This window comes from Eretmochelys imbricata, chromosome 1, assembly GCF_965152235.1.
Source record: "Eretmochelys imbricata isolate rEreImb1 chromosome 1, rEreImb1.hap1, whole genome shotgun sequence".
In the NCBI taxonomy this organism is placed as follows: domain Eukaryota; kingdom Metazoa; phylum Chordata; order Testudines; family Cheloniidae; genus Eretmochelys; species Eretmochelys imbricata.
Window position 1 is genome coordinate 314,214,653 of NC_135572.1, and position 288,358 is coordinate 314,503,010.

At 43.0% G+C, this 288,358-nt stretch overlaps 1 protein-coding gene across 1 annotated transcript; it reads right to left on the reverse strand.

Annotated features, from left to right (window-relative positions):
• Positions 1-1,618: 1,618 nt before the first annotated feature.
• Positions 1,619-196,756, reverse strand: ANKRD26 (ankyrin repeat domain 26). Its single transcript, XM_077834346.1, has 40 exons — positions 196,240-196,756; positions 191,298-191,412; positions 190,885-191,058; positions 177,752-177,858; positions 176,038-176,175; positions 166,919-167,067; positions 160,402-160,452; positions 155,231-155,264; positions 155,068-155,140; positions 145,962-146,022; positions 145,634-145,836; positions 143,445-143,571; positions 141,973-142,022; positions 140,605-140,707; positions 137,121-137,149; positions 136,934-137,021; positions 136,797-136,841; positions 130,311-130,568; positions 116,444-116,523; positions 111,734-112,786; positions 110,625-110,857; positions 108,397-108,552; positions 96,137-96,170; positions 95,736-95,877; positions 93,953-94,166; positions 86,133-86,316; positions 83,066-83,212; positions 80,200-81,153; positions 77,307-77,459; positions 74,194-74,369; positions 73,845-73,938; positions 70,942-71,019; positions 58,131-58,265; positions 50,632-50,744; positions 50,065-50,206; positions 43,637-43,927; positions 42,361-42,596; positions 36,024-36,270; positions 3,773-3,818; positions 1,619-3,007 (listed from the first exon to the last, which is right to left on the reverse strand). The coding sequence occupies exons 1-40, from the start codon at positions 196,449-196,451 to the stop codon at positions 2,859-2,861; spliced, it is 7,074 nt and encodes a 2,357-aa protein (XP_077690472.1). The 5' UTR covers positions 196,452-196,756; the 3' UTR covers positions 1,619-2,858.
• Between the last annotated feature and the right edge of the window lie 91,602 nt (positions 196,757-288,358).

Genomic DNA, 288,358 nt, shown 5'->3' on the forward strand with positions numbered 1-288,358 from the left:
TATTCGTCCCCTTGCCACAGAGTTGGACTTCAGCATGTTAGCTTTCATTTTAAAAGCAAAACACCTTGTAGCCCTTGTGGTTGCAAAGAGAACCTCAAAACCCTTAATCAAGTGTAAATGGATGCAGTGTCATCTGCCTGTGTCTGAAGAGAGGCTGATTAATAGCTCTGAGAAGGGTCACTTGCCCCATTCATCTGAATCACAGCCACACGGACTGCAATTCTGTAACTGGTAATTTGGCAGTTTCCTCAAGATGTCACAAAATTAACTGTTTCTGTTTTAGCATCACCTGTTGCTGCACTCAAGACACCTGACATTTTGTTTTGTTACCCTGTACCTTGTTTGTACCTACCTCTTGCTCTGCATCTTTCCATATCACAGGGAATTAACTGGATTACAGTGCATGCTCATTACAATATTCTGTGGACCTAGCGTAGCAGCTGAGGTCTGGGGATCTGGTGAGTACAAGCTTCTCTCTTCAGTAGCACATACGGGAGAAGGAGGTTGTGAGCTGGGTTGCCATGGGAGCTGAAGCCCAACCACCAAGAGAGCATACCAGAACAAATGCTCTAGTCTAAACTAATCATGGTTGAAAAGTATAATGAAGTTTTATGCCAATGATTATTTTCTACTAGAAGCCACAGTGGTATATGTTTTCATGACGGTGCAGATCATAACAACTGATGTTGATACACAAGAAATTAATGTTACAGTGGAATTTAGGAGTTGCTGCTGTGGAATTTTGTCCCATTGTGTCATGGAATACAAATGGCTCTGGTTAGCTGAAGGGTTTGATGGCTGATTGCTAAGAGATTACCAATTTAGGATACTCAATTTCATATTAGGGGCATTTAGGGAAGACTCCAGAGCCAAAAATGATTTCGATTTTTGAGTTGTAGTTTGAGGTTGGGTTCCTAGTGCTTTCCCTTAAAGATGTGTTGTTGGGGGAAGGGATGTAATTTCAGTGAGAGCTGCTGGGAGTGCTGAATACTTTGGAAAAAATCAGATCATTTATTTAGAAGTCTAATTTTCGGGGCACCCATTTTTGAGTCTTGGCTGGGGTATCTAGAGGTGGTAGATAATGAGCTGGATCCTCAGCTGCTGTAAATCAGCATAGTTCCATTAAAGTCAATAGGACGGTGCTGAACGACACCAGCAAAGGATCTGTTGCAATACCTCCCCTAAACTGTATGAGGTTTTAAAAGGCAACTTGCTCAGGGTGAGTGGAAGTTTTATATGGGATATTGAACTCAATAGGATCCATTCTCTCTGGCCCACTGAGCTGCTGTTCCTTCAATCAGAAGGAAGGAGAAAACCAGAGAGAAAGGAGTATGTGGATAAGCATGGATATGGGTGTGTAGGAAAGAGAGGCACGGGACTGACATTTTGTGGGGAGACAGGAGAGACAGAAGTATTAGAAATGAGATCAGTTGTGAGGGTTGGGCAGAAGACAGGAGAGGGAATAAAGGGATGGTAGGAGAAGGACGGAAAGAAAGAGCAGACACTGAAACCAACACAGAGAATGATGCGCACAAGTATAGTCAGGAAGAGAAGCAATGTAAAACAAAAAGTGAGACATGTTACATTTAAAAATTTATTGAACAGCTGATATGGAGTATTTTACAAGTAAAGACAATATACCAACTGTACAAAACTGTTTTATTCCTTTAAAACTGTTAAGAGACATGGTGGCACAGGTTTTTTCCACCCAGGCTAGTTAGCTTAGTTCTTGGAATAGTGGGTACAGGACAAATTTTTCATGTCCTGCTCATCTCAGTATAATCATTGTTCATGTTTTCTCTAGTGGGGATTTCTTCCTCCATTTCACCATCTTGAACCACAACATTAGTGACTTTTAAAGATATTTAATGGCAGAAATATGGGTCTTCAGTAACAATGGATGAATCGCTGGAATAAGTAAAACTGTCTTGATCATTGAAACAGACTCGCTGTAAGTCCAGTCTACTAGATTTATGATCAAGGGGTCTTCTGATTTTAGTAATAATGCAAAACTTAGCTTTTCCGTGCACCAACTTTGGAAAATATCAAGAAAATTAGAGGTAGGCGCACACAAAATATATATAGTTTTACTCTATTTCATCTACAGAAGAGTTGTACTTATAACATAGCAGTGATCTACTAACAACTCAGAATGCCCCAAGTTGCTGTATTATTCAATTAAAAATTCAGTGCATTGTATTGATAAGTTCCTCTACCATATAAAACACACACTACAAATCTCTTGGCACTATTACAGATATGTAGTATTTTTTAAACTCAAACACAATGGAATAAAAACAAAAACAAATTAGGCAAGTGCCTAATTCTGCAAACCTAATATAGGCAAATCTTACAGTGAATCAACAGAAGTTTTCCCTGTGTCAGGACTACAGAACTGGGCACAAAACAGATGCATCAGATCTGAACAGGCTAATGGGCTACTTAAGAGAACATTTAAAAACATAAAATACATGTAAAAGAGAAAACACAAAACAAAATTCAGGAAATGCTTTGGTTAAAATACATCAGAGAAAATGAATGGGACAAGACTCAGAACAGCTATTGTAACAACTAACATTCTGGCAGTTCTGTCAAACTCAAGAACACTGCTCTGTATTTCCTTTGCTAGTTACAAATGAAAACAAGGTATGGCTTATATATTTAATTTAAAAGGAGACTATATAACTATGTGCTGTTTCTCCAGAGAGAAGTGCAATGTGCCTGATATTTATAAAATACCTTTATAGTTTATATTTAAATTGTAATTAAGATTTTTCACATCTGAACCCATTTAATGGGAAACCATTAAAATGTTATGTAAACAAAGTCATTTTCACAAACTTGCTTTAATGTTTTGTTCAAATCATATAATTTTTCTTTAATACATCTAGATACTGCTGTGTTGCCCTGGAAACCGGATCCTGATCCACATTTAGATTTTTTGAAGATCCATCAGTAGATCCTACAGGAGAGACTCTTACAGACCCATTTTCAAGTTCAGCTGTGGCTAGAAAGAACAAGAAAAACAAATGACCATATATGTTCTGTGTTATGTTGTGTGATAGTTTTACAATAGGCTTTGTCATAAACCCATTGAATTTTTTCCACTGACAGCAGTGGACATTGTGTCAGGTCCAGAGACAGTAGATATACATTTTAAATCAATACAATGGAAACACGATGAAAATTACATAAAAGGGATATTCACAAAGGAAGGGACCAGATTTGTTAATTATATAAGCAATACATTAGCCTTTTTGCTAATCAGTAAATAACTGTTAGTATTTCAAGAGCTATTGAAAATCATAGGTCAAATCCATAGATGCTCTAAGCACACCAAATTCCAATAAAGACAATGGAATGACAATTGCTTATTCTAGTGATACATTTGGAAGAATATGAATTATATACAATAATACTGATTAAAATATGTGTGAGAGGAGAAGTGATTTTTAAAGTTTGTGAAAAATCTTAAAAGAGGATTTACTGTATTTGTGTTAATCCTATGTGTATGGTATTTGGGAATTCCTGCAAAACTGACTTCAGATTAAGACTTTTTTTTGTGGGGGAATTACATAATATTCTGTACAGCACTTTGGTAAGTGGGCAGTCCTTGCAAATTTTTTTTACCAAATTTGAAAATTAGTAGAAACAGCAATGGTGTATGACATAATAGCTTAATACTATTTTTGAATTATAACTATATCATAAATTATATTTAGTAACACTCAGTTTTTGAAAAAAAAAATGTTAACATGCTCTAACAAATTACCTTGGTCAAGTTCTTTAGTGATACTTTTTTCTAGTTCCTGCTGCATCTGAAATTAAATATTAACAATATTTTACATATAAACAGTTTAGGGTAGTTAGTGTTACAAAAATATTGCTATATATTTAAAAACAGAGTGTAACTAAAAGTGAAACTGAAATCCTGAACAGAGATTTAGTTTTGTTTTGGAGAAAATTGATTAGCTGAGTCTTCATATTCTGATGGTTGAACAATATCAGCAGCATCGTAAAACAATCTATACCTTCATAGACATCATAGAAATGTAGGGCTGGAAGGGACCTCAAGAGGTCATCAAGTCCAGCCTCCTGCACTGAGTCAGGACCAAATAAACTAGACCATCTCAACTGACTAGACGGTTACTAATTAGCCTCTTTTGTCCCTGTGAAGTATTTTTACAAACTATAATTCACTACTCTATAGCTCAGAAGAGTGTTGGACTCTTGGCTTTTACTCCCCTTCATGTACATGCTGCTTAATAAACCGTCCTTACTAGTTGTTGGCTTATTAATGTATTTAACTAATGATAAATGATTCATAATTTAGTAGTTAAACACATACAAACAAGCACAATCAATTAATAATGGAGGGCTAAATTCTATCTTCAGATATGTGAATAAAACCACAATTAAATTCAGCAGTGGATATATGTATCTAATTATAAGTTTGACCTGTTAAAAATATGAGGCCCAGTCCTGCAACCCAATGAAGTTACTGTTGCATGAATAAGTTTTGCAAGATTGAGTTCTTAAATTGTGTATAAAAATAAAGTATCAGTATTTAATTTAGCTGCTATAAAAATGTACAATATCAGTTTACTGCAAGGCCCTCAGATCACACTGAGAACCTTCTCTCTATCTTTGTGGAAAGATGCAGCACTCATCTCTTTTTGTCATCCTTCTCCTAAGGATGGTGAAATGATGGTTATGGGATCAGAGAACAAGTTCTGCACCTTTGTATTAAGTGGCTTAAATTGACTAGGAGAAACGGAAAGGTGTATTCCTCTCTCAAGGGAATTAGTTACTGTCACTTTTACAGTTCTGATTGCAAGCTCTTTCTAAGCTTTTTGTTTATTCATACCCATGGTACTGTGTAAGTTATTGTTATTTATAACTTGTATTTCTGTAGTGTCCACAATAGACTTTTCATTAAGACAGTCAATGACCTGAAGAATTTAAAATCTAAACAGACAAGACACAACAACAGCCAGCATATAAGAAAGCATAATTTCTAAATATATGGAGCTAGCACACAGATATAACAGTGGTGAGTACCTCATGAACAGTAATTAATACTTTTACAAATGATGAGTTTTACCCGTTCAGTATACTGAGAAACAAATCGAAGAATTTAAATACTGGTTAATATCCTTTTTTTTCTTTACAAGGTTAATTTACTCACCAGTTCGGCATTTTGGGATGAAGAAACTGCTTCAGTAAAGGAGTAAGGTAAGACACAATTGGGGAAAGCATAAGAACAGAAAGAGAGCACAGAGTCTGACTGGTACTGAGTGGCAAGGCAAACTGTTTAGAGTGCACATGGGTGCCTTCTGTTGGATTTACAGGATAACTGGAATCAAATTAAGAAGCATGCCAATGGAAAGAACCATCAGGAAGCCAAGGAGGGGGACATTCTGAAAATTCTGTACCTTAATGGGTAAAGAAGGGAACAGGAGAAAAGGAGCCCCTAAATCCCAAAGCTCCAAATTATGTATGGCCAGGAAAAACAGCAGCAAAGCCCTGGGAAGGAAAAGGCTACTAGGGTTGACGGGGAGAAGCTGAAGGAGCAGAAGACAGCAAGAAGTGGGGAGTCAAACAGCCCACCATGGGAGGAGACTAGCCAGGATCCCTGGGAAAGGAGAAGTTATGCAGTCTGAAAAAGTACATCCACAATCTGTTTCTGGAGCCTGCACAAACAGGTGCATGGCGTACACAGATTACTGAGTATCTGCTCTACTGGTATAGAATCATCAGTCAGGATCCTCCTTGGCCTTCCCTTGACCCATTTCATCCTATTTATACCTCTTCTTTTTCTTCTCCCAAAGCCTGAAGTCATCCCTCTTATTCTCATCCATATCTGTCAAAGAGGGACCAAATGGAAAGAAAAAGCTGAGAAGAGATGGCTAAGAGTTGTGTTTCACACTTCCAGAAAAGGAAGCAAAGAATACTAGGGTGGTCAGGAGTCAACCTACATATATCTTGGGCATTATTTTTGATTCACCTCTCCTCTGTCAGGAAGACTCTGATTCTCTTGTGCCTTTCTCAGCTCCTATTGTGGACTGTCCTCAAGCGAGATCAGGGAACTCTTTTTTAACTTTATCATGAACCTGTGTGACTGAAGTATCGAGAGAGTCACCTGGGTCGCTTCCGATGAGGTTCCTGGGGATGATCCTCTAATGAGCATGTCATTTAAGAATTATTACAGATGAGTCCCTAAACTCACATGATTTATTATCAGTGTCAGTACCTTTATGAACCTGAGTAGAGACAGATGACAGATAAAAGGAGTAATACTTTGTATTTTTAGTGACTACTTCTGTAGGGAGGGAACAAAAAAATTGAAGAAATTGTTAGTGATGGGAGCAGAGTGGAATATGCAGCTAAGCTTCTGTCAGGCCTGCTGGAGAGATTGTAAAAAATAATGGAAGCTAAAATCTGATCCTGAATTTAATTCTTCGTTGACCTGTTCAGCCTCTTGAGGTCTAAGATGGCTTGGATTCTTCCTGATCTTTCCCTTATTATGAAGAATATGGACTAGAACCCTGAAAACATTTGCTCTTGAGAGAGAGGCTCTACTACTCATAGCTCTGGGAGATGAGAGATTTACTTCAGGATGGCTTGCTGTGTCTTAAGGCTGCAGAATGGATAAAGATGTAGAAGAGCCTGGAGCACCAGAGATTATCAGTATTGTACTCTAATGTTGACTGGAACCATGTGTCTGAGTGCCCTCCAGGAGTATTTCTGGGTGGAATCAGGCACAGTTGCATCCATACTGACTGTTTGGATTGGAAACAAGGGCTAAACTTGTTCCCTGATCAGGACTTGTCTGTGGGTTACTGGTTAACTGTTTACCCTGGAATAAGAGAAGTCCCTTATCTGGTGGCCTGTGTTGTGGGTAGCAATGAAAGGAGCCTTTGTATAAGGACTGTAGTCCTTTTATCTTTTCTGGTGTAGAGAATAAATACTTTCACTTCCACCTTATCCCAGTGTCTACGTAAACAGGATTCCCACCTGAGACCTTTGAGGCACAGAGGGATTTGCTTTGAATAGTTTTGCACAGCCTTTTGCTGCCAGCTTCATGGAGTCCATGGATCCATCTGCCACAAATGTAGTTGCTAGGGATAGTTTCTTCAGTGTTGACTCGACCTTGTCATGGGCTTCTGGTGGTCCAAGCTTTTCAACTCACTGCACCAGGACATCATGGGTCTAGTGAAGAATATGCTTGCGAATGAGTGTCTATGGGTTTATCTACACAGCAATTAGAAACCTGCCAAGTGGGAGGGTCTCAGAGCTTGGGCTGCAGCCTGAGCCTGAACATCCACACCGTAATTAAACAGCCCCTCAGCCTGAGCCTTTTGAGCCTGAGTCAGCTGGCACAGGCCACCCTTGGGTGTCTAACTGCAGTGTAGACATACTCTATGGATCACTGATGAAATTTCCAAGTCCTATCTAAGGGTAGCGTCCATCTTCTTATCTGCAATGTTTTTTGGGAAGATATAACGGTTGGTAAGATTAGCACAAATTTTTACTTGGGGAGTTTCTGTTAATCAGCTTTAGGGAGAATAAAGAACCTTTGGCTTTTAAGATCCTATGAAACTCCAGGGTTTGTTGACAGCTTTTTTTGTCTTCGGTTGGGAGTTTCTTATTTTTCCCCAGGAAAGAGGATTGGAGGATGAAAAGGAAGTGAGAAAACTATTAACATCAAGAAAAAATGAAAAACTAAACTATAAAAAATACAAACTTAAATGATAAAGTAAGTATTGAGGTCTAGACTGATAGGCAAAAAGGAAATGAAAGGGTCATCATATACAATATATACAGTACTGTAGCATGACACTAGTCCATACACAGTAAATGCATGACTGATGGACTTTTCCTGGATTCAGTGGATTAGATAACTATAAGGCAGTCCTTATGAGGAACGCCAAGAGTGGATTTTACAGAAGAAAGACTAAGTTGGAAAACAACTTTTTACCTAAAAGATAAAAAAATATATCCACCAACCCCTGCTGTTTAAAGACAGCCATGATTCAAATACAATAAATATGATTCTGCACATTCCATTCTTCAATACTGATCAATAGTATCATTTTAGATGTTTCATTGTTACACACAAATACATAAAACACAGCAGTACTGTCTTGCTAATTTAAATAATTATGCTATTCACTTTTGTAAAGTATAACAAAAGTATAAACTAAGTTTTAAAATTTGCAATATGATGACAATCCAGACAAAATCTGTTCTTAATTGAAATTAAAATTTAAACAATACAAACAGACAAACGTGCCCAGTAAAAACAACTACATTGTATTAAGCAATACTGACTACACACCTTGCCATGTATCTGGTTGCAGAGAAGAGAAGGAAGAAACAGACTTTTGATCAAGGAGCTGAAGAAGTAAGAACAAAAGCCAATAAGTTTATAGGTCTTGGAAGTCAGAACTGAAAAATGACCCATAAATAAATGAAGAAAATAAAATTACTTAGGATTTTTGAATACTATACTACAAGAGAGTGCAGATGGAAAAAGACTGGAAACAGAACTGAAATTTAGAGATAAAGGAGATTCCGCCTACTTCCACAGATTAAAAGATGTGCTTTATACTGATTCATGCTTAGTGTAGTTGGCAATAGAGATAGATCACTATTGTTTTCCGACGTACACTGTTTATTTTTATTAACTATATTTTAAAATATTCATCTATTAGTTTTATGCATAGCTCTTTGTTTAATGTTTACTAAGGCCTCAATCCTGCAAAGAACTCCACGTGGGAGGATCTCCCCTAAAGTCATCAGAGCTCCCTGAAAGATTGGGGCCTATTGGCTAGAACCTATCCTAGTGAACAGTGTGCAGGTATAGCACTCCATACACAGATCTCCCTCTGCCCCTGCACAAGGGAGGGCAACGCATACTCCTCACTTCCTCCTGGCTACAGAGAAGCTCTGCTGTTGGAGATCCAGAGAGTTAGGAGGAGTTGAGGTGGGCTAGCGAGTTTAAACCTCCCTCCCTTCATAACATTGTAAGTTATCTAAGTTACTACAGATGCAGTTTGCAGTGGATTTCCCAAGTACTTATAGTTGCTGTTTCTTCAGAATAATGTTGTATTTTTAATATGAAAACTGTATGTTATTTATCTGTAATTTTCTATTTAAGGCCGACCAATGTGTACATATTTTTTTGTTTCCTTTTCAAAAAGGTTTTATATGCAGTGTTTACATTTTGAGATTACTTATGAATATAGTATTTATTCTGGGTCAGTGTTAAGGGGACTGTGATTTGATTAAATATGCTTTTAAAAATACTTGATATGAATAATGAGTTTATATTTCTTCTATACCCAGCATCAGATTTATGAGGTTCTTAATTAATAATTTCTTTGGTTTTAAGTGCTTCGGTTTTTAGATGATGTGACAGGTAACTATCTTGTTATCTTTTCTTTTGTGTAGGTAAATGAAAAGACCATTTACATTTTTTTTATTTAGTGCGTTGGACAAGGTCACCAAATTATTAAAGGAGTGGCTAGCACTGAGCAAACTAATAATGGCTTCTGAAGAATAATGTCTCATTCAGTTGCATCTGGCAGTATATTTCCATTCTGTATATTGCTGAGATAGTCACGGATGCATGCACAGCATAGCCTACCTTCACTGAATGTTTGTAAAAAGTGCCAAAAAGTTGACACATTAAGTATCAATTTCAAGGCTGAAACCTAGGTATCTTCATTAAAGAATCAATGCCTAACACATTAGGAGACTCTTCTTCCCTGCCAAGTCACTGAATCTCTCTGTTGTGCTTTAGTTGCCCCATCTTAAAAATGTGTTTAATAATGCTTTGTATGTACATACAACACTTGTTCATCCATACATCTCAAAGCCCTTTACACATAGCTGATTGAGCATTATCGTTAAGGCTACATTTTAGTCAGAGGTATTTTTAGTAAAATCATGGAGCGGTCATGGGCACTAAACAAAAATTCATTTTACTGTATAGTCCTAACTAAACCTTGTGGGGACAAGCGACCATGGGGGCAATGCAGGTGCTGGGGTGTGTGCCGCAGGTACTCAAGGGGGCGCAGCCTGGGGGGCGCCACAGGTACTTGAGGGGGCAGGTGCCGCGGGTGCTTGGCAGAGGTGGGGTTTGGTAGGGCTAGGGCAGGTTCCCTACCCAGCTCCTGGGAAGTGGTGACCTCCAGCTCCTAGCTCCACATGCTGCCTCTACTCCACCCCAAGCCCCGGTTCTGCAGCTCCCATTGGCTGGGAACCGCGGCCAATGGGAGTTGTGGGTGGAGGCAGCACATGAAGCTAGGAGCTGAGGGAGAGGAGTTCCTGTCGGCCTTCCAGGGAACCTCCACCAGGTAAGTACTGCCCCGCACCCCAATCCCTAGCCACATGGGGCTGTTGCAGAAGTCATGGAGGTCACGGCATCTCTGACTTCCGTGACCTCCATGACAGGAGTCTTAATCATCATCTCCAATTTACTGGTGACCTGAGCAACCACTTTTGGAACAGTGTGTATGAGAGGCATGTAAGAATGTGTACCGTTTCTTTAAATCTGTGTAGGAATCTTGGAAGGTCAGAATTTGGGGAGGATTGTAGGAAGAAGCTCAACAGAAAAGAAGACAAACACAGGGTAGCTGTAAGATTAGTCCAATTTTCCTTATTTAGTGTTAGAAGAAACCAACTATTTTACCACATCCCAAAGTCTCTTTCCACTTTTGAAAAATCACCCAAGGATGTTGACAAAAAATATCTTCTATTGCCACTCACTGCTGCCTCAAAACAGCTCAGCTGATAGAGAATTCATATCTGATTTTCAAATAGCACCACTTTTTAAAACATTTTATCATTCTTGTCCTTGAATGCTATTTCTTGCATAAACCAATATCAAAATCTACTTAAGTTTCAATTTTTGTGAGGTAATGTAGACATATACAAAGAAAAACACTTTTCTGAAGTTTCAGAAGGGCATTAAGACATTTTAAATTTCTTGAGATTAAAACAATCAAAACCGTCAGAAAAAGTTCTAGCTGAAAATAGAACTTAATCTTAAAAAATCTTTAAGTATGGAAAATTCTCTTCTTTGCATTAGAAAAGGGATTAAAAATCAATCAGAATGGGACTGTGGTTGTAATCTCTAAACCATGAGGAGGCTATCACTTCAAAAGAATAATGAACACTTGTGGAGCTCAGACTGGAATTCTGCTTGGCTACAGAAACACAGGATCTAACACTTGAGCTAAGGAAAATATCACTTTGCTGCCATCTAGAGAAATACCATTATGTTTTAAGCTACAACCAGAAAAAAAAAATGTAACATGCTTTACTCCACAGGACAGTACCCAAGTCTGTTTCCACTTTAGTCTACATGAAAGAACTCACATTGATAGCAGTAAAAGGATGATTGGGTCCATAATGCACCACGTGGGTGGTGGGTGAACCTCTGCTTTGGAATCGCTAGTGTGCTGGCGGTGCCCGCTTCTGCCCGAGGCCCTGCCCCCTCTGCATGCTGGAGCTCCAACCTCCCCCCATAACAGGAGAAGCCCTCCTGAGGCCCATCCCCGTGACTGGAGGAGCTCTGTGGCCTGCCCACCCCAGCCACACCAGGCCACTCACCCCCCTGAGCGCCAGTCCGGCCCCAGCCAGGCTGGACCGAGCCCCCGCACCTCCAGAGAGGCCAAGCACCCGGCTGAGCCACCCCCCTGACAGGACGGACCCCAGGTCCCCTCAAGTCAGGATGCCAGGCCGAGCAGCCGCCCACAACCATGCTGAGCACCAGGCCGGCCCCAGCCACGCTGGCTGGGCCAAGCTGCTGGTCCCCCCCGTGTCCAGCGAAGCAAGCTGCCTCACTCCCCCACCATACCTTCCTGCTCACTGCCGGCTAACTGCGTTCCCTCCTCACTCCCCCACCCCCGAGGAGTAGGGATGTGGCGAGCAGCAGCAGGCAGGCAGCAGCAGAAGTTGGGGGCCTTGGGAAAGGGGAAGGGACAGGGCCACCATGGTCCAGGTGTCCAGCAGCAGGTCAGTGGCAGCTGAGCCAGGGAAGGCTTAGAATTCCCTGTCCTATTATACCCGCTGCCCATGATGCTCCACAATAAAAATTGTTAAGAACTTTGCCTTATCTCCAAACATAGGCAGCATATGACTTTTCACAGAAATTTAACAACTGGGAAAGTTTGAAGAGTTAATAACAAGTGGTTTTTGATGCAGAGGGAGAAAAATGTTTTTGTTTTCTGTTAATCTGTAAATCAAGATTTCTGAATTACTTCAGACTGATTGTTGAAAATACAAAAACGGCTTCAAATGATGCAGAGAATCTGAGAACTTGTGTCTTGTTTATTGTACACCATTCATTCTTTATAGTGAATAAGGCAGGAGTCAGGCAGAAGAGAAGGTTACTCACCTTGTGCAGTAACTGAAGTTCTTTGAGATGTGTGTCCCTCTGGGTGCTCCACTTCAGGTGTCGGTGCATCACAGCGCCGTTGATTGGAGATTTTCGGTAGCAGTGTCTGTTCGGGGTCCGCATGTGCAGTAGCAGTCTCACGGTGCCGCTGGTGCCTCATCTAGCACGCACATGGCCTGACCCCTTCAGTTCCTTCTCTACCATGGAGTGTTTAGTTGTACTCCAAAGTAGAGGGGAGGAGAGTGGGTAGTGGAGCACCCCCAGGGACACACATCTTGAAGAACTTCAGTTACTGCACAAGGTGAGTAACCTTCTCTTTGAGTGCTGTCCCTGTGGGTGCTCCACTTCAGGTGAATGCAGAACAGTGCCCTCATGAGGATGGAAGGGGCTTTGGAGTTGAGTTCGTTGCTGAAGCTAGTACCGTGAGACCTTGTCTTGTGTCTGAACTTAAGCTGAGAGTAATTGCGTAGTGGTTCATGAATGTCTGTTCAGAGGCCCAGGCGGCTGCCCTGCAGATGTCTAGAACGGGCACATTGTGTAGGAATTCTGTGGAGGTAGATAAAGCTCTTGTCGAGTCGGTTCCGATGCCTGGAAGGGCTTCAGTGTTGTGTAGTGAATAGCACATATGGATACAGCTGGATATCCATTTAGATATTCTTTGCGTAGATATGGCAGAGCCCTTCGATCGTTCTGTTATTGACACAAAAAGTCAAGGTGATTTTCAGAAGGGCTTCATTCTGTCCAGACAAAATGCTAAGGCACGGCACACATCCAGTGTGTGCAGGACCACTTCTTGAGTGTTACCGCATGGTTTTGGATGAAATATAGGTAAGTGAATTGGTTGGTTGAGGTGGAACGAGGAAGATATTTTGGGCATAAACTTAGGATGTGTTCTAAGTGTCACTTTATCTTAGAAGAATATTGTGTATGGGGGGGTGAGCCATGAGAGCCCTTATCTCGCTGACTCTTCGCACGATGTAATGGCAACCAGTAATGCCACTTTCATAGATAGTAATGAGCATGTGGCTAAGGGTTCGAATGGGGCCCTGGTTAGATTTCTGAGCACCAGATTTAAGTCTCAGGCTGGTGTGGGTTCTAGGATGTCTGGGTACATGTTCTGTATGCCCATTAAAAATCGCTTAGTAATCGGGTGAGTGAATATCAAAGTCCTGTCTACCTGTTGTGGAAGGTCGTGAGGCGGCGAGATGAACTCTAAGTGAGCTTGTAGCTCCATCTCAAGCCGAGGATGGCTGAGAAGGAACTGAAGGGGCTGGGGTGTGCGCGTGCAAGATGAGGCACCAGCGGCGCCGCAAGACTACTACTGCACACGCACCCCCTGCCCAGACACTGCTACTGAAGATCTCCGATCAACGGCGCCGGGATGCACCAACACCTGTAGTGGAGCACCCACAGGGACAGCACTCAAAGAAAACATAACAGTACGAGATCCTGGGGCCCTAATTCTAGCCTCGTTTTGCCACTGATTTAAAGGGAAGCAAGCTCAAGTTCTATAGTACTGCACATACAGTAACAAACATATGCAGTCTTTTCTTTGGTATTTCTGACTTGAACCCTTTACTCTGAAACTTTAATCTCTTAACATCATTGTTCGTATGGAATAGATATCTTGTACTTTTACTTCTTCAGAAATGGGTGCAGAAGAAGAATATGGCTTCAAATACGATGCTGAAATACTGGGCTATGAATAGATACCCTCAGTCTGCACAGCTATGTGAAATATGTATTTTACTCAACTGTTCTCCAGCAATGACTGTACTTATTGCTGATAGTTCTGTTTATTTTTCTGAAGCATGTTTGAAAGAAGAAACTAAGAGGTATAACCCTTTGGAAAAAAACTAACTATTCAGTGATCTGAGATGATCGATGTTGACATTAAAGTGGAGTCAAAGTTGTTCCCTGACCAGTGAATAGATTAAAAGAATCTCGCTAAAAGTTCTGCAGCTTAATGAAAAAGTTAATGAAAGAGAAGACTGATAGACACTGAAGGTTTAAGCTCCTAAGATCAGACTCCTGTTTTGTTAGAATACATGGCAGCTGAAAATCCAACAAAGAAGAAAGTAGAGGATCTACCTTAAAAGAGCTGAGTAAAATGGGAAAACTTGGGAGGCAGCATCACTACAGAGGCGGATGAAAGTATCAAAATGGAAGAACTGGATGACCTGGAGGACTGGAATAATTGAAATGGGATCAGATTTTATAGTACAAAGTGCATGGTCTTGCACTTAGGGACAAATAAGAATTTATCCTATAAACTAGGGACTCATTAGCTGGAAATGACAAAGGAGGAGAAAGATTAGGGTCTATTAGTCAATCACTGGATGACTGTGGCCCACCAATATAATGTGCTATAAAAAAGGCAAATGTGATCCTACGATATATCGGGAAAAATATTTCCAATAGAGACAGGGAAGTACTAATATCATTGTACAAGGCACTGGTAAGACCTCATCTAGAATATCGTGTACAATTCTGGTTACCTGTGTTCAAGAAAGATTAATTTAGACTGGAATAGGTGCAGAGAAGGGCTACTGAGATGATCAGGAAATGGACAGCGTATCTTATAAGAGGAGACTAAAAGAGCTTGACTTGTTTAGCCTAACAAAAGAAAGGCTGAGAGGGAATATGACTGCTCTCTATAAGTACATCGGGGAGCAAACACCAGGGAGACAGAAGAGCTATTGAAGCTAAAGGACCATGTTGGCAAAAGAACAAATGGGTATAAACTGGCAATGAATAAATTTGGGCTAGAAATTAGAGGAAGGTTTCTAACAGTCAGAAGGGAAGTGAGGTTCTGGAACAGCCTTCCAAGAGAACAGTGGGGCAAACAACCCAACTAATTTGAAGATGGAGCTTCATAAATTTATAAACAGGACTATATGACGAGGTTGCCTGCAATAGCTGGGAACTGTACTCGATAATGCAGGAAGTCCCTCCCAGTCCTGTGTTCTTATGGGAAGAGAGGGGAATGGTAAATTACCCATGAATCTAATAGTAGTTCTGCTTACTTTCATCTACAGAAGGAAATCATCTCTATTAGAATAAAAAAATAATCCTGCCCTGAAAAGGTAAATTTCAGATTTTACTATGGATATGTAGTATGTAAAAGTATGTCTGAACTATCTACAAATATTTGTAGGATGTAATCAATAAACAAGGCTAGAGAGTAACTTTTTAGGATGGTAAAAGGGAATTTAATTTGGAGTTATAGGATGAAATTAGGAGAGGGAAATGTAGGCTGAGTAACAGGAAAACCTTCCTGACAGTAAGACTCTTCCTGATATTCACCTCAAATCTTTTTCCTAATAAGTTTATTGAATTTTGTTTTCAAAACTATTTAAGATATTTCAAAAGTAAACCACATAAAGGCACTTGCAAATATATAGTGAAGAACAATCCTCCACTGCCAGCTAGATACAACAAATGACCTAAAAGTAGGCATTTATCTTTAATTGTAAAGAAAAAATCCAAAATTAAGAATGAGAACATTTAGAAAATGTTTGACATTATTAACCCAACAGCAGAATTAGTTACATTCATGCAACCCTAAGAGATGCCTGGAAAATACCAAACTGTTTTTAAAACTTAAAGGAAATAAATGTTTAGATAATTTCACTGTAATTAATGCAATGTAAGAGCTTCCATTAAAGATGCTGGAACATGACTGCCACACAATTATAGAACCTGGTCTAGTGTACTACTAATTAAACGTTAGACCTGGCTTTAGCACCTGAAACTAAAAGGGACTGAAAGTGACAGATTCTTTCTTTTTTTAAACAAATAGGTGGTGTTGCTGAAGTAGAATGAAGAGAGATATTCGGGTATGTAAAGAGCCTATCACAAAGATGAGGTCTTACAAGTGCCATGCAATAATTAAGCAGCACTGAAGATGCTCACTGCGATTTCACAAATCTCACATTTTTAGGAAGGCTGGCAATTGATGAATCCTATTGAAAAGGATTACCCATTAGAAAATGCTCTGGGAGGAAATCTCATGAATAGTTAGAATGCTGTGAATGTTCAAGACCTTTGCCATTTTGTGAAACACACACTGAAAGGAAGTTAATCGCCAAAGAAGTTTGCATAAGGGATCTTCAAAACTTCAAATCTTCAAAAGGGATGTTCCTTCTTTCCGAAAACTTTCCACCTAAAATCAGAGTATATGATGACAAAAGGGTTAGTGCTGTATTATCATTTGTACAGATAGGTCTGGAACATCATTCTTAATAGATCAAATTAATGGTGCAAAGAAAGCCAATGACTGACATGTTTCTCGTCAATATTTTATATTCCAGAATGCATGAACAAAAATACTCCAAAATTCCTAGGTGAAGTCAATGAATAACAACAAGAAGTCATCATCTGCCAGAGTCAAAATTGGAGCGTGAAAGGAATACAATTTAAGTCCAGTGTACAGGCTCAGATTGGCTTCTATTTAGTCTCTCAGAGGGCTTGACAGCCTTCTATGAAATAAAGGAAGCTTAATTACATTGGTACCAATGATGCCCCTGAAGGGATTAACAGGGTTCCATGAGGGCATATCTCAGTCCTGTAATTGGCACCATGGCTAGTGCTGGCACCTTTTTCTGTGCTGATGCTGGCTTACTTAGTGCCACTCCCTTGGCACAGAACTGAAGTGCCCTTCCCTTGATGGAATAATTTCTGTTCTCTGAGAGGCAGTGCCTCTATGCTTGCAGCCATGTCTGATCTCTACACGGCCCTTCCTTTCAGCGTCATCCTGGAGTTGGCACACTGGTGCTGGCTCTGATGAAGTCATTGTTGGTGTTGGTGGAGCTTGTCCTAAGGCCAGTGCCAAGTCTGTTGATGATGATACAGAATTGGCAGTGATGCCAAAATGCACCGGGCAATTGGCATCAATGTCACCAGTGTCTGTTTCAACAGTTTTATTCTCAGCCTTTGTTTCACTGCTAGGCCCTGGGGTATTGTGTCTGCTTGGAGTGGCACTCACTGAGGATAAGCCTTTGGGTTCCTTTCAGGTGGATGTCTCCACTGGGTCTAAGGTGACATGCACCAATTGCACAAGTACCAGTAGTTTCAGCAACACCATCCCTCAACTTGTGAGTCCACGACAAGAAGGATTTCAAACTTATCAGGAATGAGGTCTCCCCGCAGACAGAAAAGGCACTGACTGTGTTGATCAACCAGGGGAGTAAGTCCATCGCAGGTTGGGCAGGCCTTAAATCCTGAGTCCACCATGGCAGATGGCATGAGGCACCTTGCCTCTCTGTACAGCATGCTATCTTTCTGTTGTTTTTTAAAACATCCAAATTGGAAAATTAATCAAAGGTAGTACTTCTTCACCAAACTAATTCCAAAAGATTAATTTGAAACTAGAGGAAAGTTAACAAGTCAGACACTTGCTAAATCCCATCTCACTTCCATGTGCAATAAGAGGGAACCGAGGAAGGGCAATGGGCTGCTCTGCCCTTTATGTCCTTACACAGGAGCATGAGGCAGCACAGGGTGCATGTGTGGCCCAGATGGACACTGCTATTAATTTTTTTTTTTTTTTTTAAAGTAAGATGCTCCAGGGAAGCCCCAGAAGAAAATGAGATCACAATTACACCAAGCAGCAGGAACAAGGTCAACGTCTTGAGAAGAGGGAGTTTATTTAACACAGAGTTTGCCCTCCCTTCTTTGAAAACAAGTTCTTGAAGATGGAGAGTCTGAAACAGGATGTTTTCCTAGAGGCCAAATCCAAGCAATAATGTGGAGAGTGTGCCAAGTAGCTGCATTTGCCTGGACAGATGAAGATGTCTGTGAGGTAAAATGTGGTAGCAGTCTCACCTTGGATCAAGTAAGCCTTGACAAAGCCTTTGGGCCAGCTGGATCACAGAAATGAGGAATACAATCTGACAGCCATCTAGACCGCATCCTTTTGGTAACAGCATTGCCCAGGGCAAACTGAGCACCCCCTCAAGAAGTGGTCTTCTCCCAGAGACTCAAGGAAACTGGTGTGCTGGTTCTTTACAGATACTTTATTACCACATGGCACATACTGTTTAATGGTAGATATTTTATCTGGATCTGATATGAGATTAGTCAACTTTAAATCAGGAAACTGATTAGAACTAACCAACTTAAAACAGTATTAACATTACTTAAGGTTTTTAAAATATTTTAATTGAAACTACAGCTAACCTACAAACTGACCTGATATAATTCACCATACTGCAGTACAGCTGAAGCAAGTGATCATTTTGAAAACTACTGACTATGGTGGAAGCAGCCCTGGGTCCCCAATATATGGTAACAAACAGATCAGTGAGTTGCTGTTCTTGTATTCTTGATGATTTTGGGGTTTGTAGCCCAAGAGTGGAGCTCCGTCAAGACAATTCTTAGTGGAGAAATTATTGTCTGTTGATCTTATTAACTGCCTATTGTTAACAGTGTTCTCAGATCTCAGTACCCGCTGAAAGGGGAAATAATAGAAACTAGTTGATTTGTCATAGCCTCATTTCAGCCAGTAATGAGTTAGTTAATGGAGAAAAAATTCCTATAATTGGTTTAATTTAATTCTTCTAAAATAAGTTATGACCAAAGCATTTAAATACACTATTATAAAAACCCTTAAGGTAAGCAGAGATTAAAGTAAACCAGCAGTGAGCAGCTCACCAATTTTGGTGGCTGTTGTCAAAGATCTCCGTCTCGTGCTGCTTTGAGATTGCATTATCTGGTGGCGATGTGATGCACCAAGAGGTAGGACAAGGAATTACTGTCCTCATGCAGGTCAAAGCAGGAAAGAAAGTCGGTGTATTATGAGCACACATACACATGTGTGCACTGTCAAGAGCGGTGTAGAGGTATATTCCTGGTGCTCCTCTTTTCTGTATCTTATATACACACACACTATAAAATCTAGTAAGACATAAAAAAATCACTAACCTAAAAGTTGCCTGTATCTTCTTTTCCTGCTTACATTTCTTTATTCTGATTTTCTCTACTTCCAACTCCACTTTCTTTCCCTTCTCTGTCTTTCTTTTTCTGCTTCTTTAAAAAAACACAACTCTTACCCCTTTTTGTTTAAGCTGGAACAGCATTCTTTCTTTTATCTATATAGAACAGATTCCTCCCTTCCCCTTGTTCTTCCTGTTATTTATTCTGTTCCATTTTCTCCCTGCTGCTCTTCATTCCCTCCATTCTACTCCTATCCCAACTCCTATTCTTCCTTGTTCAGCTGCTTCCTCCCCTTTTTGCCCTTCAACTTTTCTGTCTCCCATTTCTAATCTTTGCCTTCCTAAATCCTTTCTTACTTCCTTCTTTCTGGATTGCCTATTCCCTGCTGCTTGCCTTTTTTGCCATGGGTTAATTCTTCAACAGACAACATGTCCATATTCTGTCCTAAATATATGCTCGTAATTATCAAGAGAACGTTGCCTTCTTTAGATTTGCCACTGCTACTCATTAATTCATATTGGTTTGTCCTGAAGCCATTTTCTCAGGTACAGTAAGAAGACACATTTTTAACAGGATGCTGATTAAATGGATTCTACTGTAGAACTAAACTGAAGAACTTATCACTGAAGTGACAAAAAATATTTCTCAGTTCCTACCAACGGTGGAGTGAATGGGGGCAAAAAAGAGAGAAAGTAAGTCAGAGCTAAAAGCAAAGTCTTATTCCCAGAAGGGAACTGAGAGGTATTTTGTGAAGAATCCTGTACTCAAGTGATCTAAATATAGTTTGGTGGTTCCTGAGCCTCATAGTAGGAGGCCATTGCATTCTTCATAGAGTGAAGATCATGCATTGAACATGTGATCCCTGTTAGGGTAAATGCTGAGCAGTTCAAGAGATTCTGTGAACCCATTTAATGAAGAAAAGACAGTTACCTTTTCCGTAACTGTTGTTCTTCGAGATGTGTTGCTCATGTCCATTCCATATTAGGTGTGTGTGCTTACCACATGCACGGGTGCCAGAAGTTTTTCCCTCAGCAGTATCCGTAGGGGACTGGCTCTGGTGCCCTCTGGAATGGCGCCCACATGGCACGGTATAAGGGGTGCCACTGGCTCCCCTCACCCTCAGTTCCTTCTTGCCGGAAGCTCTGACAGTGGGGAAGGAGGGCGGGTTGTGGAATGGACATGAGCAACACATCTCGAAGTACACCAGCTGCAGAAAAGGTAACTGTCTTTTCTTCTTTGAATGCTTGCTCATGTCCATTCCATATTAGGTGACTCCAAAGCAGTACCCCAGAGGTGGGTAGGAGTTCATGGATATGTGGATTAGAATCATAGAATATCAGGGTTGGAAGGGACCCCTGAAGGTCATCTAGTCCAACCCCCTGCTCGAAGCAGGACCAATTCCCAGTTAAATCATCCCAGCCAGGGCTTTGTCAAGCCTGACCTTAAAAACCTCTAAGGAAGGAGATTCTACCACCTCCCTAGGTAACGCATTCCAGTGTTTCACCAACCTCTTAGTGAAAAAGTTTTTCCTAATATCCAACCTAAACCTCCCCCACTGCAACTTGAGACCATTACTCCTCGTTCTGTCATCTGCTACCATTGAGAACAGTCTAGAGCCATCCTCTTTGGAACCCCCTTTCAGGTAGTTGAAAGCAGCTATCAAATCCCCCCTCATTCTTCTCTTCTGCAGGCTAAACAATCCCAGCTCCCTCAGCCTCTCCTCATAAGTCATGTGTTCTAGACCCCTAATCATTTTTGTTGCCCTTCGCTGGACTCCCTCCAATTTATCCACATCCTTCTTGTAGTGTGGGGCCCAAAACTGGACACAGTACTCCAGATGAGGCCTCACCAATGTCCAATAGAGGGGAACGATCACGTCCCTCGATCTGCTCGCTATGCCCCTACTTATACATCCCAAAATGCCATTGGCCTTCTTGGCAACAAGGGCACACTGCTGACTGATATCCAGCTTCTCGTCCACTGTCACCCCTAGGTCCTTTTCCGCAGAACTGCTGCCTAGCCATTCGGTCCCTAGTCTGTAGCGGTGCATTGGATTCTTCCATCCTAAGGGCAGGACCCTGCACTTATCCTTATTGAACCTCATCAGATTTCTTTTGGCCCAATCCTCCAATTTGTCTAGGTCCTTCTGTATCCTATCCCTCCCCTCCAGCGTATCTACCACTCCTCCCAGTCTAGTATCATCCGCAAATTTGCTGAGAGTGCAATCCACACCATCCTCCAGATCATTTATGAAGATATTGAACAAAACCGGCCCCAGGACCGACCCTTGGGGCACTCCACTTGATACCGGCTGCCAACTAGACATGGAGCCATTGATCACTACCCGTTGAGCCCGACAATCTAGCCAGCTTTCTACCCACCTTATAGTGCATTCATCCAGCCCATACTTCCTTAACTTGCTGACAAGAATACTGTGGGAGACCGTGTCAAAAGCTTTGCTAAAGTCAAGAAACAATACATCCACTGCTTTCCCTTCATCCACAGAACCAGTAATCTCATCATAAAAGGCGATTAGATTAGTCAGGCATGACCTTCCCTTGGTGAATCCATGCTGGCTGTTCCTGATCACTTTCCTCTCATGCAAGTACATCAGGATTGATTCTTTGAGGACCTGCTCCATGATTTTTCCAGGGACTGAGGTGAGGCTGACTGGCCTGTAGTTCCCAGGATCCTCCTTCTTCCCTTTTTTAAAGATTGGCACTACATTAGCCTTTTTCCAGTCATCCAGGACTTCCCCGGTTCGCCACGAGTTTTCAAAGATAATGGCCAATGGCTCTGCAATCACAGCCGCCAATTCCTTCAGCACTCTCGGATGCAACTTGTCTGGCCCCATGGACTTGTGCACGTCCAGCTTTTCTAAATAGTCCCTAACCACCTCTATCTCCACAGAGGGCTGGCCATCTCTTCCCCATTTTGTGATGCCCAGCGCAGCAGTCTGGGAGCAGTCTGGGATTGCAACATAGCTCTGCCAAATCCAGCATCATCTCTGGCCTGGTGAGTGATGGCATAATGAGCCATGAACATGTGGACAGAGGACGACGTTGCAGCTCTACAGATGTCCTGGATAGGGATGTGCACCAGGAAGGCCGCCGAAGACGCCTGTGCTCTTGTCATGTGGGCTCTGACAATTGGCAAAGGCGGAACCCCCGCCAGGCTGTAACATGTCCTTATGGACAAGGTGATCCAATTGGCAATCCTCCGCGAGAACACGGGAAGGCCTTTCATTCTATCTGCTGTAGCGATGAAGAGCTGAGTTGATTTACAGAAAGGCTTGGTATGTTCTAAATAAAAAGCCAATGCTCTTTGGCCGTCCAGCACGTGAAGATGCCTCTCTTCACTGGTCTTGTGCGGTTTGGGACAGAACACCGGGAGGAAGATGTCCTGGTTCGTATGGATACCACCTTCATCAGGAAGGCCTGGTGGGGCTGCAGCTGAGCCGTGTCTTTGTAGAAGAAGTTCTGAGGTCAAGGCTTTGATTTCAGAGACCCATCTTCCCAACGTCACTGCCACTAGGAACACGACCTTCCATGACAGGTGGGAAATGGAGCAAGAACCCAGCAGCTCAAAGGGCGGGCCAGTGAGCCTAGAGAGGACCAAGTTAAGAAGACTATGGGACAGGAGTCTGCACCTGCAGAAAGAGTCTCTTGAGCCCTCTCAAGAATCGGATCGTCATGTCATGGGAAAACATTGTCGTCCTTGGTTCAGTTGGTGAAAAGCAGAGATGGCCCTGAGATGCACTCTAATGGAAGAGTGTGCCAGGCCCTGGTTCCTCAAATGGAGCAGGTAGTCCAGGACAGCCTGTATGGAAGAACATGAGGGAGAGATGCCACGTTCAGATGCCCAGCGGGAAAACCTCGTCCATTTAGCCAGGTAAGTCAGTCTGGTTGAAGGCTTTCTACTCCCCAGGAGGACCTGTTGGACTCCTTTTGAACAGGTCCGTTCCTCTGGGTTCAGCCACACAGCATACATGCTGAGGTGGAGGGACTCGAGGCTGGGGTGTAGGAGCTGACCATGGTCCTGTGACAGCAGGTCCAGACAGTTGGGCAGGGGCCAGGGTGGGGCCACTGACAAGTTCATGAGCATGCCGAACCAATGCTGGCGAGGCCACACCGGGGCGATCATGACAACCTGCACATTATCTCTCTTGATCTTTGCCAGGATCCTGCTGATGAGTGGAATCAGAGGGAATGCATACATCAGGCTCCCTGACCACAACAGGAGGAAGGCATCAGAGAGGGAGCCCTTGCTCAGACCTTGCCAAGAATAAAACTGGTGCATTTCCTGTTCTGTCTGGTAGTGAACAGGTCCACTTGGGGAGTTCCCCACCTTTGGAAGATCATGCAGGCTACTTCTAGATGGAGCGACCACTTGTGGTGAGAGGAGAAGTCCCTCCTAACCCGGTCCGCCAACATATTCTTGACACCGGGAAAGTGACAAGCTTCTAGGTGGATTTCGTGGCTGATGTAGAAGTCCCATAGATGGAGTGCCTTTTGACAGAGAGCCGATGAGCACGCTCCCCTTTGCCTGTTGATGTAGAACATCGAGGCTGTGTTGTCCGTCAGGACTTGTACCACCTTCCCCCAGAGGTGGGACAGGAAGACTGCAAGCCAGCCGGACTGCTCAGAACTCTTTGATGTTTATATGCAACCTCACTTCCTTTGGGGACCACATCCCCTGTGTCTGGCCGTTGCCGAGGTGCGCACGCCAGCCAAGGTCTGAGGCATCCGACACCAACTCGATGGAGTGAAGGGGTTTGTTGAATGGAACGCCATCCAGGACTTGCCCTCAGTTGGTCCACCATTGCAGCGATGTAAGTATTGCCTGGGGAATGGTAATGATAGTTTCTAAGGGGTGCCGGGACTGGGAATAGACTGTCCCAGCAATAGTCGCAGGGGCTGCATCCAGAGCCTGGCATAGTGGATCATGTAAGTGCAGGCTGCCATGTGACCCAGCAGGTGCATACGGACCCTGGCTGTAGTCAAAGGGAACGTGGAGACTTCCACGCTGAGGTTTGTCAATGCGTGGAACCTTTTCAGTGGCAGGAACACCCTGGTGCAGGTCGAGTCGAGGACTGTTCCAATGAACTCTATCCTCTGCACCGGCACTAACGTTGACTTTTTGTCATTCACCAGTAGGCCCAGGGAGCAGCATGTGGCTTGAAGCACCAGGACATCCCTTTGGACTTGAGACCTGGAGCTGCCCTTGACAAGCCAGTCGTCGACGTATGGGTAGATCTGGATACCCTGTCACCTGAGGTAAGCTACTACCACCGACATGCACTTGGTAAACACTCTTGGTGCTGTCGCCAACCCAAATGGGAGAACCGCAAACTGGTAGTGGTGGGGCCCCACTGTAAACCGGAGGAAGCGTCTGTGTCCTTGAAAGATTGCTATGTGGAAGTATGCATCCTTCAAGTTGAGGGTGGCATACAAGTCTCCCGGATCCAGGGAGGGGATAATAGAAGCCAGGGAAACCATGTGGAACTTTAACTTCTTTAGGTACTTGTTGCGGTCTCACAGGTCCAGGATGGGCCGTAGACTGCCCTTGGCCTTTGGGATTAAAAAGTACCAGGAACAGAACCCCTTGTTCCTGTAGTCAAGAGAAACGTCCTCCACCACTCCCAGCTGTAGCAACCCCTTTACCTCCTGTGCGAGGAGACTTCTGTGAGGGGGGTCCCTGAAGAGGGACAGGGAAGGCAGATGGGGGGGGGGGGTAAGAAAGGAACTGGAGGGTATAACCCTGCTCCACCATGCTGACAACCCATCGGTCCAAGGTTATAGTGGTCCAAGAAGGTAGGAAAAGGGAAAGGCGGTTGGAGAACACTGCGACAGATGGATCCGGAGAATAGTCTGGTAGGTTGCCCTCGGGCACACCCACAAAATGACTGTTTGGCCCCTTGCTTGGCACAGGTCGAGCCCGACTGGGTAGAGGGTGGAGGCGGGTGGCTCTGACGGTGCTTGTAGCCCTTGGCTCGTTTGTGAGGCTGGTCCTGCCAAGGCTGGCTCCCCTGGCCCTGAGGCTGCTGCGGTTTGAACCGCTTACGTGCCGGGGTTGGGACATAAAGACCCAGGGTTTTCAGGGTGGAGTGGGAGTCCTTGAGGCCATGGAACTTGCTGTCTGTTTGCTCTGCAAATAGGGCTCAGCCATCGAAGGGCAGTCCTTCATTGACTGCTGAGCCTCAGAGGGCAACTCAGAGAGGAGCAGCCAGGCGGCTCTGCATGGAGATAGTGGAAGCCATGGTGCGGGCAGCAGCATCAGCAGTATCCAACGCCACCTGGAGGGCTGCCCTGGCCATGGTCGGATTGCTCGGAACTCCTTCTTGGAAGCCTTGGGGAGCGACCCTTCGAACTTGGCCGTGGCTTGCCACATATTAAAGTCATATTGGCCAAGGAGGGCTTGGTGGTTGCCACTCTCAGCTGAAGGCTGGAAGATGAATAAATCTTACGCCCAAAGAGATCCAACCTCCTCTAATATTTATTTTGGGGGTGGCCCTGGGTTGTCCTTGACTCTCTTTGTGGTTAACCACCTCTACCACGAGGGAATTGGGGGCCGAATAGGAGTAGAAGTACTCATGCCTCTTGGTTGGCACAAAGTACTTGCATTCAGCCCTTAGAGATAGGGGCCAGGGAAGAGGTGGTTTGCCACAGGACATTAGTGATTTTGGATACCCCTTCATGAAGGGGTATGGCCACCCTGGCAGGAACCGAGGAGCAGAGGACATCAAACAGGGAGTCCGAGGGCTCTTCCAGGCCTGAAGCCCCAGGATGGACGCGATCATTTTCAAAAGTTCGTGATGCACTTTGGTGTCATCTTGAGGAACTGGGTGAGGGGGCCCCGGGCGATGAGGACAATGCCACAGGGACCTCTACTTCCATTGGTGGTCCAGTAGCTTGCTCCCCTGGGTCCTCCTGGACCTGGGGGTCTTACCCCCCAAAGCCTCGACCAACAGAGAGGGACGAGATACGGAGGCCGCTGGCCTCTCCGAGGCTCTCAATGCCAACCGGGCAGCCTGGGAGGGTTGGGTGATAACAAGGGTTCCACAGGTACAATGGCACTGGCCACTGTGCCTGGGGCCATGGGACAGGTTTCAGTGCTGATGATGTAGGCGGCACTGCAGGTATTGGGGCTAGCCCCGCAGTCAGGGAACCTCGCTTAGTGCCGGAGGTATAAACGGAGTGGTTGGTACCGGGTGACCAGGATCAGGTGGAATGGTGGCTCTTGTCTGACCGGTGCCCATCACTGTGTCCCGAAGCCAGCCTGTCCGAATGAGACAGGCATCTTGGTTGGGATCTCGGGGACCGATAGCATTTGGCGGATCTGCGTTGGAGACCTGGCAATTCATGCCTCACTCTTCTCGACCAGTACTGGGACGTCAAAAGGGACCAGGAGCTAATAGGGGCTGGTTGCCGGGAGGATCTTCCTGGGTAAGGTGACCTATTGCTAGGAGATGGGCGATGATGACCTGGTGATCTGCAATCTCTGATCCTCGATCGGTCACCATGATTGGTACCGGGCCCTTGGAGACAGTCGGGGCCGGTCCAGGAGTTCTTGCCATGTAGCGCGTGCCTCAGAGGGTCTGTGCCAATCTACCGGCGAGGTACGCCTTGAGTCCCTCCATTGGTGCCCCCTCTGCGGAGACCAAAGAGGGCTCTGCTGAGCCTGCCTCTCTAATCCTGAGGCATGACGGCTTCTGGTGGGTGCGCAATGATGGGACGTCCCTCTCGATGAGGAACAGTGACGCTGAAGTGGGGACACCCGCATAGGTCCCAGCATGAGTTTTCCCTGAGACCGGGGTACTGCTGGAGCCGGTGTGGGCAGCACCGGGAACATAAGGCTCTCCTGAGCTGCTTGAAGGGCTTCGGGCATCAATGGCACCTGAAGCTGGCTGGGGCCTGCACCGCTATCCGGAGTCACAGGCGACGGATGGGCTACACTGCTTGACTTGAGCTGGGGCCCGACTTCCTGAAGGGGGCATTGAGCTGCATGGCATGGGTCGTGGCTCACCCCCAGCCCTCTCCTTTCCCTTACGGGAGGTAGGAGATCTTCCCCTCCCAGTCTTTTTCGGCTTCTTGACTGGAGCCATGGAGGGGGATCAGTGCTGGCTCGTAGACGGTGCCAGCCGAGCACTGCGCATGGAGTCCGCGGTGCTGGATGTGGAGTCAGACCATTGCTCCGGTGCCGGAGTAAATGCCGACTCCATTAGGAGCTTTTTCAGACAGATATCCTGCTCCTTCTTCGTCCTAGGTTTAAAGGACTTACAGATTTGACACTTGTCACTTATGTGCCCCTCGCCTAAGCACCTTAGGCAGCTGGTATATGTGGATCGCTGGTGGGCATAGGCCCTTTGCAGTGGTCACAGGGCTTAAAGCCTGGGGACCAGAGCATGCCCCATCCCCTGGCTGACTGCCGTTGGGACTAACGATGAGTTTGAGTACTACTACTAAGGGTAACTAAGAAACTACTAACTATATTACAGGTTTTCGAAGTTCGCATGAAACAATGCTAGCTGAAGCAGCCGATGTTCCAACACCATCACTGGTGGCAAGAAGGAACTAAGGGTGGGGGTAACTGGCGGTGCCCCTTATACTGCACCATGCGGGCACCAGAGCCAGTGCCCTACGGAACTTCCATCACCAGTGCATGTGGCGAGCACACACACTTAATATGGAATGGACCTGAGCAAGCACTTGAAGAAGAAAGAGTAGTTACTTACCTTAATGTAACTGTGGTTTTTTGTGATGCGTTGTTTGCACAAATTCCACCTTGAACATGCATGTGCCCCATGTGCACAATATCAGATTCTTTTAAAATATCAATATCCATTGGAGCTGCTCCTGAGTCCTGGGAGCTCTCAAAACCACCATAGCCAAGGATATAAGGGATGGGACGGCCTCAACCACTTTTCAGTTTCTTCACTGATAAAGAATCCCATGTGACGGGACTTTGAATTAGCAAGGACAGAGGGCAGGTTGTGGAATCTGTGTGGATAATACATCTTGAAGAACCTCACTCACTGACTGTAAAGGTAAGTAACCTTTCTTTTTTGAGTAACTGTCCACACAGATTTCACTGTTGGTGATAAGTAGGGCTGTCAATTAATCGCAGTTAACTCATGCAATTAACGCAAAAAAATTAATTGCAATTAAAAAAATGAATAGTGATTAATCGCAGTTTTTATCACAGTGTTAAACAATAGAATGCCAATTGAAATTTATTAAATATTTGTGGATGTTCTTCTACATTTTCAAATATATTGTTTTCAATTACTACTAACACAGACCACAAAGTGTACAGCACTCACTTTATGTTATCATTTTTGATGATAAATAGTTGCACTGTAAAAAGGATAAATAAAAGAAATAGTATTTTTCAGTTCAGCTCATACAAGTACTGTAGTGCAATCTCTATCATGAAAGTGCAACTTAGAAATGTAGATTTTTTTGCTACGTAACTGCACTCAAAAACAAAACAATGTAAAACTTTAGAGCCTACAAGTCCACTCAGTGCTACTTGTTCAGCCAATCACTAAGACAAACAAGTTTGTTTACATTTACGGGAGATAATGCTGCCCATTTCTTATTTACAATATCACGTGACAGTGAGAACAGGTGTTCACATGACACTTTTGTAGCTGCTATTGCAAGCTATTTACACGCGAGATATGCTAAACATTCGTATGCCCCTTCATGCTTCGGCCACCATTCCAAAGGACATGCAAAGATGCTGATGATGCTTGTTAAAAAAATAATGAATTAATTCATTAAATAGTGACTGAACTCCTCAGGGGGAGAACTGTATGCCTCCTGCTGTTTCACTCGCATTCTGCCATATATTTCTTGTTTTAGCAGTCTTGGATGATAACCCAGCAGATTTTGTTCGTTTTAAGAAGACTTTCACAGCAGATTTGACAAAACACAAAGAAGGTACCAATGTGAGATTTCTAAAGATAGCTACAGCACTTGACCCAAGGTTTAAGAATCTGAAGTGCCTTCCAAAATCTGAGAGGGATGAGATGTGGAGCATGCTTTTCAGAAGTCTTAAAAGAGCAACACTCTGATGTGGAAACTATAGAACCCAAACCACCAAAAAAGAAAATTAACCTCCTGCTGGTAGCATCTGACACAGACGTTGAAAATGAACACCTTTTGTCCGCACTGCTTTGGATCATTATCGAGCAGAACCTGTCATCAGCATGGACGCATGTCCTCTAGAATGGTGGTAAAAGCATGAAGGGACATATGAATCTCTACCGCATCTGGCTCCTAAATATCTTGTGACACCGGCTACAACAGTGCCATGTGAACACCTGTTCTCATTTTCAGGTGACATTATAAACTAGAAGAGGGAAAAATTATCTCCTGCAAATGTAAACAAACTTCTTTGTCTGAGCGATTGGCTGAACAAGAGGTAAGAATGAGTGGGCTTGTAGGCTCTAAAGTTTTATATTGTTTTATTTTCGAATGCAGGTTTTTTTGGTACATAATTCTATATGTGTAAGTTCAACTTTCATGATAAAGAGATTACACTACAGTACTTGTATTAGGTGAATTGAAAAATACTATTTCTTTTGATTTTTACATGCAAATATTTGTAATAAAAATAAACATAAAGGAGCGCTGTACACTTTGTACTCTGTGTTGTCACTGAAATCAATATACAGTATTTGAAAATGTAGAAAGCATCCAAAAATATTTAAATAAATGGTATTCTATTATTGTTTAATAGCACGATAAATCACGATTAATTTATTTAATCGCTTGACAGCCCTAGTGATAAGCAAGCAGTATCCTGTGCCCAGATTATGTAAAGGAGTCATATTTAAGTACTGATTGAAGAATCACCTGACCAAAGCTTGCATCTGATCTAGAGGCTTGAATGGTAAAAGTATCGACTGAACTCCATATAGCTCTTCTACATATCTCAGTCAATGGGTCCATTAAAAGAGGCAGTGTAGACCCAGTGGATTTGAATCAAATGAGACCAGATGTGTCTAGGGTAATATTCTTTATAAATACATATTAAGTATGTATATTGTTCAAAATCCATTTAGACAATCTCTGCAAGGATATCCGTTGTCCCCTCATCTGTCCTACAAAAGTACTAAGCAGTCTCAGTGAAGCTCTAATCAATCAATCTAGTCCTGTCCAAATAAAAAGACTGCTCTAACTACATCCAGTGTGTAAAGGTTTGCTTCGGCAGGTGAAGAATGAGGTTTGGGGAAAAAGACTGGCAGATGAAGAGACTCATTAATGTGGAAGTCTAAGACTACCTTAGGCAGCAACTTCAGATGAGGCCAAAGAGTGACTTTGTCCTTGTGAATGATGGTATAAAGAGGGCCTGCTATAAAGGCCTGAATCACCCATATCCTTCTGGATAGGGGCATAGACACTGGGAAGGCCACATCTTCACTGAGATGTGATGGAAGGAGCAGGTAATCATGGGCTTGAAGGAAGAACCCATTAAACTAGACATTGCAATCAGATTGCACGGGACAGGGACTGGTGGAAAAGCTTGGATTAGTCCTTTCAGCAATTTTTCCACAGTGGGGTGACAAAATATCATGTAGCTTTATACTGGGGAACAATTTGCTGAGATTGCAGCCAACTGGACTCTAACCAAGTGCAGGGATAGTCCTGATTGCTTTAACAAGAGCAAATAATCTATATTTGAAACTGTTGTCTAGAGAGGTGAGCAGTGATGTTGTTCAGCCCAAATAAACAATTGTTTCCATTTGGACTGGTAAATTTTTCTTGCTGAAGGCTTTATGTTTCTGAAGCAAAATGAGTAGGATTGATGCAAAACAGCTCCTCTATGTAGGTGTCAGTCAACCAGACTCCAAACTGCCAGGTGCAGGGACTATGGGTCTGGATGGAGGACCTGGGTATTGTTCTGAGACAGCAGGTTGGGTAAAACCAGTTAGGTGATTGGCTTCTGAACAGACAGTTCAATCAGGTCCAAACAAAACAACTGCCTGGATTAAGCTGGGCTACCATGGTTTTATCTGAGCTTCCTAGCACGCTTGGAATCATGTGTATTGGTGGAAAAGCATACATCACCCCTGGTGTCCAAGGGATGAGGAAGGTATCTGTGAGGATCCCAGACTCCTGCCTTCTCTGGAGCAAAATCTTGGACATTTGTTGTTATGGCATATAGCAAGCAGGTCTACTGTCAGGGACCCTCATCTGTGCAAGATAGCCCAGGGAGTCAAACACTTGAGGGACCTCTCACAAATCTCCAAGAGTCCTCTGCTGCGGCAGACTACCAGCATGTTCTGATGCCCCAGAGGATGAATAGTTAGTGGGATGACATGATGCTGAATGCTCCAAGTATGACTTCCTGGCACAGAGGGGATGGCTGGGCTTCTCCTTGCCTGTTGATGTAACACTCTGCAATGGTGTTGTTGGTAAGCACTTGAAAGGCCCTGAAAGAGAGGCAGAAAGGGCCCTGCATGCCAAACAAATTGTTCTGAGTTCTAGCATAGCAAGGTGGAAGGAGGATTCAGGAGCTGACCATTTCTGTTGAATCTGAAGTTGATTCAGGTGTGCTCCCCACCCTTAACAAGTGGAGGTGTCCATAATTAATCTTTGATGGAAGGGATGTGGAAAATGGAACTTTCCAACACACTTATTTTGGTTGTGCCCACCAATCAAATTATCACAGGATTTCTGTGTGCCCCTTCTTGTCCATGCTGCACTGGGCAGATACACTGATTTCAACCACACTTCAAGTGGACAAAAGTGAAGTGTGGCAAAATCTTTAGAGAAGTTCTCACTTGCGTTATGAAATGCACCTGGAACTGCTGTATGATGTCTGATCTCTGTTGCAGTTGGTATGTCTTTGCTAACCTGGAATCTAAACATTGCCCCTATGAGTTCAATGCATTGTGTTGGAGTTAGTGTGGATTTGTTTTTGTTGACCATTGAGTCCCAGAGGGCTGAAGAGAGCTAGAGTTTTTTGTATGGAGTAGATGACTTGTTGAGGGGACTGATTAATGTGGAAATCAGATGAAGCCTAAGAGTGACTAAGGTATATTTTCTGTGATACTCCCAGCACAATGTGAAAGTAGCTGTGAACAAGTCCATGGGATCCAAAGAGGGGATAACACAGGCTAAGGTGACCATCCTGAATTTGAAACACTGAGCAAAAGGACTGAGATGTTGAAGATTCAAGTGGGGTCTCCATGTCCCCTTCTTCTTTGGGATGAAGAAGTAGTGGGAGTAGAGCCCTTTTCCTTTGAATCCTTAAGGAACTTCCTCCACTATTCCCAGTGTTAAATTTATTGTCTTAGAAGTGTCTCGTGAGAGGGATCTCTGAGGAGGAGCGGGAAGAATGGGGAGGAGATTGTAACAGCTTGAAACTGGATGGGGTACCCCTTGTTCACTATCTTGAGAACTGACTAGTCTGAAGTAATCCCAGCCCAAGCTTCTCTGAAATAAAATAGGTGGTTGCCAACATGAATAGAAGGGAGTCGATATACAGGTGGTCCAGCTGGGCTCTCGACATTGCTTTCAGAGATGTTTTGTGACCAACTGTCCCTGTTGCAGGGGTGCCAAGGAAGAGCTCAAGGAATGTCATTGGTGAAAACACTGCCTCTTCCTTGGTGGCTATGAAATGCATTGTTGAGGATAGCATTGCTGCTGTATTTATACAAGGACTGCTGACAACATTGTTGTTTACCTCTAAGAGCTGGATCACATAAGCCTCAGTGACTGGAGGGTTGTTCTCTGTATCTTTAAGAAAGTGCAATGCCTCATCAGTGTCACTACTGAACAGTTAATTACCTGGGAATGGTAGATCCTGTATGGTCACTTAGACTTCATGAGGGACAGCAGATGTCTATAGCCAGGACAACCTTCTCATTGTCACAGCCATAGCTGTGGTTCTGATGCATTGCTTGGAGCAATGTTCTAGCAGTGAGCTGTCCATCTGTCATGGTTGACCTTAACTCTTCCTAGTATTCACAGGGGAGCTTCTATGTTAAGGTGAAGAACCTGTCCCAAAAGCGGACATCATACTTAAAAAGAAGTGCTTGATAACTGGCAACTCCTAGTTGACGATTCGCTGAGAAGTATATTTTTTTGTCTGAAAAGATCGAATTTCTTTGTCTTTTTCTGGAAATAGATTGGGCTGTTTAGATTTCTCATGAACAGCCTGGACAATCAGTGTACTGAGGCTGGGATTCTAAAAAGTATTTGTGCCCATTAGCTAGCACAAACATCTCTTGTTTGTGCACTTGGAAGTTGTGGGGGGAATGGATGCAGGAGTGTCCCAGATGACCTTTGTTGGTTCCAAAAGCCCTAAATTAATAGGTGAAGTCATTTTGCTTAAAGATGATGGGTGGAGAAGGGCTAATATCTTATGTTGCTTTTCTTGCATTATCTCTAATAGGATATCCAATATTTCTGCTAGTCTCATCATTTCCTGAAAAACTTTTAACCACCCTGAAGAGGATGTAGGAGGAGGGTTGGTCGTTTCATCAGCAGGAGAGGAGGAAATAGCTAGAGACTGTGAGTAGTCAGAGGAGAGATCATCTCCACTGAGGTCTTCCTCTCCTTTCAGTAACTGATGATGTCTGGGAGTGGGTACTAGGACTGGCTCAATCTGCTGTGTAGGCAAGAGGTGGTCTTGGTCTGAAGACCACTGAGGAAGCTGGTTTCCCAACATAAGGGTTGATACTGCATGGAGACCAATGAAGCCAGTGTTCGTAGAAGTGTTGAGGGGGAGGACGACACATGGGATGGGAGAGTACCAGTTTAGAAGTTCCCTTATCAATTCAGAACTTGTGGGTGCCTCTTAGGGGCGCCATCATTATGTACGTATCACGGGTTTTCTTGGTGCTGCTGCCATTGGTATGGACCTATCCAGCGCCAGAGAGGAGTCTGCCGTCTGAGTGGTATCAGAAGCGGCAAAGTGCTTAGTGTGTGAAGTGACTGTCAATGCCGACATCAGCTTTGATGTACTTGTGTGAGGCTCAGCCTCAAGGGACTGGAGTGTCAGAGCCTCAGGTGAGGACTTAAGTCTTCTGACTGGGAAAGAAGATTTGTACGTTCCTTGGTCCGAGGAGCAGTGCTCCTTATGGTCCCTCTCCTGGGTCAATGCCAGAGGAGTGAGTATTCTGAGTGTTCTGTGAGTTTGGGATGACATCATAACTTGCTGGAGTGTGTGTGACTGACTGGATAAAGAAGGTTTCTCAGGTCACTTGCCAGGATCTGAAGATGTATGCATAGACGTCTCCAGGTGATGCAGCTTCAGGGTACTCAAAGATATTTGTGTACCAAGTATCACTCAGCTACGTGTCCTTCTCTTACACCTAAGAGGCATCTTGAATGTCTATCACTGATGGACACTGCTGTCTCACAGGACAGGCAAATATTGAATCTTGGAGACTTGACTTCAGTCATTCTGAGCCTGTGTATGTGGGGTGAGGGAGAAGTGTCTAGCTCTTACACAGAGAGATTGGGGGTGTGTGTGTGCAAGAAATCGGATATTAAGTAAAAACTCCCCCCCCCTACAGTGTTAACTAAGCTTATGTAAGCTACCAACTACATACCAGACAATAGCTCCAAATACTCTCTGTAGATGAAGAGAAGTGGACACCATGGGGTTCCATTTTGTAGCCACAAGCAGTAAGAAGGAATTGAGAGGTGGTTGAGGCTGCCCAGCCCATTTTAAACTCAGCTATGGTGGTTGCAAGGGATCCCAGGCTACAGCATGGCCCCAATAGACACTGCTATTGAAAAACAATCCAACCTTGCATGCATGGAATCCATGCACACTCAAGGTAGAATTTGTGTTAACAGTAACTTGAAGAGCAATTAGTTTTACCTTTTAATTATTATTTACCATTCATATTTCAGCAGAGGAGGAAACCAGGCAATAATACAGTACATATATGGTATCATTTATCTTGCCATATTATGCTACTCTTCAACCTGAGACAGCCCAAAGAGACTAAGCTAAGGAGCTATTAAAAAGTAAATATTTACTGTGCATGGCATAAATTCCTCACCACAGGATGTATACTAAATACAGACAACCCCATTGTACAGCATTCTTTTTTAACGGGGCCCAAGTGGCCAATATTCATGTGCCAAGTCACTTGCCAAAGAGTGGAGCCCTATGACGCATGTATATAGCATAAACATTAGGAAGGTAACAGAGGAAGGCGAAAGTACCGTTAACTAATACTTCTTCTTCAGAATTTTTGTACCCCTCTTTTAAATTAAAGCTAGCAAGAATTACAACATCATGAGCTTTTTATCTTCACCCTTTCATAATACAAATGATCTTTCTATGTAAATAAATAATATGCACCTGTGTTAGGAGTTTCCTGCAACCTAAGACAAATATTCTTAAGATTTTTTTCTTCTTCTTGTTAGATGTTAATTGCCAGATATTCTGTCTTGTGTGCATGCTTATTTGCACACAGGCCCATACGGCCCACTGTGTGTAAGTACTATAGTCTCTTTTCCCTCTAAAATTATATATATATATTTATTTTCATGATTAATTATTGTGGTTTTTACACTATTAGGTTACAAGCATTGGGATATATATTTTGCATTTAAAATGAACGCTCATTAATAAGACTAAGACAGGCTATGCTTTAACCTAAATTATATAAAAATAATTTAGAATGATATCTGTAATTACTCACCTTAGCAAGATAAGCTTCCACTCTGTTTTTTGAAGATAATGCATTTCCAGTTGGGTTTATGAAACTTCCTCCAAGACCAAGACTTCTATTTAGTGTTAAATTATTGCCGAGATTGCCAAGTTGAGTTGTATCCAGGACTGGACTTGCAGAAAGACCTCCATTTACAATGCTGTTAGCAATTAAAGATTTGCTCTTATGGCGCTCATGAAGGAGTTTTGCATTGGCCTCTGCTATCCTTTCATTAGCTCTGTGAAAAATATAGATCTAGTTTTTACTCACACTTTCACAACTAAATGTTATCATCCAAATTTCAAGCTATTTTTATTATATTTCTATAACTGTAAATGATTAAGAATATTAGAAATGAGGAATTACTCAATTCCCTCTATCAGAGAGGTAGCCATGTTAGTCTGTATCCACAAAAATAACGAGGAGTCCAGTGGCACCTTAAAGACTAATGGATTTATTTGGGCACAAACTTTAGTGGGTAAAAAACCCACTTCTTCAGATGCATGGAGTCCCACAAAAGCTTATGCCCAAATCAATCTGTTAGTCTTTCAGGTGCCACTGGACTCCTCGTTTTTGTCAATTCCCTCTGGAGTTTTCTGAGAACCCAATCCTGAAAGATTCTGAGTGCCTCTTGGGAATGAATGGGAGTTAGAGATGCTCAGCAGTTCTCAGAATTTGACCTCAAGACAATTTATCTTAGATAGTTATAAGTCCCGATTACTATAATCTGTAATGTATTTATATTATCTCATAATACCCTGTGAGAACAGAAAGTAATATTATCTCCATATTACATAAGGGGGAAACTGAGGCCCAGAGAGAGTAAGCAACTTGCCCAAGATCACAGAGGAAATCTTTGGCAGAGCTGGGAACTAAACCCAGGTCTCCCAAATCCTAGACTAGTACCCTAATAACTGGACTGTCCTTCCTCTCAATGTAGTTCCAATCCTGAGAAGTACTGTTATAATGGGAGCTGAACTGACCCTAAACACACCACCAGATCAGGCTCTTTTTCTAGAGAGCCTTATTCTTATTCAAGCATGGATTGAGGCTGATAGGGTAAGGAAAAAAGAGACTACTCACCCTGGGCAGTAACTGCAGTTCTTCGAGATGTGTCCTCCTATGGGTGCTCCACTTCAGATGTGCATGCGCCCCACACATATTTAATCTGAGATTTTCATGAGCAGTCTGCATTTGGCGCATGCATGTGCTGCTGATATCCTCATGCCCTGCAGCGAGGCTATATTAGGCTGCATGAGCAAACTGCCCTCAGTTCCTTCTTCACCGCTGCATCTCAGAAGAAAACTCTGAAGCAAAGGGGAAGGAGGGCGGGTAGTGTAGCACCCAAAGAGGAACACATTTAGAAGAATTACAGCTAATGCACAGGGTGAGTAACCTCTCTTTCTTCTTTGAATAATGTCCCTATGGGTGCTTCATTTCAGGTAACTCCCGAGCAGTATCCCCATAAGGAGGAGGAAGCCCCAGAGTCAAGTCCAGCACAGAAGAAAGAACTGCATTGCCAACTGCTACATCAACTCTAGAGGCGCTGACTAAGGCGTAGTGCCTGGAGAAGGTATGTACCAAAGACCATGTAGCAGCTCTGCAGATCTCAGATACTGGGGAATTTTTAGGTTGAGCTATAGATATAGATTGTGACTTCACTGAGAACCTTTAGATCTGTCTACAAACAAAATGAGCAGTCTAGGAGATTTACAAAATGATTTAATCCTATCTGGGTAGAAGGATAACACCCTCTTGACATCTTCAGCATGGAACACAGTCTTCAGATTGGAATTATGTGGTTTTGGAAAGAACACTGGCAGGTAAATGACTTGACTCACATGAAACTCAGAAGACACTTTAGGAAGAAACCTGGTGTGTGGTCGTAAAGTAACTTTGTCCTTGCAGAATACTGTGAAAGGAGGGTGTCATAAATATAAAGGGAAGGGTCACCACCTTTCTGTATACAGTGCTATAAAATCCCTCCTGGCCAGAGGCAAAATTCTTTTACCTGTAAAGGGTTAAGAAGCGCAGGTAACCTGGCTGGCACCTGACCCAAAATGACCAATGAGGGGACAAGATACTTTCAAATCTGGAGGGGGGAAAAGGCTTTTGTCTGTCTATGTGATACCTTTGCCGGGAACAGATCGAGGATGCAAGCCCTCCAACTCCTGTAAAGCTAGTAAGTATTCTAGCTAGAAAATGCGTTAGGTTTTCTTTGTTTTGGCTTGTGAAATTCGCTGTGCTGGAGGAAATGTGAGTTCCTGTTTTGTGTCTTTTTGTAACTTACGGTTTTGCCTAGAGGGATTCTCTATGTTTTGAATCTGACTGCCTGCAAGATTATCTTCCATTCTGATCTTACAGAGTTGCTCTCTTATCTTTTTTTGTTCTTCTAATAAAGTTCTGTTTTTTAAGAATCTGATTGGGTTTTTTGAGTCTTAAAAATCCAAGGCTGGTTTGTGCTCATCTTGTTTATTCTCAAGCCTCCCCAGGAAAGGGGGTGTAAGGGCTTGGGGGGATATTTTGGGGAAATAGGAACTCCAAGTGGTGGTCCTTTCCCTGACTGCTTGATAAATCATTTGATGGTGGCAGCATTGTCCCTAATCCAAGAGCAAAGACTTTGTGCCTTGGGGAAGTTTTAACCTAAGATGGTAGAAATAAGCGTAGGGGGTCTTTCATGCGGGTCCCCACATCTGTACCCTAGAGTTCAGAGTGGGGAGGGAACTCTGACAGAGGGTCTACCATGAAGGCCCCATCTCCCCGACTCTGTGGGCTGAGGTAACAGCCACTAAGGCGGCTGTTTTCATAGACAAATTCAGTAAGGAGCGTGTCACCATCGGTTCAAAAGGAGATTTCATGAGTCTTTTAAGAGACAAATTAAGGTCCCAAACTGGGGTGGGGATTACCCAGACCTTTCATGAATGTTATGGTTGTAGAGTGAGCAAACAGTGAGAACCTCCAATAATGGTATGAAAAGCTGTTAAGGCACCCAATTGAATCTTGAGAGAACTAAGTAATAGACCCCTTTGCTTTAGTTGTAGCAGATATACCAGAACAAGAGGAAGCAAAGCAGATTTGGGGACAGGATTCTGGAATTCAAACCAGTGACTAAATCTTCTCCACTTTTTGAAGGTATTTCTGGTAGAATCTTTCCTATTTTATCTATTGTACTTCTGCAAAGCAGACCAACTCTAATCCCAGGAACCATCAAGGAGCCACGCCTTCAGGCGGAGAATGCTCAGATTACGATGCAGCAGTTGACTGGCACCCTGGGAGAGGAATGATTAGAAGATTTATCACTGGATAAAGAGCTAGGCAAAACAGGTAGGAAATCAGGCCGGCCTTGAATGTGTTGGGGCTATTAGGATAACTCTGCTCTTATCCTGTCTGATTTTGTTCACCACTTTGAGAATCAGAGGTGTTGGGGGAAACGCATAAAACAGTTTCTTTGTTCAAGTGAAGGGGAAGGTGTCCCCCAATAAATTATGAACTAAGCCCCTCCTTGAATAGAATAGATAGCATTTTTTATTTATAGCTGTGGCAAAGAGCACCACTTCTGGAAATCCCGGAATCTGAAATATGCCGACAAGAACCTGGGAATCCAACCCCGATTTGTAGTCTTGGGAAAAACGCTTGCTGAGAGTGTCAGCTGTGACATTAATTATTGAAATTCTTATGCAATGTTTTATATAGCAGTTCCATAACCTTATTGCTTCAGCGCAGAGGGAAGGGTATCTTGCTCCTTCTTGCCGACTGATATATAACATGCAGACCACATTGCCTATCATAACTTCGATACACCTGTGTCTGATGAGAGGCAGAAAACAAACGCAGGCATTTCTGACCGCTCTGAGCTCCAACAGGTTGATGGGGGGGTGGATTCTTAGGGTGACCATCTGCACTGTAACATTAGAGCACTGAGGTGTGCCCTCCTCCATCCTAACAGAGATGCAACTGGGGTTATGGTTACCATTGGCGTTGGTTGAAGGAAGGGAATCCGTACCCCTACATTGTGATGAACATTCCACCAGTCTAGGGAGTACCTGACTTGTTGAGAAACTGACACCTGTTTGTCTAGGCTGTATCTGTTTGGTAAGTAAACTGGTCTGAGCCACCACTGGAAACAGCAAAGGCACAATCTTGCATGTTCTGTCACAAAAGTGCAAGCTACCATGTGACCTAGAAGTTGAAGACTGTTTCTAACAGAAGTCTGGGGTTTCCTTTGAATATGTCTGACAAGGTTTGATAGTGTTGTGGATCTGTCCAAGGGAAGGAAGGCCCTGATGCCAAGGAATACAGGGATACCCCTATAAATTGTATGTTCTGAACAGGAGTCAGTGTGGATTGTCCCACTTTCAATTGAAAACCCAAGTCCAAGAACAAAAAGTGCTTTCTGTTTGGCAGACAACATTTCTTGGTATGACTGAACCTTGAGCAACCAATCGTCAAGGTATGGGAATATTGTAATTGCCTGATGACACAGGTAGGCAGCCACCACTGACAGAACCTTTGACAACAATCTTGGAACCGATCAGGGCTCTGGAGAACTGCTGCCAATAAGCTGCCCAGGAATCCTAATATGGCCATGGAAGACCATAAGGGGGAGGTGGGTGGTATCCAGGGTTGCTCTCATCAGGAGTCATGAGGTCCCCGGACATCATCTGTCTCTTTGAGAAAGGGGGTTTATATATGGATATGTAGGAGAGACCTAAACAGAGATCCATGATACTGAAGAGAGGTCTCCATCATCATTATCTTCCTCCTCTAATGGGGGAGCTCTGACCAAAAAGGGAAGTGACTGTACTGGGGATATATAAGGGTCTGGAGATTGAGAGGTTCTCGGTACCTAGAGATGCTTGGTACTTGCCAGCAGTGGAGACTCTGGTTCAGCAGTCACTGATAAGTCCTTTGGATACCTATTATCTTGCAGTACTGAGTGGAGCTGCGGCACTAAGTGCTGTTGCAGCGCCGACAGACTGGAATGCTTGTCCCTGCAGAATGGTGATGATGGTTTTGAGTGATTCACAGGCAGCGCTGATGTAGATGGAGGCTTAGTTTTACATGATATTGAAAAGCTTGACATAGGTACCAGGAGAGGGGTTAGGTCTGATGGTACCTATATTCTTCTGTGTTTTCTCTGATCATCTCCACTAGACGGTACTGGAGCCTTCTCAGAGCCAGGTTTACTCTTCAAGCTGCTGGATTTTCCTGACTCACTGGTACTGGAGGAGCCCTTCACTTTTATGGTACCAAGCCTTGAGGATGAAGTCTTTGAGGCTACTGGCCTGGTCTAAGAGCGAGGGTTTTTGAGATGGATCTCTTCAGAGGGGAATTAGAGCTTCTCTTTTTAGCATCTTTAGAGGAGGTCTCTGAGGCTTTCCCCTTTGCAGGAGAGTGTTGCATCAAAGTCAAAGGGGCACTAGAGGGACTGATGTATGGGGTGCGGGGGTTCTCCTGACTTGGCTCCGAAGTGGGGAGAAGGGAGCACTCCTTCATTAACAGTCACAGCTTGAGTTCCCGGTTCTTCTGTGCCCTGGATTTGAGGGCTAACCGGAAGTTACACTTCTGTGGACCATGCAACTCTCCCGGCCGTGAACCCACTTAGACTGTCCATCTCTGATCAGGATAGCTTCTCTCCGTGTGAGGCAACATTTGAACCCCGGTGAACCAGGCAGGCCCCTCAAAGAAAGGATTTTCCCAGAAGCAATAAAATAATCTTTCAATAACCAGTAACTAACTACTGTACTACTACTACAAATTAACTAAACTAAATAAACTCAGTAGAATGAACTCAGCAAGAACCCGAGGCAGGCACAATGTAGACATGCTAAGCTCCATCTCAGGCTGAGGCAGTTGCCTGTGCAGCCTCATATAGCCTCAGTGCAGAGCACGAGGATATCAGCAGTGCATGTACTGGCCAAATGGACATTGCTGATGAAAATCTTTGATCAAAGACATGTGGAATGTAAGTGCACCTGAAGTGAAGCACCCACAGAACACTACTCAAAGAACTGCAATTTCTCTTGCCTACTGTAAGTACAGATTATTACAGACCAGCCAGAAGACATGCCTGTTAAAAATCAAAATAACTTTATAATATACTCTATAAAAACGAATGATATTTCTGCTACTTATAAAATATTGACAGGAATTCATGTTTCTCAGCCTTCCAGTTATTTGTGAAAGTCTACTGCATCCACAGATAACTGCTCTTGGATTGATGCATATTATGGTGAGCAGGTCCAGGAGTGAGGCATTTTAAGACGAAAGTTAATGAAGGGAAAAATACTATTTTACCGTTTGTTTTAAAATAAACATTTTGACTTACCTATCCAGTTTACTTGCTAGCGATTTTCTAATTTTTAACTCTTCCAAATAAAGTTCTTTGTATCTTTCCAGTTCTGTCTGCGTAGACTGTTTTTGAAAGACACTGTCTTCTTGTGTGTTTTTTATTCTAGCCAGTTCAGATTCTAGATCTCTAATTCTGTGCTCCAACTGGTTTCTCAGTGAAGTATTATTAGTAGTTCTTATTTGTTCTAATGTCTCTTGGGAGGCTGCCTGCGTCTAAAGCAAATAATACAACTTTAATAAATTGGAAGAAAGAGGATTTTTTTCCCAACAGTTACTCATATTCAATATAAGTACACTCTTATTCTGATAGGGAACTACTCTTCCTTCGTGCCATCAACGATACAAGGAGACATTTGAAGTCACTACGCAATAGAAAGATTTCAACTTAGAAAGAAACTGTCCCTTATTAAGGGTCTATTACATTAAAGTTAGCACTACACAACTTTCAGTCTTATTGGACAATAGTCTAATTGAAACTGATCCCCTTGCTGGAGCCAGAATCCCATGTGATCTATACACACGTAAATAATACTTCCAGCATTGAAATAATAAATGTGGAGTCAAAAAGAGGAGGTTATTTTGTAACTTTTGTTCTCTCAACATACTGTGTTCAGAACCACACTGTAGCAGTTAACATGCCTGGTCACTGACCATGGAACCATCAGTAATAACTTGAGGGGGTGAGGGGAAGGGAAGGGGTGGCGTAGGTGAGGTGGTAGACACACATCTTTTGAGCCCAAATAGTCTACTGGCCGAGGATATAAATAATCCATCCCCTTAGTCTTCCCTCAGTTCATCTTTATCTACAGAAGCTCATGAACTGAATTCCAAAGAAGAGGGGAGGAGGGAAAATCAGTGTAGCTCTGCAAAAGAAATACAAAGAACAAAAGCTACTTTGGTCAGTGTGATAGGATACAATCCCTCTAAGAGTAAGCAAGTTGAGCATCCCCTCCAGGGTAAAAAATGAGTCATGAGGGAAAATCAGTCTGGGGCAGTCTTTGGGATAGAATGACCTGCAGGTGCTACTGTAAGGGATTGTACTCAATTTTACTTTTCTTTATATTTTTTTTCTTCCTTCTACTGTATCTCTAGTTCCCTAACTACCAAACTGGAAACATATGGAAATACTATACATTTAGCTTTGATGAAGAAAACAAAGCACCTAAAATATAAATTTCAACATGGAAATGAATATGGAATATAAAGCTTAAAGTACCAATTTACAGCATACAGTAAGTAGCAAATAAATTAACCTGCAAAAATAGATTGACTTCTTCTAGTTTTTGTCTTATTTCTTGTCTAGCTCGTTCTTCAATCTCTCTTTTATACTGTTCTAGTTGACTGTGGTCCATCATATTAGTCTCTACTTGATGTTTGAGAGTAGCTACTTCTCCTTCCAGCTGCCATTTGCTCTTCTCCAGCTTTTCATGATTCTTATGCAGTATCTTCATAGAAGACAACTGTTCTCGTAGATCACGATTTGTAGATTCTAACTGCGTAGATTTTTTTGACTCCATATCCAGCTTTTTGGAAAGTTCATCTATCTGTACACATTGAAAAAGTTTAAACTCAGTTATCAAACAGGGAGTTCAAAATTTCTCTAAATTCAATGAAAGTCAGTGAAAAAAATCACAATAATTTTACAAGTTCATAATTTTGCATTTAAAATTATAAATCATTCTAAACTTACTAAAAGCAGATCTTTTAAATTATTTTTCATAGAACATCTTAAGTTCTCTTCTTTATCAGCCTATATACAGTAGTTTCCAGAAATACTTTAAAAAATAAAATCATTTAGGCCCCAAACCTACAAGCATTTTACCCATGTATTTGGCTTTAAATGCGTAAGTAGTCCCAATGAAGTCACGGGACTATTCATATGCTCTAAAGTAAACAGGAGCATAAGAGAGGGGGCCTTGTTATGTATCAAAAATGCTATGCAACCCTTTAAAACTTGCAAAATTGGATTGTAGGAAACCTTTTATGTTAGCAGAGAAATAAAATATATTTGTGGTAAATCAAAAGGTAGTTTGCTTATAAGAATTTAAAAGACAATGTGAGATCTTGCAGTAGGATCTGAAACCTGAATAAAACTCACTGGAAAAAAAACTGTTAATCTTTTCTGTCATTACTGCATATTTTATGGTTTCCTTGTCCTTTTTAACATAAAAAAGGAAAATAGGAAAATAAATAAAATAAATACTGTGTAAAAATATGTAGACAGTATCAAACAGACCTTCTTATTCCAACTGTACTGATATGTATAAACATAACTGCAAGGAAGGGAATATATACAAATCCTCTTCCTTGATGTTCAAATATAATTTTTACATTTTAACTGCAACAAAGTCATACAAATACTATTAATTTTATTTATAAAAATGCTCTGATGTGAAGGCACTCAAAGCACTAAACACATAATTAAAAAAGTTACTTAATTTCTAAAATATAGTGCACTAGCAACAAAGTTACACTCATAAAATGATGGGAACAGACTGCAGTAAGTTAGGCCCTACCTAGGAACAGTGGAAATGTTTCTAAATATAAGTCTGATAAGGATAATAAAAGCTACTTCTAGGACACATTTTCAGGTTTTTAACAATAGGGCAGGATGGGCTGAGACAGCTGACAAGGGGAAAAAAGTTCCACTCCCTACAGACCTACCTCATTGCCTGCTTACCTAAAATATGATGGTGGAATCCCTAAAAGGCAGGTGACATCAGAGCCTTAACATATAATAAGACTCAAGAAGATGGTCTGGAACAAAACCAAGTATATTCAATGGCAAAAACCTACGTTAATGCAGATTTAAGGTTGCTTGGGGTGTGTGGTCCCCATGCAGAACGTTGAGTTGAGCAAATCTCAAAACTTCTGAAAACCAGGAAATGCAGTTAAGGTTGTCCATGCAACCTTAACTCTGCTTTCTTTCAGCAATGCCCCAATACACCCTGTTAACACACATACCTTTACTCTGCCACTCCCCAGGTGCTGAAATGTAAAACTCTTCACCTCCTTTTACAAGACATTCACTCTCACCCACAGAATTCCATCCAATACTATGGGTGGGGAGGAAGGTTGCCCACATCACCTCTGCTCTGTTCCCCTGGAGATGGCAGCAACCAATGGGAACTATTTGCATGCAGACAGTGTTAGGCATATCTACACTAAATGGTGGAAGGCATAGGGCATTTTTTACAAAGACCATTGTCAGTGGTGAGGGGCAATATGAGAGGATTCTAATGCTTTAATTATGTTTAAGTGAAAGTGATGGCTGAGATGATATTGTGTTGTGACAGATTTCTGTTACCAATCTGCCTGAGGCATCAGGTGATCAGGCTGAGGCCACAGGATTGTTTGGGGAGGAGATTACAGAACACACCAAGTAACTGAGTTTTTAAAGCTTTATTGATAAACTAATAAAATAACAGCAGAGAGTGCTGGGGGGTGGGTGGGTTCCCCACATCACTTGGAGAAAGGAAGAAAGCATTAGTGCCCCAAGCCCTAACCCACTTTCATACTCACACCCGCACTACCCGAGGCTGGCCAAGCCTGGGTGTAACATAAGAAGAAGAGGGGGAGGGGTGGATGGCAGTTCTTGTCCCGTGCACGGGTTGTCCAGGGTCCACTGTTGATCTCCGATTTGCCTCAGCTCCCGGGCAGGTTTTTAAGTCCTGGGGTCTCTTGGGGGCGTCTCCTTCAGAGACCTTTGTTCCCCATGCTCTGTGTACCAGTCTAAACCGGCCTTCCATGGTTTCTTCAGCTTTCCCAAAACACACCGGTTTCAGGCCCGTGAGACAGTTATGTTTTTTCCTTGTTGGCCTTTGCTGTCTTGGTCTTTTTTGCAGCCCCTGCATTTCGTTCAACAACTCTTCTTTCTTACGGCTGGGGAGTGGGGGGTGGACTTCCCCCCCCTTCTGTCTTGGCAGGTAGCAGAGTGAGTGTGGGTTGTGGCCTTGGGCTGGTGTCAGCTCCTTATTTTCGGGTTTAGCTGGAACATCAAGTTAACCCGTTTCCCACCCCCCCGCCTTCTGTCTTTTCACCGCTTGTAAAGAAACCTTTTGTTGCGCATTTATACCTTTAACCCTTCCCAACATTCTTTCCAATACATACAAAAATATTCGCAACATATGAGGCTGGTATTACACAGGGGACCCCCGGGGGGGAGGGGGCAAGGGGGCAGCCATCTTGTGACAGTGTGAGTAAGTGCAAGGGAGTTGTAAAAGGCTGTGAAATAGGCTATGTCTACACTATGGATCTTACAGCTGTACTGGTGCAGCTGCGCTGCTGTAAGGTCTCCTGTGTAGCGGCTCTTTGCTGATGGGAGAGAGCTCTCCCACCGGCATAATTAAACCACCCCCAACGAGCCGTAGTACCTGTCAGCAGAAGAGAGACATACCACAGTCCACACTGGCGCTTTTGTCGGTGAAACTTATGTTGGCCTGGGTTGTGTTTTTTTTCACACCCCTGACTGACAAAAGGGCTAGTGAGGACAAAACCATAGTTCTTATATTGCACAGTGGTATTCTTTATGGGGAGTTGGCTAAGCGTGTGAGCATATGCCAGGATCCGGGACCTCCTCAATCTTATAGTGCCAAGGGCCAGAGTGAGTATATGCATATTGAAGCATTGCTCAAAGAGTGTAGAGGGACGGTGGCGTGGGCAACCTTTTCTTTTCTCCTTTTTGTTTTTCAGTAGTGTTCGATGAAAATCATGTGGGTGAGAGTGAAGGGGTTGTAAAAAAAGCGAACAGCTTGTACATTTCAGCAACTACTGGGTTGGAAGAGTAAAGGTATGTGTGTTTATAGGACATATTGGGCATTGCTGAATGAGGGAACAGAAATATTGCATTGGCTTAACTGTGCATTTCCTGGTTTTCAGAAGTTTGAGTTTTGCTCAACTCAACATTCTGCAAGGGGACAACATATCACCAAGCAAAGCTTAACTCCTTTAACAGTTTTTTGCCAATTGATTTCCCAGGTTTTTTAATAGGAAAAGATACATTGTTGATAGGAGTTAATAGTCATGTAGACAGTTGTTCATATCCCGTCCTGCAGTTTGCATACTCAGTCAAATCAGCAATCCCTATACTGTGGTGTACTCCATACTGTGTCACAAACTTCCCAACCTTGTGGATGAGGAATCACCCAGAATCGACATATTGGCACCCTGGCAGAACACATATTGCTCTTCCCTTAGCAGTCAAGTCACCTGTGCTGTCAGTTCTGTACTTCTCCACTATGTGTTTTAGGAAACACCACATTAATCTACTCCAAGATCAGGAAATAGCCCTTTGCCCTAACCTCCCCAGAGGCTAGTAAAATGAAAAAAAATCTGTAAACAACCAATGCAAGGCTCGCCTACGGTGGCGTAGCCAGGTGGAAAAAACAGGGGGAGCGGAGATAAAAAAAGGCGCCAACCCCTGGTACTGACCCGGCAGTGCTCCAGGTCTTCAGCAGCACTTCAACGTCGGGTCTTTCACTCACTCCAGTCTTCGGCACTGGAGGACCCCCCCACCCCCTAGCCACTGCAATGCCGCCGAAGACCGGAGCGAGTGAAGGACCTGACGCCGAAGTGCTGCTGAAGACCCGGAGCACCGCCGGGTCAATACCAGGGGGTGGCACCTTTTTTTAATCTCCGCTCCCCCTGACCCGCCACTGAAGACCCAGAGCGCCGCCAGGTGAGTAAAAATTTTAAAGGCGCCAAGTAATTAAAAAGGCGCCACTTCTGCTCGGTGGAGGAGCAGCTGCTGCCCCGCTCCCCCACTAGCTACGCTACTGCCCACCCCTTCTGCAACTGCAACCCCTCTCCTTGTCTGTCCTTCTTGCCAACCCACAAGTCCTCTGTCATCAGCTCCTCCCAACCCAAAATAAACATTTTGCTTAAATCAGCTACTGACTATTCTGCTGTTGTCATAAATATAAAGCGAAGGGGTTAAGAAGCTCTGATACAGTACTATAAAATCCTCTTACTTGTAAGGGGTTAAGAAACTCCAGTAACCTGGCTGGCACCTGACCAAAAGAACCAATAAGGGGACAAGATACTTTCAAATCTGAGGCGGGGGAAAAGGCTTTGTCTGTCTGTCTGTGTGTTGCCTCTGCTGGGGACAGATCAAGAAGGCAAGCAATCCAACTCCTATAGAGTTAGTATGTAATCTAGCTAGAAAATGTGTTAGATTTTCTTTTGTTTTTGGCTTGTGAAATTTGCTGTGCTAGAGGAAATGTGTATTCCTGTTTTTTTTTCTTCTTTCTGTAACTTAAGGTTTTGCCTCGAGGAATTCTCTGTGTTTTGAATCTGACTGCTTGTGAGATTATCTTCCATTCTAATCTTACAGAGTTGTTCTTTTATCTTTGTTTTGTTATTCTAAGAAAGTTATGTTTTTTAAGAATCTGATCGGGTTTTTAGGATCCTAAAAACCCAAGGCTGGTCTGTGCTCATCTTGTTTATTCTCAAGCCTCCCCAGGAAAGGGGGTGTAAGGCTTGGGAGGATATTGGTCCTTTCCCTAATTCTTTGTTAAATCACTTGGTGGTGGCAGCGTACCCTCCAAGCACAAAGAGTTTGTGCCTTGGGGAAGTTTTAGCCGAAGCTGGTAGAAATAAGCTTAGGGGGTCTTTCATGCGGGTCCCCACATCTGTACCCTAGAGTTCAGAGTGGGGAGGGAACCTTGACAGCTGTGTTCACAATAAACCTCCCCATAAAATACGAGCACACGATATTATAACAGACAACTTGCAGCAAGCAGCGTGAGTTATTAGATCTTTATTGCACAGGTGTACAAAGATTAGAACTAGAAACATCAGTGGAGGGCTGTTCACTGGTGTAATGATATTGGCACATTCCCTCAAACTACCCAGGTAAGCATAAAGTGCTTGCATTGAAACCCTTTCACGGTTTCTTCTTTACTGGGGCCTGTACATTGTAATCCTTCCAGACTGCACAAGTACGCAATTGAAGAAAAACAAACACTTTCTTAAATTCCCCAAAGATCTAGTGGATGCCGTCCATTACCGTGGGTAATAACGATCAATTAAGAACATTTTGAGCTGCATCCCAGCAACAGTTTTATCTCTGGCTCTGCGCAAAAAAGCCTACCTAGTAACTTTTTGAAAAACTGCTATCTTTTTCAGAACTTATATCTCTGGAACTACTGTCTCAAATGATCCCGAATGTGGTCACTAGCCCTACAACGTATTCCTGCAAAGCAATGCGAATTTCAAGAAAATCAGTGCAAGCATGCAAATTTTAGAGCACTGTGAAGCGCAGTTCATTAAGCAGGAAGGATAGAGGGACGATGGAGGGAAAAGGCTTCTCTACGCATCCTCCTTCAGCACAGGAGTCTCTGAAAGGTCTGAAGTGACCCTCTCATTTCAATGTGTTCTTTTGAGCAGAATGAGAACATCTGATGACTACAACCTGAAACAATACTCTGAGATGTGTGAACTAGTCCATTTATCTTAGTGGGTGTTCCCATCCTTCTCCTGCGTGCCTTTTAGAGCCTGTGAGATGCATCAGGATCTCATGAGGCTCTTTGGGTGGGGAGCTGAGAATGGTTATTTCTTTACAATCTTTAACCAGAATAAAAACAACAAAAATCCCACTCAAAATGTAGCCACCACATTTATAGCAATTCTGAGAGGAATATATGAAGAATGAATTATGTGAGTTTCAAATATTAGAACCTACCTTTGTCCTTAATCTACTAACTTCATTGTCCATTTCAGAATATCTGTTCTTCAGTTCTCCCTGGAAACTAAACTGGGACACACTCTCTCCATTCTCATATTCCTTTAGTTTCTTCTTAGCTGTTTTTAGAAGTTTCTTCATTCTGCATAGTAAGTACAGTAGAAAGACAAACAGACTTGTTTATGTATTTTTAGAAACCATAGCCAAGACCCTCAAACCCATTTTAAGTATATTTGATAGACAAATCTGAGGAATCATCCTGTCAGTCTCAGAAATCATTTTTAGGGCAAACTTCTGGCTGCCCCATGAGGATGTAGGTGTAGGTCCTTTTTTCTCCTTCCCTGCCTGAAGAGTTGCATGGCAGCCTGGCTTAACATACCTGCTCACTGCACTTTGCAACAGGTGCTCAATTACAAAAGTGAACAACATTAAAAGTTCGGCATTATACAAGCAATTTGTGAGGTCAGTTGTGCAATCATTTTTCAGTTAAAGTTTAATTTTGTAAACAGAACAAAGTCACGTTTTAGTTTACTTGATATTTTCTTGAAAGTGCTGAGAAAACTGTACCCATTACATTCTTTTTGTAATTCACTGTTTCTCTTCATTTCTTGATCCAGCCGGGCTTCCACTGATCGTTTTAACTCTACTAGCTTCTTCACTTTTTTCCTTTCACTCTCGAACTTTCAAAATGAAAAAAAACAAACAAACATATACACATTACTACATATAGTATTAATGGAAGTTTTCACTTGCTATATATGATACATACAGGAAGCAGACCTTCACATTCTTTACAGAGAAGCTGGAATACATCTTTGTTTTAAAATTTTGATCTTTTAACATAAAACTCTATTAAACATACATTCATGGCCAATTAAGAAGCAGATACAACTGATGCTAAGTCTTGTTAACCTTATTAATTCACTGTTCATTACTATTAAATATTATTTATTTCAGTGTTGCTCACATCGTGATAGGTGCTGTCCATGTACATATTAAGACACATTTTTGCATCGCCAATTATCTCATATTAAAACTCTGGGGTTTTCATTAGCTGCTATTCTTCCAGATGTAGAAAGTATATTTCATCTCATCTCAAATTTAGATTTTGTCTTGCATCCCTTCAGTATGGGCTGAAATGAATAGGCTACTTTCTTCTCTGTTCTCACTTAGGACATGGGATCAAATTGTCACAGTGGAATTTTGGCACCTCCTGCAGTAGCAAGAGATCAAGACTATCAGCCCCAAATCTTGATTATAGAGTGGGCTTTCCAGAGTAGGGAAGATCTTCACAGAAATCCGTATTTCAGGAAATACATGGGGAAAAGTTGCCAATTTATGTTTAACTTCACCACATCAGAGACTAATGGATTTCATCTAACAGTAACCCAGTAGACTCAGAGAAGGCACTATCATGTGACAGAAATACGTATTTTCTGGGATTACCACACTGAAATCTTCAAAATGTAGCACAAGGAGTCCCTTCCATCAAAATGGTGATGCCTAGTGGACGAGTGTGGACTGAGCACTATGTTGCTTTCTGGAAGATCTCTAGCACCAAAGTAGACTCCTGTTTGGATCAAGAAGCTACTATGAGTCTCACTAACCATCCTTTGCCCCTCCAAGGGGCAAAAGACTTAAGCAAATAAGGTTTCTCAATGTAAGTTTACAGTCACTTAGCTAGAGTGGAACAAGAAATTGGCTGCCCTCTCCAGGAATTTACCCCATACTTGTGGGCTCAGTTTAGCATTTGTTACGTTAATCTCACTCATGGTTGAGATTTTCAGGGTCCTGCTGGGATACAACTATTGGGGGAGGTCATGATCATGTAGATGGTGCCTTAGGTAACATGGGTCAATCCCATGGAGGCTTTTGAAGATGAGGGCTGAAATTTTAAATTTGTCCCCAGTAGTTACAATGAGTTAGTGAGAGGGGAGCATTATGGTGATGTACTCTTGGAGGCCTGTGGCTCTGTAAGCAGGCTGCTATGTTCTGAACTAATCAATGTTGTGCTTTTTTTTTTTAAATAGTTTCATTCCTAGTTAAGTATATTCCAGTAATCAAGCCTGGAGAGCATAAATGCTTAGTCTGAATGTAACAGGTTTTGGCCAGCAGTAGGTGAGAAAAGGATTTTTTTTTGGTAAAAAAATAAAAATAAAAATAGTTGTGGCTAATGAGGTATCCAGCTCAATGAGGAGACCAGATGAACATGTACACCATTTCCACGATCTGAGGGCAGACACCCTCAAAGAAGCGTGATGTTACGGAGATGGCAAGTTCTTAACAGTTTCTGTCCCTCTCTGACATCAGCCCCATCTCTGTCCTTCTGGATTCAGTTTCAGTCAGCTGCTACTCTTCATCCAGCCAGGCTCTTGGAGAGCTGGAAAACTGTGCTGCTTGAGTCTGATGTGGTACTTGTGACTTTCCTGATGGATGGAGGAAGGGAAAGCTTGACTTGAGGGAACTACAGGTCACTTTTGTTTTCTTGGCATTAGTGTGATTAGCCTTAATTGTCTCCCTAATATGATTTCCATCATGAGGCAGCAGGCCCTTAAGCGTCTGTTGTACCTACTTCCGAAGGCCAGACACTTGCCGCAGCAATCCATAAACTGTAGGCATCTGGTTCCAGAGGCAGTTGCTCTTACTGTGGTATCTGCAATATCAAGCAACTTTCCAACTACCTTGATAACATTTCTGAATTCTTTCTGTTGTTCAAGGAAAGAATATATGATGTGGCAAGACTTGCTCCACATTTTGTACTCATAGTAGCCCATGTGAGACAGGCAGTTTCCTATGCAAGTGGCAAACTCAGCAAATTATGTTTCTGAAGGAAATCAGCATCTGGAATTATGGCAAGGCAATAGAAAGAATGGATACCTGTGTTGTAACTGTTGTTCTTCCAGATGTGGTTGCACATATGTATTCCACTGAGGTATTCGCTTGCCCAACAAGCTGGACCCAGAGTTTTCTGCAGCAGTAGCCACCAGGGCAGTGCATGTGTCCTGTATCTCCCCATAACCCTTCCAGAAGCTACGTAAGTGCAGTGCCACCTCAACACCCCCTCAGCTCCTTTACAATTGAATATGGGGGGTGTTAGGATATCGATATTCAGGCCTGTCTGTAAAGGCCTATACTTTAAGAATTTAATTGTATTCTTATCACTTGGTTAGTTATAGAGGTATAAAAGAAAGAATCAAAATCACTGTCTGCCTGTGTAGGGTCCTTCTCTTACTGTGACAGTCTGAGGCCCTGTGCTTAGGCAAAGATCTTTGGCTAAGCAACAGAGGCAGCCATAAGCTGAGAAGCGACCGGTCACCTCCTCACATTCCAAACTAGTCACATTGAAATAAGGTGCTATTGGGCTGTTAGGAATACAATCCTGTCCTGATAATGCCTATCACCTCCAGAGAAAGGGAAGTGCCTAGAAGATGTAAAAGGAAACTTAGTTTGATAGCATCCTGTCTGGTAAGAACTCACTTATCAATAGCTGGGATGTGAAATCCTCACTTCTGTATTGTTTTGTCATTATAGTTCCCACTTTGCTATTGTTTGTCTGTATAATCTCTGTCTGGTTCTGTGATTGTTTCTGTCTGCTGTATAATTAATTTTGCTGGGTGCAAACTAATTAAGGTGGTGGGATATAATTGGTTACATAATCATGTTACAGTATGTTACGATTGGTTAGTTAAATTTCAGTAGAATGATTAGTTAAGGTATAGCTAAGCAGAACTCAAGTTTTACTATATAGTCTGCAGTCAATCAGGAAGTAAGGGGGAAATGGGAACAGGGAATAGGGATGGGGAAATTGGAATCATGTTTTGCTAACTTGGGGAATGGGAACAGGGACACAGGTAAGGCTCTGTGGTGTCAGAGCTGGGAAGGGGGACACTCAGGAAGGAAACTGGAATCATGCTTGCTGGAAGTTCACCCCAATAAACATCAAATTGTTTGCACCTTTGGACTTCGGGTATTGTTGCTCTCTGTTCATGTGAGAAGGACCAGGGCAGTAAGTGGGTGAAGGAATAAGCCCCCTAACAGGGGGGTCAGGACTCCAATGCAGATGTGATAGAAGGCGGGTCCTGGCATACATGTGTGCAACCATATCTCTAAAGGACAACCCTTAGAACACAGGTATGTAACTTTTTTCTTTTTTGCGTGGTTGCACACACATATTTCACTCAGATGACTTGTAAACAGTACTCTTAGGAGGTGAGACTTGGAGTCTACTTAAATAATGACTGCAATGTTGGTTTCCTAAAGTTGCAGCAGCTCTTGAAGCAGTTGTGATGGCATAATTATGAGTGAAGATACGCTTCCACGGAGGACCAAGTAGCAGCCCTACAGATATCCAATATAGAAGTGTTTCTCAGAAAAGTTACCGAGGTAGCTTGAACTCTTGCTGAATGGGCCAATAGTCCCTGTGGAGGAGGTGTATTTGCTAAACTGTACGTCATTATGATACAGGAAGTAACCCATCTAGAAAGTGTCCACGCTGAAACAGGTTGGCCTCTCACTCTGTCAGAATACAAAACAAAGAGCCAAGCCAAGGGGACAACCTGAAACATCAGAGCCATTAAACACAGAATCATAGAACTGGAAGGGACCTCGAGAGGCCATCTAGTCCAGTCTCCTGCACTCGTGGCAAGACTAATTATCTAGACCATTCCTGACAGGTGTTTGTCTAACCTGTTCTTAAAAATCTCCAGTGATCTTCACAACCTCCCTAGGCAATTTATTCCAGTGCTTAACCACAGTGACAGTTAGGAAGTTTTTCCTAATGTCCAACCTAAACCTCCCTTGCTGCAATTTAAGGCCATTGCTTCTTGCCCTATCCTCAGAGGTTAAGAAAAACAATTTTTCTTCCTCCTCCTTATAACAATCTTTTACATACTTGAAAACTGTTATGTCCCCGCGCTGTCTTCTCTTTTCCAGATTAAACAAACCAAATTTTTTCAATCTTCCCTCATAGGTCATGTTTTCTAGACCTTTAATCATTTTTGTTGCTCTTCTCTGGACTCTCTCCAATTTGTCCACATCCTTCCTGAAGTGTGGCGCCCAGAACTGGACACAATACTCCAGTTGTGGCCTAATCAGAGTGGATTATTAATGAGCTCCTGGAGAGACTCCACTTAGCTCGGATCCTTACAAAATTAGACCTGCGTGGAGTGAAAAACAGCCATTTTGAATATTTGGCTATGCTGTTTGGCCTCTGTAATGCTCCCGCTACTTTCTAGCATTTTATGAATGAAGTATTTAGGGATATTCCAGATCAGTTCATGGTCACCTATTTAGCTGACATTCTCATTTTCTCTGAAAATCAAGAGCTCTGTATCTGTATCATTCTAGACTGGCTTAGTCAGAACCACCTCTGTGCCAAGTCAGAAAAATGTGAATGTGACAAGAGTTTCTGGGTTATGTCATATCCCTCGCAGGACTCACCATGGACTCCTGCAACGTAACGGTGATTACAGCCATGTCCTTCTTTGAATGGTTCCAGTATATCTTATGAGTTTGTTTTTGGGGAAGACCTAGAGAGGAAGACCAACCCCACTTTCTCCCAGGAGAAAGTCCAAGTCCAGGGGTCTGTCAAAAACCACTATAGCCTTGGTAGTGAACTGTGTACAGGTGGCAGGGTATTCAAATAAGGGCCCTGGGGAGAGAAGAGTCTCACTGCCTGTTCCATTAAGTGTTGCTTGAGGCACAGATCTCTGGAAAACTGTGTTCTCTTGAAAAAATGGCTGATACTGCACCTTTCTTTAACGTATCCCTCACAAAAACACAAAAGCCAACACATGTAGAGGGCACTATTTGAGACAGACACCCCCGAAAGGCAGTGCTTTAAGCTCAGTGAGTGCTGCATGCCATCGATGCCTAACACTGAAAGCCAAGTACTACACACTTTAAAAACAAAAATAAAATCATAAAGGAAGCCTAACTACAGGATACTAACTGCTAAGTAACTATTTACAAAAAAGGCAGAGATCTGCTCACTGACTATGCAGAGAAAAAAACATGTGGTTAACTACAAAAGGCGCTCTGACTCAGGCCACGAGCAGTGAGAAGGAACTGATTATGGGTGTGATGGCATCCCCACTCTCCCAACATAGCTTCTGGAGGGGCTATGAGTTGGCGTAGGGCACATGCACCACCTCAACAGGTACTGCTGCAGAAAACAGTCTGGCTCCTATGCACCAGGCACACACACACACACACACAGGGCCAGATTAGGCACCCCTAGGCATAGCATTTTCAGTGCCCCCCTGCCTACAACGGACCTATGTGTAAGAGTCCTCGGTGGTTTGAGCATTGGCCTGCTAAACCCACGGTTGTGAGTTCAATCCTTGAGGGGCCATTTAGGGATCTGGGGCAAAAAAAAAAAAAAATATTGGGGATTGTGCCTGCTTTGAGCAGGGGGCTGGACTAGATGATCTCCTGAGGTCCCTTCCAACTCTGATATTCTATGATTCTATGATTCCCAATTTGTGGGCCCACAGAAAAATGGGTGCCCAAGCCTTGGCAGGAGCTGCTGGGTGAAGCCCCGAGCCTGGTGTCCTGAGCCCAGGCAGCAGTGGGGTGCGGGGGTGGAAGCTCCGAACCCAGGCGCCTAGAGCCCCAGCAAGAGTGGGAGGCAGAAGCCTGAAGCCCAGGCGCCGTGGTTGGAGCTGTGGAGCAGAACCCCCAAGCCTGGGTGCATAAGTCCTGGCTGTAGCCGTGGGGGCTGTAGCCTTGAACCCCAGCTGCAGCCACCGGGTGGAAGCCCTGAGCCTGGGCGCCCTGGCTGAAGCAATGGAGGGCTGAAGCCCTGAGTCTGGTTACCCAAAACCCCATGGCAGGAGCAGGAGGGAGGGTGGAAGTCTCCGCCCAGGCAGAAGCTAATCTTACTACCTGGCTACTGCAGCACATTGCCTGACAACTCTGAAAAGAGACTCCTGAGGGCTTCCATAAAAATACACAACGTTCCCATATAAAACACATTTGGAGGGAATTTGGCTATAAACCAACATTTCAGTGGTCTCATTTACAGATGAGCTATAGGTAAATATGTGGAAGAGGACATAAGCCTCATTAATCTCAAGAAGAATCCCACTGAGACAGAGGCTGTTCTAAAATCAGTGAAACAGATTGGTGAATGTCCTTGAATCTCTTTCCTGAAAGAAAGATTTTGGCCAGAACCAAGTCCAGGATGACTCTATGAAGGATAATCTTAGGTAGGAACAAAAATGGAATTGTCCCAATTTAGATGGACAGCTAAGGATGTGGCACGATGTGCGTGTCATGTTGAAGAAACATTTTAATGCTTATTGAGAACAATAAAACCGCTGTAACAATTTTTATTGCTTCACAGGCAACTGGCAAGACAAAGGCGTCTGGAACGGGGTAAGTCAGAAAATACAGGAACCCCAGTTGATAAAGGTGCTACCTTCTGAGTTTTGGCCAGGATCAAGGCTGATGTTATTCGAAGGTTTAGTGACTTTTGGAAAATGAAATTTTTTTATGGTAATTTTTAATAAATTTACCTGCACAGAAAGTACTAATAATGGAAAACTTGTTTTTATTTATTTTAAACTAAGAAGTATAGCTGAGACAGCCATCAAGATTTTCTGGGAGCTCCTCCAGTCTTCCTGCATACAGTGAAACTGAAAGCTGATGATATATAAGGGATTGCTGTGGTTTCTCTCCAGAAATGGTGCACAAAACACACTAGTGAAGTCAATGGTTGTAGAACTACAGAGCTATGTGACTTTCTTGGCAAACACAAAGAGCATACACCCAAGAAAGTGGATCTATTATATGTTGTAGCTTTAGAGAATCTGACAGTTACTGGCTATCATATCATCATATAATATACCACATCACCCCTCAAGAGACACAAAATCTTCCAGATTTTTAAGAGGCTCTCCGCCTTCTGTTATAAACCTGCCAGCTGACTTTCCAGAATTCGTATGTCACCGTAAGCTTGAATTTCACAGGATACTAAGGGTGACATAAAATGAAAATGTAACTATTTAAAATACAGATACAGCCTAAAACTGACAAATTATTTGGGTTTTTTTTTTTTTACTTACTTGTTCCAACATCTCAGCCTTTTCCCTATCAAGTTGAGATAGACGAACTCCAAGTTTGGATCTGGACTTCAACTCCTCCTCCCACAGATTATGTGTATCTTTTGCAGTCATTGACAGCATGGTTTGCTTTTGGACCTACAGAGTAAGCATTTGCACAGAACAAAAATGTAACAAAGAAATGTCAAGATTATTGTCAGGCTGGAAGTTATAGAAATTTTAGTCACATATGAAGGCCCTAATTATCAGTACAGTAACTCCTCACTTATCTTGTAGTTATGTTCCTGAAAAATGATACTTTAAGCGAAACGATGTTAAGTGAATCCAATTTTCCCATAAGAATGAATGTAAACGCGGGGGTTAGGTTCCAGGGAAATATTTTTCCCCAGAAAAAAGACTATATATACACACGCACACGCACACACACACACATATATACACACACACACACACATATACACACACAGTATAAGTTTTAAACAAACAATTTAATACCGTACACAGCAATGATGATTGTGAAGCTTGGTTGAGGTAGTGGAGTCAGAGGGTGAGATATTTCCCAGGGAATGCCTTACTGCTAAATGATGAACTAGAACTCGGCTGAGCCCTCAAGTGTTAACATGTTGTTAATGTAGCCTCACATGCTACAAGGCAGCAGGAATGGAGGGAGGAGACACAGCATGGCAGACAGAGACACACACCGTGTGTGTGTGCGTGTATGTATGAGAGAGAGAGAGACCATGTGTGTGAGAGAGACGCACATTACCCCTTTAAGTACGCTGACCCCACTCTAAGTACATTGCCTTTTTAAGTAGATCAGCAAGCTGAGACAGCAGCTGCTGCCAGCAAGCTCCCTCCATCCTGAGCCCTGTTGTGCCCCCCCCTGCTCTGCTGAGATGGGGAAAAGGAGTGGGGTGCAGGAGTGGGAGGAAGGGGCCACCCTGACATCAGCACACCTCTTTCCCCCTCCCAGAACAGCAGCTCCAAGGCAGAGAGCAGGAGCAGCACACGGCAGTAGGGGGAGGGACACCTGAACTGCCTGGCAATTGATAGACTGCTGGGTGGTTGCTGCACAGGGAACTTAGGGGAGCTGATAGGGGATCTGCTGGTCCACCCTGGTTCCAAGCCCCCACCAGCTAGCTCCAACAGGCTGCTCTTTCTGCAAGCAGTGGACAAAGCAGGTGGCTGCCAAACAACATTATAAGGGAGCATTGCGCAACTTTAAACGACCATGTTCTCTAATTCGTCAGCTACGTAACAATGTTAACCGGGATGACATTAAGTGAGGAGTTACTGTACTGGTCTTTTTATCTGCTAATTTCTCTTTTAAGAAGCCCATCCAACAATTTATAACAAGAGCGCAGTCTTGTTACTTATGACTGGGAGACAGTAACAAATAAATTAGAGGAACAAACCAATACGGCCCACTCCAACTCAACTCTCCAGAATGAAGTATAAAGTTAACTCAAGAAACAAAACTAAGAGCAACACTGGGAGAACTGGTGGACAGAAATTGCATGCTGTATTATATATCTCCAGAAAAATCAGCAGGTGAAATTTCTCTATGTCTAATAGAAGGCAGGCATTAGATGATTAGAAGCAAAAATATATAAACATTCACTCCAACCACTCTCAGAAATTTTAATATTATGTACAGATTTCCTGTCAGCCCTACACCAACCTACAAGACTTCTGCTAAAAGGCTGCATCAAAAGAAGTCAAACTTAGACAGCCTGGTAAAACTGTTGATGCTCGATCATGATGTAAACTTGCAAATTTCTTGCATGGGTCCCTTACACTTACTTACGAAGTTCTTGTAGACTGACTGAATGGTAATAATGCCTCTGCTTTTTGGCAAGGAGAAACTCCTTATATTGTAGGCTTCCCCAACAATTCCTGATCCACTTAGAAATAGAAAAAAGACAGACAGTTACCTTTTCCGTAACTGGTGTTCTTTGAGATGTGTTGCTCATGTCCATTCCATATTAGGTGTGTGTGCTCGCCACATGCACCAGTGCCAGAAGTTTTTCCCTCAGTGGTATCCACAGGGGACCAGCTCTGGTGCCCCCTCGAGTGGCGTGCAAATGCTGCGGTACAACGGGCGCCACCAGCTCCCCCCACCTCCCTTCCTCCTTGCCGGAAACTCCGACAGTGGGGAAGGAGGGCGGGTTATGGAATGGACATGAGCAACACATCTCAAATACCACCAGTTATGGAAAAGGTAACTGTCTTTTCTTCTTTGAGTGCTTGCTCATGTCCATTCCATATTAGGTGACTCCCAAGCAATGCCAATGGAAGCAGGCAGGAGTTCACAGACGTGTAGATTGCAACACACCTCTGCCAAACCCAACATCGTCTCTGACTTGCTGAGCGATGGTGCAGTGCGCCGTGAATGTGTGAACTGAAGACCACGTCGCAGCTCTGCAAAAGTACTGGATGGGAACATGTGCCAGGAAGGCCGCCGAAGACACCTGAACTCTGGTTGAGTGGGCCCTCGCAATCAGCAGTGGTGGTGGGACCTGTGCCAGCTCATAACAGGTCTGGATGCAGGAGGTGATCCAGTTGGAAATCCTCTGCGATGACACCGGAAGGCCCTTCATGCAGTCCGCTGTCATGACAAAGAGCTGGGTCAACCTGCAAAAAGGCTTGGTACGCTCCAGGTAAAACGCCAGGGCATGTCTGACGTCCAGGGCATGCAACCTCCTTTCCTCCCTAGTGGTGTGTGGTTTCAGACAAAACACTGGGAGGAAGAAGTCCTGGTTAGCATGGAAGGAAGACACCACCTTCAGCAGAAAGGCAGGATGGGGTCGCAGTTGAACTTTGTTCTTGTAGAACACCGTATACAATGGCTCCAATGTCAGGGCTTTAAGCTCTGACACTCATCTCATGTTATCGCCACAGGGAATGCGACCTTCAATGACAGGTGGGAGATGGAGCAGGAGCCCACAGGCTCCAAGGACTGGCCCGTGAGCCTAGAAAGAACCAAGTTAAGGTCCCACTGTGGGACAGGTGCCTGGGCCAGTGGGAAGAGTCTCTCAAGGCCTCTCAGGAATCGGACCAACATGTCATGTGAAAACAATGTCTGACCTTGGATTGGTGGGTGAAAAGCGGAGATAGCTGCAAGGTGTACTCTGATGGAAGAGAGGGCCAGCCCCTGGTACTTAAGATGGAGCAGATAATCTAAGATAGACTTAAAGAGGAGCGCATTGGAGAGATGGTATGCTCCAACGCCCAGTGGGAGAACCTCGTCCATTTAGCCAGGTAGGCTGCTCTAGTGTAGTGGTTCTTAACCTTTACTGCAGCCTGTGCCCCTTTGGTTCTCAAAATATGTTCTTACACCCCTTATCAAAAATCAAAATATGTTCTCGCACCCCTTATCCAAAATCGTTGAAGTAGGTCAGTTTTTTAAACCTAGATATATTTTTTGTTTGTATATTACAGTAATCGTTAAAAAATGTATAATGTTAATAAATACATAGGTTTGATTAAAGCATTTTGAGGGTACTTATGTGCCTGTGCTTAATTTGTCTTTTTGATGATTTACCTTCTAAAAAAATCTGGCCTGTCTCGCACCCCCAGAAAGGGCATCTCACACCCCCAGGTGGTGCATACACCCCCGGTTAAGAACCACTGCTCTAGTGAAAGTCTTCCTGCTTTCCAAAAGCATTTTCTGGACCTCGTTAGAGCAAGCCCGCTCCTCCAAGTTCAACCACGCAGAATCCACACCGTGAGGTGAAGGGGGGCGAGGTTGGGGTGTAGGAGATGCCTGTGATCCTGTGAGAGCAGATCTGGTCGGGATGGGGCCAGAGAGCGGCCACCGCCAGGTCCATCAGCGTACCAAACCAATGTTGGCGTGGCCACACACTGCAACCATGATGACATCCCTCTGAACTTGGGACCTGGAGCAGCCTTTGATGAGCCAGTCATCGAGGTATAGGTAAATCTGGATACTTCGACGTCTGAGGTAAGTGGCTACTACCGACATGCACTTGGTGAACACCCTCAGTGCTGTCACAAGGTTGAATGGGAGGACCGCGAACTGATAGTGGTGGGGTCCCACAGTGAAACGTAGGAAGTGTCTGTGACCTTGAAATATCATTATGTGGAAATATGCGTCCTTCAAATCAAGGGCGGCATACCAGTCTCCTGGATCCAGGGAGGGGATGATGGAGGCCAGGGAGACCATGCGGAACTTCAGCTTCTTTAAGTATTTGTTGAGGTCTTGCAGGTCCAGGATGGCCTGTAGACCACTCTTGGCCTTCGGGATTAAAAAGTACCGGGAATAGAACCCCTTGTTCCTGTACTCACGAGGAACCTTTTCCACCACACCCAGCTGCAGCAACCCTTCTACCTCCTGTGTGAGAAGACTCTTGTGAGGGGGTCCCTGAAGAGGGAAGGGGGATGGGAGAAAGAAAGAAACTGGAGGGTGTAACCCTGTGACACAGTATTGAGGACCCAGCGGTCTGAAGTTATAGTGGTCCATGCAGGGAGGAAAAAAGAAAGGCAGTTGGAAAACAGTGGGAAAGATGGATCCAGGGTATAGTCTGGTAGGTCGCCCTTGAGTGCACCCTCAAAATGCTTGCTTGTCCCTCTGCTTATTGCGGGTCAGGCCTGATTGGGCAGATGGTGGAGGAGGGTGGCTCGGGCAGTGCTTGTAGCCCCTACTCTTCTTATGGGGCGGCTCCTGCCAGGGTTGACTCCTTTGACCCTGAGATGGCTGCAGTGTGAACCGTTTATGGGCTGGACCGGCGACATACAGCCCTAGAATTTGCAGGGTAGAGTGGGAGTCTTTCAGTCCTTGCAGCTTACTGTCCATCTGTTCTGCAAACAGGACCTGGCTGTCGAAGGGGAGGTGCTGCATCGACTGCTGAGCCTCAGGTGACAGACCTGAGAGGAGCAGCCAGGATGCCCTCTGCACGGAAATGGCCGAGGCCCTGGTGCAAACCACAGAGTCTGCTGTGTCTGAAGCTGCGTGGAGGGCCGCTCTGGCCGCCATCGTGCCCTATTCGAGGATCGCCCGGATTGCCACTGTGCCTCAACGTCGACCTGTTCAATTGAGACGAGTCCCTCGCGCGGGCCCTTTGGGATCTTCGGTGATCGGCGTTGGTAGACCAGCGATCTACGCCTCATGCTGCTCGTCTGGTGTCAGGACCTAGAGCAGGCCCAAGAGCCGGAGTGGGCCGGTCATCAGGAGGATCTCCCCGACTGTGGGAATTTGCATCTCAGTGACAGGTGCCAGCGGGCGGGTGACCAGTGGCTCCATTCAACCGATTGGTCGCATGATCGGTGCCGAGGCATTGGAGATGTGAAGGGTTGGTCTTGATGCTCATGTCAGGGGGTGCATGCCTCTGAAAGTCTGCGCCAGATTACCGGCGAGCCTTGCCTTGAATCCAGCTGTTGGTGCCCAGGGTTCGGAGACCGAAGAGGGCTTCTCTGAACCTGCCTCCCTACTTCCGAGGCATGACGGCTCCATGCAGGCGAGCGCTGGCGGGACATCTCCCGTGATAGGGAATGGTGCTGATGAATGGTGCCACTGAGGCGCGGACACGTGGAATGGTCCCAAGGCTTCAGCTGTAATGTGAGCCTTGCCGCTCAGGGTTGAAGCCTTCGGGCCTGGGCTTTGGCCCCAGGCCCTCGCAAGTGTAAGCCAGCCCCAACGACCCCATTAAAATGGGGTCGCGACCCACTTTGGGGTCCTGACCCACAGTTTGAGAACAGGTGTCTTAAACAATTCAGAAGGGAATAAAGGAATATGTGCCTCCTTCTGTTTATTTGGAACAGATTTTAATCTTGCCTTCCTCACAAGTGGATATGGATAAGGAAGAAGAGTATTCTGAAAAGAAGCAAGTGAATACAAGTTGATATTATTTTCTGGACTTGGTCCTAGGATTGCTCAGTCTGTGTTTCTGCCTTCTTTCTCCTTTAGAAGCTCTTGGAATGCTCCCAAGAAGATTGAAACTGTTGCATGTTGGTTCCTTCTTAAGCACTTGTAAATCCTTTCAATGGTGATGGTCATGCTCCTGGCTGAAAAAACTTGTGATCTAACTTGTTTATGCCAATTTAATTTGATTTCAAATATTGGCATAATCTGTTGAGCCCTTCTGCTGTTCTTAATCTCCCACTTCCATACTCTCAAATTATATAATAGATAAAAATAATGATAAATATTTTATACTATTTTGCCTTTCATTGAACGTTTTCAAAATACTTTATAAGCAATTATTTTGGTCTCAACCCTCTGTGAGGTATGAAAGTACTATCCCCATTTTGCATATGGAGAAAATGAAGCACATTCTAACATGTTCAAGATGACATGGCAATCCACAGCTGAGACAAGAACAGAAAGTTTCCCACATTCCACTCCTGTGCCTTAACTACATAAGCATTTCTTCCCTATAGGCCACAGAACACATTATGCATGAAACTGTTCATGTTGATGAAAACATCACATGTTTACAGGGGCCTCATATACTTTAATGTCAGAAGGGACCATCATGATCATCCAGTCTGACCACCACACATAACCTCACCCCCCACCTCAGAAAAAGGAACTGTTCAACCCATAATATGGCTCTTAGGAAACATATTAACAAGTCCTTACTAAGACACCTTGTTCTATAATAGGGTCTTGAATGCAACTCCTCTGGGTATTGTGCAATTTCCCCCCTTCATACAAAGCTCCCAATCCAAAAACAGTTATTTCATTCCTGCCCCACAACCATGATCACTTATGACAGTTTTCAGAGGAGATAAAAATTCATGGCCATGTGAAAAAAAGGTTACTCACCTTCTCGTAACTGTTGTTCCTCAAGATGTGCTGTTCATGTCCATTCCAATCAGGTGTGTGCGTGCGTAAGTGCACGTTGGCTGGAAGATTTTTCCCTTAGCAGCATCCGTCGGGTCGGCGTGGGCGCCCCCTGGAGTCGCGCCCTCATGGCGCCTAATATATAGTCCTGCTGACCCGCCACCCCTTCAGTTCCTTCTTGCCAGCTACTCCGACAGAGGGGTAGGGGGGTGGGTATTGGAATGGACGTGAACAACACATCTCGAAGAACAACAGTTACGAGAAGGTAAGCAACCGTTTTTTCTTCTTCGAGTGTTTGTTCATGTCGATTCCAATCAGGTGACTTACAAGCAAAATTAGGAGGTGGGGTCAGAGCTGTCCATTGACTGGAGTACTGCTCTACCAAAGGCTGCGTCATCTCTGGCTTGCCTAATAATCGCATAGTGTGCGGTGAAGCTGTGTATTGATGACCACGTTGCCGCCCTGCAGATTTCCTGGGTGGGGATTTGAGCCAGGAAAGCTGTTGATGAAGCTTGCGCCCTTGTAGAGTGTGCTGTTATCGGGGGCGCTGGGATCCCTGCTAGATTGTAGCACTCGGTAATGCAGGCCACAATCCATGATGAAATGTGCTGTGTCGAAACAGGCTGGCCCTTCATTCCGTCCGCTACTGAGACAAAGAGTTGTACCGACTTCCTGAACGGTTTCGTCCTCTCGATGTAAAAGCGCTCTACGGACATCGAGAGCATGGAGTCTCTGTGCCCGGCTACTCACATGAGGCTTGGGGTAGAAAACGGGGCGGAAAATGTCCTGGTTGACGTGGAACTGCGATACAACCTTCGGGAGGAAGGCCGGATGGGGCCTGAGCTGAACTTTGTCCTTAAAATATAGGGTGTAGGGCGACTCGTACATTACAGCCCTGAGCTCAGACACCCTCCGGGCTGATGTTATTGCCACAAGGAACGCGACCTTATAGGAAAGGTAGAACAGGGAGCATGTTGCTAGAGGCTCAAAGGAATGCCCTATGAGCCTAGAGAGGACCAAGTTAATGTCCCAAGCAGGAACCGGTTGGCAGATGGGCGGGTACAACCCGTCGAGGCCCTTCAGGAAGCAACTGACCAGGGGGTTAGCAAAAACCGAGCGGCCCTGTACCCCCGGATGGAAAGCCGAGATGGCAGCCAGGTGTACTCTTCTAGAAGACAAGGAGAGACCTTTCTGCTTTAGGTGGAAAAGATAATCCAAAATTTGGGGCACTGAGGCTAGCGCCGGGGGAAAGTCGTGCTGAGCTCACCAGATTGAAAATCTCTTCCACTTGGCCAGGTACGTGGCCCTAGTGGAGGGTTTCCTACTGCCCAGGAAAACCTGTCTGACTTGTTCTGAACAGGAGAGCTCAAACAGATTCAGCCATGGAGCCTCCATGCTGTGAGATGTAGCGACCGCAGGTTCAGGTGCAGGAGCCACCCGTGATCCTGTATGAGAAGGTCCAGGAAGAGTGGTAAGGTAATCGGGGTTCCCACTGACATGTCTAGGAGAGACATGTAACAATGTTGGTGGGGCCAGGCTGGTGCTATGAGGATCTTGAGGAGGACCTTGTGTACAAGCGGTAGGGGTGGGAAGGCATTTAGGAGTGGACCCCCACTATGGAGGAGGAACACATCTGCTGTGAAGCCCGGACTGTGATTCTGGAAGGAGCAGAACTGCTGACACTTCCTGTTGCGTCGCGTGGCAAAGAGGTCAATCAGGGGACAGCCCCACTTCTGGAAAGTGAGGATGCAACATCCGGGCAAAGGGACCACTCGTGGATGTGAAAAGACTGCTGAGGTGGTCCACCAACTCGTTCTGAACCCCTGGAAGGTACAACGCCTGTAGATCAACTGAATACTCTATACAAAAGTCCCATAACCTGAGGGCTTCCTGGCACAGGGAAGAGGAGCGTGCACCCACTTGTTTGTTGATATAGAACATCGCGGTCGTATTGTCCGTCATGACCGATACACATCGACTTGCCAGATACGGCTGGAATGACTGGCACGCTACGCGTACCGCCCTGAGCTCCCTGACATTGATATGAAGATGGAGATCTGTCTGTGACCAGAGGTCCTGACTCCTGTGGCCCCCAAGATGAGCTCCCCACCCCAAATCTGATACGTCCGTCACTAGCACTAGGGATGGTTGTGGGGCAGCTAAGGGAAGTCCTGAGCACACCTGCTGAGCGTCCATTGACCACAGGAGCAATAGGGCGAGGCAGGGTCATGATCCTGTCCAAGCTGTCCCTGGCAGGTCTGTACACTGACGCAAGCCACGACTGCAGCGGTTGAAGCCTGAGTCTGGCGTGCTGAACCACATACATACAGGCCTCCATGCGGCCAAAAAGTTTGAGACAATTTCTTGTGGTGGTGGTGGGGAACTGCCTGAGTCCCTGGATCATGGCGTCGAGGGCCTGGAATCTCGCCTGCGGGAGGAATGCTCTGGCTTGGGTTGAGTCCAGAACCCCCACTATGAACTACATCCTCTGGACTGGGGACAAGTCAATTTCGCCTCATTCAGAAGCAGGCCCAGATTCTCGAAGGTGGCTCTGATGAATGCCACCTGAGCTTTCACCTGAGCCCTGGATCGGCCTTTGATCAGCCAGTCATCGAGGTATGGGAACATCTGTACCTGATGTCTCTGCAGAAAAGTGACGACTGCCATGCACTTGGTGAAGACTAGAGGTGCTGCTGACAGGCCGAAAGGGAGGGCAGTAAATTGGTAATGGGAACCATTGACCACAAACCTGAGGAACTTTCTGTGGTTGTGCGTGATTGCTATGTGAAAATATGCATCCTTCAAGTTGAGGGGGGCATACCAGTCTGATGGATCCAGTGAAGGGATAATGGAGGTCAGGGAGACCATGTGGAACCTGAGTTTCCTCACAAACTTGTTGAGGTCGCGCAGACCCAGGATAGGCCTGAGGCCGCCTTTGGCCTTCGGTATTAGGAAATAGCGGGAATAGAAAACCTTGCCCCTGTGCTCCAGTGGAACCTCCTCTACCGGCCCCAGTGCTACGAGCGATTACACCTCCTGAATGAGAAGTTGCTCGTGAGAAGAGTCCCTGAAGAGGGACGGGGAAGGGGGGTGGAAGGGCAGGAGGACACAGAATTGGATGGAGTATCCCCGGCTCTACTGCGCGAAGCACCCAGCAGTCCAAAGTTATATGGGACCATGCACCATAGAAAGGGGATAGTCAGAAGGAATCGGTAAGGCGGGGTAGATCCTGTCTCTGGTCTGGCATGCCGTCCTCGACCATACCTTCAAAAGGCCGGTTTAGGGCCAGAGGGTGGTTTGGGCTGGCCTTGATTAGTGGAGGAATGTTGCCTTCTCCTACCGCTCTGGTTCCTCCTCCTAGAATTGTCCTGGCGGTTCTGCTGCTGGAACCTTGAGTAGGTTGTGGGCGGAAGTGTCTCCACTGTGGGGTGGGGGCATGCAAGCCCAAGGATCTGAGGGTGGCTTGGGAACCTTTTAGGCTCTGAAGCCATTTGTCCATCTTTTCTGAAAAGAGTCTCACCCTCAAACAGGAGGTCCTGAACTGTCTGTTGGACTTTGTAGGGCAACCCTGAGACTTGCAACCAGGCCCCCCGCCGCATAGCCACTCCTGTTGCCATGACTCTTGTGGCAGCGTCGGCAACTTCTAAAGCTATGTGCAATGAAGCGTGGGAGACTAATTTCCCTTCTTCCACCAAGGCAGTGAACTCTGACCGAGAGTCCAAAGGGACGAGCTCCATGAACTTTGCCATTGAAGCACAGGTGCTATAAGAGTACCTGCTCACAATGGCCTGCTGGTTAGCAATACGGAGTTGTAACCCACCAGTGGAGTAGACTTTTCTACCCAGAAGGTCCAGGCATTTAGCGTCCCTATTCTTTGGGTAAGGACCTTGGAAACCTTGTCTTTCCCGTTGGTTAGCTGCATCGACCACTAGCGAGTCCGGAGGCGGATGGGAGTAGAGATGCTCAAAACTTCTGGAGGGGACGAAGTACCGCCGCTCATTACGTTTGGCAGTGGGTGACAGGGATGCCGGTGTCTGCCACAGGGTCTTAGTGGTGTCCACCACCGTCTTTATGAGGGTAACGCTACCCGTGAAGGCCCCGAGGGTGCTAGGATGTCCACCATGGGATCCGTGTCTTCCATCACCTCCTCGGCCTTGATGCCCAGACCTTGGGCAGCCCTGCGGAGCAACTTCTGTAGGACTCTGTTATCCTCTAACGCAGCAGCTATAGTCGTCCCTGCCAACGCTTTGTCTGGCGACGAGGAGGAGGAAGCGTGTGCCAGTAGTGGAAGCTCTCTACCATCTGCCCTGGAGGGTCACGTGACTCCCAGGGCAGCATTGGAGGAAGTGGTGCCAGGGCCATAGGTGTCGTAGCAAACGTCGGCATCAGCATCAGTCTCACCGGAGACAGCTGAGTCAGCACGCTCAAGGAGCTGCCGGGGTCAGGGAGGGGGGCGAGGTGCCTGCATCGAGGTTGACACAGACAATGGTGCAGGTGTGGGAGACAGGTGCGTCAATGTCGTGAAGGCCGATGCCGAAGTCAGAGCTGAGCACGGTGCCGGAGTTGATGACGGGGCCAGAGGCAAAGGCGTCGGGACCGTAGGTGCCGGAGTGGATGCACAGTGGAAGGCGGCACGAAAGTGGCGGAGGCCACTGAAGATGTCACTGAGTGTGCGCCCCTGGTGATAAGCCCAGGGAATCCAGAAGGGCCACTTAGGTGGATACTGCCACTGCAGAGGCCACGTCTGATGCTCCCTTCTGTCTCTGCCCGACCTCGCTCTAAGGCTTCTGCTCCTACTTGAGCGGTGGGAGTCGGGCTCCGACTCTGGGGTCTCAGACACCGAAGACCACAGAGGAGCTGATCATCAGTGCCTCGAATGTCAAGAGCTCAGGGAGTGGGAAGGCGCTCTGTCGGTGCGTGTAGGTGCCGATGGACAAGGCGAAGGGGAGTGCCTCGACATCATAGCCAGCTTTCCCTTCGCACTGGAGGACGGAGCTCCGTCGGCGCTAAGGGTTCCTCCATGGCAGGCGAGAACAGTGCTGTCAGGTGAAGGAGATCTCTGGCGGCCGCGTATGCTTCCGGCGTGGATGGGAGCTGCAGCTGCTGTGTAGGTGCTGGTGATCGAGGTGGGGCTGGAATCGACTGCCTCACCTGGACAGGAGTCGACACGGCCCCGGAAGGAGACGCTGAGGAGTGTCCCGCCTGGGGTCACACATCTCGAGGCTTAGCCAGAGGAGAACGGTCGTCTGGCTTTTTCTTGTTTTGAGGCACTGGAGAATGGGAGCAGTGCCTACTATCAGATGGTCCCGCGAGGAGCTGTGGCGGTGCCAAGCGTCCTTGAAGGAGTCCTTCCTCGGCATCGAAGTTGCTGACGGTGCCGGGGCGCTCCACGTTGAGGACGACGCCATACAGGTCGGGTCAATTGAGCCTGGGTCGGAGTGGGGGCGTAGGTCTGCATCCATGAGGATCACCTTCAGCCGCTGTTCCCTTTCTTTAAGTGTTCTCGGGCGGAAGTCGCAGCAGATCTTACAACAATCTTTCTGATGGGTCTCCCCCAGGCACTGAAGATACGACGAGTGCGGGTCAGTCTTCTGCACGTGCTTGGCACAGGCCAGGCAGTTCTTGAAGCTCAGGGACCGCGGCATGCCATGGCACCGGGGCTGAAGTTGTGGGGGGGGAACCCCAACTACTATACTATGCTATACTATTAACTGGTGTACTACTAAAAACAAACTAACCATATACACGGAATAGAGAAGAAAACTTGCTGAGCAAAAGCCAAGGGAAGTTCCAGCCACCGTCACTAGCGGTAAGAAGGAATTGAAGGGGTGGCGGGTCAGCAGGGCTATATATTAGGCGCCATGAGGGCGCGACTCCAGGGGGGGCCCAGGACAACCCGATGGATGCTGCTAAGGGAAAAATCTTCCGGCCAACGTGCACTTACGCGCACACACACCTGATTGGAATTGACATGAACAAGCACTCGAAGAATTGTGTCTTTTAATTTACCTGCTGATTTAGCTGTTCTTCTAAATTGATTTTTGCTGTCTGTAAGCCTGTTATCAAGTCTTCAAGGCGATTATGAACCTATACAAGCATTAAAAAAATATATCACATTTGTAACTTTCCACACTCAAGTTCATATACAGTTATAGAACAAAAGTGATGCAAAGAAACAAACAAGTATTGTGAAAATTTCTAAGGGCAGTCAGACATATTCAAAGAATATTTCCCTTTTTGTATTATACATACCAATCTCATCTGTTTTGATGTCTACGTCAACTGATTATTTCCCCTAACATTCCAGACATTATGGGACAGATTTTCAAAGGGCTTCTGAAAACGTGCTAATAAAATTGAGAAGAAGTCGTTCATCTGCTAAATGAAAATCCACATTCTTTTCTAAATTAAAAAACCACAAATATTATTTATATTTGAGATCCTATTTGATTTTGGAAGCCGTGTGCAATGTGTTGCAATGCAGGAGGTGCAGGTTCAGGAACCACTGAGAGATTCCAATTCCAATAGACTAGTGGAATTTGGAAACATCAGAAGCATTATGGCCATCACCTTTATAAAGAAATGGTTTAGATTTTTCTCAGGTGTTCAGGGAGAGGATGGACTGAAAGGGGCAAGTTATACGTTGTGCGTAGTTAGGGTTTTAAGCTATTATGGTAGATAAAATGAATATAGAAGAAAATGTAAAAATAGCTTTGTATGTATAATAGTTTCAATGTTTATATTGTGTTTTCTACTTTTTGTAAGGTGCTCAGAGCAATGAGTGAGTGCTTGAAATCAGTCAAAAAAAGAAAAAAAAACTGTGCTTTATAGAAAGGATAATTTATGTGATGGCCCCCACAAGATTAAAAAAGGACGGTCAATCCAGAGAGGATGACAAATTACCAATAATTTGCCTTCACAGAGTATTTTGACTCAACAATTCTATGTGTCACACGTCTATGAACTATGTAAAATGCAGTAACTGTTGTGAAAGCATGCATACCCTATTCTCAGAATCAAATATTCAAGGCAAAAATTATAATAAAGTTCACAGCCTAAATAACCCCCGTTTTTTACTGTGGCTCATCATCTAGCAGAGAACTTAGAAGAAGTGTGGATCTTCAGAGTCAACATACAAGTCTCCTATGTTATTTGCCATATATAGAGAGAAACATAGAGGAGCCTCTGTTCAGATCCATTCAATTAATCTCTAAATCCAGGCCTGTTATTACACTGCAGGTGTCTCAGTACCTTAGGGTATACGGTGGTAATTCATTACATATAAAATCTCTTCCACAGCATGCCTAGAAAAAGCCTAATAGCATCTTCTTCTCCCGACCCCAAAACTACTTCCCACTTACTTCAGTGATAGAATCTTCTCCCGTGATTGAAATAGACTGTGGATACCAAGAATAATTCCTCTCAGAACAACTTGCTTCTGCTACCATTTCTCCTCAGTTTCCACACAGTCCAACTCAGAGAGCTACAGGACTATGTGACAAAAGGTCTATCTTTGAGAAAGAGGTGTACGGTAAGATGAGTCTATATTAGACCTGAAAACAATGGCCTTCATAGCTAATTGGGAAAGATGAAAACTAATGATGCTCCCCATATTGCTTTGCCAGTTGGGTGGATTGGACAGTTCAATATCTGTGCCCATTCATATTTGATTTCTCTATGGCGCTGCCTACAAGGGTGTCAATTAGTGACAACTGTTGTGGTGATTTCTCTGATGTGGACCTTATTTAAATGAAAAGCTAGCCATCACAGAAGAAAAACGGATCTTAAACAAAAAGTCAACATCTCACAAAAAGAAAAGTAGTACTTGTGGCACCTTAGAGACTAACCAATTTATTTGATATTTATTTATTTGCATCCGATGAAGTGAGCTGTAGCTCACGAAAGCTTATGCTCAAATAAATTGGTTAGTCTCTAAGGTGCCACAAGTACTCCTTTTCTTTTTGCGAATACAGACTAACACAGCTGTTACTCTGAAACATCTCACAAAAGGTACCTACCACAGGGATCCAACTTTGTTGTTTATTGCACATCACTAAACATAGTATTAGGAAGCAAAGGAAAAAAGCAACTATACATAGCAAAACCAACCTCTGCTTATAGAAAAATCTCATCAGCTGACAACCTAAAAATGATTTTTTCCTTCTATACATGTGTTCTTCCCCTATTCATTGCATATTTAAACCTTTAGAGTTCTTTCATTTAGATTATGTTAAAGAAATTCTAGCCATGAAATCAGTTGTTAAAACTGAGAAGCCGACATATAATACAAGGGATGTAATTCTATTCAGATGTTCTGATGATGTCATTTAGCATCAGCAGACTAGTGCGGAAGTATTTTGTCACCAAAATCCCAAGGGAATTTCCATTTATTAGCTGGTTACATACATATTTTTAACAATTTGCATCTCTAATGAATGTTTGAAAACTTGTCTGATTTAAAGTCAAACATTCACATTAGTAAAAAGAAAAGGAGTACTTGTGGCACCTTAAAGACTAACCAATTTATTTGAGCATGAGCTGTAGCTCACGAAAGCTCATGCTCAAATAAATTGGTTAGTCTCTAAGGTGCCACAAGTACTCCTTTTCTTTTTGCGAATACAGACTAACATGGCTGTTACTCTGAAACCTGTCATTCACATTAGTATTAATAATAAAATATATCATACTGAAACTGATTTAATATATAATGTCAGATGTATAATAATAATACATATAATGCCATTTAAAAGTTTTCAGAAACCAAGTATTTGGCTATATTAGACTGGGATTTTCATAAGAGCGTAACTCCAACAGATCTGAGAATCTATTTCCTTTAGGCTCCTTTGAAAATCCCAGCCTTAATGCATAGATGCAATAAACTCACAAGAAAGTTAAGCCTGTGGGTGACTTACAGAAGCAGAATCCTGCAGGTCTTTCTGAAGTACCTCAATTCTGATTGTTTGCTGTTTGGTTGTAGCTTCCAATCTGGCATTTTCAATTTCTAGTCTTAAAATCAAATATACTTTTTAATATGTAACAATATAATTTTTCTGGACAAGTCTCTAAATCCACAATAGCACAAAACTTGAAATAGTTTTGAAATAATCATTTACATATGAATTTCATAATCTAAAATTCATTTTAAAATTGTATCTAGTATTTAATTCTGTAATATTTAATTGTGTATTAGCAAAAGTCCTTTTATTTCTGGCCATATTTTAACAATAAAACCTGGTTTCAACATATTGGCAATTTTCTTACCTTTGTATATGTTCTTCCAGTTGTTTTATAGCATTATTTGTTCCAGATGATGCTATTAGAAGGTCTTGCAATTTCTGGGAAGAAGCATTCACTTCTCGTTCCTTACTATCTAATGCATTCTTCAAATCATGAACACGTCGTTCAGACTGAATATATTGATCTTCCGATTCTTGCAGCTGTAAACAAATCAAATTTAAGGTAACTGACGTTTGAAGTGCAAGTATTTAAATCATTATTGAATTTCAGATGAAAATTCAACTTCCTGTACATACACATTTGTTTTAAATAAATCCCTAGTCCATTTCCTTTCCTTTCCGTCCAGATGTATGAAAGCCTTGTCCATGCCTTATCTTCTTCCTCAATTACTGCAACACCCTCCATACTGGCCTCACTAGTCCCATATTGCTCCTCTCCAATTTGTCCAAAACAGAGCTGCAAAAATGATTTCTCCTCATCTTATAAGACCACGTCACTCTTTGAATGTCTTCACTTGCTCCTCCTTGCCCACTATATCTTGTTTAAAATTTGGCTCCAGCAAGTATAAGCCAGCCCCAGCTACCCCATTAAAACGGGGTCGTGATCCACTTTGGGGTCCTGACCCACAGTTTGAGAACCGCTGAACTAGATAATATGTTAAGTAAAAGATATATACATGCATCGCTTTGTCCAAGTGAGTTAGTGAGCTAAGTTACTCTAAGACAAATTGTTATCAGGTATGTACCACAGTTATAAAAGAATGTAAATTACTTAAATGTCACTGTGTTTTAGATGCCTAGAAATAATGTTAAGTCAATAAGTGTTTAAAGTGCTGAGACGAAGAAAACTACTCATTGTACTACTCTAAACATAAATTGTATGTAGGTGCTGAAAAAGAGATAATGAATACAGCAACTGGAGCGTATACATTTTTCAGAACACATGGTTTGTGATGTCACAAAATGGACAGCTCCTTAGATAATAGAGAAAAGTGTGAATTGAAGAGTTTATTGTTTCTAATGTAAGAGATAAACCATTATTAAAGTTACAAGTTACCCGTAGTTATATGTACTGGTGAATAACAATAAAATGAGAAGTGGCTTTGAATCATCAAGTGCACACTTGATGTTAGTAGGTGTGTGTGTGTGTGTGGAAAAGGAATAGGTTTAATTGGGTTCTAGTTTATAACATGAGTTTTGCTTCTCTAAGCATTCAAGAATAGGTTTAGCTTAGAATTATGTGGTAAGATGATTTTAAATTGAATTGACATTTCAGTAGTTAAAGCAATTTAAATTTCTAACTTTAGAATTTTTTTGATTGAACTGTTTTGATAATTGTACAGTATTTGATTTGTATAAAGCTTGTCTAGCAATTTGGCAAAAGACTTGTATTAAGTTTCCATAGTGATACCAAATTATTTCCACAAAATAATACACAAAAAGTTTTATCACTGAGTGATAAAATTTTGTACCTTTCAGTTACTGTGATTTGATGTATTACTTCAACAAGTGTAGCATCCTATGTCAAAGCAATTCACTTAAACCTTGTAAACACTATCCTATAAATATTTTTAGTTTGCTTTCTGTAAACTTATTTTTTTTAAATTCTATTCTGATAACACAAAGTCTTCAGATATGTCAAATGCAGACAATAAAGTTTTCAGGCTCTATGGCAAAACTCCTCATTTGAATAGTTAATCACATTCCCCCGTCTCCTGGGGGAAGGCTGCTAATCAGAGTTACAACATGTGCCTGAGGAATAGCCTACTTCCTCCAAAAAGGGCAACTGCAACCACCACTGGTCCTATCCTCCTCGCCTGCAAAGAAGTCTTTGGAATTGGCTGGAGAGAAGCTCGATTTTAGTACCAATACACAACTCTTTCTGGCTTCCAGCTCTACGTACACTTCCAAGACTAGAAGGGTGACAAAAAGGATTGAAACTACACTTCCAATCCTGCCCCATTCCGCACCACCACAGCCTGAGGCAGAAGCACAGAGTAAAGGAGTTTCTGATCCTGCTCCCTGCTTCAGTCCTCAGAAGAGGGGGTGAAGAGTTAAGTGTTTTCCTAAAAATAAAGAGGGTGGAGAGAAAATAAAATGCTTGGGATGGCAGAGAGGATGAAATGCTTTGTAGGAGGGGGCTGAAAATTGAATTGTTAGAGGAAAAATGGAGAAAGAAGAGAGGATTGATAAATTCTAGGAGCAGGGAGGACAGAATCAGTTATTTGCAGGTATTCTGAACTGATCAGTTGGAGAACTGCTGCTGCTCCAAAATTCAGTGAATTAATCAGAAATTAATGCATGTTTAATTGATTAGTTAAAATTATTTACCTTGTGTTTTGCACTGTATCTGTCCTAATACTCTCACATTAAATGCCCTACTCTAGTCTTTCTAGTGCACGTGCACAGATCTTCTTGCTGCTGCCAATAAAATATGTTGTCCCAATTCTGCTTAAAATGGAGATTAGACTTTCTGCAATGTTTAGAAGAAAAATATAGTAATGAGAAACAACTATTTTTACCTATAGTTAATGAGGGCTGACATCATGCAGAACATTTTTCTTGAATGCTTAGAGAAGCAAAACTCATGTTATAAACTAGAACCCAATTAAACTATTCAATTACTTTACACTTAAAGAAAAAAATGAAAATTTTAAAAGGCCAATTTTGCGTTTCCTCACCCTGCTTCAAGACTTTAGCGTGACCATAATAGTTAAAGTAAAGCTACTATTAGACGACAAAGGACTCCCTCCCTTCATAACATTGAAGTCAAAGGAAAGTGTACAAGTTTAACCACAAGGTGACTGTTGTGACAAAACATCAGTAAAACACTAGCAACAGAAATTACCTTCTGATTTTATGTGACAAAATAAGACACTAGATATACTTGTATTTGAAATGTCATACTATCATAATCTTTAAAATAGACTCCTATTAGAAAGATTCCATTTAGTTTTATGAATTGTGACATCTCGTAATATCTTGCCATTTATAACAAAGTAAATGAAATTAATTCATGAATACAACTGTATTTGATATTATTCTCAAAATAAGCAGAACGTTATATTTTTCACTATTTGTAAAATCAATGAACCAACTACGGATTTACTACTATATGAAGTTAATAGACTTGTATACCTTGGTTTTAATCTTGTCTATTTCCTTTTGCAAATGTAGTTTGTCCTCTTCCAGGTCATTGCGATAACGTGTTGTAACTTCAAGTGAAGCTTCTGACATTGATTGCTTTTTAAGAGCATCAGCAAGTTCTTGTTGCAGTTGTCTTACTGTACCCTAATGAAATATTTTCAAGTTAGTATTAATAAAGCTTACAAAAATTAGAATGAAGAGTCCAGATTAGGATCTAAAATATATTTTTTGATTTGTCAGGTTATATATGTCAACTAATACATTCAGAAGGGCATAAAATGGTAAACAATCATGACTGCCAGTGATGCGCCTAAATAGCTGCAGGCTCCCTCCCACCTGACCACTGTTAATCAAAGCCAGTTGGACAGCTGGTGCCAATGAATGAGGATTGCTATTTCTAGAGAGGTTAAATGTTTTAGACTGTTTAGGATGTGTGTTATCTTCTGCTCACGGTCATTAAAAAGAAAGGGTCTTGGTCATTCCAGTGATGTAGGAAAGGCCTTTTAAAGAGAGTTTTCATTGTTAAGTCTGGTTTTGTTTTATTTTTTTAAGATATACCAGAATACAGATTTAACCATTTAGGCATAAAAGCCACAATTTGATTGAGTGTATAGTTGGGACATTTAGCATTTAAGAATTTAGTCATTAGCTAGGCCTTCAACATCTTAACATATCTGACCTTCTCAGAGTTTCTGGAATCATAATACATAAAGGTAAATGCAATTTCAGAGTATCAATAATTTCCCAGCAACACTAAACTTAAGGCAGAGATCTACCGAAGAATGAGATCTACCGAAGAATTGCTGACATTCAGGGTTTATTTCCAAAAAGAAAAGAGACAGGAGAAAATGTCTGAAAGAACACTGCCAACTTAAAAATCATAACTCTGTCTGAAAATTTTGTTTCTGATCTTCTTACAAGTAGCACATAAAAAGACAACAACAGAAAGAGATTACAGGAAAAAAATAGTTCCCTCCAAGCTTGTTTGTTTACTTTGGGTGTAGTTCAACCCATTGCGGTTGGCTAGCACATGGCCTCTGCATCACTCAAATTTCAATTCTGAGGGCTTAAATGAGAGCTCAGAGGTACATAGACTTGTGCTGGCCCCTACACATAGGTGATTTTCACTCTTGTGCGTTTGCAAGCACTTTAGCTATAGTTCATTTTAGCTGTTTTCCTGTTCAGTCACTCACTCCCTTTCCATTTTTTTGTGTGGTCTCTCATACAGCATCAGAGGAGCAAAAACATGCTTAAATCTCACTGAAAAGCCTAAGTAGGGGAAGCTTGGAGCTATTGTAGTACCTGAAACTAACTCATTTTTGAAGGTGGTGACTAGATTTCAAATTGCCAGCATATCCTCTTCTCCACTCATCTGTCTCTTACCAATTGTCCACCCTTCCGAATTGATTCTTCAATTGATTTCCACCTATGCCCAAATCTAATTTACTCTCTCTTATGTTCAGCCTCCCTTTCTTAATCTGTTGCTTTTCTTAGTTTTCTCCAGTATTCTTCTTTGTCCTTGTCAAGGCTGATTCCCCACTCTGGCACTTCGAGTACAGAAAGTGGGGGCCCACAAGGACTCTAAAAATTAATACTTGCCACTCTAGGCTTGTATTAAACTCCCAAGGTTACAGCTTTTCTCTGACCTTGGATAGGTAGTTGCTGCTACCACCCAAGTGCAGAACCCCTTTGAGATCCCAGGAAGGCACATTTGGGAATTTCTTCCTGTGGGGTACCCTCAAGCCCTTACACCCCACCCCCTTCTGGGGAAGAGCTGAGAAAGAAAAACAACATGTGCATAAACCTCTTAGGACACAAAAATCCAATTCTGTTCTTAAAAAAGGTAAATTTTATTAATAAAAAAAGAAAAGAAAATACATCTTGGAACTTAGGCTTTTGCTAGATTTAAAACAAACAAACAACTACAAGGATTAAGTATCAAGAATAGGTTTCCTGAGGTCTAGCTTAAAGGTCAGAAGCAAAACAAAAGCATCTGGGGCTAGCACAGAGGAGTCCACAAGCCATAAAGAAATAAAGAGATAAACCTAATCGCGTCTTCCTAGAAATTTCCTGATCTACTTACATATTTGGGGTTTTAGATGAGTAGTTTCTAGGTATGATATTGATGATTTTTCATACCTGGCCCAAGCTTCTCACAGCATAACTGACTCTCCCCAAGAACAACAGACAAACAGACAAAAAGGGAGTCTTGTTTCAATTTTAAAAAGTTCTAGCCTTCCCACATTGGCTCTTTTGGCCAGGTGCCCACTCACTTCCTTTTACCTATGCATAGCAGTGAGACTTTTTAACCCTTTAGAAGTAGAGCACTTAGAGAACAGCTACTAAGAGCAATTTTATAGCTACTGGCTGGCTGGGTGTCCATAAAATGGAGCTATCCCTTCATTTATCACAGTCCTATTGCCTCACTTATTTCCTACTTCCTCTCTTCTAATCTTTTGCCTCTGTGGCTTTCCTTTGTTCCATGGCACTCCAGTCTAATGCCACCTGGAATTTCTTGAACTGTTTGGAAAGTTTTACTTTCCATTCCATGATGCACAAATACTACTAGGTAAAAACTGAAAGGAGATCACACTTGTAGACAAAGTAGTTTATCCTTGAATAGTCTGAATTCGGAAGTTATTGCTCAAATCTTCCGAGCAGAATACATAGGTGAGGAAAAGCAGAGATGGATTTATTTGCCGCAAGCTATTACTATTCCGAGTACGAAACAGATAAGTGCATTCCCCTGTAAGTAAATTACACAATTATTTTTTCCAACTGGTGTATTTCAAAATTTTACAAGGATAAATTTTAAACTTTGTTATGGGACCTTCAGTGAATAAATGATAAAACTCAAATCACTGTTTGAAGTTTTTATACTTACCTCTCTTTCTACTTTCTCTGTTTCATATTTAAAGACTTGCTCCCTTAAATTATTACATTTTGTGATTAGTTCCTTATTTCTCTCTTCCATCATATGAATTTGCTTTTCAGTATCAGCTCTAAGTTTACTGAATATATCACTAAATCTGTCTTGGACATCACTCACTACTTTTTCTTTGATGATCCCCTTGTTTTGCATATCTTCCAATTGCTGCCGGAGTAAGACGTTTTCACTTTGAAGCTGTGCCAATCGTTCTTGCATAGATTCCTGTTTTACAATATATTTGCTCATTTGATCCTTCTCAGTTTGTCGAGCATAATCAAGTTCCTTTGCCTGACATTGTGCATAACTTAGATCTCTTTGAGTACTTTCTAAAAGCAAAGTTTTTTCTCTAAATGTGTGTGTTACATGATGAAGTTCATTTTCTAGACTGTTAGCTTTAGTTTCGACTTTACTAAGCTGTTGAGATAAGATATTATTGGTGTCTCGCAGATTGGACAGGTCGTGATTGAGCTTGTCTTGCAAACGAAGCCATTCATCACGCTCTCTTTGTAGTGTTCGCTCAACATCAGTTTTTGATTTCCGACAGCATTCAAGTTCTTGAACAGCAGAGTTCAAACGGGAACGGAATGATTCCGTCTCTGTCTCCAGTCTATCTTTATTTTCTTTTGCATGCTCTATTTTGGAAGTTAACATTGCAGATTCTGTCTTTAATACATTCAGCTGTCCATTGTACTGAAAAACTGTTTGTGTCAAAGCCTCCTCATTTAGTTTTAGCTCCTTCCTAAGATCTTCATTTTTTTCTTTCAAGACCTCATTTTCTTCTAAATATTTGGTTTCTTCCTCCTGGTGCCGAATTCTTATTTGATCAAGCTCTAGTCTTAGTATAGCAATTTCATCTTGCAGTTTCTGATTTTTGTGTAACAGATCCTTTTCTCTCAGATTATCAGGTACCTGAGTAATTGAGAACATATAAACATAGAGGTGAGAGGGGAGAAGGAAGGGAGAAGAGTTACATTTAAAAAAACTGATAACAAACATGCATTTTGATGTTTTCTAATAATCAAGCTTGACTTACTTAAAATAGCTTTATAAACTACAATCTAATTGGCTGAAAAGGCTCTGAACACGTTATCTTTTAGTGAATGAACTCACTGGAACTATAAGATACTATTCAGTAACCAAATCAGTAAGCCACATTTAAGTTTCTTTTTTACATCAACAATAATATAAACAAAGCCTTTAAATATTTTAAATCTAAATCCTTTCAAATACATTACCATACATGTACACTTTAGTACAGGCACCACACTACAGGCCCTACACTAAAGAAGGATGTGGAAATATTGGAAAGAATCCAGTGGAGGGCAACAAAAATGATTAGGGGACTGGAACACATGATTTATGAAGAGAGACTGAGGGAACTGGGATTGTTTAGTCTGCGGAAGAGAAGAATGAAGTGGGATTTGATAGCTGCTTTCAACTATCTGAAAGGGGGTTCCAAAGATAATGGATCTACACTGTTCTCAGTGGTAGCAGATGACAGAATGAGGAGTAATGGTCTCAAGTTGCGGTGGGGGAGGTTTATGTTGGATATCAGGAAAAACTTTTTCACTAGGAGGGTGGTGAAGCACTGGAATGCATTACCTAGGGAGGTGGTGGAATCTCCTTCCTTTGAACTTTTTAAGGTCAGGCTTGACAAAGCTCTGGCTGGGATGATTTAGTTAGGGATTGGTCCTGCTTTGAGTAGGGGGCTGGACTAGATGACCTCCTGAGGTCCCTTCCAACTCTGATATTCTATGATATGGGGGTGTTTTTATATTCCTTTAAAAATATTGTTTAGGCTTGTTATCCCATTTGCAGAATCAGCAACAGAACCTAGCTCTCCTGATTCATTGTGTTTTAACTTCCCTATTTATTATCTCCTTCTCTGACTTCTATTTGAATATATATCCTACATATTTTAACTTTATGTATTATCTTGGCATTAAAGTGTGGTTTTTTTCCCCACGTATCCTTCGTTTTCTTTCCCTCTCTCTTTTTTCCCATATTGCTGAAGCTTAGGTATGTAGTCTTCCAATCATCCAAACAGCATAATGTACTCAGATAATAATCAAATAGGAGATGCATATGTAATCTCTTTTGCTCTGGAGACGGATAATTCATCCACTGTACCAAGAATTTTGGGTAGTGTGGTGAGGAAGAAGTACGACCAAAAGTTGGAGTGTTCCTGTCAAACAGCTTCTCACTGTGTCAGCTTCAGGCATGTTAAATGTAATCACATTACTTTGAAGATGAAGTTACACTCTCAAAAGTGACTGTAAAAATGGGGTTCTTGGAGTCCACGTTTGTCTCAAATTTGCTCAATTTACAAATAAACAGCTATTTTTAATAGATGTGTTCTTTCTGCTTTGTCCATCACTGCTAGTAGTAAGGAACTCAAATGGGAACTTTGTTATCTAGTATATCATAGTATTTGAGCCAGAAAAGGATCCAGATCAATCTCCTGCGGCTTCACTGGCTCTGCACTGCTCGCAGGAGTTAAAAGTAATTAAAAAAACAACAGAAAACATTTGAGAATATTGTCAGAAAAATAAGCAGATGACTGAAGTTGAGAAAAGTGCCATTTTTACTTTACAAATTTTCTAAGAGTATTTGGTGGATACTGCCATCCACAACATACCAATTTTAAATCTGGAAGTGAAACAAAGATAGGAATGTTTACAAAACTATATTATTTTCATATATTGTAAATATTCTGGCAAAGGGTGGCATGTTAAGTAATGCAATTACAAAACATCCTTTGTTTACACTTAATAATGAACACTGTGTAATTTTTCCTTGAACTGGACAGAACACTGCTTACTTCTGAACTTTTAGCTGCAGTTATTTTAGTTTCTTCTTCTATTTCTTTCTGTCTCCAAAGATGGTTGTTCAAAATACCCTCTTGTAGAGCTCTGGCACTCTGTTCTTGAGAGAGCTGTCTCTGGGTTTCATTACGTTCTTCTTCAACCTAACACAAACACATTTTACATATTTTAATATTAGAAAAATATACTAGATATAGTAATCATTGTCCTTTTCATCATGGCTTCTTCACCCATACATGAAGAGGTTCTGCACATTTGCCTAAAGAACACCTTTTTAAGATATGTCTGCTTCCTTAGGATGTATATAGGATGGAAGCCATTTTATTCTGACCCATATTAGTTCCACATACATTTGCACGAAATCTGTAGAAGTTGAAACTGTTCAGACTAATCTAGTATTTATTCTTACTGAAAGCAAGTCTAATCTAAATGGTAGTTGGTACCAATGAAAACAATTTGGATCTTGTATGTGTAAAAATAGGATGTGTTCTACAAGTGTGGTAGAAGGACCATGCTATTCTTAACATAATAAGTTTCTCTAGAGAAGACAAGGCCTAAAAGTCACAATGAGGAATTGCTATCATGTTTTGAGGATAAATTTGTATGCAGGCTGAACTTAAGAATGTTCAATGATAAAGCAGCCTTAATGTTAAATACATTTCAACAATGAAGGTTATAAGTAGGTCAAGGTTAGTGAAAAGATCCATGAGATCACGTGCAGACAGCTGAATGGTACACACTCCATAAACATGACTATTTAAATAGCTTAATCATCGGATTTGAGATACCCAATCCTTTACGATAGAAATCATGATCCTTCTTTTATAGTCAGTGCCTCACTGAGTATCAACTACCTACATAAGCCCAATAAAAACTATCTGTTAGAAATAGAGACCATGAATTCATAGCTTTACGATGTTTTGCTTTTTTTAAAAAAAAGCAGTCAACATTAAGTGAAGACTGACACTAAAATGCAAGTCAGAAACACACAAAAATTCTGTGTGTGTTTTCTGAAAATACGAGAAAAAAAATAAATCAAATGATCTTTTCAACTTAAAGTGATATTCTCAATATTCTTTGTCACAGACTTCTTAAGCTGAACTAATTGGACAATTTTAGACTATTTCTGAAGCTGTACCAAAAAAACAGTCCTCTCTGATGAGCAGGTTACTTTTCATGGAAAACTAATTTGGTACTGAAAATGTACGGAATCTTCAATTAAACAATTTGATCACCTAGTATCACCTAATATCCAATATGGGTAAATGAATTTTCCAGTGTTTGGTATTGAATAAATAATCATTTTGCAAGAATGGACACCCTGCTTCCATTTTAAAAGTTTAAATAACTAGAGCCCTGCAGAGATACAAAATTTGAGTCCACATCCATCCATGATCCGCAGACATGGTCTGCGGATATAAAGCAGATATCTGGAGATTTGCGGGGCTCTATAAATAACACACACAGTTCTCACAGCTAGGATGTTACCAAGGGACACAAAGTTCTTACCATTTTTCGAACCATATTCACAAGGCCTTGTATTTCCTGAGGTGTTTTCCTCTTGAACCCCGGGTCTAATGTAGTTGAAGGAAAATTAATCCCTTTAAGAGCGTTCTCTCTCACCGGAGGAATAGAAAATGATAGAAGAGGGGAAGGAAATCTGCTTTCAAGTCTGCTGGGAACATGTGCTCTACACAAAGGAGTAGAGGTAACAGAGCCTCTAAGAGGAGGACTAGAGAAAGAAGAGATGGGCTCCTGATGAGGCTGAATAACTTTCTTCATTCTACTAATTCTAGATCTGCCAGACCATTTGCTACAATCCACACAGACAGAAGTCAAAAGAAAATTTCCTAGCACGCTACACTCTGAAAATATCCACTTTCGAGCAACACAATTGCAGTCTGCACAAATGTTTCTTAAATCCACATTTTTTTCAGCTTGTTAAAGATCTTCTATTCCAAATTCCCGAACAAAATACTAAGCTGGAGATAACAGGATTCCAGGAAAAATTTATAAAAGAAAATACAAGGCCCGGGGAACTTGGCAGAGTGTCCTGGAGTGAGACAAAAACCTTCCTTAATTTCTTGATGTTTGTTCACTGACAGTATGAGAGGGATGAAAAATAGGCAGGTATTTTATCTATTCTTAAAATTGAACTCAGACAGGCAAATATGGCAAATTTAAAATAAAATCAGTAAACTAACAATGTTCCTCTACTTAATTTTACCAATTTGTAATCAATTTATTATGGAAAAATAAAAATAACGATACATCCATATCTGCATCCATCTCTCTTGCTGTGTTCATCTGACATCACAAAACACTAGAGCTTTGCTTTCATGGCTAATTATGATGTCACTAAAATTTTCTCCACACCTGCCTATCTTTATTACTCAATTTCTTGTTTGTTCTCAATCATAAGGTTACAAAGGAACAAGATACACATTTGTCATTCCTCTAAATTCAATGAAGCAGGGTGAAATGACAAATATTTTTGTCAAGAACCTAAAAGGAACAATTATCAGACATTTATCTTCTTCACTTTAGAGAGTCCATAAGAAGATGAAGAAGTTCTTCGAGTTTACCACCCTGGCATATCCACATTTTTGTACATGGCTTAGTGCCACAAGCTCAATAGCATCTGGAAAGCAGTGACCATTAGGGGTCTGAATAAGCCTCCCCACAGATCAGGATTGTTGTTGTTAGATAACAGAAACTGAGGGTTGCTGGGACTACAATCCCTTTTATGCCTATATTCAACAAACAATATGATCAGTCTGAGAAAAATAAAAAACAACATGGGGTATATCTGTAGAAGCAGCATATTCTGAGATTGCATATGCTACTGAGTGCTGGAATCTCCAGAGCCAGCTCTTGAAAGAGAATTATAGTTTCATGAGCATGTATGTAGAGAATTATATACTGCCCTTGTATGTTGACAATTTTTTAAAACCCATTTTTAAAAACATATTAGAACAACACATCTGAATTAAAACAAATTGGAAAAAAATTTACAAGAAAATTGTGTTGAATTACATATTTTAAGATTTAATAAATAATAACCTGTTTCAAGTGATTTCTCAATGTTCTCAACTCCATTTCTAGACTCCTTTGGGTTAGCTCAAGCTGTTGTTTCTCCTCCATCTCTTTACAGTACTGATCTTCTTTCTTTCTAAGAAGTTCTCTGTTTTTGTCATACAGCATTTCTATACTCAATCTCTTTTCTTCTTCTTGTTTCAAAGTAAACCTGGTATTTAACACAACATTATTTTAAAACCAAACCCCTGGAACATGCTTGCACCCATTATGATTTTCAACTGTTGATATTTCAGCCCACTTAAAAAATTGGTAAAGAGAAATTTTCCACAGTATGTAGCCTGAAGACCAAACAAACAGAAGAAGCACATTTTTAAAATCCCTACCAACTTCAATTCTTATCGTGTGGCTCTGAAACGGACTTTTAAAGCAAATTGTAACCTCATTCAGAGGTGCCAGCTCTACAAAAGTTTTGATGAAGATACATAACACACAAACTCACTAAAACAACACAATATTTGGTTATAAAGTTATAAAAGGCAAAGTTGTAAAACACATTTCCTTACATAATGAACACAATGCCTTACTTAAAATTAAATACATACTTTGATTATCTTCAATGCCATAAGGGCCAAATCCTATATCTTATCCCAAACCATGGAAGTGGGAAAGGAAGGGCTTCTCCCTGCCCCCTTCCAAAAAGGTACTATCCAAAATGTTGAGTCATTCTACAGTAATATGGAACAAAGCATATTAAAACAGAGCAATTAACATAGAAATAAAACATATGGCCAGATTCTCAAGCTAGTGTAAATCAGTGGTGCTATGACAATTTACTATAGTTGAAGATATGGGCCAATGAATCTAAATAAGGTAAAACTTGGCAGCTACTTTAAACTAAATATCTTTACTCTGAACCTGTAATATTCACTAGTAATTCCAAATAATAAGTATAGGTAATACTACCAGTAAAGTAAGTGTCTAAGGCAAAACTGGCAAGATTTTAAACATGACTTTTGTACAAATAAACTGACTGAACACCTTGTAGTAATTAAGCAGAATGTTTTCTCCTCTGCAAGGGTTTTTTTCCATAATGGAGTGTACTTAAAGAATGAAGCCAATAATCTAAAATAAGTTTAGAAAAGTCTTGCTAGTTAATCAGCATAAGCTTCAAGCTTAATGTGATAAAAATGACAAACATTTTTTTAAATGCATGAAACTGAACCTTAAGGTATAACATCGATTTAATTTTTAGGTTAACAGAGAATGAAGGCCTTAAGGAGAGTTTAGCAATTTTATTTTTTTCTTTTCTGATAATTGAATCCAATTATCTATAAGTGTAGAGACAGTGAACAATGAAAAACACAATGCATGGTATGTTTCCTTGTTCCCATGACATGAATAATAAAGCATTTGAGTATTGGGTGACCTTTTAGATATTTTAACCAATATCACAGATCATATAGACAACAAGGAAAATCTGATTGTATACGAGGAAATGGCTGGTTTAAAATCCTGCTAAACATTTTCCAAGTATTTGTAACTACTAATATACGAGTGATTCATATTTCAGAGTCTGAACTCCAAACTTTACGAATAGTAAGGAAGACAAAGTGTCCCATTATGAAAAACACTGACATGTAACATATGAATCTGAACTTCAAAGATAAAGGGTTCAATGCCATACTTACTGTAACTCTGCAAGATTACAGCTGCTCATGAGTGCAGAGCTGATATTCATTTAGTTGTAATTTTATTTAAAAAAAACAACATTCAAATATTTGTTATGAAAATAAACAGCGTGTAAGGATTTGGTAAATAGAAAAGAAAAACAAAAGTATGCCAAATTTGGGATCAAACTGAAGTGTCCTTTTAAATACTAATACTTATTTGTTACACAAAAATCAACTTCTAAAAACAGTCTATTAATGTAAATAGTAACAAAACAAAATTACTACCCCCCCCCAAAAAAACAAAAACAAAAACAAAAAACACCATACTATTGAGATGTATAGTCAAGAGATACTGCTCAGGTGGAAGCCCAAAGTTTGATCTTCCTTAACGGTGGGGTCCATCTAAAAAAGGAGTATCTGCCCTCTGTCTCAAAACTTGCTTGTTTCCATCAGCCTTTCAGCACTGAACCCAACCCTGGCCTTCATTCTAGACATTACCCACAGTTCTTAATACCATATATTAAACTAAAAAGTTGCAAAGATCACTAACATTAACATTAAGAACAACTCATGAGCTTTCGTCATTATAAATGAAGGTTACTTTCTTGTAACCGGAGTTCTTTGAGATGGCTCTGCACATTCCCACTTAAGGTATTGAGCCACCTAGAGGTGCTTAATGGTAGAACCTTTGCCAAATGGCATCTGTTAGAGTGCTCATGTGCCCCTCAGCATCTCCAAATGGTCTGAGAGTGAGGCTATATAAGGTGCACAGAGTCCTCTATCAACTCAGTTCCTTTCACCACCGACACAGAGAAAAGAACAAAACAACTGTGAGAAAGAGGGTGAGAAGTGTAAATATATAGATTTCAGAGTAGCAGCCGTGTTACTCTGTATTCACAAAAAGAAAAGGAGTACTTGTGGCACCTTAGAGACTAACAAATTTATTTGAGCATAAGCTTTCGTGAGCTACAGCTCACCTCATCAGATGCCTCCGATGAAGTGAGCTGTAGCTCACGAAAGCTTTTGCTCAAATAAATTTGAATATATAGAGCCATTTTGAAGCACTCTGGTTACAAGTAACCAACCTTCATTTCTTCTTTGAGTGGCTGTGGATATTCCAATTTATGAATAATTTGTTAAGCAGTGCTGAAAATAACATGAAGCCGGGAAACGTAGTCCTAATTGAATAGAGAATGAAGCACTGTTCTATTAAATCTAGCATCATTCCCTGAAGCCAAATATAGAGCATAATGTTTTGTAAAGTGTGCATAGAACTCCAGGTTGCAGTCCTGCAAATCTCAGCAAAAGGGAATTATTTAAGATAAGCAAAAACCACTGCCACAGATCTACTGGAATGAGATCACAGGTACAGGAGTTTTTGCTAACGTGTAACATTCAACAATACATTGGTTAGTCCATCTAGAAATAGTCTGGTGAGACACAGTATGACCCATGTGATTTTTACCACAAGGGATGAACAATCTAAATGGTTTTTGAAAACTTTTAGTTCTATCTAAATAATATTCAAGAACTCTTCTTGCATCTAACGTATTTAAAACAGATTTCCCCTTATTTGTACGCAGTCTTGGAAGAAATAGCAGCACAGTAATTGTCTGATTGGTGTGAAATTCAGAAAACTACTTTTAGCAAAAACCTAGGATCACGTCTAAGAAACACTTTGTCTTTATGAAAAGACATAAATGGTAAATCAGCCATCAAGGCATTTAATTCACTTACCCTTCTGGCTGACATTATGGAAATAATGAATGCCATCTTTAGAGACAGATGATACAAAAACCACTCAGCCAAGGGTTCAGAGTGTAGATAAAACCAAATTAAGATCCCAAGGAGGGACAGGATACCTCAAAGTGGGATACATTTTAGATAATCCCTTCTTAACTTTTTAACCATATTATGCACAAACAGTGATCTCAAATGGTAAGCTGAGATAGCTGCCAACTGAACTTTTAAATATAACCCCTTAGTCTTTAAGTACATTAAATATTCTGAAATACAAGGAACAGAAGCTGAAACAAGGGAATCAGATTTTCACCACATGAAATAGCAGCCTTCAACAGCCAATCATCCCAATATGGGTAAACAAAAATACCTTGCTTTCTCAAATGAGCCTAGAGACACTTTGTACATATACTCTTGGTGTTGTGGACAGGTCAAATGGGACCACCTTGTACTGAAAATGCTGTCCCGCTGCCATGAAACAGATACTTTCTATGACTGTGTCTGATAGAAATATGGAAGTATGCATCTTTTAAATCTAGACTTGCAAACCAATCCATAGTTGAAAGTGAAGGGATTATGGAGGCCAGAGTTAACATACAGAAGAACCAAACCTCACAAATATATTTCGTCAGGTTTACTGAAAAGACCATCCCATTCGAAGGGGAGATCTTCCATCTTAATTCCAGTATCCAGAACCAGAGAAGAGGACGAAAGCCTGGAGAGAGTACTTTGACACATTCTGATCTTCCATTAGGATTGCATTTGCCAATCTCCTTTTGTCATCTGACAAACCCTTCACAAACAATGCCATCTTTTCCAGCAGGTGGAATTAATAGCTGGTCATAACTGCTTGATAATTTGCCATCCTACTACCAAGAGAGGAAGAGAACAACACCTTTCTCCGTAGAGACTCTATCATTAGGAGTGGAATATGCTTGTCCAGACCTCAACCTGCTACTAACAGCAGCCACCACCAGTGATTTAGGTATAGGATGTGTGTTAAAATATGAAAATCTTTCTAAGGGTATCTGACATAATTTGTCTGCCTTCTTGTAAACAGGCTGGCAAGAGGCAGGAATGGAGCAAATAGTCTTAGCTAGCTGCAGCAGACAATGAAGAACTGGCAATGACATGACACTTTTGGAGATAGGCACAAAAATGTTGAACACTGGATGGAATGTTTCCTCCACAGCTACTGAAGGTAACGTCAAAGTGGATGCCATGCGATCCACCAGGCCATGAACTGCAGAGTCCTCAGAAAGGGAAGTGGCGCAAGCCATTCCCACTAACTCATTTGGTGATAAATCAGGATCATAGTCTGTGTCAGCATGCTCATGTTCAAAAAGAGGAGCTATTTCCTCATCTTCTTCAGACAGAATTTCAGGTACCACTGTCTGTGATGCAGACAGATCCGGTGGAACCAGATCTGAGGATTTCTCCACCACCAAATTCTTTACAAAGGAAACATCATCTCTCCATTCATAAAGAAGACAACTGAAAAATTTCTGCAGCCTCACCCAATAAGGCCCTGGAGCCCAGGACTGTCGTTTCTCCAGCAACTGGGTTCCAAGAATATACTTGTAAGAGGAGGAGCCAGGAAGAAACAAGTCTCTTTATTCTTCCTCTATCCTCCTGTAAACACAGATTTGGCCTCAGATACAGAACGGAGTGCACCAGAGACAGCAACAGACCTGGAGGATGGAGAGAAAACTGTTGTGGAGATTCTGTAAGAATCTTAGGAGGAGGAGGTATAGGTGAATCAGGAGAAAGACCAACAATCTCCTTTGTTCTTCCCTTTTTTTTTTTTAAGTGAAGACAATGCAGACCTTGGAATCGACGAAGCCTGTCTCTTCTTGAAGACACTCACATCTAGATCTGAGGAACACTTGGAAGTTGAATGGTATACATCAGCCACAAAAGTAAAAGTCTTCTTTGGATCCGAAGATGGACTTGGAACCAGAGCAGATGTCAAAGCCAGAGCTGAAGATCTGAGCAGCACAGGATCCAGTGAAACACTCAGGTCTACTCCATTGGTCCTTGAAGCTGAAGCTAGAACTGGCCTGGGTTTCAGAGCCGTAGCCATAGAGGCCCTGTCAGAATCAGATGGATCCGATAAAAATGACACAAGAGATCTGTCACTGCTAACTGTGCTTGTCTTCACCCTTGCTTTCTTCCTTACAACTGACACAGCCGGAACAGAGTTCCTGGAGCCCTTAAGGTTCTTCAGTTTGCTGGAGGAAGTCATGGAAGCCAAGACTGGCCTCTTAGACCTTGGATCCAACAAGATTTTGCAACTGGATGGTTTGGCCTCAGGAGGCTCCTTAAGGAGAAGCAGTTGTAATCTGTTGTGCCTCTCATCGTGCACTCTGGGCATGAAGTTCAGCAGATGGAACACCCAGAAGGAAAAAAGTTGTCTCACAAGCATTTCAGGCACCGAATGTGGTCATCTGACGCTGGGAAGACAGCTGGGCTTGAAACCCAGCTTCTTTCTCTTCGGTTCCACCACAATCCAGAACTGAAATATTAACTAACTATACTTCTATATGGAGGGGTGGGGGGGACACAACAGGGGATTGGATGGGTGGGGCTCGGCGGGGGGCTCTAGTTCTGGATGCAGGGGGTGAGCCTTGGTAGGACAGGGATTCAAGTGCAGGGAGGGTGGCTCGATGGGGCGGGGGGCTCAGTGGAATAGGTTCTCTGTGTGTGTGAGTCTGAATGCAAAGGGATTGTGCAGACATGGGAGCAGCTCCCCATACAGTGACCCCTTCTCCTTGTGACCGAGGAGTAATGTGGTCAGGAAGTGCGGGAGGGATGTGGCCTTTCCTGGGGTGGGTCTGATTTGGCCCCAGCTGCTCCAGAGGAAGAGAAAGTTCCAGTCCCCCCGCCCCCAGCAGCTGAGCCAGGTGCAGAATTCCAATTCTCCCAAGAGTAATTCACTCTGTCACTCACCTGGGCTGTACACTGTGAAAGCAGCTGAGCCACCTGGTTCTCCTGGATCACTGCTTTCCTGACCTCCCCTTACACAGATCATGAAGGCGAAACTTACCTGCTAGCAGAGAACACGTGGCTGAACTCCCTCAACATTCCTCTGTGCCCCCTTAAGGGGATGAGGGAGAGGGGGGACAAGCAGCAATGCCAGGCGCTCTATGCCTGCTGGTCAATTTCCCCACGTGGGCTGTGCAGTGAGTCAACAGGAGCTGCTCCCTTATATCCCTGCCCTCCCCTTATACAACCTACATGGGCAAACTGACTGGCAAACACAGAGTGCCTTGTGTTGCCGCTCACCCCCTGCCCCCCAATGTTCTTTCGCGGGGAGGAAGCAGGGCTAAGGAAGAAATCTGTATGCTCCCCCCATGCATCCCCTCTGCGACATATTCAGTTGGGGGGGGGGGCAATGCTTCCCCCTCCCACAAAATCCCTGCTTATGGTTATCACTAAACAATTATCAAGACACTAAGAACTGGAGAAAACCCAGGCCTGAACAGACTGGAGTGATTCATTTTTGTCTGCCACAGCAATTGGAAGGAACTGAGGTGGTAGGGGGCACCTGTGCCCCCTTATAAAGCCTCACCCTCAGAATGTTTGGAAACACTGAGGGGAAGACTAGGAGATGGTGTGCAAGGACTCTAACAGGCACTGCTTTGAGAAAGTTCTGCCATTAGGCTCCACTAGGCAGTGCAATACCCATAAGTGGAAATAGCAGAGCTACTCAAAGAACCCTCATTTTTCCATACTCTCTCCATCTCCTTTTTGTTTGCCATCATTCTTTGGGGCACGGATTTGTCACATTATTTGTCTGTAAAGCACTGTGTGTACTCATGATCCTATGTAAAAAATGTCTAGAAAGTCCTAATTTTGTAAATAAGCAACTTGTTTCTGAAGATTGGAAAAACAACAGCCTGGAACAGATCTTACTTAGAGACTCTACCAACAGCATATCACCACACAGTCTCTTTCATATAAGGTGTACACTGGATTGTTTATGGTTAGTGTGACAGAGGTTACAAGGGTAGTTCTCACCATGGCAGCCAAGAAGGGGGAAACTGTATGGAGCGAGATTTACCTGAGCAAGAGATAGCAAAAGGCAGCAAAAGGGCAGCTGTGCTCTATTCCTTACTTTATCCCCAAGTAAATCACTCCCTCCCTTTCCATGTTACAACAATTAGCTGAAAAAAAGATTGCATGAAAAATATCTGGCAGGTAGACTTTCCAGGCAAAACTACTATCGAACAGTAAGCTTTTGACCAAACTATTTTGAGCTTGATGCTGTAAAGTGCTGAGAACTAGCCCAATCCAGCAAAGTACTTAAGAATGTACTTAACACTGAAAAGCATGTTAATCGTCCAATTGACTTTAATTCCAGCATCCCTTTTGTTATTTGCATTCAGACAAAGTAACCTGGTAAAATGCTTATTAGAATTTAAGATTCCGTACTTGAGACTGCTGACATCGCTTTCCCATTCCACTTTTTGGTGATCCAGCATGGATTTCAATTCTCTGGTCTCTTCCAATACTGCTTGTAGCTCTTTCTTTTCATTCTCCAGTTTTCTTACTTTTCCCAAAAGCTGTGTATAGCGGCCCTTTTCACGTTCTATTAATCGTTCATATCCATGAAGTAAGTTCTGAATTTTCAAGAGACTAATAGAATCTGCTTTGTGAAGAAAATCAACAATGTAAAGATATGTCCAGATTTCAATTTGCAAAAAAACCAAAAGCACTTCAGATTGCTTTAATTTTCTATACTGTATCTGGAAACAAATGTAAATGTATCTTTCAGTACTATTCAAAATCCAATATAACAAACATAACAAATGCTTGCATAGTACTTGCTTGCAGATTTCTTTTGCATCTCTGTCGAAGAAGAAATATTTTCTAAAAATACTTCTGTTCACTGTATAATTTATGTAAAATATATAAACTATCATTTACATTAGAAGTGCAATGTTAAAATTTTATTTTTATTTTTATTTCATTATGCTAAGTACAAACCAGATTATACACACACATATTCTGTGTGCGTGTGTGAACATAAAACATTTTATACCTCCAGTGATTGTGAATGCATGTCCAATTCAGTAACTTCTATATACTACAAAATGCATGCTTCTACAGTGAGGAGGCAATTTTCAAAGGCATAAAGAGGAATTGGGCACCTAACTGTCTTTTATGCCTTTGAGAATCTCCGCTTGCAATACCCGATAAAGAAATTTTGTGGCACGTTAAGTGGTCATCGCTTGTTCTAAGTAAAGATACTGTAAAGATTATACAGTAAAGCTACATCACTTCTGTGCAAAATGGAGACAGATATTAAGTTTGATCTCTACTTCCCCTGACAAAGGTATTACAGAGGCCACATACCTAGCTCTGGGGGTGGGATAAAGGAGCCCTTTGCAGCTGCAATACCGGATACCATAGTCTCTTTAAATGCCAGTGCTAATAGATTCTGTAGTGTCTGGCTGCTGCTTGTGGAAGCTAGACAAATAATGGGGGGAGGGGAAAGGGGGAAGGAAAATATCTAGCTAAAGCTCAGCAAATCTACAGAGAATGGGGAGGAGATTCTGTGGCATCTCTATAGCTTTGTCTCCACTGCAATTAAAACCCTGCGACTGGCCCATGGCAGCTGATTCAGGCTTGCGGAACGTGGGGTAACAGGCAGTTTAATTGCAGTGTAGACATTCAGGCTTGGGTCAGAGCCCAGACTTTAGGGGCCTGAAAGGTAGGAGGGTCACAGAGCCTCAGGGCTGCAGCCTGAGCCTGAATGTCTAAACTGCAATTAAGCATCTCCTTGAGTCCTGAGTCAACTGGCATGGGCCAGTTGCAGGTTTTTAATTGCAGTGCAGACATACTCTAAGAGGCTATCTCCCTTAATACCTTTGCTGGGGATTTTCCTCCCCCTGTTGTGTGGCTGGCTCTGGGGCTTTTAGAGACCTTTTAGGAGGTGGAACAGGCCCTTTTACCCAGTCTATGAGGGTTATCCTGGCTTACTACCCTGAATCAGTGCTTCAGACAGCCAGAGCTCCCAGGGAATATATCCTTCTTTATGGTCAAAGGAGACAATAAGTTTGGGAACAAATAGCTAGAAATACCAAGGATTTAAAAATAAATATGTACTTTAATTTACAATGAGAATTCCAAGACACACAGGTGAAAAGCATTAATGTTGTCCAGAAATTGAAATCATTTGTCTTCTGTTGCTATGGAAACATAACTCTTTTACCTTTGCCATCCATACTAAGCTGCTCTATCAGCAACACAGCATCTCTGTAGGTTGAAGCAGACAACTCAAAGTCCTCTGTAGCAGTGTCAGAAGACTGAGTTAATTCATCAAAATCATCTGCAACATCCATCTGTTTGCCAATCTACAAACAAGACATAATTTCATGAGTAAAAAATAATGCAAATTACCGTACGTTATAACAAAAGCAGGGTTATTATTAATTTACTCAACTATTTCCCACACATTGTGGTCTCAAACATAATAGACTATTAACTCTTCAGAGAAGGGACAGTGATTTACATATCTGGTGAAACACCATCCCATTTATGAGTGCATAAAGTGCTATATAAATGCTTAACATTTAAAGCAATATTTCTGTTTAGTAAGCTATTTTACAGTACCTTGTTCCTTTCATCTACTGTTCTGGCTCCAGGTCTAGAAGACAAAAATAAAATTTTGATATTGGAAAACTGATGTTAAGATAGAAGTAAAATTATATGTTTGTTCTGAAAATACTGATTTATTTATTTAGTAAATGTGAATTCTTTTACGGTCAATCCTGCATGAGATGTGGACAAGGGCTCAGAGTATACAGCTGAGTTACCATCAGAGCTGCTTAACACAGTGCTTTGTTACTCACAGTCCAACAAGATGAATAAGCTGAGAGCAGTGGGTGGACTGGCAAGAACACTGCCCAGAATAAGTCATGAGGTATTAAGCAGCTGGCTGAAAAAGTAATACTATTTTCTTACAACTAGGCCTGCACATGGACGCTTGCTCACATTGCTCAGAACCATGTACACTTCACTACACTCACTCACATCACTGCAGTAGATGGCTCTCTGTGTAGATGCTGAACAAACATTATGCTCAAAACTGGGGGTTTTGGCTCTCTCTCTTCTTTCAGCATTAAGAACAAAGCCTCTTCTGGTCCAAAATAATTTTAGACCACTTATTTTTGGATTCCCCAGTTCTCTACCTACAATGTTTAATTTTAGTTATAGCTGTTGAGAACCTAGAAAAGCAATCTAAATGAGTCTTGCAAATATATTCCATAATGCAGAAACTTAATCCTTTTAGTGTGCCATAAAATGTAAATATGGTCTCAACAGGAAACAACAGGAACATTTTTTCAATGAACTTTGGATGTCGCAGAGCATTACACACAAAAATGGTTTGATTTTCTAAAAAGAATAAAAATTACAGTTTCTGACATGACTTTTTTTAAGCAGTGATAAACTTAATTTTTAAATACTCAGAAACATACCTGAACTGAGTCACCATGTGATCTTAATGATATAACTGTTCTTCCCCTCCTCATCCTATTCTTTCCTTCACTGATTTTGTTATTTCCATATTTTAGATTAGAGGTTCTCTAACTGTGGTCCCTGGATAACTGCTAGCCTAAAGTATGTGCTGGTGGTCTGTCACATGCTGCTAGCTCCTCCTTATTTCTAAAAATATATAGACAGCTAAAAATAGATTCTACTTCCCTAAATATATTTTTCTTCATAAGCAATTACGCAGAGTGAGCAGTCATGGGGTAAGAGGGATGGTCCTCTCATGGATCAGTAAGATAGGAAACAAAGGGTAGGAATAAATGGTCAGTTTTCACAATGGAGAGAGGAAATTAGCAGGGTCCCCCAAGGATCTGTATTGGGACCTGTTCTGTTCAACATATTCATAAATGATATGGAAAAAAAGTAAACAGTGAGGTGGCTCTGGGGCTTTTAGAGACCTTTTAGGAGGTGGAATAGGCCCTTTTACCCAGTCTATGAAGGTTATCCTGGCTGGTTATCCAAAGTTTTCAGATGATACTAAATTAATCAAGATAGTTAAGTCCAAAGCTGATTGTGAAGAGTTACAAAGGGATCTCACAAAATTGGGTGACTGGGCAAGAAATGACAAATGAAATTCAATGTTGATAAATGCAAAATAATGAAACCTAATCCCAACTATGCGTACAAAATGATGGGGTCTAAATTAGTTGCTACCACTCAAGAATGAGATTTCGGAGTCATAGCGGCTAGTTCTCTGAAAACATCTGCTCAAAGTGCAGCAGCAGTTTAAAAAAAGCTAACCATGTTGGGAATCATTAGGAAAGGGATAGATAAGACAGAATATATCACAAAGTCACTACATAAATCCATGGCACACCTACACCTTGAACACTGCATGTGATTCTGGTTGCGCCATCTCAAAAGAGATATATTAGAAATGGGAAAAGTAGAGAAACAGGCAACAAAAACGATTAGGGAGATGGAACAGCTTCTGTATGAGGAGAGATTAAGAAGACTGGGACTGTTCAGCTTGGAAAAAAGAAGACAGAGAGGGATATTATAGAGGTATATAAAAACATGAACGGTGTGGAGAAAGTGAAAGTGTATTTACCCCTTCACATAACACACGAACCAGGATTAATTCACCCAATGAATTAATAGAAAGCAGGTTTAAAACAAACAAAAGGAAGTATTTCCTTACACAACACAGTCAAACTGTGGAATTCATTGACAGGGGATATTGTGAAGGACAAAAGTATACACAGGTTCAAAAAAGAATTAGATAAGTTCATGGAAGATATATCTATTAATGGCTATTAGCCAAGATAGTCAGGGACGCAACCCCATGCTCTGGGAGTCCCTATACTTCTGACTGTCAGAAGCTGGGACTTTATGACAGGGGAGGGATCACTCATTAATGGCCCTGTTCTATTCATTCCACCTGAAACATCTGGCACTGGCCACTGTCAGAAGACAGGATACTGTGCTAAGATGGACCATTGGTCTCACGCAGTAAGGCCATTTATTTGTTGCAATTATCAGTGTGTCAGGCATCTGTACAAAGGAAGAGATGCTCTAAACATCTGTAAATAGGATAGCAGACAGTCCCTGAGGATTTTCTGTATTAAAATATATTCCAAGCTATGAAAAACACTGAGAACTGTTATTTTAGATTACAAACTCTTTGGGTAGAGAGACATTAGAATTTGTTTTGCGAAGTCCCTCGCAAAACAAATTCTAAGCTCTGCTGGTACTACAGTAGACACTCATTAGTAGCAACATATCAGTGCCCTTTTGCTATCATGGAATCATAGGACTGCAAGATACCTTGAGAGGTCATCTAGTCCAGTCCCCTGAACCCATAACAGGTGTTGATCTAACCTGCTCTTAAAAATCTCTAATGATGGAGATTCTATAACCTCCCTGGGCAATTTATTTCAGTGCTTAACCACCCTGACAGTTAGGAAGTTTTTCCTAATGTCCAACCTAAACCGCCCTTGCTGCAATTTAAGCCCATTGCTTCTTATCCTATCTTCAGAGGTTAAAGAGAATAATTTTTCTCCCTCCTGCTTGTAATAACCTTTTACGTACTTGAAAACTGTTATATCCCCTCTCAGTCTTCTCTTCTCCAGACTAAACAAACCCAATTTTTTCAATCTTCCCTCATAGGTCATGATTTCTAGACCTTTAATCATTTTTGTTGCTCTTCTCTGGACCTTCTCCAATTTGTCCACATCTTTCCTGAAATGTGGCACCCAGAACTGGACACAATACCCCTAATCAGCGCAGAGTATAGAGGAAGAATTACTTCTTGTGTCTGTCTTACAACATTCCTGCTAATAAATCCCAGAATGATAACTGCTTTTTTTGGAACAGTGCTACACTGTTGATTCATATTTAGCTTGTGATCCACTCTGATCCCCAGATCCCTTTCTGCAGTACTCCTTCCTAGGCAGTCATTTCCCATTTTATTTGTGTGCAACAGATTGTTCCTTCCCTATTTACTTCAGGCCATTTCTCCAGTTTGTCCAGATCCTTTTGAATTTTAATCCTATCCTCCAAAGCACTTGCAACTCCTCCTATCTTGTTATCATCTGCAAACTTTATAAGTGTACTGTCTATGCCATTATCTAAATCATTGATGAAGATATTGAACAGAACCAGACCCAGAACTGCTCCCTGTGGGACCCCATTTGATATGCCTTTCCAGCTGGACTGTGAACCACTGATAACTACTCTCTGGGAATGGTTTTCCAACCAGTTATGCTCCCACCTTACAGTAGCTCCATTTAGGTTGTAGTCCCCTAGTTTGTTTATGAGACGGTTACACGAGACAGTATCAAAAGCCTTACTAAAGTCACGATATACCACACCTACTGCTTCCCCCAAGCCACAATGCTTGTTATCCTGTCAAAGAAAGCCCTTAGGTTGGTCTGACATGATTTCAAATCCATGCTGACTGTTACTTATCACCTTATTATCTTCTAGGTGTTTGCAAATTGATTGGTTAATTATTTGCTCCATTATCTTTCTGGGTACTGAAGTTAAGCTGATTTGTCTGTAATTCCCTGGATTGTCCTTATTTCCCTTTCCCTATGCTGCTCTTAAGTGGCGGTTGCTGTTATGGGGAGTGTCTGACCAAAGGCATATGAAGAGTTAAGAGGGTTTTGGAAGGGATGTGGCAGCCACATTGTGAGGGGGAAGTTAGGGTGTGTGTATGTGTGTGTATGACCTCAAGTTTGGGGGGAACTGGGCAGCGGAACCCTGTGTTTGGCAGGGGAACCCCCAGTTGGCAAAATGGCTGAGCAAGCCTGGCTGCCAGGGCCAGGCTGAGGATGCTCCCACTGGCAGGTTCATGCTCCACCCTGGACAGGTCAGTGCCCTGACCCCTCACTGCAAAACAGCATACCCACACCCCACTGCCAGCAATCGAGATACCCACACCCCACTGCCAGCTCAGTGCACGGGGGGTCTCCACTGCAAAATAGCGGCCTCCCCATCCCCACCAAGCCAGACGCTGAGGAAGGGAGAAAGCCCTCTAGCTGTGCCTCTGATGCTCTGTCAACCCCAGCTCCCTGCCCCCCAAAATCCCTTTCTTCCAGATCTTCCCCCAAAACTCTCCCCCACACATGCTCTCTACACAGGTTCTGTCAGGCAGGGCAAGTGGACAGGGATGTGTGCTCTGGAGCTTCGCTGAAGGGCCAGGGTTGCAAGGGGAGTGCAAGTATGCAGTTTGGGGAGGCAGTGCCCCTACATGCCCCCTCAATCTCCACCACTGGATATGATATCACAATGTCACAAATATTGATCTTATGCGATGGCTATGTTGCTGTTACCGAGTGGACACAGTTGGGGAAGTGTTTCTCATAGCGGCAGTTGCTCTTATAAGGTGTTGCTACAAACAAGTGTCTATAGTATTACTCACAGCTGAAGAATAACTTCGTCACCGAATAAAATTACAAGAGCAACAAAAATAAGCTAAGAATGACTTCGACACTATGCTGTTAATTTTATGTCATGACAATGTGTTGCAATGGGTAATATCACAATGAAATAATGGAAATCAGTGATCTTCTCATGTGGGGCTCTGCAAGGAGGCAAAAATATTTGTGAGATACTGTCACTTATCTATGTAAGCACCAATCTGTTTCCCCTTCTCACCAGTTAGATAGCAAAGTTGAGAGCAAAGGAAGAACAGGAGAGCAGCACCACCCTACCCCAGCAGGGAAATGGATAAGATGTAAAAAAAAAAACAAAAACAACCTATCACAAACAAATGCTAGCGAGTAACTTTTCCTTTTCGTAAGTCTTTCTTCTGCCCTCGTCTAATATGCATTCAGGATATTTAGTGAATGTTGAGACAAGAACCCAACATTTACTTAACAGCGATACTTGAAGGACCCAGGCCCAATGAGAGAGCACTGGGATGCAGAGGAGTTCAACTCATATTGTTATATGAAGGAATGTGGAGACAACAAGGTTACTGTCTGGCAGTCATCCAAGCAGATAAAGTGACAACCCCTATAACAGAATGTCACTGAACCTCCTAATGGTGAGTAATGGCCAGCCTTCTTGTAAGCTAGACAGTGTTTCTCAATGACTGGTCCATGAACCAGCGCTGGTCCCTAAGATCTCCCGACACAGTTTAGGAAGGTAGCAAGCTGGTCCCTGCTATCTAAAAGGATGAGAAACACCTGAGCTAGAAGATACAAGTGCATACCCTTCTAACAATGGTAGTCTTCATTATCAATTCATCTCTATTGCAGCTATCAAAAAAGGCTAATGTCCACATTCACAAACACCATGTGGAGTTCTTTAAATGGGGAAAAGTAGTACCCTAACCATGCTCCAATCCCCCATGAAGATGCCAAAAAAGAAGGCTAGGTGGGTTCTTTCCTTTTTTTTTTGCTTTTCCTCCTATACTCCTATCTTTTTTCCCTAAAAGAAAAAGACTACAGGCTGGTCTTCACTGTGGGGAGATCAACGCCACTGCCCACAGATTCCTTCTGCAGGAATTCCATGTATATCCCCTCACACACAAACTAAATTGTTGCTTCAACCCTTATATGTACGTGCTGCAGTTGGGGTGTACCTGGTCCACCCACCATTCTCTGGGGTGTACCACCCATCCATGAAGCAGGGATCAATTTAGCGGGTGAAGACCAACTAAATCAACAGCAGAACGCTCTCCAAATCGACCCCAGTATTCCAGCTCCCCGAGAAGATTCAGGTAAGTTGACGGGAAAGCACTGGGGGGGAGGGATAGCTCAGTGGTTTGAGCATTGGCCTGCTAAACCCAGGGTTGTGAATTCAATCCTTGAGGGGGCCATTTGGGATCTGGGGCAAAAATTGGGGATTGGTCCTGCTTTGAGCAGGGGGTTGGACTAGATGACCTCCTGAGGTCCCTTCCAACCCCTGATATTCTATGATTCTATGACGCAGCACAGTGAAGACACTGCGGTAAGTCAACCTAAGTTATGTCGACTCCAGCTATGTTATTCACGTAGCTGGAGTAGCATAAATTAGGTCAACTTACCCCTGTAATAAAGACAAGCCCTAAGCATTAAAAGAAGAGAAGGGGAACAGAGCAGTACTAAAATGAGGGCTACACACTTCTGAATAAAAGGAAGCAAAAGAACCTGGAGAGGAGGAAGGTTTTTATAGATAAGAGAGAGTGAGCTCTCAATTCATTTGCCTCTTTATTTCCTGGCATACTACACACTTTTTGAGAAAATTATTATGGAAGGGATGGTATATGGTCATGGTACTAGTGGACAACCAGCAAGATGGATGGATGGGGCATGTCAGACCACTGGAAGGTCAGCTGTTGAGAGCTCAAGTTAGCGATGGATCGTGAAGGCTACCAAAAATTCTGCTACAATGTCACTGATATTCAGACATGAATAAATAGATTTACTATACTTTTTAGCAAAAAGAAAAGGAGTACTTGTGGCACCTTAGAGACTAACCAATTTATTTGAGCATAAGCTTTCGTGAGCTACAGCTCACTTCATCGGATGCATACTGTGGAAAGTGTAGAAGTTCTTTTTATATACACACAAAGCATGAAAAAATACCTCCTCCCACCCCACTCTCCAGCTGGTAATAGCTTATCTAAAGTGACCACTCTCCTTACATGTGTATGATAATCAAGGTGGGCCATTTCCAGCACAAATCCAGGGTTTAACAAGAACGTCTGGGGGGAGGGGGGCGGTGTAGGAAAAAACAAGGGGAAATAGGTTACCTTGCATAATGACTTAGCCACTCTCAGTCTCTATTCAAGCTTAAGTTAATTGTATCCAATTTGCAAATGAATTCCAATTCAACAGTTTCTCGCTGGAGTCTGGATTTGAAGTTTTTTTGTTGTAATATCACAACTTTCATGTCTGTAATCACGTGACCAGAGAGATTGAAGTGTTCTCCGACTGGTTTATGAATGTTATAATTCTTGACATCTGATTTGTGTCCATTTATTCTTTTACATAGAGACTGTCCAGTTTGACCAATGTACATGGCAGAGGGGCATTGCTGGCACATGACGGCATATATCACATTGGTGGATGTGCAGGTGAACGAGCCTCTGATAGTGTGGCTGATGTGATTAGGCCCTGTGATGGTGTCCCCTGAATAGATGTGTGGGCACAGTTGGCAACGGGCTTTGTTGCAAGGATAGGTTCCTGGGTTAGTGGTTCTGTTGTGTGGTATGTGGTTGCTGGTGAATATTTGCTTCAGGTTGGGGGGCTCTCTGTAGGCAAGGACTGGCCTGTCTCCCAAGATTTGTGCGAGTGTTGGGTCATCCTTCAGGATAGGTTGTAGATCCTTAATAATGCGTTGGAGGGGTTTTAGTTGGGGGCTGAAGGTGACGGCTAGTGGCGTTCTGTTATTTTCTTCGTTAGGCCTGTCCTGCAGTAGGAGACTTCTGGGAACTCTTCTGGCTCTATCAATCTGTTTCTTCACCTCCGCAGGTGGGTATTGTAGTTGTAAGAATGCTTGATAGAGATCTTGTAGGTGACTTGGACTTTACTAAAACTAGACAAGCCATTTACAACACACACTTTGCTTCTCTACAAAAGAAAAAGGACACTAAACTTTCTAAACTACTACATGCCACAAGGGGCCACAGCAATGGTTCCCTCAACCCACCCAGCAATATTGTTAACCTATGCAACTATACTCTCAGCCCAGCAGAAGCAGCTGTCCTATCTCGGGGCCTCTCCTTCTGCCCCTCCACCCCCACGAACATGATACAGTTCTGTGGTGACCTAGAATCCTATTTTCGACGTCTCTGACTCAAGGAATATTTCCAACATACCTCTGAACAACATACTAATCCACAGAGACCTCCCTACCAACACTACATAAAAAAGGATTCTAGGTGGACTCCTCCTGAAGGTCGAAACAGCAGACTGGACTTCTACATAGAGTGCTTCCACCGACGTGCACGGGCTGAAATTGTGGAAAAGCAGCATCACTTGCCCCTCAACCTCAGCCGTGCAGAACACAATGCCATTCACAGCCTCAGAAACAATTCTGACATCATAATCAAAAAGGCTGACAAAGTAGGTGCTGTTGTCATCATGAATAGGTCGGAATATGAACAAGGGGCTGGTCGGCAGCTCTCCAACACCACTTTCTACAAGCTATTACCCTCTGATCCCACTGAGAGTTACCAAAAGAAACTCCAGCATTTGCTCAAGAAACTCCCTGAAAAAGCACAAGATCAAATCCGCACAGACACACCCCTAGAACCCCGACCTGGGATATTCTATCTACTACCCAAGATCCATAAACCTGGAAATCCTGGGCGCCCCATCATCTCAGGCATTGGCACCCTGACAGCAGGATTGTCTGGCTATGTAGACTCTCTCCTCAGGCCCTACGCTACCAGCACTCCCAGCTACCTTCGAGACACCACTGACTTCCTGAGGAAACTACAATCCATCGGTGATCTTCCTGATAACACCATCTTGGCCACTATGGATGTAGAAGCCCTCTACACCAACATTCCACACAAAGATGGACTACAAGCCATCAAGAACACTATCCCTGATAATGTCACGGCTAACCTGGTGGCTGAACTTTGTGACTTTGTCCTTACCCATAACTATTTTACATTTGGGGACAATGTGTACCTTCAGATCAGCGGCACTGCTATGGGTACCCGCATGGCCCCACAGTATGCCAACATTTTTATGGCTGACTTAGAACAACGCTTCCTCAGCTCTCGTCCCCTAACACCCCTACTCTACTTGCGCTATATTGATGACATCTTCATCATCTGGACCCATGGAAAAGAAGCCCTTGAGGAATTCCACCACGATTTCAACAATTTCCATCCCACCATCAACCTCAGCCTGGTCCAGTCCACACAAGAGATCCACTTCCTGGACACTACAGTGCTAATAAACGATGGTCACATAAACACCACCCTATACCGGAAACCTACGGACCGCTATTCCTACCTACATGCCTCCAGCTTTCACCCTGACCACACCACACGATCCATCGTCTACAGTCCAGCTCTAAGATACAACCGCATTTGCTCCAACCCCTCAGACAGAGACAAACACCTACAAGAGCTCTATCAAGCATTCTTACAACTACAGCACCCACCTGCAGAAGTGAAGAAACAGATTGATAGAGGCAGAAGAGTTCCCAGAAGTCTCCTACTACAGGACAGGCCTAACAAAGAAAATAACAGAACGCCACTAGCCGTCACCTTCAGCCCCCAACTAAAACCCCTCCAACGCAGTATTAAGGATCTACAACCTATCCTGAAGGATGACCCAACACTCTCACAAATCTTGGGAGACAGGCCAGTCCTTGTCTACAGACATCCTCCCAACCTGAAGCAAATACTCACCAGCAACCACATACCACACAACAGAACCACTAACCCAGGAACTTATCCTTGCAACAAAGCCCGTTGCCAACTGTGCCCACATATCTATTCAGGGGACACCATCACAGGGCCTAATAACATCAGTCACACTATCAGAGGCTCGTTCACCTGCACATCCACCAATGTGATAAATGCCATCATGTGCCAGCAATGCCCTCTGCCATGTACATTGGTCAAACTGGACAGTCTCTATGTAAAAGAATAAATGGACACAAATCAGATGTCAAGAATTATAACATTCATAAACCAGTCGGAGAACACTTCAATCTCTCTGGTCACATGATTACAGACATGAAAGTTGTGATATTACAACAAAAAAACTTCAAATCCAGACTCCAGCGAGAAACTGTTGAATTGGAATTCATTTGCAAATTGGATACAATTAACTGAGGCTTGAATAGAGACTGGGAGTGGCTAAGTCATTATGCAAGGTAACCTATTTCCCCTTGTTTTTTCCTACCCGCCCCAGACGTTCTTGTTAAACCCTGGATTTGTGCTGGAAATGGCCCACCTTGATTATCATACACATGTAAGGAGAGTGGTCACTTTAGATAAGCTATTACCAGCAGGAGAGTGGGTTTGTGTATGTGGTGGTGGTGGAGGGAGGGGGTGGTGAGAAAACCTGGATTTGTGCTGGAAATGGCCCAACTTGATTATCATACACATTGTAAGGAGTCTCTGTGTATATAATGTCTTCTGCAGCTTCCACAGTATGCATCCGATGAAGTGAGCTGTAGCTCACGAAAGCTTATGCTCAAGTAAATTGGTTAGTCTCTAAGGTGCCACAAGTACTCCTTTTCTTTTTGCAAATACAGACTAACACGGCTGTTACTCTGAAACCTATACTTTTTAGATAGCTCACTAATACTAAATTGTTCTGAATGTCTGAAATAGGATGGGAGAATAGTCATATACTGCAAAGATCATCCTAGAATACTTCAAAGAGAAGTGTGCTAAGCTTACAGCCACAGACTGAGTATCACTGATTTAGTACCTGAACAACAAAACAAATAGCAATATGCAGTGTTGTAGCTGTGTCGCTCCCAGGATATTAGAGAAACACGGTAGGTGAAGCAATATCTTTTATTGGACCAAATTCTGTTGGTGAGAGAGAAGCTTTTGAGCTACAGAGCTCTTCCTCAGGTCTGGGAAAGGTACTCAGAGTGTTAGAGCTAAATACAAGGTTGAATAGATAATTTAGCATAAGGAGTGAGAATATGTACTAAGGGACCATTCAAGGTGAAGTGGCCTGTTAACACCCCTATAAGTCATAGGACAAAAAGGGGGCGGATACTGGGTTACAGATTGTTGTTGTAAGTCATGAATCCAGTGTCTTTATTAAGTCTATGATTTTTAGTGTCTAGCAAAGGTATGAATTTAAGCTGCCAGGCTCATCTTTCGAAAATGTTTTGCAGGTTTCCTTTGAGGATGAGGACTGATCAATCACTCTATAGCTAACCTCTTTGTTAAAAGCGTTCACCCACAGGTGATACAATTTTTTGTCGTTTATCATTTCCCTGTGAGAGTTCATTTGAGAACATAGTGATTGTCTGGCTTCACCCACATAGTTATGAGGCAAGTAGTGCACTGGATGAGGTACACTAAATGCCCCAATAAAAATTGAAAAAAATCAGACATAAAAATACAAAAGTGTGAGAGCACACTATTACTGAAAACTTGCTTACTTTTTCATTTTTACCATATAATTATAAAATAGATTGAAATGTAAGTATTGTACTTAAATTGCAGTGTATAGAGCTGTATAAACAAGTCATTGCCTGTATGAAATTTTGGTTTGCATTGACTTCAAGAACCACTGGTATGTGCTAACTACTTACACAGAACTATCTGTCCTAGTATTTAGCTGTGACAGTGAATACCTTTCCGACACCTGAGGAAAAAACTTCTCACCCTCTCCAACAGACGCTGGTCCAGTAAAAGATATTACCTCACTCACCTTGTTTCTCTAAAACAAATACAATAGCACCTCAGAGTTACAAACACCAGAGTTGTGAACTGACCAGTCAAACACACACCTCTTTTGGGACTAGAAGTATGCAATCAGGTAACAAAGGGGGGAAAAAAAGCAAATACTGTACAGTACTGTGTTAAATGTAAACTACAAAAAAAATAAAGGGAAAGTTTAAAAAAAGATTTGACAAGGTAAGGAAACTGTTTCTGTGCTTGTTTCATTTCAATTAAGATGGTTAAAAGCAACATTTTTCTACTGCATAGTAAAGTTTCAAAGCTGTATTCAGTCAATGTTCAGTTATAAACTTTTGGAAGAACCACCATAACATTTTGTTGAGTTACGAACATTTCAGAGTTATGAACCACCTCCATTCCTGAGGTGTTCATAACTCCGAAGTTCTACTGTAGTACTTATTGTTAGTGTCAGTTCTCAAGCTAATTTCTACCTTAAATAAGTTATAGTTCTAATAGTCTTAAATTAGAAATACAGCATTGTTATATTCTGTACCTTCCTTCATCCTGAGATGTTTCACTTAAAGTGCTATCATCCAGTATTTGGATTTGATTTCCATTGGTAGAATTCATCTGCTGATTACCTCTCTGTTTTGAAATACGCTTTTTGTTTTCATTTTTCTTTGCATCCTTCACATTCAAGGCAGAATTACTACTTTAAACATGAAGAAAGAAAAAAATCCAGTACTTAAGTATCTTCAAATAAAATACTTTGTAACATAGACAAATACAAAAATAATACAGAAGACAATACCCAGGAACACTGAAGCACTTAAAAGAAACATGTCTTCTATGAAAAAGTACTGAAGCTGATTCCACCAAACAGTGAAGGACACATCAACAGTCTAAGCACAAATTTTTCTCCACACATGCATGTGGCAACATATATTAGAATTCCTGGGCCAGATTCAGCCCAGCAGGAGCAAATGTCACTCTTCTGCACTTGAGTAGTTCCAATGGGACTTCAGTGGGACTACTCACATGCTTTAAATTAAGCACAGTTTGCTGGAAAAGACTCAGCAGCTTGCAGGCTCAAACCCCACAAAGTGGTCTTACTTACCGTTTGGGAAATTCCAAGAACTACTTATCTGCAATTTGATCAACTTGGTAACAATTTTCTGAGATTTCTGTATGGGCAAGCAATAGCGATGGAATTCTTTATAGACATAAATGTGACTCTTACTAATCCATTTCTTTAGCTAAAGTTAAGTTGAAATAGATATCTGAAAACTGTAAATTTCTGTCTATTTATAGAAAAGAAATTCACCTTGTAAATATTTTTTAGATTACTAGAATATACTTTTGTATTCAAATATAAGCAGTGTTTAGTTTCTTTTAATTACTCTTTTAATCAATCTATCATGTGGTTATTTTTAATTCTCTTATTAATTATATGTAATATAACAAAAATACTTTATATTGTCATTCTACATCCTGCCTTGTCTCAACCCTTACGCCAGAGGTGGCCACATTTTCGGATAGATGGGATATGAGGTGGATAGACTCTGATCCTTGTTAGTTGTCACTGTGGCCTGACTTTCATGGATGCACAAGTACACAGGGAGGCATAAATGCCCCCTTATTCCCTTGCACCTATAGGCAGAGGTAGAGAAAACAGCCTCCACAGTGCTCATCCTTTGTACCCCACATAAATGAAAGACAGTAGGAGATACAGAATGGGGAGCAGGCAGAGCACTGGCTTCACCCACCAGGAACCAGCTAGCATAGCTATCCTGGTACAACCAGCTAGCACAAAGATGGTACAGGGTACTTATTGAAGCAAGGGGGAACCCAAAAAGCAGACTGTGACTCACTGTGCCTCCCTGTCTGCTCCAGGGGTCGTGCAACAACTGAGTCACAGTGTTCCTTCTGGTCTGCTCTACAGGCAACCCAACAACGTGCTACCACGTACTCAGGGCAAAGGTATGACTGTGCCTAAAAGAGGAAGAAAAGAAGAAAGGTGATGAGAACTAGTGTTTGCCTATACTCTCAGCTGAGTTCAGAAGTAAAAGAAAAAAAGTTACTAAAAGGTTAGGTTGCAGTTAAGAAAACCCTGCTGCCACTAAGCAGCAAAATTAAAAAGAAATGGTCATGTGTGATGGCAAGCCAACCTTTGTCCATCTGCATGCTATTCCAACTCTGCGTAACTCATTAAAAGTATCATCTCTCCCCTTATTCCTGTGAAACACACATGAATAGAATGACAATTAAATCTATAATCTTATTGATTATAAAAGAGACAACTTGCACCCAACCAGAAAAGGAAAAAATTAAACTGTGAGCCACTGTCTCTCTATAGCTAAGTCTGCAACCAGTTTCCACAATGCCATCGTATATTTGGAGGTCTAATTTTGGCTTTGAAAATGTATTTGGCCTGAATATTGATACTGAAGTCAAGGAGAATTTTTAGGTGGTTCAACATTTTTAGAAAAGCAGCTAATTTAGGGTCCTAAGTCTATTTTAGGCGCCTAACTTTTGGCAACCTTTTAAAAAAATCTTGGTCAATGTGTTCATTTATTCAATGGGTAGTGCACAAATTATTATGTCCTTAATGATTTTTAGGAAGGAAGGTAAATTTAGTGTTACTTGTAAGCAAACACAATGTGTACCCCAAGTTTTCACAGGTGGAAGACTATTTCATTAAGCTACAGAATAAAAAATACTTCAGACAATTAGGTTTACATGCAAATAAATAAAGATCATTATTTATTTGTACTATCTTACCCCTTCAAAGGTATTTGAATTAACTTCTCTCTTTCCTTGGAGGAAATACTGTTCTTCGTGTGTTTTTCTTCTTCTGTGGTTTCTCCACTTTCTACTGTAGAATATTGGTTCCCTTTTACAGTTCCCTTCTGTTTCATTTGCTGGTTAATACCATTTCCAGCCAATGTTTGCATATATGACTTATAAGCATCTTCTCTTTCCCCACATTTTTGCTTTCTCTTTTCCTTTTCTACCTAGGATAAGAAAGTTTGACGCTTAACATTTTTGTCATCATTTTCTTGAATTAATAAAGAGGTACTCTTGCCAAAATGTACACTAAATTGTACTCCTATGATTCACATAAAGGAACTAAAAAGTTAAAAGAACTACACTTACATAATATTCCGTTACACAGGTTAGCAAGGGAGTGGGAATACTTTCACCATTGGGGGAAAAAAGATGAATTCACTCCCTACTAAAAAGTTTAATAAAAACATACCCTTTAAAACTGAAATACAATTTACATCTTAAAACATAAAGCAATGAAGAGCGTAACTGTATTAATGACAGTAAATTAGAAGGAATGAATAGTGTTTGTTATGTAGACATAATAGATATGATTAACAGAAATATGTACACAATTCTTTTTGAATGAAAAACACCTAATCAGAGAATTGTTTCACTGAAAACTGAAGAGTTTCAGCAAAGGGTAATGAAAGATACACATGCACAGAACAGAGCAGATGCAAAGATTAGTCAATACCCTGTTCAGATGCTATTTTCATTCTTTGGTTCAAAGTGAGAACTGATATAAATGTGTGCATTTCCTTTGAAGTCAATGGAGTGCCAACTACTTACACCAAAACTGAATGTGGTCCTTTATGTTTGAATTGTAGACTACTATTAAGAATAACTAAATTTTAGATTTCTTAAATCTTCTAAACCACATAATGGAGGAAAGGAAGATTCTCTCCATCTGCCCTCTTTCGAGATATGAAATATATTTGCATTGCACAAAAAGCCAATTTGCACAAGAAACCTTTCTGAAATGATGAATAGCTGAAGTGAACAGGATGGTTGATGTGGAGCAAAGACCAATGAAAATGAAGCAGCAGCAGGTGAACCTCTACCTCTTTTTGTAGTTGTACTTTCTCTTTCTCCAAAGCCAGGAATACTATCTGCAGCATTCCTACCTCATTCTTAAATCTTTCCATATCTTGTTCCAGTTCTTCATCCAATAGTCTTTTCAAAGTTTCATCACGAGATTGTCGAGAGTTTCCCACATTACTTTCAATTTCAGTATTACTAGTTTTATGATTGCCAACAAAGCAGTCTTTGGGAATATCATTAAAATAGCATGTGTCTTTTCCAAGTTTGTTTTTTGCTACAGCAAGAAGTGTGCTTTTATCATCTGTAGAAACAGGTCTTACAACATCTGGAATATTAGCTCTTTTGTCCAAAATGCTTTCTTTCAAACTATGTTTTAGTGAACAACCAGGACTATTCTCTAAATCTGAAATATTTCCATCCACATTTTCTTCTATTTCCATAGCAGCTATTTGGTCTCCCCTCTCTTTGTTTACAGCTACTTTTGTACTTTCTGCATTGTTAGTAAAACCCTCTTCATTTACATTCCATACATGTTCAGTACACAATTTGTTATCATTTTCACATAGCCTGATAATATACTGATTGGGATGCTCATGAGAACTGGAATTTAAAGCATAGGAAATTACGTTTTCATTGCTAGATGCCTTTTGTTCAAGCACAGAGCATAGGTCCATAAATTCACTTCTTCCTTCTATTCTACTGGTGGGTTTTGTCAAATTATGTGGTGCTTTGTGAATGCTCTCCAATTCTTCACTGAAGCCATCTTGTAATGTCCCTTCCATGGGTGTAGTTTGCTGAACTTCCTTAATTTCACCAAACATTTTCTTTAGCTCTGCTGTAATGCTTTTAAAATTTGTTTTCACTTCCCTTTTGTCATTTTCAACCCACATTTTTTCATATCTTTCTTCCCAAAGTTTTGGATTTAATTGCACATCATCACCATGTGAGTCCTCATTTTGTTTTAGTGGCTCAGTTTTTGTTTTTGGATGTGGAAATGAAATTTCTGTTTTGTCAGTCTGATTATCAGATGCTGTTTTTTCTGTCAAGTTGGTTGTGCCTAATATGTGTTTATCCTTAAGAAGGCAGGTATGGAGAAAGAAAAATTAGTTAAAGATCAGCAGTTACAATTAGTCTAGTAAGCTTATGTTGCAAACTTGTCCAACTACCACAAATCTGAGCCAAAGAAATCTTGAAAATAACTGGTCTGTAACCAAATCTTGTAAAAAATCCCTAAACATTAAAAAGGTTTATTGAATGTTGTTTTTATAAAAGGAGTCTTTATTTTTTATTTTATAGAGTCTTATTTTGGCTGGATTAGATTTATCTGAGCAATTTGGTTTCTTAAACCATTTTAAATTTTCAACCCGTCTACTTTCTGTAATTTCAAATATATAAATTAAAGACAGACACTGGAATGGATTATGCCTTTGAAATCCATGTGGAGAAAGAGTTTACCCATATACAGATCTCCTTCTCTCTGTGCAGAAGGGCTTTCTACCTAGACCCCTCTCTCAATGGTCCAGACACTGCACTGGGAAAGCAAGAAAGGGGAAGAAGAGACAGGCTAGAGCTCATGTTATTCCCTAAGGGGAGCCATGCTGGCCCTATGTCTCCTTTCAAATATTTGAAATTAGAGAAAATTTCAACACAGAAGTCATCTGTAAAAGTTTGTACACAGATTGTGTTAATTATCTTCCCTCACCCTAAATTCTAGGATCTGCCCCACCCAAGGGGAGGTCATAGTAACACAGATCCAAAGATGTGGAGCTCTCACGGGGCCATGCAGCTGCATAGATAGCCTGGTCTCTCACAGATCCCCTGAAATCTTCCAGGTTTGAGGGGGCAAACTTTCTGTGGTGATGAGGCAAACTCCAACTCCCACTGGGATAATTAGGATAATCTCTGTGAGGGAATCCTTGTGGAGATTTCTTCACAAGAAGTCCCCGCCCACAGTTTCTAACAAAGAAGGGACTCAGATCTATTTCTAGTTATTTGCTGAAAACACCAGATGGGGTGGAGGTTGGTTCTGCTCCAATGATGTGCATGTATCCTTCAAATTTATAATTCACTATACCTTGATTTTCAAGTTTTAAAACCTACAAAATTATTCAAATTAATGATAATACGCCCAATGGGTTTAAACATTGACACAAGATTTCAATGCCATGCCAAATGCAGGGGGCTTTAACTTTTGTGCAATATTCTGTTTCATTGGCTTTATTTTTACAATACAAATAATTAATGTTTTGGCGATCATCACCTAGTTTAATGAATACACTAATAATTACTGCACCATTATTGAACAGGTGTTTTCTTCCAGTTACAGGGTTTTTAAAAATAGCTTATATTGAGTACCCATGTCCCTTTAACAAAAAGTTGTTGAAAAGGAAAGTAAGATCTTGTCTTCTAAGTAAAATCTTGTGCAATTTAAACAGGCAGGCTGAAGAAGAGAGCTCGCCTACTGTAGCCAATAGGGTTGTACACATAATAAAGCAGACAGAACTTGGCCCTTCATTTGTATGATTCCTTTATTTTTCTTCTTCCATTTAACCATATTTGTTTTGCATGAACTCTGATTGGTTTGTCCCAAAATTACAATTTTGTAATTTACATTTTAATAAGGTTATTGTTGTAACAAATAAAAATTTACAGGTTTGTATTATGGTTTGTTTAATGAATCTTTGCTTCAGCCAATCAAAAACCAGCCATGAAAAACAAATCTAAATATGCAAAGGCGAAATAAACAACATTTAAAGTCTGTGTCATAATGCATGGGGGTCAGACAAAGGCTACATAGGCACCCTTAATTCTAGCATTTCCAAACGTCTGAGTGCTTGACTTTAAAAGAACATTATTACAGTTGCAATCTCATTTTGTGTGTGTGTCATTTCCTTGGTTTTTAAATAAGCAAACTGAAAAAAACCCCTCCCATGTGGCATCATATTAGGCCATGGATCATTAATAGGGTTGAAACCTTTAGATCCATAGATCTCTGCCACTTGAGCTAATGTAGTAATTGATAGCAGTTGTAGCTTGTCAGCTTCGATGAGCAGAAACACAAAAAGGGGATGAGACACTTTACCAGCAGGTTTCATAAATATTTGCTGACAGCTGAGGAATGGTGCCACTCAGGAATTTTGAGTTCCATTCCAGCCTCCATGGGAAGTGTGCGCTACTGAATATACACACAGTCCATTCCCCCAAGTGGGGCCTTTTCTGCCCCACTTCTCCAAATGGTCGGTCTCTGTCCATCTTTTTCCTACATCTTTGCTCCTTATTCCAGTTCCAGTCCCCACTCCTCAGGCTTCTTATTCCAGTCCCAGTCTTCTTGCCCAGCCAGTTCTAGTCGCACCCCCCAAGTCCCCAGCTCCTTTTCCCCGGTCTCCTTGCCCACTGATCCCAATTCCTCTCTCGGTTCCTCATCCAGTCTATCTCCTGCAACCTGGCCTCCAGTCACCTCTATCCTCCCCCGTCCCCTCTGGCTCCAAAGCCCTATTTTTCTTCCAAGACTGCTAGTTCAATCTGACAGACACATAACAGGTCCTTACGCCAGTCTCTTTGACCAGCCAGTCCCAGTTCTCTCCCCACAATCTGACTCCTTGGCAGATCTGTCTCCTCTCCCTCATCACATCATTCCTCCCAACCCATAGGTTCTCAGTCCCAGTTTCCCCTTGGCTTCTCATCTTATCTCAGTTTCCCTGCCATCTACTAGCTCCCAGTCCCTCTCTCACATTCTCAGTTTTCAACCCTCCCAGCCCCAAGTCTCAGTCTCCCCATCTCTCCACGCTTCTTGTCCCAATCTACTACCCCACTGCCCTCAGGCTCAGTTCTTGTTGCCTCTGTATTCAAATCAGGCAGCTTCCTCCTCCACACTGCCTGGGCCCACGGCGAAGAGAGAAAATGGGGGTCGGAGCGGATGCGTGATTGAAAGCACAGGAGACAGTCTCCCTGCTCTGAGTTCAGGTGCCTAGTCCCAGAAAAGACTGCAGCAGTCCAGCACTGCATTTGTAGAGTAAGTCCTGCTCAGCCCCAAGCTAGAACATGCTCAGTACAGACAGAATATTTGGGGAATTCAGCTACAAAAATCTAAATTTTCTACTGTGAATGTGTGAACTGCTAGTTTTCAAAAGCCTGTAACTTGGTGAAATTTGCAAAGATTTTTATGAGGACAGCAAAAGGAATCTCCTTTATTCCTCCTATTCCCTTCACCTTCCCTGAAAATTCAAGTTCTTTCTCCAAAGCACAGAGCTTTTCAAAGAAATCGTTGCCAGAATCTTTTAACATGGGCCAATCAAGGTTTTTCTCCCTAGCTTCACTCTGAAAAATGGCTGACACATTTTGGCTGAAATTTTCCAAACAAACAAACAAAAAAAATCAGCCTGAGGCAGAAAACCAGCAAAGAAAATCTCAGCTCCAATGGTTAAAGTATGACAAAGTTATAAGCAACTGAGAACAGGCTCTTTTATTGGGAAGTGCTGGGCACCCTTAATAAAAGGTGGCACTACGAGCCCCACCTATAAAATGATTTTAGTCTACAGTGCTGATTTGATTCATGGACTCTAAAGCTTATTTACAGTTTTTTAAAAGTACTTTGCAAGGGCTTTGTGACATTTATCATCCAGTAATTCGGCATGTGAACTGGCTAAGGTCAATTTTATTTGGTATAAAATTAGCGTGAAACAATTTTCAAGATAGTCTTATCTAAATTAAAACAAATTTGCTTTACATACCTGCTTCTTGCAGTTTTCACCTGCATCTTCTTGTTCTTCATCTGGTGATGGCATATTAAAGGATGGTTCGGATAGTTCATCTATATTAATATTGAATAAAAATGCTTGTAATTGTAACTTAAAGGCATTAGCCTTTAGCATTTACTTCTGCCTATATTACTTTGCAAAAGGTCAATTCTTACAGCTAATATATATACATTAAACAACAAGGAAGTTTTAAAACATCAATGGAAAATTCAAGTTTCTCATAAACTTATGCAATTTTGAAGCAGAAACTGACACAAAAGTAGATTTAAGATAGAGCTGGTTTAGTTCTGAATCTTTCTTCTAATTAATTGCCTTTTTATATATGTATGAAAGAAATCTATTATAGATCATTATAATAATAGACGCCAAACACATATCACTCCTCTCTCTCGTGGAAATAGAAAATTAGACATATAATTTCTCAGTCATGTTGCTCATGCCACCTTACTCATCCTGTTGCATATCTGTATTATGACACCGTCTAATTACGTGATCACATTTTTCCACAGGATGCCTGCCTCATTCAGTGCACAGGATGGACCTGCTTTGGGGGTCAATCAAGGCTGAGTACTAAAGGAGGCTGTTTACAGGACCCCTGCCTCATTTGTTGCAGAAATTGGGAATAGGCTTATCAGAATTCAATTATTTTTTATAATTTCAGTGGATAACATCAACATTTATCTTTAAGCATTTTTTTCAATTATTGATTTACATTTTCACAGCTGCAAAAAAATTATGGGTTTTAAGCATCTTTTCCAATTTTTATACATTTAAATTTTCCAGAGTTGGGAGAAATTATGGGAGGTGGGAGAGAGTCAAACAATTATTTAATGACAGACACTGAGATTCAAAAAGTTAAAGCTTTATAATCATTAAAAAATAAACTGTCAACATCATATGTCAAAATATACAAAGCAAATATCTTTAAATCAAACTCTAAGAAGTTTTCAAACAGCATTTTTCTTTGATTTGATTCTCACCAATGGAAATATTTTTTCATTGGTTTGCATACACATGGTGAAATTGAAATTTATTGACAAAAATCCAATCCTTCAAAACCTATGAATGAGGCATAGGATTACAGAAAGAGAACAGTCTCATGGCTAAGATACCTGAGTGCTGTCCTGAAGAAGTGAATTCTCTCCATGCCTCTGCTATAGACTTCCTCTGTGATGCTAGTCAAGTCACTTAAATCAAACTTTTCACAGATGGCCATTAATTGTATGTTCCTCATTTTCTGGACCCCAACTTGAGACCCTATAGCCTGATTTGCAGAAGTGCTGTGCCCTCACAGCTGCAACGGAAATAAACTGAAAATCAGGTCCTAGGCATTTCAAATCGTGCATCCAAAAGTTAGTGTATACTTTTGACCTTAATTTCTCTGTCCCTCAGTTCCCTGTCCATAAAATAGGGATAATACTACCACATCACCTCACAAGAGTGTCATGAAGATCAATTAGTATGAGTGCTTCACAAATAATTATAGTGATGAGAGCCATAGAAAAGCCTATGAGGCAACTAATAATTCTGTGTTCAGAACAAGATTTGAATAGTGCACAATAAATAATGCCTAGGGCCACAGAATGAACAGTGAAGAGAAAACAAAATATTGAATAGCTGCTCATTACGTGAACACTGACCACTGTGTGCACTAAATGAGGCTGCCATCCTGTGGAAAAAATAGGATGTCAGCACATAATTCCAGAAAGAAGCATAATACATATGCACAAGGAGTCTGAATTAGTGTTACCAGGACAACCTTAGTTCTGGCATTATCTAACTTTGCAACTTTAGTGATCCTTTAATGGTGCATACCTGTGTGTGTGTGAACAGCTGTATTAATAAAATGAATGCTATTTAAAATAAAAATTCATATGAAAATACAGGAGTAGAGGGAGGGCAGTGGAGAGGAATTTACCATACCAGTTTTAAAAATTTCACTCTCACAAATGTTCACCACAACTAAGATGTCTGGAGTAAATGAGAAGTTGCCCCAATAGACATGTTATAGACAAAGTGGATTTTAAAAAATATTTTTAAAATTAAAAAATTAGTTTTTATTTAAATAAAATTGTTTAAGCTAAATATATTTTTCTTTTTAAAAATAAACCTATTTTAAAATAAATTTGAAATTATGACAACCTACGTCAAGGCCTAAATTACTATAATCTATTAAAATAATTCAATTAAATAAAAAATATTAAACAGTACATTTTTGCTCTGAAGTTTTAAAGAAAGCTAAATTATAGAACTGGTCAAGCACATGGAACAAGAGTTTGTTGAAGTGCTAAACTAGTGTCTGACAGCAGGGGCAGAGAGAATATTTTCTTCATTTAAGATTATTCAAACAGTTCATTTCAATGACTAGCTCATTTAAAGTTAAGTAACCATTTGGAAGTTGAAAAACCAGAAAAGCTTGTTTTCTTCCAATGTAAGAATAAAAATTAGGTGAGAGAGGATGAGCTCTATTAGTACTAAAATCTTAAAGGATATGGTGACCAGAAACAATCAGTTCAATTCACGAAGTACAGACAATATTCCTTGGTTTGATAATGTTTTAAACCAAAATGTTTTGATTCAGTTTTTATAAAATGTATCCAGCACACTGAAGGTAATTATTTAAATATTGTTTGTGCATTTTTAATTGAATTCTAATTCCCATCCAAATAGAGATTGAAACAAATTGTGAGTAAAAATATCAATCTAGTAAATAAGAAACATCACCATTTCCTACCATAAGGAAAAAAAAAAGGAAAAATTAAGCATCTAATAAATGTTAAGCAATGTAATTGCTTAAATGTGTATAGATACAGTGCATCTGTCTGGTAAGCAAAAGGAGGTACCAAATTTAACTAAAAGACTATAATTTAATTGCAAATCAACATGTTTTAATGGTTATCAACTAATGAGAATCAATAGCTCTTTAGAAAAAGAAAAGACAGTTACCTTTTCTGTAACTGGTGTTCTTCGAGATGTGTTGCTCATGTCTATTCCACAATAGGTGTGCGTGCTTGCCATGTGCACCGGTGCCAGAAGTTTTCCCCCTAACAGTACCCATAGTGGGGAGTGCCCCCCACGACACCTGGAGTGGCGCCTGCCTGGTGCGGTATAAGGGGAGCTGCGCGCTCCCCCCACCCTCAATTCCTTCTTGCCAGATAACTCTGACAGAGGGGAAGGAGGGTGGAATGTGGAATAGACATGAGCAACACATTTCGAAGAACACCAGTTACAGAAAAGGTAACTGTATTTTCTTCTTCGAGTGATTGCTCATGTGTATTCCACAATAGGTGATTCCAAGCTATATATGTTGGAGGTGGGTAGGAGTTCACAAATTCCCAAGACGGAGGACAGCCCTGCCCAACCCGGCCTCATCCCTGGTTTGGGGGACGATAGCATAGTGCGAGGTGAACTTGTGAACCAAAGACCACGTGGCGGCCCTACAAATGTCCTGGATGGGGACGCGGGCCACGAAGGCAGCCGACGAGGCCTGCGCCCGAGTCAAGTGTGTCCTCACAATGGGTGGCGGGGAGACACCTGCTAGCTCATAACAGGAATGGATGCACGAAGTGATCCAATTGGAAAGCTGCCGAGTGGATATCGGCTGACCCCTCGTGTGCTCAGCTGAGGCGACAAACCAGTTGCAAGGACTTTCTGAATGGCTTGGCCCGCTCAAGGTAGAAAGCCAGAGCCCACCATACATTGAGTGTGTGGAGACGGCACTCCTCACTGGATGAGTGAGGCTTGCAGCAGAGGACCGGTAGAAAAATATCCTGATCCATGTGGTAGGCAGAGACCACCTTCAGGAGGAACGCGGGGTGTTGGTGGAGCTGGACCTGGACCTGGTTTTTATGAAAGACTGTACGGTGGCTCGGAGGTCAGGGTCCTGAGCTCTGAGATTCATCTGGCAGATGTGATTGCAACCAGGAAGGCCACCTTTCACGAGAGATGAGACCAGGAGCACATGGCCAGTTGTTCAAACGGGGGCCCCGTGAGATGAGCCAACACCAGGTTTAGGTCCCACTGTTGGACCAGGGGTGTAGAATACAGAAAAAGGCAGTCCAAATCCTTAAGGAACTGGCCAGACAAAGCATGGGAAAATACCATGTGCCCTTGCACCGGCGGATGGAAGGCTGATATGGCTGCCAAGTGCACCTTGACTGACGAGGGCGCCAGGCCTTGGGCCCTCAGGTGGAGGAGGTAATCAAGGATAAGATGGATTGGGGCGGTCGCTGGGGAGATACCCTGGTCCGCTGCCCACCTAGAAAACTGGGACCACTTTGCCAAATAAGCGCTGCAAGTGGAAGGCAGTGTACTTTTGAGGAGGACCCACTGAACCTGTTCTGAGCATGTTCTTTCCTCTCCACCTAACCACTGAGCAGCCACGCCGTGAGGTGACACACCGCCAGGTTGGGGTGGAGGAGACGGCCCTGGTCCTGAGAGAGTTGGTCCAGCGGTGGAGCTACCGCCAGGCCTGTGAGGGTCCCGTACCAATGCTGCCTGGGCCACGCCGGGGTAATCAGGAGGACCCGGGCCTTGTCCGTTTTTATCTTCTCCAGGGCCCTGCTGATTAGAGAGAATGGGGAAAAGGTGTAGAGAAACCAGCCTGATCAGGACAGGAGAAAGGCACTGGAGATAGTGCCACTCCCCAGGCCCGCCCCCGGAGCAGAACTGGGGCCATCGCTCGTTCTGCCGAGTCATGAACAGGTCCACCTGGGGAGTTCCCCACCTTCAGAAGAGCCAGTGGGCCACTTCCGGGTGGAGGGACCACACGAGTTGCGAGGAAAAGTCTCTGCTCAAGCAATGTGCCCTCTTGTTTCAGGCTCCCGGCAGGTGGAAGGCCTTCAGGTGGATGTTGTGGGCTATACAGAAGTCCCACAGCCTGAGGGCTTCGCAGCAGAGGATCAGGCCCCGCCTTGCCTGTTGATATAGAACATTGAGGCCGTGTTGTCCGTGAGGACCCTAACTACCTTGCCCTTTGGGTGCGAGCAGAAGGCCATACAAGTCAGTCGCACTGCCCTGAGCTCCTTGACGTTTATATGTAAGGTCAGGTCTTGAGCCAACCACAGGCCTTGGGTCTGGAAGTTCCCCACATGGGCCCCCAAACCCAGGTCCGACGCATCGGACACCATCTCCAATGATGGGGCCCTGTCCCTTAACAGGACCCCTTGGAGCATGTTGTTTGGGGCGGACCACCACCGTAGGGAGGTGATCACAGAGTCTGGAACTGTGAGGACCTTGACCATCCTGTCCGTGGCCTGGGAGAACTTCGAGGCCAACCAGAGCTGGAGGGGCCTCATCCTGAGTCTGGCATAATGGACCACGTATGTGCACGCCGACATGTGACCCAAGAGTTCTAGGCAAATCCTGGCTGTTGTCACCGGGAACCCTGTGACCGAGTCAATGAGACCTTTCAGGGTCTTGAATCTGTCTGGCGGGAGAGAGGCACTGGCTGACACTGCGTCCAGGAGTGCCCTGATAAACTTTATGCGTTGGACCGGGACTGACGTGGATTTGGTATTGTTTACCAACAGGGCCAAGGCGGTGCATGTGGACAGGAGGAGAGCCACGTGATCCCTCACCTGCGACCGGGAGGTGCCCTTGACAAGCCAATCATCCAGATAGGGAAAATATCTGGACCCCCTGCCATCTGAGGTCGGCCGCTGCCACCGACATGCATTTTGTAAACACCTTGGGGGCAGTGGACAGACCAAACGGGAGGACCATGAATTGGTAATGATTCTGTCCCACCACGAAATGGAGGAAGCGCCTGTGCCCCTTGAATATGTGGATGTGGAAGTATGCAACCTCTCGCTCAAGGGCAGCGTACCAGTCCCCGGGATCCAGGAAGGGGATGACGGAGGCCAGGGAGACCATGAGGAACTTGAGCTTCACCCATGTACCAGTTCAGACCTCGGAGGTCCAAGATGGGCCTGAGCCCCCCTTTGGCCTTCGGGATAAGGAAATAACAGGAGTAATACCCCTTGCCCATGAACTCCTCGGGCACCGCCTCTATCGCTCCTAGACCTGGGAGTTGCCCCACCTCCTGCTCGAGCAGAGCTTTGTGCGAGGGTGGGACGGGAGGTGGTTGGGCAGGGAGGAAGTAAACTGGAGGGTGTAACCCCAGGAGATGGTGTTGAGAACCCATTGGTCCGAGGTTAGCCACGACCATTCTGGGAGGAAAGCACCCAACTGGTTGGAGAAGGGAAGCTTTATTGGGGGTGGATCCCTGATGAGGACTGGGGGGTGCCCCCGAGCATCCTGTCAAAAAAGCCTTTTCCCCACCTGCCTGCCCTTGGAGGATTCAGGCTGGGGGGCAGGCCGGGACTGCCTCCGAGGGCATCTCTTATAGTCCTGCTGTATCTTATGGGCGGCCTCGTACTTTGGGAGGGCGGCCTGGGCAGGAGTCTGCTGTGGCTTGAACTTAGGTTTTGCAGGAGTCAGGACCCAGAAGCCCAGAGTCTGGAGGGTCGTGCGGGAGTCTTTCATGCCATTCAGCCTTGTATCTGTTTCCTTTGCAAAGAGAGCTTTCCCATCGAACGGGAAATCCTGCATGGAAGACTGTGCCTCCCTGGACAGCCCAGAGAGCAGGAGCCATGACGCCTGTCTCATGGACACCGCAAAGGCCATTGATCGTGCGGCCATGTCCGCAGCATCCTAGGCTGCCTGCAGGGACGCCCTAGCGGCCTTTGCCCCTTCCTCCGCTAGTGCCTTGAACTCCTTCCTATCACACTCCTGGAGGGAGTCCTCAAACTTGGGCAGGGAGCCCCATAGATTCAATTCGTACCGGCCCAGGAGAGCCTGATGGTTTGCCACTTGTAACTGGAAGCTCGAAGATGAATAAACTTTCCTTCTGAAAGGGTCTAGTCTCTAAGAGTCTTTGTTCTTTGGGGTCGGGGCTGGCTGACCCTGCTGTTCCCTGTGGTTGACCGACTCGACCACCAGGGAGTTGGGCACCCAGTGGGTATACAAGTACTCATGCCCCTTAATGGGTACAAAGTACTTGCGTTCTGCCTTTTTAGAGATGGGGGCCAACGAAGCCGGTGTTTGCCACAGGGCACTTGAAATCTTAGCCACTCCTTCATGGAGAGGTAAGGCCACCCTACCTGGTGCTGGTGGGGACAACATGTTAAACAGGGAGTCTGAGGGCTCCTCCATCTCCTCTGCCTGAAGGTGGAGGCTTGCTGCCACCCTCTCTAAGAGTTCTTCGTGTGCCCTGAAGTCCTCCTGCAGGACGGAGCGGGACGGGGCCACAATCGCCTCCTCCGGGTGGGGCGAAGAGGCCGGTGCAGGATGTTGGCCTGCACTGGAGGATCCACCACGTGGTTGGACTCCGGGCACAGTCCTGAGGACGCATGTCCCACCGCCTCCTTTCTCAGGGGTCTGGAGAGGGAGGCCGACGGTGCCTCCGAAGCTCCAGCCACCAAGCGAGCTCCCACTGGGAGCTGCGCTGGAGGCCACAGTGCCCACTGGTACCATTGGGCTGGCCACGACGCTCGGTGCCACTGCACCTGCTGTGGCATCGGCGGGGCCGGCTGTTCGGGTTGGCTGGCCTCGCCCATCGAAGGACAACTACAAATGGAGGCCAGGCTGGTGTAAGATCTGCTGCTGTCTCTGGACTGGGAGCAGCAGCGGTGCTGGGATCTATGACGGCCACGGGACCGCAATCTCGACATGGAGGACCGGTACTGGCAGTAACAACTGCTCTGCGAATGGTCTTGGTGGGCAGACCTGCGACAGTGAAACGCTAGCGATCGACACCTGGGCCTGTGATGTCTTGGCAGAGACTTGGAGCGGGACTCCAAGCGGGAATGGTGTCGACGACTGTGCCGTGATCGACTGTGGTACCCTCTCCGAGACAAGGACCGATTGCGACACCCGCCACGGTCCCGCCGATATTTGCTCCTTGAGGATGAGTAGTGGCACGAGTCCCGGCCGGCTGGAACCCAGCCAGACAGTCTGGTCGGCGTCGAGGGCAATCCACATGGACTCTGCCCCGAGCGATCACTGGGCGGTGATCAGCGTCAGGAATGTTTCCTCGACCGAGATTAGTACCGGAATGGAGGCGACTGCAGAGATCCCAGCGGCGGCTTGCCTCTGGAGCGCAGGGCCAACATCGGCGGTGCTCCGGGCACCAGCATGGACATAATGTCCCAGGCTGCCTTGAGGGCTTCAGGTGGCATCCGGACATCCAGAGAGGCCAGTTCCGAAGGGGCTGGGCTACTCTGCTCAACGTGAGTCGGAGGCCTGGGGCCCGGTGGGGATCAAGGCCTGCCCAATATGGGCCTAGCCTCTGTCCCAGACTTCCCTCAGTGCCACTGCGAAGAGGGAGTCTTCCCGGCCCGCTTGGCATGCCCCATGGATGGGGACCGGTGCCGACTGGTCAACGGCACCAGAGGGTCACCGCGTACCGCGGTGCCGGTTCGGAGCAGCGTGCCGGGGTTGGGGTCAGCGCTGACTCCATCAGGATGGCCCGGAGCCTAATGTCCCTTTCTCTTTTGGTCCGAGGCTTAAACGACTTGCAAATCTTGCACCTTTCGCTAATATGGGTTTCTCCCAAGCAGTGCAAACAGTCTGCATATGGGTCACTTCTTGGCATAGAATGCCTACAAGAGCCGCACAACTTAAACCCCGGGGCACGGGGCATGCCCCGGCCCGGGCTCACTGGCTAACTAAACAGCTAACTAACTATAGGTACTAACGCTGAATGAACGAATAGTTCTGGGGATGAGCTACAGCAAAGCTGGAGCTGAGCAGTTCCAACACATCTTCACTGGTGGCAAGAAAGAACTGAGGGTGGGGGGAGCATGCAGCTCCCCTTATACTGCGCCAGGCAGGTGCCACTCCGGGGGTCGCGGAGGGCGCTCCCCCCCACTACGGGTACTGCTAGGGGAAAAACTTGCATGTGGCGAGCACGCACACCTATTGTGGAATACACATGAGCAATCACTGGAAGAAGAACTAAAAAGTACAAATGCAAAACAAGATTAAAATCAAATATTTAAAATTACTTTGATTAAAATTAATCCACTCTATTTACAGAATAATTATCCACTTTGGGAGTCTCCCAAGCATCTGGTACTAGCCACATCTCATATGGCAATTCCAATGTTCCTAAGAATTTCAAAAAATGGCCAATTCAAGTAAGAGACAACTGGAAAAAAAAAGATCTCTATAGGAATGTTTTGGAACCCTTTTCAAAAACAGGTTCTGAAGACTGAAAGATGTACTGTGATTCCTCTCCTTAAACAGAATCCAAACCAGTGGTCCTCAACCTTTCCAGACTACTGTACCCCTTGTAGGAGTATAATTTGTCTTGCACACCCCGAAGTTACACTTCACTTAAAAAAACTACTTGCTTAAAAACTCAGACATAAAATACAAAAGTGTCACAGCACACTATTACTGAAAAATTGCTTATGTTCTCATTTTTATCATACAGTTATAAAATAAACCAATTGGAATATAACTATTGTACTTACATTTCCGTATATAGTATATAGAGCAGTATAAACAAGTCATTGTTGTCTGTACGAAATTTTAGTTTGTACAGACTTCGCTAGTGATTTTGATGTAGCCCGTTGTAAAACTAAGCAAATATCTAGATGAGTTGATGTCCCCGCTGGAAGACTTCTAAGTACCCCCAGGAGTACACACACCCCTGGCTGAGAACCAGTGATCTTAATCAACAGTGCTTTGCAGAAGTGTTGACAGATGACCATGTGACTGCTTTGAACATATCTGCTAGTACAACACATCTTAGGTTGGCAATCAGAGCTATTCTGCCTCAATGAGGGCCATGTTCATGATGTGACTGCAGACCTGCCCAGTCACAGCAGTAATACAATATTAGACAGGTATTTAGACATGGTTGTTTTAGTAATGACAGTGCCTACACAGATGGTGTCAAACACCACATCTACATCCAGCACCCTCCAGGTTTACTCCTAGGCTCCTTCCCTCTCCCTCAGCTCCTCTGTTACCCCTGACTCCCCCAAGCCTTTGCACTCTTCTGACAGGTGCAGGAAATACAGTTCTGTATGGTAATTTAAATGAATTACACAAAGTTCTGTATTAATATGCCTAGTAAGGAATCTATTTGTCAAAAAAAAATTACAAGAATCTTTTTTTTGTTTCTTTTGTTGTTACAGACATACTTGACAGATATTTTGAAATAAATTACCAAAATAGTTCAAACTGTCATGATTTATTTTGACAAATAAAATATGCAGATTTTTCAAATATTGTGTGCAGAATATTTAATTTTTTGGTACATAATTCCCCCCGAAGTAACCAATTTGGTGCAACAATAGGCTGAAGCCTTGCTTTGTGAATGGCATAAATCTTTGCAAGATAACTGGTGAAGCACATTTGCTGAGCCTGAAGGGCTGCTAGGACTGAACCAATACCAAATCTCAGCATCCACTGGAGAGATAGTGGATAGTGAGGAAATTGCTTGAAGGAGAAATCCTTTAGAAGTATTCTGGGCTGGTATCTTATCAACCTTACAGGATTCTCTCAAGTGCCTCAAAGAATAACCCCATTTATTCCACATCAGGAAATAAAGTTGCACCTTCTCTATTAGGTTGCTGTAAAAACATCAGGCCCATGTTCAAGTCCTCTCAGTCAGCCTCCAACGACAGTTTGTGGCTTTTGTCCCAATCCTTAGAGTGATTAATGGATCAAACCCCAGTTACGTGAAAGACCAAACTGCAATCCATCAACTGCTCAGACAGCTGTACTCCTGTGGGACATTGCAGATCACAAAACCCAGGACTAAGCATGTAAGTATTGGGGCAGGACATTCTCAGTTCAGGGAATCCATTTACAGAACAATCTTTCACCTGAAACCAGTGGGTATACGGTCGGCATGGCTAAGCTGTGCTGCCACTGCCCATGCTACCACAACTACACTTTGTGTTAGCTAGCGCAAGTATGTGTACACTTGCTGGGAATCACAGCTCTACTTCATAATGCAGATCGGGTCTAAGAGTGCCCTTAGGCAGTTTAGCTTAGAACACTTTAAAGTGGACTAAGCTCAAGTGCACAAAGGTATTTTCAGTACACAGTAAGAGGGCAGATGGAGAGTTAGTATAGAGTAGCTAGTGTATAGTAAATCCAAACCCTACCTTGCTGGTCCCTAACTTCCCATGTAGACAAGCCCTTAGTGAATCCAATGCCTTACCGTTTTTAGGAAACACTGCAAACCCTGCTCTTCAAAAAGACTTTTCCATCATAATGGCAATCACAACTCTGACTCCCCCTTCTAAGTGAAAAGAACCCAACAAAAACAAATCAACCAATTTTTTTTTTAAAAAGAACTCTACCCCAGGCAGAGGTTTTATCCTGAAAAGGGTGAAGTGCCGGACATACTGCAAAGTCTAGTAGGGACTTGACTATTATTATCAATTTTAAGTGGAAAGGTGACAGTGTATAGTCCTAAAATAGTAAAAAAGTTAAATGCTGGGTATCTTCCGTTAGAGGATAGCTAGGAACACTATTACCATCTTTTGATATTCATGGTCTTGTATGTTTCTTTTCAATATTTTTCTGTCTTTCTACATTTTGTTTAATGAAGTTACTGGAAAACCAACTGCTTACCAGTGAGAAATGAGATCCTGTTGCTGGAACAGTAAAGTTATTTTTTTTACAGTATTCTGACTTTGAAGATCTTAGTTTTTTCCATGCTCGTTTACAGCTTAATAACAGCAACTTCAAAGCAGGGGTCATTATGTGCTTTCCATGAAGCGTCACAATTCTCCAAGTAGACCTAATACACAACTACATCATGCTCATCTCCCAGGCACTGTTTCAAGTAGCTGGGCTTCTTTCCTGAGGTGAATCAGGTCTGATGCATCTTTGTGTCAGAGTTTTCTCCTCCGCCACTCCCAACCCAGAATGTTATCCTCATCATCACCATCAAGAAGAAAGGTTCATGTCCAAAGCCTCTTATTTATGAATGACTTGCAGCTATATTTTTGAGTTGGTGTCAAACTTTAGAATAATGTGACTCAAATATAAACTGATTTCAGAGTAACAGCCGTGTTAGTGTGTATTCACAAAAAGAAAAGGAGGACTTGTGGCACCTTAGAGACTAACCAATTTATTTGAGCATAAGCTTTTGTGAGCTACAGCTCACTTCATCGGATGCATACTGTGGAAAATACAGAAGATGTTTTTATACACACAAACCATGAAAAAATGGGTGTTTATCACTACAAAAGGTTTTCTTCCCCCCACCCCACTCTCCTGCTGGTAATAGCTTATCTAAAGTGATCACTCTCCTTACAATGTGTGTGATAATCAAGGTGGGCCATTTCCAGCACAAATCCAGGGTTTAACAAGAACGCCTGAGGAACGGGGTGGAGGGGTAGGAAAAAACAAGGAGACATAGGTTACCTTGCATAATGACTTAGCCACTCCCAGTCTCTATTCAAGCCTAAGTTAATTGTATCCAATTTGCAAATGAATTCCAATTCAGCAGTCTCTCGCTGGAGTCTGGTTTTGAAGTTTGTCTGTTGTAATATCGCAACTTTCATGTCTGTAATCGCGTGACCAGAGAGATTGAAGCGTTCTCCGACTGTTTTATGAATGTTATAATTCTTGACATCTGATTTGTGTCCATTTTTTCCTACCCCCCCAACCTCTCTGTTCCTCAGACATTCTTGTTAAACCCTGGATTTGTGCTGGAAATGGCCCACCTTGATTATCATACACATTGTAAGGAGAGCGATCACTTTAGCTAAGCTATTACCAACAGGAGAGTGGGTTTGTTGGGGAGGGTGGGGAGAAAACCTGGATTTGTGCTGGAAATGGCCCACCTTGATTATGCTCAAATAAATTGGTTAGTCTCTAAGGTGCCACAAGTACTCCTTTTCTTTTTGTGAATATAAACTGAGAAACTCGGAGTCAAAGACAATTTTTAAAACATATCAACAATGCAAAGACAATCAGTATGTGAAACAGCTTACCAAAACAATTACAGGAATAACTGTGCAATAAGGGAAAAACAATATAAAAAGAGTATAGTGATTAAGAGAAACATTTTCAAAAGCACCTAGGAGAGTTAGGATTCTTAGGAGTCTTGTCTTCACTATGGAGCTAAATCAGCGCTGCTGCAACAAATGCAGCGGTTATCGAGATATTCTGCTGACATTGACCATCCACAGGCATGGCCTCCCGCAGCTCCCAGTGGCCGCGGTTCACCATTCCCGGCTAATGGGAGCTGCAGGAAGCGGCGGGCCGCAAGGACGTGCCGGCCGCTGCTTCTTGCAACTCCCATTGGCCAGGAATGATGAACCTCGGCCTCTGGGAGCTGCAGAGGGCCGTGCCTGTGGATGGTCAATGTCAGCAAAATGTCTCACAGCCTGCAATCTGATTACCCTGATGGGCCACAGGTTGCCCACCACTGCGCTAAATTGATGGGAGAGCGCTCTCCCATCAATATCTATACTCCACCTCAACGAGAGGCAGAAGCAATGTCGGTGGGAGAGTGGCTCCCGTTGACACAGCGTAGTGTGGACCCCGCGGTAAGTAGACTTGAGTTATGTCGACTTGAGTTATGCTACTAACTTAACTCAAATTGCGTATCTTAGATCGACCAGCAGCTGTAGTGAAGACAAGCCTTAAGTTCCACTGAATTTAAATGGGACTTTGTGATGTCTGAAAATGGAATGCAGGCACACTTCATCATGCCAAATTAAGGTACAGAGAGAGGGGAAAGGACAAGATAGAAGGATCACAAAGGTCTTCCACTCCCCAAATTCTAGTTTTCAAATAAGTTCTTCCACAGTAATTGTAACTAAGAAAAAATTATAACAGATTATATCAAACAAACAAATACCTTTGCTTTTTAGTATTACTGGCAGGAGTTGTTTTTGGAGAGAATATAAATGGGTATTTTCTGGTGCAGTCCCAGTTTGAGGTTTTGACATTTCTTCTAATCTTGGAGGAATAACTTCAGAAGCTGTGGCTGCTGCATCATCCTTTGCTGTTAACATTGGTAGTAAAGATGAAGGATTCCCAAATGTCAAAACGTTGGGGCTTTTAGTACCTGGTAAATTTTTAAGTGAAATGCTAGTAGAATCCCAGTCTGATACATCTGAAAAGAATATCAGATTTAAAAGAATTAAAATGCAGACAGTAATGTTAAATTCTAGTAGCATACTCAGTTATCCATGACCACCATATAGCAGACTGCATCTTTCTACCCTCAGATGCACATGTACAGGTCAGAGTTATCCCAACAGTATCAAAACCACTTAGACACATCTCAAGGCAATCTGTGCACATCCAGCGACTATTACTCTAACAGAACATAGTTTGCGTGTACCTTAGCAAGCCACAAAACATTATTTTTGATGCTATCTTATGATTAAGGGGAGAGATCATTTTTTTTCCTTTCTGAACTGAGATTTCCTTCCTAAGAAATAAGGGTTCTTTACAGAGGGATTCTTGTAGTGACTCCAGAGTGAAAAAGGAACTGATTATTATATTTGCGTAAAAACACTATGGGAAAGGGATCATAGAATCATAGAATACCAGGGTTGGAAGGGACCTCAGGAGGTCATCTAGTCCAACCCCCTGCTCAAAGCAGGACCAATCCCCAATTAAATCATCCCAGCCAGGGCTTTGTCAAGCCTGACCTTAAAAACTTCTAAGGAAGGAGATTCTACCACCTCCCTAGGTAACGCATTCCAGTGTTTCACCACCCTCCTAGTAAAAAAGTTTTTCCTAATATCCAACCTAAACCTCCCCCACTGCAACTTGAGACCATTACTCCTTGTCCTGTCCTCTTCTACCACTGAGAATAGTCTAGAACCATCCTCTCTGGAACCACCTCTCAGGTAGTTGAAAGCAGCTATCAAATCCCCCCTCATTCTTCTCTTCTGCAGACTAAACAATCCCAGTTCCCTCAGCCTCTCCTCATAACTCATGTGTTCCAGACCCCTAATCATTTTTGTTGCCCTTCGCTGGACTCTCTCCAATTTATCCACATCCTTCTTGTAGTGTGGGGCCCAAAACTGGACACAGTACTCCAGATGAGGCCTCACCAATGTCGAATAGAGGGGGACGATCACATCCCTCGATCTGCTCGCTATGCCCCTACATATACATCCCAAAATGCCATTGGCCTTCTTGGCAACACGGGCACACTGTTGACTCATATCCAGCTTCTCGTCCACTGTCACCCCTAGGTCCTTTTCCACAGAACTGCTGCCTAGCCATTCAGTCCCTAGTCTGTAGCGGTGCATTGGGTTCTTCCATCCTAAGTGCAGGACCCTGCACTTATCCTTATTGAACCTCATCAGATTTCTTTTGGCCCAATCCTCCAATTTGTCTAGGTCCCTCTGTATCCTATCCTTGCCCTCCAGCGTATCTAACACTCCTCCTAGTTTAGTATCATCCGCAAATTTGCTGAGAGTGCAATCCACACCATCCTCCAGATCATTTATGAAGATATTGAACAAAACCGGCCTCAGACCCCTGGGGCACTCCACTTGACACCGGCTGCCAACTAGACATGGAGCCATTGATCACTACCCGTTGAGCCCGACAATCTAGCCAACTTTCTACCCACCTTATAGTGCATTCATCCAGCCCATATTTCTTTAACTTGCTGACAAGAATACTGTGGGAGACCGTGTCAAAAGCTTTGCTAAAGTCAAGAAACAATACATCCACTGCTTTCCCTTCATCCACAGAACCAGTAACCTCATCATAGAAGGCGATTAGATTACTCAGGCATGACCTTCCCTTGGTGAATCCATGCTGGAATATTTATCTATGCTCTGAAAGCCCCATATTCTAAAAACAGATATGATTTGAAAATCAGTATCTAGGGAAGCAATATGGAAAAGTAATATCTGTGATCATTTGGGGGTCATCCAAGCCAGTAAAGGGTTCAGTCAACACCTGCCTTGGAACTCTGGGTACCTTAAATGTTATGCTGTTGTGGCTCACAGCCCTGACACCAACAGCTAGCATACAAGCAAGCAGATCACACCCTGGATTCTACTGCCCAATTACTCTTTACAGGGGACATCGAAAATCTTTTCAGCCCTGAGTTCTGCCCCCAAAACATCTTTCTCTACAGTGCTCAGACCCTCTTACTGTGGCATTCACAAATCTTATCAAGTTTGCTGCTCCTTTAAAGAGACAGTACACAGCAGCTTATTCATAGGGCTGTCAAGTGATTAAAAAAATTAATCGCGCTGTTAAACAGTAGTAGAATACCATTTATTTAAATATTTTTGGCTGTTTTCTACATTTTCAAATATATTGATTTCAATTACAGCACACAATACAAAGTGTACAGTGCTCACTTTATATTTATTTTTATTACAAATACTTGCATTAATCATGACTAATTTTTTGAGTTAATCGAGTGAGTTAACTGTGATTAATCGACAGCCCTACTTATTAACTTAACTGGAGTTGACAAACAAGCAAAGCACTGAGCTGGTTTATAGCAAATGTAAAACAAGCTTATTAACAAAGAGACATAGGTTTAAGTCAGGGATTGGCAACCTTTGGTATGCGGCCCGTCAGGGAAATCCGCTGCAAACCGCGGGCAGTGGGAGCTGCAATCGGCCGAACCTGCAGACACTGCAGGTAAACAAACCGCCCCGGCCCGCCAGCAGATTTCCCTGACACGTCGCGTGCCAAAGGTTGCCGATCCCTGGTTTAAGTGATACCAAGTATAAGGAACAAGGTTAGAAACGGCTACAAAAAATAACAAGTAAAGATATGCTTCTACAACTGAATTTCAACTTAAACTAGTCTTTTCTTCAAATAAGTTTCTCACCACAGACCTCAAAGTGTGTCAGAGTGAGGAGACAGAGCTGGAGCAACAGAAGCTTACTGACCAGGACAAACATAGGTGGCTTGAACAGAAGAGGGGGGTAAATCACACAAATGAAACTTGGAGGAAGGACATAATGATGTGCCTGATCAGGTGCTAGCACACAGACAGGTGTATTGTGGACCCCGTTACTCCGCTTGTAGCCTGAGTCACTATGGACACTAAATGTTATTCCGACCGTGTGAACATGGGAAGTGTTTTTTTCTTGATGTGCTACTTTCTGTGATGATATAACAAGGTTGAGCCCAAGGGCTAAGGTACAAACCTGCCATGACCACACTCAGTGATTAGGGGTATAAACCCTCACTGGGGAAATTGAGTCAGTGTTATGTGTGTCTGTGGCACAGCTAAAAGGTGCTGTGGCCCAAGTTCTGCTAGAAGTGGTAGGACCCTAGCACAGATAGGTTAATAGCTATGAGCCAGCACTCCACTGAGAGCAGGGAAACTGAGGCACAGCTGGAAGGTGTTGTGACCCAAACTCTGCTGGGAGTGGTGAATCACTAGTAGAGCTATGTAAATAGCTGTGGGCCAAGATTCCTCTGGGAGCATGGCAGAGTCAGGGTGGTAAGATCTGGTTTCATGCTCTTGGAATCCTTTGGCCGAAGTGACCCAGATGGGTATGCAGCAACTGCTGGGGAAATATGGATGGGTAAGGAGGGGAAAAGGTGACCCGTAACCTGGGCTCAGGGGGATTTAGGACCAACGCCTAAGGAATGGCTAATTGTACTGCATCAATGTCAGGGCGGAGGTGTGACAAAAATGCCCATTGGTGGTTCACTACTCTGTGTCAGCAACTTTTGTCAGGCCTGACATACTCACTAAACCTTACACACTGTTGTCATAATTTGTCTCTAAAAGGTATCACATGTAAGGAATAATATACAACTGGGAACACCTGGCCCCCCAAATCATTGTGTAGTATATGTATAGTGTGTACAAAGAGTTATAAATACATTCTAGAATTATGTTCTTAAAACGTGTTTGACCAACAATGCACAACCCAGTCTGTCCAGGACAAAGGAATATGTATTTGTTTGTCTGACTAGCCTGGTCGTCAGGCAGAGACAATGAAGATCCGATATATATAAGGTAAACAAAACTATCAAGCAAAAAAGTGGGGGAGAAGATAACATAGAATTTACACCCCTGAAGGAGAAAGAAACTTTATCTGGGCTCATGTTTCACAGAATACATTTTAAAAGTTTACTGGACTATGAAAAGAAAGGAAGAGAACCCCATAGTTATCCTTCACTCAAACAGTCAAAGAAACCAACACTTTGAGCTCTGTGTGTTGGGTCCTGGTTCAAGAATGGGCCAGCCATGTTGGAAGAATGTCAGTGATGAGACAAACTACTCTAGTTAATATTTTAAGTAGATTTTTAGTGTTCGAAACATATTTTTAGTTTTGTTTGTAACCATTTCTACCTTATTTTTTATACTTGGTAACACTTAAACCTATGTCTTTTTGTTAATAAACTTGTTTTACTTTTACAATAAACCAACTCAGTGATTTATTTGAAGTGGAAGGTTTGTCAATCCCAGTTAAGTTAATAAGCTGCTGTGTACTGTCACTTTAAAGGAGCAGCGAACTTGATACGGTTTTGTGGATGCTACAATAGGAGGGGCTGTGCACCGCAGAGAAAGATGATTTTGGGGCAGAACTCAAGGCTGGAAAGGTTGTGGAGTTCCCCCTGCAAAGAGAAATTGGGCAGTGGAAGCCAGGGTACAACTTGCATGCTAGCTGTTGGTGTCAGAGCTGTGAGCCACAACAGCATAGCATTTAAGTCACCCAGAGTTCCATGGCAGACGTTGACTGAACACCATAACTGGCCAGGGTGAACCCCTAAGTGTCACATTGGCATAGGCAGCAGGATTCACATACAGGTTGCTATTTGAGAATTACACTTCAAGCAACAATAAAATAGTTTTAAGTGATTCACAAGTCAAAAGGCTGGAAACAATCAAAGAAAGATTACAGCTTAATTATTTTCTGTTTATTATCTCAAGTGTGGAAATAGAATAAAGGAAGTTTAAAATTAGCAACTGTGAAACAACTGCAAATTTAGAGCTGGCTATATCGGAAAAGAAGCAAAAAGCCCTAAAATGAGAGGCTGAGAAAGCTGCACAAGAATACCAGAAATGAGAAGTCAAACAAGACAGACAGACATTTTTGGGGAAGAACTCAGGTATGGAAGGGTTGTTGAGGTTCCCGAGAAAAGTGTAACTGGGTGGTGGAAACTAGTTGCATGCTTGTATACTGGCTGTTGGTGTCAGGGCTGTGAGCCGCAACAGCATAGCATTTAAGGTACCCAGAGATCCAACTCCTTACTGAACTCTTTACTGGCCTGTGTGAATCCTTATGCATCACAGTATCTTCTTTGTTCTGCCTTTTACAGGCTTGGCAAATGCAGTACATTTCCCTTCCCCCACAGATTTACAGAGTAATGAAATAGGTGCTCCTAGGCCCCTTGGATACTGGAAACATCTAGCCACTAGTGACATGAGACCATCTCCATGCGCATGAACTCTGCTTAAAGCTGCTTTGAAACAAAGAAATATCTGTGAATGTTTCTCTCAAGTCTGACTCTTGAGATAATGTTAAACTGAAGAGAATAAGGTGTCATGGAACTTACTGGAAAACACTGAGCAGATGAACAGTAAGAGCCAACAAATATATGCCTCTAACCGCCTATCTGTTTGTTCTGCATTTGTAACATAATGGGATCCTGGTCTATTACTAGTGCTACTGTAATACAAATAATAAAATATCCAACTCTTTCAGCTTCTTCCAAAAAAGCACATGCTGCAAAAAGATGAGAAAAATGGAAGCTCATGCTTTTAACACATGTTCTGCTTTCAAACTACAAGCATACATTTACAAATTTCTCTAAAAAGAAGCTTAGCCTCCATTGAATTCGAAGTGGGGAAAACTGAAGTACCTTTCCTTTTTAAAAACAAAAAGAATTTGAGATCCTAAATCATAAACAGACTACATGTACGCTATATACACTTTATTTACAATGCATTTCAAAATACATGAAAGTTCTCTCTTTTACTGACCTGCCTAGAACTGAATCCAAGGTTTTGTATTCCCCCATTTCAGTTGATATGCTTAACACCTAATTTTTGCAGCGGGAACACAGAACCCTGAATTCAGCTCTTGGCTGATAAATAAAAGAAAAAAAGACACATTACAAATCAATGTAAATTAAACCAAACTTAAAAATCCTTTAAGTCCACATTTTCTCTATACAAGATTTAGGATCTCAAACTGGGGCTGTATTTTTGGATCAGTTATTGTGTGTTCTTCAAGAAAGAATTAGCAAATGTCACAAGGCATGTTAAAAGCAAAGAATACTAACAAATTAAATATGGAAGTTTTATACATTGACTGTAAATCATTTTTTGTATAAATTGCAATTAAAACATGTTAGTAAAAAAAAAGGACAAAAAACATATAAATACCTTCAATATCATCTGCATCATCTAAACCAAGTTCTTCCATTAAATCTTCAAAAGAAAAAAATAAGCAATGTTGAAGATAAATATTTGTTAATGAAGATGCCCAATCCCACATCAAAATTTGATGTAGTGAATATTACCTGACTTTTGCCTTTTGCCAATCTCGATTCCCTTTGCAGGACAAGAAGAGGTGTCATTTGTTTCTAAAATTGATTGAGTGGTCTTTGGCTATTATAGACAATCCAACACACAAAAATTAAATAAAACTCAAAATAATGATATATTCTTTAATTAGTAAGACAAATTCTTAGCATAAATGACACTTACCTGTGAATCAAGATTTTTTTCACAAAATCCTAAAAAGAGGAGGAAAAGGTATTATTTAGTGTCTTTTAAAATCCTGAAGTGTAATAGTTATCAACTTCATGCAAAATTAGTACCTTGTGTGACAACTATGTATTGACTATTTGCAACCATTGTTTTAATTCCACAAGACTTATTTTTAGTTAGGCTAAATATATCATAGCAACCAGCACGTTAGTATTATAGAAACTCAAGATTGTTCAATCATGCATCTCAGATTTCAAGTGACCAAGCTAGAGTAATTCATGTGAAGTAATAAGGCCATGCTGATCAACAGTACAAAAATAAAACCTTTATTCTTTCTTAGAAGGCAATAATCCATTCCCTGAGTGGAAAGTTACAAAAGCCAAAGTGGAATGGAGTAGTTTAATATGTTATAAAGCAGTGCAACAGTACAATTATTATGATTATCCCACAAGTGTTTGTGTGTTGAAGAATCTCTATTTTCTGTAGATGGGAGGAGTCGGAGGAGAGTTATATGCAAGTACAGATGTCATCTCAGTTCAGTTATCTGGCAACAAATTCTCAACACAGAGACCTCTAAATGATGTTATCTCAGTTTAGTGATCTACAGATCAGTGTGCTTTGATTACCAGGAACTTACAGAAACAACTCTTCTGTTTGGCTGTATTGTCCACTTTTAATACAATTCTCAATAACAGCTTCAACTTTTGTCTAGCGTAAAATCATTTCCATACCTATGTGATCTACTGGCCTATCTACACTTCTTGTAGCCTCTACCTTAGTCATCATATAGTTTCTCGATTCTCTTTTGCAACGAGGAATATAAAATGTTAGAAAGCATGTACAGCACAATTTTAATACTACCAACATTCAAGTGTTCTTATAAGCAACTATTACTTCATCTCAACAAAACTGCTGTCCAGTGATACGGTAATCTTTCTCATGTATTTCCACAATTGTCTTTTGATCTTTTTAAAAAACATTTTATTTAGTTTAGCAGAATCATACCAAAGTAAAGGGAATGCAAAGCAACAGACTTCCCCAAAGCAACCCTGCAGTACAGGATTTCAAGCCTTCAAAAAGATGGAAAAGTTTTGGCTACAACTTAATGACATATGATATGAAATCTTCATTTAATTGTGTCAATATGTTCATCATGTTCCAATGAGAGTGAATTCTTTAAAGACAAAAATAGGAAGAAACATGCTGTCTTAGCAGTAGAACGTTTTTGCCCTCCTCATAAGCACGTAGTCACAGAGCACCATGCAGAAAGTTTATTATTTTAAATATTAAGGTTTATGTATTGTTTTATCAAATAACATTTTATCCATTACTTTAGCTTCCAGGCAAAACAAAGAGAGAGATCAATATAAAAGTAGCTACAAAAGGAGGAAGTATTACCCTTTTGTATTCAACGTTCACCCACCAGGAAAAGTCAAGAAATTCAAAAGAGGACAGATACTGCCAACAAAGTTTAGAGAATCAGGCAGATGCTGGGTTGAAAAGAGTCAGTCTTTGCTCTACAGGCTAACAGATTTGAACTCTGGCTAACCAGCAGAAGTAGCAAGTTCCATAGCCCAGAACTTTCAAATGAGAACAGTTTCTTCCAGGTGTCAAGAGCGCGCTTCTGGGGACAGGAAGCAAAAGTGCATCAGGTATCTCAGACATTTTGTTGGTGCACAGAGAACGAGAAGAGGCTTGATTCTTAATAGTGGATTGGCAGAGCACAGGGGTTCTCAAACTGGGGGTCATGACCCCTCAGGAGGTCGCGAGGTTACTACATGGGGGGTCATGAACTGTCAGCCTCCACCCCAAATCCCGCTTCGCCTCCAGCATTTATAATAGTGTTAAATATATCAATTTTTTTTTTAAATTTATAAGGAGGGTTGCATTCACAGGTTTTCTGTGTGAAAGGGGTCACCAATACAAAAGTCTGAGAACCCCTGCCATAGCAGATTGGAACTCTATACCAGATGGGGCACGGAGAAAAGGCACAGACCTGGATCTGGCAAAGTTACACCCAACAGAGAGTTCCTCCCATGGTCCCTCTGTTGAGAATTTGTGGCCAGATTACAGCACCTTTATGTGCCTAAGCAGTGCCAAAGGGCCTCAGCACTCAAGAAAATCTGGTCTGATATGTCCAAAATTGTCCAGCTCTAAGCCAGGTAGGGCTTTACATACTGACACATAATATTAATTGCAGCCAAAACCACTGGAATGAATGAAGAATAAGGATGATGGGTCCAGCTGGACCTGCTCCACTAACCATGCAGACTACCAAATTCTGCATAAACTGAAACAAAGTGGCCATTAAGGTAGCATTAAGAATTGCACAATTATGCTAATCAAGATGTGAGGTGTCAAATGTCTTGAACAATCAAAAGACATCTGTAACTATTAACCATTATTTTGTGCAAGGTTCGTATTGTTATTCTTTTTTAATATTGAATAGAGCAATAATCTTTTACAGTGATTTATAGAAAGATTATTTGGCGCACAAAAGGGATACAACTACGGACTTCCAATTTGCCATTTGAACAGTTAAGAAAACTAGACTTCTCAGATGCCAAGTACTACCCTTTCTGGACTCAAAAATAAATTAGTATTCATAGATAAAGTCTGAATTCAGAAAATGAAAAAAATCATATATTTCCAAGAAAATTATCTACTTCATTCACTCCTTTCTATCTAGAACCATCTGTTAAGCTCTGGAAAGTGGAATATTTGAAAATATAAATGCAATGGATCCAAAATAGCTGGGCACTGAGAGTACCATTTATGAGACACACAGATGCTAAGCAGATAAAATACTCTGTCTTTGCCTCTGGGAGTTCACCCAAATCTTCCTTCCCCCTTAAGGTTTCTCACTCTCAGGATGGAGATTATGAGGTCCTGAAGTAATACACAATGGATGATCTCAGGTCATTCAGAGTCAGACATTCTATCAAGCCAAAACCTCCCCATCTCTTTATAACTTTCCTAGGCTAAACCTCCTGGGCCAGTAAAACTACAGAGAGGAAATAAATATAACAGCAGCAAATCATAACGCTTTTTGACCATAAAAAAATCTCGCATACCATCTTTTCTGTCAGAAAAAACTTTCTATACAAATAAAAAGAATGAACCTTGTCAAGATTTTGAAGAACATTTACAAGTCTAGTGAAAATAGAGTTTGAACTACTAAGGAGAGTATCATTCCAATTACTATCCATTTTAGCTGCTAGTCAATGGCCAAGGACATACAAACTACCAGAGTTCCTCTGAAATGGATCACCTCCTGAATTAATGTTAAGCATTTTCTGCTCTTATTAAGAATAAAAAAACCCAAATCTATTAATAATGACAATTAACAAACAGTTTTCTATTGCTACTGAGAGAACCACCCCCTCCTTTTTTTTGAAGAATTCCTAAGGAATACATAGAAAATTAAGCTTATTCTATAAAAGCTCATGAAGTATGGATAACAATACAATGATAAAATTACCTTCATTTGGTTCCTCAAAAATACTCTGCATGTGTGTTTCAGTTCTGACAGCAGATGAAATTAACAGGTTGACTGGTAGTTTTCTTGGGCTTTCAGAAGCACACTGGTTAATTAAAAATATGCATGATAACCTGGATACAATTCATTTTTAATTGCTTTCTACAGAAAAAGTATAAATATTTTTAGTTGTTGGGTATCAGCAATGATTTACAACCAAATACTTTTGCGTTCTACCCACTATACATAGTACTCATATATCTCTGAAAAAGCTTTGGAAAAGGAATGTCATAATATAGACTATTTAAAAATCGTAATACTTATGAATATTTTTAATTAAAGTGTTAATATAATGCTAGTTAAAATTTCTGTCAACTAAGATGTCTGAACCAGCCTTGATAAACACAGAAGAAGTGGTAACATGAAGTAGGGAAATAAGATAACAAATCAAGAAAATGAAAAAAAAACGACTGCTTGAATAATAATTGCAGTTCTTTACAATGATTGTTTGTTTGTATCTCTATACTGTAGGTGCAGGTGATGTTCATGTCCTCAGCACACAAGTCTATAGGAATTGTGCATACACCCTACGATAATCAATAGGCCCACAGTTGCACAGGGAATGCTATGAGGAGGACTGCAGAAACAAAGTCCAACAAGGCCAAAAAGTTGACAAACACTAACACTAACTATCCTAAAACTTTAAGATTAACATTTTAAAAGGATAAAAGTTAAATGCTCTCAAAAGGAGACTAATGTGATAAAACACCACTACATTCTCCTTTCTTCCTAAAGCAGTCTGCAAGAACTGAGTAGCAACTGGGGCTATCCTCTGGATATGGGAGAGGCAAGAGACCATAGCTAGGGTTTATGTGCAGCTCCAATGGTTACACCTTTTTCATAATGTGCATCAGCTTAAGAGGGGATTTATAGAGGCAATGCTTGCAGATCAGATAAAGGGTGAAAACCTGGCCCCAAATCCATTCAATGAGAGTTTTACTGTTGACTTAAATGGGGCCAAGATTTCATTGTCTTTTTTAAAATAAAATAAAAAAAAGATTTAAATACCTAATATTTTTAACTTTCAAAAACATTTAAAACAACTAAACTCTTTAATAATTCAATATGATGCTAGAAATACTAATTGAATTGGGGGGGGGGGAGAAGGGGGTCACTGCCAGGAGACCTAGGTTATTAGCAGTCTTAACTAATCAGCCCCTAATATAGCATAAGTACTTCAAAACCACAGCATCAAGCCCTATGATCCATTAAGCAGCGAAGAAGTCAGAAATGCAATAAAAGTAAACTCTTGAGAGGTAGTGAATCGAATACAATTGGTGGGATCATAATAGCCATATTAATGGAAAGTACCTCTGAATCCCAGGGTGATTCTGTATCCTCCTCCTCTTCCAATCCTAATACTGACATTGTATCCACAGAATAAAACAAATATGAAATTTTACTTTTCTCTTATAAACATTTCACATTAGTTTGTTCTCTATCTGATAAGCCCTGTATTCATAAAATAGCCAATAGGCATACATAATTTATCTCAATCTGTATACAGATAATTCACATGTGCTGCTAAGGTAGCTGCACACCACAGTGTGTCACTCTGTTTTCTTTAGGACTCCATCTTTCTTCCCTCCTCCAGTGGGAGCCTGCTAAACACCTGCCATACCCGCTGAAGAAAGAAACTGAAGGCTAAGGCCTGGTCTACACTTAAAACTTACATTGACTTAGCTATGTCCTTCAGGGCTGTGAAGTATTTTGCAACTTAAGTGCAGCCCTTAAATTGACCTAACCCCGGGTGCAAATATGGCTAAATCAACAGAAGAATTCTTCCATCGATTTCGTTACTACCTCTCACGGAGGTTGGTTACCTACACTGATGAAACAACTCCTACGCTGATACAGGAAGCATCTATACTACGGTGCTACGCTGGCACACATGCAGTGCTGTAGCTGAGCAGCTGTAGTGTAGACATACCCTGAGAAATACCTAAATCCTTATATGTGAAGGCATGATGACATCCTCAAAATTCAGTGTTCTGGCTGCATCTGCTCGTTGGGAGGAACTTTAACAAATATCTGAACTGGTATAGAAGATTCAATTGAATAAGGATTTTTATAGAGCACTGGTGTTACATGCTGCCACTGAGTAGCTCCACTTAAATGTATTCTGTACTAGCCACAGTTTACAAATGGTTTTAAGGTGTAGCATGATTTGGAGTGTGTTGCAGTACTCAAAAGTTACAAAGGCACGGTGATGGAAGCTACATCCCATCAAAAAATAGATTTGAACCCTACCTGCCAGACACAGAAGAAAAATAACATCAGTACTAGCCACTGCTGCTATCTGATCATCTAAAAGCAACTGAAGGTTGTGAAATTAGATAATTTGTAGAAATACAACTTCAACTAAAGGGTTGGATGTAACATTCACCCTCTCTTCTGATTGTTGTCGTCAACTCACCAATGTCATTTTAGACATATCTGTGAGGTGACTTAATTTAAAAATGTAGGCTATAAAAAATCTGAATTCCTATTTCTGTGCTTTACAATATGTCCAATCTACTTTATGCCTTTTTTAGATTATAAGTGCTTCAAGACAGGTGTAAGTGCTTCAAGTGTAATGTATGTCTTGTACTCTTTGGAGTCCTTCAGAAACAAAGGAACAAAGTGATTTATCAGCTGAGTCATTCCCTGAAAGTGTACCAGGGCAAGTGAAAAACATCTCATGGTTCACAATACCAGAGGCAGCAAATTACGATCTTTTCTTAGTACTCTCACACAGTAAACTAATCTAAGAAAAACATTTGGGTTACTATTTACTAATTTACCTTTCCTAATAGGAGTATCTTCTGAGGGATTCTGTGCTTCACGGTTGCCACTACAAATCAAATTTTTATCTCCAACATTTGAAATTTGTGGTTGTTCTATGTCATCTTCCTCCTCTGATGATTCTTCCTAGTAGAAAGAGATTGAATGAAAAATATCTTCCCAAAGAAAAATACTAAACAAAACCAAATTATTTTCTATTTTAAGATGTTATACTCCCACTCATTATTGTAGTGTCTGAGTACCTGCTACATTAAATCAACAGTAATAGCAGAGTCACTTTTTGAGGCAAAAAACTCTGCTTGGGTATGGGGTTTGTTTAGTTGGGTGGATGATTCATTTGTTTTAGGTGGGTTTTGTTTTGTTTTTTTGGATGGGGACAAATTTGTTTGGATGAAGGTATCAATGTTGAGAGTATCATTTTGCTATGGTGAAAAGTTCTTGCAGCATTTTCTAAAGATGATCAGATTCACCTAATCTCCTCTGGAATTTCATTCCTTATTTGATCACCTCAACCAAGAATGCTTTTATTCCCAGATCTCACACACTTAACAATGGGCTTTATCTGTATTGTCCCAGAGGTGCGCAACTAACCTTCTGATTCTAAATGTGACTTTATATTCCAACCACCTTCTTTTACTCATTTTTTGTATTAAAAAAAAAAAGTAAATTAAAAAAAATTCAGTTTATGCTGTGTTATGAAAAGTAAATTGAACTATAACATTTGGATTTTGTCAGAGCCCAGTTACTCTTGCAGATAATACCCTATTTATTTTATGCATCATTCTTTAGGCCACAAATTATACTGACTTCAGAACAATGAGTCTAAAATTCATCCTTCTATAGCATCAAAACCACATTTGGAATAAAAAAAATGCTGCTCATTACTATCCTAACTAATGCATGAAAACTCTGCTTTATTGGAAACAAGTTATTGGTCAGTCATTTCTTTATTCAATGCTGAAGATCAGATTAAATTTGAGTTACATGATTCTTGTTATCAATCTTGTATAAAGGTTTTTCATTTAACTATATTCAAACCATTCAGTTACAATATAAGTACCTTGTGTCTTATCTTCTGCTTTACCTGTGTAAAAATCCTTGTTATTGGGTTTGTCCCTTTTTACTTACTTTGATGCGTGGTTGAAACGCTTCTTTTAGATTTTCATCACCGCTATTTACAGGCAAATTCTCACTTTCTGGTTCCAGTGTTTCACAGACTGTATTACCCAATTCCTTGGAATTCTTGCATTGCTCCTTTCCAGCATTTTGATCACCTACAAATCTAAGCTTCTCTGAGTCCTGTCTTCTGTTCTCACACCTTGGATTTTCTGTCTCTGACCAAGGATCATCATCACTTTCAAAGATATCATCTACTAGATTTGGGTTTTCCTCCTTAATATAACAACTATTGAAGACAGATGGAGATGCACCTTTTTTCCAGGCTGTCATTTCAGAACCTTCAAAAGAAGAGCAGTTCTTAAATCTGATTTTCTCATTTCCATCGGTATGTAACAATTCATTTGTATTCTGAAATTCATTAATTTCTTCATGTTCACTACCATCATCTTTTTTTAATGAATCATAAGGTACTTCATTATTTACCATCTTAGATGATATGGCAGTTATATTTTCCTTTAAACCTTCATAATGTCCAGCTATAAAAGATACAGGAATATCAACAGATTCCTGCATTTCCTGATCCTTCTCCTCACATGTTTCATGACTACCACCATCGTGTATATTTTTGCTTCCACTTTTAACTTCCCTTTCAGATTTAACAGCATTGTTAAAGATTTCTAACTCTTGATCACGCTTATGCTCCAATTTTCCAACATATTCCTCTTCCTCATCTTCTGTGTAATCATCTTGACTTTCTTCTTCATCTTCTGTATCTTCATCCTCCTTTTCTTCCTGACTAAATTCTTCCTCATCATCTTCCTCCTCTTCTTCTTCCTCTAATTCTCCTTTCTCCTGTTCGCTTGCTTCTGAAATATCTTCATTTGTCAGTTCTTTACATTCTTTTTTATTCAAATTTGTGTGATTTCTGGTTACTTGTTTGAGGTTTTGCCTTGATGACTGAGGACTTCCAATTCTAATATCCTCGCCATCTTCATAAAATCATAGATGAATTTGAAAAAGAAAACACAACATAGGAACCAACAAATTAATTGCACAAACAAAAATTTACCTGTTTAAACCCCAGGAGAGGAGGAGTCATCTGGGAAGGTTTTGAAAAGGAGCCAGGTGAGGGATGGACAGGTCGAGGGTAGGACTTGACTTGGGAAAAAGGCTTAGGAGGGGATTCAATGACATCTTCAGCTTCACAATCAGATTTATTTTGCTGTGAAATGGCTATATGTTCTGTTCTCATAATGCTACTTTTCTCACCTACTACAGTAAAAAAACCAAAGATTAAATATACTTAAAAGAGGAAGTAAAATACATAATAAATCTACAATTTCCTATCAACATATAATGTAGTAAAGGAGATTCCCCTGCCGCCCCCAATTGCTTACTGTTTTTCTTGAATTGCTGGGAAGAGTTCATTAGCAGAGTCAAACTTGGTTTCTGTGGTTTCTGTAAATAAAGTTAACTTTAAGCACATTGAGTTTTTACATGAATAGTAAGCAACACCCCTCTCTTTTTATTAAATATTGAAGACTAAATTCATTAACATTTTCTTACTGACAATGCCAGTTGAGGTCTCCATCCTGCAGTCCTGACTCAGCCAGCACTCTCATTGAAGTCAGTCAATGAGAGTTTTGCCCAAAAGATTTAGCCCATACATCATTAAATAAAATATTTCTAAGTGAATTATAGTCTACAAAATCTTTTCTTTAATCCAGTCGGCATTAGCAATACTGGCATTTAGGATGTTTTGTTTAAATTTTATGTCTAAGAGTCTTAAATACTTGGTTCCCTAGGATTAGTCAACAGATTAGTCACTTAAAATGGCCCAGTCCACTGCCTGATGACATCAAAATTCCTACATCATGATGGGAAGATGTTACTGCTTCTATTTTAACACACAATGCACGTGAAATACAGTGGAAATTCAGCAATTTATCATCTGAGTGGAAGAGGAAAAGTCATCAAATTGATACAAAAAATACTTACACAGAAGTTTGCAGGAATTTGGATAAAAAGAAATTAGTGATCCAGACAGATAATCTAATGACTGTATTTTAAGGTACGTTTTCAAAGAAGTTCATGAAGATTTAACTATGTGTTTCTTCACTGGTGTAACATAGGAAATTCCCTATGCAATGCTTTTAAAACATACTCCTAAATTTTCATGTACAACTTCTAAGGAGGTTTCAGAAGGTCTAATGAAAACCACAGTTGAAAGAGTGGACCTTCAGCAGGTAGTGCTTCCATTATTCACGTTCCATGCTTAATGAGAATGGAAAAGGCCTAATAAATAATTCTAGTGTCTACCATGTTCAATCAAATTATTCAGCAAGTGGTGGTGCTTAGCAAAAGACCTAGTGCTCCTTAACAGCCTATTGTGTATTTTAGCAATGGTATGTTAATACTATAAGCACTTGTATTTAAAAAGAGAAATCAAAATACAGAACAGTTACTTACATTTCAATGCCTGTTGCTTCAAGATGTTTTGACCACATAGATCCCACAGGAGCATGAAAGATCAGATTCTTTTGGCCAGCAATCTCCACTGGGACTGCGGCTGCACCCTTCACATCCTCATGTCCCCTACCCAATAACATAAAGGGTAGAGCAAACTCAATCACTTCTCATTCCTTTCACCAATATCGAATCCCAAGCTAAAGAATGCTGCAATACAGGGGAAGGCATACATAAAAAATATGCAGTTGGCTGATCAAAAGTCATAAACCAATCCTGAGGTTTTAGGGAGGGAATTATAGAAGCCAGAGTGACCATCCTGAGCCCAAAGTGATAAATGAATTTGTTGAGTTGGAGATGTCATCCTCCTTTCTTTTTCAGAATGGCAATACCAACTTCTGCACCGAGCAGTAGGAGAATGACTCTCTCTTGTTTCTTGTAAGAGGAATCTCTAAAAAATGAATGGGGATGGGTGGGCAAGGCCTGAAACTGGACCAAATAACCCTGTTTGATAACTTCCAGGATCCTGCAATCCTTAATTCTAGTACAGTACCACCCTACAAAAAGAAATAAAGGAGGTTGATAAGGGACAGGTGTGCAAGGGCAGGGTGTGTGTGAGAGAGTAACAGGGTGAACAGATCTGTATAGATCAGTCCAGGACTCTTGACTGTAGAATCTATTTCTTGTTTCAGGGATGGTGATGTGTGGGTTCTAACAGAAGATAAGGTTGAGCTTCTCCTTCACTGACAGTGAGATCTTTTCTTGGGAAACTCTGAGGACTCCTGTTGATAACAGTAAGAGAAGTTGACCTTAGCCTGGAAAAAATTTGAGGTGTAACATGCCTCCTCCTCTGGACTATACTGTAGGGGCCAAAGTGTCTTTCTATAGTCTTTCAAAAAGAGTGGAACTCTTTATCTAGGTCATGACTTTCACATGAAAGGTCCTCAATTGTGATCTGACATTGTCAGCATTGATGAAACCAATATAATCTGTACAGATTAGATGGGCTGATTATGGAGCTCAACTCATATGAGGCCAGAGCCGAGGAGCATGCATCAGACAGTAGATTTGATCAGCATTGGGGGGTCAGGCTTTGAAGGAGGAACTGTGGCCAAATCGGAAACAGAATGACTCCTCAGCCTACTCTTTGATTGTACCAGGGAAGGTGATTGGTACAGTTGTTGTTTTTGACCATGGTCAGCAGGAACAACTGACTCACCTGTGGAAACCTCAATTGATCGATCATGAACTCTAGATGAGGTCTGAGGTCTTTTGGTAGCTGTCGTCCCCTGGGTGCTAGGGATAGTGTCTGAGTTTACCAGAGAACTAGCTGAATGTGGTTTAAGAGCAATTAAACCATTTTTCAACTCACAATTCTCTGAGTCAGAGATTCTCTTCATAATTTCTACTGGAATAATCAATTTCAGGCAGCATCTCAGGCTTTCTGCATCCATTCAGAGAAAGATCTACAGATGGAGCACTTGTGAAGTAGGTGGCCTTCTCTAAGGCAAAAGGTCATTTAGAATGGCCATCATTTTGGGAGTGGCCACCTCACAAGAAGCGCAGGACTTAAAAGTCTAAAGACTTTGTCTTGGCCATGACATTAATGCTTTCATACCAAGTATCCTCATAGTTTCTAACTTATTTTTTGGCCCAATGGGCAAATAAAATGTTAAGTACTAAACTAATCCTAACATTAATTGAGGGAGTTATGGTTTGGCAGACCAACACTGCTGAATTCAGTCTCGCTGCCATGGGTGATAAGAGGAACTAGGAGATGGTTGGGCCTGCTTTACCCACTATGGCTTCATGTGGATTGGTGCGAGCACATGCATGGTGAAGGGGCAGCCCCAATGAGCACTGCTGGCCAAAATAATCTGATCATCACACACACAGCGCATGCCCACCTAGAGCAGGGTCCATGTAGAAAAATACTCAAAGAACAACTTCTTGTTTCAGGAAATTGCTAGTAGGCATATGATCTGAGGAGAAGGAAAATGTATGTGGCTTCTTCCCAAGTAGCTGATTTGTTTCATACGGTATATAAGCTCATGAAGATTTTTTGAGTCTGTAAACAAGCAACTTAAGAGGTGAATTGTGCGATAACTTTAAGGGAGAGAAAGACTTGGTAGAATGTTGCTGCACATATACTCTCCCCGCCCCTGCAATTTCAAAGCACTTTGGCTCAGATTTTTAAAGGTATTTAGGCACTGCTGCCCTCGACATTGTAATACCTAAGTTAGGAGCCTAAGTCTCTGTGATGGGGTGCGACTCACCATTGTGGTGCCTCCGGCTGGCTGTCTTGGGGATTAGCTCTGCTAGCCAGTGCACCCTTTTCTGGTGGTGTCTCACCGCCGTCACTTCTCCTCCAGGACCCATGTCACTCCCCAAACCATGTCATTGTCTTCATGGCACAGCCCTCTGGCTGTGTCATGCTCTGTTCTCCCCCCTTCCAGGGGAACTGCAGTGCACTGTCCAGCCACTTCCCTCAGTGGCAACTGCAGCCCAATGTCTGGCCAATTCCTCATTGGTGGTGGTCGGGGGGACGGGGGGGAACCTGGGCCCACCCACTACTCTGCGTCATAGAATCATAGAATATCAGAGTTGGAAGGGACCTCAGGAGGTCATCTAGTCCAACCCCCTGCTCAAAGCAGGACCAATCTCCAACTAAATCATCCCAGCCAGGGCTTTGTCAAGCCTGACCTTAAAAACTTCTAAGGAAGGAGATTCCACCACCTCCCTCGGTAACGCATTCCAGTGTTTCACCACCCTCCGAGTGAAAAAGATTTTCCTAATATCCAACCTAAACCTCCCCCACTGCAACTTGAGACCATTACTCCTCGTTCTGTCATCAGCTACCACTGAGAACAGTCTAGATCCATCCTCTTTGGAACCCCCATTCAGGTAGTTGAAAGCAGCTATCAAATCCCCCCTCATTCTTCTCTTCCGCAGACTAAACAATCCCAGTTCCCTCAGCCTCTCCTCGTAAGTCATGTGTTCCAGTCCCCTAATCATTTTTGTTGCCCTCCGCTGGATGCTTTCCAATTTTTCCACATCCTTCTTGTAGCGTGGGGCCCAAAACTGGACACAGTACTCCAGATGAGGCCTCACCAATGTCGAATAAAGGGGAACGATCATGTCCCTCGATCTGCTGGCAATGCCCCTACTTATACAGCCCAAAATGCCACTGGCCTTCTTGGCAACAACGGTACACTGTTGATTCATATCCAGCTTCTCGTTCACTGTAACCCCTAGGTCCTTTTCTGCAGAACTGCTGCCTAGCCATTTGGTCCCTAGTCTGTAGCAGTGCATGGGATTCTTCCATCCTAAGTGCAGGACTCTGCACTTGTCCTTGTTGATCCTCATCAGATTTCTTTTGACCCAATCCTCTAATTTGTCTAGGTCCCTCTGTATCCTATCCCTAGCCTCCAGCATATCTAAATGTAAACAGCTGCCACTTGCTGCGTCCCCTCCAACTCCTCCGTTCCTTTCCCTGGGCCACTTCTCTGAGGCCCCAGCACCCTCTTTGCCCTTGCCTCAGGGCTTCAGTCTGCAGATCCCTTCAGCCTACCAGGAACTATCTTAAGCTTTCCCGGTCCCTGCCTAAAGCACTGCTCTGTCCAGAGTGATAGCTGTCTTCAGCCTGCAAGGCAGCCAGTCCTCCCCTCCTCAAGCTCCAGGGAGCAACTGAAACTGCTCTCCCCTGCAGTCCTTTTTTTATGGACCTCCCTGGCCCTGATTGGCCGCTCCTTGGAGCCCCTCTTTAATTGACTGCCTCCTGTGCAGCCTCCCTAGGGCTCAATTAACCCCATTATAGGCTACTGTGGGGTGGACACCTCATCACAGTCTCATTTTCAGAAGAAACTCAGGCACTTAGATGTCAACACCCAATTTACAGTCATCAAGATTTAGGCTTCTAAGTGTCTATATCATTTTTGAAAATGAGACTTAGGTGATGCAACGCTGAGTGCCACAACCTCTAAATACCTTTAAAAATCTGGGCCTTTCATACCACAGCGTACATAGAAGGGGAGAATATTTAAATCTCATGGATTTAAACTGGTTGTCATTTCCAATATCCCCTTTTCTCTTTTTGAAGACTCTGTGTTTGAATAATAGTCCATCTTCTCCTCCTGCCTAACTCTATAAATGAATACTTAAGTCAAACTTCATGACCTTTTAGATACTGGACATAAAAAAAAATATGACTCAAAAAATTCAGCATGTTGAATTTACAGAAGGATCCCAGATTGGAAGAGACAGATAATAGGTTTTGTTCAAATATAAACTATTTTCTACAACACAGAAGAGTTATAAAAATGAATATTAAATATATTTCAAAATCCTTGGTGTAGTTTTCCCAGTCCTTCTTTATTGGAATATGATGCCTGGTTTTCACTTAAACTGTAGATCGACCTAGCTACTTTGGGTGCGTAAAATTCACACTCCTGAACACCACTGGTAAGTCAACCCAAACCTCAGTGTAAATGTGACTTGGTCAATGGAAGAACTATTTCCTTTTTGTTTAACATGTACTGTAAAATTAAATTCTCTAAGACCACAATTTTTGCTAAGTTTGGATATTTCTGGAAGTGCTTTCTTGCCTCATGAAAATAGATTATATGATCCATATAAGATTAATAAAGATTTTTAGACTGCTATAATCAGATTTTTTGCCTAGACTGAATGATTTCAGCCTAGGCAAATATCTCAGTGCTCATCAAAAAACAGAAGAGTATATTTTCAGTTAAAACTAAGTAAAATTTCTCTGCATTTATAATTTCTTTTTTATAGCATATAGGGGAATGAAATGAAATGGATTGTTAATGAGGCTGAAGGATATCGGAAAATTGTGCCACATAGTGAGAACTGCAGAGAAAAAGACTCTTGTATCAACAGTAATGAGAATGTAGGTGTGACATTAATGACATGAACTGTGACCGTATAGATCATTGTTGCAACCAGGGTCCTATGGTGGCACCAGGTCTTGTACAGAGGAGGTCAAGTGGGGTGTCTACGGAAAGGTTGTAGTTTGCTGGTTATAATTATGCTCTCTGTATGTGTGTATCATTTTTGTATTTGATGTTATGAATATTGGCTATGTCCTTCTATCTCAATGTTTTTGATTCTAAGTAGCCTCAGTGAAGCATTTGGTCAGCTTCTTGAGAATGGGCACTTACTGAGAATAGTCCTATCAAAAAACACTTAACTGACAATGGACTTTGGGAGAGGCCAGTCCACATCTGAGCTTTTCTGGGAACGTTCAAACTAACGTGTAAACAATGGTGTCAGCCTACAAAAAACTGAATCACTCATAGACATGTGACTTGCCCAGGTGGCGACAAACTCCATCTTGTTGCTGTGATTTTTCACAGAAGAACAAAGGGGTTTCCGCCCACAAGAGAGAGAATATAAAAGGCTCTGAAAACCCCTCCATTTTGTCTTCAGCTGGCTTAACAGATGGCCTCTCCACCCCAAACTGATGCTTGAAAGAAACTGGAACAAAGGACAACTACAGGGTGTGAGTGATTGCTGGACCCAGACCAGGAAGAAGTCCAGTCTGTGAAAGAAGCTTATTGGAACATCTCTGAGGGTGAGATTTACCTGCATTCAGTTTCCTTCTGTATTAGTCTTAGACTTGTGTGTTTTTGTTTTATTTTGCATGGTAACTTACCTTGTTCTGTCTGTTATTACTTGGAACCACTTAAATCCTACTTTTATATTTAATAAAATCACTTTTGCTTATTAATTAACCCAGAGTAAGTAATCAATACCTGGAGGAGCAAACAGCTGTGCGTATCTCTTTATCAGTGTGATAGAAGGAGAACAATTTATAAGTTTACCCTGTATAAGCTTTATACAGAGTAAAACGGATTTCTTTGGGGTTTGGATCCCATTGGGAGCTGGGCGTCTGGGTGCTAGAGACGGGAGCATTTGCTAAGCCGTTCTCAGTTAAGTCTGCAGCTTTGGGGGACGTGCTTCAGACCTGTGTTTGCAGCACGCTAGCGTGTCTGGCTCAACAAGGCAGGGTTCTGAAGTCTCAAACTGGCAGGGAGAATGGGCTTAGAGGTAGTCTCAGTATATCAGGTGGCAGTCCCAAGGGGGTCTCTGTGACAAAGTGACAGCAGACCTCTGAGGTGAGGAAAAGGAAGAGAGATAGGAAACAAGGGGGGAAAGAATACTGCTTATGAATGAGTAACATTCTTCAAACACCCCATCACAGAGACTGACTAGTTGTTTCACTTTCATATTTTCTCCCTTTTAAAAACAAAATCACCAAGTATGTGTGTGGTAATAGACCAGGGGTGGGCAAACTTTTTGGCCTGAGGGCCACATCTGGATATGGAAATTGTATGGCGGGCCATGAGTGCTCATAAAATTGGGGTTGGGGTACGGGAGGTGGTGAGGGCTCCGCGCTGGGGCCAGAAATGAAGAGTTCAGGTGTGGGAGGGGGCTCCGGGCTGGGGCAGGGGGCTAGGGATGAGAGGTTTGGGGTGCAGGAGTGTGCTCTGGTCTGAGACTGAGGTGTTCGGAAGGTGGGAGGGGAATCAGGCCTGGGGCAGGGGGAGGAGGTCGGGGCACAGTCTCTAGGCGGCACTTACCTCAAGTAGCTCCCGGAAGCAGTGGCATGTTCCTCCTCTGGCTCCTACGCAGAGGCGTGGCCAGGGGCTCTGCGCACTGCCCCGTCTGCAGGTGCCTCCCCTGCAGCTCCCATTGGCTGTGGTTTCCGGCCAATGGGAGCTGCGGGGGTGGCGCTTGGGGCCGTGGCAGTGCGCTGACCTCCCTGGCTGCCCCTACGTGTAGGAGCCGGAGGGGGGACATGCTGCATTGCCGCTGCTTCTCAGAGCCGCGTGGAGCCAACCCCCAACCCTGCTCCCTGGCTGGAGTGCCAGAGTGGGGCAAGCCCCAGACCCCACTCCCTGGCTGGACCTTAAGGGCCAGATAAAAACATTTTGGCCCGCGGGCCATAGTTTTCCCACCCCTGTAATAGACAAAACCAATCTCAAGATTATAAATTAGAGACTAACCAGAAGAAATTAGATTTCAGAAGGGACTGGAAGTTTGAATGAGATTTGAAAATAGCTAGCTACATAGAAAAGAGGCTATTCCAAGTTGGAAGACAATGAGAAAAACAGTGGGAGTCACAGAGGGAGAAACAAAGACAATATGGAAGCAGCAGGAGTGTGCAGAGAGTAAGGCGAAGAGTGGGACTATAGAGGAAATGAGAGCTGAGAAGCAAGCAAGGCGAGCTGTGTAAATGCTTAAAGTTGAAGTAATCGAGTTTGAAGCTGATAAATCATCAGAAAGCCAGTAAAAGTATTTTAGGAGTGGGGTGGAAGAACATGATCAGAGCACCAGGAAAGAGGACATTTAAGTACCCCGAGGTTAGCATGACCAATATAACAACAAAGTAGAAGGTAGAACCACTTCAGTGAGTAATCGACAGAGCCCACTTGAGGAACAATTACTCTGTTGCTGAGGAAATGGGAACCAGTCAACATGGTGAAGCATTTAAGTGGAACTGTGTACAAGAAATGTCTGATGGAAAGAACAACAGGCAAATAAAAATAATTTCATTTTAATGCACTGTTACCCTGTCATAAAAGTACTACAGTTCAAGATCAAATTCTTAATTCTGGAAGGGAGTAGAGGTAATTGTATGGTTTAAAGAACTACCTTTATTCTCTTGAAACCCTGGTTTAAATGAGCAGAAATAAGTACAATATATGAGGTGGTCTTTATCTCATCATCTACTGAATATTTATCCAAATCATAAAATCTTGATACACTCTGCCACAACTAAAAGTCTTTTTAGAAGGGGCTCAAGGTGGGAATGGAAAGGGTGAAGATCAGGTCAGTTGCATTTGTATTTTGGGAAAACTTGCACTATGGCTGACTAGAAGTAAAGTCTCTCAATCACAGCAAAAAAATAATCTTTGCTAAAATCTCCCAAATGTTAAAAGAAAAAAAAAAAAAAAAAAGGATATATGCTTCCTCTTATATCTAGGAAATATTTTTTCCATAAGAGTATGATACCTTAGGCGTAAAATCTAGTTCTTCCTCCTCTGATGTAAGCCAGCTGTCATCCCCTTCATCTTTTTTAGAGCTTCTTAAATAACAAAAATATAAGACAATAATAAGTGGTGCGCTCTCTCTCTCTACGATTTGCTAAAATATGTTATTTTTTTTTAAATCTTACCTTACTGAATCTCCTTGGGAAAGGTCATCTATAACTGTTCAAATATTGATTAAAATAAAAAAGAAATTAATAATTTTAGCATTAAAAGCAAAAGACTTGGAAGCTGCCAAAGGTAAGTAAAAATATTTAGCATGAGCAAACCTACAAAGTAATTCAAGGCTGAAACTTAGTATAGACATGTTAATCAAGGGTAGTATGAATGTAAATACATTTTCTATTATCAGTTGAAAAAATCTGTATGTTCAAAGGATGAAACAAATAAGGTCTTCAGTTTGGTAAGCACTTTTGTACTTATGTTCAAAATATGACATACAATTTAAAAATGAAACTAAGTTCCAAACAGTTGGAACATAGTTAATCATTTTTGGTGGGCATGATGTGGTGAAAGGGAAGTAAAACTGCTAAGATTATAAAATTTGGAATTGTGGGCAATTCATATAAATAGAAACTTATCTTTTTTATATTTACAGTATGGGCTATACATTGACATATGCTGGACTATGTCCGCAGCACCACTCTCTTCTCTGCATTACTCTGGTAATGCATAGGGAATGGAGAGCAGTACCCTTGTGTAGGGAAATTGCCAGGTGGTGTAAAGCTGATTGGGCCTGCTCTACATCACCCACTCTTGACCCCTCTGAGTAAGGAGCATTACAGGGACAGAAAGGATGTGAGTAAAGCATGCTGCACTGAACCACACTTCGCTAGTGGAAGAGCAGTAACATGTATCAGTGGCCAAACTAGATCCATGTTTCCCCCAGGACTGGGGAGGCCAAAAGATGGTGGAAAACCACTTATGCGTCCCCATTCCCAGCTATTCCGAGGCCAGCTCTAGCACACCCAAAGATTGGGCCCATAGATTAGTCAGCAATGACTCTCTGAAGATTTTAGACGTGCTTAACTTTACAAATTGCAAGTAGTCGAATAGAAATAAATGGAACTACACACTGTTCATAAAACTAAGAACATAGTTACATGTGTGCAGGATTTGGGACTTTATCATAGAGTGATATCCAAGACATTGTAATTAGAATGAAAATGGTTGAGATTCCCCAACACCACTGACTTTAATGAGATTTGAGGGAGCTCTGGAATTTCCAGGATCAGAAAATAAATACTGTTCTATGTTCAGAAAAATTGATTTTTGATATATCATTGTGCATTAACTCGTGTAATTCTTATTTTAAAAGACAAAATTAATATGCCTTTTGTGACTTTCCATGAAGAATTTTTTTTAAACTTCTTAACATGGAAATCAAATAGCAAAGCACAATTAATAGTCTTAAACAAAAGACTGATATAAACATAATAAAGTCAGGAAACTGAAAATTAACAGCAACATGTTAGTTACTTAAGCATAGGCCAAGTTCATCTCAAGGCATACATGTCCTCTGTTCTACAAACAACCAAACAAAATACAAATAAACTTGTTTTACTATGACAGTAATTATATTCTTCATAACTCCAGAATGCTGGTACACTGATGATTATTTTTTCATAATCTGAGCAGAAGTTTCATATTTTGCCTTACTCTTTGCACCTACTGTGTCATTTTTGCTAGACAGGCCTGAATGGTTGTAACTTCAACTCTGGACATAGACGAAACACTGAAAAAATTCTGATTAGCAAGAATAAGAATAAGAGGTAAGTGCAAATATTTTTAATGAATTTTGACCTTTTCTCCAAAAGAGTAACTCTCAAAAACAATCATTTCCCCAAATTTTTTTTTCCATTTTAAAAATATTTTTATTATAAAAATACTATACTCTTAACGCGGCAGAAGAGTCTGTCCTATCTCAGGGCCTCTCCTTTTGTCCCTCCAGGCCCACGAACATGATACAGTTCTGTGGTGACTTAGAATCCTACTTTCGACGTCTCCGACTCAAAGAATATTTCCAACACACTTCTGAACAACATACTAACCCACTAACCCCTTCCTACCAACACTACAAAAAGAAGGATTCTGCGTGGACTCCTCCTGAAGGTCGAAACAACATTCTGGACTTCTACACAGATTGCTTCCGTCGACGTGCAGAGGCTGAAATTGTGGAAAAGCGGCATCACTTGCCCCATAAAACTCAGTCGTGCTGAACACAATGCCATCAACAGCCTCAGGAACAACTCTGACATCATAACCAAAAAGGCCGACAAAGGAAGTGCTGTCGTCATCATGAATAAGTTGGAATATGAACAAGAGGCAGCTAGGCAGCTCCCTAACTCCACATTCTACAGACCATTATCCTCTGATCCGACTGAGGATTACCAAAAGAAACTACACCATCTGCTCAAGAAACTCCCTGAAAAAGCACAGAAACAGATCTGTGCAGACACATACCTAGAACCCCGACCAGGGGTATTCTATTTGCTACCCAAGATCCACAAACCTGGAAATCGTGGACGCCCCATCATCTCAGGCATTGGCATCCTAACAGCAGGATTGTCTGGCTAAGTGGACTCTTTCCTCAGGTGCTATGCTACCAGAACTCCCAGCTATCTTTGAGACACCACTGACTTCCTGAGGAAACTACAATCCATTGGTGATCTTCCAGAAAACACCATCCTGGCCACTATGGATGTAGAAGCCCTCTACGCCAACATTCCACACAAAGATGGACTACAAGCTATCAGGAACGGTATCCCCGATAATGTCACGGTAAACCTGGTGGCTGAACTTTGTGACTTTGTACTCAGCCACAACTATTTCACATTTGGGGACAATATATACCTTCTAGTCAGCGGTACTGCCATGGGTACCCGTATGGCCCCACAGTATGCCAACATTTTTATGGATGACTTAGAATGACGCTTCCTTAGCTCTCATCCCCTAATGCCCCTACTCTACTTGCACTACATTGATGACATCTTCATCATCTGGACCCATGGAAAAGAAGCCCTTGAGGAATTCCACCATGATTTCAACAATTTCCATCCCACCATCAACCTCAGCCTAGACCAATCCACACAAGCGGTCCATTTCCTGGACACTACTGTGCTAATAAGCGATGGTCACATAAACACCACCCTATACCAGAAACCTACTGACCGCTATACTTACCTACATGCCTCCAGCTTCCATCCAGGACATACCACACAATCCACTGTCTACAGCCAAGCTCTAAGATACAACCGCATTTGCTCCAATCCCTCAGACAGAGACAAATACCTACAAGATCTCTATCAAGCATTCTTAAAACTACAATACCCACCTGCTGAAGTGAAAAAACAGATTGACAGAGCCAGAAGAGTACCCAGAAGTCACCTACTACAGGCCAGGCCCAACAAAGAAAATAACAGAACGCCACAAGCTGTCACCTTCAGCCCCCAACTAAAACCTCTCCAGCGCTTCATCAAAGATCTACAACCTATCCTGTAAAATGATCCCTCACTCTCACAGATCTTGGGAGACAGACCAGTCCTCGCTTACAGACAGCCCCCCAACCTGAAGCAAATACTCTCCAGCAACCACACACCACACAACAAAAACACTAACCCAGGAACCTATCCTTGCAACAAAGCCCGATGCCAACTCTGTCCACATATTTATTCAAGCGACACCATCATAGGACCTAATCACATTAGCCACGCCATCAGGGACTCGTTCACCTGCACATCTACCAATGTTATATATGCCATCATGTGCCAGCAATGCCCTTCTGCCATGTACATTGGCCAAACCAGACAGTCTCTACGCAAAAGAATAAATGGACACAAATCTGATATCAGAAACGATAACATTCAAAAACCAGTAGGAGAACACTTCAACCTCTCTGGCCACTCAGTAGAAGACTTAAGGGTGGCAATTCTGCAACAGAAAAGCTTCAAAAACAGACTCCAACGAGAAACTGCTGAGCTTGAATTAATATGCAAACTAGATACCATGAACTTGGGTTTGAATAGACACTGGGAGTGGCTGGGTCATTACACATATTGAATCTATTTCCCCATGTTAAGTATCCTCACACCTTCTTGTCAACTGTCTAAATGGGCCATCTTGATTATCTCTACAAAAGTTTTTTTCTCCTGCTGATAATAGCTCATCTTAATTAATTAGCCTCTTACAGTTTGTATGGTAACTTCCACCTTCTCTGTATGTGTGTGTGTATATATCTATCTATCTATATATCTTCTTACTATATGTTCCATTCAGTGCATCTTCTGAAGTGGGCTGTAGCCCAAAAAAGCTTATGCTCTAATAAATGTGTTAGCCTCTAAGGTGCCACAAGGACTCCTGGTTTTTTTTGCGGATACAGACTAACACGGCTGCTACCCTGAAACCTATAATGTAGTTTGTTGGTTGTTCTTAAAAATGTTTCTTTTTTGCACTGCAATTTTGATCAGTCTTTTAGTCACATTATGCCTTTAAAAAAATCAGAAGTTTTATTTCAAAAGTTGACTTCAAAAACAAAATATTTTTTTAAAATGACAGAGAAAATTTAATTTTTGATTGTTTTTTCCAAAAGATTATAGTACACACAAACAAAAAATCCTGATTTTGCAGGAATTCCCATAAATTATATATTTTTAACCAATTTGTCTCTTTATTGAAGGAGAAAGGGCAGCTATGAAGTAGAAAGTCTTGACTAATGGGTTCCACTTCTGTTGGGAGTCTATTATTATTGTTGCAATCCATTTATTTAAATTGAAAATGTTCTCAATTCTTGATGGTTACCTATAATTGTTACATATTTTACAACAACAATGAATTATGATTTTTCTTTAGAAGATAAGAAACAAATTCATGCTGCAAGTTTTGGGTGTTTCAGACACCCTTGCATTTGGTTTGGACCAGCCATAAAGTGTTTGATCTAAATCCAAACTGTATTTGAGGGTTGCTCATATCCACTGTTTTGACTCAGGCCCATCTCAAGTTTGTAGTAATATCAAATTAATAGGTGTAAATAAGAACACCCTATTACTTAATGTCACGCTACAACACACATTAACACACAACATTCTGCACTCTTACATGACGAATGCCAGAACTGACTAATTAGTTCTTAAATATTTGCAAAACAACAAAAACTGTAACATCACCACCACAAAAAACAATTTAAAAAGTAAAATCAAGCCATTAAAGGACTTTTGAATTCACACAAAAATAATAACCATCAAATACGTATAAACACTTGAATTTGGTATTTTCACATTGGAAGTCTTATTGTACGGAATACCTTTCCCTGAATCTCTTGTTCTTGATGTCTGGCTGGGAGACTGTTGCATTTCTATTTCCATTTAGGGAAAGGCATGGAAAGGACAGATGAAACAATGAAATCAGAAAATAAAGTTGTAAAGCAGAAACATACATATATGAAGATGAAACAAAGAAATACACAACTACTGACTGTTATTAATCTATTGAGCAATTATGATAGTGCTGAAAACAAACAAGAAATGCTACTTGTATAGACTCTTAATACCGTGCCAATAAGTTTAATTTTCATCTTATTCTCCATAATCTGAAATACCCTCAATTCAATATTAAAACAAAAACATTTCTCTATCAGGATCTGTACTTTACTACTGGCAATCTCTAATCCCTGCCTCCCTGAACTCATGTGATTCTAGTCTGTCACAAACTATTTTATTATGTTTCTATAAGCACCCATTCCTTGTACTGCAGGTATGTTTATTTTCACCATATACATGGAATGCAGGGAAACCCCCCATCAGTGCAGTACAATAAAGTTTGCCTGCTGGAGGGCCTAAATTCCCTTCACAAATACCGTGCTCCAAAGCTGCTGATGTGTCTGTGCCAGCAAGCTAAATATGTGAGCTCCATAGTCCAGAGGATCCCATGCATAGGTCTCTGGCACTTTGGATCAGGGCACATTCTCTAGTTGTGACATGGTTTGAGACCAGTTCCCCATAGGCATGGTTAAGTATGTTTCTAATACTTGCTAATAAAGTTGTAGCTTTAAGGCAGCTCACCTTAAAATAGCGTCTCTTATTTGTGCACACCTGAAATAATAAAAAGACCTACCTATTGTCCTAAATCTGGGCCTGGAGGGGATCCTCTTTACATATATTGGTCCATGACCCATGTGAAAATGGTGACAGAATTCCTCCTACTCCAGACCCACAAGTGGGAAGAGTGAACAGTGTGTGGAGAGGTGTGGTGGGGACAGGGGCAGGACACACATTGACCTCCAATTTCACAGGAATTAGTCTGAAAAAAGTAATTCATACTGGAGCTATATTAGTTTTCTGAGAATGCTCCATGCTGTGGAAAAAACTCCAGAGGTAGCCATAAGCAGAAATCAGAATGAGGCAGCTATCCCAGAGCCAATGCAGGGGCTCTGCACTTCCACACAAAAGACCCTATGACTCTGCTACAACCCCAAGGTCTACGCAAACCTGAGGGGAAACCATGGACTGAACGTCTCATGAGTGGGGAGGTGCGGGCAGATGAAATTCAGAAGAAACACCACCAGGTTCCCTCACAGGCCTTTCTTCCCCATGCCTCTGCAGTGGGTTTTCCCACGGAAAGGGAAAACTGGCCAACGTTAGTTACTTCATCAATTACTGTAACTGCAGTTGCAGATATAGCAGGGGAACATGACCATGCTATTTGGCAAGCACTATAAACATGATGCCCTTTCAAAGTTATATTTTTTCTTTGACAGAGCAGTGAACTTTGAATTTAGAATCTGGTAATTATCTTGTGACTAATCTACTTGACAGTCTTTTAAAGACTTTTTAAAAGAGACTAAACAGTTAAATAAGGAAAAAATAAGGGACATTAATAGGGCCCTACCAAATACACAGCCCTTTTGGTCAATTTCAGTTATAGGATTTTAAAAATCATAAATTTCATGTTTTCTGATATTTAAATCTGAAATTTCACGATGATGTAACTGTGGGAGTGCTGACCCAACTCTGATGGCAGCAGCGCAGAAGTAAAGGGTGGCATGGTATGACCCTGCCACTCTTTACTTCTGTGCTGCTGCTTCAGAGCTGGATGCCTGGCCAGCAGCCACTCTCTGGCCTCCCAGCTCTGAAGGCAGTGCAAAAGGAAGGGTGGCAATACTGCATCCCCACTACAATAACATTGCAACCCACACCGCCCATGACCCTCTTTTGGGTTGGGACCCCCAATTTGAGAAACGTTGGTCTTCCCCATTAAATCTGTATAATAAAGACCAGATTTCACAGGGGAGACCAGATTTCACAGTTGTGATGCATTTTTCACAGCCGTGAATTTGGTACACATTAAGGATCCCAAAAATAAACAAAATAAATAATGTTTACTGGCTCTGAGATAAAGTAGTGCCTAATCAATCACAATTTGTAAAACATTAGCTTAATTTACATTACAAAATGATATTAAAAATTAGAAAAATTTGTCATGACCTGTATACGGTTTGTATTCTAATCAAATATTTTTCTGCCCAAATGGAGTTTTTACTGAATCTGGCAATGATGAATCAAAACAGTACATTTAAGAACTGTTTTGATAAAAATTTAAAACATTAAAACAGACGTGCTAAAATGCAAAAAGAATTTCAAGTTTTCTGAACATCTTTTCCAACAAGAAGGGCAAAAGGGTAGAAGAATGTAAGGAAATAAATAAATGTAAGGAAATAAAGTGGCATGCAAGGGCATTTTTTGGTCTTTGAACCTCATCAATTTTTTCTCTAATTCCTAATATGCTTTCTTCCCCCACAAAATCTTTTAATTAAACTACAGCCACTCTACTTTCCACATATTTTACAGAGTATAGCTCTTAAAGAGAAATATTAAAATCTTATTCCGTTTTATTTCTTTTAATTAAGGTCATCTGTCCAGGAAAATAAAAAGGAAGTTTTCTGATCCTACAACCACTTGTGCTGGCTTGCCAGTATAGTGCAGTTTCTGGACCTTAAAGAAGTTTAAAAATGTGTGAGCTGGTTGGGGAAAAATGTAATTTTTTTTAACCATTTTGTCCAATTTGTGTTTTGATTATCATTTTCCCTTACCTTACAAATGAGAATGACCATGATGTACAAAGTTAAGGCCCAAACTGTTTTAAGTGTTCACTAATTTGCGGTACTTCAGTTCTTAAATGCCCAACTTGAGATACGTATGGTTGATTTTCAGGTATATTGTATGCTCAGAGCTCTCCTTGTCTTAAGACTAATGACGTCCATGCAATAAAGCAGGCATTTAAAAAAGGTAGGTGTTGAAACACCACCTAGACACCTGACCAGACCCAGCTGGAAAGCAGGGTGTAGATAAGAAAGGATACAACAATGAGGCATCATTGGGATCCAGAAAAGAGACAGAACAACAGCTGATGAAGCAAACTCCTGTGGGGAGCTCCTCTGACAAACTTGGTCAAAAAAACCTACATGGCTGTTTTTAGAACAGTATTTAAAGTAGGTTTCAGAGTAACAGCCGTGTTAGTCTGTATTCGCAAAAAGAAAAGGAGTACTTGTGGCACCTTAGAGACTAACCAATTTATTTGAGCATAAGCTTTCGTGAGCTACAGCTCACTTCATCGGATGCATAGTGCCCTAAAATAACCTTGCGACATAGTGCATCCGATGAAGTGAGCTGTAGCTCACGAAAGCTTATGCTCAAATAAATTGGTTAGTCTCTAAGGTGCCACAAGTATTCCTTTTCTTTTATTTAAAGTAGGTAGAGGGTGGTGCTCAACAGCTAGTAAGGACCTAGCTCCTGATCCAACCTACAAAGGCCAAAAAAACCTTAAGAGAAAGGGGAGGTTTATCAGCCCTGAGATAAGGAATCCTGCAAAGTGTTTCTTTAAAGAAACTTTCTTTATTCATTACTAACAACTGTTTGCAAACAGAGAAAGGCAAAGAAAGAAGAAACAAGGAAGAGATAACCACAGCCCTTCACTACAATAAAGACTTGGTGCTTGAAACACAGCAGCCTCAGAATGGCTAATGAGTAGGGCCCTAACAAATTCATGGCCATGAAAAACGCATCACGGACCATGAAATCTGGTCTCCTCCCGTGAAATCTGGTCGTTTGTGTGCTTTTTCCCAATACTATACAGATTTCATGGGGGAAAACCAGTGTTTCTCAAATTGGGAGTCCAGATCCAAAAGGGAGTTGCAGGAGGGTCGCAAGGTTATTTTAGGGAGGTCGCAGTATTGCCACCCTTACTTCGGCACTGCCTTCAGAGCTGGGTGGCCAGAGAGTGGTGGCTGCTGACTGAGGCCCCAGCTCTGCAGGCAGCACCGCAGAATTAAGGGTGGCAATACCATACCATGCCATTCTTACCTCTGCACTGCTGCTGCAGGCAGCAACTCTACCTTCAGAGCTGGGATACCCGCCAGCAGCCACCGGTTTCCACCTGCCCAGCTCTGAAGGCAGCACTACCGCCAGTGCAGAAGCAAGGGAAGCAGTACTGCAACCCCAACTATAATAACCTTGCGACTCCTCCAAAACTCCTTTTTGGGTCAGGACCTCTACACTTACCACACCTTGAAATTTCAGATTGAAATAGCTGAAATTATGAAATTTATGATTTTTTAAATCCTATGACAGTGAAATTGACCAAAATGGACCGTGAGATTTCCCGCATATACAAGAATATGACAAACTGCTGATCTAATAGCATATTCTCCACTAAGGACAAATGGTGAAATTACCTCCTTTCATTTTCATTGAAAAGACTTCAAAAGCCAAATTCCAATCTCTTATAGAAAGCATGTTAGATCCCAATTCCTGATTATTCTGGCTTTGCAACAGTGTGAATGATCCTGAGTAAAAAGAACAGGATCCATGCCTGTTTTCCAGTCACAATTGCCAGAGCTGCTCAGGAGCCCAAGAACTCAAATAAACTTCACATCTCCAGACAACCCTTCTGCGTCTGCACAGGTCAGTGCCATCACACACCTGCACTAACCACTTCAGAGATGCAACATTAGGAGAGAAGTGGTCCAGGGAGATTATTTAAGTGCTATCACAACCAAAGAAGAAAAAAGAACCTTTGAGACCTGGGCTCAGTAAATTGGGGGGATGGTATATTCTTCCCTGAGCCTTTTTCTCTCAGCTGTAATGTTTTTATTCAGGTATGTACAGTTCGATAAGTCTTTACTCATGTTCTGTTTATCTGTAACAGCAATACCAGGTGGTTCCACAGATGACAATAATTGCCCAGGAGATGGAGGTGTTATTTGGCCCAATTGTTCACCCTTTCCTCCCAGCCAGTAGCTCCATTTTCGAACTATAAGATGGTACTGTTCTTTGAGCCACACAAACTCCATGTGTGACTGTCAGCCATGAGACCTGTCACTACAGGATCAGCAGGCATGTGCACTGCTTTTTGCCATCAAACCCTCAAGGTCAGGAGCCACGTCACAGTCTTTTGGGAGGGAGCTACAATTTGATTTGTGTGTGGGTGGTGTGTGGAGCCCGTAAACACAAGATTTAATTCTTCAAGATACCAGCACACATAGTACTCCACATATAGAATCAGGCAGGATCAAGGAGTTCAGCTCTATGCCACTGAGCAGGCCTGGAACAAGATTTGGCCCTAAATTTGGTTTAGTCTTTTGGGAAGGAAAAAGGAGAGCAAGGGTGACCCTGTTGTGGTTTGCTTTACTCACACACTTCCTCAAAATTTTCAAAAATTGTGTGATTTGCTGCATTTGAATGATATCAGCTCTGTCCACTCACCACATTATTACATTTACAGATTATGTATTAATATAATTAACAATATGAAATCTTAATTTAAAATAATAAACCTGAGTGATTTATATTGCTTGTACTTTACATGGAAAAGGGGGATTTCAAGGTGGGAAAATAAGTTTTGTTTATGGAATCTATTTCTAGTGCGTGAGAGGCTTGTAGTTGTAGATTAGATTTTGTAAATTCCTTAATAAATTCTTTTGCCATATAAAGATATTTAATATAATTTCCTGATCATGTAACTATTCATAATTTGTGTTTCTACTCAGTGCATTACTTGACTAAATTAAACATTAGTTTACAAAATGATATGTAAGAATCAAAAACAAAGCAAAGCTCTATCCAACAATGTACCTAATTATTTTAAAGGACATAAGTATACACAGAAAATGTATTTTTGCTGTTTATGAGTTTGTTTACACAAAGCCATAATACTTTGTAATATCATAAAAACCTCACAACAGCTTAGTTATGACAGAAACAGAAAACTGTGACTGAAGGTGACAAATAAAAGTTAACCTACTCTTTCTATTTTAAACATCCTACTTAAGGTTGCACATATTTACGCACACACAAATTCAGTGGAAGCCAAATATAGAGCCATGTGTTCTTATACTGACTTATTTATCACTTCCTTACTACAGAAAGAAGAAATCGCTTGACTTAAAGTATGGATTAATCTGCAGTTTCCTGTAAGCGGATTCACCACATCAGAAGTGAATAGGCAGCAGGAAAAATTACTTGCCTGAACAAATATAATATTTCAGTTCACATTTTTTTTTAAACAGCAGTATTTTTTGGTATATATCCTAGTGAGATCTGGTGGGGAGGAGGCTGGAATCCTTTGGCAGACAGATCACAACCAGCCACAGGAGAGGCAACAAGAATCTGCTGAGATCCATAGCCAACTAACGAGAGAAGTACAAAACTTCCTAGGTTGGTCACTCTCTTTCCTTCGCTGGATGATTAAAAACAGTTTTAACAAGGCATGTGTGAGTAAAATAGTTATTGACTCTTCATTTAATTGAATTTTTTTAACAATCCTACCTTCTTTATCTGTAGCAGGTGCACCCAAAGCAAAACCAACATCTCCAACCCTGTCTGGACTGCTAAACACCGACATGCCTTTTGTATTGTTTGGAGAAGGTTTTTCTACATTTTTCCAGTTGGCATACTCAGAAAGTTGTTTACTAAGACTACCCATAGAAAGAAAGAAAGAAAACACATTAGGGAAATAGTAATGTGACATTTAAATATATCATATTTACTATAACAAAAACATCTATTAATTATTCATGGTGAGGTTTAAAAGGATAAAGAAAAGGAGTACTTCTGGCACCTTAGAGACTAACCAATTTATTTGAGCTTAAGCTTTCGTGAGCTACAGCTCACTTCATTGGATGCATACTGTAGAAAGTATAGAAGATCTTTTATACACACAAAGCATGAAAAAATGGGTGTTTACCACTACAAAAGGTTTTCTCTCCCCCCACCCCACTCTCCTGCTGGTAATAGCTTATCTAAAGTGATCACTCTCCTTACAATGTGTATGATAATCAAGGTGGGCCATTTCCAGCACAAATCTAGGGTTTAACAAGAACGTCTGAGGAGGGCAGGGAGGCGTAGGAAAAAAACAAGGGGAAATAGGTTACCTTACATAATGACTTAGGCTTGAATAGAGACTGGGAGTGGCTAAGTTAATTGTATCCAATTTGCAAAAGAATTCCAATTTAACAGTTTCTCGCTGAAGTCTGGTTTTGAAGTTTTTTTGTTGTAATATTGCAACTTTCAGGTCTGTAATTGCGTGACCAGAGAGATTGAAGTGTTCTCCGACTGGTTTATGAATGTTATAATTCTTGACATCTGATTTGTGTCCATTTATTCTTTTACGTAGAGACTGTCCAGTTTGACCAATGTACATGGCAGAGGGGCATTGCTGGCACATGATGGCATATATCACATTGGTGGATGTGCAGGTGAACGAGCCTCTGATAGTGTGGCTGATGTTATTAGGCCCTGTGATGGTGTCCCCTGAATAGATATGTGGGCACAGTTGGCAACGGGCTTTGTTGCAAGGATAGGTTCCTGGGTTAGTGGTTCTGTTGTGTGGCATATGGTTGCTGGTGAGTATTCGCTTCAGGTTGGGGGGCTGTCTGTAGGCAAGGACTGGCCTGTCTCCCAAGATTTGTGAGCGTGTTGGGTCATCCTTCAGGATAGGTTGTAGATCCTTAATAATGCGTTGGAGGAGTTTTAGTTGGGGGCTGAAGGTGACGGCTAGTGGCGTTCTGTTATTTTCTTTGTTAGGTCTGTCCGGCCTAACAAAGAAAATAACAGAACGCCACTAGCCGTCACCTTCAGCCCCCAACTAAAACTCCTCCAACGCATTATTAAGGATCTACAACCTATCCTGAAGGATGACCCAACACGCTCACAAATCTTGGGAGACAGGCCAGTCCTTGCCTACAGACAGCCCCCCAAACCTGAAGCGAATACTCACCAGCAACCACATACCACACAACAGAACCACTAACCCAGGAGCCTATCCTTGCAACAAAGCCTGTTGCCAACTGTGCCCACATATCTATTCAGGGGACACCATCACAGGGCCTAATCACATCAGCCACACTATCAGAGGCTCATTCACCTGCACATCCACCAATGTGATATGTGCCAGCAATGCCCCTCTGCCATGTACATTGGTCAGACTGGACAGTCTCTACGTAAAAGAATAAATGGACACAAATCAGATGTCAAGAATTATAACATTCATAAACCAGTCGGAGAACACTTCAATCTCTCTGGTCACGCGATTACAGACATGAAAGTTGCGATATTACAACAAAAAAACTTCAAAACCAGACTCCAGCAAGAGACGGTTGAATTGGAATTCATTTGCAAATTGGATACAATTAACTTAGGCTTCAACAGAGACTGGGAGTGGCTAAGTCATTATGCAAGGTAACCTATTTCCCCTTGTTTTTTCCTACAAAACCCCCCCCACCCCAGACGTTCTTGTTAAACCCTGGATTTCTGCTGGAAATGGCCCACCTTGATTATCATACACATTGTAAGGAGAGTGATCACTTTAGATAAGCTAGTACCAGAAGAAGAGTGGGGTGGGGGGAGAGAAAACCTTTTGTAGTGGTAAACACCCATTTTTTCATGCTTTGTGTGTACAAAAGATCTTCTATACTTTCCACAGTATGCATCCGATTAAGTGAGCTGTAGCTCATGAAAGCTTATGCTCAAATAAATTGGTTAGTCTCTAAGGTGCCACAAGTACGCTTTTTCTTTTTGCGAATACAGACTAACACAGCTGTTACTCTAAAACCTTTAAAAGGATAATGTACAATATTTCACTGTATTAGAGGCTATTGTTAAATTTTTAATTGTAAACTGTACCATTTTAAATATATATTTTAATAATCTAGATACCTAACCTGCAATCTGATCTGCATTGGCAGACCGTTAAACATGCATGGGGTTACACTGATGTCAATGCAGCTCCTCAAATACAGATCAAATTGCAGGATAATAATCTTGGTGTGATGGGATTTTCTTGGTGTGAGTTAAGAGAGAATGTGGATAAAAATTTTCCAGAGAGTATGTAATTGATTTTTATTGGGATTTAGGCACTTTTGAAACCTTTAGGGAATTAAAGCATAAAGACTTTCTAATGTTTAAAAAAAAAAAAAGGTCAAACAAACCTAAACTATTTATTTAGAAAGTATTAACAGGTTTGCAAGTCTTTTCCATGTAAATATCAGAAACAATACAATAATCATTACAACAGTGAGCTTTTGTTTAAAGATATATTATACAGGAATGTAGTTATCAGATATCTCTATTTAACATGGTGTTACCATATTACAGAGTATCATTACAACACCTATGACATGCTGTTCCTAATGACTATTAAATTGAGTGAAATCTCTGATGACACATATTTAACAGACCAGGCATGTCTACCAAATCTTAATATTTGAAAAAAATTACAGGTGAGGTGGGGGTGTTATGCAGCTGAATAAATGTACTTGAATAAAAAGGTATACAAATATCTAAGTATCTATTTGTTCTCTATTTTGCTGGGTACATAATTAGTGTTAATTTTTCATAACAACCACCTCTCATATTTTTTGAACCATTCCTCTGTGGTTGGACTATTTTTGTTTTTTCCAAGGAGAGGCTATCAGTAGCCAAGCAGCTACTAGCAGATGAGAGATTTAATTGTTCATTTCCTTCAGTGTGATCATTTCCGCAAGAATCTCCAGGAGGACTACCAAAGTATAATTTGGTAATAAATATCCAACAATATGTGATATTTGCTTACAGATTGCGTTCCTATACTCTCTAATGACTGGACATGTCCACAATATATACATAAAATCTCCTCTTTCACCATAATTTATCCAACTTTATCCCAATCTCTCTATATTTTTTATCTGACTGGTGTGAGATAACACTGAAACAGTAATTCAAAGGAAATTTCTTTCATTGTGCTTCAGACTGAGGATGCTGATCCTCTTTTGCAGATCAAACCCCATTCCTCTGGGGTAATTTGCCTACCCCAGTCCTTTTTCTAGTGTGTTATATATATACATTTTTTTTCCTTTTTTTTTTTAAAAGGAAAGCTGTCTGCAAAGATATAAATTAGGGCTGTCAATGAATCGCAGTTAACTCACGCAATTAACTGAAAAAATAAATCGTGATTTAAAAAATTAATCGTGATTAATCACAGTTTTAATTGCATTGTTAAACAATAGAATACCAACTGAAAATTTATTAAATTTTTGGATGTTTTTCTACATTTTCAAATATATTGACTTCAATTACAACACAGAATACAAAGCGTACACTACTCATTTTATATTATTTTTGTTTACAAATATTTGCACTGTAAAAATGATAAACAAAAGAAACCATATTTTTCAATTCACCTCATACAAGTACCACAGTGCAATTTCTTTATCATGAAAGTGCAACTTACAAATGAAGGGGTTTTTTGGTTACATAACTGCACTCAAAAACAAAACAATGTAAAACTTTAGAAATCCACTAAGTCCTACAAATCCACTGAGTCCTACTTCTCATTCAGCCAATCGCTAAGACAAACAAGTTTGATTACATTTACAGGAGATAATGCTGCCCACTTCTTATTTACATTTTCACGAGAAAGTGAGAATAGGCATCCTCATGGGACTTTTGTAGCTGGCATTACAAGGTATTTACATGCCAGGTATGTGAAACGTTCATAGGCCCCTCCATGCTTCTGTCACCATTCCAGAGGACATACTTCCATGCTGATGATGGTCATTAAAAAAATAATGCATTAATTAAATTTGTGACTGAACTCTTTGGGGGAGAATTGTATGTCTCCAGCTCTATTTTACCCGAATTCTGCCATATATTTCATGTTACAGTAGTTTCAGATGATGACTCAGCACATATTCATTTTAAGAACACTTTCGCTGCAGATTTGACAAAACGCAAAGAAGGTACCAATGTGAGATTTCTAAATATAGATACAGCACTCAACCCCAGGTTTAAGAATCTGAAGTGTCTTTCGATATCTGAGAGGGACGAGGTGTGGAGTATGCTTTCAGAAGTCTTAGAAGAGCAACACTCCGATGCGGAAACTATAGAACCCGAACCACTAAAAAAGAAAATCAACCTGCTGCTGGTGGCATCTGACTCAGATGATGAAAATGAACATGCATCAGTCTGCACTGCTTTTGATTGTTATCGAGCAGAACCTGTCATCAGCATGGACCCATGTCCTCTGGAATTGTGATTAAAGCATGAAGGTACATATGAATCTTTAGCCCATCTGGCATGTAAACATCTTGTGACACCAGCTACAACAGGGCCATGAGAACACCTGTTCTCAGTTTCAGGTGACACTGTGAACAAGAAGCAGGCAGCATTATCTCCTGCAAATGTAAACAAACTTGTTTGTCTGAGCGATTGGCTGAACAAGAAATAGGACTGAGTGGACTTTGTGACAGTTTGCCCCCCCTTCCCCCCCGCATGCCACCAGATGTGTTGGGATGCCACTGAGTCAGCCTATTCTGCCAGCCTGGGTCCCCTTTATCTGGTCTTGCTGGGCTAGGCTCACAAACCTCTTCCAGCCAAGCACACAGGGAGGGCCACACCCAGCTGCACAGAGAGACAGAGATCTGCTCTAGAAAGATTCAGCCTTAGGGACTTGCCCCAGCACTCTGGTGCCCACTCCCTTAATGGGGTACAAACCCAAAGGTTTTACGAAATTCGCCCTCTCCCTCAATGTGGAGGGAGATATGCACAACTGCTTCCCCCCACCCCGTTAGAAATTACATAAACTGGGTTATATTATAAACAAGAAATAAGTTTATTAACTACAATCGGTGAATTTTAAGTGGTAAAGCGATAGCAAACAGAACAAAGCAGATTACCAAGCAAATAAAACAAAGCACACAAACTAAGCTTGATGCATTAAAGAAACTGGTTACAAATACTAATTCCTCACCCTAGATATTGTCTTAGGTAGATTCCTTCACAGGCCATGTATCTTTCCAGCCTGGGTCAAGCAGTTCTATACATACACACACACACACACACACACACACACACACACACACACACCCCCCTCATTCCAGTCCTTTTGTTTCCAGCCATTTTCAAGTATCTCTTTGGGCAGGGAGGCAGAGGAGAAATGAACTGAAGACCTTGATTGTTTTCCTCCCCCACCTTATATAGGATTTCCATAAGGCAGGAATCCTTTGATTTCTCCACCTCCCAGTGGAAACGTTCAGCAGTCCAAGATGGAGTTTAGTATCAGGTGACCAGGTCACCTGACTCTGTAGTGTCACAGCGTCCATGAGTCAGTGGCAGTACGGAGCGTCCACAGGAAGACCAAGCCTTTTCACAGTCCACTGTCCACGCTGACGGGCCATCAGCCCTGTCTGGCTTTTCCATTGCTATACCTGAAGTGTTAGCAGTGGGTGTCACCCAAAGTAGCATAGTTGATATACAGATACATAGTCAATATTCCTAACTTCATATACAGAAATGATACAGGGATACAAATTGGATAAACACATTCACTAAATTATAACCTTTCCAATGATACCTTACAAGACCCATCTAGCATAAAGTACATCTCAGTTATATCATATTCATAACATAAGCATATTTTGATAAGAATATGGAGTGCAACGTCACAGCATTGTTGGCTCTGAAGTTTTACATTGTTTTATTTTTTAATGCAGGGTTTTTTTTGGTACATAATTCTACATTTGTAAGTTCAAGTTTTATTATAAAGAGATTGCACTCAGTACTTGTATTAGGTGAACTGAAAAATACTATTTGTTTTGGTTTACAGTGCAAATATTTGTAATAAAAAATATAAAGTGAGCACTTTACACTTTGTATTCTGCGTTATAATTGACCACAGGATGACGATGAGCTGCCAATGTGATATGGCCATGAAAAAAGCTAATGTGGTCTTGGGATGCACCAGGCGAGGAATTTCCAGTAGAGATAAGGAGGTGTTAGTACCATTATACAAGGCACTGGTGAGACATCATCTGGAATACTGTGTGCAGTTCTGGTCTCCCATGTTTAAGAAGGATGAATTCAAACTGGAACAGGTACAGAGAAGGGCTACTAGGATGATCCGAGGAATGGAAAACCTGTCTTATGAAAGGAGACTTAAGGCGCTTGGCTTGTTTAGCCTAACCAAAAGAAGGCTGAGGGGAGATATGATTGCTCTCTATAAATATATCAGAGGGATAAATACCGGAGAGGGAGAGGAATTATTTAAGCTCAGTACCAATGTGGACACAAGAACAAATGGATATAAACTGGCCATTGGGAAGTTTAGACTTGAAATTAGACGAAGGTTTCTAACCATCAGAGGAGTGAAGTTCTGGAACAGCCTTCCAAGGGAAGCAGTGGGGGCAAAAGACCTATCTGGCTTCAAGATTAAACTCGTTAAGTTTATGGAGAAGATGGTATGATGGGATAACATGATTTTGCCAATTAATTGATCTTTAACTATTCATGGTAAATAGGCCCAATGGTCTGTGATGGGATGTTAGATGGGATGGGATCTGAGTTACTACAGAGAATTTTTTCCTGGGTATCTGGCTGGTGAATCTTGCCCACATGCTCAGGGTTCAGCTGATCGCCATATTTGGGATCGGGAAGGAATTTTCCTCCAGGGCAGATTGGAAGAGGGCCTCGGGGTTTTTCGTCTTCCTCTATAGCAAGGGGCACGGGTCACTTGCTGGAGGATTCTCTGCACCTTGAAGTCTTTAAACCATGATTTGAGGACTTCAATAGCTCAGACATAGGTGAGAGGTTTATTGCAGGAGTGGGTGGGTGAGATTTGGTGCCCTGCATTGTGCAGGAGGTCAGACTAGATGATCACAATGGTCCTTTCTGACCTTAATATCTATGAATCTATTAATCTGAAAATGTAGAAAACATCCAAAAATATTTAAATAAATGGTATTTTATTATTGTTTAATCGTGCGCTTAACTTTTTTATCGCTTGACAGCCCTAATATAAATTAGTTATAATTTTTTGTTTTTTAATTGACCAGATTCCACTATCCTTGGCAAAATGTTCGTTTTGAATGGGTTTTTCTTCCCAAAAAAAGAAATTGCATGCTCTCACCAGCACTCCAGATCTTTTTCATTTGCTAAAGTAGTGGTTTGACATTTAAATCTTGGAGCTCTTCTAGGCTGTTTGAGATCTAAATTTCCAGGTATCTTATATAACTTGTTGCTCATGCGTATCAAAATGTTTTCTAAAGGAATGACTTTTCAGAATTTGGCAAATTTTTAGCTAGCATTTCAGATTTGGCATAATTTACTTTAAATCCAGATGCTTTTGCAAAGTCATGGATTTCTTTAGAAACTAATTTTAGGGAACTATTTGGTTTAGATAAATAAAATAATATTACATCATCTGCATACGAAGCTATTTTCTGATGTGTTCCTGCAAGTTTAATTCTTAGGATAGATTTATTTATCCTTATTCTCTGTGCAAAAGGATCGATAGCCAGTACAAAAGTAAAGGAAAAAACAGAAATCCCTGATTAGTCCTTCTGTTCATCTGAAATGAGATTTAACCCCATTTTGTTGACATTTTTTAACAGATGTATGATCAGGAGGCTTAAAATGTAGTAATAATTTAGTCTCTGATATCTACACAGCAGGGATTTGTAAACCTGTTAAAACATCAACGAATCTTTTTACTTCATTTAAAAAAAACCTTACGTATTATCTTCTCAATGCCCTGAGGAATTCCTAACTCTGAAATGGCAAGAAACCCTACAAAACACTGGGAACTGATGTCAGTACCGGCAGTAAATTCTACCTGGAGCAGCCAGATACCCCAGGGATCTTAGGAAGCCTGCAAGAGCCTCTGATAGGGGTAGATGATTAAAACTTTATGGACATATTTATTCTTTTCTAGGAAAATAGGAATTTCCATACTAGATCAGACCAGTGTTTCAGTTCCCTGTCTCGGACAGTGGCCAGTTCTTGCAGACAACCATGGAATTGCCATTCTTAAGGAAATTTTCTTCCTAATACTCATCAGCTACTGGTTGGCTTATGTCCTGAAACGTAACAATACAATCTTTTCAAATATTTATCTTTTCTAATCTATGTGTGTTCTCATTCACGTCTAATCTTTTTTAATCTTACTAAGCTCTTGGCCTCAATGATCTACTGTAGCAATGAGTTCTACAGGTTAATTATGTAAGTTGTTGAGGTTGAGAAGGAGAACTGACAGATGAAATCCAGATATAATGCTGAATGATTTAACTGCTCATTTCCTTGCTTTTTAGGTTTTGTATTGCACAATATGCAGTCTAGCAACTTAAATGCCAATTTAACAAAAAAAATTTTGTGGGGGAACCTCTGAAAAATTTTAAATAGATACATATCAATACCGTATGTTCGATCAACATGGAACTTTCAACTGTCTTTTGACAAGTTATCATGCCAAATTTGAAGACTAAACTCAATCTCTAAGGTGTGAAATAGAGGAATTCTTTTTCAAACTTGAAATTAAAATTTCAATACATCGTTGGACTATGGAGTTGCTACCAAGGACTCCATTATCAAATCTGTAGTTCTGACTTTACAGTTTTGAAAGAGGTGTAAACACTTACCCAGAGTATCCACCAATAAGAGCATAGTCCTCAGATGTCCATCCATTTATATCTTTATGGGAAACGTCAGCACCATACTGAAGGAGAACTTTTATTAAACTAAGCTCTCCTCCAGAGGCAGCAATCATGAGAGGTGTTCTAAAACAACCACAAGATGACATTTAATATATCAATTCATATGATCTTTCATCTTCATTTTTTTAATCCCTAATTGTTCTCAAAACATAACTAATCTCTTTCTTCCTAGCGCAAGTTAAACAAAATCCAAACAAGACACCCAAAAAATTCAGACTCAAGTGTAAACAGAAGAGAAAATAAACTACTGCACTCAGTCTTCTAACAAGTTAGTATAACACTAACAATACAGAAGGTATGTTTGAATTAGGGAATTTTTCAAAAAATTCTCACCTGTACTAACACTAATTCAACTCACTAGTAGGCCTCCCACCAGTCTGGTATTACCAGTGGGAATTCTTTCCTAAAAGTCTCTTTATAGAAAAAGAATGGCTGCAGAAGTCAGTGGAAGAGGACTTATTAGATGATGAACCCAAGATAAGAACGGTAGTTCAGTTTCCAGAAGTCACTATGAAAGGAGTTTGCATACTTAGCTGTTTAATTAACAACATTTATAGCGCTCTCCCATACCCGTAATCAAGCAGATTGTAAGAATATTAAGGGGACGTGTTATAGCCAAAGCATTTTTGAATGTGCAGTGAAACAGATATAGGAACTGAAATTTCACCAAGGAAAAATCTTTCTTCACTCATACTCAATATGGCTTCCAAGTAGACTACTTTCTGACAAGGAACCAAGACGCACTTCTTTTTAATCACATAGACATACACTTCTTACATGGCATGTATTCTGCAAACTGCAGACTCTTTCTGTATTTATTACTGCACAGGCACAAATAAAAAGGCAGCCAACCCACAGAAATATAATTTCTCAGAGAGGATTTACTCTCTTTTGCACTTGAAGTGAGATATAGTCAATCACAAGTCTGATGTTAGGGAGACCTGCCAGCAGCAAAATATACATGATTTTGCACTAGCAAATTAAATCCATATTGGGAAGATGATCACCTGTGAGCTGTACGTGCTAGGATCTTTCCTTCTACTAAGTCTTCATTAGGATACCACGACATGTATCAAGGGCACACAACAGAAAGCTGTTAAAGAACGGAAGTTGCTGCAAGAATGAAATCCTGCTCTCCTAGGCCTTACTATGCAGTAAAATAACTCCTAACCATCCAGAATTGGGGTTTCTTCCACTTGCTTGAAAAAGGAAGCATCTAAGATAAGTGTCAATTAATCCCCTGATCAGAATTTGGTATAATCTGAATTCCTTATTCATGCAATCACCTTCTGCTAAAAATAAACCTTGCTGGGCTAATTCATACAAAATTGGAGGATTAAACATTTTAAAATGTATTTGTAATGGTTATTCATGACCATGGTTATTCTCAAAAGTAGACATCTAGCAAGAATAGTCCAGATTTTGCTTAGATGGCATAGGTTTTCTTACAACACAGCACTTCCCTCATGCAGATTGCAGGCTTTAACGTACCTTTTTACACACATCTTTCTTTGATCTGTACTTTGTGAAGATCAGCCACACCAGAGGACCTGCCTCTGTATTACTTTTGTAGCATCCACCATTTGGGGCTACTGCTTATTTCGTAGATCAGTCAATAATAGTTTGACCTATACTTTACCTTTTAGACTTGTCTCTAGCATGTACATCAGCTCCTTTTCTAAGAAGAAACTCTACCATCTCTTGGTGATTTTCAGTTATAGCAATAGTAAGCGGTGTATACCCCTCCTATGGAATAAAGATAAATTATTTTTCCCGTAGATATATTATGCACATGCACACACTCCTACTTTCTATTTAAAATAAAAGTTAGATTTAATATGATTAATAACTAAAAAGAGACAATGTGGGTGAGGTAAAATCTTTTCTTTGTGAAAGAAACAAGCTTTTGAGCTACAAAGAGCTCTTTGGTTGGTGAAACAGACAACCTTCAGAAGAGATCTGTGTAGCTCAAAAGCCTGTCTCTTTCACCAACAGAAGTTGAGCCAATAGAAGATATTATCTCCCCACCTTGTCTCTAATATCCTGGGATCAACACAGCTAAAACACCACTACTAATAACTGAAGGATTTTTTTAAAAAATAGAATGTTGCAATCATAAAATCTGCTAACACAACACTGTACACTGAAATAAAACAATATTTATCTATACAACACACATAGCACAGGCCAGAGTGGCACAAGATTCCCATACTGATCCACTGAAGTTCCTCATCCTTGATAGTAGGGTAAAGCTAGTAGGCAGGTTCACTTTCCAGGCTGATCTAATTCATATATGTGGTGAGACTGCCAACAAAATAATAGTGGCAGGTTTTATGATATGTATACTTTCCACTTAAAGCTTGACAGAGACCAAAAATTAAAATTTCACATACACCACTGCACAGTAGTAACGTAACACATTTGATAGCTAAAATCTTATTCACAGTAGTGAAAAAAGTCTATTTTAAAATGTTGAATTCTGAGGAACTTTACACAACACAGAAGCTACAAATCCTAAATTTCTATACTACTTTAGAATGTACTGACATCAGAATAGCAAGACACTAATCTTTACATAACTTGATTCTTGAGACAAGCATCCCTGTCCCAGCTCCAATCACCTATCGCTAACTTTGACCAAGTACGATATGATAGAATCATTGGTTTGCAAGTTGCTGCATATAACCTCATGCTCAGACATTTTATTTTATTTTTTATGCCAAATTCAGTTTACAGTATCTTGCTGAAGCTTGTATTTTCCTCAATGACACCACAGACAGAGAAACTGAGGAAAGATTCAGTTCTTATTTTGCAATTTCAAGATTTAATAGGTGCCCTCTTTTATTCAGAAGAGTAGTCAGCTTGTTTCCTTATTTACACTGCTATTACAGAGCTATAACTCCATCAATTTCAATGGATTTACTCCAGATTTACAACAGTTTAAATTAGAGCAGACAGTTAGTCCAATGAACTCTAAACATGAACCATCTGAAAGATGTATATATTCATCTTGTTTCTTTTCACTGGATATTAATAAAAACTCTAAAAATATTAAAAACACCTTTATTATATTATGATAGTACCCAAATGCCCCAACACTGGATGTTTTATAAACACAATGGTAGACATAGTCCATGCTTCTGAAAATTACAACCTAGGATAAAACAAGATACAGCCAGTAATGAACAAGGGGGGGTTGGGGGGGGAGGGAATAACTATTACTGTATAGCAGTATAAAAATTAACAAGGCCCCAGTTTGATAGTTTCATGTAATTTAACTTTTTTTGTTTTTGGATTTTATTTAAAAGCAAATGATCATTTAAATTTTTTTCTACCAAATCATAACACCTGGCGCTCACTTAACATTTCCCACTTCTATCCCCATAAAAGTGACCTGGACTTGCTTATTATGTTTATACTATTTGTTGGTCTAGCTAGAACATGGAAAAATGATCTGCAACTGCCTCTATACCAAACATACTTGTTTCCTTTCATGAAAAGGAACTAACAAACTATCCCCACAACTCCTTTAGACAATGTACATAAAGCCCTATTTCCTCTGGAATGCCTTCGGCACTGAGGCTTAAGAGCTCTCCCATCCCCTCTACTACTGTTCAGGGCTAGGGATGGGTCCTGGCAGCTATAACATACCAGCAGAGGAAAAGGTCCTTTGATTAATATGCAGCACATACTTTGATAACTCTGCAATTCAGAATGGCAAAAAGGGCTACTGACGACAGTCCATAAATTACACCCTCTCCACTATTCCTCCCCTCTCCACTGTAACATCACCCTCACCAGACAGTCAGTCTCCCAACCTCATAAAGCAGATTACAGTCTGGAACTGCTGATATCATCAAAGTTCCTGAGGTTGTAAAGACAGCACCTTTTAGCTGCTAAAAGGGAAGGGGGCCTGCTGGGGCCATGTGCCCCCAAGGATATGGCTCTGTGGAAGGACCACAAAAGCAGAGGTCTCAGTTGTTAGGCCACGTGTATACTGCAAACTTTCAGCAGCACAGCTACATCAGTTAGTGCTGTGATCCCAGACTGAAGTAACTTTGCAGGCAAAAGCTTCAAGTGTAGACACAGTTATACCAGCAGAACTGTGCTTTTGCCAGTACAGCTTATTTTGCTCGAGGACGGAAAAGAAGCACAACTTTGCTGGTATAATGTGTGTCCACACTAGCAGCCCTTTGCCAATATAGTGTACCAGCAAAGCTTTCCTAGCATGGTGTTGTTACTTTACCCTGTTCCCTGGTGCTGGGGGGCAGGAGAGCTGGGAAGTCATGCATGCTAGAAAGAGAGAGACACTCTGTCCCTCTTGCTTGCTTTGCAGCACTCTTGGTGCGGAGAGGCAGGGCTTTGAGGTGTTTCTAAAGAGGCAGGTATGGGGCAGTCTCTGTTCCTTCAGGCAGAGCAGAATGTAGCAGCCTGTCTGCTCAGTGAATTGTTCCCATTGTTCTTAGTGAATTCCCCCAAGGAATATAAAACAGGTATAAAAATTTTAAGGCTCCTTCACATTGCCAGAGTGGTATAAAGGAGCGTTATTGTAAAGGACAGTATGGCCTTATAAATGCTTATGGTGCTTTTGTGATTAGAACTAGTATAAATTTTTGGACTGAAAAACTGATGAACTGTTTGCTACTGACCTTTTTGGTGGTGGTCAGTAGCCAGTATAAATTGTGAGTTTGAGTCCCCAGCCCTCACTTTCTCTTCAGTTGCCTATGATTTAACACTGAGCATATGGCTGCATATATTTGTTGACTAATAACATGAAGGGTGAATATTAGCTACATTACTAATACACAGAGGGGGGTTGGTGACTTCCTCAAGTGCTCCCCACTCCCATTCTCCATCCATTGTATTGTAGTTTAAATAAATTGCCAAAATAATTGATGAAAAATATGCAGAATTTTAAAACATTGTGCACAGAATTTTTAATTATTTGGTGCAGAATTCCTCCAGGAGCAAAAGGCATACTACTAGATGGAGATGGTAAAATTGTTAATAATGAGGCAGAAAGTGTTCAATAAATATTTCTGTTCTATATTTGAAAAGAAGCAGGATGATGTATTTGTATCACATGAGGCTGATAAAATTGCTTTCCAGTCCATCAGCAGGCACTAACAACTTGCACCCAAGAGTCCTGAAAGAGTTGACTCAGGAGATCTATGTCCCAGGGAAATTCCAGAAGACTGGAAGAGTACTAATGCTGTGCCAATATTCAGACAGTGCAAGCGGTATGACCTGGGTAACTATAAGCCAGTAAGCCTGACATCAATCCCAGGACATCAATACCAAAAAAAAAAAATAAAATAAAAATGGAAATGCTTATATGGGATTCAGTTGCTAAGGAATTAAAGAACAGGAATATAATTAATTCCAATCAACATGCTTTATGGAAAATAAGTCTTGTCAAATTTCATTCTACGATGACATTATAAATGTGACTGATCAAGACAAAGGGTTTGCAGCCACAGTTCAGTCTCCTTTGGCTGAAGATGCACATCCACAGTTCGTCTTTTAGAGTCATAGTTTAGGAATACTCCTGGATTCCTCGCTGATGCTAAGCTCTCACATAGCAGCAGCTTTGAGTAATGCTTTCTGAGCTCTCCACATGGCTAGGAGACTCCATCCCATCCTAGCAGACAATGTTTTGGCCTCAGTTATCCATACCTTTGTCACTCCTCAGCTGGACTATAGCAACATGATATACTGGGGCACGAAGACTTCAGCATTTTGAAAATTCCATCTAGTACAGAATGCTGGAGTGCACCTCCTCGGCAACAAAGGCTATCATGAAGACATCACAGCTCTCTTCCACTCTTTACGCTGGCTTCCCATAGAATTTCAAATCAAGTTTAAGGTGTCAACCTTATTTTCAGGGAGCTCAGTGGCCTAGACCCAGGATATCTAAAACATTTCCATCATTCCAAAACAAAGACATTGGTCAATAACTCTGATCCTCAAGCACAATGGAACTCTCTACAATAAGGGTAGAGCTTGTCTGTGTAGTAGACAGAACTCTCGGTGGGGCTAGTCCCACACTGTCGAATGAATTCCCCCAGGAACTAAGAACCATCACAAACCTCACCACTTTCTGCTCAAATTGCAAGGCTCATTTCTTTGATCTTGCCTTCTCTAACATAAACACATAGCAACAGGTATGTTTAATAAAAAACAAAACTTAAAAAACTGCCAAAACAAGACACTCTGCTGCTATCCCTGGGGAGGATGAGAGACCAAACAGCATATGACAGACGTGTAGTCACATTGCTTAATGCACTACTAGAAGATGCTGGTGATGAGTGCAGTATAAGGACCTCTATCGAAGAGAATATAATATACTTCGACTTATTTCCACACAACATTCTGATTAAAGAATTAGAGCTATAACATACCAATTAAGCATACATTAAATGGATTAAGAAATGGTTAATTGACAGGTCTCAAACCGTATTTGTCAGTGGAGAGTCATCAATTAATATGGGTATTTTTAGTGGGGTTCTGCAAGGATGCAGACTACACCCAATGCTACTCAACATTTTCACCAACAGTAAGTAAATATAAAGACATTGTTGATAAAATTTTTGGATGACAAAGATTGACAGAGAGGTAAATAGTGATGAGGACAAAGCAGTCCTACAAAGCAATCTGGATTCAAACAAAATACATTTTAATACATCTAAAAACAAAGAATTCAGACAACTTACCGAATGGGGGACTGAATCCCGGAAAGCAATGATTCTGAAAAGGATTTAGTGGTCACAGAATCAGAGAAATGTACAGCCTGAAGGGATCTTAAGAGATCATCTAGTCCAGTCCCCGGCCCAGGACCAAGTATATCTAAACCATCCCTGACGTGCTTTTCTAAGGGTACATCTACAGTACAAAATTATTTCAAAATTATTCTATTTGAATTTTTGGAAGCGATTTTATACATTCAGTCTTGCGTATCCCCACTAAAGCGCATGAATTCAGTGCAGTGAGTCCACAGTAACGAGGCTAGCATTGAATGTCGAAGCGGTGCACTGTGGGTAGCTATCCCACAGTTCCTGCAGTCCCCGCCGCCCATTGGAATTCTGTGTTAAGCTCCCAGTGCATAATGGGGAATAAAACATTCTCACGGGTGTTTCTGGGTGTGTGTCATCAGTCGTTCCTCTCCCCATGAAAGTCATGGCAGACAATTGTTTCGTGCCTTTTTGGCATGCAGACGCCATACTGCTTTCAGCAGACGGTGCAGTAGGGTCTGCATGCTCCTGGTACTATGAATCCACCTCGCATTTCCTCTCGTCTTTCTATGTAACCTCTATAAGTATCTACTCTTTCTCTTCCTCATTGACCGCTTCCGCTGCCAACTCTGCTAGGCCATCGTGAACTGAGCAGCACAGCTTCCGCCCCCAACTCTGCTCTCCCACTCTTGCTGCGTTACCGAGCTTCTCCACGTTCCCGCCTCCGTGCTCACCTCACGGAGCTCCTGCCTCCGTGAAAGCTACAGGAGACAACCATTTCCCGCCTTTTTTCAGCTATCATGAACCAAACAGCACCTCTTCCGCTGCCACTCTGCTCTCCTACATTTCACGCCCTTTTTCCAGGATTACCCATGCAGGTGCCATAGTGTGGCAAGCATGGAGCCCGCTCAGATCTCCGCTGTAGTTTTGACCATTTTAAATACCTCGCGCATTATCCAGCAGTATGTGCAGTACCTGCAAAACCAGGCGAGGAAGTAATGACAGCACTATTACTATACTGATGAGGACATGGACGCAGACGTTCCTAGAAGCTTGGCACGTGGTGACTGGGAGATCATGGCGGCATTGGGCCAGGTTCATGCCGTGGAATGCTGATTTTGGGCCCGGGAAACAAGCACAGACTGGTGGGACTGCATAGTGTTGCAGGTATGGGATGATTCACAGTGGCTGCGAAACTTTCATATGCGTAGGGTCACTTCCATGGAACTTTGTGACTTGCTGTCCCCTGCCCTGAAGCGCAAAGACACCAAAATGACAGCAGCCCTCACAGCTGAGAAGCAAGTGGCCATAGCCCTGTGGAAGCTTGCAACGCCCGACAGCAACCTGTCATTCGGGAATCAGTTTAGAGTGGGCAAATCTACTGTGGGAGCTGCTGTGCTGCAAGTAGCCAACGCAATCATTGACCAGCTGCTATCAAGGGTAGTGACTTTGGGAAATGTGCAGACCATTGTGGATGGCTTTAATGCAATGGGGTTCCCTAACTGCGGCGGTGCGACAGACGGAACACATATCCCTATCTTGGCCCCGGAACAGCAGGGCGGCCAGTATGTAAACCGCAAAGGGTACTTTTTAATGGTGCTGCAAGCACTGGTGGATCACAAGGAACATTTCACCGACATCAACGTGGGATGGCTGGGAAAGGTGCCGGACGCTCACATCTTCAGAAACTCTGATCTGTTTGAACAGCTGCAGGAAGGGACTTACTTCCCAGACCAGAAAATTACTTTTGGGGATGTTGAAATGCCTATAGTTATCCTCGGAGACCCAGCGTACCCCTTAATGCCATGGCTCATGAAGCCGTACACAGGTACCCTGGACAGTAGTAAGGAGCAGTTCAACAAAAGGCTGAGCAAGTGTAGAATGGTGGTAGAATGTGCTTTTGGATGTTTGAAAGCACACTGGTTCAGTTTACTGATTCAGTTAGATCTCAGCACAACCAATATTCCAACTGTAATTGCTGCTTGTTGTGTGCTCAACAATATCTGTAAGAGTAAGGGGGAAGACGTTTATTGCAGGGTGGGAGGTTGAGGCAACTCGCCTGGCGACCAGTTTCACACAGCCAGACAACAGGGCCATTAGAAGAGCGCAGCAGGGAGCGCTGTGCATCAGAGAAGCTTTGAAAGACAGTTTCATGACTGGCCAGGGTACGGTGTGACAGTTGCGTTTGTTTCTCTTGAAGTTACCCGCCCCCTATATATATATAAAGGAAATAAAGTCACAATTGTTTAAAAACACACTGAGAGAAATCAGAAGGTAGCGGGGGGGGGGGGGGGGGGATTGGGTTAGGAGCGTGGAGGAGGAGGGAAGGACAAGTCCAGAAACCAAATCAAAATTTCGGAAATGCCAGCTTCGTGGTGGGGTAGTGGTGGCGTCACTCCCCGTAATTGCATGCAACTCACAGTAGAAGCGGCATGTATGGGGCTGTGACCCAGAGCGCCCATTCGCCTTCCTGGTTTTTTGGTACGCTTGCCTGAGCTCCTTGATTTTTGTACGACATTGCTCTGTGTCCCTGGAGTAGCCTCTTTCTGTCATGGCCCTGGAGACTTTGGCGTACGTATTTGCATTTCTTTTTTTGGAATGCAGTTCTGCCATAACAGATTCGTCTCCCCAACATGCGATGACATCCAGTACCTCCCATTCAGACGATGCTGGAGCTCGTCTGCGAATCTGGGACTGCGTGGTCTCTTGTGATAGTGGACTCTGCATGGTCGCCTTTGATGGTGGACTGTGCTGATGGTCACCTGTGCTGATGGTGACCAAACAGAAAATGAAATTCAAAAGTTCTCGGGGCTTTTCTGCCTACCTGGCTAGTGCATCAGAGTTGAGAGTGTTGTCGAGAGCGGTCACAACGGAGTATTCTGGGATAGCTCCTGAAGGCCAATAACGTTGAATTGCGTCCACAGTACCTGTAACCTGGAACTGCGATCTCGATTTTAGCGCTACTCCACTTGCCGAGGTGGAGTACATAAATCAGATTAAAGAGCCCTTTAAATAGAAAAAAAACGGATTGGTCGTGTGGACGGAATCAGTTTTATTTCGAATTAACTCAGCTAATTCCAAAATAACCGCCTACAGCAGATCAGGCCTAACTCACTCTTACAAACTTCCAATGACAGGGATTCCACAACCTCCCTTGATAACATATTCTAGTGCTTAGCTATCCTTATATTTAGAAAGTTTTCCTTAATATCTTACCTGAATCTCCCCTGCCATAGATTAAACACATTATATCTTGTCCTACCATAAGTGGACATGGAGAACAATTGATCACCATACTCTTTATTACAGTCCTTAACATATTTGAAGACTTTTCAGGTCCCTCCCCAGTCTTCTTTTCTCAAGGTCTAAACAAACCTAGTGTTTTTAAACCTTATCTCAGAGATTAGGTTTTTTAAACCTTTTATCATTTTTGTACCTCTCCTCTGGACTCTCTTCAATTTCTACACATCTTTTTTAAAAAGTGTGGTGCCCAGAACTGGCCACACAACTCCAGTGCTGAGTAGAGGCCTCACCAGTGCCCAGTAGAGCTGAACAATTACCTCCCATATCTGACCTACAACACGCCTGTTAATGAACCCCAGAATTACGTTTGCCTTTTTCGCCATTGCATGATACTATTGGCTCATATTCAATTTGTGATCTGCTCTAACCTGCACATCCTTTTCTGTAGTACTGTCACCTACCCAGTTATTCCCCATTTGATCTTTCCTTCCTGTGATGAAGTGGGAAGTTTCCCTTGTTATGTTGTATGTGAGCCTACGTGAGTCTTACTGTTTTGCATGAATGCTGTGTGCACCTCAGTTTCCCTGTATATTGCACCAATGTCTAGGTGGTGCATAGCTGCCCCTTCGTAACCTGTGACCCAGGAGGGGGATGCGACCAGGTGACTCTTGGCCCAGGGAGCGAGACAAAGGCTGGAGGAGGAGCAATGGGAAGGGTAGGAGCCAGGCAACTGGAAGTGAATCAGTCTCGGCTGGTGTGGGGTGCAGGGGGAGGTCCAGACCCCTGGCTCTGGACTCCCTGTCCCTCAAGATGGACTTGGCTGAAAGTCACTTATTTCTGTGCTAAAAAGTTCTGGCCTACATTGTGTTCCTGTCGACTAATAAACCTTCTGTTTTACCGGCTGGCTGAGAGTCACATCTGACTGCAGAGTTGGGGTGCAGGGCCCTCTGGCTTCCCCAGGAACTCCACTCGGATGGACTCACTGTGGGAAGCGCACGGTGTGGAAGGGGATGCTGAATGCTCCGAGGTCAGACCCAGGAAGGTCGAAGCTGTGTACACTTCTTGCCCTGGAGACAGTATGCTCAGAGAGAGGAGGCATGCTCCCCACAGTCCTGACTGGCTTCATATGGAGTAGTTCCAGAGCATTGACCTGGTGACTCCATGACACTTCCTAAATGTAGTACTTTTGATTTGTCTTCACTGAATTTCATCTTGTTGATTTCAGACCAATTTTCCAGTTTGTCAAGGTCATCTTGAATTCTAACTCTGTCACCAAAAGTTTGCAATCCCTCCCAGGGTGGTGTCATCCACAAATGTTATAAACGTATTCTACACTTCATTTTCCAAGTCATTAATGATGTAGACAAACAACCGAACATGAGCTCCCAATGCAACTCTGTGGAAAAATGGGCTAATGTCATCCTCGTATGTACAAATGGAAGTACTGAGTAAGGAGTAGGGGGGTGATTTTTACTGCAGTTTATGGCATTGGGGAGACTGATACTAGAATATTGCATTCAGTTGTGTCCCCATTTTAAAAAGAATGGGGAAATACTGGACAGGGCACGGAAGAGAGCCTCAAAAACGATTCAAGGGCTGGAGAAAATGCCTTACAGTGAGAGTCAAAGAGCTACATCTGTTTAGCTTATCAAAAACAAGACTGAGACATGAATTAATTATGATATGTAAGGACCTTCATGTGTACAAAAAACTGGGTACTAAAGACAAAGGCAGAATAAGAAATAATGGCTAGAAGCTAAAGCTAGACAAATTCAAATTAGAAATTAGGCACAAATTTTTAATAGACAGGATGATCAACCATTGGAACAAACTATCAACAGAAGTAATGAATTCTCCATCTCTTGATATCTGCAAATCAAGAGTGGATGTCATTCTAGAACATATATTTTAGTCAAACACAAATTGGTACAGTGCTGAATACAAAAGCAACTGAATAAAATTTTATGGAGATATACAAGAGATCAGATTGGATGATCTAATGGTCCCCTCTGACCTAAAAATGTCTATCTATCAAACCCTGTTACTAAACCTTCTGCACACACATCTTTTTTCAGAGTTTCCCACTCCATGTGGATGTTTGGTGTAGTAGTTGGCTGTGTCAGGATTACAGACCATAAGACCTTCCTTATGGAGAGCAGAGAGCACCAAATTATGCAGAAATTCATGCAGAAACTTCCCATCTGTGTAAATCAGTGTCTTATCACACAAATCCTTAGGAATGCTTAAGTACAGGTGCCACCACTGATCAGCACTAACAGCAGCAACAATTGTTCAATTAAAATATTGTATTACAATATATAGCAAATTATTTACTTATTTCACAATTTCAGAATTAAAGCGAACAAGTGCAATTGATTACATTAATTGAGTATGTCATTTCATTAATGGTGAAACATGCATCTTACTAATTACACTTGCAGGTAAGTCTGATCACAAGAAAGATTTAAAAATTTAACCCTTGCCTACTTTCTTCAGAGATTTCTGAGTATGATAGCAAGTAAGCTGAAAGAAAACACGATGCATTTTGGAGGATATATCTCAAAGTAGTGATCTACATCTTTTCAAATACCAATCGCTGATTATTTAGACAAAAATGAAATGCCCCTAGTCCAGAAGAAAAACCTTCATCTGCCCTCTCTGTAGAACTATACAAGGTAACTTGCATATAGCATTAATATTTAAAATAATGTTTCAAATATTCGCAAAAAGAAAAGGAGTACTTGTGGCATCTTAGAGACTAACCAATTTATTTGAGCATGAACTGTAGCTCACGAAAGCTTATGCTCAAATAAATTGGGTAGTCTCTAAGGTGCCACAAGTACTCCTTTTCTTTTTGTGAATACAGACTAACATGGCTGTTACTCTGAAAAGTTTCAAATATTGATTAATTCAACAGAAGTCATCAATATTATTTGTGTAAACAGTAAAGTTCATTAAAGAAAGGTGTTATCACAGATCGTTGCGATAACATACAACACTGAGAATAATTTTGTATGTTCCCACAAACTTGCTCAACCTCAGGGCTGGCATTTCTATGACAGAATTTTAGAATTAAAAGGGAAGGGGTGGAGATATTCGAGCCACAGGTAGAATTCTCCAAATTCTAGTGAAGTGTACCAAGTCACATGGCTGCTGCCTGAGTCTTACAGCAACACTAAAGATACTAGCTGGTTCAACTAATTGTAGTATTCAGCAATAAAGTAGTATTCCTTGAAGTAGTTTGTGAGCATTCTAGTGGTGTTCACTGTTTTCTATATTTTAGAAACCACTCAAGACAGTAGTATGCATTAATCTAGGCATATAGTTAATAAACACGATTATTTGGGAGCCAACTGTGCCCATGAAGGGTTTTCATATTAGTTTTGTTGTGTAAAGATCAAAAAAACCCTCTAAAATTAAAAAAAAATTAAATAAATTTAGCCATTTTTCCTATTTTTAATTTATCTCACAATAAACCTAAGTTCCTACCAGCATTTTCACTTGTAACTATCATATAATTTCTGTGAAAACATTACAGTTGGATTTGCAACAAATTGATTGAATATTGCTTTTTGTTGTTTTTCCACACGCATATTACATGTTAACTAAGAAAGAAAACACAAAATAAAAATTGGGATAATATACTTGTCAGACCAGAAATAAAGGTTCACCTCTAAAAGTGACATATCCTTATCTCTTCCTAACAAAGTAACAATCTCTGGAACATGTCATTTTGATGACCCAAGACATTATTTTGCCATAGACAGCCCCTATTACTTCAGAAGTGTATAACCCTTATAGACAAGTCATTTGGGGTGACCAGAGACTTATTTTATCTCATACAGCCAGTTAAAATCCAGCTCCTTATTCAAGCACCATTTACAATATGGAAGTGGGATACGGATGGGATATTAAGTAGCATATTGCAAAAAAGAATAAGAGCTTCAGGTCAGGGAGTGGCATGTCACAGATCCTTCAAAAACAGTCTGACAATCACAGGGATGCTTCACTTGGGGTGAGCAAAACGCATTTTGTCAGATACTGTCTGTCAAAACCCAGTTCCTTATTCAAGTCCTCTGTACAATATGGAAGCGGGGTGGAAGCATGAATTTAGCAGCAAATTGCACACGAACAAAGTTTCAGGTCAGCAAGTGGCATGTCCCAAATCCTTCAGAACTGTCTGACAGTCAGAGAGATGTATCACTTGGGGTGACCTGAAACTTATTTCATCATGTACAGCCACTCAAATCCTAGCTCCTTGATTAATTAATAAACAAGTAAATAGGAATTTAATTTATCAGAATCTCATTAATTTGATGACATTTCTAAAAATTTAATCTTATATTGATATATTTCTAAGTAATTTTGGCCTTGGAATAAAGAACTGGGAGCCACATAAGCAGCTGGTAGCACAAATAAGAAACTTGGAAAATGTAACCAGGAATAAGGAACCAACTTCAGCCTCTTCAACGGCCTCAGGAAAATTATGTGTGGGGCTCCAGGCCACACAGTACTCCTGGGAGGGATCACAGAGACTGCTGAGGCCATGTCCCCAAAGTTCTGGCTCCGCAGGAGGCCTGGGGGTAACATTTGGCTAGCCACCCCCACCCCAAAAGTGCTGCTTTACCGATGATGATTTATATACCAAGATTCTGATTAAAACAGGTTTTAAAAGGAAATTTAAAAATACTGTTTTAAGACAAAAATGAGCGTTGTTCTTTTTTAGAAAACACACATTAAATTAGAAGTTGAAATCTACAATTTTTCTTGTTCTCTTTTTCTAAAAATAAGCAGTTACCTTATTCTGTGCTTCAATATGAGCATTGTACTCAAGCAATAGTACTGCTAGAGATATATTAGCAGTCTGGGCAGCCAGGTGAAGGGCAGTGCTGCTGTTAACATCCACAAGATTAGGGTCTGCACCATGCTCTAGCAGCATAGTTGCACATTTTTCCTGCTGGCATTGTACTGCCTGTGAATATAACAGAAAAAGAGAGAATAAATTCTGCAAGTTAAATTCCATCTTATTAGAATTGCCACAACTTAATGAAATTAATAAATAAAAAACTGCATTAACATTTTGTTTATATACTATATTACATACCCACTGACAGTAACGTAACTTTATACATTCCATAATACAGAATTTGTAGTTAAGTGGAAAAATAATATTAGTACATCTTACATAACTGCATTAAATACTGTGCATACCTTCATCAACGGGGATCTGTTATCATTGTCACACAGATTTAGTTTGCACTTGTTGTCCACTAAGTAAGTAACAACATCTGAATGTCCATTAGCACAGGCAAGATGCAAAGGTGTCCTAAAAATAAGATGATACATCAGATTAACAACAACCAAATAAAAGTTTGATGTTTATGTTACAGGAATAATGTCAATTTAAATTTGGCCCAAATTTTAGATTTTGTAAAAATAAGCTTTAAATGAAACCATATTACCAATGGAAAACATTTCTGTACTTTAAAACATTACAATACTAAGAATCTGAAACTAATATTAACTATTTAAAATATCCTTGAAAGAATACACTTATTAGACGCTGATCCTGCAACTGGACCATACAGGTGGACTCCTGTGCCCAAATAGGGTGCTTCAATGGGACCCCAGTGCAAAGCAGAGTTCTGCCAATGCAGAACAGATTGCAGGATTGGAATCTTAGTCTATAACAACTAAACCTGCATTTTTTCTTTATAATTAAAATGCTGAAACTGTCCAAAGTGTTAGGATATCGGCTTTTGTACCAAAATGTCAAGACAGTTCTGAATTTTGTAAAGATAAAATATATATTACATTTTCTAGCTACTGCAGCAAATGTAAGCCTATGCTCACTGGAGTGGGTTTATAAAACTTCTGATTGGCAGAATAAGATAAGGAAATTATCACCTTTAATTTTTAATCACTAAAAAACAAAGCAAAAAACACAAAAAAAGTGTCCTGTCTTTGTGCCAATCTCAACTCTAATAGTCCTAACATTGAATCCTGCTATAAGAAGAGTCCTCTCTAAGGCAGAACTTCTTGCAGGATCAGGGCCTAACTGGCAAAGTAATTTTCATAATAGTTGACCCATGTAACAAAATAAAACATTTTTCTTGAAAAGAAGGCCAAAACTAAATATGTAGTATGAATATTCAAGGATGTGTAACTTAATGTATTCGTTTATAAAAATCTACCAAAATATTACATAAACCCCCCTACATTCAGAATACTGTAAAACATTTTATCCCTGGCCTCAACTCTCATTGATTCTAATGAGAATAGCATGGCTGAAGGCCTCACGTGATGCTTGAAATATTGAGCATAGATTTTCTCAGGATGGGAGAACAAAATCATTTTTGCAATTTGTACTTCCTGCTTGAAAGTTAGTGGCTGCATAATTTAAACTTCTCTTCTGTTCCTGATTGCAAGAAATATCATTCAAAAGCATTACCTCTCATATGAATTGTTGTGTGAATCCAAAAATTCCAATATCAGTTGATCACTTGTTCCAAAACATAAACCACAATTGGCTAATTACCATCCTTAGAGGGTATAGTTATTTTCATTACCTTACCACAATTTCACCAAACAGAAAACCCAGTCAACATTGCAGTGTGTCAATAAATAAAATATATTTAATTTATTTCAGCCTGTAATTCTCCTTTTGTCTACACTGCACATATGCGCCTTGAATCTTTTGCATTTGAAACATTGTAGATTATTTTCTTTTAGTACTAAACAAGCCAATCACTTCAACTTTCTGCATCTTTTAAGTCTTAATATACCTAGTTCAATGGATTATCAATGGTACTTCTACTCCAAAAACTAAAGGCAGACAATGTGCCTCATGGCTCCATTAATTGCGCTTGCCAGGGTACTATAAGAAAGCTACCTTCCTGATTACTGGAGATGTTAGCATCACAGGTGGCCTTACAATTTTCCTTCCATTCAAACTTCTTCCAAGACAGAGGAGAGAATAAGCATCCAATGGAGAGTCAGGACAGGAGTTTGAATGGATGCAAAAGGTAAAGAACAGTCTTAAAATAATTTGCACCAAGCAACCATGGCTGTAGCTATGGCAGGGTGAGCAGAGCAGCCACCCATGGTGCAGAGCCAGCAAGGGTACAAAAATGGGGTGGCGTGCAGGATTGGGCCCAGTAGCATCAGCTCCCAGCCACTTGCAAGATTGGGCCCAGCTGCATTGGCCGGAGCCCAGGTTAGCAAATTGTGATGCATAGTTGATGCTCTGTTACAATTTGCTACTCCTGGACCAGAGGATGGATAAGTTGAGAAGTAGCGAACTGTGACAGGTGACCCCATCTGTCAGAATTTGCTAACCCTGGCTCAAATTTCAAAGATGAGAGGTAGCAAAGAGAATTTCAAAGGTGAGAGGTAGCAAATTATGACAAGGCAGGAAAAGACCATTCGGAGGTGTCAGTAACTGCTTCTTGTAGCAAAATCTGTCAGTAGTGGTTTTTGACATTACACCCTGGCTCCTGGCAGGGAGGCAACAGTTTTCGAACTATGGGGTGCATCCCTCCATGGAAGTGTACCCCACAGTTTGAAAACCTCTGTGCTAAACGGAAGGCAGAAATCGGGGGGGGGGGGGAGAGAATGTGACCCTACATGCCCCCCACAGGTCGCATCTAGGGGGCACAAATATGCTTGCTCACCACAGGAGCTAAAATGCTTTGTTACAGCTCTGCAAGCAACTGGCAGTTTTCAAAAGCATGAAACCATCTAAAAGTGTGTCTACATTTGGTAACATTTAAGGTATATTACAGAGCCATTCTGGCTCCCCAACTTCTGTTTCAAGGGGGAAAATAGCTTTGCCATAAGTAGGGTGACCATATTTCCCTATGCTGAATACAGAACACCTGGTAAAATTATTCATATTCAAGTAAGCTCAATGGTAATCAATCAGAACTAACTTCAAATTAGCATCAAGTTGACTAAGCCTGTTTTACAAAGAAATACTGAGTGGTTAGATTATTTTTATTTACCTTCTTATCTTTAAGGCTTTAGGGTTCACACAGGGAGAGGTGACATACACACACTCCCATACACCTCTCTCACACGGGGTGGTGACCGACTGACCTGACCCAACCCTCCCTGCCCGGCGCTCTCCGCCCTCCATGCTTGGCTTGGTTGGGCCCCCGGACAGACCCGCCTCTCCTGGTACCTGGCACCGTCTCTTCTCGAGGCAACACATGGGGGCAGCATGCAGGGTCACATACCACCCCCCTGCCCAGATTTTTGCCAGGGTTCACATCAGAATGTGGCCAGTAGCAGCCTTCCAGCACTGTGAGGGACAGATGGGACAGGAGCTGCTTTCAGCAGCAGGGGACTGGGAAGGGATTACCCGGCCCCTGTCTTTGCAGAGCTCATCTCTTCCTCCCCATCCTTGTGTCTGGAAGCAGCTTGTCCCTTCCTGACTGCACAGTGTCGACAGCTAACACTTCCAGGCTTCTGTTGGCCACCAACACAACACAACCACCTCCTATCCCCTCACTATGGCGTGGGCAGGAAAGGGTTAAGCCCCGAGTATGCATTGTGCACTAGGGCCCAGGGAACCTGACTGCACGGGCTTCAGCAAACCCGGCCAGAGAGGTGGCTCAGCAGGGGAGGGTGCCCAGGGGACAGAGCATCCCTGTGTTCCCTGGAGGCAGGACCCTGGGTGGGGGTGTGTGTGAAGAGGATGCTAAAACCCTGCTCGGAGGTCTGCTGTGGAGCTTGCAAGGTCGGAGTGCAAACACACTGGAAATATCTGGAGTGGCGGGGGGCGGAGAGGGGGCATAGCGCTTAGCTGAGGGGCGGAGAGGCTTCCCTACGCTAGTGCTGTGCTTGGCTCTTCCTGGCCAGCGCCCCGGGCCGGAGGGTCTTGGGCTTTCCTGGGGTGCCAGCCCAGACAGAGGCAGTGGGGGAAGGAACCTGCTGGCCAGGAGCCTGGTGAGCCAAGCTCACCAGCCGCGGGTGGTGGTGGTGGAGAGAGATATGAAGGAGCAGCAGGGTTGGAGGGGCTGAAGGGGCAAAGCAAGGAGAGGACAGCAAGAGGGGGAGCACATAAGGAGCAGATGCGTGGGCTACACTTAACTAGCTGATGCCTGGCGCCTGCCCTCATGCACCAGCCACTGCAGCTCGCAGCCAGTGCTGGATGGAAACAGGACGGGGGTTGGGGCCCTGCTGGCCAAGAGCAGGCACCCAGTGAGAGCTATGCTGATGGACCACCAGGGGAAGTGGTCAGCCTTACGCTGCAGCTTTGCCCCGCCACCAGCCTCGCACACCCACCCCCATCATCAGCCACTGGACCCCACACACTGCTGGTGGGCAGGCGGCTGGCAAGTAGAGATGGTTCCTGCTGCTGGCTCAGCCAGTAACGATGGGGGCTGGGAGTGGACAGAAAATACGGGACAATTTGCCCGTTTTTAAGAAAAAGTCAGGACGCTTGCAGGAGAGCTTAAATATGGGACTTTAAAAGTGGGACATGTGGTCACCCTAGCCATAAGACTCATAAATTTTAAGGTCAGAAGGGACCACTGTGATCATCTAATGTCTGATCTCCTTTTCAGTCGCAGAACCTCACCCCTCAACTCCTATAATTAACCCCCTCACCTCTGGCTGAGTTACTGAAGTCCTTAACTCAAAAGTTTAAAGACTTCAAAAGTTACAGAGAGAGAGAGAGAGAATCCACCATTTACAGTAATTTAAATTGCAACTGACCCATGCCCATACTGCACAGGAAGGCTACAGCATCACTAGGACACAGCGTTTCTCAACCTATTTACCACTGCGGACCCCATATGCAGCTCTCTATCGGTTATGTGGGCCACATCCACACACTGTATATACTACCTGCGGCATCCTTTAGGATGTCACGTGGGCCACCGCTGTATGCTGATTGGGCCACAAGCTGCCCGCGGGTGGAGACCCCCTGGTCTGGAGCCGCTGACGGTTGGGTTTACAATAAAACAACAGTAACACTTGGTGCCTATGTAAGTGCTGCTTCTCGGGAGCTAGGGAAGGAGGGTCTCTGGCCCCACGTGGCGATCCCCGGCAACAGGGAGGTGAAGGGGCTGCTCCGAGTCGCGCTGCCCGGCCGTGGCTGGGATGGGGAGGGCCACAGCGCTGCGCCCCGCCCGCCCGCCCCCGTTACCTGTTCTCTTTATCCAGCTGGTTGATGTCGTTTTTCTTCAGCAGCTGCTGGAGCCTGCCCAGGTCCCCGCCGGCGGCCGCTCGGTGCAATTTGCCCAGCTCCTTCTCCCGCAGCTCGTAGCCGCCGCCGCCGCCGGGGACACCGGGCAGCGAGGCGCGGCTAGACGGCGACTGCCCCTTCTTCTTCTTCCCGAAGCTGAAGATCTTCTTCATCCTCCGGCGGGCCGGCTCCCCCAGCTCAGGGGTCGCGGCGGCGGCAGGGGGCAGGACCGCGGGGATTCCGCCCGCCCATCACAGGCCCCGGCCTCAGGGGCGTCCGGGCCCCGCAGGGTCAGGAACTTTCCGCCCGCCGCCGCGGCCAAGCCCGGATTAGCTGCGCGCTCAGGCGGCTCCGGGCCCGGGCGCTCACTGCGGGGAGCGTCCGGCTGAGAACGGCGGGGGCTGAAGGGCCGCGCCCCCTCACGGTGGGGCGGGGGACCCCTAGGGGCTGGGGTTCATTCAGCGGCGGCAGCAGCCACGGCAACGGCGTCCCAATCCCGAACGCGCATGCGCAGGACACGCGGTTGCTGGTGGGGGTGGCTCGACGCGCAAACGCGAAAGACTCTTTGCTGCTCGGCCCTGCCTACTTGTGCTCATTGCGGTCCGCCCCGACCTCCGCCCCGCGGCCTGAGGCGAGCCCCAGGGCCTGAGGCGAGCCAAGGCCGGCCGCCAGCAGCACGTCCTGTCGCTGTCACTTCTGTCCTCCTCGGTCGGCAGCGCCTCATGTCCTCTTCCCCTTCCGCCGATAGACCTTGGATACCCCGGTATCCCTCCGCCGTTCTCCTGCACACGGTCAGGTGATTTATATGGAGCTGGCCTAATGCTTTCTGTTAGGTTTTATCTCCGTGTTTTTTGCCATTGTACAACCTACTTTACCATTCACCCCGACTACAGCTACTTGATCACACATGATTATCGACCTATTCACAGTGGCCCCAGACATTTTCTGTATGGGGTTACTTTGTTAAAGGCTATCTGCATCTACTGTAATTTCAAATTAGTTCTCCCTATGTACACTACCCGTTAAAACCATGTAAGACCCCATTTACATACATTTAGCTGTCTACTTGCCTGCTTTGCTTAGTATGTTCTTTTAGTTCAAGCACTGTACAGCGATGCCAGAGACTTAAGTTCAATTTCCAGCCCTCCCACAGCCTTCTTTTCTGGCCTTGGGCAAGTCACTTAATCTCTGTGCCTCAATTCCCCACCTGTAAAATGAGGATAATAATGCCCCACCCACCTTTTGTCTCTTGTATATTTATATTGTAAACTCTTTGGGGCAAGGATTGTCTCTTCTGTACAAATACACAGTATAACCTAATTTTGCTTTGGCCTCCTAGATGCCACTATAATAGCAAAAAAATCACTTACCTCTTCCATTGCTTTAACAGTAAATAATTAGAGTGCCAGTCTGCAGATCTAGCCACCTCACTGCCCCAAAAGTTTTCCAAGTCATTCTTGGACGGCCTGTATAAATTATTTGACAACTGCATATGAAACAATGTAAACCATCTGATTCTAGCTAAAAGTCAGGTATGTGGAATGGTTTCTGGGAACATACAGGGTCTTGATGGTTCTCAAACCCACTAGGTAGAACATTGTTCTATAACAAGAACATTATGGCAATTATGACTTGCAAAGCAAATTTGTCAATAGGTAACAGCCTATGTTTCTTTTTCAGAAGTGATTTAGGGTGCTCGAGTCTCATTGAAAGTCAGTTGATTTGGTAAAGTAGTTGACTGGGAGATCTCCAAACCCCTACATACTGCAGGGAGGGTAGATAATATAGCAGGTGGCACTGCTAAATTAGTAATGAAGAAGTGTTTCAACATGGTATGAGGGGCCACTGCATGACTAGAGGAGCCACTTTCAGATAGTATGTGACACTTTATAATTAATGATCCCTTGACAGTTTTTGTAAAAGTCCCTAATTAATATTTATATAGTATTTTGAAAATTTGACAATAGTAATAATACTTAGCACTTATATACTATTATTACCACAATTCTCCCTCAGTCTTCATTTCTTCCTAAAATTATTGCATTATGCTCCAGGACCATGAACCTGTTGCTTGGTTTTATCCTAAGACATAGCTGCATTTCAGTGGTGAGTGAAATGAAGCTGTGATGGAGTTCACTCCCCACATGCTGGGAAATGGTTAATATGGGCCTGAGGGGCCAATTAATCTGCCTGCTTGTACTTGGAGGCTGGGCTAGCCTAATTAAAAATAAAGCCCAGCTGGGGAAGGGCAGGGCTTGTTGCCCTAAAGAGCTGGGGGAGGCCAGTTGGAGGGAGGGGAGATCTAGAAGAAAGGAGGTAGAGAAGGTTCACTCTCTTGCTCTAGGAAATAGCATCAAAGAAGGCTGAGAAGCAGAGTAGACAGGATGCTAGAGGTGTGTGGGCTGGAAGCCTGGCTGGAGTAAGGTGTGTGTCATGTTCCCCCTCCCCCCCCCCCCCGGAGCTGTAGCTTGTGCTAACCCTCAAGTGAGGGGAGGAGTGTGCTAGCCTCTGGGTTGTGGGGCTGATCAAGACACAGAAGCCTATGATTAGACAGGACAGGAGGACAGTCATGGGCAGCGAAGGCATGCCTGTCCTGAGGTGGCTGTTAACTGAACCTAACCAGGCTGAAGGTTTAGTTTTGTTTACATTTCTTTTCTACTTTAGTTAAGGACTGTGTGGGCCTAGGCCTGGAACGGGCAGGACTCTAGGATGTAACGCATAAATGTTGTTTCTATTATTATTTATTATGAATTTTTAGGGAAAGTTCAGAAAAAATCACCCATTTCTCAATTTCTAAGACTTACTTTGCTTGTAGCACATCCCATTTTATTTGGACTATCCAACTGGAAAAATGTATTCATTGGTGGCCTGCCCTTCCATTCTAACAGGATTACATTTATTTTTGACTAGTGTTGTCATAATATCTGTACCAAGACAGTGGGGCACAGCATGAGGTAGGAGTCAGTCCCCAGAGTGAGTGGCCAGCCAGGGGCAATGGGGCAAGGTATGTGGGAGGGGGAATCTATCCTGGGAGTGAGAGGCCAGCTGGGGGAAATGGGGCATGGAGGGGTTAGGATCCCTACCTCTCCGCCAGAGCTGGGATGGGAGATGCTTCCTCTTTTCTTCCCGCCCTCCAAAGGCGGATTGGGTTACTGCACCTGACCAGACACTGTCAGGTCCCTCTGCAGCCAGTGCCTCCCTCCCTGCTCAGAAGTATGTGATTAAAGCTGTTTTTTAAAAGCGTTAATCTTGTTTTCAGTGAATTGCAGACATTAACTGTGATTAATTGACAGCCCTATAAAATAGGGAGATGTATCATGATGAGTTGTACTAGAGTTGAGGGCCAGTGTTTCTCTGGAGGGACTGTTATTGACAAGGCACTAGTAGAACCGAGAACATAGGTAGATAGGCTGCAAGCAACTCAGCCATGTGACATAGCAGTCTACAGGGTTTAGTAAGGTTCTCCTTGCTCAACTTAACTTGCATTCAGCTTCATGCTATGTGAATGAAACACTCGGGACCTGAGGAACCCCAATAATGACACTGTTTAGAACATGATTACACTGGAGCTGGAGGTGTAATTTCCAGCTTGGGTATATATACCTGCAGGGCCTGATTAAGGCTATGAGGGGCCTAAGGCTAATGGGAGGGAAGGGCCTAAGTATGAATTACATATTGCAAAAAAATTATGAAGTCATAGAATATTTATCTACATACATATTTACATTTTATTTATGTAAAATTAACAAGTTGATTCTATTCTCACTACACTCAAATTCTTCAAACAGATACTTCTGAGTAAGAGGTAGCACAGGGGATGCTACACTGTCCTTCTCTTAAGCCTCCTTCCTCCTAGGTAGTGGAGTACTCATCTGTATAAGGATGAACACTGAAACATTCCCCATCCTGGTCACCTCTTCCATCCTTGTGCTTCTACCCTCAGTTCTCCACATGGCACAGTTCAAAGCCAAGCCCTGCAGGTGTTTTCCTCCCCAAACTATGGACTCTACACCACATACCCTGTCTCATTCTGACTGCAGTCTGGGGGGTAGCCTGCTTTTATTATGTAAAAGAAAACCACTCAGGTGTAAAATCCACTGAAGTAGAGGAAATAGTAGTGGGGAAAATTACATTGGGTGGCATTGTATTTTAGGCTGTCTGGCTCTGAAAGCTGCCTCCCAGTGATGCACTGGCTGAGGGCAATGAATTACTGTTTTCACACTGAACCCAAATATTATTTGTGGGATGATACCCAGTTTGTGTGGTTAAACTCCAGCGATTCACCACATCAGGCCATTCTGTCACCAAGCTCTTCCACAATTAGAATAATAGAATAGAATCATAGGAATCATGGGCAAGATCCCCTGGGAGAATAACATGAGGGGGAAAGGAGTCCAGGACAGCTGGCTGTATTTTAAAGAATCCTTATTAAGGTAATAGGGACAAACCATCCCGATGTGTAGAAAGAATAGTAAATATGGCAGGCGACTGGCTTAGCTTAACAGTGAAATCCTTGCTGATCTTAAATACAAAAAAGAAGCTTACAAGAAGTGGAAGATTGGACAAATGACCAGGGATGAGTATAAAAATATTGCTCGGGCATGCAGGAGTGAAATCAGGAAGGCCAAATCACACCTGGAGTTGCAGCTAGCAAGAGATGTTAAGAGTAACAAGAAGGGTTTCTTCAGGTATGTTAGCAACAAGAAGAAAGTCAAGGAAAGTGTGGGCCCCTTACTAAATGAGGGAAGCAACCTAGTGACAGAGGATGTGGAAAAAGCTAATGTACTCAATGCTTTTTTTGCCTCTGTTTTCACGAACAAGGTCAGCTCCCAGACTACTGCACTGGGGAGCACAGCATGGGAAGGAGGTGACCAGCCCTTTGTGGAGAAAGAAGTGGTTCGGGACTATTTAGAAAAGCTGGACGAGCACAAGTCCATGGGGCCGGATGCGTTGCATCCGAGAGTGCTAAAGGAGTTGGCGGATGTGATTGCAGAGCCATTGGCCATTATCTCTGAAAACTCATGGCGATCAGGGGAGGTCCCAGGTGACTGGGAAAAGGCTAATGTAGTCCCCATCTTTAAAAAAGGGAAGAAGGAGGATCCTGGGAACTACAGGCCAGTCAGCCTCACCTCAGTCCCCGGAAAAATCATGGAGCAGGTCCTCAAGGAATCAATTCTGAAGCACTTAGAGGAGAGGAAAGTGATCAGGAACAGTCAGCATGGATTCACCAAGGGCAAGTGTCATAAATATAAAGGGAAGGGTAAACCCCTTGGAAATCCCTCCTGTCCAGGGGAAAGCTCCTCTCACCTGTAAAGGGTTAAGAAGCTAAAGGTAACCTCGCTGGCACCTGACCAAAATAACCAATGAGGAGACAAGATACTTTCAAAAGCTGGGAGGAGGGAGAGAAACAAAGGGTCTCCATCTGTCTATATACTGTTTCTGCCGGGGATAGACCAGGAATGGAGTCTTAGAACTTTTAGTAAGTAATCTAGCTAGGTATGTGTTAGATTATGATTTCTTTAAATGGCTGAGAAAAGAATTGTGCTGAATAAAATAACTATTTCTGTCTGTGTATCTTTTTTGTAACTTAAGGTTACCTTTAGCTTCTTAACCCTTTACAGGTGAGAGGAGCTTTCCCCTGGCCAGGAGGGATTTCCAAGGGGTTTACCCTTCCCTTTATATTTATGACACTTGCCCTTGGTGAATCCATGCTGACTGTTCCTGATCACAGGGATTCTCTGTGTTTTGAATCTAATTACCCTGTAAGGTATCTACCATCCTGATTTTACAGAGGTGATTTCTTTATTTCTGTTTACTTCTATTTCTCAGAGGGACCTAGACAAATTGGAGGATTGGGCCAAAAGAAATCTGATGAGGTTCAACAAGGACAAGTGCAGAGTCCTGCACTTAGGACGGAAGAATCCAATGCACCATTACAGACTAGGGACCGAATGGCTCGGCAGCAGTTCTGCAGAAAAGGACTTAGGGGTTACAGTGGACGAGAAGCTGGATATGAGTCAACAATGTGCCCTTGTTGCCAAGAAGGCCCATGGCATTTTGGGCTGTATAAGTAGGGGCATTGCCAGCAGATCGAGGGACGTGATCGTTCCCCTTTATTCGACATTGGTGAGGCCTCATTTGGAGTACTGTGTCCAGTTTTGGGCCCCACACTACCAGAAGGATGTGGAAAAATTGGAAAGAGTCCAGCAGAGGGCAACAAAAATGATTAGGGGACTGGAACACGTGACTTATGAGGAGAGGCTGAGGGAACTGGGGATGTTTAGTCTTCAGAAGAGAAGAATGAGGGGAGATTTGATAGCTGCTTTCAACTACCTGAAAGGGGATGGATCTAGACTGTTCTCAGTGGTAGCAGATGTCAGAACAAGGAGTAATGGTCTCAAGTTGCAGTGGGGGAGATTTAGGTTGGATATTAGGAAAAACCTTTTCACTATGAGGGTGGTGAAACACTGGAATGCATTACCTAGGAAGGTGGTGGAATCTCCTTCCCTAGAAGTTTTAAGGTCAGGCTTGACAAAGCCCTGGCTGGGATGATTTAGTCGGGGATTGGTCCTGCTTTGAGCAGGGGGTTGGACGAGATGACCTCCTGAGGTCCCTTCCAACCCTGATATTCTATGATTCTATAGCACTCTAACTTGCTGGCTCAGGGGTATGAAAAATCACCCCCCTGAGTGCAGCACATCTGAGTGCTTTAAAGTGCTAGTGTGGACAGGTTCCAAGCGCTGGGAGCTGTGCTCCCAGAGCTCGGGGCTAATCCCCTCGTGGAGGTGGATTACCAGACCTTTCTCCCAGCGCTTGTGCGCAACCAGACTTGCACTTCAAAGTGCTGCCGTGGGAGCTTTCCTCCTTGACTGCTCACCTCCCTGCTGAGAGGTGGAACTGAAGCTGCACCACAGGTTATAAGCACAGTTTTGTAAATATACAAATACAGAAATTTCATAACCACAGCCTGTATACATATCTCACCATGATTAGTTTCAGAGTAACAGCCGTGTTAGTCTGTATTCGCAAAAAGAAAAGGAGTACTTGTGGCACCTTAGAGACTAACCAGTTTATTTGAGCAAGTTTAGAACATTACAAGCTTTCATAAAAGACCTTATTTGATATATTTAATTGTATAATAATATAGTGTGCAATCAGTTGGTTTAATTTCTTATTTTGGGGGTTAAAACCTTTTATTCTCTGTTTGGGGAGTCTGGACCCTGATTGTAACCATGGTCATTTAACACCCTCTTCCCCCCCACCCCCCACGCCTCCTCACTAAACTAGTTGTCACAATTATATCCAGTAGTAGTGAGCTCCTAAAGTTAATTACACATTACAAATATCTCCTTTCTTTGAGGGCTGTCTTGTTCTAGTATTAAGGCATAAGGTAAAAATGACTACTTGGTGTTTTATGTACCTCTGTCAGATCTCGTATTCTTCCAAATTATTTGCCCTTCCAAACTAAGGGCTCAAGCCTGCATGGTACTGAGCACTCTGAATCCAATCCAGCAAAACCCTTAAATAACTTTAAGCACATGAGTAATTCTATTGATGTCAGTGGGATTAGTAAAAAGAAAAGGAGTACTTGTGGCACCTTAGAGACTAACCAATTTATTTGAGCATGAGCTTTCGTGAGCTACAGCTCACTTCATCAGATGCATACCGTGGAAACTGCAGCAGACTTTATATATACACAGAGAATATGAAACAATACCTCCTCCCACCCCACTGTCCTGCTGGTAATAGCTTATCTAAAGTAATCATCAGGTTAGGCCATTTCCAGCACAAATCCAGGTCTTCTCACCCTCCACCCCCCCCACACAAATTCACTCTCCTGCTGGTGATAGCCCATCCAAAGTGACAACTCTTTACACAATGTGCATGATAATCAAGTTAGGCCATTTCCTGCACAAATCCAGGTTCTCTCTTAAGTGTTGGATCAGAGATAGCACATTGTAGAATTGAGCCCTAAGCTTTTAATTGTGCCCAGTTTTAGCAGATGTGTAAGGGGAGGGAGGATACACAAGGAGCCAGGCACACTGACAACACATGTTCCCTAAATCCAAGGCTTCTCTAGTTTAGCACCTATTTTAGCCATAGACTATCTTGAAGGTGATGCCATGGTCCTGACTCCCTCCCCAGGAGTGTCAGGGAGCTCCAAGTATGGTGCAGCTTCTGAAGGTATTATACCTGCCAAAGACACAATGTGTCCAGCAACTCCTGCTGGGATGCCATGCCTCAATATTACTATTATTATTGTGGGCTGTGGCTTAATGCCACAATTGAGCCCTTCATCATCCTAGTTGTTTAGACCCAGTGTACCCTACAATATCATAGCTAGAATTGTGTTTAAAAACAGTTGTCAAGCATAGTTCTGTTCAACATAGTTTGGTGGATCCACATTGTTGATGTGTTGTAGGCATTGGGTATCCCTACTCAACAGTGTTCAGTCAGAACCATGGTCATCTGTTCAGAAACTTGCAGATGTGGGGCCTCAACATTAAACCACGTTAACAGAACAGAGTACCTATTCACTAACGCACAACAATATTACAAACAACTTTGTTGGCAAAAGTGGTAGTCTGTGTTACCAATCTATCTGGTTCTGACATGGTCTGTAATTGTCCTAAGTGTGAATGCCAGCTGTTCCAAAAAGCACTTGGTTGCAGTTGTGTTTCGAACAGGTTTTAAACAAGATTTGCAAATATTAGTGTGGACAGAGCCTTAAAATGCTCCTGCTGGAAGCCCCCTCCCCCCCCCCCCAAAAGCTTCAGCAGGCAAACGTTTCTCCTTTTGACGCAAACATACAATTTTAAATAGCTATTTTTAAAATAAATCAGAATTGGTTAATTAATGCCCTTTGGATTTTAAGCTACTTTAGAGCTTTAATATTTAAAATCTCAAGAGCATAGCATAAAAATATTGCCAAATCTATATGCATATGCAAATAGTGCAGCTCTTGTATTGCATAATCTTTGATTATACTACAAAGCAATCAGATTTCATCTAATTACAAATCATTACACAGCTTTCTCCTAGTGCATATATAATTGATCATTGTTGCAAGTTTACTGTACTTTCATTACCTCATTAGGCTCCCCTTCTTTGTAATGTGGCATAATAGACACTAATAATTGTTCCAGTGTATGAAGTCTACTCCAAATGCAATTTTAGCTTTACAGCCCATGCATTCATTAACTATAATAAACAGAATTGACCATCAGCATGGCAGAGAGAAGGGGTGTTATTGCAATTGTTTTCTCTACATGTGCAGTTGTGTATATGGCCAGAATGTTTGTCAAAGTTGTAATGCTCAGTCAGGTTCCTTGCATTTAAAGAAAAAGGGAGGCATTTTGCATACAAAATTCATAACCTTCTGAAAATGTGGATGCATTTCAAATAGTGCCAGTCTCAAGCAAATATAATTGAAACTGGAGCAGTAGGGCTGTTAACAGAAAAAAGAAGAAAGATAATACAAGGCCTCCAAGTCAATAAAAGTGTAAACATTATAGTGCATATGGTACAGCCACCTTCCCTGCCCAGTAATCAGGGTACTGGTTATGGGGCTTGTTGCACCTCTGTCCTGGCCCTGAGCTACAGTACTTTGTGTATCAACCATGATTACCCAGTAAGTCCAACTGAGTTTGTAGACCTGCTATTCTTCCCTTTGGGACTTTGTGATCACTGGTGCATAGAGCTACCAGTGTGCTTAAACCAAAGTACTGTTTGTTTCAACAGTGTGAACAAAGCATTTAGACTAAGGGCACGTCTACACTTGCAAAGTTATAGCGCCATCAGTTACAATGCCGCTCAGAGAGCGCCGAAGGGAAGCTACTGTTGTGTGTTCACACTGACAGCTGCCTGGCAATAGCATGTTCACACTTGCTGCACTTGTGGTACTATTCAGAGCAGTGCACTCTGGGCAGCTATCCCACAGAGCACATCTTTCTCTTTTGTCACTAAGACTTGTGGGAAGGCAGAAGGGGTTGCAGGGCATCCTGGGTCCTGTCTCAATGCCCCGTGATGCATTGCCTTGCATCCCAGCAATCCCTGTGCTTTGTCCACATTTGGCGCCATCTTTCAATGGTTTGTGTACTGCGCACCCTACCCCGCCTCTTTCGGGCTGCAGGAATGGATCCCAAGCTGTTGATCAATATGCTGCTCGCACTGACCAACACATCACGAGTGGCAGTGGAGTTATTCCTTAAACTATAAAGTCAAGAGGAGTGCGACGTTGATCTCGCCATGTGTAGTAGCTATGACACAAGATTGTTTGTGGCATTCACGGAGGTGCTGACCACAGTGGAACGCCGCTTTTGGGCTTGGGAAACCAGCACTGAGTGGTGGGAATCACATCGTGATGCGTATCTGGGATGACGAGCAGTGGCTGCAGGACTTTCGCTTGAGGAAAGCCACATTCATGGGACTGTGTGATGAGCTCGCCCCAGCCCTGCGGTGCAAGGACACGAGACTGAGAGCTGCCCTGTCACTGGAGAAATGTGTGGCAATTGCACTGTGGAAGCTGGCTGCTCCAGACTGCTTCCAATCGGTTGCTGACTTTCCCATTCTGATCTGGTTGACCGTTGGAGTCGTGTTGATGGAAACGTGCAGGGCCATTAATCACATCCTGCTCCGAAAGACCGTGACCTTGGCTTTGAACAAATGGGCTTCCCTAACTGCAGAGGGGCGATCGATGGCATGCACATTCCAATTCTGGCACCAGACCATCTAGCCACCGAGTACATTAATCGCAAGGTGTATTTCTCAATGGTTCTCCAGGCGCTTGTGGATCACCGTGGGTGTTTCACAGACATTAACGCAGGCTCGTCCAGAAAGGTGCGTGACGCACACATCTTTCGTAACACTGGCCTGTTCAAGAAGCTGCAAGCAAGGACTTTCTTCCCTGAGCAGAAGATCACCGTAGGGGGAAGTTGAAATACCCATTGTGATCCTGAGAGACCCCACCTACCCCTTAATGGCACGGCTCATGAAGCCATATATGGGGCAACTTGACAGCAGCAAGGAGTGGTTCAGCAACAGGCTGAGCAAGTGCAGTATGACTGTGGGGTGTGCATTTGGCCATTTAAAAGCCCGCTGGCGATACCTGTATGGGAAGCTGGACACGGTCGATGACAAAATTCCTGTGCTTATAGCCGAGTGCTGTACGTGCCATAATATTTGTGAAGGGAAGGATGAAAGCTTCACTCAGGGCTGGACCGCAGAGGCTGAGCGCCTGGAGGCTGAGTTTGAAGAGCCAGAGACCAGGGCTATTCGAGGGGCACAGCGCAGGGCCATAAGGATCAGGGATGCTTGGAGGCAGCAATTTGAAGCTGAAAGCCACTAATATTTCTTGCTATGCTAGGAGGTGATTGGTGCACATGATGCAAGAAGGGGCCTTAACATAATTTCATGTTGCTTTGCAGTGCTCTTTTTGCTTTCCGTTAATAGAATAACGATTGCTTTCAAACACAATTTTTTTATTGAAAGATAGCAACCAGAGGAGAGAGTCAAACGAAAAAAAATCATCAGCAGGGATGGGGATTGGGAAAGGGAAGGTCTCAAGAGGAGGAGGGGTCCTGGGACAGCTACAGATTTGTGTATGTCCGAGGATCATATCCAACCTTCTCCTTTGGAGTATGATGCAGGAGGTGCTGTACTTCAGCAGGGCAAAACTGCAGAGGGATGGGTGTTGAGTGCAGTGGGTAATGGGAGTCCACATTGCTGGACTGTGAGGAGGGAGGAGTGGAATGCTGTGGGTAGAGAGTGGGGCCAGTAGGTTGACAACAGTGTGTTGGCGGTGTGGGGGGAGGGGCGCATGGGAAAGAGTTTTGTGACAGCGGCTGCAGGGGAGGGCGGGTGCGGAGCTGCTCTGTTTGAAGAGCTAGTATCGCCTGGAGCGTGTCTGCTTGGCTCTCCATAACCCTTAAGAGCCGCTCCGTGGACTCTTTCTGGTGTGCCGCGTTCTCCTTTCAGTCCCTCTCCTCACTGTCCCACCACTCCTTCAGTTCTTTTTTCTCCATGAGAGTTTCCTGGAGATCTCTGAGGGAAATTCTCGTGAAGTGAGGGAGTGTATCAGCAGCCTGTTCTGAGGCTCAGACTAGACATGAGGTGGGTGAGAAGCCTGCTTTCTACAACCCTCTTGCCCCCAACAACTTGCTTCAGCAATTCCCAAAATCAGGTCCACTTACCAGGGGCCTCCTCTCCTGTTTGCGCTTCGCCAAGATCCAACTGCTGTGACTGGCTAGCCTCCTCCGGGGTAGAAAAGAGCTCCTGACTGCATGCATCTCTGCCTCTGGGTCCCCCTCCCCCTCTTCGTCCAAGATTACCTCCTCCTGGCTCGGTCCACTCTTGACTGGCACACAAGCCAACGAAGTATCCACAGGGTCCTTCGCAGTGGAGGTGAGGTCGCCACCAAGTATCGTGTCCAGCTCTTTGTAGAACCGGCAGCTCGTGGGCGCAGCGCTGGAGCAGCAGTTTGCCTCCCTTGCCTTGTGGTAGGCATTTTGCAGCTCCTTCACTTTGACCCTGCACTGTAATGTGTCCCGGTCATGGCCCCTTTCTGTCATGCATCTAGAAATCTGTCCGCAAGTATCATAATTCTGACAGCTGGTGCGCAGCTGTGACTGCACTGCCTCCTCTCCCCAAATGCTGATGAGGTCCAGCAGCTCGGCATTGCTCCAAGCGGGGGATCGCCTGGTGCATGGAGCAGGCATGGCCACCTGGAAAGATGCGCTGAGACCACTTCACGCATCACTGAGCAAACAGGAAGGGGACTTTCAAATTTGCAAAGGAATGTATGGGCTGGGGCTGACAGTTGGTCACCTGGGGGCAGGGCAGTAGAGTTCAAACCGATGGCCAGAGAGGTGAAAACAGGCCTTGTGGGACACCTCCCGGAGGCCAATCGCAGCGCTGTAATCCCCACGGTGTCTACAAGGCACCACAGGGCTATAGCCCTGGTGCAGAAAGCTCTACGCCTCTCGTCAGGGTGGTTTTTTTGGAGCGCTGCATGTGCGCAATTTCTATGCACTAAGTAGCTTGGCAGTGTGTACCCCTTGGGAGTTACAGCACTCAAAGCTGCTTTACTGCGCACAAACTTGCTGGTGTAGACAGGGCCTAAGAGAGAGGATTTTAAAACAAAGTACACAAACGTCTGTTTTATCTAAAGGCGTATCATCCCCTGATGGCAATCAAGGCAGGCCTGATTTCTTCAGACACGCTAGTGATGTCCGTGTGTCAGTCTCGTTCCCCTGAACAGCACCTGCTCTATCCCTTGAGAGATGTTTCTTTTTGAACTACAAGAGTCCTTTTGATCTTCTGGTTCCCAAGGCGAAAGCTTATGCTCCAATACATCTGTTAGTCTATAAGGTGCCACAGGACTCTTTGCCGCTTTTACAAACCACTTCTGTAAATCGGCCAGAGCCAGGAGATAGGATCTCCAGAGCTAATAGTTCAGGAATTATCTCTTACTAACCCTTACCAATGGGTGGTTTCTCTTGAGCCGTTGTTTCCCTACCTGCTTATCTCCTCATTAAAGTAAACCTATATGTTCATACAGTAAATATCTCAATAACCAGGACAACATACAGTATGCATAAATTATTACAGAGCTGCTCCAGTTCTGTCACAACAAATCTGGAAATGATTCACATGTGGCCTCCCAACAATATATAAAAAGACATTTGATTGACCGCTTGTCTCTCTACTGTAGGGACAAATTGCTTGAGATTTCTGAGATGTGGCACTGCCTCCCAGATCCAGTTGCACATCTTACCCAGTCCTGAATTTACAAAGATACATTTTATTTATATTTCACTTCATGGCTTTTCCCAGGGGGGAAATATTACCGCAGTGCAGACAGCCTGCACAAGTCTCTACTGGCCAGTTAAGCCCAGCGTTAAAGGGACATTATCAATTTGAAATTTAACCAATTTAGAAAACTACTTAGAAGTCATATCAGGTATTACACCTCTCTTGAGTCCCTCTGCCAATTTTTTAGTTTGACAATGACATTTTTGTATTTTAAAAATTGTTTTTCTGTTGTCTGTTGCTGTGTGAACAACTCAAGCAAACAACAGGGGACATTGTCTAACTAGCTGACTCTACAGAAGGAAACAGTAAAACTGATTACATAGCGAGTGCTATCGAATACACAAAGTGAAAAATAGAGCATGCTATTTTTATCCAATCTCTTGTGTTGTTACAATAGGAGATAAATGTTTTCTTAGAAAAGTGCAATTTTTAGATTGGCAGCCTTTCATCAAAGGTGAGATTCACTTCAGGGCACAGCAGTTTATTCATCACTTAAGATGTTAATGCAGGGTTTAAGTACAGCTTAAATGAAGGGGGCCTCTGCACAGGGTTATGAAGTTCACCTTGGGTGAGGGCCAGTGCAAGTCCCTGCTGGAACTGTATCTGGATGAAGCACTGGTAAAGCAACTACCCAGGACTTCCTCTACGCACTATGGGCTGGCTTCTCCAGTCCACCAGTTGTCATCCCAGCCCTTACATAAGGGGCTATTGAGGGGGCAGGTTGGGACATGGAGCTGCACTGCACTACACTTTATACTCTGCTGGTGTAAGCTCCATTACAGAGCTTCTGCCTCTGGCAAAAGTTAGTCCATCTGCCACTCTAACTTCTAAAGGGCTTAGTGACTGAGGATCAGGGATCTACTGTCATGGTACTCAGATTTAGTGGAGAATTGAAGCCTATGTACCTGCAGAATGGGTCACTTTCTTGGACAAACATAGGCCAGGGAGAATTAGAGGTTGGTGTCTGGCAAGCGAGGGACCACAGGATCTATGCTTACAGGAGGTGCAGAAAAGTTGCAGTCACCTTTCTAGCCCACAGGTTAGAGTAACACACACACAGGAAAGAAGAGCTACATTGGCAGACTTGAGCCCTGGTTTTAACCTCTCTGTGGCATTTTTTCACATATTGTAAAGCCCAATTTATTGTTTTTTATGCAGGTGAAACAAATTTTACTCTTAATATGAGGCTTACATGGTACTTAAGGCCTTGTGTGAGCTCATTGCATCAGCATGAATTTTGCCTGTGGAATCAAAGTGCAACTTTATACTTTGTGTTGGGGTGACATTCACCACAAAAGCGGATGCAATGCTTTTCTCTAAACATTAATTCTCCTGCAAATTTTGACCACAACCTATTTGAAACACAGCTCCATTTTAACACTATGCTGTAAATGTTTTCTGGTTAATCTATATGTCAAAAATGGCCAAGGCAGTTTAGTTTCTTTTGCTAGTATGGAAAAAATATCACATGGCCAAAAATGTCTATCAGTATTACTGTTAAGTTCATTCAGGGACTAAACAACAGTACTTGACAGTATCCCTATCAACACACTTGCTCCCTGACCTGCTTCAACATGATTAAAATACCTGGTATGGACAGTATCTAGCTGTCTAAGCATGTCTGGGGACATCAGTGTTATAATTGAGTCCCGTGAGTTGGTTGTTTCAGTGGCTTAGATAGGTTCTGAGTTCAGGTAGTATTTGCCTCTTGTCTCCACTCTTCATTGTCAGTGATAAGTCTACCCATCATACTTGATCAGACATCAGGGTATTCAGTAAGCCTGTGTGAGAGATGTTTATCTCCAAATGTCTTGGTAAGGGATAGATCTTCTTGACATACTGCTATTTTATCCAGACAGCAGCGTGAGCAATACTTCTTACTGGCATTTGTTAGTTTCATCCAAATGTCACTATGGGAAAGAAGCTTGCTTGGCACTTTTATACATCCTCTGAGCATTCTTGGCAGGTTGTTCTGAATGAATAATCTCACCAAAGTGTTCTTTCCCTCCCCAGTAGCACTCTTTGCTACACAGCATGCCATCTAGTGTGCTAAATGATTATATACATTTGAAAAATAAACCAGTACTATAGCAATAGCACTAGTTGCATATGGGTTACTTTCTATTCAACTCAAAACACGTGTTTAGATTGTAAGAGTCTTGGGGCAGGTTCTGTCTTTTCTATTATGTTTGACAGTAGTCAGCATAATGAGGGCCTAATACTGATTAGGACCTTTGAATGCTACTGAGTCACAAATAAATATTAATCATCACTGTTCTAGCAGAAACTTAGATATGCAGAGTGATCCTTATTTATACCATAGTCCCTTAACAGAACTGTAGCCGCATAAAACTGTTTTAAAGTTATTGTAAGATACATCTTTCTTCCGGCAACTCACGGAAGTTACTAGATCGCAGGCCCTAGTTCTCATGGGAGACTTCAATCAGCCTGATATCTGCTGGGAGAGCAATACAGCAGTGCACAGACAATCCAGGAAGTTTTTGGGAAATGTAGGGGACAAGTTCCTGGTGCAAGTGCTGGAGGAACCAACTAGGGGCAGAGCTCTTCTTCACCTGCTGCTCACAAACCAGGAAGAATTAGTAGGGGAAGCAAAAGTGGATGGGAACCTGGGAGGCAGTGACCATGAGATGGTCGAGTTCAGGATTCTGACACAGGGAAGAAAGGAGAGCAGCAGAATACAGACACTGGACTTCAGAAAAGCAGACTTTGACTCCCTGAGGGAACTGATGGGCAGGATCCCCAGCGGGGAGAATAACATGAGGGGGGAAGGAGTCCAGGACAGCTGGCTGTATTTTAAAGAATCCTTATTGAGGTTACAGGGACAAACCATCCCGATGTGTAGAAAGAATAGTAAATATGGCAGGTGACCAGCTTGGCTTAACAGTGAAATCCTTGCTGATCTTAAATACAAAAAAGAAGCTTACAAGAAGTGGAAGATTGGACAAATGACCAGGGAAGAGTATAAAAATATTGCTCGGGCATGCAGGAGAGAGAAATCAGGAAGGCCAAATCACACCTGGAGTTGCAGCTAGCAAGAGATGTTAAGAGTAACAAGAAGGGTTTCTTCAGGTATGTTAGCAACAAGAAGAAAGTCAAGGAAAGTGTGGGCCCCTTACTGAATGAGGGAAGCAACCTAGTGACAGAGGATGTGGAAAAAGCTAATGTACTCAATGCTTTTTTTGCCTCTGTCTTCACGAACAAGGTCAGCTCCCTGCACTGGGCAGCACAGCATGGGGAGGAGGTGACCAGCCCTCTGTGGAGAAAGAAGTGGTTCAAGACTATTTAGAAAAGCTGGACGAGCACAAGTCCATGAGGCCGGATGCATTGCATCCAAGAGTGCTAAAGGAATTGGCGGCTGTGATTGCAGAGCCATTGGCCATTATCTTTGAAAACCCATGGCGATCGGGGGGAGTCCCGGATGACTGGGAAAAGGCTAATGTAGTGCCCATCTTTAAAAAAGGGAAGAAGGAGGATCCTGGGAACTACAGACCAGTCAGCCTCACCTAAGTCCTTGGAAAAATCATGGAGCAGGTCCTCAAGGAATCAATTCTGAAGCACTTAGAGGAGAGGAAAGAGATCAGGAACAGTCAGCATGGATTCACCAAGGGCAAGTCATGCCTGACTAATCTAATTGCCTTCTATGATGAGATAACTGGCTCTGTGGATGAAGGGAAAGCAGTGGACGTGTTGTTCCTTGACTTTAGCAAAGCTTTTGACATGGTCTCCCACAGTATTCTTGCCAGCAAGTTAAAGAAGTATGGGCTGGATGAATGCACTATAAGGTGGGTAGAAAGTTGGCTAGATTGTCGGGCTCAACGGGTAGTGATCAATGGCTCCAAGTCTAGTTGGCAGCCGGTATCAAGTGGAGTGCCCCAAGGGTCGGTCCTGGGGTTGGTTTTGTTCAATATCTTCATATATGATCTGGAGGATGGTGTGGATTGCAAGTTTGCAGGTGACACTAAACTAGGAGGAGTGGTAGATACGCTAGAGGGTAGGGATAGGATACAGAGGGACCTAGACAAATTGGAGGACTGGGCCAAAAGAAATCTGATGAGGTTCAACAAGGACAAGTGCAGAGTCCTGCACTTAGGACGGGAGAATCCAATGCACCGTTACAGACTGGGGTCCGAATGGCTAGGCAGCAGTTCTGCAGAAAAGAACCAAGGGGTGACAGTGGACGAGAAGCTGGATATGAGTCAGCAGTGTGCCCTTGTTGCCAAGAAAGCCAATGGCATTTTGGGCTGTATAAGTAGGGGCATTGCCAGCAGATCGAGGGACGTGATCGTTCCCCTTTATTCGACATTGGTGAGGCCTCATCTGAAGTACTGTGTCCAGTTTTGGGCCCCACACTACCAGAAGGATGTGGAAAAATTGGAAAGAGTCCAGAAGAGGGCAACAAAAATGATTAGGGGACTGGAACACATGACTTATGAGGCGAGGCTGAGAGAACTGGGATTGTTTAGTCTGCGGAAGAGAAGAATGAGGGGGGATTTGATAGCTGCTTTCAACTACCTGAAAGGGGATTCCAAAGAGGATGGCTCTAGATTGTTCTCAGTGGTAGCAGATGTCAGAACAAGGAGTAATGGTCTCAAGTTGCAGTGGGGGAGGTTTAGGTTGGATATTAGGAAAAACTTTTTCACTACGAGGGTGGTGAAACACTGGAATGCATTACCTAGGGAGGTGGTGGAATCTCCTTCCTTAGAAGTTTTTAAGGTCAGGCTTGACAAAGCCGTGGCTGGGATGATTTAGTTGGGGATTGGTCCTGCTTTGAGCGGGGGGTTGGACTAGATGACCTCCTGAGGTCCCTTCCAACCCTGATATTCTGTGTTTTTGTGATCCACTTTAAGGCCCCTTTACACTTTTAGAATGGCATAAAATGGCCTTTGCATAAATAAGAATCCAGTCTATTGTATCTGCCTCTAATCAAGACTTGAGGTTGCTGTTGTTGTTACACTTTGAAAAGTCTTGTATAGCCTGTCAGGCTAGTGAGGTACTGAAACAGAGTTCTACTGTTGTACAGTATAGGGAAAAAGAAAAGTTGATGCAAGTTGATAGAAGAAGAAGTATCAGGTTACTCCTGGGGGAATGCGAATCTCCGCAGCAGTATGTTCTGCGTGCCCAGGGTGGCTGGCAGAGAGGTAAATCACTGTGGAGCAGGGGGTGGGACTGCGGAAGACCTGGCTGGTTGCTCCTATTCTGCACCAAGCTCAGCTGCTAGTCCTGGCTGGGCTGGGGAGGATGGGATTTCCCTTCCCCTGCACAGCATCCTGGGCCGTGTCAGACGCACCCCCAGATTTCTTCACCAGCTGTAGGAAGCACTGCAAACTCCCCCTCCATGCTTCCTGAACCCATCGCTCTTCAGATGCAGGGAGAGGGATCACTCTACAGTGAGCTGCTCCCACATCTGCCCAACCCCTGTGCATCCAGACCCCCCTCATATCCAGAACCTCCTGCCCAGCTTCCCCCCCCCCCCCGCACTCAGAATCCCCCTGGGGTGTTTATTGGGCAGGTCCAGTCCTCGTGCTGTGTCAGGGTTGGGTGCAGCCTCACTGCTGAGTCCGTGTCAGGGGGTGTGGGGGAGCTGCACAGGGATCTCCCACCTCTGTGCAGCCAGTGGCCTGTGTTCCCCAATGCCGTGCTGGAGTATCCATATTTATTTGACAAATAAAATTTGCAGAATTTTGCAGAATTTTAAAATATTGTGTGCAGAATTTATAATTTTTTGGCTCAGAATTTTTAAGTTTTTGGCACAGAATGCCCTCAGGAGTATCAGGTGCCCTCCTGTGGTGCATTCTGCTGAGTGCAGCATATGTACAGGATACAGAGGGCCTCATTTTGGGGTTCATGGAGAGCCAGTAGAATTTTTAGTTCCCCAGCCTAGTGCTCAAAGGAGTACATGTGGTGTGATACCATCTGACTGTATTTTGGGGGGAAAGAAGCCCCATGACATCATCACCTTATTACATGGGTCTCTGTGCCTCCATTTCCCTTCTTCTGGATCCAGATTTCTCCATCTCCTGTTCTTGGAGGGGCCAAATGTTTCTATATTATTTAGCTCTCTGGACAAATCATGCAATGCTCTCCATCCACCTACCCTTCCAGAGGTAAAGAAAAATTTAAACAAAACAAACCCTTCTGTTCTTAGCCCAGAGCTCCCCGCATCCCTTTATCTACCCTCCAGGCCTCCCCCATTTCTTGTATCATGACTTCTTAAGTTCAACTGATCCCTTCCTCAAAGCTGCCCTACTACCCTGATATCACAGTTTCAGCTGCAGACTTTCTGATTCACTCTAGAAAACCACCCAACTGTCTTTACTAAAGCACCAACTTCCTGCTCTCTGCAGGTCTCTCTCCATCTTTTTTCTTTATTTTAAATGGCAAAGAAGACTTCCCTCTATCTGAATGCCCAGAATTACTTTTATAGGAAGCACTGGCTCCAGGTTACTGTCATGTGATGCTTGGTCACTTGACCCAACCATGGGGCCCAAAACCCATCTCTTAAGGCACAGGTAGGGCTCAGCGTAAGGACTGACTCCGGAGATGCTCCGGGGCTGGAGCACCCATGGAAAAAAAATTAGTGGGTGCTCAGCACCCACCAGCAGCCCCACTGATCAGCTCTTTCCCCTCTCCCTCAGCCCTCCCATCCACCAGCTGGCCCTGCTGATTAACTCCTCCCCCTTCCTCCCAGCACCTCCCGCCCGCCACGATCAGCTGTTCAGTGGCATGCAGGAGGTGCTGGGGGGAGGGGGTAGAACTGACAGGAAGAGGTGGGTTGGGGCCTTGGGAAAAGGATGGAATGGGGGGCGGGGTGAGGAGTGGAGCGGGGGTTGAGCACAGTGTGAAAATGTGGGGCTGAGCCCAATTCACTTAAAGGGCCAGCCCACCCTCTGACAAAATATCTATACTTTTTCACTTTCTTCAAACTCATGCAGCACAGGGCAGGATTTAGTACGTAATACGTCTCATTTTGAAGTCTGAAGTATATGTTCCTGCATTTATTTTAGAGTATGTAGTTCTTGCCATCTAGTGGCAGTAACATATTGTTTCACTACCCTGAAGTGTTGTTATGCAATGAGCTTCTCTGCAGTGTTGATACATAGCTCTGAAGAGCTTAGCGTATCAGCTTAGCATATCCAATCTTACTTTTTCTAACAAGCAGTACAGTAAAATGTTGAGCAGTTGAAGTTATATATGACTTCTTAGAATACTGTAACTATAAATGACATCTTTCCTTGACTGATTTCCATAGGTAATAATTTCCATTCAGTTTAGGCATGCTGTCTCTTTTTGTTCTATAGATAATTAGTAAGGCTACATTTTAGTCACTGGTTAGTCTCTAAGGTGCCACAAGTACTCCTTTTCTTTTTATTTTAGTCACTGGTATTTTTAGTAAAAGTCATGGACAGGTCACGGGCAGTAAACAAAAATTCATGGCCTGTGACCTGTCTATGACTTGTACTATATCCCTGACTAAAACTTGGGCTGGATGTGCTCTGGGGGCGGTGGACTGGGGGTGCCACAGGTGTTCTGGGGCGGTGGCCCGAGACCCCTGCTGGAGCTGGGGAGGTGGGGCGGCAGCGTGTGGCCCGGGACCCCTGCTGGTGGTGTGGGGGGAGGGTTGGTGGGACTGGCAGGATCCCTACCCGGCTCCGTATGTCCCTGCAGCTCCTGGGGGAGGGAAGGCCAAGGGGGCTCCGTGCCCCTGCCATGAGCTCTGGCTGAACAGTTCCCATTGGCCAGGAATCACAGCCAATGGGAGCTGCAGGGATGGTACCTCCAGGCAGGGGCAGCGCGCAGAGCCCCCTGACCCCTCTGCCTAGGAGCTAGAGGGACATGTCAGATGCTTTCAGGGAGCCTCCCCCAAAGTAAGTGCCACCCCACACCCTAACCCCCAGCCCGTCCCACAGCTAAACTGCTCAGTAGTGGCTGGTATGACTGGCCCAGGGGCTGCCTGATCTGCTTGGGTAGCCCGGAGCCAGCTGCACCGGCTGCTGCAGAAGTCACAGAAAGTCACAAAATCCATGACTTGGCATGAGCAACTCTAAGGCTGGTAACTATGATAACAACCTTGCAGAACCTGTGTGTGTGTGTGTGTATGAATGAATGTGTGAATAAATATGAAACTGAATGGAATGTTATAGCTATAACTAACTGCTTACTATGATTCTTTCTGTATTCACAATAAATGTGGCATTTTGCCTTTCCCCTTTAATAAGATCCTGCTGGTTTTTATTTTATTGGTATAACAGCAGGTATTCCCAAGGCAGTTGGGAGAGTAACAGAGGCTGCTGGGGTTTCTTCCAGACTAACTCCTTTGGTCTCGGGGTCCATTGGGGGGCAGGTAGAGCTGCAGAGGACCTCTGACAAACATGGAGCCTTAATGATGAGCCATAGGATGCTGAAAATGACTGGAGAGTTCAGTGAGCAGATCAACCACAACTAGAGGACCAGGATAACGACTTCTAAGGGGGCTGTGTGGTGGATGACCAGACCTGAAGAGAACAGTGATCTGTCAATGGCCTCTGTGAAGTCAGGAGGGAATTTTGCACTGGGTCAGGGTATTATGAGCTTGGGCAAACTCCAAATCCATGAAATTGCCTGAAGCCCCAGAGTTCACTATGGCTTTTAGGCTAACCTCCAACATAACGGAGTGCTGGAGAAGAAGCATGAGTTGGAGGCATGTCAGACTATGATTAGCTGCTGCCAAAGTTCTGGCAGACCATGCTGACATGAGGTATCGGAGCAAGGGAGTGCAGGCCTGGCTGAGCATAAGTAACTTGTATAAGTAAGCATAAGTAAGATCTCATTTCTTACTGGACATGAATGGGAAGGTGAATGGAAGGTTAAGTTGTAAATAGGGGCTTAACAAGCAGCATGCTGGAGTCAGGATATCTGTACTAGCTAAAATAAGCAGGAACACCCTGGTGCTAGGGACAATGGACAAGATAAATCGGGAATGTAGAAATCAGGTTTTACATGGACAAAACATGCTGTACAGGTATTGGTTCCTTGAAAGTAACCAAGCCAATCATAAAGCATATGATGCAATGTACAGGTAAAAATGCATGTGTTATTAGAGTTAGTAAAAATGTGTATAAGGTAAAGTTTTGCTATATAACTTTGAATATATGGTATGCCCTATGCCCACTCCCTATGCTTGAGTCTGATCAACTCAGCATAGCTTTGATGGATGCCAAATAACGGAACCTGAGTCATGAGACTGGAGTCGAACAGAGTTCTTGAAGAACCCAGTGGAAGAGGTTTTGGGAGAACCTGAACCGGGAAAGATGCCAACTGACCCTGGACTCCTGTATCCCATTTCCTGACTGGAAATGCAGACTGGGCTTTCGCAAGGCAGTTTGATGTGAAATGTCCCAGTTTATCGCAGTGCAGGATAGGCCCGATGTTCAATCCTGGTTTTTCTCTGTATCAGAGACCGGGCTGGCCTTGGTTGAGTTGCATGGCTTCGGGCTGGGACAAGAGTGCGAGACATTGGCAGACTGGCCCTGGTGAGCCTGGCAGGGGTCAGGATCTCAACCTTCTTTTTAGTCAGCATTCCATTAGGCAGTTTTTAACGCTTAGCTCATTCAAGATGTCCAGACCAGCCAGTGGGTCTGCTCATTCCAGCTCATCTTTCATCTAATTTTTGAGGCTGAGCCGGAGGTGGCAGCACTGCACAGCCTCATTTCATGCAGTGTCAGCTACCAGATACCAAATTAGCATACTTAGCATAATTATGAAAAAAATTATATGGAAAAAGAAAATGTACTCAATGCTTTTTTTGCCTCTGTCTTCACTAACAAGGTCTGCTCCCAGACTGCTGCGCTGCGCATCACAGCATGGGGAGTAGATGGCCAGCCCTCTGTGGAGAAAGAGGTGGTTAGGGACTATTTAGAAAAGCTGGACGTGCACAAGTCCATGGGGCCGGACGAGTTGCATCCGAGAGTGCTAAAGGAATTGGCGGCTGTGATTGCAGAGCCATTGGCCATTATCTTTGAAAACTCGTGGCGAACGGGGGAAGTCCCAGATGACTGGAAAAAGGCTAATGTAGTGCCAATCTTTAAAAAAAGGAAGAAGGAGGATCCTGGGAACTACAGGCCAGTCAGCCTCACCTCAGTCCCCAGAAAAATCATGGAGCATGTCCTCAAAGAATCAATCCTGAAGCACTTACATGAGAGGAAAGTGATCAGGAACAGTCAGCATGGATTCACTAAGGAAAGGTCATGCCTGACTAATCTAATCGCCTTCTATGATGAGATTACTGGTTCTGTGGATGAAGGGAAAGCAGTGGATGTATTGTTTCTTGACTTTAGCAAAGCTTTTGACACGGTCTCCCACAGTATTCTTGTCAGCAAGTTAAAGAAGTATGGGCGGGATGAATGCACTGTAAGGTGGGTAGAAAGTTGGCTAGATTGTCGGACTCAACGGGTAGTGATCAATGGCTCCATGTCTAGTTGGCAGCCGGTGTCAAGTGGAGTGCCCCAAGGGTCGGTCCTGGGGTCGGTTTTGTTCAATATCTTCATAAATGATCTGGAGGATGGTGTGGATTGCACTCTCAGCAAATTTGTGGATGATACTAAACTAGGAGGAGTGGTAGATACTCTGGAGCTCAGGGATAGGATACAGAGGGACCTAGACAAATTGGAGGATTGGGCCAAAAGAAATCTGATGAGGTTCAATAAGGATAAGTGCAGGGTCCTGCACTTAGGACGGAAGAACCCAATGCACCGCTACAGACTAGGGACCGAATGGCTAGGCAGCAGTTCTGTGGAAAAGGACCTAGGGGTGACAGTGGACGAGAAGCTGGATATGAGTCAGCAGTGTGCCCTTGTTGCCAAGAAAGCCAATGGCATTTTGGGCTGTATAAGTAGGGGCATTGCCAGCAGATCGAGGGATGTGATTGTTCCCCTCTATTCGACATTGGAGGCCTCATTTGGAGTACTGTGTCCAGTTTTGGGCCCCACACTACAAGAAGGATGTGGATAAATTGGAGAGAGTCCAGCGAAGGGCAACAAAAATGATTAGGGGACTGGAACACATGACTTATGAGGCGAGGCTGAGAGAACTGGGATTGTTTAGTCTGCGGAAGAGAAGAATGAGGGGGGATTTGATAGCTGCTTTCAACTACCTGAGAGGTGGTTCCAGAGAGGATGGTTCTAGACTATTCTCAGTGGTAGAAGAGGACAGGACAAGGAGTAATGGTCTCAAGTTGCAGTGGGGGAGGTTTAGGTTGGATATTAGGAAAAGCTTTTTCACTACGAGGGTGGTGAAACACTGGAATGCGTTACCTAGGGAGGTGGTAGAATCTCCTTCCTTAGAAGTTTTTAAGGTCAGGCTTGACAAAGCCGTGGCTGGGATGATTTAGTTGGGGATTGGTCCTGCTTTGAGCAGGGGGTTGGACTAGATGACCTCCTGAGGTCCCTTCCAACCCTGATATTCTATGATTCTATGATTAGCGGCATGATAACTGGCCAATGAGCCTGCTGGAGGGTCTGGAGTGTGGCCTCATGTGTGCACATGGCTCAGGTCATCAAAAATTACTGCCATGGCTTGAACAAAGTTCTCAGACTGGTTCAGGAGAGGGCTAGACTTTTCCAGGAGTGGGGAGGCTCAAGCCAGCGTCTCCCTGGTCAGCAGGCTAATGATAAGTCTCAGCCACGATGACTGATCAGCAGGTAAAGACTGGGAGCAGCAGGAATAGGAGCCAGCACAGGTTCATAAACTGGCAGGAGGATTTTAGGTTCCCGAGGGGGAGGAGTTGTGGGTAACATGGCCTTTGCCTGCAGTGTAGCATTCTGTACCTGCAGGAGGTCTGCCTGAGTCCATAGCTTCTGTATGGTGCCCACTACCACAACAGGGAGATGCTGGCCTTAGTGAGATCCATTCCAGTAATAGACTCATTTCTACTCCCCTTCTTTACCTCCCTTTTTTGTTAGGCAGCTAAAACTGTCACGGACTAGGGCATGGGTGGTCATGCCTAATGGTTAGAGCAGTGGCGGTTGGGAGCCAAGAGTCAGAGCCAGAAACAGGAGTGATCGCAACTGTGGGCATAAGTGTGGAGCAGCCACTGGCCAAATGCTACTGCTGGGCATAAGAGCAGTCCTGACAATGCTGCTCAGCCAGTCAGACAATCTGGCCAATTAAAGGTTTCAGCTGCGGTTAGCTAGCTGATTCCAGGCCCTCATTTCTGACACTCCCGTATGGCTCTTGGTTGAACTACAGTCCCATCTCTGGTTGAACTGCCCTGAGAGAACTGTGACCTTGGTGTATCATGGAAAACGTATTCCAGAGAATAATGGGAGGATGACTATTATTCATATACTAATTATATGAATTATATATATATATTAATAATATACTATTATTATAAGTCACACTGTCTAGATTGGCTCGCAGCCGTGAGTGCCTACCTCAGGGCAGACTGTCAGAAAACAGGGCAGACACCCCAAACTGGTGGTCTGTTCTCTAATTAGATTTCACCAAACCAGTAACAAAGGTGAACTCTTGGATCACTATACCAGACTTATCCTGGAGTCACAAAGAGTCCCCTTAGACACTCCAGTCTGTCTTGTCACCCAGACAAACTGGATTTTGTGATAAAATGGCTATTACACCAAAAATCACATCACATATAGGTTGCTTACAGACTCAAAAGACCAGTCGCTTACCCCAGATCAATTGGTACTCTAGATCTTACACCAAAGACAACGCTGGTAGCCAATTCTATAGTAAACTAACTAAAGGTTTATCAGCTAAGTGAGAATTATTGAGATGTTAAACCAAGTAAAATATATGCACAGGTGAGTCACAGTTTGTAATTCCAAATGGTGGCAGTGATGTAATAAACTCCTAGTTTCCCAGAAGTCTTTTCAGGGTACCCAGATTGTCTCTGGGGATCTCTGCTTTGCATCTGGTACACTGTCAGAATTCTTCATTTGCATTCCATAATGCTTCTTTCTTGTTTGATGGATTATTTAGTTCTGAGGTATACACAATGTAAATGTTTGCTACTACATTACAATAGGATACAGATAAGTGAAAACAATGCAAGTGATATCCCATTAGTTTTCATTAAGTTTAAACACCAAATACACTCTTATACATTTAACAATCACTTTGATCTACAGGTTTCAGAGTAACAGCCGTGTTAGTCTGTATTCGCAAAAAGAAAAGGAGGACTTGTGGCACCTTAGAGACTAACCAATTTATTTGAGCATGAGCTTTCGTGAGCTACAGCTCACTTCATCAGATGCATACCGTGGAAACTGCAGCAGACTTTATATATACACAGAGAATATGAAACAATACCTCCTCCCACCCCACTGTCCTGCTGGTAATAGCTTATCTAAAGTGAGCATCAGGTTAGGCCATTTCCAGCACAAACCTGGATTTGTGCTGGAAATGGCCTAACCTGATGCTCACTTTAGATAAGCTATTACCAGCAGGACAGTGGGGTGGGAGGAGGTATTGTTTCATATTCTCTGTGTATATATAAAGTCTGCTGCAGTTTCCACGGTATGCATCTGATGAAGTGAGCTGTAGCTCACGAAAGCTCATGCTCAAATAAATTGGTTAGTCTCTAAGGTGCCACAAGTCCTCCTTTTCACTTTGATCTACAGTAATACAAGAAGCGAATTGGCCTGGGGCTCTGGCATGAGCTGGAACCTGGTCTGCCAGCATCACAGAAGCATCTAAACTACCACTCCTATAAGATACCACAGCAGCTCGGTTGGATGCAGTTCAATGTCAGACTGAGCCAAAATGAAACGGTTTGACATTTCTGAATCAAAATGTTTTAGAACTTTCTGTTCTAAGAAAAATTTTGATACTCTGATTTTTCATCCTAATTCAGGAATTAGGAATAGGAGTATCAAAATTTACCAAGGGATGAAGATTCCAATTTTCTACCAGCTCTAATGATTAAGTTTTCCAGCTATAACTGAAAATATTCAGTACTTTGCCAAAATATAGCTTTAAATTCTAGAAGCACTATTACACTACAGATGCTCCACAGGTTACACAAGACCCAATTTACGCAAATCCGCACTTACGGAAAAAGTTCCGTAAACCAGAAATAGTAGGGGTTTTTGTGGGGTTTTTTTTTTTTTTTGGTTTGTTTTTGTTGCGTAATGGTCGGGTATACGTTTCCGATTTACACAAAATTCGAGTTACGCAAGGTGTGCTGGAACGAAACGATGATGTAAGTCGGGGAGCATCATCTGTATAACCATTTCAAAATGCAGCTCCAAATTAGCAGCAGGGCATTCATTCGATCAAATAGCTTGCTCGAATAAAGCAACATAAAAAAATAGGCTCATAAAAGTACAGATTATGAGCATTCCTGCAGTTTTAATTTCTGCTCATATTGAGATACTATGCCTAATTTCTGATTAAAAAAATGCAAAGATATCCTAGTATCTTTTAGTTCTTGGTGAATATTCTGCAATAGTATGTGAGACTTCTATAGGCAGGTGCCTTTTTGTCAACATGTTTCTCTTTGTTCCAAAGTGCATATATTTTTCCATCTGTAAAAAAAAATTATACTGATTAGTAATTCATCTGGAGTAACTTGTCCCGTGGATCTCAGCATTTACCTTAACCGTTGGATTTGGCATGTCTGTGTTTTGTTCTGTGAGGCATTACAGCAATTAAAATATCTAAATCATAATAGGTTGTTGTAATATAGAGAAATTAAGTATGTGCTTGTGTAACAGGGTAGAGGAGTGCTGAGGTAATATGTGAATAATATGCTCACCTTTCATGTGCCTCAGTCTACATCTCTGCTGATGCACCAGAGCTCAGTCTTTTTCAAACCTGGGGGAAAAAAAAAAAAAAAAGGAATGATGGAGTTAAACCCGAGAATAAAATTTCACGCTTACAAACAGTTGCAATCGGGCATTTGGAAATCAGTAAATAATTTTTTTAAACAAAACTATTATGCACTAATTCTCTTGGTAGTTCCACACAGAATCCCCCACTGTGTTGCTGTTACAAACGTTTCAGTTTCAGGTGTACCTTAGTACATTCACATACATCCATACTACTCTCCAACCGTCTCATGCAGATGACTTTTTATCTTTCAGTGTGGTATCAAAGGTGTCTGTGTATCACCTGGACTTCTCAAAGCCAGAGAAGAATGGCACCCCCATATTCCCCTCTAAACTCCTCAGAATTTCCTCACTAAAAACTATAAGAAGATCCTTACAGCCAGCAGCAATTTTCAGTCCCAAAGTCAATTGTGGGACATCTCCTCAGTATCCAGTGAGATAGGGAGTCGCTAGCCTGGATCCAGAGTGGCACAGGCTTTGGGATGTAGCCCTAACAGCAGACTCATCTTAGGACTTGTCTTCACTGCAACATTTAGCTGTAGTTACTCCACTCGATCTAGCACATATGAAAGCAACCACACTGGGAAACAACATAAGGTGTTTGGGTTAGCACCAAGTGACTGGATTAGTCTCTGATGAGTTGTGCTAACTGGAGCTGTACCGTGTAGTTGCATCCTCACTGGAACTTCAACCCATACACAGATGGTCCAACTAGTTCAAATTAAAAGCACAACTTAACTGGAGCTAGAGATTTGGGTGTGTGGACGAAAATCAGGTTGGGGCAACATTTAAGTTATACCTTGGAGCTAACACGGCAGTGATGACAAACCATTAGTCCTGTGTTGTTTAGCTGCTGAATCCCCAGGGCTTTCTCTACTCACCTCCCCATTTATAACATTTTCCCCTCTGAGCTCCAGTTGGCTCAGCTCTTAGATGGCGGATGAAGTATGGAACCTGCTAGACAGCTTTGCCTTAATAGAAACCCTCTGCATACTTCAGAGACAGCTACTGAGCGAGCCCAGAAACTATCAGATCCCCTCTCCTCTAATGCCTTTGAGCCCTTTTAAGTGCTGTACCCTGCTGTCATAAATATAAAGGGAAGGGTAAACCCCTTTAAAATTCCTCCTGGCCAGAGGAAAAATCCTCTCACCTGTAAAGGGTTAAGAAGCTAAAGGTAACCTCGCTGGCACCTGACCAAAATGACCAATGAGGAGACAAGATACTTTCAAAAGCTGGGAGGAGGGAGAGACACAAAGGGTCTGTGTGTCTGTCGATATGCTGCTTTTGTCGGGGATAAGACCAGGAATGGAGTCTTAGAACTTTTAGTAAGTAATCTAGCTAGGTATATGTTAGATTATGATTTCTTTAAATGGCTGAAAAAAGAACTGTGCTGAATAGAATGACTGTTCCTGTCTGTGTGTCTTTTTTGTAACTTAAGGTTTTGCCTAGAGGGATTCTTTATGTTTTGAATCTAATTACCCTGTAAGGTATCTACCATCCTGATTTTACAGAGGTGATTCCTTTACTTCTATTTACTTCTATTTCTATTAAAAGTCTTGTTGTAAGAAAACTGAATGCTTTTTCATTGTTCTCAGATCCAAGGGTTTGGGTCTGTGGTCACCTATGCAAATTGGTGAGGATTTTTACCAAACCTTTCCCAGGAAGTGGGGTGCAAGGGTTGGGAGGATTTTGGGGGGAAAGATGTGTCCAAACTACGTTTCCCAGTAAACCCAGTTAGAGTTTGGTGGTGGCAGTGGCTATTCCAAGGGCAAAGGATAAAATTAATTTGTACCTTGGGGAAGTTTTAACCTAAGCAGGTAAAAGTAATCTTAGGAGATTTTTATGCAGGTCCCCACATCTGTACTCTAGAGTTCAGAGTGGGGGAGGAACCTTGACACCTGCTTTCTGCAGAGACACATACCGGCAAAGAAATCCATGTCTCCTTCCCACCTCTTCTCTCCCCTTTGGGAAGGGGCAGAGAATGGGGGGAATTAATTGCTGCAGTACCAGCATGTGGATTACACTTGGAGAGAATTTTAAAAGGCCAGCAAAAAACCAAAAAAAACCCGCACACACAAATCACGTCATCTTGGAGCCAAGGATGTATATATGTAATCAGCATACTGTATCTTGCATAATAAGTGAAAATGAAATCTGAGCCCAACAAACTGTTACAACAGATAGTGGGTACCAAGGCTACATAAATATCCTAAGGAAGATGGCTACCCAATCAGAAAGCCATACATGCTGGGCCAGATTTTCAGCCCCTGTTCTGTCCACTTTGTACTTCCTTTAGGGTGACCAGATGTCCCAATTTTATAGGGACAGTCCCGATATTTGTGTCTTTTTTCTTGTATAGGCACCTATTACCCCCCACCTCCTGTCCCGACTTTCACACTTTCTATCTGGTCACCCTAACTGCCTTACATGGTTAAGTGCTGTTCTGAGCAGGAAATTCAGCCTTTTGTGTACCTTTGAGATTATGTATACAGGGAATACAATATTTTTCCTGTTTCTGGGCATTAGACTTATTACAGTGGAACTACTCATGTTCTTGAAGATAGGCACTTGCTTAAATATTTCGCTGGGTTAAGGATATTATCTTTAGATATCCTTAGTGTTTATGGAAATTGGTGTTTTTGTTCCTCATTCCCATTCCCCTTTTGGTTTCTTCCTCTCTCCAAGCTAATAGTTTGCATCAGCATTAACAGAGAGAGGAACTTTCCCAACAAATAACCCTCAAAACCCTTAATTTAATTAAAAAAACACCACAGAATAAAACTTAAAGACTCAAATTGTAAAGCTTTTATAGGCTTGAATCTTAGTTATTTTTAGCCAGTGACATGATTGTAAGTGGTACTGGTTCTCAGGCTGACTGGAGTAGTTCACAAGTGTGAGTGCCAACCTCAGGGCAGACTGTCAAGGAACAGGGCACAAACCCCAAACTGGTTGTATGTTCTATAATTTCACCAATCAGGTATCAAGCGTGAACTCCTAAAGCACTGGAACAGCCTTAACAAGACAGTGCCTATGGGCACTCTGGTATTTAGTGCCACGCAGGCAAACCTGCCTTTGTGATAGATGGTCACTTACCTCAAAAATCACAGCAATATTCAGGTTATGTCCAGTCCCAAAAGACCAGTCACTTACCCCGGGTCACTTGTACCCTAGATCTCACACCAAAGACAATGTTTGTAGCAAATCCTATAGTAAACTAACTAAAGATTTATTAACTAAGAAAAGAAATGCGTTATTTACAAGATTAATGCCAGTAAACATACATACGCAAATGAGTTACAGTCTTGGGTTTCAACAGATAATAGAAGCTTCTGTAATATGCAAGTTGTGTGTGTCCTTTTGGGCTAACTCAAGCTAAGCAGCTTGGGGGTCCCTTGCTCATGCTTAGAAATATTGCTCTCTCCAAATTCCAAGCAGCATAGTGATAATTCCTCCTAGACAAGGATTTTTATGCACTCCCCTCAGTGTTCAAGCTGTGATGGGATGACAGCGTGTGCATGTGCCCTGTTCACGGGTGTTGGAGAAGCAATCAGCAAAGTCTTTTGTCCATTGATGTTCCATAGTGGTTTGTCTGGTGTCTTTCGGCCTTCTTTCGTTGGGGAAGAGATGACACCTCTTGTTGTAAACTAGTATTGCACACTTGGTAAAGCTTCTTTCCTAACTGTGGGGTCTTGCAGTTTTAGCAAACACTTTCATGGTTACAGAGCAAATACTTAAATATTACCTTATAACATGGGATATAGATATTATAAGTGAGGTTAATGCATGCAGCAACTTACAAGCATTTCATAAAGTCTAAACTCTATACACATTCTTATAATTTATCTATTTTAACAATGCGAACACACAGGTGAGTCTGACTGGTTTCCAGCTATGCATTTGTCACTGTTAGTGAGACAAACTGAGAAACTGTCATGTAAAAGAAGGACTGATTAAAATGAGTTGGAAATACCCCACTAGTCCTCCAGGAGTGGATGGTGCTCAAATAGCAATATCTGGTATGCTCACAGAGAAGCAGTTATGTTTTTGTGTCATTGCTTATTATGCTGCTCATAATTGTCTCTTTGTTACCTTGTGCTTCCTCACCCTGTCTAGTTGTTGCATTCACCTGTCATTTCACCTCTCATATTTAGATTAGGGGCAGAACTGTCTTTTCGTTATGTTTGTACAGTGCCTGGCTCAATGGGGTGGAGATATTGCGGCAATACAAACGATACAACAATAATAATTTCCCATATCTGGGCTGCTTTTAATTTTTCAAATGAATTTGATCTTTAACTGTGTAAAACAGACAACCCCCACTCCAAAAATCCCCATAATTTTGCATACCAAGTAATATTTGCTACAAGAATAACTATCACTGAAATAACCAGAGTAAAAGGAGAATAAGTAATAAATACTAAGTTACATGGACACATGTTGGTCAGCATCTTTCTAAGTTGTAGTGGTGCTATTAGCATCTGCATTTCATCCACAAAATTGAAAGACAGCTAAGAAAAATACGCCCACACAACATGCACACTGGAAAATGTAGGTTAAACGTTTCTTCAGCATCAGGGTTTTAAAAACATTGATTTATATATTTGTGGATACCCCAGTATAATGTTATGCCAGTGGGGAAAAAAATACAGAGTATGCAATTTACATGGGTTAATGGAAAGGTTTCTTTTAAGGATGAAAATATGAAGTGTTTTAAGAAAAGTATAATTTTTTAAATGGTATATGAAAACACTTTCATATGAGTGCACTTCTTTGTTCTGTCTGTGGGTACCACTGTTTTGCCATGCATTTGCTTCTGTGCATGATTAGTTTCTACTAGCATGGATTTACAAAAGAGCTATCATACTTGAATCAATTTCTCACTACCAATAGGGAAATTGGAGTCTGGGTTGTCTTTTGCTATAAATTTCAAATCACAAATAACTGACTTCATGGTCTTTTGCTATGTATGCAATGCAGTGTTTGAGGATTTATTCATATATTTAAAACAAAATGGTTTAGGCTAGGATTTTCAAAAGCACCTCAGTGGCCTAGGGGCACAAGTCCCATTTATTTCCAATGGGAGTTATGCTCCTAATCACGTACATGCTTTTGAAAATCCCTCACTTCTTTGTTCATATAGAAAAGAAATCAAATTTGCTATTGTGATTACTACAATTAACTGACCAGGGGCCTAATCCGGTATACAATAGTCTCAGCTTTGCTCCTATTTCAAGAGGGTGCTTCCCCACTACATAAAAAACACAAAATGTCAGTTCACTCAAAACATTCCCATTTTAGGGTAAAGTCACATCTGACAAGCCCCCTCTCTCCGCACCTGCCATGTCAAGCTGACAGAGAATGCAGTCATTGAATCCTGAGGTCATTCCCATGAGCCTGACTCCACTCAGCATGTAACCCTCACCATAAAGTTCACAAGGGTGCTTCTCTGGCTGTTATCTAGGGAATATTTTTAAGGGTATTATTTTTTTAAACAGAAACAACTGGCCCTTAAGACAAACCTAGGAGCTGTCACTCTCACACCTTGGGGCCAGGTTGTAGGGGAGTTACTCCAGCCCTATCATCTGTAGGAACTTCCATAAATTCCAGGAGAGATGGAGAGGGCCAGTCCAGTATAAGGGAGATCTTCTTTCCTTACAGCTCTGCAATTCTTCATGCAGAACTGCAGGGCCTGGGTTTTTTCACCTTTTGCGGGGACCTTTGTTTTATTTCACTAACTTGCCCATCATGTGCCTTTGGGCACATCACAGATAAAAACAAACATACATAAGTTATAACCCAGAAGTCTGAACACTGTTAGCTAGAAAAGCCAATGCCTCAGTTAAGGCTTGCCTGCAGAGTTAAACCCTGCTCTGTGTTCTCAAAGGTATCAAACTGTATCTCATATTTCAGAGTAGCAACCATGATAGTCTGTATCCGCAAAAAAAACAGGAGTACTTGTGGCACCTTAGAGACTAACAAATTTATTAGAGCATAAGCTTTCGTGGGCTACAGCCCACTTCATCGGATGCATAGAATGGAACATATAGTAAGAAGATATATAGATACATACAGAGAAGGTGGAAGTTGCCATACAAACTGTAAGAGGCTAATTAATTAAGATGAGCTGTTATCAGCAGGAGAAAAAAAACTTTTGTAGTGTTAATCAAGATGGCCCATTTAGACAGTTGACAAGAAAGTGTGAGGATAATTAACGTGGAAATAGATTCAATATGTGTAAAGACCCAGCCACTCCGAGTCTCTATTCAAACCCAAGTTCATGGTATCTAGTTTGCATATTAATTCAAGCTCAGCAGTTTCTCTTTGGAGTCTGTTTTTGAAGCTTTTCTATTGCAGAATTGCCACCCTTAAGTCTTTTACTGAGTGGCCAGAGAGGTTGAAGTGTTCTCCTACTGGTTTTTGAATGTTATCATTCCTGATGTCAGATTTGTGTCCATTTATTCTTTTGCGTAGAGACTATCCAGTTTGGCCAATGTACATGGCAGAGGGGCATTGCTGGCACACGATGGCATATATCACATTGGTAGATGTGCAAGTGGGTGAGCCCCTGATGGCGTGGCTAATGTGATTAGGTCCTATGATGGTGTCACTTGAATAAATATGTGAACAGAGTTGGCATTGGGCTTTGTTGCAAGGGTAGGTTCCTGGGTTAGTGTTTTTGTTGTGTGGTTGCTAGAGAGTATTAGCTTCAGGTTGGGGGGCTGTCTGTAAGCGAGGACTGGTCTGTCTCCCAAGATCTGTGAGAGTGAGGGATCATTTTTCAGGATAGGTTGTACATCCTTGATGATGCGTTGGAGAGGTTTTAGTTGGGGGCTGAAGGTGACAGCTAGTGGTGTTCTGTTATTTTCTTTGTTGGGCCTGTCCTGTAGTAGGTGACTTGTGGGTACTCTTCTGGCTCTGTCAATCTGTTTTTTCACTTCAACAGGTGGGTACTGTAGTTTTAAGAATGCTTGGTAGAGATCTTATAGGTATTTGTCTCTGTCTGAGGGATTGGAGCAAATGCGGTTGTATCTTAGAGCTTGGCTGTAGACAGTGGATCATGTGGTGTGTCCTGGATGGAAGCTGGAGGCATGTAGGTAAGTATAGCGGTCAGTAGGTTTCTGGTATAGGGTGGTGTTTATGTGACTATCGTTTATTAGCACAGTAGTGTCCAGGAAATGGACCGCTTGTGTGGATTGGTCTAGGCCGAGGTTGATAGTGGGATGGAAATTGTTGAAATCGTGGTGGAATTCCTCAAGGGCTTCTTTTCCATGGGTCCAGATGATGAAGATGTCATCAATGTAGCGCAAGTAGAATAGGGACATTAGGGGACGAGAGCTAAGGAAGCGTCGTTCTAAGTCATCCATAAAAATCTTGGCATACTGTGGGGCCATGCAGGGACCCATAGCAGTGCCGCTGACTGGAAGGTATATATTGTCCCCAAATGTGAAATAGTTGTGGTTGAGTACAAAGTCACAAAGGTCAGCCACCAGGTTTGCCGTGACATTATCGGGGATACCGTTCCTGATAGCTTGTAGTCCATCTTTGTGTGGAATGTTGGTGTAGAGGGCTTCTACGTCCATAGTGGCCAGGAGGGTGTTTTCTGGAAGATCACTGATGGATTCTAGTTTCCTCAGGAAGTCAGTGGTGTCTCGAAGATAGGTGGGAGTGCTGGTAGCGTAGCGCCTGAGGAGAGAATCCACATAGCCAGACAATCCTGCTGTTAGAGTGCCAATGCCTGAGATGATGGGGTGTCCAGGATTTCCAGGATCTTAGGTAGCAAATAGAATACCCCTGGTCGGGGTTCTAGGCATGTGTCTGCACAGATCTGTTTCTGTGCTTTTTCAGGGTGTTTCTTGAGCAGATGGTGTAGTTTCTTTTGGTAATCCTCAGTAAGATCAGAGGATAATGGCCTATAGAATGTGGAGTTAGAGAGCTGCCTAGCATCTCATGGACATTCCATAGTTCAAAAGTATCTGAGATGGTAAACCCTTTGGCATGGAGTGGCTCAATGGATGGGGCATGGGAATGGGACCCAGGAGGCCTGGGCTCTTTACTCAGTTTTGTCACAATAGGGGCCTGCTCTCAGATGGGGCCTCTAGGCACAACCATAATAAAAACAATAAATATTAATCTGCCAAGAGATGAATCTTCAGTATTCCTGTCCTTTCCTCTAGCTGCTTCCCCATACATTAGCATCACCTCCATTTCATTTACCGTAGCTTATTCTGATCCTGATACTTATTTTAGCTTGATAGTTGAATTTCTCCTAGTTCTGCTATATCTTTTTTGAGATAAGATGATCAGCATTCAACACAGAATTCCAGCTGAGGGTGTGCCACCATTTGTACAATAGTATTACAATATTTTCATTATTGACTTCTATTCAGTTGAATGCATCCTAACATTTTGTTTTCTCTTTTGAGCAGCTCTGTACATCAAGCAGATGTTTTCCATAATCTGTCCAAACTGACACTCTGGTCTTTTCCCTACAAGAGTACAGTTGATTTAGAAGCCAGTAAGGTGTATGAGTTCAAATTATTTCTTCCAGTATGCATTACCTGAAACTTGTCAAAACTGAACAGAATCTGCCATTGTGCTACCCAATTATCTAGGTGTGTTAGGTCCCCCCTCGAGTCCCCTCACTAATTGTTTTCAGCTAGCTACACAACAGCTCAGGCTAGGGCATGCTATATATTTAAAAGTTACGTTAACATAGCTGTGTTGATCGGGGTATGAAAAACCTACAGCAGAATCTGTCCCTCTGTCCTTTCCATGGAGGTTTTCATGCAAGTATTCAGTCATATCAGTAATTCATAATTTACATTTGTCATCCTTGCCCCAACGTTATTATAGGAATACTCTCTATCTTTCAGTTTCAGTATTGCACCAGGTTAGAAGTCAGATCTTGGAAAGAAGTGTTACAGAAGAACTTTGCACTCTGTTAATCTGTATACATTGTCATTTGTACAGAGGAGAGGTTTCTTGAAGTGACTGCGTACGAAGTAGTACTGTGGAAAGGGATCTGGGGATCATAGTGGATCACAAGCTAAATATGAGTGAACAGTGTAACATCATTCTGGGGTGTATTGGCAGGAGTGTTGTAGCAAGACACAAGAAGTAATTCTTTCGCTCTACTCCGTGCTGATTAGGTCTCAGCTGGAGTATTGTGTCCAGTTCTGGGCGCCACATTTCAGGAAAGATGTGGACAAATTGGAGAAAGTCCAGAGAAGAGCAACAAAAATGATTAAAGATCTAGAAAACATGACCGATGAGGTACTATAGAAAAAATGGGTTTGTTTAGTCTGGAGAAGAGAAGACTGAGAGGGGACATGATAACAGTTTTCAAGTACATAAAAGTTTGTGACAAGGAGAAGGGAGAAAAATTGTTTTTCTTAACCTTTGAGGATAGGTCAAGAAGCAATGGGCTTAAATTGCAGCAAGGGTGGTATAGGTTGGACATTAGGAAAAACTTCCTAACTGTCAGGTGGTTAAGCACTGGAATAAATTGCTTACGGGGGTTGTGGAACCTCCATCATTGGGGATTTTTAAGAGCAGGTTAGACAAACACCTGTCAGGGATAGTCTAGATTAATGGTTCTCAAACTTTTTTTTTGCAGACCACTTGAAAATTGCTGAGGGTTTCGGCGGACCACTTAATGATCTTTCCAAATTTTGTTTGTACCTTTACTAACTATTGTAAAGCACTTTGGATAAAAGCACTATATTAAAAAAAACCTTAATAATAATTAACATTTTTTGTTCTACAAATAAAAGCACACAACTCATATTTTAATATCAGTAGTCTTACCTTTCTAATGGGATTAATGTGCCCTCTCTTCCCCACCGTAGCAGGCCCTGAGCTGGGGCCGGGAAGGAGCGGGGGGGTCTCTCCTTCTCTCCCCCGCCATGGTAGCCCCGGGCTGGGAAGGAGGGGGTCTCTCCCCCACCACGGCAGCCCCCAAGCTGGGGCTGGGAAGGAGGGGGATGGGTCTCTCCTCTGCCACAGCAGCCACAGAGCTGAGGCTGGGAAGGAGGGCCATCTCTCCCCGGCAGCCACAGCCCTGGAGCTGGGGAAAGTCACTTCTTTCTCTGGCCACCGCAGCCGTGCATGTCCCAAATTCCCCCTGTGACGTTGCACTCCATATGTTTATGGAAATATGCTTATGACTGTAAATATAATGTAACTGGAATATGCTTTATGCAAAAGGTCTCTTGTACGGTATCATTATAAAGCTTATGATCTACTGAGTGTGTTCATTCTTGTATCTAAAACTAGAAATATGAAGTTAACCCTGAGGTCCTATTGTAATTATGCAAAGTGTGGGCCATTAATGGTGGTTTATAATCTTGATGGCACCCATTGACTAGGACAATTGGCTGTAGATGGTTTATTTACCTGCAAGCCTTCTTGTGGATGTGGGGGCCAGCCTGTGGGTAATGAAGAATGAGGTCTTACAGTGACATGTGACCATGTCACTTGATACTGGAATCCATCTTATACTTGGTGCTTTTCCATTTAGAGAGAGGGGTAGAAACCCAGAGAGACCAAAGGATTCCCGTCTTGGGCCAAAGCTATAAAAGGGGGCTGCAGTCATGAGAAATCCCATAGTTACCACCTGAGCTGGAACTAACAAGAGCTGTACCGGGGAAAGGATTGGGCCCAGATTAAGGAGGAGTTTAGTCTGTGAAAGAAGCTTATTGGAACATCTCTGAGAGTGAGATTTACCTGTATTCAGTTTCCTACTGTATTAGGCTTAGACTTGCATGTTTTGTTTTATTTTGCTTGGTAACTTATTTTGTTCTGTCTGTTATTACTTGGAACCACTTAAATCCTATTTTTTATACTTAATAAAATCACTTTTGCTTATTATTGAACCCAAAGTAAGTGACTAATACCTGGGGGAGCAAAGAGCAGTGCACGTCTCTCTATCAGTGTTATAGAGGGCGGACAATTTATGAGTTTATCCTGTATAAGCTTTATACAGAGTAAAACGGATTCATTCGGGGTTTGGATCCCATTGGGAGCTGGATGTCTTGGTGCTAGAGACAGGAGCACTTGCTAAGCTGTTTTCAGTTAAGTCTGCAGCTTTGGGGGCGTGGGTCAGACCCTGGGTCTGCGTTGCAGCAGATTAGCATATCTAGCTCAACAAGGCAGGGTTCTGAAGGCCCAAACTGGCAGAGAAAACGGGCTCAGAGGTAGTCTGAGCATATCAGGTGACAGTCCCAAGGGAGTCTCTGTGACTGAACCCATCACACCCCCCACCTCCTCTTCTCACCCCACTGCCCCCCCCCAAGGCCACCACCTCATCTTACATGTGCATCTTCTCCAGGGTCCAGGCACCTAATTAGTGGAGCCACGCCTGCGTGGCTCCACTAATTAGGTGTGTGACCCTTCATTGTCTCATGTGCGGCCGCCCAGGCGCACACCTTAGAGGGAACTATCCATGTACCACCTGAATGGAGCTCACAGACCACTGGTTTAAGAACCTCCACAGACCACAGTTTGAGAACCTCTGGTCTAGATAATACTTAGTCCTGCTATGAGTGCAGGGGACTGGACTAGATGACCTCTCAAGGTCCCTTCCAGTCCTATTGTTCTGTGATTCCAACAACCCTTAACCTATTCAAATCTGTCTTGAAGAACCACTTGTGTCATTTCATCTACGTTGAATCTACACCCACTTCGTCCATAAAGCCTGCAATGAATGTAAGGCCTGTAATGTCCCAATTCTAGTATACTGCCAAAATGTATCTAGACCCACTTCTGCCGTACTGTAGACAATGATTCTAGCTAAAATGTACATTAACTATATGTTGCTTTTCCTTCTCCCTAAGTTCTGTCTACTTGTCTGTCTTTCTGTCCTTAGACTGTGAGCTCCATGAGGTGGGGATGGTGCACACTAGTCTGCTTGGAAAGCATTTAGAAAATTGTGAGCACTACCATAAACAAATCATAACTAATAATAATTCTCCGCAACATCCAGGTTCTGGTTTTGGGTCTTGTATTCAAAAATCCATTACTTTTATCTGAATATACATTAAATAACATTTACTAGTGTGCTATATGTGCTATTATCATAAATAAATACTGTGGCCTCTTTTGATCTGAGTGGCTAGTCAAAGTTTAGGACCCCATGGGTGTTCCAGTTGGGAGCAGAAATTTGTGATAGGTACTTCTCTGATGCAGTTTTGCTTATTTACAAAGAACATACAAAGTCCCGTGTCACTGAACACAGAAGGAATCAAATAGCAGGAAGCAGCTTTGTTAGCTCACAGCACGTAAAGCACCCTTTTCAGTGTGCACACCTGAACTGAGAACCTCTCCCCAGGTTTTCTTCCAGGATCAGCCACTGTGCTTTCTGCTGGTCCTTTAGGCCCTTTCTCTCAGGGCTTGTCTACACTGCCCTGCAGTTTGGGCTAAGAGGATGTGCATAGCAGTGCGTACCAAAATGCTGTGCTATAACTCCCTTGTGTGGATGCTGGAGGCAGAAACCAAAACGGTTCCTAGTTTACGTAAATGTAATCCTACCGACACACCTATCCAAAACAATACTCAGCAAAACTCCTGGGCCAGTTCACAACTTTTGTTTTAGGTGAGTTTTATGCTTCCAGTTATGTTAACTGAAGGGTAAGTTCACACATATCAGTCTCAATCCCATAATAAGGTTTCATCTAGCTCTTAATAATCTTTACTACGAAACTGTACTTATCAAACCAATTAAAAAAACATTAGGTGATTCACTGTCCTTGCTTTTTTAATGTGTTTGTTCAGTTACTCTCTAATTTGAATCTTCCAGTCATTAGTGCAAATTAGATAGACATGTACTTTCAGGAATGTCTGAGATACATTTTCAATATTTAGTTTAGTTTGTTGGCTAACAGCTACAGTACATTTTTAGCAATGCTGAAAATCCACTTTTAATACATAATGCAGCATTCATTATAAAGATAGGATATACATTTTCCTTTATATACCAAAACAAAATGACACCAGTTGTGTAGGCTTTTATCATGGAAGAAGCGTGTGGGAGTTGAATTTTTTTTGCTGGCTGTTGAATCATTAGGAAGAGCAATTTCATAACTCAAGCACAGTTTATAGATGGGTTTTGAGAAACGGAAGAAAACAGAGGACAAGAAAGAGGTTATCCTATATTGGCTAACAGATGTCACTCCATCTCTTGTTTTACGTAAACTGCTGGAATATTAGCCACTCCCTGCTATAATATGTGCATTTTATACTTTTCCTCAAAATGGTTCATTTGGCTATTAAAAGGTATTCTTATCCTTTGGATAATGAATAGGAGTGAAGATGAAAATTAGGACTCTTTTATGTTAGTGTTTCTGATGCTATTGGCAAATTGAGTGCCCAGGTCAGGCATGGAACCAATTTAACAGCAAATGTAAGAACACTTTTTCCAACGTTCCATTTTTAAAACTTTTGGTATCGTTTTCAGAAGGTGAATAAAGGGAAATTTTGGGACTATCAGACTGTTTTCAATAACATCACAAATGCCCCCCAAAGTTATTTTAATATGTGACAAGTGCTTTATCCTTCTCCTAGTCTGTCTTACTTTTTTGCCTAGTTCACACGCAGTTTCTGTTACTACACATTTGTCTATCAATTTTCCCAGCATGTTTGAAGGGGAAATTCCATAGCTCTTCCTTTAGTTATGCAGAATTAGAATATTTACATTGTTGTTTGCTTGGGGCCATGTCATTCCTTTCACTTATTGCTGCATCATACCCACTTCCCTCCAACCTCATGAAAGCCACCCACCAGGCCAGATCCTTGTACAGTATAAAGCGATACAGATCTAAGCATAAGGGGCAGCAGGTCTAGAACCTAGGTCTGCAGATTCCTTAGGCAGACAAGGCCTTCATATTGCTATCTTACAACTCTGGCAGTAGAAAGACTGACCAGATCATGAGCCTTGGGGGCCCACACATCAAATGCTGTGCCATTCACAGAGGGCCTGACTGACAGGACCTTCCTGCCTGGCCCAGTGTGACCATAAGAGCACACCGATGATAGAAGGTCAAGGGTCTTCTGGTATGTATCAATGAATCTTGATCAGCTCAGTGCACCTCACACATTGTTGTCATGATATTTATTTAAAAGGTGTCTTTCACTTTGAGCTCTGTGCTGGATCTTGGCTAAGAAGTAGCCAGCCATGCTGGACGAATGACCAGGGTGAAAAAATCACTTTGAAAAGAAGACTGTAGTTTCTTAAGTTTGGTTTTAGCCTTAGAACTTGGAAGCATATTTTTCCTTCTGTTTGTTTGTAACCATTTCTATCCGAATTCCTTCTACTTGGTTTCACTTAAATATCAATCCTTTGTTAATTAATTAATCTTGTTTCATTATACAACTGTATCAGTGCCATGTTTCAAACTGAAGAGTAAAATCTTCAACCAAACTAATAGGCTGGTGCTGTGTACTATCTCTTTAAAGGAGCAGCAAACTTGATAAGGTTTTGTAAGTGCTACAGTCAAAGGGGCTGAGCACTGCAGAGATGGTTTTGGGGAAACTCCGGATTGGAAGTGCTGTAGGTGTCACCGTGCAAGGAGTAACCAGACTGGTGGAAGCCAGGGTGAGGTAACTATGCTGTAAGCAGACTGCTGGTGTCAGGTCTCTGAGCCAGGGTACACAGTCTTTTGGTCTGGTTGAACCTCCAAACCATCATACCTGGAAATACTATTCAAGCCTGGGGAGGAATCTATAGAAATTGGTAAATCTTAGAAAGCACTGGACATCCCAGATGCTCTTGGGTGTAGCCCATGTCAAAACTGCCAAGACTTTTCCTAGATCCATGCTTATTCCATTTGGAGAGATGACATAACACAAGAGACCACCAGGGTGCGATCAAATTTGCATTCTCAGGTTTCTGTTCAGGTTGACCATTTGCTCGAAATTGTTCATGCTGGTCATGTAGGGTTTGATTCTCTGGAAAAAAAAAAAAGAATGTCATCGAGGTAGATTACAACAAACTGGTCCAGAACATTCCTGAAGATATCATTAAGTGCTGGAATGTGCTGGGGACATTACAGAAATCAAAAGACATAACTGGGTACTCAAAATGCCCATACAGAGTGTGAAAGGCTGTTTTCCATTCATTGCCTTCTCAGATGTGGACCAGGTTCTAGGTGCTGCATTGGTCAAGATTAGTGAAAATTTTATCCACGCCTACCCTCTCCAGTAGTTCGTTGATCAATGGCAAGAGATACTTATTCTTGATGGTGATATTGTTCAGAGGTCGATAGTCTATGCAAAGGCTCAGGGTACCATCCTTTTTCTTGACAAACAGGATTGAGATCTAAGGGGGACATGTAGAAGGATGGATAAAATTCTTTGCTAGATTTTCATTGAGGTATTCCCATAAGGCCCTGAGTTCAGGTTCTGACAAAGAATAAATTCACCCAAAGGGGATTTTGGCCCTTGACTAGAGATTGGTGGGGCAGCCGTAATGCCTATGTGAGAGCAGGACATTGGCATTTCTTTTATTGACTATGTCTGCAAAGACTCAAAGCTGCTTTCATTGACATTCCCATCCTGGTACACCTGGATCCAACCCAAGCATTTGTAATAGAAGCTGATGCATCCAGTGAGGCTATTGGGGCCATAGTCTCGCAGAGACACAGACCCCAACAATTACTGCATCCATGTACCTAGCGCTCTTAGAAGCTGTCCTTTCAGATTCCCAACAAAGAATGCTACTAGCTCAAAGGTATATACAGACCACAAGAACCTTGAGTATTTATGCAAGGCCAAAGCCCTGAACTAAAGACAGTTTCATTGGGCATTATGTATTGACCTGAAACCAAGAATGGTAAAGCTGATACTGTATCACATAAGGGGGAATACTTCAAGGAGCAAGAAAACCCTAATTGAGAAAAGCCCCTCCTCCTCCTCAAACCTTGCAAATTCCTTGATGCTGCTGTGGAATGGAATCTCCTTACTCTGATTGATTTGGTCAGCTTCTCAAGGCGACCTGTTGACCAAGGAAACTGCAGCTTCCCCAGAGCAACCTGGTAGTGGTTCCAAGAGACCACATTCTGTGATAGAATAACATACATGAATGGTTACATCTATGTCCTACCAGGGTGCCCCCAGATAGAGATACCCTGTATATGCCACGATGCCCCCCAGGTCTGGCATCCTGCTTCTTTTGATGTCCCAGGATGCAGACAGAGATTTAGACTTATGTCAATTCCTGTGATGCTCAATCTTGGACAGCAATCATCCTTGACTTTATCATGGAACTCCCAGAATCAAATGGATACAGCACCATACTCACAGTAGTAGATCAGCAGACTCAGATGATGCATTTCATTCCTTGAGTCCAACTGCCCAGAGCCACAGTGACTGCTCTACTTCTGTTTGCACACATCTTTTATCTCCATGGGCTCCCTAACTGCATCACATCTGACAAAGTCCCAGTTCATCTCCCAGTTTGTTCATCCCCAATTTTGGCATGAGATTTGCCAGCTATTTAAACATCCGTACCGACGTATCATCCATGTACCACCCCCAGACAAATGGCAAACAGAAAGCGTAAAATAAATACTAGAACAATACCTGTGGTGTTTCACCAATTACTGTACTATAAAGATAACTGATCCACTCTTCTCTCATATGTTTAGTTCACATATAACAACACTGACCATGTCACCACAGGCCAAAGTCCCTTTTTCACCAAATATGGATTTCATCCCTGTTTTCATCTCATGTTCCCAACCATCTCCAAGAATCCAGCAGCTTGCATTATCGTCCAGTAAATCCACTATATCCGGGAAGAGCTCAAGGAACACCCAGCATAGGCAAAGCAGGCCTATAAGCAATATGCAGCTCACTGGAGGCAAGAGGACCAAAAATCAAGGTTTGGCTATCAATCAAACTTCTTGAAATCAGTTAACTGTCCCATAAACTAGATCACGGTATCTCAGACCATTCAGATTTTCCAACTTGTTAACCCCATCAGCATTAAACTCCACCTGCCAAGGTTGCTTAAAATATACCCCGTTTTCCATATCTCCCTTTTGAAGCCATTCACAGAAAACCTGTGGCTGAATGCAACCACCTCCACTACCCATCCAGGTCCAGGGCTATGAAGAATATCTAGTTTTGGCCATTCTGGATCAAGCAGAGTCAAATATGGTATCTTATGGACTCAAAGGGCTGTGGTCCCAAGGAATGGTCCTAGGAACTGGCCCACCACATAGGCACCCCCAATCTCATGGAGACTTTCCACAAAAAGTGTCCCAAGAAACCAAGCCCAATGATGTTGAAGGGTCACTCCTCTGGGGAGGAGGGGGTGGAGCAGCAGGTTTAGAACCTAGATCAGCAGACTCCCTGGTCAGTGACCACCTTCACCTAACAGTTCTACCAGTAGAAATGCTTGGTGGGGCATGAGTATCGGGGATGCATACACTACAGGATGTGCCAGCCACAGAATGCCCAGCTGACAGGACATTCCCAATTCCTGATTGGCCCGGACGTACGTTTTAAGCCCAAGGAGGCTACAGGAAGTTTGTTTGTGCAACTAGATGAAACCTCAGCTAGCTAGTGCTACAGACTCTGCTTCAGTGTGCTGCTCCTGATCCCCCGTTCCTGACTGTGGCTTTACCTCTTGACTCTGTTATCTGGTTTCCCCTGCTTCTGACTTCAGCTTCCTGACCTCGGTCTTACCTGCCAGCACCAACATGACCTTGATACCTGACTCTGGCCCCTGGTGTCTGACCTTAGATAGACTCAGATTCTTGGCATCTGACTGTGGCTCTAGCCACTAGGCCAGCTGCCCACAACTTTACTTTGACAAGCTATGTCAGTTTATACCAGCTAAGGACCTAGCTCTACATGTCTAGAGCTTCATGTTTTAAAGGTACGTATGGCTAGGTGAGGAGGGCAGAAGTTGGGTATGAATCATTTTCTGTGACATCATACTCCTTCAAGCTTGCAGAGATTTCCCTGGGTGAGATAATGTTTTTCCTCTTTGGTGTCGCTCATGCTATGAGCTGTCAAATTTCCCAAAGATTAAGAAGGGGCTGGGATACTGCACAAATTCCCTAACCCACAGTGGATGCTTTAAGATCTGCAGATTTCCCCAGGTACCTCTATGTGGTTGAAAGACAATGTTCTCTGCCTCCACTACTAGAAGTTTCCCCCCTATTTTTGGCTTTCCTCTAGATCTTTACATGGAAGGACATGATTAAGTCCTTTCATTAATACTGTAGCTAGAGGCCCCAATCCAGCAAAATAATTATGCATGTGTTTAAGATAAGTGGTCGTATTGAAATCAGTGGGACTACTTTCATGGGTCCAGGTTAAACATGTGCTTAAATGCTTTGCTGGTTCAGGACCAAAATGAGTGCAAATTTTGTGTGTCTCTACTTAGGACTTGCGATAATCACAGATATCTTTCTGAGAGTCCTGTTTGGTTAAATTACACACTAACATGCAAAAGGATAATTGTATGTACTGTATCTAAAAGATGTGTGAGTATTAAAACACCTCACACAGGATCAGCAATCAGTATTATTATAGTACCACCAACCTGCCAAATGTAATGACTCTACAGCTCTAGGCAGTCAGTATTGCTGGTCCTGCCTGACAGGAGCCAAAGTGTAATTATGCTAGAGAGATGTGGGCTTAGCATTTGTCTTTTCCAAAGTTATAAATCTCATTACAACTTCATAGTAATTTTAAATAAAGGCAACTTGTTTTAAAAAAAGAGTTGTGGGATATATTGTCTTTCAATGGTGGAAAGCAAGAAGCATTCAATAAAAACACATCAAAGGATACACAAAAGGACATGTATCAGAATATCTACGGGTCAGAGGCTATCTCCCCTTGTGCACCACACAACACCTCTAATGCTCAAATGCCAGTTGTAACAATATTGAGGTTATTCTGTAACTCCACAGCATTACTCCCACGTATAACACATTTGCTTTCTAGTTACAGTAAGTAAGCAATTGCAGGTATAATTAATTAGTGCAAATTAATAGTGCAGCACTTTTGCTGAACAAACAATGGTAAAAATGCCCAAGATTGCCCACTAGTGAGAAGGTATATAGGTATATGTAGGGGCCAGATACTGGAAAGGACATGAGATGCTTGCATCTCTAAATTCTCACTGTATATGTACAAAAAGGAACCTACATGTCCACAACATTTTCAGATTAGCCTGTTTAGGCATGCCTAAATAGATACACTAGCTTTTGTTTGTGCACAGTGGGCATTCCAGGGTCATGCCTACACGGAGTCAGACACACTTAAGTTTCAGAGCAGTGTGTCTAAAGGGCAACTGTATTAGGCATGCTGTTTGTGTGCAGGTAGCAACAGTTGGAGCAATCACAAAGCTACTATCACAGCCAACAAAAAATGCCCTTCAGCACAGAGATCAAGGGCTGAATAGGCATGGAGACTGATTCAAGTGGCACTGTAGTTACTTCACACAGGAGTAAATATGGTGACCAGATATTCAAAATATAAAACTGGGAGAGCTAACACCAGACATAGTGAGAATAGAGTACAGGAGATGTCTTTGGAAAAGGTCACGGAGGTGCACACAGGAACACACTGGCAGCTAAGAATTATGGAGAAACGAGCATTTGGCTTTCAGGTTTTTGGTTGGTTGATTGGTTTTCTCCAGAAGATCATATCATTTCAGGGTGACAAACTAATTTGATTGCGAACTAGAAACATTATAAGTCTTGTCGATATCGGCTATGATACAGAACATTCATTCAGACACAAAATCCCTACATTCAAACTGCTTCTTGCATGAAGGCAATTAAATATTGCAAGTTTTATGTAATGGAAGTCTACAATATAATTTTATTTAAAGCTACAGGAGTGTAACATAGATATGGGCACTGTAGTTACTGACAGTAAATAAAACACAGTAACAATTACCCAAGACAGTGAACAAGAGCTAAATCACAAGCCGTTCAAAAACAGGGAAAATACGAGGAAAAGACATACGATACAAAATCAGGTTATTTGTGTAATTCTAATTATTCATCTCCTGCTCTAGTCAGTGTATTTTGTTCTTTACATGTTGTGACAGGGTCAGGCCAGATGGCTACAGGAGAGTGCTAGAAGGCAGATATATTAGTCCCAGATTAAGCAGGTCCATTTTCCCTGGGTAAGGTAACAGGGGCAGTTCCAGAACAAGAAGGACCTTGCTGGAACAAATTCAGGCAGGCAAGCTAATTAGGATACCTGGAGCTAATTAAGAAGCTGCTAGAATCAATTAGGGCAGGCTGGCTAATCAGGGCACCTGGATTCAGTTTGTGGTGTACGTGCGAGGAGCTGGGAGCAAGAGGCACTAGGAGCTGAGAGTGAGAAGGTGTACTGCTGGAGGACTGAGGAGTACAAGCATTATCAGACACCAGGAGGATAAAGAAGGTGTTGGGAGGAGGCCATGGGGAAGTAGCCCAGGGAGTTGTAGCTGTCATGCAGCTGTTCCAGGAGGCGCTATAGACAGCTGCATTCCACAGTGCCCTGGGCTGAAACCCGGAGTAGAAGGCGGGCCCAGGTTCCCCCCAAACCTCCCAACTCCTTATCAGACACAGCAGGAGTTGGCCAGAGGGGAAGGTCTCTGGGCTGTTCCCCAACCCACATGGTGGATCAGCAGAGACTGCAGGGATTGTTCTCCTTCCTTTTTCCCATGCTGGCCAGCGTTAAGGTTAGCTGAGTGAACGGCAGGTTTGAGCCACTAGCAAAAGTGGCCAAACTGAGGGCTGCCGTGAATCTCTGAGGCAAGCAAATCTGCCAATGTGCACAGGACCCACCAAGGAAGAGGAGGAACTTTGTCACAATGTAAAATATTCTGTCTTGATTAATTTTATCTGGTTCAGCAGAGGCACAAATAAGACCATTTTCTTTTGCTAAGAATTTGTGAATTTTAGGGGATGGATCACTCAAAATTGCTCTGTTCTGTTAATTTTCTCTGAAGAATCTGGCACTGGCTACTGTCAAAAACAAGATACTAGGGTTGATGGAACATTGGTCTGACCCATTATGGCCATTCTTCTGTTCTTAAGATCTCAGCTTAATCAATAGATAAATGCAGATTTTTGCAGATAATTATTATCTATTCTACAACACTGGAGAAAACATTAATAAAAAGGAATATAATTCCATTTCCTTCCTAATATATGGTTTCTGTCCAGTACATTGTAGAGGACAGGCATAATTTGTGAAGATTTTCTCTTTGGTGAACCCTTGTTTTACAATGAGATTATCCATACTTCACAGGGATATTGACACAGCAGTGTGAGAAAGCAATCAGTGTGAAAAAGGCATTTGGAAAGGAAGACAAGCTGTGGTTTGTAGGTGTGCAATCTTAGAAACAATATGGATGGAGTTTTCAGTAAAAGCACATGAAGCAGGGGTCTGTTTAATAATCAATAGATACGAACAGGAATACACAGAAAGGAGAGGGCACCATATATTGCACAGTTATTAAAACACTTGCAGAATTATGTCTCTGGTGTGGGGCACTGCAGAAAGTCACTTCCTGGCTCTGCTCAGCTGTGTGAGAAACTCCTCTTAAGGTCCCTAAATCCAGAATTTACAGAAATCCAAAGCAGTCCTTGCTTTCCAATATTTAAGAATAGGTTCCAACTGAATCTCAATTGACCTTTTCAAAAATAATAATGGGCACAAGTCAGTGGGAGTTTTGCCTAATGAGGGAGTGCAGGATTTGACCCAATTAGAACAGATTTTTTTTTTTCAGACATTGCATCCAGAATTCTCTCCCTATTCTGGCAAATTTCCCATTGACTAAAAAGACAAGGAGTACTTGTGGCACCTTAGAGACCAACCAATTTATTTGAGCATGAGCTTTCGCGAGCTGCTGTAGCTCACGAAAGCTCATGCTCAAATAAATTGGTTAGTCTCTAAGGTGCCACGAGTACTCCTTTTCTTTTTGCGAATACAGACTAACACGGCTATTACTCTGAAACCTTCCCATTGACTGTGTACTAAAACCAGGATTTTTCTATGTGCTGGACCCATTGAAGGAACAAGGGGCTAAATTTTGCCGATGGATTGTATGGGTGTAAGCAAGGATAAAATTTCACCCCTCACTTCTGCACTGGGTCCAGCACATAATAGGATCTTGGTTTCAGCACTGTACCTTCCCTGACATCATGATGCATTTCAGACATTACTTAGCACTAGTTTAATGACTAAGGCTCCAAACTGTAAACACCCACATTCTTAGCCTTAGATTGTGTTTGCAGGCTAAAGGGCCTAATGTGGTTATTTATCAGGCTTCCCAAATCTTCACTTGGGAGAATACATTTTCTGACACTCCTTTGGCAGAAGGATACATACAAATAAAATTGTATTGCTGATTAGTCATTTTCCTGAATTAGAGAGCACGTAAGAACAAATGGATATAAACTGGGCATCAAGAACTTTAGGCTTGAAATTAGACAAACGTTTGTAATCACCGGAGGAGTGAAGTTCTGGAACACCTTCCAAGGAGAACAGTGGGGGCAAAAATCCCAACTGGCTTTAAGACTGAGCTTGATACGTTTATGGAGGGGATGGTAAGATGAGGCTGTCTACAATGGCATGTAGCTGATCTGTAACTGCTAGCAGCAAATATCTCCAGTGGCTGGTGATGGGACACTAGATGGGGAGGGCTCTGAGTTACTACAGAGAATTCTTTCTTAAGTGTCTGACCGGTGGGTCTTGCCCATGTACTCAGGGTCCAACTGATCGCCATATTTGGGACCAGGAAGGAATTTCCCCCTGGGTCAAATTGGCAGAAATCCTGGGGGGGGGGGTGGAGGGGGTTGCCTTCCTCTGCTGAATGGGGCCCAGGTCACTTGCAGATTTAAACTAGTGTAAACAGTGGATTCACTGTAATTCGAAGTGTAAGTCATGATTTGAGATTCAGGGCTATTACAGGACTGGGTGGGTGAGGTTCTTTGGCCTGCGTTGTGCAGGAGATCAGACTAGATGATCGTGATGGTCCCTTCTGACCTTAAAATCTATGAAAGAAGCTGAATGGTTTATTTTCCTCACTCCTGTCCCATTTGCCTAGAATCTTAAAGCCATCTCATAAAACCATCCTCGATGCACGTTACTGCACATCAAAGCTTTCATTGTTTTTATGCTTGAATCTTAAAATGCAACTTTCAAGCTTGTTTATTTCAATGAGCATATTATTCAGTACTAAGGGATAGAGAGAGCTTTACTTAAGTGCACCCCAGAGGTGGGTTTTTCCCCCACGTTTCCTGGGTAATATGTCACCATCGGTTGCGCAATCATATCATGTTCCATTATTTGGAGTGATGCATGGTAACTATGACAGTCAGTTGTAACATGTCCCTAAAGGAGACACAACCTGGGAAAATGGAAACAAAAGTCATTATTCTGAAACCCATGACATTCTTCAGAAATAAAATTAAAAAAAAAAGTTTTTTTAAAAATAACTCCTCCTCCTGGTGGAAAGATTTGAGCTGATTTTCCCAGCAAAGATTGTAATGAAAGCAGATGCTAACACGCAATTAATCCATTAATCTAATCAAGTTTTAATGAAAACAGAAAATGGCTCAGAATTCCATTCTTCTGATAAAAACTGTAATGAGAATAAAAGAACAAAATCAAGTGTTAAGATTACCATGTGAACAAAAATTACACAAACTATCCATTTGATCAAAATTATGAGAATTTTGGGACAAGTGAATGGTATACATTTAATCAGTTCTCTGGGCAGAATGAACATGGCATTTTCATTGTTCTCTGTAGATGTTTTGACACACTTGAGAGAGGTATAATATACTCAGAGCTAGGCTGAAAAAAAAAACAAAAACAGCCTAGTAAGAAAGATACAGACAACAAAGGAATGATAAAAACTACACATGTAACAGCTGATGAGAGGAAAGCAGAACACATACAGGTACTTAAGAGGGTAAGAAAGTAGCCAGTAAGATTAAGGGAGAGAGAAAAATATTCTTCACTGTGGGCTACTACCAAAAGGTTTTTATGATTTATTGAAGGGAGCTGTCAAGGGAAAACTTACAGCTTGTTCACATTACTGTACCTGGTAAGCAAACAAATGGAAAAAGAGAGTTCCATAAATAGCTAATGGTGGAACACAAGGAACACCAACTGTTGTTCCTTGATAGGGTGAAGTATTTCTATTTCAGCTGTGCTAACCTAATGGAAAAACAGATATAAATTATTTGTTGATGTATTTGAAAGTAACATCCCAAGATTTGATCTGGAACAAAGCAGAGGGCTGATCCTGCACTTAAATTAGGGGCCCTAATTATATCTAGAACAGAAGAAAAGACGCATTGCCTCCCTGGACTGCTCTTTTTATTCAAAGACACAGCATTTGGATACCACAGTGAAAATCTGTTTATTGATGACAATAAGGTAGATCAAATTTAATGTAATAATGAGTTCCTGGAAGCACCCACTGTAACTAAACAGACATTATCAGCTAGTTATCTAATAATTTTCAAACTTGATTCAGAAATAATTTAAGGTACCTCTACCCATTGCCAATTTTTGTAGTTATTCAAGCACATTTCACACTATCTTAATAAAGTTTTTCGCTCCTCTGCTGGTATATGAAAAGTCCACATAAATAGGAGAAACTAAGTCGTCCCCCCTTGAATCCTACAAACATTTATGCATGCTCATTCATAGCTTTATATAATATTAATCCCATTGTTGATGGACTTGAGCTAATAGCTGAATCTGCCCATCCTCCCCCAAACTATTTCCTGCAAGCCTAAATGCATCTTACTTACCAAAGGACTATACAAGGCTAGGCAAGCTGAGGGATACCCCTGATCACTAAGTGAGCATAAGTGTCTCAATTTAATTTTTGTAGCACCTATCCCTGCTTTCTTGCAGTTTAAGAAAGATTCATCACTAGATAGATGGCTTTGCTCTTTCTATTATCCATGATATTTGTTTAGCATCTTGGTTCTTTTGGCTTTTTCTATATCACCTTCTGGTAATGCTGAGCAAAATATGTATCTTTTTCATTTTTTTGAGGATCACAGGTCTTTGCTAATAAATTTGAAATCTGTAGTTCTTAAGTTTTCATCCACGCACATAATTCTTCTTATTGTATTTATAGTCTCTAGAGTCTAAGCATAAAGTTCTACTTTAATCGTGCTGCAGGTTCAAGAAAAAATACCCATCAACTTATATTAAACAGGTTTATTTTCATTTAGGAAGCAAAAGGCAGCCATTTTTTTTTGTTCTGAAATTATATCTGAACCCATCCTACCCTGCCAAAAAGAACAGTAGTTTAAAACCTCCAACATTTAGAATACAAAAAAAACCACCATAAACAAGGAAAAGTTTTTGTCTCCACAATGTGGCTGTTTAATTCTTCTCTTGCCTATGATCACTAAAGAATTTTCTGGTTATATTTTTATAGAATATGAACTATGCGTGTTAATCTACCACTCATACGCATGTTGAGTAGTCCTTACTTTCCTATTGTCCAATTTATATCAGTGGAACCACTTGAGAAGTAAAGTGCCACTCGAACTGATTAAGGGGCTAGAGACAGCAAATCGGAGCATTTAAAGTGTGAAGAGTAAATGGGTTCAGATAAGCTACAAATTTCTGGGGAATTCACTTTATTGTTCAAATAGTTATTTCGGTTTTTCTCATATCATGCAGATAAGTCAATAAAATAGAATAAAGGACTATTTTCTTTGGCACGGCTTCAGTTGAGGCAAATCTCAAAGTCCTCATCAGATAAAGATCCCATTGTTTCCAAAGGGAGTTTTGATTGTGTAAGAATTGAATAAGGACTGTAGGACGTGGCCCTTCATTTTTAAAGGAAAAATAAAAAATAGTAATTGTTCTTACAAGAATAAAAAGAACAAAAGCCTGATTGTGCTTTTCTTTGGAGTCAATGGGTTTTTGCTTGATTGTCAATTAGAGCAGGATCAAGGCCTCTGTAGACTACGCTGAGCATATACTTTTGCTAAACTCAACAGACCTGGGCCTGCAACTCTTACTCATGCAAGCAGATCCATCGAAGCTCAAGGTTTACTCATTTGAGTATGGTTGCAGACCCTACTGATAGGAGTATATTTGCTCATATGAAGAAATATATTTCTAATATTTGACCAAATATAATTTGCATGTTACACAACTACAAAACAGACTGAGTTCAAATAATTAAAAATAAAGAATGTGAAGTAAATCTGTAAAATTTCTAAACACGAACTTCAAAACAGCAGCGATTATTTAATAATTTCAAATACATCAAATTTCAGCAGTTTTGCATGTAGGGTCAACACTTCTCAGTCATGACATCTATGATATATGTCATGTCATGATATATAGTTAACATATCTACAGCATCGACAAGTTAACTGCATTGTTTTACTATAAAATGCGGTAATGTAATGCTAATACAGCTGTGTATGAAATAAGTATGCTGCAAACCACCATGTCCTATACTGCAGGTACATACAACCTAACCTTAGATGTGAGGAATAGCTCATGATCTTGCTAGGGACATATTTAACATGGATTTAATTTATGATTCAAGTATTTTCCATATATGTGTCCAACTGACTAGGAAATTTGTTGGTTTTGCTACATTTGTTTACAGCACCAGTCCTGCAGTGGATTCCACAGAGGCCCAGAGCTCTGTGCACACATAATCCATTACAAGATCGGGGACTAAAATGATAGCCTGTTTTGAAGATATTGTAAAGATCTGTGAAATGGCATTAGTCGTTTGGGTTTATGAGACATAAATGGGACAAATTTGACAAGATATTAGATCAACAGTTTGGTTCTGAAATGTGGTTCCTGGAACTGGCAAAAAAAAAAAAAAAAGCGGGGGTGGGGGAAGAATGGGAAAGAAGAAAAGAAACAGTAAATTGAAATTAGTTAGAGAATATCAAACAGTGTTATTAATGGGGTATATTCAAGCTGGTAGACAATCATTAGCGAGGGACCCATAGGGAGCAGTTTTAAGGCTATTAGAGTGCCTTATCTATCATAAATGACAGAAATAAGGGAATGAAGAATAAGATATCTAAATGTGCTGATGACAATAACAGAATGGAAGATCAAATATTAGTGACAATCTCTGGATTCAGCAAAATTTTTGTCCATTAACAAAATGGGCTGTTAAGAAACTAACATCATTCATCAAATTATGTGAACAGGAAATAGACTGAATGAGTTCCCCTAAAATGATTTTTTTTCTTTGTTGATTGTACACTGAGCAGTGGCATCAACTGAGATATTTCTTGTTGGGCGGGACAAATCCGGTCCCCACACCCCGCTGAAGGGACCCCATTCCTATCCCCATTTGTCTCTCTTCCTTTTCTTGTAGGGACCCTGGGTCTCCCTCAGCTGGGGAATCTCCCCTCTCTCTTACCCACACAGTGCATGAGCCAGTGCCACCCTGAGTCAAGTTCTTGGTGGCCTTTGCTGTGCTCCACCATACAGAAACAGACTCCCCATGCCCCAGGTCAAAACACCATTGGGCCAGCCATCGCGCCATCTGGCCGGAGCAGTGGCTGGGCGAAATTTGAGTGGCACTGTGACCCAGTGTGCCAGATCACAGTGCCTTTGTATGGAGGGGTGGACAAATTTTCTCCAGACCGCTCTGGCAGCAGCCATACTGATTTACAGAGGACATTGTGTAAAAGCGGTCGAGCAATGCCCCCTTCCCATCCCTGCTCAGTAGTCTGTAGAGCTTTGAGCAACTGCAAAAACCTTGGAGAGTGGGGAAGCATTCCCCCGCCAGCTGTTAAGCAAACTGGAGTGAATTAGATCAGCAAGGTATAGCAGAGACTGGAATGTTAGGAATTATTAGTTTTATAATAAACACTACTTTTAAAGAACATTATTTTAGTTTCTTCCAATAACAAGAATAGGCAGATATTTTTGATCACTGTGGTAGGGCATGCATCTGTGCAGTGGGATAGAAACAATAGGAACCCTCCTTGGAGTTTCTGGTTTATTTTTGCAAGAGCATTGTGCACCTAAAAACACATACACAAATCAGAGCCAGGGACCACATTCCCTTCATGCAGCTTAAATCCTTGAAAACAAAAAACCCAAACCCAGAACCATCTATCAGCACAAAACAACACACAGAAGACCGTCTTGTTGCTAAAGCTCCCTGTCCTGACTTTAACAGCAACTCCTTTCTCTCACCTGAATGCCCAGCCCTGGTTTTAAGGTTCTGATACTCGGGTAACAAGGCTCAGCTGAGCCCAATTACTTCCCAGCTGGGAATATCTTCCTGAGCTGACTCTGAAACCCTGTGCTGAGATTTAACTCAAAGCCATGTTCCTCTGTTGGCTTGTTTCATACTGTTTGTGTTTATAGAAGTTCTGGTTTGTTTAGTGGTTTAGAATTTAAACTGCACATAGGGATTCCACTGGGATAGGGAAGGCTAAGATTTTGTCATGGTTATTTTTAGTAAAAGTCACAGACAGGTCACGGGCAATAAGCAAAAATTCATGGAAGCCATGACCTGTCTGTGACTTTTGCTAGTGCGGCTCCATGATTTCCCCGGCCACCATGGTGGCTGGGAGCTGTGGGGTACCCCCTCTGTCAGCGGCAGCTGAAAGCTGCAGTGCCTACCCCCCCATCCACCCACAGCAACTGGGAGCTGCAGGGTGATCATATTTCCCAAAGAGAAAACGGGACACCCCCAGACGCTCACCCAAGGTGCCCCCCTTCTCGAGGCTGTCACCCGCTGCTGGACCCCTGAGGACGCCCCCTCAGGAGGCTGTCGCCTGTTGCTGGAACCCTCCTGGGGACCTGTTGGCTGCTAGCTCCAGTCCCTTGTCCCCTGGGGCTGAAGCAGAAAATATCACACAGGTCTCTGGAGGTCAAACATTACATGACGTGCATGACATAGCCTTAATTATGGGTGGGGAAAATCCCCTCTAGGGGGTGCCAAAAGGTTTGTCAAATCTATCACGGTCATCTTGCTCGTCAAAGTCTTTTGAGGGCTTGGAGAGAATCAGGAAGAGGGCACTTAGTTAAGAATGAACTGTTTCTATTTGCTCAACTAAAGCAGAACCAGGTTAGATCTACAGAAGCATATTCCAGGATACAGAAAAACCTCACTAATCAAACACACACAAACCACTGGCCTCTCCCCATTTCTCAGTGAGGGGTAATAGCAGATGCTGTAATGAGGCCTTACATTACCAATATTTCATTACTTTTACAAGTCATATATAGACCATTTTTTATTAGTGCACTGTAAAATATCAACAATAAAACAAAACACTGGTCAAGTAAGAGTCATAGTCTTATTCCCTTATTTTTATTGAATAAAAAATATCTTGCTTCAATGGGACTACACATGGCATGAGGTGCTACTCATTGTGAGTAAGCGTGTCAGAATCTGATCCTATATAAGCAAAGCACATTTTATGATGCAATATCATTGCTTTATACAATGGCTTGTTTGCTTATTCCCTCACGGCTCAACCATGCAGACTCCCTGCACCATCTTCATCATGATGAATGGGACACAAAGAGGCAAAATTCTAGTGCTGAGTACTCAGATTTCACTCAGCCTCTGTTTAAAGAAGCTTCTGCACTGCGCCAAGAAACGTGTGCAGTGCTCAGCAAATTGAGCAAGGCTTTAAATTGATTCTCCACTGCATTACTCTGGTTCTATACCTGTGTAATTACCCAGATTTCAATAGTTACATGACCTTTAAATCTGTCGTTTCACAGTGTGGCAGGTCTACACTACAAAATTAAGTTGAGCTAAGTTATGTTGACGTACAGCCACCGTAGTAATTAAATTGCTTTTGCATGTCTGCACTATGCTTTGTGTCCTTACCAGGAGCGCTTGCACTGATTTAACTGTCAGTATAAGGCATTGTGGGACAGCTTCTGAAAGGCAGCAACAGTCGATGTAAGCAATGCAGTGTCAACCTAACTACTTTGACCTAAGTGCTACACCTTTTGTGGAGGTGGAGTTATTAAGTCAGTGTAGTTACATTGGGTGAGTTACATTTTAGTGTAGACACTTACTGAGTTAGATATGTCAACCTAACTCTGGGAAGCAGAGAAAAGGTGGGTTAGCACACAGTGCTTTCTGCATAATGTCAGTCCTGTGCATGCAAGTGATGTGGGTGGTCATTGTTTATACTTCTCCTGCCACCCTGCAATACTGCTTTGCCTGTGTAGTCATTCGAGTTAACTATGGTGTATTGAAATCTGTGTTAAAATTACAAGCTATCACTTTAAATTCTGAGGGATTTCTTGGTCCCGCTTGCGGGTTTAGGGGCTTTGAAGGAAGTATGCAATTTGGGGAGGGTTGCCAACTCTGACTGAAGCTATTCCAGCAGATTTTTTTCCCTCAACATGACATGTCATTTTCTTAAAATAGCCTATTAAAATCTCCTGGATTTCTTTCAGTAGTCACTGGGACATTGATGCTGATTCTGGGGGGTTCCAGGCCAGTCCTGGAGGGATGGCAACCCTAAATTTGGGGCTTCAGCAGTCAGTCTGCTAATCTGGAGCAAGGTGCGCTGAGCTGTTCCTCCTCTGCCTTAGGGAGCAGCCTGCTATGTGTCTCAAAACCTGGTGGATGTGTATTAGAGTTCTGAATTCTCACGAATAAAGTAGTGTTGCATTGTTGTCTTATGTTTTTGTTTTTAACTCTTTGTGTATATATAGGGCCCTACCAAACTCACCGTCCATTTTGATCAATTTCATGGTCATAGGATTTTCAAAATAGTAAATTTCATGATTTCAGCTATTTAAATCTGAAATGTCATGGTGTTGTAATTGTTGGGGTCCTGACCCGAAAAGGAGTTGTGAGGAGGGTTGCAGTACTGTTACCCTTACTTCTGCACTGCTGCAAGCAGCAGCTGCCTTCAGAGCTGGGCAGCTGGAGAGTGGCGGCTGCTGGCTGGGAGCCAAGCTCTGAAGGCAGAGCCACCGCCAGCAGCAGCAGCGCAGAAGTAAGGATGGCCTGGTATGCTATTGCTAACCTTACCTCTGTGTTACTGCTGGCGGGGCGCTGCCTTTGGAGCTGGGCGCCCGCCAATAGCTGCCACTCTCTGGCCACCCAGCTCTGAAGGCAGTACAGAAATAAGGGTGGCAATATCACGATCCCTCCTAAAATAACCTTGTGACCCCCCCCTGCAACTCCCGTTGGGTCAGGAGAAATTCTGGTCTCTCCTGTGAAATCTGTATAGTACAGGGTAAAAATATAAAAGACAAGATTTCATGTGGGGGCAGACCAGATTTCAGAGTGCATGATGCATTTTTCATGTCTGTGAATTTGGTAGATATGGTGGATGTACCATGAACATAACGTTAACCTCAGGAGAGGGTGAAAGCTGCTGAAGTTTCCAGGGAGCATTGTTTCTTCCTGTCTGTTGCTCAGTGTATGTTGGACCTAGGGTTCTGGCAGCTCAAGCTCCTATCAATTCATTGTTGAGAGGAAGAATGGTCCAGCGATTAGGGCACTAGCCTTGCACTTCAGAGACTTCCTGTGTGTGACCTTAGAAAAGTCCCGTAGTTTTTCTCTGTCTCCATTTCCTGTCTGTGAAATGGGGCTAAGAGCATTTGCTGATCTCACAAGGGTGTTGTGGGCAGAAACACCTTAAAGCTTGCAGATTGTGAGGCGCTCAGATACTAATAAGGACAGATAAATACCTTAGAAAGATACATCAGGGTATTGCATTGTGCGTAGTACTGCATCATGCTCAGCAGCCATGGTGGGGGCTCAGCACTGTTCTCTCTCATATCTTGTCTCCCTCCCCCACAGGAGCCTTAATCCCTAACATTCAGTAATTCTCAGTGGGTGATGGATCAAGCAGCTAAAGGATGGGCCAATAGTGGAAAGCACAGTTGTCAAACATAGTGTTGTATACTTACCCTAACACTGTTTTTCATGTATTAAGACTATTTTTTTTTACTAACCAAAAACAGTCAGGGATATATAAATAATTACTCTATGAAGACATAGCCAGTCATGGAACAGGATTAATTATGCTGCTTAGCTCTGCATAATTGGGCCCAAATCTCAAGAGTAACATGCACCAAGCAATCCACAGCATTTGAAATGGCTAATACGTCTGAGTTGCCTAGCACCAAAGAAACGTTCTTCAATAATTATGACACTGAGTCTTTTGTATCACAAAGCTCTACAGCATTGCATTATCCAGGACATTAGTAACAAGAGAGCCCAGTAGTGAAAGGGCTGCTGTAGTGTAGAGTTCATCTAGGTATAGTTAATATAGATTTAAAAAACAAATAAATACTTCTCTTGGTGAGCGGAGTGCTGACATAGGTGACTGTGCTGCAACCAGTGAAAATATAAACTATTTTCATTGAAAACCTAACTTTCTATTGAGTCTCCAGTATGCTCAGGCTTCATGATGGGCTGGAGCCCCATCTCCATCTCCCAGAGGCAGAGACAGAAACTTAGCCAGGAGGGGTTGCTACTGGAGGTTGAGACTAAGGGCCAGCTAGTATTTTCTCCACCCCTAATACAAGAGAGCACAAATGGGCCTCCAGAAGCTCCACTTGAAGACATGACATAAGGTTGAGCCTCAGATTGTCCACCTGGGGGCAGAGCCAGACCCCTGAAAGGCAAAGACTTCTCAATCAGGAGAAGGAGCGGAGAACTAGGCAGATCTCCTCTCCAGACGTTGGACACAACAGGGACTGACTAAGGACACCAAGAATCCAGTGGCTCTCCTCCAAAGATACCACATGGGGCTCCGTACCAGTACCACCTCACAGAAGGAGAGCCAGACCCTCAGAGGCAGTGACTCCCCAGACAGGAAAAAGTTACTAAAAGGGCTCACCACAACTACTTTTGAAGCCCTTATGATGGTATCAACATCAGGTGTCTATGTAGGAGAAGGATTGTCTGCCGAGAGAGGGGTAGGGGGATAAGGCTGAGAGAGGATCTGAGGTCATAGTGTGAAAGGACAGGGCAAGAGGAAAGGAGCGTTTAACTGGTGGAAAACAACAGCCTGTTTAATGGGGAAGAGAGGCTTAGGGGCTGAGTGTGAGTGAGAAATATGGGTAGAAATTATATTGACAAAGCTGGGGAAAACATGAAATGAATAAGGAAAGGTTGATTTAAGTGATAAAATAGGAAAATCAGAGTGAAAATAAATACAAATTCTACACCAAATAAATATTTTGTTTTCATTCTGTTCCCTACTTCTTTCTCTGTGTTACCTACTCAGGTCCTGATCCAGCAATGATCTTTGTGCAGACGGAACCCTGCACCTGCACAGAGCCCATTTGAGGGTACAGAGTTCTGTCCTCCTGGAGCTCATGCCAGGATTGGGGCCATAGAGTGTAAGCTTTTTGAAGCAAGGCCCTATCTTTCTGGGTCTGAAGTAGCAAGCACATTTGGGATGCTATACATAAATATATTAATAATCTGGCTGAATAGTGTTAAATTCAAAATGGACATGATGAAAGGAGGGGTGTGATTGGCCTCTGGGGGTTCTGACTGTGGAAGTATCCAGTATAACTACAGAGTTCAGGAGTTGTTACCTGCCTTACTCTCGTGAATCACAATGTCAAAAATATAGCCGAGAATGCCCTTAAAGAAGTTTTCCTTCCAATTTCTTTTTCCTGGAACCCAATATTTGCACATGCCATTGTGAAAATGACACCTGCAGCTCTAAGCCTACAGCCTCTGAATTTAACAAAGTTCTAATGACACTGCTCCTGGAGGGAGCATCAGCTGGCTTCTTTCTCGACAGAAAAAGAATGTGATACGAATGATTTTAAAACAAAAAAAACCCTCTATATTTCAATGAACCAGTGTCCAAGGTGACTCAAAATAATCACTGTTGTTCCTCCCCTTTTTGGCAAATCATCATCTGTTTCCATGTTTTGGGGGGAAAATGCTACCGTTAGACGAAAAATTGTTAGAATTGTGTAGGTTTCAGTAGCTGTCAATGACAGATGCAAGTCTTAATGGATATAAATCCTATGGGTTTCAGTATTTAACAGGCTGTTAAGAGTCTGCAATGTGCTATCACTGGGGAAGAGTGGCATGAAATAAAAATCTTTAAAACCCAGTAACTTTGATTTCCAAAGCCTATTTAACTAATACTCACAGTTCTCTGGAAACCACATAAGTCCCTCAAGGTTTTCTGCCAGTGCAACCAGCTGAAAGAGTTTGAGGAAGAGGAGGAGGAGTGGAGTTTCCTTAGCTTTGTTAGCCAGCTTCCTTAAATTTAGCTACATGGAGTGGAAGCTGGAGACAAAGAGGTTTTATGCACGTATGGCTGTGTAGCTAAAATCCTCTGCACAGTCGCCAGCTGAAGTAGTTGGTCTGGGATCTGGACAGATATTCAGTTGGGAAGAAATCATTTCTCCATCCGGTAGAGTACATGACTATCTGTGTAGCGGAGGAATCTCTGGCTGTGGCCCCATCTGTCCTGACACTGGCACACTTTGTGTAAGAAGGCCCTTGCAGAGACGAGCTCCATGCCCCACAAAGGGGTGTCCTCAGCCCCCAGTGCATCAGGCTTACCACTTGTACACTAAAACTGCACAGGTTCTGCTTCTTGGATAGTCACTGAGCGGTGGAGACATGGCTGAATTTTAGCCTACAGCTATGATTGTAATGGCTTCAGTGCATAAAACCAGCTCTACCTAATTAACCCTAATTATTCAAAGGTTTCAGTTGTCCCATGAGACTTCTAGGTAATTGAGGTTCTACTGTCGTTTGTTGTAAAGGAGGAACTTTCAACTGTCCTAAAAAACACTCTCAGATGAATAGCTCTTGATTTTAATGGGATTTGTATTGGAACTGACTTTGGAAAGAGGGTGAACTACTCAACCTGTCAGTAGTAAGTATGTGATGCATTGACAGATAAGCAAATAACTGGCTTACTCAGAGGAGTGCATCCAGCCTCAGAAAGACTTGAAGTACATCTAATGGTTTCAACTCATCTATAAAAGCAACTGAGTAGTTCAAGCCAGCTTCCAAAGCTTTCCAGTACAAATTCTATTAAAATAAATGAGTGAGGGGGATCAAATGGCTTGTTTTATCACTTCACAGCCCCAAGTTATAGACTGTGCCTAAAGGAACAAAAAGCAAAAATGACTGAAGAAAACCCTTCAGCAGCAGCAAGTCACAATTAAAATGTTTATGCTGTGCACTAATATTACAGACTAACTTTGGGTGAGCCTACCAAAGATGCAGAAATGTAAATTTAAGGGCCATTGGACTTTTTACATTTTCCTAATGTATCACAGCTCCCGCAAACATCTGTGTTGATTTGAATAATGTTGTGCCGATGTGCTCTGAGAACTGGGTGTTAAATAGCCCTCTGTACTTTTGAGTGGTTGCACATTGGATTATAGCATTTAGCAGGAAGGGTCACTTAAATGCCGTTGGGCCTGATTTTGGAGGTTTTACCCATGTGAATAGTCCCATTGACTTCAGTAGGACTAGTTGTAACAGAAGTGGAGCTGCTCAGGTTGTTTGAGACGTTTACTGTATGACTATATTGGTTTAGTAAGAGGGACTGTATTAGCAGTGAATCTGCAATGTAATAATTTAGGAATACTGATATGTAATAAATGCCATGAACACTGTATGTGACCTGGTCAGTGAGATAAAGTTAGAATATAGCAATGGTGTGTTATTAGAATTTCCTGAATTAATAAATTGATCTAGCTTAATGGAGGGATGTGGGAAGGACAAGCTGGAAAGCAATGCAATGGCTCCCCGGGTAAGCATCCTCTGGCACATGCCTGAAAGACAATGGGGGGAAAATATCAGCTTTGAGGAGTTTACACCTCGTTTCCAACAAGTTGCAAGCTTTGTTTTGCCAATGCAATGACCACTAGCAGATCAAAGGGCTTTAAACATTTAAAAAGTGACTTGTCTAAGGGAAAGGAAAGGTGAACAAAAGGACAAAGAAGCTGTTATAGGACACCCTCCCTGAAGTTGGAGAGAGAACTGGTTTGTGAGTTAAAGGAAGAGACTGTCACCCTTAGCCATCTTGAAGGGCCTATGAGAAGCTTTGACCTACCAGGATTCCTATATGGAAGATGATGGGGCACGTGGTAAGCTAGCCATGTGTATAGCTTGCTTTATTGTTTTAAAATCTGCTTTCTCAAACTTTTTTGTTCTAAATAATACTTTGTTTAAGAAGGTTGTTTGGTTAGTAGATACCACTGTCATTGCTCCCCAGAGTGAGCAGAACCACAGCCACTGAAGACAAGTCAAGCCTGCTGAGAATATCATGCTCAGTACCAGGGGACTGCAGCCTAAGGTCTGGTGTGAGATGGGAGAATCATGTGATTCCACCCTGGTACCTGAGTGGGTGTGCTTGAAGGGACCAGGAAATATCAGAAGGGCAGTTACATTATAAGGCCTGAAGGGAGCACTGTGATCACCTAGCCTGACCTTTTGCATAACACAGGCTGTAGAACTTCTGTAAATTAATCCGTTTGAATGGTTAGAAAAACCACTCAATCAGGATTTAAAAATTTCCAGTGATTGAGAATCCATCATGACCTTAGATAAGTTGTAATGGTTCATTACCCTCACTGTTTAACCAAAAGCCTTATTTCTTTATTTAACTTCCACTTTGAGCCAGGGGATCATGTTCTACTCTTGTCTGATAGGAAAAACTTTATAATAGTTCTTCAGTCTATGGTGTAACTCTTAACATTCTTTGTTAAGCTAAATAGATGAGCTCGAGTCTGTCACTATAAGGCATGCTTTCTAGGCCTTTAATCATTCTTGTGGCTCTTCTCTGCAGCAGAACTGGAGACAATATTCCAGTAGCAATCACACCAGTGCCAAATAAAGACATAAAATAACCTCTCTGCTCCTACTTGAGATTCCTCTGTTTATGCATACAAGGATCGCATTAGCCCTTTTAGCCACAGCATTGCACTGGGAGCTCATGTTCAGCTGATTATCCACCATGACCCCTAAGTCTTTTTCAATGTTACCGATTCCCAGGCTAGAGTCCCCCAGCCTGTAAGTATGGCCTACATTCTTTGTTCCTAGATGTAGGACTTTTCATTGGCTATATTAAAACACATATCGTAGTTAGCTTGTACCTGTGACAGGGACTGTAAGGAAAATAAGAGGGAAGGGACATGATGGCTCAAGATAAGTCACCCCTCAGTAAACACTTAAGGGCTGTAAAGAGACAATTCCTGAATTATTAGTTTTGGTTGCAGTAATGCACAGAACTGGTTTTGATGAGCAGGCCCAAGGCCTGGGAACCAGAAAATCAAACGGACCAAAGCTATTTAATAAGGATGCTCTCTCAAGACAAGTTGTGGCAGTGGGTGTGTTAGTAGTTTGGGGAGTTATTCAGGAAGCCAGATGATATGCAGACATATCCACTGGGAATGTCTGAAGTTAAGTCTATGTTGTCAACCATCAGGAGATAAGATTTTGTGAATAGAGCAGGGACCGGCAACCTTTGGCATGCGGTCCACCAGGGTAAGCCCCCTGGCGGGCTGGGCCGGTTTGTTTACCTGTTGCATCCGCAGGTTCAGCCGATTGCAGCTCCACTGGCTGTGGTTCACTGCTCCAGGCCAATGGGGCTGCAGGAAGCGGTGCGGGCTGAGGGATGTGCTGGCCGCCGCTTCCCTCTGGCAGCCCCCATTGGCCTGGAGTGATGAACCAGCCAGTGGGAGCTGTGACCAGCCAAACCTGAGGACACAGCAGGTAAACAAACCGGCCCGGCCCACCAAGGGGCTTAACCTGGCAGACTGCATGCCAAAAGTTGCCAATCTCTGGAATAGAAGGTTGTTTTCAAATCCTTTTTTCCCCCCCAAAATGCTTTGTTCCTATTGTTAAAACAAAGAATACTTTGATTTGTTTTAAACGAAAAAAACAAACAACGCTTTGATACACAACTGGCCACAGAATCCCAAAAGGAAGAACCACAAGTGCAAACCCAGTCAAACCTGCCAGGTATGCACAAAGGACACAGAGTACACAAAGGGCAGTAGGGTCCACATGGTCAGTCATGCCGTAGATTTATGCCCCAACTTGCCATGCACTAACTCTCCATCTACAAGAGCCCTTTGTTACTCTGAGTTCTGTCTCCTTACCCACTAATGAATGGTTCTTGCCTACATGCACAGAGAGTTTGAGTTTCACAATACCTATTTAGCACTCTGTCATAATTTTTAGTTGTAATGTGAGCAATATCCACAACATATTACACTGGATTTGTAACACTTTCCTTGACAAAGCATTGTTTCATGGACCTCAATATATGCAATGGAGGAGTGAACACACAATCCATTTTAAAACCTAAACGATTTCCTATCCCTAGATCCTGTTGAAAAACGATGCCGGATCCTATCCTCATTGCCTCTGCAGTTTTGTATTATGTTGCTCAAGTAAAGGCTTCTTTCACCCTCCTCTCCTCCCATTCCAGGAGAGGGGAACTATTCTAGGATATGCTTAGTTGCTCTAGTGACAGGTTTGTGTAACTGGATGGTGCATCGCCTGACCGACTGTTCTTCTCAGAGCAATTCAGCCACATAAGTAGGATAGCGAATGCAGCCAAATGGAGATGGAGATAAGACTGGAAGGTGAAGTGGACATAGGGAAAAAAGTGAAGCATGGAGTCATAGAATGGAAAAGAGAAATGTACAACCAGAACAACAAAAGGAAAAAATGGCTTTTATAAGGCTGCAAATGTAGTAGTGGCAGAGATGGCTGTGCATAAAAGTCTATCTATAAGAGGAGTGCAGTAGGCACTAGGACTGAAGTAGGCAGTAGAGTGTGTGTGAGGCACAAGGACAAGTCTCCAAAGCAGCAATATGTTAAAAAAAAAGAAAAAAGAATTTACTTGCCCTTTCCCAGGGAAAAGAAAACCCTGGAGAAAAAAAAATATTACTATCACACTGGCCTCACCTCCCTTTTGTACGGTTTATTATCATAAAATCAGAGAAGTGCAGCACTGGAAGGGACCTCGAGAAATCTTGTTCAGTCTCCTGCACTCAAGGCAGGATTAAATATTATGTAGACCATCCCTGTAGACAGGTGTTTGTCTAACCTGCTCTTAAAAATCTCCAATGATGGAGATTCCACAGCCTCCCTAGGTAATTTATTCTAGTGCTTTACCCTGACAGGAGGTTTTTCCTAATGTCCAACCTAAACTGCCCTTGCTGCAATTTAAGCCCATTGCTTCTTGTCCTATCTTCAGAGGTTAAAGAGAAGAATTTTTCTCCCTCCTTTTAACCACCTTTTATGTACTTGAAAACTTATGTCCTCGCTCAGTCTGCACTTCTCTAGACTAAACAAACCCATTTTTTTCCCAATCTCTCATAGGTCATATTTTCTAGACCTTTAATCATTTTTGTCACTCAGGACTTTCTCCAGTTTGTCCACATCTTTCCTGAAATGTGGCACCCAGAACTGGATACAGTACTTCAGTTGAGGCCTAATCAGTGCTGAGTAGAATGGAAGAATTACTTCTTGTGTCTTGCTAACACTCCTGCTAATACATTCCAGAATGTTTGCTTTTTTTGCAACAGCATTACACTGTTGACTCATTTTTAGTTTATGATCCACTATGACCCCCAGATCCCTTCCCGCAGTACTCCTTCCTAAGTAGTCATTTCTCATTTTGTATGTGTGCAACTGATTGTTCCTGCCCAAGTGGAATACTTTGCATTTGTCCTTATTGAATTTCATCCTGTTTACTTCAGACCATTTCTTCAGTTTGTCCAGATCATTTTGAATTTTAATCCTATCCTCCAAAGCACTTGCAATCACTCTCACCTTGGTATCATCCACAAACTTTATAAGTGTACTCTCTATGCCATTATCTAAATCATTGATGAAGATATTGAACAGAATTGGACCAAGATCTGATCCCTTAGGGACCCCAGTTGATATGCCCTGCCAGCTTGACTGTGCACCACTGAACTACTCTCTGGGAATGGTTTTCCAACCATTTATGCACCCACCTTATAGTAGCTCTATCTAGATTGAATTTCCCTAGTTTATGAGAAGGTCATGCAACAGTATCAAAAGCCTTACTAAAGTCAAGATATACCACATCTACTGCTTCCCCCCCCATCCACAAGGCTTGTCAAAGAAAGCTATTAGGTTGGTTTGACATGATTTGTTCTTTACAAATCCATGCCGACTGTTACTTGTCACATTATCTTCTAGCTGTTCACAAATTGATTGGTTAATTATTTGCTCCATTACGTTTCTGGGTACTGAAGTTAAGCTGACTGGTCTGTAATTCCCTGGGTTGTCTATTTCTCTTTTTATAGATTGGCACTATATTTGCTCTTTTCCAGTCCTCTGGATTCTTTCCCATCTTCCATTACTTTTGAAAGCTAATCACTAATGACTCAGATATCACCTCTGTCATCTCCTTGAGTATTCTAAGATGTATATCATCAGGCCCTGGTGATTTGAAGACATCTAACTTGTCTAAATAATTTTTAACTTGTTCTTTCCCTATTTTAATCTCTGATCCTACCTCATTTTCACTGGCATTTGTTAAGTTAGATGTTCAATCGCTACTAACCTTTTTGGTGAAAACTGAAACACACATTTAGCACTTCTGCCATTTCCACATTTTCTGTTATTATTCCCTCCACCCCTATTGGGTAATGGGCCTACCCTGTCCTTGGTCTTCCTCTTGCTTCTAATATATTTGTAGAATATTTTCTTGTTACCCTTTGTCTCTAGCTAGTTTAATCTCATTTTGTCCTTACATACTTGTGTTATATTCATCCTTTGTAATTTGACCTAGTTTCCACTTTTTTGTAGGATTCTTTTTTGAGTTTCAGATTATTGAAGATCTCTTTGTTAAACCAGGATGGTCTCTTGCCATGCTTCCTGTCTTTCCTATGCAATGTGATAGTTTGCTCTTGTGCCCTTAATGTCTCCTGGAAAAATTGCCAACTTCCTTGAACTGTTTTCCCCCTTAGACTTTCTTCATAGGGGATCTTGCCTAGTTTGCTGAAGTCTGCTGTCTTGAAATCATCATCTTTATTGTGCTGTTTTCCCTCCTACCATTCCTTAGGATCATGAACTCTGTCATTTCATGATCACTTTCACCCAAGCTGCCTGCCACTTTCAAATTCTCAACCAGCTCCTCCCTATTTGTCAAAATCAAATCTAGAACAGCCTTCCCCAGTAGCTTTCGCCACCTTCTGAAATAAAAAATTGTCTCCAATATATTCCAAGAACTTCTTGGATAATCTGTGCCCTGCTGTTTTATTTTCCCATCAGATGTCTGGGTAGTTGAAGTCCCCCATCACCACCAAATCCTGTGCTTTGGATGATTTTGTTAGTTGTTTATAAAAAGCCTCATTCACCTCTTCTTCCCGATTAGGTGGTCTGTAGTAGACCCCTACCATGACATCACCTTGTTTTGTTATGTTTTTTTAAACACTCCTTTTATCCTTACCCAGAGCTTTCAACAAGTCTATCTCCTATTTCCATCTCAACCTCAGTCCAAGTGTATATATTTGATATACAAGACAAGACAATACCTCCTCCCTTCCCCCCCATCTGTCCTTCCTGAGCAAGCTGTAACCTTCTATACTGTTACAAATTATACCTGATAGGACACGCACACAAATGCTGCCAATTATACCTGGTAGGTCACGCACAGTTCGAATCTAGGCTGAGGCACATGAACAAAGTCCACAACTGCAGAGTTCCCAAAAAACACCAAGTTTATTACGCTCGAGCGTGGTGCCCCCATGCTAGCCAGGAGGGGACCCCGAATACAGATTATACAAAGGTTATACACCTCTTAGCAAAGCATGTTGCCCCTCGTGCATCGGAAACCTTAGCCAATAAACAAACCCTTTTCTTATCTACCACCTATCCCTGCTTGGTGCATTCCTCGTGCTAAACTAGTATGTTAATTACACAGCATGGTCCTAAAGCAATGCATCAGTAACTTTTATTATCAGGATGGGAAGCCTCACATCAAAGGCCAGGAGATAGGGAGTTAGGGACAGACAAAGAACAGATACCGGGAGTCAAGGCAGGCTGGAGACAAGGAGGAGGATTTTCACAGGAATGCAATATCTAAGGAACTCTCCTCCTGGTGCACGATGTGCTTGCTTTTAGACAATGGTGGGACCCAAACCAAAATGTAGTCACATGTGCTAACTTTTCCTTAACAATACCAATATTCCAGTCATGTGTATTATCCCCACCCATGATGCCAACTATGTCATAGTTGTGTTTATTAACTAGCATTTCTAGTTCTTCTTGCTTATTCCCCATACTTCTCACATTAATATACAGACATCTAAGACACTGCTTTGTTCCCCCACCCTGCATGTTCTCTCATCTCTCCTTTATCCCTCTTATAATGACCCATACTCTCCCCCAGATTCTGATCCTTCTCTCAGGTCCCCATGTTTTTTTACTTACCTATAGGCTTTTGTCTCCTGCCCCCATCGAACCTAGTTTAAAGCCCTCCTCACTAGGTTAGCCAGTCTGTATCCAAATATGCTCTTCCCCTTCTTTGATAGGTGGACCGCATCTCTGCTTAGCATCCTTCTTCCTGGAACAATATCCCGTGGTCAAGGAAGCTGAAGCCCTCCTGGTGACACCATCCTCGCAGCCAAGCATTTACCTCCAGGATGTATCTGTCTCTACCTGGGCCTCTACCCTTGATTATGAAGTATGGATTCATTATATATACTTTTCCCATATCTGAGCACCAGATGGGACAAGTGGAAAAAAGGAGATATTGTTTTTGCCCCAAAATATCTCTCTGCCTCTATCTTACTGATCAGTATTTGTTTCAGTTGAAATTTCTGAACAGCAGAAGCAATGAGATAGCATGTCACACAAGTGCTCTTTAGGGGCGACAAACATGCCTTTATTTTAATGTCTCAGGTCAGAAAATATTGCGAGCCATGCTCACATTTCAGATAAACATTCTAGGAATGTAGGAACGTAGGAATTGCCAGGCTGATTCAGACCATGGTCTATCTCATCCAGTATCCTGTCTCCAACAGGAGCCAGGAGCAGTTGCTTATGTGAATGGATATGATGCAGTTTTGTTTATTTATGAGGAATGTACTAAGTCCTGCTTCTCTGCACGCAGAAGCAGTGGTGTTGGAACAGTTCTTATAGTGGGGTGCTGAAAGCTATTGAACAAACTGTAAACCCTGTATATGATGGAAAATACTTCAAGCCAGGGGGTGCTGCTGCACCCTCAGCACCCCTAGTTCCAACACCCCTTCACAGAAGGAACCAAAAACAGGGGGAGCAGTTTCTTAGCTTACAGCCCTAGGTCTCTTCATCCAACAGTCCCAAAAGCTCTTGCAAGCTTTCCCTAGGCTCTCACTGTCTCGCAGGCTACTGCTTGGCTTGCTTGCTTTTTCTCCTCTGCCTCCCTCTGTTCTCAGTTTGTGTTCTGCCCCTCCCTCTTCCTCCCCAAATGTGGAGGGCTTCTGATTAACTCATCCTGACAGTTACGTTAACTGAAGGGTTAACCTCAAAGAGCAGGGTTGGAAAATTTTCACTAGTATAAATCGTTGTTTAAAAAGGTTCAGTGGAAGACACTGTCAGGACAGCAAGTCTTTGATTTAATAAAGCATTGAACTAAAAATGCCCTTGTTTTTCTAAAAACCTTGCTTTCCAAGAATTGCTCCATCCCAATGTAGATTTCACATACAATACTGTTTGACATGTTGGAGAATCCCCACTGACATGTTTCAGCTTCCCCAGTTCTCCATATGACTACAGTCCTGTCCCTTACTGCTGCAGGCAGCTCCTCATGAAGAGCCCCATTGGGTATGTCTGCATAGGAAAGAAAAACCCACAGCTGGCCTGTAGGACTTGGGCTGCAGGGTCGTTTCATTGCTGTGTAGACTTCCAGGCTCGGGTTGGAGCCTGGGCTCTAGGACCCTGGGCTCTAGGACCCTGCAAGGTGGGAGGGTCCCAGAGCTTAGGCTCCAGCCTGAGCCCAGAAGTCTACACAGCGATGAAGTAACCCAGCAGTCCAATCCCCATGAGCCTAAATCAGCTGGTATGGGCCAAACACTGATATTTCTTTGCTGTGTAGACATACCTCACTGAAGTCCATGGGGCTCCAGAGGTGCAGGATTTGCATGCTTGCGACAAACTTCAGGATCAGGCCTTAAGCTGCTCATTTAAGATCTACTTCCCAGATCTGATGACTGAATTTGTCCTTTAATGTGTTTGTGATAATGTTTTTAATTACAAGTGTCACATTATTTACTTCTGGTACAGTCCTTTGTGTGCAACAAGGAAAGAGCAATAAGCTTAGTATTCACAATCTCTCCCCAGGGTACTTAAGGTTAAATATTCTAAAATGTCTAAGCTTCAGTTGTTAAATCAAGAGATTGGGATTCAAGCATTTAAAATTTATTGGAAATGAAGTAAGAGATTACTATTTACTTTATCCCATATAGTGCAGTGCATCCCAATCTTGTGAAGTGAATCATAAAAGCAACTTTGATTATATTACACACCCCCATGCTCTGAGTGATTTGAAGATAGTGTAGTTGTTGCAATGCTTCCAATCCCGGCACTTCTATTTTTATTCTGAGAATTCACTGCCCTCTCTTTCATTGCTGCCTGTATCAGAAGGCCTAAAGCCAACTATTACCAGTTGATGTACCTTAACAGGAAAACTGTCACAAATTAAATTCATGAGAACTGCAGGCTGCAACTTGTCTTGTCACTATTACATGGGGAAGGACTAATGCAGTTGTCTTTGTTAGATTTATAGATTTTGTTGATCCACCTCAGTAATGTTTCAAGTTTTCTTAGAGTACAATACTTTCCTGATAATCATAGAAAGGTTATTACTGTCATAGTTTTTGCTTTAAAGTATTCTCGAATTTTGCAGGTCATTGTTTGGGCTTCAGATACATTCATTTAAAACTACAACACAATTGAATTATAATGCAAATAGATCCTCAGTCCAACTCCTGAGGTAATGAAAGATAGTGGTGTTTCTGTAGTGTTATGATTAAGACTGAATGTTTGTTACAGCCATGACTTCTATGACCAAAAAAAGTGACTTAAATTGTTGCCTACTCTCTTAGCCAGCTTGCAACTGAGCAACCCTTTTCCACAAATGTTTACAAATCCGATTCTAGATATCTTCAGTGGAGTGGAATAGGGGGGTTAAAAGATTTTAAATATGATTAAATGCTTTTAACCATTTTTACTGAAAAGTTAAATGTATTGAATGAATTATTCTTATAATCTCTATTTCAAACAACTTAATAGTAAAGTATGTTTTGTCCTGACTTGTTTTTTAACTAAAGTTATTGGTTTTGCACTTATGCAGCCAGCCTTTGTTATGAAACACCATCAGCATATAAATAATTCATTAGCTAATGTAATTATACCACTTCATTTTCAAATCACTGTGCAGACTTTACAGGGATAGGAGCAGCAACTGGTTTTGGTTGCAATTCAGCAGTCTATCCCTAATCCACAAAACAGTTAAGTCCATCCTTATTTAGCAAAGCACTTAAGCATGTGCTTTGCATAGGGATGGACTTAAGCACATGTTTAAATGCTTTGCTGAACTGGATGCAGAGTGAAAAAACTGCATAACAATTTAGATTCTAAATCCCTGGTTTTTAGATGCTCAGCTTTCTGAAAATTGTATCTAGTGGCAGGGCCATCCTTAAGATTTATGGGGCCTATGCAGTATTATTAAACTGGTGCCCCTATGCCTGACTTGCTCTTAGCAACACAAACATAAGCTTACATGATTTTAAAAAAGTGCACGTGGCACGTTTTCCAAACAGTTTAATTGGGCCACCTTCACCCCTAACCCCTGCACTTCCCTCCCACCTGCACCCCCAAACCCAGCCCTGCACTGCCAGCGTGCCCCACCACCCCACTGCCCAGTATCCCCCACCCCCTTATGCTCAGCAATCCCCATGCCCACTGGCCCCTCACCCAGAGATCTCCACCACAGATTCCTATACTCGGCGATATCCCACCCACAGACCCCCCTCCGCTGCCCAGCACCCATATCACACACCCCCAACAGCCCAGCACCCCATATTCCTGAGGGAATTCAGCACCAAAAAATTAAATTCTGTGCACAATATTTTAAAATTCTGCAAATTTTGTCAATAAATAAATGAGGCTCTAGCATGGCAGTGGCAAGCATAGGCCACTGGCTGCATGGAGGTGGGAAATCACCCTGCAGCCTCCCCCTCCCTTTCCCTGGGTCGGGACTTGGCAGTGAGATATCTCTGTGTGCATGTCGAAAGGCCACAGGGAAGTGTTTTACATGATGGCTGGGATGTGAGCCATGACAAAAAAGAAATAGCTGATACCAGTGGCTGAGTCCAGCCCTCATCCAGGGCCTTGCTTGCCACCGCTCTGGGCCATCAGCTCCCAAATGGCCTTTCATTCTCCCTAAAGTAAAGCATTTCCCTCTAATCCTGAAAAGGGAAGAGGTGCTTGGAATGTGCAGTTTAATAAGAAAAGGAATTATATTCAGGTACCAGTCTTTTTTTCTGCCCTGATTTATACACCTGGTTGCCACACATGGCTCAGTGGGATTGTACTGGTATAAATGAACACGCAGTTTCAGCAATGCTTCAACAGTGGGGCTGGAGCTATAACCAGCCAAGTGTCATTTGAACAGTGGCTCTTGTTTTTGATTATTTAAGGCCGTTTTCAAAGGTCTTTCCCACAGGTGAGGAAGAAGGTGCTGCATTCTTGAAGGGACCTTTAAAATCCCACCAACTCTGCACTGTTTAGAACTCTTCCTCCTTCAAAATGCTACCAGCTTGAGAGACAGCCCTGGAGATACTTAGCTCCACAAGAAAAAAAAATCATGTCCCTTTTCCCTAAATAAAAGTTTTCAGCTACTCCAGCCTTGTCAAGTGCGAGTCCATCTTCCTCCCCAGCTAAGAGGTCGCTCCCTCCCTTGAATTCTGCAGCCCTGATTGCTGCTTTTCTGCTCCAGGTACACCCCCCCCCCATTGTTTTAGTGTCCATTTCCTCCTGTTGACACTGGAATATTGTGAATGGGCAGGAAAAGCAAACACCACCTTTTATTTTCTTTTAACTTTCCCTCCTCCCCAGCCTGGGTGTGTGCGCACCTCTCCCTCCTCCCAGCCCGGGGATCATCCGCATCTGGGCTTAAACTTTAGAGAAGAAGGAGGCGGAGTGAAAAGGAGACTAGGAGAGAGATTGCAGGGAAATGTGGGAAAAGGGGGAAAAAGGTACAGGCACAGTGGGGGGCTGCTCAGAACAGCTGCTCCCCCTTGGGGCCACCAGCCTGCTCCCCAGGAGGCCCTAGTGCATCCGTTGCTTGTTCACTGAGCCAGACAAAGAACCCCCCCAGCAATACCCAGCCTGGTTCCTCCTTTGCCACCCCCCCCACTCCCTGAAGTCCCATGCACAGCTCTATGCCTCCCCTTCCCCCCCCCCCAATTTCAGCTTCCCCCCCTTCCCAGCCTCCAGGTATCCCCCCTGCTCTGTTCCCAGCCTTACCTGCCCCAGCTCCCCAGAGCCATCCCCAGCCCAGTTCCTCCTCTGCCTCCCTGAAGTCTTATGCCCGGCTCTACCCCTCCCCCCCCCGAGCTCAGTCCCCCTCTCCCCACTTCCCAATGTCTGGGTATCCACCCCTGCTCTGTTTCCAGCCTTGCCTGATCCCCCCGCAGCCTGGCCTGGCTCCTTCTGCTCACTCACATGCAAACTTTTGTTCCTGGCTCCATGAGGCCCTGCCCAGGCTGGAGCCCTCAGCTGGCCAGCTGAAGAGTGAGTGGGTGAAGGGGAAGGGCCAGGGCATTGGTCAGGAAGAAGCCTACTGGTCCAGCGTGGGGGAGGGGCCGGAGAGGAGAGGTTTCTGCACCGCAGCCAGCGAGGGTGGTATCCTAAATTTTGGGGTGCCCTACACAGCCACGTATACCTATGGACAGCCCTGCCTATTGGGATGGAACTTTCCAGGCAAGGTCCTGGCTTGAGCAAAAACAGTGTGTGTACATACATGTACAAAGGTGAATTTCCCTTATTATATATAAAACAATAAAAAAGCTTGACTTTTTTAAAAAAGTCTTTTAAAAATTGACTTATAAAAATTCTTTATAGCTAAAATGGTTCAGGGTTGAAAGTTATAAGAAAGCCTTCACGGTGGTCTTTGCTTGCAGATAATTGCTATTTGTTACAGGGTGGATTGCCCTATGAGCTGGACAGCCTCAGGCTAAGATAAACCAACCTGATTGCAGGAGTGGGTGGGTCAGGTTCTGTGACCTGCAATGTATAGCGGGTCAGACTAGATGATCACTATGGTCTCTTCCGGCCTTAAAGTCTAATAAGCTCCACCTCAGGAAAATTCCCCATAAAGCAGAAAATGGCTAAGTAATGGGAAAGAGAGTTAGGCTTACATGGTAAAGCAGCTTAGTTGGGGAAAGGGCTGGAGAAAGAACCATGCAAAAAGCTCTGAATAAGGAAAAGCTCTCCAGACAGGTAGGCTTGGGAGACACCCTGATTAAGCAGCAAACAGACAGCGAGACCCAGAGGAGAACTTAAAAGGCTGGGTAGGAAGTTGCCCAGGGAAAACTGCAGTGCAGGTTTAGGAGCAGACCTAGCTGTTCAGTACAGGGCCTGGGCCAGATCCCAGAATAAAGGGTGGGCTGGCTTCCCCTCCCAGCTCCAAGGAAGAGGATACAGAAACTCTCTAGAAGGGTTATTGAGCCCAGCAAGGATATCAGGATAAACTGAGGAAGAGCCCCAGATAGAGGGAAGGATGTTTGTTTGTGTAAGAGACATTTGTTGGGACTTTCAGTTTGGACAACTGGGACCCGGTCCCCAGAAGAGGTGGATTTAGGATGGTGACTGGCTGAAGGGTCGAGTGACTGTTGGGAGCAGCTTCTAGCCCAGTGAAAAAGTTGCTATACCATGCCTGGGCAATAGGGGGCACCTTGTGGTTAAGAGGACTCATTTATAAAGTTAATTTGGATGGTTAATGAGTCTTTGAAAAATCTTGTGTTGAGCATGCACATTAGGGTGAGATCCTGACTCCGCTGAATGCAATAGGAGTTTCTCCACTGATTTCAATGGAGATGGGATTTCATCTTAGGATTTGTTTTTGTTTGGCTTGGTTTTGTTTTTTGGGGGAGGGGAGGTTTGATTCCTTAGTAAAGGATACAGCTAAGGAGTGATTCATTAAGCGTGTGCACATGGCTAGATACATTGCGCAACAAAAAGGGTAATGGAATATAGTGCTGTCAGTCAATAGGTATGTTGGCTGACTGACTGACGATGTTATGAAGGCCAAGACTATAACAGGGTTCAAAAAAGAACTAGATAATTCATGGAGGATAGGTCCATCAATGGCTATTAGTCAAGATGGGCAGGGAGCAAGCAGCAGGGGATAGATCACTTGGTGATTGCCTGTTCTGTTCATTCCCTCTGGGTCAACTGGCAGTGGTTGCTGTCAGAAGACAGGATATTGGGCTAGATGGATCTTTGGTCTGACCCAGTATGACTGTTCTTATGTAGTGCAGCAAGTTGCCACCACTACTATGATGGGTCTCACGCTCTCTCTTTTTGGGGAGCAGGGGGTGTTCAGGCCACCATGTCTTGCCCCTGAACTAGGGTATTAACTTCCCCACTAATGTCCTAGAGTGGGAGAGTGGAGAGGGAGGGACCCAGGCCCATCCTCTATTCAGGGTCCCAGGCCAGGGGCCTTAGGAATAGCAGTAAACTACTTGAACTAGCAGTTCCTTCCCCAGGGCTACTTCCCTCTCCCACCCTCTGCACAAACCAGGTGTCCCTTTACCTAGGATCTCAGTCTTCTTAGCTCACTGCAGCACTTCTCCAAACGCTCCTCTACTTCTCTCCAAACTGCTCCAACACCAATCCAGTCTGCTTCAACTCTACCTCTTATCTGATGGAAGCAGGGGTTTTTTATAAGGTGACTGGCTTCAGGTGCTCTAATTGGCTTCAGGTGCTTTAATTGGCTTCAGGTGCTTTAACTAATTTATAGTAAACTTTCTTCCCTCTACAGGGAATAAGGCTCCCTTCTGGCACTCTCCTGCTGTCCTCTGGCTTGGGCTTTCCTTGCTTTTTGCCCCTGCTTTTGGCTCTCTCCCCTTCTCCCCCTCCTTTTTTTTTGTTTTTCTGCTCTTGGTTGGGTGCTGGTCGGCTGCCGGCCCCCCGCCGCCCGCCCTCGGACGCTGCTGCTGCTCCAGCTGAGGTCCCCTGAGAGGGAGAGCCTGCTGGCCCGCTCCCTGGAGGGGGGGAGTGGAGGGATCCAGCCCCCGGACCCAGCCGCTTGCTGTTTGTTTGTGGACCCGTATCCGGCCGAGAGAGACTCTTATAATCTGTTCCAGCATCCCTGGAATGCTACAGCTGCAAAGAAAGCCCGGAAAAGAAAGGGAAAAAGCCGTCTACCAGAGGAACACCGCCCGGGGAATCTACAAATTGCTGTGGAGGGGGCCTTAAGACTGAGTAACTTTCGAACTGTGCTCTCGTGTGGGGGGAGGCCTTGACTGTGTCTTGACTGTGTTTGTAGGGACATAGGGGGTGTGGCACGGAGCTGCCCCCCGATCCATCTGTGTCCTCCCAACCCCCACACTACGATCTTCACCCCTGCCCCCCTCCACCGTCTTTGCTGGCTGTTTAACATCTGCCTCTGGACTCAGCTGCTCACCCTGATTTCACCGTGTTGGCCAGAAGCACCAGCCAACCAAACAGGACTCTCTGTACAAGCGTACGGTGGTTCATGTGCCCCCCCCCGAAATGTCCACCCCACAGCTTGTCCCTTTTTACCTGACCTCAACTCCTGTTAACCACCTGCCACCACCACCGCTGGGACATCGGCAGTGGAGGGCACCGGGGTGACCTCCGCTGCTGCCATGCCCATCGCCTCCCCAGACTCTAGGGGAGTCCCCCCAGTTGGCGGGAAAGGCCAGGGCAAGAAGAAGGGGAAGGGCCCCGCTAAAACCACCAGGCCCTCCATGGCAGAGGCCACCCCCACTGCTTCCCCCCGCTGCCTCCTCCACCAGCTCTGCGGGTGTCCAGCCCTCAGGACAAATGCCCGGGCGGAGGCAACCCCCCCGCCTGCCGCCTCGTCATCTCTCCCGCCCACCGCCTCCACTACCATCAATAGCGGCCGGGGCCCCTTTCCCACCATGACAAGGAAGCACGGTGTCCGATGCCTCCTGGTGCCTGCCTCGCTCCACGTGGAGACCTACATGCGGGCATTGGCGAGGGTGGTGGGGCCCTCGGCCATTGTGGCGGCCTCCAAAATGTATGGGAAGGTCGTCTTCTTCTTAGCATCGGAGGCTGCCACCCAGGAAGCGATGGAGAGGGGTCTGGTGGTGGGGGGGGTGTTTGTCTCCCTAGAGCCGCTAGAGGACCTGGGCGTCCGCCTGGTCCTGACCTCCGTCTCGCCTTTTCTCCCCAATGCTGCCCTATTACCTGCCTTTTCCACCCTCGGGAAACCTGTTTCTGTTATCAGCCCTCTCCCGTTGGGCTGCAAGGACCCCACCCTCCGTCACATCTTTTCCTTCTGCTGGCAAGTGCCGTCGGCGGCGCGTGATGGAGAGGTGCTCGAAGGGTCCTTCCTAGTTCCCCACCAGGGGGCCCATTACCGGGTGTACTTCTCCACGGGGGAAGCCCGGTGCTACCTCTGCCGGGCATCGGGGCATGTGCGGAGGGACTGCCCCTTAGCCCAGCAAGGAGGGACACCTGGGATCCCCGAGACCTGGCAGGACATTGGCCCTGTCATTGCCGACGCCCCTGGCCGCCTGGTACCCGAACCCGCCCTCCCTCCTCTTCGGACCACCACTACTCCCGCTCAGGCCCAAGGGGCACCTCACCTACAACGCCCAGACGAGTGGGAGAGTCCCACCCTCACTGCTGATAATCTGGTGCGGCCTATGGAGGAGGGTGTGGCAGAGATACCACCAGGCATGGGAGAGAGCCTGCCCCAGGGAGAATCCTCCCTCCCTTATCCTGCCTCACCGTTCCCCCCCAAGTCCCTGAGCCATTGCCTCTACCCCCTGACATGACCCCTGCTAACCAGCCCCCAGATGATACCATGGAGGGCTGGGCCCTAGTCCAGGGGAAGCGAGGCAAGCGGAAGGCTGGAGCTCCGCCTCATCCGTCCGAAGTGGAGGCCCCCGGAAGACCAGGAAGGGGGGCACGGATGCCGAGCCTTCCGCTTTGCCCACGAGTGCGTCCCATCCACCGGTGTCAGCCGGGAAAGATGTGGCAGCACCGGAAGGTAGTGTCTCCCCTCCACAGGAGACCCTCCCCTCCGAGACCCTCAAGGAAGCCTCTTCTGTCCTGACGCTACCTGAAGCCCCTGTGAATCCCAAGGCAACTGTCTTGGCGGGTGCCGGCGGGGAGAACCCCGGGGCGGCGGAAAGTGTCCTCTCCTCCGTGTTCGAGGAGATCGAGGCCCTAGACCTGACCCCGGTCGCCCGGGGAGGATGACCTTTTGCCAGCAAACCTCGATCTGGGCGACCTCACTCCACCCCTCTTTTCCCTATGCTCCCTCCCCCTAACTGCTGCTTCTGCTCCCACCTCCGAGGAGCCCCTGGACTCCTCCATCGACCCGGCCGCTGATGGCATCCCACTAACGACCACCAAGCCTGCTCAGGTGACACCGGCGCCACGTGGCCAGGGGTACCCCCCGTTGGTGCGGAGCAATCGACTTCCTTCCCGGGCGGGGGCCCTACAGAAGATAATCCACCTCCTGATGCTGTGGCCACTAAATCCACCATAGAGCCTGTGCCCGGTATCACTGAGAGCTCCCTCCACACCCCCTTAACCCTCGAGCCTGATCGGGAGGCGCCACCATCCAGCTGCTTGCCTCCCGAAACCCAGAACCTCGCCTCTGCCCCTGCCCTTACCCCTATCCAGTTTACCTCCTACAATGTTATCGCCACCCCCAGGGCTGTCTCCTTCCCTTTTCCAACTGATGACCCCCAGGGAGCGGCCTTTGTGTTCTCCTACCCCGACCCATTAGGGGCTGCTATTTTCCCTCCACCGCCCCCTATTGCCCCAGGGTATGGGGCGGGCCTAGAAGCTCCAGCCCATCAGGCACCCCGTCGGTGGTCCGCACCCTGCTTGCCCGTTTTAGTAGGCCTCTCACTCTGGCCAAGTTCTCGGAAGCCCTCCGTCGTATGCCCACTAATAAGTCTCCAGGCATGGACGGGCTGACCGTAGAGTTCTACCGCATGTTTTGTGATGTCCTCGGCCCAGACCTAGTCACCGTCTGGGCCGAGTCTCTGCAGAGCGGGGCCCTCCCTCTTTCGTGCTGGCGAGCTGTGTTCGCCTTATTGCTGAAGAGGGGGGACCTCCGCGATTTACAAAATTGGCACCCCGTCTCGCTCCTCAGCACGGACTACAAAATCGTAGCGAAAGCAATCTCGCTGCGGCTAGGGTCTGTGCTGGCGGACGTGGGGCTGCACCAAGGGCCCCACCGGGGAACAATCGGGAAACCGTAACCCCACCCCCCCATGAGGTGCGAGGCGTGCTGCGGAAGTTTTTAGAAGATGCCCGTGGCTCCCGCAACAAGGTACAGCTTGCTCTCCAGCGATGGGGGGACTTTTCTCAAATCCTCCGGGCCACAAGGGCCCTCATGGAAGAAGGTAAAGGGACGGGGAAGCGGGATGCCGCAGCCTACTGGTGGGTCCGTGTCTTCTGTGAACAATTACTCACCTATGGGATGGGTCAAGGACTGTTGCGCAGCCCGCTGCGGGATGCAAGCGTCCCTGCCAGTGAGGATCCCCCCCGGCCCTCCCCATGACACCTCTCACCATCGCAACATTGAACACCTGGGTTTGTAGGATGGCTCTCTGCAGGTCCGAGGTGCTCTCCTTCCTTTGGGAAGGAGGGTACTCTGTGGTTTTCCTGCAGGAGACCCATACAGATCCGACCGCCGAAGACAGTTGGCAGCTGGAGTGGGGGGACAGGGTCTACTTTAGCCATTCCACGGTTCAACAGGCTGGAGTGGCGACCCTTTTCTCCCCGGACCTATGGCCCAAGGTGCTAGGGGTCGCCGAGGCCATGCCAGGTTGCCTGCTGCATCTCCGGGTCCATATAGAGGGTCTCGTGGTTAATCTCGTTAACGTCTATGCCCTGACATCGGGCCCAAAGCGGCTACAATTCTATCAACAGGCGTCCGCCTTCCTCAGCACCTTAGATTCTCACGAGTGCCTGGTCCTGGGAGGGGATTTTAATACCACCCTCGAGGAGCGGGCCCACTTGGGGACCGAGCAGAGCCCGGCCGCTGCGAACACCCTCCGGGAGATAGTCGAACATCACTCCCTAGTGGACATCTGGCGTGACCACCACCCGGATGACACTTCCATGTTCACCTTTGTCCGGGTGGGGGCCCATCGGTCGCGCCACTCCTGGTTGGTCCGCATTTATTTATCACGCTTCCATCTCTCACGAGCCCAGTCCTCCAGCATTCGGCTGGCCCCATTTTCTGACCATCACCTAGCCACCGTGACAGCCTCCCTCTGTGCGGAGAGGCCAGGGCCGGCCTATTTGCATTTTAACAACAGCCTGTTGGAGGATGAGGGCTTCGTGACATCCTTCCAGGAATTCTGGCTGGCCTGGTGAGGGAAGCGGCGTGTCTTTCCCTCGGCGCGGCGATGGTGGGACCTGGGGAAGGTGCGCGCCAGGCTTTTTTGCCGTGACTACACCCGGGGCACCAGCCAACGGAGAAATGTGGTGATAGAGCAGTTGGAACGGGAGGTCTTAGAGCTGGAGAGGCATCTGGCCGCCAGCCCCGAGGACCCGCTCCTCTGCGGAGCGTGGCGGGAGAAGCGGGAGGAGCTCCAGGCCCTCGAGGACCATCGGGCCCGGGGCCCCTTTGTTCGATCCCACATCTGCCTCCTTCGGGAGAGGGATCGCTGCTCCCGCTTCTTCTGTGCCCTGGAGAAAATGAGGGGGGCCAAGAAACACGTCACCTGCCTCCTGGCAGAAGACGGCACCCCCCTCATGGAACCAGTGGAGATGTGCGGGAGGGCCCGAGCCTTCTACGGAAGTCTTTTCTCCCTGGATCTGACCGACCCTAGTGCTTGCAAGGAGCTCCTCCCAGAGCACTCTATGGTCAGAGCGAGCGACCGAGACCGGCTAGAGTTGCCTCTCACTCTGGCCAAGTTCTCGGAAGCCCTCTGTCGTATGCCCACTAATAAGTCTCCAGGCATGGACAGGCTGACCGTAGAGTTCTACCGCATGTTTTGTGATGTCCTTGGCCCAGACCTAGTCACCGTCTGGCCAAGTCTCTGCAGAGCGGGATCCTCCCTCTTTCGTGCTGGCGAGCTGTGTTCGCCTTATTGCTGAAGAGGGGGGACCTCCGCGATTTACGAAATTGGCACCCCGTCTCGCTCCTCAGCACGGACTACAAAATTGTAGCGAAAGCAATCTCGCTGCAGCTAGGTCTGTGCTGGCGGACGTGATCCACCCTGACCAGACCTACACTGTCCCAGACCGCAGTATCTTTGATAACCTATTTCTGGTTCGGGACCTTTTGGAACTCGGGCGTAGAGATGATCTGTCTTTCGCCCTCCTGTCCCTAGATCAGGAGAAGGCATTCGATAGGGTGGACCACGGGTACCTCCTGAGTACTCTGCAGGTGTTTGGCTTCGGACCCCAGTTTGTGCGTTTTCTCCGGATGCTGTACGCATCCGCAGAGTTTCTAGTTAAGCTCAACTGGACCCTGACCGAACCGATCAGCTTCGGGCGAGGAGTATGGCAGGGGTGCCCCCTCTTGGGCCAGCTGTACGCTCTGGCGATCGAGCCCTTCCTCTGTCTCCTCTGCAGGAGGTTGACAGGGTTGGTGCTGCGGGAGCCGGAGCTGCGGCTGGTCCTGTCGGCGTACGCTGATGACGTGCTCCTCATGGTCCAGGACCCGGGCAACTTGGTGCGGGTGGAGGCTTGCCAGGCCATCTATTCGGTAGCCTCTTCTGCCCGGGTCAACTAGGTCAAGAGCTCTGGCTTGGCGGTAGGAGACTGGCGGCAGGCGAGCTCCCTCCCACCTGTGCTTCAGACCATCCGGTGGAGCGCGGGTCCGCTGCTCTACCTCGGCGTTTACCTTTCTGCCACGCATCCCTCTCCGCTGGAGAACTGGGAAAATTTAGAGGGCGGGGTGATAGAGCGGCTCCGGAAATGGATGGGACTACTCCGATGTCTCTCCCTCCGAGGGAGAGCGCTGGTGCTTAATCAACTCGTCCTGTCCATGTTCTGTTACCGGCTCAACACCCTGGTCCCAGCCCTGGGTTTCCTGACCAACCTCCGGACATCAGTTCTGGGGTTCTTTTGGTCAGGAATGCACTGGGCCCCTGCAGGGGTTCTTCATCTACCCCTGAAGGAAGGAGGACAGGGCCTGAAGTGTCTGCACACTCAGGTCCGCGTCTTCCGCCTCCAGGCCCTTCAGAGGCTCCTCTATGGTGCAGGCAGTTTGGCATGGAGCTTATTGGTGCACGCCATCCTGCGCCGCATCTGAGGGCTCCAATATGACCGGCAGTCCTTTTATCTCTATCCGGGAGGTCTTCCGCGAGACCTCTCCGGGCTACCAGTCTTCTACCAGGACCTCCTCCAGACTTGGAAACTGTTTTTAAAGACCAGGTCCATGGTGGCCACCGAGGAGGCAGATCTCCTTGCGGAGCCCCTGCTACACAACCCCCAGCTCCGTGTGCAGGTGGCGGAGTCCCGCTCGGTGCGCCAGAGCTTGATCCTGGCAGAAGTCACGAGAGTCGGAGACCTCCTGGACTATGACCGGGGAGACTGGCTGGATCCCCTGACGCTCGCTCGGCGCATGGGGCTCTCCAGACCTCGTACCCCCGGCGCGTACTTCAGGAGGTGCAGGCCGCTTTGCCGCCCGCTGCTCAAGTTTACCTCAACCGGGTCCTGCTCGAGGGCACGCCCCGCCCACCCTCTACCCCAGGCCCGCCGGACCTTTTAATTGGACCCCTGCCCCATAGACCCAATCGACCCCCTCACCCCTTTACTGCGAGCCGGCTGCATGAACTGCAGCCGGTATGCTTCCAAACCGCACCAAGGAAACATCTATACACACTCGTGCTCCATACCCTTCACACCCTCACCCTAGTGTCCCGCCCCGACACAAAGTGGCGAGACCTTCTGCCACCTTTGGAGGCTGAGCAGCCCCGGTGGGCCAGCCTATATTCCACCTTGGTTCTGAGACCCGTCGGGGACATCAGTTGGCAGCTCCTTCACAGAGCTGTGAGGACAGGCATGTACTTGGCGCGGTTCACCCCCATCCCAGATACTTGTCCCTTTTGCGGTGTGAGGGAAACCCTGGCGCAAGTATATTTGGAGTGCGCCAGGCTGCAGCCCCTGTTCTGGCTCCTCACAAATCTTCTATTACGTTTTTGGTTGCATTTTTCCCCTCACCTTTTTATTTATGCACTCCCCATCCGTGGCCTCACAAAGTCGCGGGATCTCCTAGTTAACCTCCTCCTGGCCCTGGCTAAAACCGCCATCTATAAAACCAGAGAGAGGAGGTTGGCTGATGCAGTTTCCTGTGACTGTGGGGCCGTTTTCCGATCCTTGGTCCGTTCACGTATCCGGGCGGAGTTCCCCTGGGCAGCGTCCACCGACTCCCTTGATGCTTTTGAGGAGCGGTGGGCACTGTCCGAGGTTCTCTGCTTCGTGTCCCCATCCGGTTCCCTTTGTTTGACCCTTTGATTTGGGAAGAGAGCAAGGGACCCCAGCCCCAGCCATTGCTGCTGTGGACACCACCACCTTAGAGGGGTCCTTTCACACGTGGGTGCACGTGCCCCCCCCACCCCCGGGTTGTCCACCCCACAGCCTGCCCCTTTTGTTGGGTGCTTTCAAAGGAGAGAATTGTTGGTGACACTGGGCATGGTGCCAGGTAACTCGAGGGGGTGGCAGACCTTGAGAGTCGATGAAACCCCCTCGCTCTGGGCCACCAGGTAACTCGGAAGTGTGGAAGACCACATGAGTCGAGGAAGCCCCCCGCCCTGGGCCCAGGCAAGCTTGAACACTTCCCTCCCCTGAAGCTAATGAGAAAACAATTGTGATTGGTTGCTGTGTTACACATTGCATATGCTGTTGTTTTTGTTTTGTAAGTGTGTTATGCAAATAAAAAAAACACTCTCCTGCTTTAAAAAAAAAAAAACACTCCTGCTGCTCTCTGTCCATCCTGTATCACACTAGGTGCATTCTGGGCTGGCAGAAGACTGCTACAGCTTTTGTAAATTGGGCAGGTCCTGAGGCAAGGACAGATGCTTCTGTTCCAACAGATCAGTAAGGAATGAGGTTTTGCTTCAGCCCTTCTGAATCTCGTAAAATAAAAGGGCTCTTGAGAAGTTATAACTTTTGAAAGGATTGAGGAAGGAGTTTTGTGACTTTGTAAGTTGCTCAAAAGGGAGCTCTGCAAAGATGTACTTTTATGAGCTCTGGAGAAGATGAAAAGGTACTCATCCTGCTTCACACACTTTAAGGTTCATAGGAAAAAGTCCTCCTGACCTGAGTACCATCTAAGACCTATTGAATAGGGAATTCTTATCGTACCTGTCCAAATTCTTTTAGATTATAGAATTTAAATGTGTTATTGGGTTTGTTTGTTTGCAAGCCAATAGGGTTTTGAACTTCTGGAGAGTGCCTGGTCATATATATTTTTTCTGTAAACAATCCTTTGAAACTAAGATATTAAATGTCTTAATAATATGTACAAATATATTAATAAAACACTAAGGATGCATGATAAATGCTCAAAGCCAGGAAAGGCCAAAGTTAAGGTTGGACATTAAAACTTACTGTGACACTTTGCATCATAAAACAGACATTGATCACATGCATATTTTGAATGGAATTAATTTAAACAGGTGACCAGTAGCTAATACAACCTATAAATAGACCAAGTTCCTATACTGAAGTCAAACAAAATTCCCTATTGTTTGTCAAGTGTGCCTTAATTAGCACCAATCTTGCTTTGGGAAAGATGAGTATGTGTTTGTGGTTCCTATCCCATCAACTGATATCAAATTGACACAGAAGCTACAGTGTGTAATCAAGGAGCTGAAAAGACACTAGCCCTTAATCCTATTAGCCTGATTCTGACAATTTTGTGAGATATTAATGATTTAATGACAGGATTGTACTAAACTATTCAGTACTATCTAATTAGCTGTGAGTGGTAGGCAGTGCTTAATTTGTAATGAAAAAGCTGCCAGGGCTCAAGCAATTATTTTACTTTCATAACTGATGTGGCCAGTGTAGAGGTGCCAGGGCTATGCACTGCCAAGCATAGAAGTGCCAGGGTTCATCCTTGGTGGTAGGGAATGGGAAAGGAAATCAAATTTTTACAGCATGAATGAGAAAACTATAGTATATTCCATGAACAAATAGCTGATGGGGGGATGTATTTCGGTTAAAATCATTTTCATTTTGCTTGTTTGTGTCTGGGTGAGAGACTGAAAGAGCTATCTACAGGGACAGAAATAAAAGGATTACAGGATGTTTTACCACATGACAACATCTTCATACTAACCCTGAACTCGGAGCTAAAATTCCATCCACAAGGCAATCAAAATTTTTTTAGATTTTAAGTTGCACTCTTTATCTATCTCAGCTCTTATATTATCCCCGTCACTGTAGCATGTGAGTACCTTCCAAGAATTTAATAATAGAATTAACAGTAAATATCTCTTTTTCTTCCTTCCCAATCTTTAGGAGACATATCTTGATAAACAGGTCAGTTTATTTTATTCTAATTATGTTTGTGTGAGTGGATGTGTTGTGTGTATGAAAAGCTTATTGAGGAAAACATGAGTCAACAGTTTAAATAAAGTTTTTATTTAAATATAGTGTCTCATCTGGTGTCTGTCTGCACTATCCATAAGCAATGCTTCAGGTGTCCATGGTAGCTTGGCATTACTTTGTTTTTCTTCAGTAGAGCCAGTAACTGCTGATTTATTGCCTTGTTTATTTCACTGTGCTTACCTGCTGTTGCTAGGCATTTGTGTTTTAAAGTATTTTAACCAAAATGTTGCTCTTTAATTCTCTTTGATATACAAGTTTACCATAAAAATAAATAACAGAAGAATACAGTATCATTCATTAGGGGAAAAAAATCTTAGCTTGCTTGAAGTCACTTTAACTGACACATGTGCACTCACTACATTTTAAAGCTAAAAGTGCCATCCTTTCATCCACCATTCATGTTCTGGTCTGTGGGAAGAAGAGATGAACCTCTTTTAAATTTCATTGATGGGTGGTGTGATGCTGTATAAAAGAAAGGTGACCATGTTTACACTAGTGTCTCACCACTGTTGCACAATTATGATATATACTGTACAAAGTATGTTGTGCAAGGCATCATTGGAAAAGTTATAGTCTGCTAAGTATGATTACCCTGTCTATGTGCATGGGCAGCGGGTGAACCCTGGGCTCAGGGAGGCTAGCCCCTGTCCCATCACTCCCCTTCTGCTAGGGTTGCCAACTTTCTACTCACACAAAACCGAACACCCTTGCCCCACCCTGCCCCTCCTCTGAGGCCCCCTCTCCCCACTCACTCCATCCCCTCCGTCGCTCGCTCTCCCCATCCTCACTCACTCAGTTTCACTGGGCTGCCTCAGGGGGCTGGGGTGTGAGAGGGGGTGAGGGCTCCGGCTGGGGATGTGGGCTCTGGGGTGGGGCCAGGGATGAGGGACTCGGGGTGCAAGAGGGGGCTCTTGGCTGGCGGGTGGAGCTGAGGGGTTCAGAGTATGGGAGGGGCCTGGGGGACTCCAGGATGCGGGAGGAGGTAGGGCTGTGGGGGGGGGTGAGGGCTGTGGCTGGGGGTGCAAATGCTGGGGGTTCAGACTCTGGGGTGGGGCTGGGGATGAGGGGTTTGGGATGTAGTAGGGTGCTCTGGGCTGGGACCGAGGGGTTTGGAGGGCGGGAGGGGGATGAGGGCTGGGGCAGGAGTTGGCGTGTGGGTGGGGGGTCAGGGGTACAGGCTTTGGGCAGTGCTTACCTCAAGCAACTCCTTGAAGCAGTAACATGTCCCTGCTCTGGCTTCTACGTGGAGGCGTGGCGAGACAGCTCTGCACGCTGTCCTGTCCACAGGCACTGCCCCTGTAGCTCCCATTGGCCACGGTTCCCAGCCAATGGGAGTTGCAGGGGCAGTGCTTGGGGTGGGAAGTGCTAAGTGTAGGAGCCAGAGAGGGGCCATGCTGGCTCCTTTCTGGGAGCCGCACGGTGTAGAGGCTAGGAGGGAGCCTGCCAACCCCGCTGTGTGGCGCCGCCGGACAGTCAACAGCAGCCGCCAGGGTTCCTTTTTAACCAGCCCACCCCAGCCCCGGGCTGTCCCCTTCCCCACACAGCGCACCACGTGAGCAGCACAGCCCCACCACCCTCAGCCCCGGAGTGGTGGGTGGGTGATGCAGCCTGTGGCCCTCCCCAGCCCCAGAGTGCAGGCCGGCTCCCATTAGTCCCGCCCTAAGCCTGGGGCCCCAGCCACGGGGGAAGAGTCCCCCACAGCCCAACACTGGGAAGCAGGAAGGGGCCTGTGAGTGGAGTATGGGAGGGGCCATGCAAGGCTGTTTGGGGAGGCTCAGCCTTCCCCTGCCTTCGGTACCAGCTGTCCATGTCTATATGCATGTATCATCATTGTATATGAAGTTATGAAACTTTGCTATGTATCTGTATCTCAAACCTGTAGCATTTCTGGGTAACACCCCCAAGACAGATTTACAGCAAGGCTAGACAGCCTGCTTGATGGCCCATTAAGGTCAATTAGCTCTTCCAGGGAGCATTCCTGAGGTCTCTTCAGCACAGGCAATGAATGCCTCATGACTCAGCAAAGCACGTGTGACCTAGGCCTCCATGTTTGTGCCAGTAACTTTCCATGCACATGTGCTGTGGGTATAAACTGCAGACTGTGACATCATTCTTGTCTTCACTCAGGCACCATTTCCCTGAACTGTGATTTTCTAACAAGAAAGAAGCATTGAACAAAGGACTGATGGTACCTAGTCTTTTGGGTGATTCAGAGAGACTATTTGCAAGCTAGCAGAATTCCCATCACTGCTGTTATCCTGACCTACAGCCTCTGAAATCAGTTGTAATGTACTTGATTCCTTTAACCATTTAATAACTCTTCTTTTCTTTTTTTTTAAATAAATCTTTAGTTAGTTTACTAAAGATTGGCTGCAGCGTGATATTTGGTGTCATCCTGAAAGTACGTGTTGACCTGGGGGTGAGTGTCTGATCCTTTGGAATTGGAAGAACCTAATGTTTGGTGAACTTTGGTTTTAATAACCTTTCATCACTAAATCCAGTTGTCTTGGTGGTAACCAGGAGCTGGAGTGCCTAGAGGTTGTTGTGTTGCTCTCTGAAATAGTGTAGTGATACAAGAGCTCACTTTTGTTAGTGACTTGATGAAATCTTATGATAGAATATGCGATCAGCTTTGGGGTGTGTCAGTCCTGTTTCCTACGGTCTGTCCTGAATTTGACATTCTCAGCTGTGTCCCATACCAGACAGCATGACAAGTGGATTTTTATGCTCAGAACTGAACCAACCCGTCCTCAGCTTTAGCTCTCAGTTGAATCCAAAAGTGGAAGGAGAGTTGTTTCTATTTAAGGAGTCATCAAAGTCTTGGGCTATTCTTGCAAGAATTTGTTGTGACATGCTGAAAATCACGTGGGAATACCTGATCTTGTAAGATTTTTGGCTACTTTGGGTTAAAATTTTACAAGGTCTTATGAGTTTTTAGTACAGTTGGTTCTACCTTAGGTTTTCTACAGAATCTGAATATAAACTTGAACTCTGGACCTGATTTGGCTTTGCACCTGAATCTGAACTTTGCCTCATTGGTTCATTTCTAGTTGGAAGGAATACTTCTATTCACATAACATTAGACACATTTTTTTTCTTTCAGTTGCCTGCATATAAAGCGAGTGGAAACCATATGTACACATCCAAAGGCAGAGTGTAACCCATTGTAGGCATATTGGGTAATATAAATCCCCAGAAACTCTCTGAGAGCAAAACATATTCCCTGGGATAGACCTAAACCATGTGGCACTTAGCATGTTATGTCCCATGTATGAAGAGATTCTGAAAGCACAGGAACAGACAGACATAACCATATCATGTTAATCTGGCACATATATTTGTGTAAGTGAATGAATAATAAAAACAACTTTGTAATTAACATCTTTTTCATATCCAACATGTACAGTCGGTACAAAATGCATCATAGCTTATGCTCTATTTAATGATACACTGGTCAAATTGTACAGCCTGCAAGTCCCTTAAGAGCAGCATGAGAAATCAGCAGATGTGCTGCAGCACATCTACTAGTTATGATCTATTGGATGGCAGCCAAGAATGAACAGTGGAGGAAATGGCCAGAAGTGCTCTATACAGTAGTGTAGTAAAGGTTGCCTTCTTTGTGGGAAGATACAGCTCCCAAACTAGTTGAAGAGGTTTT

Bases quoted from the DNA above. Each gene is read 5' to 3' on its own strand.
- ANKRD26 (XM_077834346.1), bottom strand. From the start codon at position 196,451: ATGAAGAAGATCTTCAGCTTCGGGAAGAAGAAGAAGGGGCAGTCGCCG. The intron at 81,154-83,065 runs GTAAGCAGTGTT...TCAATTACTCAG, and splicing joins CTGCAGCTAAAAGTTCAGAA to GTACCTGATAATCTGAGAGA. The intron at 77,460-80,199 runs GTAAGTATAAAA...ATATTTCATTAG, and splicing joins CAGAGAAAGTAGAAAGAGAG to GGTACAGTAAGACAACTGCA.